Source organism: Indicator indicator, chromosome 31, assembly GCF_027791375.1.
Source record: "Indicator indicator isolate 239-I01 chromosome 31, UM_Iind_1.1, whole genome shotgun sequence".
NCBI classification, from domain to species: Eukaryota; Metazoa; Chordata; class Aves; order Piciformes; family Indicatoridae; genus Indicator; species Indicator indicator.
This window is the reverse complement of record NC_072040.1, coordinates 5,942,072-6,230,429: the sequence shown is the minus strand read 5'-3', so window position 1 is coordinate 6,230,429 and position 288,358 is coordinate 5,942,072. Positions and strand designations below refer to the sequence as shown.

Genomic DNA, 288,358 nt, shown 5'->3' with positions numbered 1-288,358 from the left:
TACCACACAGGAGCTGCAAATCCGCATGCAAAGGATCAAACTGAACACTGAAAGTTTTTATATAGGAGGTGGTGGATACATATGCATTAAACATATTGATAGCTGTGATTACAAAGGGGTTTAGGGACCTAATTTTGAGGCTAACATTTCATGTGGATGTCACCTGATCTGGTCTGCATGGCTTATGTATGTATCAGTAACCATTAAATTATCATTGATATCGTTACCTTTGGGTAGTGGCTAAAGAGGAACAAATTCTACTCAGGTATCAGCTTGACAAGAGCAATGCCACAAGAGACATCTTGAACTGCTAAGGCAAAAGAAAAGACCAAGACAATAAATCAGTGAGCTATGCAAAATGTTTCAGCTCTGCCATAAAAGGTTGTGAACTACAAAACATGTGTTTTTGCCATGATGACTGCAAAGAGAATTTAAGCTGAAAAAAGGAATGTCATTCATTAATTTTACTATAAATGGTTAGTCAGGCAAAAAATCTGATTTGTCAAAGGTGCTGTCCCTCCTGTTTCCTTGCTCACAGAGAAAGTTCAGTGCCTGTAAGCCAGCTCTTGTACTGATGTATATCCTGTACACCACCACTCATTTGAATGGTACAAGCTACAAAGCAGTGCTGGAATTGTCCCCTAGGATTCAATCTAGCTTCAAATAAATGTCACCTGAGAAGCCATGGTGTCTAGTGAAGTAGTTTTATTCTGAAATGAGGAATTCAGGATAAGCTGCTGTTAACCTAAAATATCCCATTAAAGAGATCTTAGGAGTCTAATGAAGAAATTTGGAGCCAAGATTGTCTGTCCAAACAGTGGGACATGTGGAAATGAAGTTCAAAGTAGGGCATAATAATGTTGTTGATTTTGATATAGTTCCTTATGGATTAGGTGCCTTGTTTCTGCCTGTACAAGTAAAATGACTTGAAAGAAGTCTAATCTTTTCAGTCATTCCAATGAGCATTTACTCCTTCCTTCCAGCATAACTGGAAAGGGGAAGCCTTTGAGACTAAGGTAAGAAAGGTGTTCCATATTTTGGCCCTTTGAAATAAAGACTTGCTCACTATCTGTAATTACCTACATAGAAAAACACTTTTTAATTTTAAAAGATAAAGGAAAAAGTAGGGATCTTATGAGTGGAAGCTGAATCTGTATTAATACAGACAAAATAGGAGCATACTTCTAAAGATGGGGGTAATTATCCATTGGAAAAAATTACTGTGGGGACTTGATGGATTCTCCATCCCTTGAAATCTTTAAATTGAAACTGAACATCTTTCTAGAACTATGATCAAAGTCTGCTTGGAGTTATGGGTTTGCAAGAGTTACAGGGTGAAATTCAAAGACTGGTCTATTGCAGCAGGTCAGACTAAAGGCTCATAACTGTCTTCTGACCTTAATAATTCCTGTTGGTAAAGGGAGAAGAGGTATTTATGTTCTAGATCTTTTGCCAGCGGAGAGAAGGGGCCACAGTCCCATGCCTGAATCTCAGAAATAGAAGATGGACTTTTGGAACAGTAGCTGACTTTACCTTGAAATACTTTTGTGTCACTATACGTAACATCTTCATTCACATCACTGAAAAAAATATCAGTGCCCTTCAGCACATGTGTTCCAGGAGATAACAAAAAAAAAAAGATAAATAGATGGAATGATTTAATTTATTAAAAATAACATATTAAAGAATCTCCTTGGAATTGCCTGCCTTGGCCCTATGCTTTAGTGACAATTATAATTCCAGTGGTAACTACTCATTCCTTTCACCTAGTTTGCTTTGGAGGGGACATTGACCATATGTAATATTTAAGTTGCAAATAGCTATAGCCTTATAGCTAAACCAGAAATTGCACTCTGAAAAATATGTGTGAGGGTGTGGAAATTAATTTTTCCCTCTAACTAAACTGCAGCCAAACCTGGTCCAATGTTATGCTCACTGCTATATAGGAGCACTTTGTCTGTGAGTGTATTTGTGTGCGTGCACGGATGCATGAATGTGAGGGATGGGTGATTTCACTAAAATAGAGAGAGAGAGAGAGAGAAAAACCATGGAAAATCCAATCCAGTACTACTGAATTCCTGGACAGGTAGTCCATGCATCAATCTCTCCTCACTTCACATTCTCAGGACAGTTCAATGTGCCTGAGGCCCCAGAGGAATTTTTCTCATATGCCTCCAATGTTTTTGTAAGACTGCCTTGGCAGGCAATACATATGTTCTTAATAATGATTAAAAAGGAAAAATTCACCTTTCAAAATCAAAGTGCAAATGGCATAGCAGGTGTAATTGAGGCAAATGATTATGGTACTTATCTCTCTTTACAGAAAAAGCTCAAGGGAATCTACTATCTCCACAAGGACATAATAATTTTAGTAGAACTTGAGTATATGGTTTGCCAAGAATTGAAGGCTGAGTATAAAACATGCCATTCAAACAGTGAATATGAGCATTCAGCTGGGGTGAAGAACAAGTTTTAAAATAAGAAAAAACAGTAAACAGAGTTTGAAACAACCCAGGTGTAAACTCCACACATGAAATCCAACAGGGCAACTGAAATGAAAAGGAATGTTCAGCATGGAGCCTGTGCACTGCAAATACAGGAAGAAAATGGATTTTATGATCAGATGGCTAGCCTGACAACATGCATTTTCACAGGATTAGATAAAGAGTATCAGATTTACATACTTTGCATGCAAGTCTAAGTATCTTTAGTCCTCTTAGTGTATTTTCAGGGGGTAAGAAACTGTGTCTCTGCAAGCCTCATGTGTATTTCTGGGATGCTGTGAGGAATCCTGGCTCCTAGTATTCTCCAAAAACAGTTTTAAGATCAGATTCTCACCTTGCATCACCTTGTCTCTTCTAGCTGGCAGTGTACATAAGGGCAGCTATGAAGAAAATGAAAGAGGAACAGACAAGTTTACACTCAAAGTAGCACTTTTCAACCACCTCTTCCCTCCAAACTGAAGTAAAGAGGGTAGAAGGAGAAAATAACATGTTGTTCACAGATTTCACAACTCCAGTTCGTGGAATATTTGTTATAATTATTTATTCTATTTGCCTATCACCATGGCAGCTGAGTCCATGTATTAAAAAAAAAAAAAAAAATTAGAAACACATTGGGGCCACATTTAATGAGCTCTCAAATGTTACTTTGTGGTGTGTAATTGTTTCTCTTTCACTGACTAGTAATTAAGCTGCAGTATGCCTAGGCTTACAAATCCAGCAAACTTGGAAAATTCCTTTAATTTTTAAAGTTTGTTTGTTTGCCAGGTGGTTTTTTTATTTTTTTTTTTTCTTCCAAGCATGTCCAACTTTGAAAATTGCAACTTAAGTAAAACCCCAAAACTCAAGTGTCATGGATCGTTGAGGGATTACCTTACCACATTAATATTCAACCATGCCAGCTGCCTTTGTTCAGCACACAAGGGCCCCAATTCAGCAGGGTGCTGAAAGGGGGCCCAAAAATTTATTATAGAGAGAGCAGGCTCTTTCTCATGGAGCTGGTCAACATTTTCAAAGATAGATTTTTTTTTTCTTTCTTTTTTTCCAGATACCCAGACTGCTTACAAAAGTTTCTGGTAAGCAAAAGAATTGATAATATTCCTCCTGAATGCTATGATTTTAAAAGCTGGGGAAAAAAAAAACCAAAAACCAAAAAACACCAACCTCCAGAATTTTCAACCCTGTCCAATGGAAATGCTTAAAGGAAAATAATCTTCTGGCTCCTTTAGTTTGTGCCTCTTTGCTAACTTCTACACACCAAATTGTGCCTTTGTGATATGTATATTCTGTAATTTAGTGTTCATGCAATGCATGAGAGAGATACAACCATAAAGTTGTTTTATGTAAAAGCTTTTGTGAGGTCAGGCAATATGGATGAGAAGCTCAACATGAGCTGTCAATGTACACTTGCAGCCCAGAAAGCCAACCAGATCCTGGGCTGCATCAGGAGAAGTGTGGCCAGCACGTTGAGGGAAGTGATTCTCCCCCTCTGCTCAGCTCTGGTGAGACCCCACCTGGAGTACTGCATCCAGTTCTGGAGCCCCTATTACAAGAGGGATATGGACATGCTGGAAGATGTCCAGAGAAGGGCCACAAGAATGATCAGAGGGCTGGAGCACCTCTCCTATGAGGACAGACTGAAAGAGCTGGGGCTGTTCAATCTGGAGAAAAGAAGGCTCTGAGGTGACCTTCTTGTGGCCTTCCAGTATCTGAAGGGGGCTACAAGAAAGCTGGGGAGGGACTTTTTAGGATATCAGGTAGTGACAGGATTAGGGGGAATGGTATAAAGCTGGAAGTGGGGAGATGCAGGCTGGATGTGAGGAAGAAGTTCTTCACCATGAGAGTGGTGAGAGCCTGGAATGGGTTGTGCAGGGAGGTGGTTGAGGCCCCATCCCTGGAGGTGTTTAAGGCCAGGCTGGATGAGGCTCTGGCCAGCCTGCTGTAGTGTGAGGTGTCCCTGCCCATGGCAGGGGGGTTGGAACTGGATGATCCTTGTGGTCCCTTCCAACCCTGACTGATTCTATGATAATATTTTGCAACATATCCCTTTGCCAAACCATGCTCTGGCGATAGACCCTTAGTTTGTGATGTTTTCTTCATCAAGATGTTAATGAAGTTGAAGGTGAAAAGAAATCATGTTGGAGCCACGACAGGAACTGGAAAAAGCCAAGTTAACCAGTCTTGCAGGTCATTTCCTATTCACTCATCAGCGAGGAAAATGAACTTCGTCTCAGAAGTGTTGCTTTAAGCCTGAAACTGTAGGGTGACACTGTTAACACAGCAAAGTGCAAAAAGGGTCACCTGCGGAAGGAGGTGATGGAGGACTGATGACTTTTTGTCTTCTGAATCCTTCGCTTGCTCTCCAAGCTGACTGCTTGTGATTTCATTAGACCCACTTGTGCCACCCCTTGCAGAAGGACCAGCAGGACTCAGGATGGGAACTGGCTTTCCCAGTCTTTAGGAAATGAAGATTTAACACTCTGGAACTACAGGCAGGAGAAACAATCTGTTTTGCCAGGAGCAATAGGAGCTGGGCCACTGGTCTGTCTAGCTGTGGGGCTGGGCAGCAAGCAGCCTACAGGGAAGGAGCTGAGCCGATGGCTGAGCCCTCGCCCCACGGCTCCTTGAGCTCGGTGCCTCAGTGCTCCCACAACGCAGAAGCATTTCCAGATGAATGGATCTTGTCCAAGTGTTTGCCTTTTGGCTATTAGCACTGTGAAAGCAAACAAGTTTTCTCATGGTTAACTAACTTCCTTCAATTCCTTCCCCCCCAGAAAGTCGCTTCTTGTTTGTCACCCCATGACAACGCTGCGGAGCGAGCGTGTTAATGCAGGAAGGGACAAATCTGAGAGGCTTGACTGGCAATTTTTAACCTCCAGATGGCCAGTCTCCAACTACCTGTCGGCTTGAATAGGAAATATGTCTCCTGACAGGCTCACTTCCTTCCATTTGCATTGTTTTCAGCAAAAATAGATTTTTTTTTTTTAATAACTCCCATAATAACGTTCCTGCAAGGTGCGGCCTGCAATCGTTAGCCTGAAACAGGACAAACATATTGCAATGTCTCCTGACTTTTCACCTATCAGTGGCCTGTAGCCCATGGGCTGAGGCTGCTTGTTCACAATAAAATAGGAAGTGCCCTTAGATTAAATATTACTGAGAAGTGCCCAACATCCAAAATTTGGGAGCAGCACCTCAGCTGCTGTGAGTTTGCTGAGGATTTGCTCAGAGTGTTTACGGATGCTGGTGAACTGAGTGAAATAAGTTTTGTCACTGATCTTTTCTAATTCATCATTGTATCATCTAATTCATCTTTATATTATGTTTTTTCTCATACCTGTTTGCTGCACATTAATGTATCACAGCTGAGAATGTGTGGAGCAAGAGATGGCTTTGTTTAGTTTGCTTTTAAGCTGACTGTAACTTTTCTTCAATGACTAATCCATTGTTCAGTGCTTAGATTTTCTCCCAATATGAAGATACTGCTCTACCTTATGCCAAACTTCAGCAGCATTTCTGAAGATTCCCATATATGTAGCAGTGGTATTTAAAATCTGCACTTCAAAGAGCACTTCAAAGCTCTTCTGATTTTTCATACTGTCTCAACTACTTCCATCATCCGTGCCAAGAGTTTGATTAGAGCCAGTATGTGTAGCCACCTGTTCTAGAGCCTCTGGGAGTTGAGATTATCCTGCTGTTTCCTATCCTATCCTATCCCATCCTATCCCATCCTATCCCATCCTATCCTACCCTACCCTACCCTATCCTATCCTATCCTATCCTACCCTGTTTTAGAGTCATTGTTTTGCACCATGGCCAATGAAACATTATTTAAATGACAATGATGTGACCAGAGAATCATAGAATGATTTTGGGTTGGAAGAGACATCCAAAGGTCATCTAGTCCAAACCCGCTGCAGTGAGAAGGGACATCCCCTACCAGAACAGGTTGCTCAGAGCCTTGTTGAGCCTGACCTTGAATATCTCCAAGGATGGGGCCTCAACTACCTCCCTGGGTAACCTGTTCCAGTGCTCTACTACCCTCATGGTAAAGAATTTTTTCCTAACTTCCAACCTAAATTTACTCTTCTCTAATTTAAACACATTGCCTTTCATCCTTTGTAAACAGTCCCTCTCCAGCCTTCTTGGAGGCTCCCTTCATATACTGGAAGGCTGCTATTAGGTATCCCAGCAGTCTTCTCCAGGCTGAACACCCCCAGCTCCCTCAGCCTGTCCTTGTAGCAGAGGTGTTCCAGCCCCCAGATCATTTTCATGGCCCTCCTCTGGACCCACTCCATCAGGTCCATGTCCTTCCTGTGTTGAACGTACAAGAGTTGGATGCAGTACTCCAGGTGAGGACTCAGCAGAACAAAGTGGCAGAAAGACCTCTCTCTGCCTACTGGCCATGCTTCTTTTGATGCAGCCCAGGATGTGATCGGCCTTCTGGGCTGCAAGTGCACACTGTTGGCTCATGTGCAACCTCTCATCCACCAGAACTTCCATAAGTATTTACTGATCTCCCAGGGATCAGTGCTGGGCCCCATCCTGTTCAATATCTTTATTGATGATCTGGATGAGGGGATTGAGTCCATCATCAGTAAATTTGCAGATGACACCAAGCTGGGAGCAGGTGTTGATCTGTTAGAAGGTAGAAGGGCTCTGCAGAGGGACCTTGCCAGGCTGGACAGATGGGCAGAGTCCAACAGGATGGCATTCAACAAGTCCAAGTGCCAGGTGCTGCACTTTGGCCACAACAACCCCATGCAGAGCTACAGGCTGGGGTCAGAGTGGCTGGAGAGCAGCCAGGTGGAAAGGGACCTGGGGGTACTGGTTGACAGCAGCTGAACAGGAGCCAGCAGTGTGCCCAGGTGGCCAAGAGAGCCAATGGCATCCTGGCCTGCATCAGGCATAGTGTGGCCAGCAGGAGCAGGGAGGTCATTGTACCCCTGTACACAGCACTGGTTAGGCCACACCTTGAGTACTGTGTCCAGTTCTGGGCCCCTCAGTTTAGGAAAGATGTTGAATTGCTGGAGCATGTCCAGAGAAGGGCAACGAGGCTGGGGAGAGGCCTTGAGCACAAGCCCTATGAGGAGAGGCTGAGGGAGCTGGGGACTGTTCAGCCTGGAGAAGAGGAGGCTCAGGGGTGACCTCATTGCTGTCTACAACTACCTGAAGGGAGGTTGTAGCCAGGAGGGGGTTGGTCTCTTCTCCCAGGCAACCAGCACCAGAACAGGAGGACACAGTCTCAAGCTGTGCCAGGGGAGGTTTAGGCTGGAGGTGAGGAGAAAGTTCTTCACAGAGAGTGGTTGGGCATTGGAATGTGCTGCCCAGGGAGGTGGTGGAGTCACCATCCCTGGAGGTGTTCAAGAGGGGATTGGACGTGGCACTTGGTGCCATGGTTTAGATAGTCATGAGGTGTAGGGTGACAGGTTGGACTCGATGATCTTTGAGGTCTCTTCCAGCCTTCTTGATTCTATGATTCTATGGTTTTAGTTGGAATAGGAATGATTTTTTAAAGTAATTATTTCATATAGACAAGTCAGGCTTGATTCAGTACAGGAGCCAGAAAATCCATCACTCTCAGTATTCCTATACTTTGAATTTTGATAGACTCAGCTTGTTAATTTAAACAGAAACATTCCCAAAATTGTGGTGTTCCCTTCTCCTCCTCAAGACTCATCCACAAACATGGATCAAACCCAGCACCTCTAATATTTTTGTCCTTTATGCCTTATAAATATATACATGTATATATGTATAAGTTTCCAAAGGTTTCCAAAATTCCCTACATCATAGTTTTCCATATGACCAAATCAGATCCAGTAGCACAACCTGGTAGAGATTTTTTGTTCACATTACATTAGCCTTCGTATGAGTTAATTACACTTTTCCTCAGCTAGCTGTTTCTTTCTAAAGTCTGTGAGGCATTCCATATGTTCTCACTAACTCACACTGTAGCTGGGGATTTTGTTTTGGTCTATATATAGCAAGTAAATAGTCCAGCTATGCTCAAATTTGTTTTGAAAACTTTAGTCTGGCAAAATTGAAGGATGCAATGTTTAGAAGTGAATTTATGAAGCTAGGAACCACAGGAAGGAGCAGCTGGGAAGAGATTCAGGGACAGAAGCATTATCTCTTAGCAGCCTCCACTTTTGCAGTGTGGTGATTTCTTTAGAAAAAATAAAATCATGCCCAACTATCACTTGAACTTGGAGCAAGGAAGATTGAAAGAAAGGATCAGTGGTAGGCTGGGAGCCCTGGTTCCAGGGGTTACTGTGGAGCAGATTACTGGGGATGATTTCTATTGAAACCATTTATCTAATTTACAAAATCACCAGCATGGCTACATGTCTGCAAGCACCCTGGGCAAAACACCCTCTGGTTATATATGGGGCAGAACTACACCCAGCTGCTGTGCAGGGGAAAGCTTGTGGGCTTTGGACATCGGGCAGGGGAGACAATCCTAGGAGGGACACTGGCAGAGAAGTAGGCAGCAAGGGAAAGTAAGAGAAAAAGCAGCAGTTCATAGCAGGACTGGAGACATGGGGTAGGAAAAATCAGGCTATGCCAGACTGTGTTGCTAGGGGAGAGATTGGGGAATAGTGTGGTTTTATATATGTTTAATAAAAACAGTGAGGAGTGAGCAGGAGGGGGGAATAAAAGTGGAAGCCCCAGGAGCTCATGACGTGACAGGAGGGGAAGTCCTATTCAGAGGCAGACAAAAAAATTTACAGACAGCAGGAAAGCAGTGATGAGTTTGCTTAGGAGAAGCCCATGGCAGGGGTGTCCCTGCCCCTGTGCCTTCCAACCCTGACAATTCTGTGAAGCTATGGCTAGCTGCAAATCTGAGCTTTCCTCTCTATACAGGACTTGAAGCTTGGTGCTATCTTCTTTTATCTGCATTACACAGACATTAACTGTGAATAACCATTAACTACAAACCTGGTTTAACACTACTCTAACTCTATCAGCTCGTATGGAGTTGTTTCTGATGTCTTTCAAAGATGCAGCTAACATTAAGCCTTATTGTCTCTTTCTCTGGAGCCTTAAAAAGAATGTAAATGTTCCATACATGGCCCTGGAGATTTGTAAAGACAATTTAGTTCTTGTTTCGTAATACTTTAGAAACATATGGATTGCTGATATTGCAAAGTGTTACAATGGTATTTTAAATTTTCATTGAATGGCTGTGTTGATAGGAATAATTCTTTTTTTGTCATGGAACACAGTGTTAGTTCAGCTCCCCCAAAACCTAAGCACTTCTAACAAAAGTTTAACTGGGTTTTGATTTTGAAACTTTTCTTTGAACTGGTATTGAGCATTCTTCTTTTGCTCTCCTCATGGGTTTTTTTTTTGTTTTGTTTTTTTTTTTTTTTTTTTTGGGGGGGGGGGGTGTGTGTTTGGGTTTTTTTTGTTTGTTTTTTTTTTTTTTTTTCCCCACATGATTTAGTGGCATTTTTGGTGAGGGGGAAGACTGTTTCCATCACTTCACAACTGGATTGTGTCAGTCCAGAACCATCTCTACAATTTTAAGTCCCCGGGAAAAAAACTCTAAGTTTGCAAGAATTATAAATGCTCATATGGACAAAAGTCTGACTTACGTTTTTGTAGCACTCTCATTGTTTCTGTGGTCTGAATGTAGTTGAATATAGCAACCAAAAAAAAAAAAAAAAGGATGGTACCAAAGTTGTTATGTAATATTCACAACATTAGGTATAGTAAAGAAATGTAAGCAGGCAGCCAAAACCTCAATTCAAAGCAACTTAAAGTGGCTGTCAAAACACTCCACCCTTTTGAGCTTGAGTAGGTAAACCTTTTGGGTTATAGGCACAATGGGAAAAGGCTAATTAAGGAAATGAGGTAAGTTTTTTTTTTTAGTGTTCTACTAGTGACTTGAAAACACGCTTAGTGCCATCCCTTCTATGTGAAACCCTTTGTTTTCCTGAAGCTCCAAATGACTGTTACTTCACCTTGTTCACTTTTCACCATATGCTGTCACTGTGGAGTTGTTCAGGTGGGCTCTGCTAAGCTGACTGCACAACGTGTGTGTGTTTGTATAGATATATACATGCAGAGATCTGTGCATGCATTAAGTGGCCATATGGGTGAATATATATGCATGCAGAGACAGAGGCTGAAGCAATAAGATCTGTTGGAGTGGAAATGCAGGGGAGGGCCATGCAGCTATGACCCCAACATGTAGTGCACAGGTAGGCTGAAGTGATCAGTACTAAGGGGACAGCCAAAGCCCTTGGTAAATGTCCACACACTTAAATGCATGCACACACTCCCTTTCTGTGACTTTTTTCAGTTAGTAAGCACTTAGTGTTAGGAAGAATAAATAACTAGGCAAATGGAACTGCAGTAGAAGAGATTCTTGTGCTTTGAGTAAGGTCAAAATCCTGTAAGAAATGAAAATATGTATTATAGATCACATCTTAAATTTTACATTCATTGACAAAGTGAAAGATGCTCTTGTGTTTTCACTCTCTGTGGGGCATATTCCATTGATTTTCACCTACTAATTCTTACTGTCTACAATATAAATAAAATTGCAGCTTCTTTGTCTCTGGGCTTTGATGAGGGTGGTGAACAGGGTTGGTTGGCTTTGCTTCCTGATTATGATTTTTGGTGTTGCCTTCACCCTTTCTTACAAAATCTTATTTCTATTTCATTTCCTAGATAACAAAGGCTGCCATATAATTAAGGTCATTTGGCTACAACCAAGAATTCAAAAAAAGGTGAGTGATGAGGAATGTGTGATTAATGTAGAAATGAAAAATCTCTCCTAATCTTTCCCTCTCTTATCGGTTTTTAATCCCTCTGACGTACATAACTGGCTCCGGTTGATGTCACTGATAGTTTTATGTGGCCTATGAATTTTTCAAGGAGCAGCTTCCAATTCCCTTCAGTTAAAGAGAGGGGAAAGAACACAACTGTACTGCAATAGAAGTGCTATCATGAGAATACTAACCATAAAGATAATACCTACTGTTCTCAGAAGTAGTGTTTTATACAGGCGCATAGATCTGAGAGCCATGCGATGGGGAACAGATTGTAAAAGGCCAGCAGTAGATAAACCCATAGCAGGATGCAAGTAATTGTGATTGTGTGAAGCATCAGTGGCTAAAATACTAAGACTTACTGGAAATTAGCAAAAGAGATGAATAAATTAGCAAAAGAGTGAATAAAAGATGTCACCTGATGTAGAGGCAACCTGACGTCATCGCTTCATACATCCCTCCAAAGAGTGAGTGAGGAAAAAAAGACCTCATAAAGGTCTCCATTATCCTCCTGTGGGATTTTCATGCATCTTGGGGAAAGTGCCAAGTACACTGGAAGTGTGGGAGTGTTGGTTGTCTCCAAAGCACCAAAAGGAAATAGGGAAGAAGAATGAACTGGCCAAAGAAGCAGACAAAATTACGATTTTGTGGCAGATCGCTCTAGGTCTCATTGACCTTGGCTGTAATGCAGGGGTCATTTTTTATATGAGTGAACTGTCCTTGAATAATTTCTCCAACTTCTACAAACAAGCTTTTCTTCCACATCAAACATCCTTGTCATGTTCTCCTTTCCAAAAAAATGACAAATAAAAAGGAATATTTTTTGTTCTTTTATATGCTGGGAAAATCCAGCTTTTATCTATTATTCTCTTACTTAGCCCTCCTTTGAAAAGATTATCTAGACACTAGCACATTAAGTATGTGCTTCTATTTTCTCTCTTGTGGAGAAAAGATACAGTTGTGGAATAACAGACTGTGTTTGACCTCTTTGTAGGAGAAGGGTGGTTTCATACACAAAAGTATGACAGTTGAGACAAGAGCGAAGTATGAGCACTGCACATTTGGTAGAAATACTGGGTTAGGCCTCTCAAAAAATATGAATATCTAAAGGATAGTCACTCTTACCCCTGCTTGCTTTCCATCCCAACTCCTAGATTTTTCAGAGCAGAGACCTGTATTTTTGGTACTGTGAATTGCCTTCTGGAAGCCTTACTCTCCTTTGATGGAAGAGGAACTTAATCTAAATTAAATACCTACATTAGTGGCTCAAAATATCAGTAACAACTGATTTTCTGAGAGGGGAATGGCAGTCTAGTTTCCTTTTTTCCTTTGAAAATCTCCCTTAGAATAGATTTGTACGTTTGGTACCTTCAGCTACACTCTCTTTGAGCATACACATGAAGGAGAGGTGGCTGGCATTTAATGTTTTCCCTTTTCCAATCCTATAGAGTCAGTGTTGCTCAAAAATATCTGGGATCCTAAACCAGAAGAAAAGCAGTCCTCTCCCTTTCTCTCTCTCCCTCTCCCTCTCCCTCTCCCTTTCTCTCTCTCCCTCTCCCTCTCCCTTTCTCTCTCTCCCTCTCCCTTTCTCTCTCTCCCTCTCCCTTTCTCTCTCTCCCTTTCTCCCTCTCTCTTTCTCCCTCTCTCTTTCTCCCTCTCTCTTTCTCCCTCTCCCTTTCTCCCTCTCCCTTTCTCCCTCTCCCTTTCTCCCTCTCTCTTTCTCCCTCTCTCTTTCTCCCTCTCCCTTTCTCCCTCTCCCTTTCTCCCTCTCCCTTTCTCCCTCTCCCTTTCTCCCTCTCCCTTTCTCCCTCTCCCTTTCTCCCTCTCCCTTTCTCCCTCTCCTTTTCCCTCTCACTCTCTTTTCCATGTATTTTTTCCTGAAATCCTTAGCAGGAATACTTTGTACTCAATTGTGAATTTTAACTCAGTATTTATCTCCTTTGTTTTTTTTTTTTTTCCCTTTGAAATACCAAAAGGGATTAAAGCATAAAGTGGATTAACTACTCGTCAAATGCAATTTTGTTAAGTGAAACTGTATTTATGGGGATAGGATGGCTCAGTGAATTGATGATGAGATACCATTCTAGGTCACTTGTTCAAAGTGATGTTAGTCTAGTAGTGACTGAAAATATATTGCTTGCCATCTGGGAGTTCTAACAATAAAGCCAGTAAGGAACTAGTTTGAGTCAAGATCTGAGGAGATCTCCATATCCTAATACATGTACTAAGATAGGCAGTAACTACCTTTCCCTTTCACAGGCCTGAGGGAAAGTTACAGTGCTAAAAAAGGGGTAGAGCAACATCTCACACAAGAGGTGAGTTTTAAAGCAACCTCTATAAATCATATTTGAGAGACTTTGGCAAGGAGTTCGTAATCCAGATTTACTGGTCTAAAATTTTCTTTAAATGCTGAGGTGCTTCTCACAAAGGCTGAGAAGAGAGAATGAAATGGCTTTTGAATTGAAAAGAGAGCAAGCATTGCAAGTCATCTGATTGTCAAGAAAAAACATTTGAAAAGCAGGGCTATTAGGCTGAGTAATTTCCAGAGAAAGGTAGTGGACATGCCCTTACTTGAATCATGTAAAAGAAACATGAGCTCCTCCCATCACTGTTATCTAATTACAAGGATGAGTAAATCAGTATGGGCAACATTTTCAAGCCTGGGTTCTGAAAGTTTTGACACAATATCCAAAGGAAGATATGAAAAAGGCGGGGTGGTTTTCACACAGGCTGTCATTAAGAGTAGTGAAAGCTCAAGGTCTCAGCCCTGATGCTCAGAAAATCATTGAGAAGAAGAATTGAGTTGTGTCAAAGTGTAGGCTAACCCCTTCTCTGCTCCACCCCTTCCCAATCCCCCCTTATTCTTTACTGCAGTGTACTATACATAAAAAATTCCAAAATTTTCTGAAAGCAAGAGAAAATAGACTTATTACATGGTTGAGAGAGAACATCCAACTTGATGAAATTCCTGACTGGAGACATGGATGAAAGGACTGTTAGTAGCAAAGAAAAGGTCAGCAGCTGAAGAAGTGACATTAGGAACATCATCACCAAGAGGTCCCAGGAAAGTGAGCAGAATTGACTCTTCCTCTGCAGCTTCCCCAAGTGTGAACCAGAACCAAAACCCACAGCCACTCTCAGCACTAGTGGGTGGAAAGATCAGAAAGGGTAAGCATGGATGCAGACTTAAGTGTTTTTGTTTTTCTGAAAGAAGAGGAATTGAGTACCTTGAAACAGAGATAAAAAGTCACAGCCAGGACTTGTAAGGGCTCAGGTTTCCTCCCTTTCTGCTCCAGTCAGCATCAAGGTCTTGGCCTGTTGTGACAAGACAAGAGGAAATGGTTTTAAACTAAAACTGGGTGGATTTAGACTAGATATAAGGAAGAAATATTTTACACTGAGGGTTGTGAAACACTGGAACAGGTTGCCTAGAGAGCTGGCAGTTGCCAGATCCCTGGAAATATTCCAGGTCAGGTTGGACAGGCTCTGAGCAAACTGATCTAGTTGAGGGTATCCCTGCCCATGGAAGTGGGCTTGGTACTAAATGAACTTAAAGGTCCCTTTCAACCCAAACCATTCTATCAAGATTGAGAGAAGGTGGAGTCTCTGGAGGTGGACTCTGGTGGAGTCTCACCCATGGGCTAAAGCAGCCTTCTGTTGAGGAAGACCATGGGATGACTCCCCACTATACTGGGGAAGGGGAAGCGGTATTCAAGCCCATGGCCCCATTCTTCACTGCTTCACTCTAACTTGTTTCTGCTGCCATTATGTTCAATTAGAGAAACAGCTACAGGGTTGCCCAAGCTTAATTCAGGGTATCACAGTCAGCTGGGGAATTTTGATGCCCCCACTTTGCTTAGAAGTAGTTTTTACATTTGGGCACCCCTCTCCCTGTCATCCAGCTTTGCTGAAATCAGAAATGGATGGCAGTGGTGACTCTCAAATAGGTGCTGCCATTCACACACTAAGCTCCTCTGCCTCAAAGACCTGGTCAGGCAATGCTAACAATAAACAAATCATAATAACTCACAACTGTGGCTGAACCCAGCCCTTAATGACATTGTTCATGACAGCTTCAACACTGTGAAGAGCTGCATCATTTAGTTCCCATGCTCCTAGGAGTATTTCCAGATTGGCTTTACCAAGGGTGATTCCAACAGCTTATTCTAATTGTTTTCCTGGTAGAGCAGAGGGAGGCTAACCTGCTGTGAAACCTGATGCTCTCTGCAGGAACAGGTTATTGCAGGGTAACAAGTGGCTTTCCTTTCCTCAGCCTCAGCTGACAGTACAGTACCACAGGAGGGCACTCACATTAACACGTACACCTCCCCGAGCTGCACACACCACCTTGCAGGTGTGCACAGCTGTGCAGCAGAGCTCAAGCAGGGCTTACAGAGAGGCACAGGCTTGGAAATGTGGCTTAAATCACTTTTCATTGCCTGTGCCTCCATGCAGCAAACTGCTGGTTTGTATTTTACTTTGCCTATTGGGAAAAACAAACAAACAAAAGCTGAAAGAAAACTCTGAATAAAAAACCCAGTGTCTGCTAGCACTGCTTGGGTTTTGTGCATGTGCTGAAGAGTTTTTACCCTGGGAAAAAGGTATCAAGAAAGTCTGAGAGAAGAGTGGTGAAGTCATAATTTCTGATCTCCATCAAGAAGAAAACTATTTATGGAAAGTCCTCTCTGATCACATAGTGCAGCAAAGGAAAGTGTGCTGCGGACAGATGTTGCTGGCAAGGCTTGAATAATCACTGTTTGAAAGGGTTTATCTGCCACTGACTCTCAAAGTGTCTGAGAACACTGTGGCTGATTCAAAAGACTGCTTTCTGGCAAATCTTTGGCTATTTCAAAGCAAAGTCTGAACTTATAATCAAGTTGTTTCTCCTTGTTGCTGCAGATGGTTTGATCAAATGAAACCATGCACCTCAGTGCACACATTAGAGCCAGAGGAGAGAGAACTTTGATGCATGCCTCAGTATTTTAATTCTGTTTAAGAGGTGCTTTCGGATTATTCAGTGCTGCCAATAAAGAAAGTGCCAAATGCAGCATATTTGTTTCCCAAAGTTTTGTGCTTCTCTGAAGCTCAAAGCCAATATCACAAGGAATTGATGGTAGGCAGAGGCAGATGTTACCAGCTTCTCAGATGTGAATGGGTAAGGATGAAAATATGAACAGTCTGACTGAAGCTCTGAGTTTCTTATTTTTTCAGTCATCCCCTTACACACACACACCACTAGCCTCAGCCTCTTTCCTGAAAGTCCACCTTTTCCCTGGAAGTCCACTTTTCTTTGGGAATATCACATTCTGCCAAAACCAGGCCAGTGCATATTGTAAACTGGCAAGGAGCAGCTTCAGCTTCATGCTGGTCCCACTGCAGTTTAGTATTAGTCTCTTCTGAATATTTCACCTCTGGAGCCAAGTAGAACTAGAAGTACATAGGAGAGGGGAATGTGACAGTGATCAAAATCTGTCTGGTCCAGACAGATAAATATCAGGCTAGCTTGAAGGTTTTCACCTCTTTGCTGCCGGGAGTTATATTTTTTTTTCATGGCAGAGCACTGTGGGCTAATTTCATAGCTGGTGTAAATCAACATTGCACAATATACCCTTGGTGGAATGATGCTGATTTATGCCAGCTAAGAATCTGGCTGCTCATACTCCTACTAGCACTGCATTAAATTATAAATCTTCCTTTTAAAAACCTGTGGATGAACCAGGGGAAGTGTTGCTGAGAGCTGCAAGTTTCAAAACTGGCCTTGAGAAAATAGGGAAGACCCAGTTTCAAACCAGCATTTAAAAAAAAATGTGGATCCTGAAAGTGGCCTTTCCCCCAGAGGTGCTAGTTTTACCTCTGTGGAAACCAGAATCCCACAGCACCTGTGAAAACTGGATTTAGAATCAGGAATTTAGCTGTTCAGATGTGCTCATCTTGTATTCCTTTTGAGTTTTGAAATGATTCACCTTCTTCCCCATTAAACAAATCTCTATTTTTAATTGTCCTGTTGCTTAACCACTGCTCTTTACTTTCTTTCTTCTTTTCTTTTTCTTTTCTTTTCTTTTTCTTTCTTTCTTTTTTTTTTTTTTTAATTTCAATATATGTATGTATGCCTGACTCCTTGGAGATCACTTTGTCTGTCTCTGTGATTGCTGGAGCCAGCCAGCAACACGACGGGACTTGCTTGTTTACATAGCTCTGAGGGTTATGACAACACATCAGAATGTACAGGTGCCACGTAGAGATGCAGCTTGCAATTAAGATCTGTAAAGCTGACTATTTAATAAAGAATCCCCTCATTTTATAACAACCTAATCTCATTGTTATACACAAAAATGTATTCTCCCTTGGTATTAAATATTTGAGCTAAAGAATTAACAATTGCAAAACAACTGCATTAATTGAACAGAAAATTAAACCCATAAAATGTGGTTAAATGCAATTTCCTCGTAATTGCACTCAATGTGCTGCCAAGATAATTACAAAACAAATTTTAATTTTTTTTTTCAGTCCATTTGGTGGCATTTCACCCCTGCAACATAGCAATCAGAGATGAGCAAATCAGGGGAGCACTCCTCAGATGCCAGTTTGATTTAGGCCTTTAGTTACACCACGGCTTCAAGGCCAAACCAGTGCTGAGATTGCTCACTCAGCAGAAAGGAGAAGACTTCTTGCAAAAACCTTTCCTCAGATTGTGAGCACTAACTAAGCATGGGAAATTTCAGGAGTAACCTGCCCCCTTTCACTAGCAAAAAGCTTGTCAGAGAAGCTCTTGATGGAAAAATTCAGTGCTCTCAGGTTGTTTTTGAAGAGCAGCTTGAGAAAGGCTGGTTTCCCTTTTAAATACAGCTCAGAGTAGCCACCATTTCCTACTGGTCCAGGATCTGGGTGATCTAATGGTTTTCTATATCTTCAAATGGGGAAAATTTTTCTTCTTTTTTTTTTTTTTTTTTCCCCTGGAATTTTCTTCTCACCATGTAATAGGTACAACTGGTTGCTGCCTTCTTTTTGAGGGACTATAACAGTTCTGGAATCACAGTTTCTGTTTAAAAATGCAGTCAGATACTCTGACACCTCTAGTCAGGTGGAATGTGAGGTCTCTGCAGGTATCAGTCCTCAGCTAGAGGATGGGAGATTCCTGATGTGTGGTAAGCCCTTCATCCACAAGAAGGCAACAAGATGTTAACTTGTCACACCCTTATCCCTCTGTCTTACAGAAGTGCAAAATACACTGATGATGCATCAGATACTCACTCTTCTTTTAGCTTTATTCTTCTGGAATCAGTTTTTCCTTTTCCCTTGAGTTTTTTGCTTTCTACTGTGTGCCTGCACTGCCTCTCCTACAGCGTAGTTAGAATTATTTTCTCTGGAGCTGTTCCTTTCATATATCAGCCAATTCATCCACACTGGATGAATTTCCTAGTCTCTGGAAAAGAGCTGAGTTTATTGACATTAAAACAGTCCTTGGCCCAAGTGACTTAGCATGGACAGGCAGGCTGGGAATCTGGATGGAGATCCTGCTCTAGGAAGATCTTGGATCACACTGTAATTCTGAGTCCAGTATTTTCTCATGCCTCCTCTGCCAAGCTATCCTCCTTTGTGCTGCAAAAAATCTCCTGCTATCAGCAAGGGTTCACTTCTTCCTTACTTGGAGCAGGCCACACTGATGCATCATCTTATTTATGCTTATAGCATAAGCTCTGTAGAGAGGTCTGTACAAAGGTGACAGGAGACCTTCAGATTTATGGACACATTTGTCTGTCATCTGCTAGCAGGACCTTTCACTGCTCTCCTCAGCCAGACTGTTTCCATACTTTTTCTACTTAGAAAGTATCCCACTAGTTTTCCTTCCCACTACCAATCCCACTAGTTTTCCTTCATGTCATTACTTTTTTATATATATATATTTTTTTTTTTGGTGGCTTATAATTTTTTTATATTGCTGATCAATTTCTGTGAAAATAGTCATGAATTTAAAAGTGTTGGAGCTTGAAATCCCACACAGACTGAAAGTTCTATCTGCATGCCTTTAACATCACTGACTCTTATATGGAGTAGACCTAGAGCAAAGCAGAGACTGTGTTAGCTCAAACAGACATGGCTGTAGGCTCTACAGCTTTGTCCACTTTTTTACTTGCTCAAGCTCTTTCCATCCACTGCCTGCTCCTTGCACTATGCTGAAGCTCTCTTCTCACCTACAGCCCATGACAGGCCTAAGTCCAAGCAGCCACCACAATTGCTTTCTAGCCAGCTGGTAGCTACAAGCTGGCAGGCTGTAGAGCTGTGCCAAAAGAAAAGTGGTATTTTTGATCTCTTTCTCCCTTGGCTCTATGGTTTATCTGACTCTCAAAGGGAGACTCTGATCAGTGAATTATTTCAAAACACACACCTGGAGTGGAGAGGAACTCTGGATGGGAAATGAGGGGAAAAGGATGGCACAAAGGTAGAAGTCAAGAAGCCTTTGGGTTTGATGTGGAAAGATCAAGTGCACTGTGGCCTGACTTGCAAGAAAAGGAGTGTGCCTGGAAGGCTGGTGAAGAGCAAGCTAACAGGAAACCACTGCAATAACCATGCCTCTCCCCTCCACACTGTCTACCTGTAGGCACCAAAATTCCTCTCTCCAGGGAAGTGCTCAGTGATCCATTTACTTTGGTGGCTGCCAGGGAGAGTGAGGAGCTGGTAGGCCAGGAGGAGCTGTGTTAACAAAGGGCTCTCCTACACAAATCTGCTCCTGGCTGTGCACATGAGGGAGGAAGGCTGAGAGACAGGTGTGTGTTTGCATGTGTGTGGATCAATCACACAAACAAACAAACAAACAAAGAATACATCCAGGAGGGAATGTTCTCCCTGGCTGAACAGCCTCTGCCATCTGCTTTGCAAGGAAGTTTCCTAGGTTGTGCGGTCCGTGGTGCGTGGCAGCTGCTGCTGATAAGGACTCACTCAAGCACTGCTGTCCTTTCACCCTCTGTTTTTCAAAGCTTCTTCTGTTTTCCCGTCTCTTACTCATATCATCATGGGCTGGGACTGGAAAAATGCATGCAGGTCAGTGCCTGCTTCTGAGTCTTCCAGGTACTGCTGAGCTTGAGCAATAAGGTATAACATAAATTTGGCTGCTTCCATTTTGTTTTTTTTTTTTTATCCTCAATGATAGTGAGAAGTTGAACTTGTTTTTAAGTATCTTCAATTTCCAATCCAAATTAGTAATTTCCTTTAAACTTGATCCCCACTGCTTCTTGCTTTCAGTGGGAGTCTTCAAAAGAAGGCAGCTGGCAAAACAGATATCAATGTGCTATCACACAGTGATGGGCTTGGCCAAACAAATTGGCATCTCTCGACTAGTCTGATATCAAATGAGTTCCTTTGTCTGTTTCTGTGTTTTCTGGCAGCTTTGAGAGGTTCTTCACTCGATGATTCATCAAATCTTAAGGATTTTGCTTTGCAAAGCCTCCATTTCTTTCAGTGTGTCTTTTAGCCCTTGTTTTGTAGGCACTGATCTGAACAAAAAAATGTTCTCCTGGTGCGCATGGGAGCTGGGCTTGGCTAACTGGAGAGAGTGAGTGAACAGCATGTTACATGGTGACAGCTGGGCCTGAACTTTGGACCCTTTCTTTTGGAAAGCCAAGAGGGTGAGAAGGTCCTGCTGGGCATGACCCTTTGGTCCCTATGGGAGCTGTGTGATGTTGAGCCTTGGGCAGGGCTTTGCTGCAGGGACCTGACTCATGCCATGGCGATCACAATGGCTCCCAGGTCACACCTCTACCACAGGACAGGGATGAACCCTGGCTCACTGCATGTTCTGGCTTTCTCAAGTAAGGGGATTTAGGTAAGGGGGTTTACTTACACCCTGGAAGGTGAGTGGGCCAGGGAGCCTGTGCAAACCAGGGCATGGTGTGAGATGGCAATGAAGACAACAAGGGCAAACGTGTCTCAAAAGCAGAAGGACCTGAACACCTAACAGCAAAGGGAAACCAAGGAAACCAAACACTCAAGGTTTTCAAGTGGCAGCTGAGGTGAAGTTGACATTTTTCCTTCAACCCCATAAGCAGAGTCAGACAGACGTGAGTCAGCCTCAAATATTGTCCTTTCTCTGGTTTACAGCAGACACATACTTTAAAGCTCTGCCCATATCATCCTCGTCATGAAAAGAAATCTCCTGATTCAGAGACTTCTCTAAACCACTCAAGATTTTTGTGTGTGCTCTCCCTCCCCAATTGCTTGGAGTCCTGAAAAACCACAGCCTTTGCTGGCAGACAACAAAGATACGACCTAAAGTATTCAACAAGGAAAAACATAAGAAAGGAAAAAAGAAAAAGAAAAAAAAAAAAAAAGGAGAGAGAACGGCTGTTGAGGAGGCTTAGAACATGTCCCAACACTTTCTGCAGGTTTTTTCCTTTCTTGAGGCAATCAGAGCACTGCCTAAGTTTTGCACCTGCCATGGGCAAGTGCCTCTGTCTTTTAGTGAAATAACTTTATGCATTTTTAGTGCAAGCCCTGGCCTGCTTTGTATCCTGCTTTACCTGAATGATTATATCTTCTTTACTTCGTTAACTTTTCAATAGGCTATGAAAACAAAACCTGTCACTCTGATACCTGCCATCTGATATTCAGCAATGCCTTCAGTACAAAACAAGCCCCTCCACCTCCCAGTCCCCACCTCCAAACATCACTTGGCGTGATCCTGCTTGTGGCTGTTCACTGGATCAATACATAAAACCTTTCCCTGTCAATGTTTCTTTCACCCCTTCCTATATCAGTGAGTACAGGCTTTGCAACACTGATATGGGTTTGATAGAGAAATCAAAATCTACTCTCCTGTGAAGTGCCAGTTTGCTATGAATGTGAGGGCATCTCAGGGAAGTACTTGTTTGGACAGCCATAAGGCCCAAGACATCATCTCTGTGTGCACATACAAATGAAAATGTTGGAATTTGGCATCTTTGGACATAGGGACTCCAAGCATTCCCAGAACTATATTTCAGATTTGTGGAGATCATAAAAATGAGTTCTGGGGTTAGCTCATGTTCTGTGGCAAGAAAAGAACTCTACAAAAGTCTATTTTTCTAAGATAGCTGGGCTTTATTTGCCTGTATATCTAAATTATTAATTTACAAACCACTGTGGCTAGTCATCTTAGTGAAGAAATCCCTCTAGACCTTTGCAGTCCAAAGGCAAGGTCTTGGCTCTTCTTCTTGGAAAAGGTCAGCTCTCAGAAGACAGAGAGTGGGCTTAGGGCAGGTGGGCTGTATCATCTTCATTTCTTCAAATAGCCTTCACTTGGGAGATCCTTTAGATGAGGAAAATCTGCCTGGAAAACACAGAGACCACATAATAGAGCAGCGTAGAGCTAAACAGGCAAGAGGGTAGGTAAAAATAAACAAAAGGATGTGTGTTTTGGGAGAGGAATATTTTTTTGGATGGATTCAAGCTGGAGGTGTAAGGGTACACAGAAAGCCACAAATTGCTGAGGACAGAGCAGCTTGCAGATCAAACGAAACTAATGTTGCTTTGGGATGTAATGGCCTTGATGAAGTGATTTTCCAGCACCTTCTCCTGAGAAGAGTTGGGAGAACAGGTCTGAATGTGTTTCTGGTGGCCTCGGCTCTGGCAAATCAGGGAGAGGTTTCTCTAGTCACTGATTTGTTTTCCATTCTAGGTTCACACTTGAGAATAGGACACTGAAAGTCCAGGTTTTCAAATGAAGTGAATGTTTTTGGGCGTCCCAGTTTAGGGTGAGCAGCTCTAACTTCGACATTAAGAGAGCTGGGATGTGGGGGGCTGTTGAGCCTGTGTCCACTGACCATGATTCTCTTTATGTCCTCTCAGGCTGGGCCTTACAACAGAAGAGCAGAAGGGTTTGATAGTCTGTATTCAGGTGCCAAGGTAAGACAGTTATGCAAATGTAAATTCAAATATTTTTAATGTATCGAAATTGCAGTGATGTGAATGGCAACAAACAGGACCTTGACTTCTCAGGGATTCTCAAAATCAGTGCATTTCTATTTAAAGGTTTAACCTTGGATCTAATTTTCAACATTGCTGCTTCTGTTTCACACACTTCTCTCTAAAATTCATTTTTCTTGAGACTTTCAAAGATTGTGGACATAGTAACAGAAAATTTTATCTTAAAACAGAGGGCAACCAAACTCATCAATTTAGTGAAAAAAAAAAAACAACCAACATTGTTTCAGGTTCATTTTTGTAGGAGTTGGAGGGTCTCTCTGGAGAAATATATCTTTTCTTGTGGAATTTTGGTCTACCTAGCATCTATAGAGGACCTTCTGGATAAGCATCAGTGCACCTCTGTACTATCATGAGATTGGGAATGGTGATTTCATTTGTTTTTAGGACACAGCCTTTATAGCTAAAGGCTCTGGGAAGGTTGAAGAATTCTGAAACTGGGCTTTGCAAAGATTGTATTTGCTCCTTGGAAAAATACCTCTTGAAATATTAAAATTCTTGTCCATCTTATTTCATTGGAGTTAGCACATTGTAAATGATTCAGACATGAATCAAGCATCTCCCTTTCCTCTTGGCTTTGAAACTTTCTTCCTGAAATTTGACTGGGTCTGATAACCAGAGCCATTAATTCCCAGTATAATTTTATGTCGTGTGTTTTGTATGAAGAACCTGGCAGCTTGACAGTGAAGAATAATTCCAGGTCAAGAAATATGCTCTTAATTATTTCATGATCTCAGTGTCTTTAGGGAGGACATTGAACAGGCCCTGGAGCAAGGATATAAAATATTTCTTTGACTCCAAATACACCCTGAATTATTTTCTGGACTTCTGATAGATAGCAGCTACTCTGTTCTTTAAGATGTCAGACCTGTGCTTGGCCAATTCTGAGATGAGCCATACATAGTAATACAAATAAATGCTTATTTTTCTGAAATAGTTTGGGCATCTGATAACTCTTTTTGTTCAAATGGGGACAATAGGGCATGTTTCATGGGCTTCCACTTGAGGTTGGAGGAGCAGCTTGTGGCACATGTTTTTGAAAGCATGACTCTAACATTTCAGGGGAATCTAATTCCAGTTTTCAAGCTCCACTGTTAGAACCTGTTGCAAGCTGGTGGTAAAACTCCTCTTTTGGCCTCCCAAATAGTGGCCCTACCTACAGTACAAAACATTCCTAGTTCTATCATCTTGGCATTAATTATCCTAATCTCTTTTCTAATGTTCAAGCTGTTAATTTAACCACGTTGTCTAAACTTGCATTGGAAGTGGGGCTGGATTTGTTTCCTTGCATGTGCAGACAGAAAAGCTGAAGGTAGCTTATCAAAATAAGTATAAGATAACAGAACTTGGGGTTGGCAGGGGAAAAAAAAAGGGATAGGAAAAAGAAGGAAGATATTTGTAAGCTATTTTCTCAAATTGCAGAATTCTGTGTTCATCCACAGCTAGTTTTAAAAACAGGTGGAGCTGCAAGATATCTGCCTTCTGGAGTATTTTCTTTAATAAACATGAGGCTAATTTCTAAGCCCTATCTGTGGGGAATTAAACACGGGGCACTGAGCTATGAGCAGGAGTCATGAATGTCAGCTTTGCACATCTTGCACTACCTTTTATGGACCATGAAAAATGGTTCCTGCTCAAATTGAATTTTCCTGCAAATCTCAGTTTGCCCACAGACATTTTGTAAGCATCACTGAACTAATTAAATCTACTAATCAGCTGGATAAAGGCTCCAATGCAATGCAGACAGAGTAACTTAATCTACAAGAAACTGGGAAAACTCCAAAAAACCTCTGGTGAGCAGGTAGTGAGTGTCACAAGACTCATTGTAAGAAATCTTGTGGGCTACCTTAGTAGAGGTGACACTGATTGTGTGGAGTGTAGAGTGACCTATTCCCTGCCTTTAGAATGTAACATTTGTCCTCTGACACAGCTATCATCCTCCAGCTACATGAGTGTCTTCATTTTTTAGTGCACAGTTTAAGGCCTTGGCCAAAAATAATTTAGAAGACTCTCAGATTTTTGGGGACTGGGGCTTCAGAGTTAGAAATCATAGACTCATAGAATGGTTTGGATTGGAAAGGACCTTAAAGATCATTTAGTTCCAACCCACCTGCCACAGGCAGGGACACCTTCCACTAGCCCTGGTTACTCAAGGCCCTGGTGCAACTGAAGAAATTAGTATGTGAGTGAGAGAGGTCAGATTGGATGAGTGCAAAGGTCCATTCTGACCTGAGACAGTGAAAAGTGGGAGGAGAATGTGGTCTTCCCTCTCCTTGCTTGTCAATAAAACATTATGTACATCCCTAGTGCCATATAAAGAATGGTTGGTTCTGGTAATTAGACATAAAATACATGGGGTGCACACCTGTAATCCCATGTCAGTAATGGCTTGTATCAATAGTTGTACATAAAATATACACTCACATACAACTGCCTGGTGTTGTATGTCATTCCGAATGTGTTTTCTGCCAGCAGTATTGACCCAAACCACCTGAGGATAGGAAGGAGCTGTTAAGATTTCAAACCTCTGCATCATTCCCTTCTTTTCCCTTTCTTCCTCCTCTGACCCAGAGCAGGGGTCCGCAGTAACGGTCCCTGTCCTAGCAGGGCTGGCTGAAGGAGAGCTTTCACTCCTCCTGTGCGCTCCTCACTTGGCTGCCGTTCCCTCTGCCTCCGAGAGAAGCGAGTGCAAATTAAAGAAAGAATGCAGCCCTAACGCCTACACCCAGAAGCTTTCAAAACAGAAGGCTGCTACACCTGTGGGGATAGAACAAGTGTATCAGTGTCCCGGGCTCTGCCCCGGCTCGTCCGCCTTTGTTAGCTGGAATGTGCCGATGAAATAATCAGGTGCAGTAGGCGCGTGGCAGCCTGTTTAAAAACCGATTCTTTGGAGACAGGGAGTGGGCTGTGAATCATGCATCCACATAATCTGATGATAACAATTTAAAATGTGGTGATTAGTGTATAATGGAAAGTATTGTGTTATTTGCTCTGATTTGTCTGCCACTGCACTACCCAGTGTTTAGAAGGTCCTGTCTTCTACGCAAATCCTGATTCATTCTAGCAGCAAATGCATAAGGGAACTTTAGGAGTGTTTTATAGCTTACTCACACAGCACATGCATGCATGTATATGTGTGACACTATTACCTTTTGGATCTCTACACCAGCCTAAAATCATGGAGGTGCTGCTGGGCAACACACAAAGCAGTATACTTAGCTGTGTAGCTTAGAGACTCCATTGTGAACTCTAAGTATGGGCAAAACCAGCCTCCTACAAACATCAGTACACCTCCTAGAAGCAATGAGCACATGCATTGCAAAAGTGTTGTTGAGAATACCAGCCCAGAAACCCAGGTGCATCTACCTGTTCAGTGTAATGCATAGGGCCAGCAAGATGCAACTTCATGACCAGTCCTTTGCTTCAGCCACTCCACCAGACTACACCTTCAAGTATATATCTGCCCCCTGTGAATGCCAGGAGGACATGAGTAACCATTTGATGCAGCTGAGAGGCAAGGGTGTCAAAAACATTAGAGTGGGTCTCTCTGGGGTTTGGTAGCAAAAGTGTGTGGCAGCAAGGCTGTGTTTTAACTGTGGCAGTGATTAAAAAGTACAATACAATTGTCTCACTTTGGGCCTAGAGATCTGTCATGTTTGCTTTTGGTGAGATTCATTTTGGCAGTACCTTGTAGCAACAACTTTCCATTTCAGGTCTTAGCTCACTGGGCATTTATAATCCAAACAGAGTCAGTGCAAATATCTGTTGACAGGGAAAAAAAAAAAAACAACAAAGAAAGCAAAAAAAAATAGAGGAGAAAAGCTGTGGCAAAGCCAGGTGCCCTTGTGAAGTCCTCTGACAAGATGAATCATGATTTGGGAGAATTAATAACTGTAGACAGCATTGGTAAGTTTTTCCTTTTCTTAATCACTGAACCTCCGCGTGTCCTCACCATGAGTACATAACAAATAGGATCAGGAAGTGAATTAATAGATCACTTCTATTTACTCACATAAAGGAGTCCAAAAAGAATAGCTGTTTTTGACATAGCTTTAGTGCCAGACCTAGTTCTTACTTTGGCCAAATTATTCATCATGTATGAATGACATGCAGAGGCAACCTGAAAGTTAAAGTATTTTTGTTATAATTTGAAGAGAAATACAATACATGAGTGCAGCTTGTACTTATAAATTTCATCTTAGTTTTAATTCTGAACAGTGGAGGCTCAGGTGGAAGATCTCCATCCAGCATTGGCACTTGTTTTCTCTTTGACTGATTGATGTGGCTAGCAAGGTGTCCCCATAATGAGGCTTTCAATAGCCCACTGAACTGGCTAGCTGGGTGCTCATATGAATCTGATTAAAGCTGGAACCAGGTTTGAAATGCCAATGGCCAACTCATACAAGTCACTTGAGTTGCAGAAAGAACTTTCCTGGAAACATTTGCAATGGAGCAAATCTTCAGTGTACACACACACACAGAGTAAAAAGAAAAAAGAAGAGACAAAAAAGGAGAGACTCTGTAAGAAGGGCAGCTTTTGTTGGCAGTGGAAGACTGTCCTAGACTCCACCTGCCTTGCTTGTGCCAGTATCTGTAAGTACCACCTCCCCTGACATGCTGAATATACATTACTGTCAAGCCTGAGTATTAGGTGGATAGATATGCAAGCCCACACTAGCAGCCAGCACATTTAGGGGAAGTGTCAACAATTTTCTGCAAACATTGTACGTGGTATCTTGCTGGGAGTTTGCTCGGGAGCACATGCACAGTGTGAAGTAATGTGCTCTTATTTTACAAGCTGCAAGTTGAGCGCCAGCCTGCTGCACTGCCCAGCAGTGGAAAAAGTGATATAGATGGGAGATCTCTGACAGCTAAGGATCAGACTGCTGAATCTGATGCCAAACAACAATAAATGTACAAGTTGAGAAACCTCCCTGGATAACCGAGGTTACACTCTGACCTAAATGATAGAAACGTAAGAGAATAAATTCTTCCACACACTAACCTCTAAATCCCCAGACTTCATTGCACTATAATAAACCTGACCTGGTAATACCAACATTGCTTGAGATCCTGTTACCTGCGGAACGTGGGGCTGCAGTTGCACAGATGTTGCAAGTGAACAGAGGTCATATCTGCTGCTGGAAGAAGTGAAACTGCAACCCCTTGGCAGCATCAGAGTCCAGGGCATGCCTGCCCCGGTTTTGAAGGAGCCCTGCAGCCGGCAGCCAGGAGTGTTAAATACAGCTCAGTCCTGCTTTGTTCATTGGGCTGTGAGCTGTGGGCCTGGGAGTGTGAAGGTTGCACATCAGGAGGTGCATTTGACTTAAAACTTTGCTGCTGAGGGCTTGTGAGTGGGACAGAGCACAAAGCCTAGCATTGTGCAGCGAGGTGGGAGTTAACCTCGGTTCGAGACCCAGCAGGAGAAGTAGGGTGGGGCGAAATTGTGATGGGCTTTGAAGATAAGGCCAAGAAATTTGTGCTGGATGTGGTGAAAAAGGGGAAAGGCTTACACTGAAGGTAGCACATAGCCACAAGTAGGAGAGAAAAGGTTAGCATCAACATTTTGAGTTGTCTCCAGGGGGACCTTTTTACGGTTGTTGATAGCAGAGCAGAGAGGATTACAAAAATCTGATGTAAATTGTCCAAGGCTTGGACAAGGCTCTGCCCTTAGAGTTGGGCCTGGAAATGCTTGTCAGTTATGCTTAGCAGGCATTGTAAACATGCAAGGATAGACTTGTTTCTTTGCCTTGGGAGCTTAAACAGATACACAAAAACCCTAACAGCTTTTAAGTGTGGCTCTCCTGTTTGTACTAATCACTGCAGCCCACTCTCACTGTTTCAAACCTAATAAAATGAGGAAATGAAAATGAAAACTAGCTCTGGTCTATGACTATCTTATCTCCTTACAAGGGTAATCTGGCATTTTAAAACAATAGCTACGTGCTTACAAAGACCCTTTTAATTAATGGAACTGGAGAATCTCCCTCAGAGAGCAGATGTTAACCCCTTCAAAGTAATGTCAGTAAATTTGGCTACTCATGAGGATGTACAGCTCTTCCAGTTGGACAGAATCATGCATGCTAAATATCAGGCTTCAGCTAAGCTAAAAGTATGGAAGTAAATCCACATCTGTTTCAATCTCCTCTCTGACCACTCTGTTTCTTTGTTGTCCTCTGAGGCAGAAAATCAGCCATAGAAGAGAGGCAATTTTCCCATCTAATAACAGTGGTACTACTAGTAATCCTTCCCTTCTATTATGTAAAATACCTATCACAAGGGAAATTAAGATGATACTGTTTTTCCATTTGGAAGCAGTGTATTTTAGTTCCATTAAAAGAATTGAGATGATCACAGACCCTTCTCTACACATATTCTGGTCAAAATTAGGTGGGATACCTTATGTTGTAGCCTTAATGCATTGCTTGGGTGAAACCACAGAAATGCCACTAGAAAAACCACCAGAAACCTGCTTGCATACACCTGCCTGCATAAAATTTTCTGAGAGATAAGAATTATCTAATATTGTAGCAGTATACTGGGAACATAGTAAGTTAATAATGTCTACTATGCCATAGAGAAATATATTCTCTTGAGTCCACTTACATTTTTATGTTAAAACTGCCATTAGATTTTGTATTACTACCAAACCTTGTCAACTAGCACTGACAGCTATATAAGGTAAGGTGGGAAAATGAATTCTTTGTTTGCAGTGGGGTAACTGGGAGAGATCATATTGAGAAACCCTTTCCCTTTCCCTTTCCCTTTCCCTTTCCCTTTCCCTTTCCCTTTCCCTTTCCCTTTCCCTTTCCCTTTCCCTTTCCCTTTCCCTTTCCCTTTCCCTTTCCCTTTCCTTTCCCTTTCCCTTTCCCTCTCCCTCTCCTCTCCCTTTCCTCTCCCTTTCCCTCTCCCTTTCCCTCTCCCTCTCCCTTTCCCTCTCCCTCCCTCTCCCTTTCCCTTTCCCTTTCCCTTTCCCTCTCCCTTTCCCTTTCCCTTTCCCTTTCCCTTTCCCTTTCCCTTTCCCTTTCCCTTTCCCTTTCCCTTTCCCTTTCCCTTTCCCTTTCCCTTTCCCTTTCCCTTTCCTTCTTTTTCCTGGTACTGATCAGATTCACTATTTTCCAAATCTGGCCAGTGGTAAGGTTGGACAAGCATTTCTGGAGATGGCCACAGTTCTGAGATGATCCTCTTTCCTTGACCTCCTCTTCCTCATTCCCTCAAATTCATAGGTGAGGTGGTAGCTGAGGTGCACTCAGAACCAGCTGCAGACCCACAGCCCTGGCATCATTTCCTGCCTGGAAGAGGCAAAGCTGCTCCTCTGGAAGAAAAGGGGCAGCTCAAAAAGAAGGCACCAAAGGGGAACCCCAGGGCATCACTTGAACCCTGTGCTGGTAAGCACCCTTCCTCATATTAGAATTAATATTGCTTTCCTGTCATTTGAATTTAGGCATGTTGTTTTGAACAATAAAATGTATGAAGGCTACTCGTGCTGTTCTGTTTGAACAGTTTAGCCACCCCAGTAGAGGTATTATTTACAGGTGACCGTGCAGCCCAAGGCCCTATGGAGGAACTGCAGCATTGCACATGTGTAGCCAAAGACAGACTTGCAGCCCTTTAAAAAGGCATAAAAAAAATAAGATACATTCTCCTCTCCCCTCATGCCAGCCCATTGTTACAGCAGTGTGACAGTAACAGTCAGGAGGGGCACTCTTGAATCATTTAATGCTGGTATATGACTACACTGTGTGGTATTTCTTTTGTTGGCCATGCTGTGTTTCAGTGCCATATTTTCCTCCTCAAATGCTTTCATGCTTTTTTCTTTGTGTTTTGGTTATTTCCCTCTAGGCTTCTGGGCTTTTATGTCCCCCACTTCTCCTCAAAAAAAACAAAAAAGAAGGAAATAAAGGAAAAAAACCAAACCCTATCAAGTAGCAAAACCAGCAAACACTTAAATGTAAAATTTCACTACCCAGAGCTCTTTGTTTTGCCTGTCTTTATGTTCATTGCACTTATATATTGTACTAAGTTTTGATTTCCTTGACACAAACCCATTGGCACAAAGAAACAAGCTCTTCAATGTATTGTGTTCTAGCAAGAGCTGTCTAATGTTGGGCTTGCTGTTTGGCTGATTTAGTGCCCTTAGGAAGTATGATACATATCCATTAATGCATCATCTGTAAAAACTTGTGGATGTGCATCCTAGCCTTTCATTAACGTTAATGGTGCCCAACCCCTGAGTGTACACTGTGTCTCAGCACTCCACAAGTGAACTGAGTTCATGCCATGAACATCTTGTTCTCATCTCTGCAGCACAGGCTTACGTTCTTGGTGGGCAGAAGCAAAGCGTGGAAGTAGAGCAGTCTATGCACCTGAGAAGTTATTTCCAGCTCTCAAGCTGGATGCAGGCATCTGCTGTTCTGTAAGACAAATGCAATATTGTTTGCTCCAGTTTCAAGCAACTCCTTGCAATCTTGTTTAATGAGCTGGTAGCAGGCATATTAGGCGTGTTATTTTATTTGCATTGCTACAGTAAGGAGATGAATGCTCAGCATCTTCTGCAGAGTGCTGCTTGTAGGAGGGCAGGACTACTTTTCCAACAGAAATAGTGCATTTAAATTATCAGAAGTAGCTGGAACTGGTGAAACCTTGATGCATTTTGAGCCACACCATGCGTTTAGACAGTTGAAATCTGTAGCAATCTTGGGGTTTTGCTTTTGCTGTTCTGTTTTTTTTTTTTTTCCTTAAAATAACTCAACCAAACAAAAAGTGTGTTATCAGGATTAAAGAATCTCCCCTGGGATTTAGCAAAAAATCAGCTGTAGTGGAAGTCTGGTGCAGATGTAAGCAGCTGCAGTATCCCTTGTTATAGTGGGGAAGAATCTGGTGTGACTGTGCCACTGAGAGCTGTTTTGGCACAGGGCTTGGTTGCGTAATTCAGGACTTCAGCACAGGGTTTCTTTAATAAAATATTGATTCTACAGGGGCAAGATAACTTCCTCAGCTTCGTTAACATTGGCCTGATGAGATATTGGAATACGTTTTGCCTAATCCTCCTTCATCTCTGCAGAAATCACTTTTTGATTGAGGTCGAACTTTTGCTTTGGCAAGTCACACAAGCTCTCATTAGGCTCTGATTGCATGCATATGATTGTCCAAAATGCACAGTAGGCAAAGGGTCAAGGATACAAAGGCTGCTGTTGTTTTTTGCTTCTTTACCCCATTGCACCCAGCATGTGGAAAACATTTATCAACCTTCAGATTATGTCCCTGAAGCTTCACTTGTGTTGCACCTTTCTAGCATCCCTCAAGGAATCTTACTAAACTTGGATCCATGCATCCATGAAGTGATGTGTGACTACTATGATTTTTAAAAGTAAATGGCTGGCAATGTGACAGTGGCTCAGAAAGGTTAAATCTTTCCATTTTCCAATCTGTTTGTGTTATGGGGTAGCCACAGCACTTGTGAGTATCTGGAATATATTTAATTGCTGCAAATAGGGATGCTTTTTAGACACAGGCTCTTGTTACTGAGGTGCAAAGGTGTTGACAGTCCCAGTAGATATTTTGGGACTGAAGCCTCTGTAGCTGAGGGTAAGGAAAGAAAATTAGACTGTGTTAGTGTGTGGGTCTGTGGCATCCACTTTGTTACAGGAACATCAGTGGTTGTTGCTTAGTAAACATGGGACAAAGCCACAGATGAAACTGTAAAATCCAGCTAGGTGTGTTTGGCTTGGCTTGATCTGGTCCCATGAGCTGTTGGGAGGAGAAGGAGCTTCCGTATGGGAACAAACGATGAAGATATTTCTCTGAGAGATTTTAAACTCTGCAGGTTCAGACACATGCTCTACAAGATCAAATACATTAAGGAGTACAATCCCCATCTTTCTCTAACTAGGGCTGATGAAGGAGCTTCATTTTAACTTATTCCATGTAAGCCTAATTGTTACCTTATCTGTTCAGATGAGGTCTGCTCATTTTCCAAATGGCAACTGCTCTTTCTATATGATTTTTAGCATCGATTTTCTGTGGAAAGGAAATAATGCACATCACAGCAGTGCTCAGGAGAACTGACAAACTCAATACAGCACATAGCTGATGGAAAAAATAAAGCCCTTCTAGGTGTCAGTGAAAAAAACAGCAAAATTACAGCAATGCTGCTTCCTTTCTTGGGGGCTCTTTGGGGCATTGTGTCAAAAAGAGGAGATGAACTTTTTATGCACATAAATATGAGTTCTTCAGGATGAACAGAAATATTTGAAAGCACTCTTTTTTTTTTTTTTTTTTTTGGGCTTCTCTTCTCCTAACAGTTCCTGAAAATTGTCATTAAAGAAGACAACTCCAAATGGAAATGTAAACCACAGATTTTTCCATAAAGGAAATATCTATTCCAGTTGGTTATTCTGTTACTGCTGCCATTTTTTCTCTTACTTTCTCCTTTCTTAAAATATTTTTAATAGAATTTAATAGGTGTGCATTTTATCTTAAAAAATCAAGATATAGGCAAGAATAATTATGCTTTTTCTCATTTAGAAGGGCATTTTAAATTTCAGTTTTGTAGCATGAATTAGTTCCACTTTCCCTTACAGATCTTATACTTTTTTGTACCATGGATGTGCTCAGACTTTTGAAAGCAATGCAACTTCACTATTCCAGTATTCTAAAGACTCCAGCAGCAGCACACTGATAGAGTAATCCAAGTGTTGCTGTACTGGGAGCCAAGTCTTTCTATAATTCCAAGTAGAAGTAAAGCCCTACACAATTAACCTACAATTTCCTTCCACAAAATGGTTTTGAGGCAAAGTATAGAAATAAGAAATGCCAATGAGTTGATCCTGACTTAGTACATGCCATATGTGTTGTCATACACATGTGGTGTAAAGAAACCTTGGTAGCATGAGACTAATGGGACTACAGTTCTGAAATTTATAGTGAAATCTTCATCAAATAATTAAATAGATTCCATTTTTCCCCCCAACTAATTTAAGCTAATTTGAAAGACAAAATAAGATGATCTGCAGTTCATATTTTACATCCAGCAGGAAAATGTATGTTGCTTCAGTGTAGTTCTGTTTGTTATAGTATCACTTTGATTTGCAGCTGGGATCCCTGAGTGCCTTTACTTTCCACAGCTATTGACAGTGGAGAGCACTCAAGGTGGCAACCTCCTCTAGACTGACATGAAGGGTTTGAATGCAGCTACAAAGCTTAAGATGCCTTTAAACTGAAACCAAAGCTCTTTAGCTGGCTGTTTAAAAATCTCATAACCTCTGTGGATCAGGCTCTTGAGACTGGGTGGGTTTGTAATGCACACTAACTAGAGACTTACACGCTCCAGGGCAGCTCATCCAAGTGTGTGGGGCCTGAGTCTGGGACTGATCCCAGTTTATCTGTCAGCTGCCCTCTTAGTGGATGTATCAGGGACCTGATGTGAGCAGCACAAGTTTTAGTTCCTGAGTTAAGAGCCAAGGCTCTGCAGGTGGGGAGCTTTAGCAACATATATCCATAATGGACAAAAGCAGAGGAGTTATAATGTATGCTTGTCAGTGGCTATCCTGAGAACCTTGCAAAAGTCCAGCTTTAGAAAAAAGAAAGTAAATACCTATGTAGGGGATTTTTTTCAGTGATTATTATTTTTGTATAAAATAATTACTTAGTAACATAAACCCTTCCTTTTTCTTCACAATTCAGATTCAGTAAGACAGTTGTGCTCATAATTAGCACAAAACATAGCGCTACTTGATGGACAAAGTGGCTTGACTATGCCTTTTGGTGGTCATTAAAGGATTTCTATTAATCAGAGCCTTTAACTGAGTGAGATTATCAAGATGGATAATGTTAGACATCATTCTCTCACACAATCCGATGCTAGAATTTCACAGGATGGTGACTGTATTTTTCAATGATGTAGGAAAAATGTGTATAAAAAACCCCTGTAAGTACCTATTTATTTATTTTTTATTTATTTATTTATTTATTTATTTATTTATTTATACAACTGTATCCATGATCATGTAAATTTGACCCATCCCTGTTTTAAAACATCATGAGCAAGAGTCTGTAACACTGAAATTGATCTGTGCTGTATTTCTCTTTGCACCATGGCACTTTTAAGTAGTATAGGCAATAATGTCATTTTCCCCACAAAATATCAAAGAATCACAGAATATCACAGAATCACAGAATAAATATGCTTGGAAGAGCTCTCAAAGATCATCCAGTCCGATGCTCGTCCCGGATTGAAGGTTCAACACCAAATCATGTCCCCACATGCCAGGTCCACACAGTGCTTGGACAACCCCAGGGATGGTGGCTCCAGCACTGCCCTGCACAGACTATTCCAATATTTGAAAACCCTTTCATTGAAGAAGTATTTCCTAACACCCATCCTAAACATCCCTGCTTTTCTTAAATTAATTTCTCAGTTTACTTATATGCAAATGAAACTCGGCAGGTACTTTAGCTGTGATTCATTTTTACAGACCTACATTTTGAATCAAATCTGGATACTTGGTCCTTGAAGTCATTTGTTTATTTCCACTGGGTGTCATATTATGATTTATGGGATTGGTTTGACTCAGGTGGGATTCTGCACCTTCTTTTGGAAGACTAGCAGACTCCAATTCAGAGAGATCTTAAGTAATTCAAGCCAAATATCCATTCCTTAGTATGCATTGCTTTTATATTCTCCTGGGCCACCTGAAGCAATCCTTGAGTATAGGAAGTAAATTCCTGAATCCACTGCCCATCTGATGGCTTCTCTTGGGGAAACTTTGTGGAATTGTCTGAGTTGTATCAATGTCATGTCTTGGTTTTGTGAAGGCATTACCTAAAGTAGGTGGACAGAGAGATGTTGTCCACATACACACCCAGAAACAGTAAGAAAGCCTCAGCTTTTCCATGTATGACCACAGTTAATTGTTCTTTTGTTGCACTCCTCTTGCTATCTACTATGGAGCTAATTTATCTGTAAACAAGGTGGAACCAGAGCAAATAGGTTTCTGAGTATTTTGTTGTTCATCTCCTTCTGAGAGTGCTGTTTCATGTTCCCTTTCTAGATGCTGTGCTGATGAGTTTGAGAAAAGTATCTTGCCACCTAGATGTTTCTCCGTTCTTGATCTTCCCTTTGGGATCCTTGAATACCCATTTTAGATCTGAGTTTTTATTTCAGTGCTAGGTATCTTCTGCTGTACTTTATGTAATGATTAAGTTATCCAACTGAAATCAGACTTACTGCACTAAGCCAGAGACAATTAACCTTTCTTGAGGTTAACGAGAGACAAATTTCTTTCCACTTCGGAAACCTTTCTTTCTGTGTGTATCTCTTCCTTTCTAGGTTATATTTGAGTGTGGCTTTGTTGAAATACTGCCACAATTCTGGTAGTTCTATATTGTTTAATTCCCAACTGGATGCAACTTTCCTTGGTTTCAGGTTCAACCTCTGGTGTAAACACAATCTGTACCTACATCATGATGCAAGTTTTGAACAACTGCTCTGTTCTCATGCAGACTGCAACTTTTAAAGCTGTCAAAAACATTTAGAGAGAGAAGAGGTAACAGAAGAAATAGAAGAATATCAGAGAGCTGGAGCACCTCTCCTATGAGAACAGACTAAGAGAGTTGAGGCTATTCAGTCTGGAGGAGAGAAGGCTCTGATGACACCTTATTGTGCCTTTCCAGTATCTTAAGGGGGCTACAAGAAAGCTGGGGAGGGACTTTTTAGGGTGTCAGATAGTGGTAGGACTACAGGGAATGGAAAAAAATAAAAATGGGTAGATTCAGATTGGATTTTAGGAAGAAATTCTTCCTCATGAGGGCAGTGAGACACTGGAACAGGTTCCCCAGGGAGGGGGTAGAAGCCTCATCCCTGGAGGTTTTTAAGGCCAGGCTGGATGTGGCTCTGAGCAACCTGCTCTAGTGTGAGGTGTCCCTGCCCATGGCAGGGATGATCCTTGAGGTCCCTTCCAACCCTGACAATTCTGTGAGTCTACTCTAAATAGTTGCCTACATTGAAGAATTCAATAACTGTCCTGTTTTCTGGGCCTTTTTTTCAGTTTCTATTTGTCTGAGGGGCTATCTGCCTCCTTAAAGGGGCACTCTGCACAAAATGAATAGATGCTTTTTGAGTGAAGGTGATGCTTTGTTTCTGTGCACCCCAGATACTACGTGGTTTTAGTGTCGAGTATGGACAGACAGACAAACGTGTGTGCAGACACAGGTACTCTGTAACCTGAGGATCCTGGTTTGAGTTTCTCTCCTGCTCACTGTTTGGGGATTATTTTGTTTTACTTTTTTTGGCAAAGACATGGCATTTAGCTCTGTGGTGCCTGCAGCAGAGTTCAGAATGGAAGAAATGAGACGTTCTGTGAGAATCTACAGGAAATGTGTCACCTGTAGTCACCTAGGACTCTCATACCTGCAATAGCTATACATATGCTAAACCTCACCTCTGCAGGGATTCTCTGACCCTTTCTATGGAAGCACTAAAAATAATTCCTCAGGATTTTTTTTTTCAGGCTATGTGTTTGAGAAACCTCAGGCTTGATTTAAAGAGTGAGCCTGGAATTTCTGAGCAGCGAACACAGAGTGACAGAAAAATTATGTCCCAAGTATAAAGGTATCCAGACTTCTCCAGCAGGCAGCAGACCACCTATGTGGCAGACTTGAGATTCCTCCAGAGCCACTAACTGAATTTTCTATGTGTGTGCCAAGGGAAAAACACTGAAAGGGTGTTTTCTATAATTGCACATTAGGGTCTCCTGCTCCCTGCCCAAAGTGAGGGAATGATGCCCAGCAAACAAGACTAATTGCATATTCTACTGATGCTCAGGTAAATGCTATTTAGCAGCAGTTTGCCACCAGAAATGCTGCTCTGTGAATAGTAATGAATTTGTACACAATGGAACACTGTGAAATTCTCCCAGCATTCGTACACTTGATGTACTTCATCCATGTCTCTGAAACAGCAAGTGATTTTTATTTCATATTTTGTTCCCAGTTCTCTGTTTATGTTTTTCTATTTGTGATCCAGCTGCATTATTGGCACATGCAAAAGGCATCTACAAAGGCAAAACAGTAGGCTGTGATCTCTGAGTACCTGGTACCACTTGTGGAATATGAAACACATGTTTTGAGCTTTGGCATTAACAGAAATGAAAGCATAACTTTTTACGTATATTAAACATTCCCCCCAGACTCCAAAATATGTGTTGCAGTCTGTGCCAACTCACCTGAGGGCAAAGGGTTCCACAAGTCTTTGGAACTTGCCTAGTTTTGATAAAAGGCTGTGTATACCCCTTCAGTGCTCAGTGTGTGGAAGTTGCAACTGTATCCTGACCATCAAGATATAATTTATGTTAGGATGAGACATCTGTAATATTTTTTAATGATATTAATCTACAAAAGAAAGGCAATTTTATGTATACATCTGAAATGTAGACTATATGCAACAGCCAATAAGCTTGGCTGATACTGTGGAAAAGTGAAAAGTATGCAGTAGGGTAGATTTCATACTATTTGATATTTACAAATCACACAGCTTCAAACTATTGTAGTTATAAACATGTGAATTGATCCGATTAAAATAAGAACCAACTTAGAACCTAAGCCTTTTCCTTGAATCAAAATTAATATTTGTTAGGTTCAAAAAAACTTTGAACCACACAGTCTGTTTCCCTAAGCTTTTGACTTGGATTTTCCTGACCCCAGGCATTCACTTTCCCCCTGCCTTTCAGCTGTGCATGGATTTCCCCCTCCTTTGTGTGATAACCAGTGGGTTTTCCTCAGTTTCCTTCTCACTGAAAATTCCTGTAGGTTTTCCCAACTGACTGGGAAGTTTCTGCAGTTCTCCTCTCATCACCTTCTTCAGCAACTCCCTTACCTTTGGAGAACCTCATAGCTGATAGAGCCATCAGGATAATTACTGAACACCTTAAGCCCACCTACAGCTAAAGGGCTCTATGCTTTCTCTGATCAACTACAACTATAATTCCCTGTCTACATTAATCCGTAAATCCTTGACAATCCATGAAAGCAACTTTGAGAGAAATACTGTGATGGAAGAGTGGTGAGTAGGAGGAAGCAAGGCATGTCTTCAAACCCCTACTGAAATCCTTAGATGGATGATAGGAAAGGCAAGAGCAAAATGAGCTGAGGAAGCTAAGAGGTCTGAAATCTATAAAGTTTAGATTTTCTAGTGTGGGGAATGTAACTCTATGCTATGCTAATGTGTTATTCACATTAGAATGATGGAGATCCATAATGTTCCCAGTCTGGTAGGGCACAAGAGGGATAGCCAGAGATCTGTTAAATGAGCAAAGTGCATCCCCAACACAACACTTTTCATAGCATTGTAGGGTTTTTGTTTCCTATTAGCACATACTTTCTTTGACTAGCATCTAGTCAAGGATTTAAAAAATGTACTGCACAGGATTTCAGATGTTTGTTAATTTTTCTGTTTTGAGCAGATCTGTCACTGATAGAGTTAAATTGGGTCTGAGTAAAGATGAAACCATGATCCTATGTGCAACATACAGAGTCTCTGTGTATGTGCTTACACAGTGTTGCAGTGGTTCCCAGAAATCAACTTTTAATGGTAACCCCTGGGCAACGAATCCATGTACCCTACTGACCACAGCTGAGGTTCTCACCAAGAAGCTCCTGGCTTGGTCTAGGAGGTAAGGTTTGGAGAGATGATATAAAGCTGACTTTGTTTCTTGTGGTCTCTATTTGCAAGGCCAGCTCTCCAATTTAGGTTAGAACACCACGAGTAAACAGTAGCATAGTGTATTTGGCAAAGACCTACTGCTAGGAACGAAAGAGGAATACCTGCCTAGTGTCCCCATCAGAGCTTTCTCTAGCCATCCTCCATTTCTACAGCCTTGAGTGCTCATCTTTTCCAGCCTGTGGGCCTTGAGGCATTTGCATGGCTTCCACATCCAGAATTAATTCCTTGTGAACTGGGCTGTGTTTTGCTGTTGTTTAGAGCTCTAACCTTGACTGCACAGAAGGCAATGTTAGGATGTTCACAGCTGCCAATACACCATCTAACCTCTCCTTACCTGTCTTAGTAGAAAAGCAACCCATAATCTTTAATGAGTGTTATCTCACATGACCTGTGCGAGATAGTGAAGTGTGGACTAGGAAGAGAGCAATCAATTGACAGCCATCTGAAAGTTAGCCATCAAGTCTAAACTACCCATCTGGGCTCACCCTTCAGGCAGGACAAAGGGCAAAAGATACCTGAAGAAACTCTGAAGATAAGGTGGACCACCATCTGGTTACATCTGGAAGAAGCCTGGGTGCTTTTTAGGTGGTTAAAGCAAGAGGAATTTGCATCCAAACAGTTTAATAAGGTACCTTAGGAAGCATGTGAAATTAGGCTAGGCTTCCCAGAGCAAGGGCTAGACTCTTCATCTCATCTATACTTACATGGGCCTGCTGAGGCCATTTTAAGGGCAGCTAGTGATGCAGCCCAACACAGCTGCACAGGACCACTATCTGGTACCAATATCTAGCTCAGATTTTTTGCACATAGAAATGATGTACATGCACAAACACAGGTGTGCATATACTTTGGGGGCAAAAAAGGGAAAAGATCATAACTCTTTGCAGTTTCTGAGAAGTGCTGAATTGACACAAAAGATATTAAAAAGCAGAGTGGACTTATTAAAAAAACCCCAAACCTCTCTCTCTGCTAGCCATGATCAGTGGGCATTTCATTTGTCAGTAACTCATCCTGAGTTGTCAGTCTCTTCAAACCTTGCTCTGGTGCCCTGCTCTCTGGAGCTATGGCATGCAGGATTAATATCCTTGCTGACTCCTATGCATTTGGCAATATGCTCTTGCCCAATTTTTACTGCCCCCCGAAGGAAATAAGAGCACTGTGTATTCTAGGAAAAAAACACACTTTCAAATATTCATATTTCCATGGTTGTGTGTGTCTGTTGTGTAAGTTTTCCTTGGTGGCAGTGAACAAAGTGCTCTTCTGTGGAGCAGGCTCTCCTGTCTCCTCCAGCAGACTCTGTGTCTGTACAGGGAATTCCTGTTCCTGGCCCAAACCCACAGGCCCTCGGCACTGGAGGACGAGGTCGGCCATCTCACACTCTCTCTTTCTCCTGGCCTGATAGCTGATCTGCATGCTGGAGAAATGGGCTCTGAAAGACAAAAAGAGGGGGGCTGAGGCAAAGGAAAGACAGAGCATGTGGATGTACTTCCACCTCATCCTGGGAACTTCAGCAAACCTTTCCTCCCTAGCTCAAGCTTGTTCAACTTTTGCAGAGCTCGTGACAGTCTTGTGATTTAGACTGCCCCTGATTTAAATGGACTAGTGGTACCTGGCTATGCTGTGTTACCAGCAGTGTGACAGCACCCTCCCAGCCTCATTTCACACCTTCCATTCTGCCCATGAGGGCTTTTCTTTTTCTTGCTGTATAAGTGACTGAGCAACAGCAGCCACTGCTAGGCACAAGGCTGCCTACAGAGAGCTTCCTCTGCTTAGACTTCAGTCAGAGGACCCACGGAGCATACTTTGTGGCTACTTATGGCTAGGGAGGTATGCATAATTTTTAAAAGTTGTTCTCTTTCAAGACAGGTAATTGTGTAACCTTAGCTGCACTCTTTTTTTTTTTCCCTCCCCGCTAAGGCTGGAGTGGCACCTTGCATTCCAGCTGGTGCCTAGGGCATGGGGGAGTGCTGCTCCACAATCAGCTGCAGTCTAGCTCATGTTCTCCTGTCCTTCACTCAGAAGGACGGTATCAGCCCTTTCAGGCTCTCCCTGGCTGCATCTGCCTTTCATGCACAGCACAGGAAACTACGGGGTGCAGCGTCTGAGGCACCTTGATTATCCTCTGCAGCTATGCTCTCCATGGAGAGCAAGGGCAATTATTCTATTTCTGTTGCAGTGTCAGGTACCACATGGTTTATGCATTTGTCTCTTCGAAAACATGTTTTGCTTTGATGTTTGCTTTTCTAATGGGGCTCGTTTGCATAATACCTTCTGCTGCAGAAGAATGCTGAATCTACAGATGAGCTATCACTTCTCAAAATACTGATTGCTATCAGATGGCTTGCCGAAGGCCTTGGCTGTGGCTCTGCATGCGTGTGTCTGTGCGTGTGTGCACAGTTGGGGGAGGGAGGGTGCTTGATTTCCTGTCTTTGACCAGTTTTGACACAATGCATGAGCTAAAGGAGCTGCATCCATCAGAACATTAACATTTACCCGCCTGCAAAGGGGTGGTTGTGCGTGGGGAAGGATTGAAAAGACAAGGAAATAGGAAATGTAGGATTTGTGACACTGGAGTCTGCAGGACAGTGCTCCCAACAGCGTGTTACAGCCTCTTTAAATGACTTTTATGCCTGTGGAGTCTCTCCAGTGCTCACCTTCAGTAGTGAGGCTAAAGTCAGATACTTAAAGCATACAGAATCACAGAATTAACTAGGTTGGAAAAGACCTTTGAGATCATCAAGTCCAACCTATCACCCGACACCATCTAATCAACTAAACCATGGCACTAAGTTCCTCATCCAGTCTTATTTTAAACACTTCCAGGGATGGTGACTCCACCAGCTCCCTGGGCAGCTCATTCCAATACAAAGCTGTAGAGATCCAAAAGTGAGGTCAGGGGACATGAAACAGAATAGCTGCAGGGACTGTTATGGGATGCCTGTGTACATACACACAGACATGCATATGAGTGTGTGTGTGAGATCTGCAGTGTTTTCTCCTTTTCCCAAATGGTGCCTTGCCCATCTTCATACTGACCTCTTCCCAAGGAAATCCTTATCTGCTGCTTACTTAGATGACCTTGTTGCCTTTCTGTACCTGGACCTGATGTTTCATTAACTCTTAGCAGGCAATAGGGATGTGGGGAAGCAAAGGACTCCTCCTTTCCTTCTGTCCGTAGAAGCCTGAGCCAGAGCCCACCTCTCCTCTGAAAGTGCTCTGATATACCAGGGAGCAGAGCTTAAAGAATTCCCACTGGCAGCAAGCTTTGAGAGTCAAATCTGAACATTTTGGGCTTAGCATCTTGCTTTCTAGATTATGGCTTTAGGTGATGACAAAATTCAGGGGCTGTCCTTCCTATAGCACTGCACACTCCTTTGCTTTCTGGATTCATGCAAAACCCCAAATTCACCAAATAATACTTCAACAGATATCCCTGCCTATCTGTTTCCGTGTATCTTTGGGCCAGAAATTGAGTCCAAACTCCAGAAAAGAAACTTTCTCACAAGATTTTTGGAACTTCTTGGCTTTGCTGAGCAGAGACAATTGTAAATGCCATGAGAATGATAACAACTAAGAGTAATTTGTGCTGACATAATGCCTTCCATCTGTAGATCTGAATAATGTCATGAACATTAATGAATTAGTCCCTTTACTACCCTGTGAGACAAGGATATTGTTATCCCAGCTTTGCAGGGGGAGTAATGAGGGTACTGTTGGGAATCTAAGGGCCTGATCCAGTATTCACTGGAGTCTATGGGAAAATTCCCAGTGACTTTACTGGGAGCTGGATCAGCCTGTTAGCGGATCGCTCAGGGCCACACAGTGAGGGAGCGATAGCTTTGGGAACAGGACCCAGAGCCACAGGACTGCTTTGTTCCTTTCCAAGCCTCGACTTTCTTCAGGTCTTTCATTACTTTTCTGTCTGGATGAGGTGCCTGAAGTTGAAAGCATAAGGCAACAATATAGAAGGTTCATTTATAGCGTTTCAAACCTCAGCAGAAAGCTTGGCTCTGGTCTGGTGTGAGGGAGGAATTTTAGCAAGACCCATTTTTTTTAAAGAGGTATCTAAGTGCTTGGTTCCATTTCTATGGGCAGGAGAGGCCTAGAGGCCTTTAAAAATCAATCCATAAATAACAACATTTCTCCAACCAGGTAAAGTATTCTTTGTACAAGCTCCTGGAGAAACTGAGCAGGGCTAAAGCCTAGCTGAAGGAAACCCTACTAACAGGTTGGCTACCCAGAGTCTCCCCAATCTGTGGAGACCTCTCCCCACCCAGCTATGCCCACAGACAAAGCCACATCTACTGCTGCCAGGAGACACCTGCCTCGCTCAGAGCAACAGCCTACCCACTCCCCCCACCCCAGGGTAGCCCTGGCAGCTTCCACTCCAGGATCATACTCTGCTCTCCTCTCTTCTCCTAGCTAGCCAGCCAGCCAGCCAGCCAGTCAGCCACTATACCTGCCTGCCTGCCTGCCTGCCTGCCTGCTTGCTTGCTTGCCTGCCTGTCTTTTTCCCTTTCAGGCTGAGTCCTCCTACCACTTTTAAAATCTTTTTGCAGCTGGGTTGCTTTCCACCTGCTCCGAGGGTTAACCCCTTCCCTGTCATTATAAACCTCTCTGCAGATGCATGTAGATGCACGCAGATGAAACGCAGATGTACGGAAGCTGAAGTCAGCACTGAGCAATGCAATGTGACCTTACTTAAGTACCTTGGTGCCAGTAAGAACTGAATAACAAGTGAAGTTTCTGATTGGAGGGAAATGACTTTTTTAATAGTTTGGGACAGTTTTGGGGTTCTGAGCTTGCTAGGAGAGACTCTGCGAGGCAGGGGTAAAGCTGCTCCTCCTGGGGCAGATGCTCACACAGCAGCCCAGGCCCAGCAATCTGTCATTACCCCAGATCCACCCCAGTGCAGAGCTTGACAGGCACTGTGCTGCTCTGCACTTGACAAGACTTTGAGCAACCAGCACACATCCAGGCAGGGCTGTGGGGAACCTACCCTGCCCTTAGCAGCAGCTTGTAAAGGTAGAGACTTTCCTAATGCACTCCTATTCAGTTGCAACTGCAGAAGAGCTTTGGAGCCATTTCCATGCTGAAAGTTCATCTCATGTTTCCGATTTTTTTTTAATGAATGAATTTTATTTTTTTTTAAATAAAGAAAAGCTGAAGTTTTGATTTGAGACTGTGAGCTAAAGGCAAAGGTAATGGAATAACCCTGGAGACTTCTTATAATTGAATTCAGTAACAGTCTGTGTAGCTGTTTTTTGAAGGATTGTAACAAAATCTCACTACCCATAGGGCAAAGTACTTCCACAGACTCCACAGTAGTCCCTTTCTGAACCACTTCATACAAGGCAAAGTTGTTTAAGAGTGAGCTATGTTGCTCAGCAACACTATGTATTTAATTTTTTTTTTCTTTTTTAACATTTCATAGCTCATGGGATTTTAGGCACTAGAGCTAATTTATAAGAAGGCTCCACTGTAGTTTTTTTAGGTTTATTTAACTGTATGAAAACATTTCCAAATAAATTATGTAATCTACAAGATATGTCTGATATTTGTGTGCTGTTTTGTTGGTATTTCTACTAAAGTACCTTTGGATAGGGCTTGAAACTGAACTGAGATATCATCTGTTCATTCACTGGTTGAAATTATTATTTAGGTCATTTTACCTCTCCCCATGCTGCCCACTAAAAGATAAGGAGAACCCTTTTACAATTCAGCCCATCAATTATCTTTATTTGTTTTATACAGAACAATAACAATCTGGTTAAAAAGCACACAGGTGACAGAGCTCTTTGTGGCTCTATGAAGAGATTATGGTTACAGCCTGATTGTGAAGACACAGTTCATCCTTTTTCGACTCCTCATTTAAATAAATAAGACAGATTGATCTCAAATAATTTCCAACTCATTGTACTATGTTTATGGAATTACAAGAGTTGTATGAAGTGTATGTTCCTGTGTTCACGTTCAAGCCACAGGAAAATTAATTCTCAAGAGAATGAGCCCTAATAATTTTTTTTTTCCTTAAGATTGACCATTAAGAAGCACAAATCAAGTCTGAGGAAAGTTCGTGGCTATATATTGGTGAGGCAAGTTTTTCTCCACCCAACTCCCCCTGCTCCTGGAAAACTTCCACACCTTTTGGCCTCGTTACCCATGTTCCTAGTTTCCTCATTACTTGTTCTTCTCTACTGCTGGGCAAATCCTGCAAAACAGTATTCATAACATCTCTTCAAAGACAGCCCACACTCCAACTGACATGCCTCTTTAATGTGCTTTCTGTGAACAAGGGGACAAGCAAATATTTATTCACAAAAATACTGCTGAAAGAGAAGCTTCCATGGGTAACCACCATCATCTGTAATTGCAGGAGGGCTGGGACATGGTGGGGAGCAGGTGTGGGGAAGGGAAGGCAGGTTGATATGGTCACTTTGAAAACACTGTGGGTTTGACAGGAAGCAAGACCATTGTTATGTGATAAATTCTACTGTTCATGCTGCTTAGTCAAATCCCCAAATCCACCCTTTAGGAAGCAAATCATGTCCCAGAGCAAAGTGTAAGAGCAACCTGGGGAGAGGAGAAACAAATAGCAATAAACTAGCTGATGAATAATCAAGGGTAACAGATGATTCCGTATCAACCCAGGTCCATGGATAAATTGCAAGTGGAGCTGGAGGCTTGGTGAGACACTGACACAGAAAACATATTCACTTCTGTTCCTGTCACATAGAGGAGTTCCAGCATAAAGTCAGCCATAAACTGGCTGGTACCTCAGTCAAATCATCTCAATCATCAAAGGTTTATGACTGGTGATAAATTAAAGGAAGCTGTGACAGTGTCAGAGAGAATAATTTAGAGCAGGAGATAACCCTTGCAATGCGAGGAGAGCTTAAAATGTGCTGTTTTCCAGGGAGCTTAGGATATGGTTAGCATTTATAAAAAAAGGAGTGTTTGCTGCTTGAAAATGAGAAGGGTTATCCTTAGTAACTATCCTTTGTGTATTTGCATTTCAAAGTGGTAATTATGGGTATGTGAACACACAATTAAACAGGCTGCACAGAGTGAAAATAAACAAATAATCAGTGCTATTAGCCGAGCCCTAATGAACATTTTTTGTTACAACATAAATTAATACATGTTCTTTGAAAGAACAACCAAATGAAATATTCCTGTTTGAAATTCTCAACGATTATGCAAACAACAAAAAAAAAAAAAAAAAAAGAAAGAAGTTGTGAAACCCTTTGACACCAACACCTCCTTTTAAACACCCAGCAATGGGTCCTGGCCAGCTACCCTGATGCAAGCTTTTTCGTTCCCGTTGGTAATGCATTCAGCAAGTTCCTCTGAACTCCAGGCAATCAGACACATAGATGGCATACCTAAGGCTTGCTCCAGCAGGCTCCATTGACGTTTGCACTGTTGGAAGCCATTCTAACACAGCTATTTATGAATATGTAACATGCAAACTGGATCTTGCCCAAGAGCTGCTCCAGTTTTAATGACTCTGCTTCTGTTTGCACACACACACACATACACACACACTGCAAATCTTTTCTCTGTAGGTGAGCTAAGCAGATCCAGGAAATGTTAGCCATTTCAGCTGTGGGGTTTGGTGACAGGAATTGTGTGCAAGCTGCTGTTTCTTGCAAGCATTCCTCACATTTCTGACACACAGTAGGGTGGATACATGTTGTGTAATACCATTTTAACCTTAGCATTAAACTGGTCAAGTGACAAAATGCTGAAAGAAAACTAGTGTCTTCAAATGATATTGGCCAATACTTATCTCACATACCAAATAACCACTCTATTTACTGTGGCTAGTCCTGAAAAAGTACTTTTTTAAAGAAAAGGGCTTTGTAAAGTCCTGTCTTCACCCTGTCATACTGCCTGAGGACAACAGCAACAGCAGAGTGACCTGCTCCAGCCACATGCCTTAAAGGATTGTCTCAAGAAAATTAGAGTGTGGTTCTTTGTGCCCATTCAGCCTAAGAAGAGTCTTCTGTGCAGAATGTGCTCTCTCGAGGATCTCTGTCCTGGTTTTAAGTTCAAACCTGGTAACGAGGCAATTTTGCCCTCTCTCATAAAATATTTTTCAAGGCAGTTTCCTACCTCTTCAATTCTCTTCTAAGACTTGCATGGCTTGGTTTGGGGTTCGATGTTGAGTTCAAATATGTTCCAAGCTTGTTTGCTAAACCTCATCCTTCTCTTGCATTCTCAGCATGCTATTGTACTGCCTAATCCTTGGTGGTAATCTGCCTTTTCAGATCAGTGCTTGCCTGGTATTATCAGAGAGATCAAAAAGAGTTTTCAGCTGGCTGAAGGCATCACTTAATGCACTGAGGATATCTGGCCCTGCATCTACCTATGTGTCTGCAGTTTTAAAATGTGAAAATGCCTTTGAAACAAACCAATACAAATAAATCAGAGTGGTAGCTAAGCTGAGCTCTTAGTGAATGCAAAACCAAACAGAAGGTGAGGATAATCATTACTCTGCTATTACATCTCTTTCTAGACAGCACTATATTCCAGTTCATCAATTTGTATGTCCATTTCTTATTCCAGGTCCCTGTGGAATCTCAGGAGATGAGATCTTCACCAGACAGGTTAATGGCAAAGGTACGACTTTCCTGTTGTCTTTGGAAAAAAAAAAAAAGATGATGAAAGCCTGCTGTCAGTCCTCCAGCAAATTACTGCTTAATTCACTCCCCCCTCTCTCCCCAAATATGTTTGAAACATTTCACTAGAAACTTTGGAGTTTTACTTTCCTTTGGGAAAAAAGAACTTTTTTCTTTTTTAAAATAGATAGTTTCTTTCCTTCTTAAAAGGCAGTTTCTGGGGGGAAAGGCATTCTTCCAGAACTTCTTTGACCAGTGCTATGTGTTGGGAAGAAGATTCTTTGTTTTAGTGTTCTTATAATTTCTATTCTGAGTATATAAACTATAAAAAATGCTAGTAGTTTTCCACTAGGATAGAAATCAGGTAGTTTAACCTCTTCCGAAACCAGCTGTGTGGTCCTAGAAACCAAGGGGTTAAATTTTATTTAAGATACCTTCCAAAATGATATTTTCATATCCTTAACCTTAAGGCTGTCTGTAAAGATGCTCTGATTTTGCATATTATTGTGTCAAGTGGCATCAAACCCACTACCAGATAAATGTTGGAGCTCCATCGTGCAGGGAATAATAGTTCATGCATGTGTGGAGACAACTGATTTGTATCTTTTGGATCACAGGTGGAAGTCAGCTGAAGCTTCTGTAGCAGCTGTGAGGCAAGGGTCTTTTGGCTACACAGGGGAGGCAAAGCCATGAGTGTGTCTCTAACTAGCAGTGCTGGAGTCCCTGGTGCTCACCAGCATGCATGGTTGGTGCAATAGTGATCAGGGAAATGCTAGGTAATAGCACTGCCAGGTCCCCCTGCTGCTGCTCCTAAAGCTGCCCTTGCCTTTGGAGCTCTGAGCGAGCTGTGCTGTCTATCCCTTGCACTTACAGGTTGTGTAATCCACTTGGTAGGTGCTGTTGACAAATGTTGCCATGACTAACACAAGACAGCCCTAGCCTTAAAGGACTTGTAGTCCAAAATTCCTAATAAAGTGGTGCTATATAAAAATGGGACAAAAAGCCATTCACTCAACCTTCCCAGTCTAGCACAAGTTTGGCACCATGAGCTTATGTTACAGGCTCCTGCAGTCAGGTCACCAGAGAACCTGGTCCAAGAGAAGTAAGATTTATGATTAAATAGTACAGAAAAATCTGGGAAAGGAAGGGCAAGCAGAGTATAGCCCGAGTGTGATGTTGCTAGAACCTGATTATCCCTAAAACCACCACACTCCCTCATATCCCCATGGCTGCTCTGGAAGGACTGAAAAACAAAAGTAAGGAAACCCAGTGGAGAGTAGAGGGATGAATACAAGAAGTGGCCTGTCCTTGAGTGAGGTCTCATCTTCAGGGGTCTGTCAGGATGAAATACTTTGCAGTCAGCACTTGCTGCTCCTTGTGGTGCAGTACAACCTGTTTGTGACTGACATGTATATTCTTGTACAAAGTCCATGAACGTGCATTGAACTCTTTTGCCTTTTCATCTTCTCTGCAGGGTACTTGCAATGCTCTTCTCATTTTCTAATCAATTGCACTTGTTGCTCGGGGGCCTTTACCTTCTTGTTGCTGCATTGCACTGGCTGTTGGGTCTATTTCTACACACCCAGTGTTACTGTACTTGGTAGAAGACACATTTCATAAGTCCTTTCTCTTCTCAAAGACGTGTTGGGTGAGAGTGAGCTGTCCTAGAATTCCTTCTTACTGCAGTTCCTAGAATGCTGCAATGTCTATATGTATACATATACACAATTATTCCAGATCTTTTATATACATTCAAATTGCCTAGTAATGAATATGATTTGGATTGAAATACCACTCTGGTTTACAGTTCTTTCCAATGTCTCCTTTTGACATAACATGTTCAAGTTAAAACCAGGACAAACTAGAATGAACTTTCCCCATAATATATCACAGCAACAATGGAAAACAATAATGAATTTGCTACTACTCTTGAGACTATTAGAATAAGGGAGAGAGGGGCCTCAAAACACCTCCTTGGGCAACCTGTTCCAGTGTTCAACTACCCTCATGGTAAAGAACTTCCTCCTAACATCCAACCTAAATCTACACTTCTCTAATTTCAAACCATTGTCCCTCATCCTATCACTGCAGGCCTTTGGAAACAGTCCCCTTGCATCCTTCTTGTAGCCCTCTTCAGGTACTGGAAGGCTGCTATTAGGTCTCCCCAGAGTATTCTCTTCTCCAGGCTGAGGATGACAGCTCCTTCAGGCTGTCCTCACAGTAGAGGTGTTCCAGCTCCTAGATGATTTTTGTTGCCGTCCTCTGAACCCACTCCATCAGTTACATGTCCTTCTTGTGTTGAGGGCAGCAGAGCTGGACACAGTACTCCAGATGAGGTCTTAGCAGAGCAGAGCAAAGTGGCAGAATCACCTCTCAAAATGACCATGAAAATGGATCTACTTTCAAACAGATTACACAAGTAGGAAAACCAAATCAGTAATGTGTTTGTCAACCATTTCATTATTCTCATTTTGTTCCCAGAATGAGGTATTTTAACATTTATGGAGCCAGTGGCCTTGGACATAGGAAAATACTGATAGGTTTCTAAGCTAAAAGTTTGGAAAAATAAAGAAGCTGTGGGAAATGAAATGAAAAACCCAAACTCTGATCTCTTTGAATGATGTTACATAAAATCACTATAAAATTATACCTTTGATTTTATTAAGGTGTGTTAACAGACTCTGACATAGCCATTTTCCACCTTTTCAGGTGCCAAGGAACAGGAGCTTGCTTCCTTGAAAAACTGAAGTGAAAATCAGATGAATGCCCATCAAGAGGAAATGCTGGAAGCTCTCATGTTCTGGGAGCCACACAAGGTGCTGTTCCTGGAGCTCTGAGGAGAGGGCTTGGCCAATTGCCACCCCAGGAAAAGCTGTTGGATTGAAATCTGAAAAAAGTACTCTTCCTGCCTGAGTCCTGTTATTGCTAACAGGAGCCAGTCATTGGATTTCTGGTAGGCTAAGAGAAGAGAGGATGAAAAGGTATCCCCTCATCCACTGTTCATCACTGCCAGATGTGAGCTGCTCCTGGTGAGAAGTGATTTCAGTGCATGACTCACAAGGTGCCATTTTGTTCCATACTTGGTGCAAGGCTCCCTGAGCCTGCCAGCTTTCCCTGTGACCAAAGTACAAGAGTGATTCCCACCTAAATTTTTCCCTAATTAGCAGTTTTAATAGAGTGTTGGTAGTTCCACCCATTTGTGACTGTCAAAGCAAATATCGACCCTCAGTCATTGTTAGCACTTAAACTAAATGTAGGGCGGGGGGGAATTGAAGGGGCTCAGAAAATTTCACTATGCTCAGTTCCTGTAGAGAGATTTAGATTTACATCCAACAGTCTAGGCAAGAAAAATACATGAAACATGTTAACAGACTCTGGCAGTGCTGCCAAGATTGTCATATGCCTCCAGTAACAGTGGTCATGTAAGAAGATAGAAAGAAAATTGTCTTGTCAAAGAGGGAGTCTTTGCATTAAATTAATTAAATAATAAACATAAATTTGTTATTCAACTATTCCAGCTAATTTCAAGATCAGAGATTACAAAAACAAACAAGAAAACAAATACAAGTGTGAAAAACCAAGCCCTAATACTAAAGCCAAGTGGCCAGGGTTCAGACATGCATGTCTAGCTTTGAAGAGTCTGTTTCTAGATTGGGGCAAGATCTACAGCTAATTGTGTTTCCTTTTATTGATTATTCCCCAGACGACATCTTAAAATTTAATGACAATCTAACCCACTGAGACTTTTAAACTGAGAAACAGAGAATTGATTTTAAGTGATGCACCATAAGACTTGTAGTTAGGGTATTTTATGCCTGAGCTTTTTGCTGTCAGCAGATTTCCTCACTAGCACACATCCCAGGAATGGAATCATAGCACCTCCTCCTTCTAGTCCCATACAGTACATTGTATGAGTCCTTAGCCACAAGGCTTTGCAACTGAACATGCTTCCAGGTTAATTTTGATGCTGAATGATCCTTCTGTCTGGTCACCTGAAAGCTGAGGTTTTCTGAAGACAGGAGAAACTTCAGATGTAAAAATCTTGCTTAATCAAGAACTTATCTGCCAGAATGTATTTTAGATGGAATTTTAGCTTTAGCTGAATTCTATTTCTGTGCTGCCAAACCTCCTTCAAAGTACGAAGAGAGTGTACATAAAGCAACAGGCCCAGCCATTAGATAAAAGGGTCTTGTAATGGGTTAAATTAACTTTAAGGCTTGCTTGCCAGTTGGAAGGTATAATAAAACACATCCCCAAACCAAGAGAGAGCCGGCGGCTCTAATTTTAGGGTTACCAGCTGTTTATATTTGGTGATGCCTGTCATTATAGAACAATTTCTGTGTCTGTGGCTGCAGACTTGAGTGCCAGCCTGCAAAGTAACAGAGGGAGAGGAGCAGTGTAGGTTAACCTTTTCTTTGTGGCAATTAGATTATCAGCTCGCTGGCATTACACTGTTACGGAGCACTGGCCATCATCACAGCTAGCTGGCTAAGACTGATCCCCAAACCAGGCCTTCCATGTGTATGAGCAAAACTGGACCTTCCTGTTGAAACCTTGCTAGGGCTCTAGCCCTTGGAGATAAAAAATGGAGACAGGGAGACAGAAAGGAAAGAGGAGAAAAAAGGAAAATTGGATGAACCAGATACATAACTGAGCAACTCAGTATGTGAGCTGCTTTATGATATTCATTGGCCTTTTGAATGCCTAAGTGAGCCATACATGCTGCCAGATATCATGTCATCTGCTGCTTCTGTGGTATTCCCTCAAGCTGGGAAACAAAGTCTCACGAGGAAGCCAAACGTCATGTTTTGTTAGTATTATAAAACACAAGAATGCTTCAAAATATGAAGAAAACATAAAATCGTAAGCTCCCCTTGTCTTTCCATGCTTATTGTCCTCTTTGACAGGGCACATTTCTGGGAGGCTTTTGGTATAAGCCTTTCATGAGACATTTACAAGAGCTCTCATATCAGTTCCCACTGCCACAGTTTATACTAAGACTTTGCTAAGCATGTTGCTTCAGCCTCCTAATGATTTCTTCAGAGATACTGAGATTTCAGAGTCCTTATTCCCCAACAAAGTCCTTGTGATTTACCCTTTAATACACCAGCCTCTGCTTTAGCAAAAGATGGACCTTTAAGGCTCTATTAAAAAACAACAACAAAAAAAACCCCCAAAAAACAACTACAAAAAAAAAAAAAACAACCAAACTAAAACCTGAGAACTCATCCTTGTTGCTGTTATGAGAGTGTGTGGCTCTGTCATCCAATTTGAGTCCTAAGATGCTGAAGGCTGTGGAGATGGTATCTATTAAAATAAAGTGATTTTAAAGAGACAGTGTACAGAATGGAGGAGCAAAGGAAGTCTCTGGGGGATCTGAAAGAGACTGAATTATTCTTCTCAAACTTTTCAGAAGTTACCAGCAGTCTAGGAAAATGATGAGCATCACAGAATCATAGAATCAGTCAGGGTTGGAAGGGACCACAAGGATCATCTAGTTCCAACCCCCCTGCCATGGGCTGGGACACCTCACACTAGAAATAGAAATCATGAGAAATAATTTCGTGGAGATCTATGAGAATTTCGAAATAAGGATTTATCATGAACTAACATTTTAATTCTTCTTTTACCTACCCCAGAAATCTGTATTATGCCTTGCTGAGTGTGTATTGAAAGCCTTTATTTTGTGAGCAAACATTGATTCCCCCGAGCCAGTAAAGCAAAGTTCACTCTGCTTGCAAAGAATCTGGTTATAATGAATTTTCTTTTGCAGTGAGAAGAAAGGGAATAGGAAACTTGCTAGTGTGGTTTTCATTGTTAGTTTTGAAAGATATTTGAGTGGGGAAATCTCAGGCTTCTTTCAATGCAGCAAAATGTCAGTGTTTCATTGACGTTGCCACAAACATGCAAAGATAAATATTGCTACTCCATCCTCAGAAACCATAGCTGAAATCTATATTATGTGCCCTGTGCAGAGCAGCTGGCACTGAATAACCAAAGAGTCCTACTCAGTAATCAGCAACTTCTCCTGAACTGCAGTTGTGCATTAGTAGAGGGACTAACTTACTCCTTTTAGGACTCAGTCTTGCATGGGTGAACTGACAAAGAAATTCACTCATTCTGTGCCAACTTAATGTTGATCTCTACTCATTTTTACAATGAACAGGGTTGAAATTTTCTTTTGGAAACAAAGAAAGGAATTTGTGCTAGTTGGTGTGGAAAGTCTATAGCAGATGACTGGGGATATGCCTTAATTACAAAATCAAGTTGTCTCTTGTAGAGTTAGAGTAGAACAGGAGATCATACTTTGATGTGAGAACTTCCTGCCACAGCCAGCAATTTTAAGAATTGTTTCTAGGAAAACATTCATTACCATTCTCTTTGGTGGCAGTTATGATTGTAGAAAAGCAAATAATACACACTAAGCACACTTTAAAAAACTTTCTTTTTGCAATCCCTTTTTGTTTTCTGCTAACTTTTACAAGCATTTGATGTTGGATTCTCACATCCCTTCTTACTCATTTGAATTTGCCTTGGGTGTCTGCAGTGACACTGAACTGGATCAGCATGGCAGCAAGACTATGGGAGTTGGCAGCTGAGTAAAGAATGGCAGACAAATAGGAAGCTCACTGCCTTTGTAGTGGTTTATACCTGAAGTGTGCCTGGTATGTCTGTCTAATTTTCAAGGTAAAAACCAAAGCAGGGTATGGCAGGTGGGCCTGGTCACCTTGAGGTACGTCATTTCAGAACATGCAATTTCCCTTTGAGTCATTTTTTCAACAAGAGATGAATCACTACATCCTCTTCTGTAACTTTGGCTCTGCCTCTGGCCATCAGTGCTGTGTGTGAATCTGAGGTGGGGGCACCTTTTTAGTGCTAACAGGAGGTGAATGCTGCACACTACAGCACAACACTTGGCCCCTTAGCAAAGTCTGAGGGAGAAGGCAAAGTATGATTGCCACTTTCATGGCTGATCAGGTGTGGAAACTGCTAGGCAAACAACATGGGATCTCAGTAATGAGTAAAGAAACAAAAATGAAATTTCTAACCTGCTTGGTTTTGCTTTAAATGTGACATGTGAAGAGCTGAAGAATTCTGTCTCACACCATTGTTCAGGGAAATGTATTCAAACTGTGCTAACCTGCTCTGTCAAAGGACAGATTCCCAAATATTAGCAGCATGATCCACTGCTTCCAAGGGTCACCGTTTCCCAGTAAAACCCAAATAGTTGGCTTTTTCACTTGGTGGGGTTCTTTTTTTGTTTAGATTTTAAATAATTTTCTGTGTCATTAAAACTCTCTGTGGGGCTGGCAGCTTTGACATCTGACATCCGTTTTTTTCCCCCCAGCTTTTCCAGAGAAAGGTAGCAGCAATTCCCAGTGGCAGCTTCCCAGAGCAGAGGGAATACCTCAGTGGATAGTTCATTTGTTATGCAGCATCTGGGATTCTTTTCAGCGTCTCCAGTTACTGGCCTGATCCAATTCCCATTAACATCAAGTAAAAGATTCCCATGACTTCAGTGGGGACCAGAACTAGATCCTAAACTTCTGTTGACACCAAACATTGGAACAGAAAGTGGAGAATGTTGCTGTGTTTTGTACAGAACATAGCAGAGCAGAAACTCTTATGTGTGAAGGATATACAGAATACAAATGTCTGGCGTTGCTGAGGGAGTTTTATTTTTTTACTAAGGTTTGTTTATTTTTGCAATGTTTGATGTCTAATAGTGTTAAAGAAAAAGAAAAAGCTTCATAATTTCAGGATCATGAGCTCTACATTGTCATACTCTCTTCTTGAATGTGGGATCTGTTAATACTATGATGCCTCAATGGTAAATCAATGCCAACAGGAAAAGATAGCTCCATTAGAAACAAATGGTTGCAACACAGTATCCAACAACAGGTATTTGTAGTGCTTTGGAGGCACCAATTCAATCCAAACTGTGATTAGACATGGTATTTTACAATGGGAACTTGTCACTTCTAATTGGAGACACTGATATTGAGCAAAAATTGGCATAAAAGGCATTTAGTTTAAGGGCAACCTTACAGCTGAAGCTGTCTTTTATTAAGCACTGTCTTAATGCACAGAGCTACAGGCCTGCTCTATATGCAGCTAAAACCCTGCTGCTTATTTTGCAATGCACAGCTTAGGGGCAGGAATATCCCTTTTGTAATGTTCCTGGGGCACAAGCAATGTGATCATTATAAAACAGTGCACTTACAAGCTTAACACATGCAATATAATTTTGGTTTGATGTACTCTGTGTAGGAAAAGATTATGTGTATGAGAGTGAAGTCATCCACTACTTGAGCAGAGAGTGCTTTGCCAAGTCGGCTTGCACCCTCCCATAGGGATCTGCTAGAGTACAGCTGGGTGCAGCAGTTTCCCCAGAGCTTGTTCTTGAGAAAGGCAGAAGAGTTTTGCTTATGCAGATATTCAGGTTAATTTCAATGCATCTTTTTCCCCTAGGAAAAAAAAAAAACCCACCCAAAATCCAAAACCCAACACAACTCCCCCTCCAAAAAAAAAAAAAACCCACACCCAAAAAAACCTAAACCAAAAAAAACAAAAAAAACAAAACAAAAAAAAAAAAAAAACCACAAAAAAAAACAAAAAAAATATGAAACAACAAAACACTTAAACCCAATCAAGTAAATAAAAAAATCGAAACACTTTCTGACACAGGTTTCTTCTTCTTTTTTTTCCCCTTTCTCTTTTTTTTTTCTTTTAAATAAAAATCAGTGGGTTTGAGCTTTAAGAAACGTGACAATTGCAGGAAAAATGTGGACTTGAATGCACTAGCCCCCACTCTAGAAACAGAGAAATGCAAGTGGGTGTTGATCATGGTAAGTAAAGTGGTAAAAGTAAGGAAAGTAAAAGTAAGTATAAGTAAATTTAAAAGTAAGTATAAGTAAAAATAGTAAAGTAAATGAAACTAAGTAAAGCTAAGTAAAATCCTGGTCTTGTCTGCTTAAAAGGTAAAGCATGAAGTGAGCTGACCCAAAACATTTTTGCCTTCTTTTAAGCCATTAGGGTTCACTCACTGAACTGAGAAAATAATTTGGGGCCCAGTTCTGACCAAGAAGATTTTTTATTTCAACTATCCTCTAAAATCCTCCTGCTTGATGGTACTCTCTGCACTCTGGCTTTGCTCCACGAGGCAGTACAGAGAATGAGTCTATTTCTGTGCCCTTTCGGGCACTTCAGGAGCATCCCAGTTGCAAAAGTCCCTTCCTCTCCTGAGGACACAATGGGACTGGTGTGGGTCTCTTTGCAGGCTGCACACTGTGGGAGTGGGTTAGCGTGCTTTTGCTTCCACTTTATGTACTCAAAAAAGCAATTAAAGGCTTTCATTATTGTATGGAATTCTGTTGGGAAGGTTATAAAACTAGGGACCATCTGCAAAATTCAGGTCCAGGCCTGGCTTCATGTTTCAAACATGTGAAGTCCAAGGCTGTTTGGAGCAAAAGTTTTAGCTTTGGTTTCTCTGCTCTTTGCCTCTCTCCATATGTGTGTGTGCAGGACTACACCAGACACCCCAGGTGGTGTGTAGCTATGGGTGTGCTTATTGCCACCACTGCCACCTGTAAGCCCCTCTGTGTGTGGGGGGAATGGTTTAAAAACAGAAACACAGCAGCGTTCTTCCTTTCTCTTAGAGAAGCAGTGGAGTTTGCTGTCTATGCTGCTTTGTGGAAGACAGCAGATACATGGGATGTCACTTGATGGTGGGACCTGACCCTCAGGCTTCTTTTCATCAAAGTTGCTCTTACTGTGAAGCCAACAGGTAGAAAGTCCGTGCAGACAAAAGGGTTCTTCGGAAGCAGGTCTTAATGAGTGCCTGTGGAGTGGAGGAGGTGGACGCAGCAGGGGGCCAAAGTGGGCCCCTCCTGGGCTCCTTCTCTGCGGGAAGACCAAGCCAGGCAGCAGGGCAGGGCCAGCCGGTGTGTGTTAAAGGGCAGGGTGGCTGCTCTTCATCCCCTTGCTGTCTCTAGCTTGCCCCAGTGGCTGAGAGGAAAGCAGGAGGGGATGTGGTGCAGCTGCCTCCCCAAGTATCACCACTTTCAAATTCCACTTCTTATCTCAGCCCTTCTTCCTTGTTGCTAATTACCACCTACTCCAAGATGTCAAGAACATACTCCCAGGAATAAACTGCTAGATAAACAAACCCCAGACAAACATCAAAGCTTAAAACAAACTGATAAGTCCCTTTGATTGATTTTAAGGGTCGGTAGGGAGAGGTGTGTTTGGATTGGAAGGTGCAAATGTTGAGCGGAGCAGCACCTGCTGTCTTGTGATCTGACCAAACCATTTGGCTTGAAAAGGCCAAGAGATAGGGAGTCAGAAATCCATTTGGAGTTGCAAAAGCAGCAGGGAGGCTTAGATGAACAAAGGGGCTCTCCAGGCAGGGCCGTGTGCTGCTTTTTGTCAGCTTGGTATCACATTCCCTGCCCCAGCGTGACAGACAAATGCCAGGCCAGATGATGTGATATGATCAGCCTTGCTTGGATGAGGTCTGTACCTGTATTAAATGTTGGCAGCAGATGCTGATTCAATCCGGGGGCAAGCACAGAGCAAACCAGAGCTTGAACAGCGCAGCAAAAAAATGTTTAACAGTACTTGTCAGTGGTGGTGTTCAGAGGCAGGACAGGCTTGGGAGTGTCTCTGTGTGGACTGAGGACTCCTGAAAGATGCTCGACTGGAGGATACAACATATATTCCATGCTGCACAGCAGCAGAGCTCCCAAACTCTTTCCCAGGGTCTCACAGGCTCTCAGTGTCACTCTGCAGAGACTGCGCTTACCCTGGCTGACGCAGGAATGGGAATCCAGCTCACGCCTATTAAACTGGAGATAAGCAGAGAAAGCCTACGAAGGCCTAAATATGCCTCAGATCAAAGTGATACAATTTACTGTGATAAAGCAGGTTATCTTTTCCTCTCTTAAGTCCCAGTGCTGCAAAAATACTTCCACACTAACTACACACATACAGTAATGCCACCGTTACTGACGTTACTGACTGAGCTCTCCATGTGCTCAGTTAAGCAAGTAGGATCTAAGGAATCAGGCTCCTATCAGCTAATTTCCAGGGCTTATATCTGTGCCTGAGGGTGCCTAGGGATGTTTCAAATGCTGCAGTGATGAGCTGAGGTAGTTCTGTACTGTTCATGCTTCAGTGTTTCCTGTAACAGTGGCTCTTCATCAAGGAGAGCAACTGTGGTGGAAAGGAGGACAACATGCCTGGGGATTCTGCTCTGACTACACTGTACAGTGTTACAAGTAAAAGAAATACAGACTACAAACAGTTATTTTACTTACTTATTTTTTATGAATAAAGCAAATTTCTGAGATCTTACTAGAGATTATTAATTTTGTCTCAGGGTTTTTTTTTTGGGGGGGGGGGTTGGATTTGGTTGTGGGTTTTTTTTCCACACAATGAAGAAAATGAAAAAGGAAGGAAAGTTGTCCTTTTGTTTATGAATTTGCTGTAACTGATGGAAATTATAATGTAAAGCTCATGTTTACTGAGCTCAAAAGTGCTAAAAAAAATTTATTATTTTCCCCTTATTTCTTCAAGTGAAAGCAAAGGAAATGAGGCCAAGGAATGATGGGTGGATGAAAAAGACAGTTCATGTTACTGAAAAATGGAAGTGGGTGGGTGTTTCAGAAATGCTTGATCAATGTTTGTGAAAACCAGGAGCAATTTCTAGGAAAGGAGTTTACCCTCAGGAATAATAGCAGAAAAACCATTTCAAATGAACTACTGAAATTTTCATTTTGAATTTTCATGGTACATATCCAATTCTAGTATTACCACTTACAGATTGGACGATTCTGTGCTGGGTGGAAAAAAAAGCAACGGAGGTTGAGTATCTGCAGATGAGTTTTCAAAACCATCTACGTTTCAGGACAGAGTGACTGGTCCAGTTCTGTTACTGGCATTGCCTAGAGTGTTTAAATGGTCTTTCAAGATACACCTCCCCACACAAGATAATGGTAGCTAAAATTCCTAAGCATGCTTCATTTCCCAGTGATTTTCCTTGAAACCACTTGGAACATGTGCAATGATTTTAATATAACTGAAGAAATATTGATGTACAATGAAGAGATCAAGGAAGGACATGTTTTTCTGACTCTTTAAAAATAAAGAAAGCAACATCACCTCTCTGTGCATTAGACTTTCTGTCTACTGAAATGGCACAGAAAGAAGATCTCTGAGGGCTTTCCAGTGCCAATAGGGATGATTTATAGCTTCAACACTATTTGTTTTAATCTTGAAGAGAGGGGAGGAGGGAGGAATGGGTACAATGATACATAAAGAAACATTATTTCCCAAAGGCAGATTTTATTTCCTTAACAATTTATTTCCTTAACAATTTCACTCCAGAAGTGAAATATCACTATTTTGGGACTGGTGTTACATATCAATGAGTTTAGCAGCTGCCAGGCTCATGCATGTATTTTGTACTGTGCATCCAGTGCAAAGCCCATTGAATCAGCAGTGGTAACAGGGTCTTCATTGTCATCGTTGCAGTAGATCATCAAATTTGATATTAAAAGACTGTGCACTGAGAAATGTCAAATGTAAACTTGTATAGTCAACAAATCCACCTCTGCCTCCACTAGTCAGCCTATTAACTGACTCAGGCTGTGGATTTGACTTATTCTGCTCTTTATTAACAATGGATATTGCTACCACAGTTGGGTTCATTCTACTAACACCATTAACCATGTAGACATATCAATGTGACCAAATAAGGAATATGTTGATTAAAATTTTCTTGAAGTCTGTTGAGGGAAGGTGGATGTGTGCATTGGGAAAGGTAGGAAAAACAAATCTTGTAGACTGCTTATAGTGTGTACCTGGATTTACAGCAAAGATACAGACAGGCTGGTTTTACAGAGAAAATTCAGAGACCAGCAGTGAGCTGTTTTAGTAGAAGATGGGTTCTTAAAGCCAAAGCCAAATTATTGAGAGGTCTCCAAATGGTAAAAAACATCTGCATGCTGATCACAGGTCACTCCTTTATCTCAGATGAACACCATGGACTCTTTCTGCCTGAGTGCTACTAAATCTGAAAATTGAAAGGAGAGAACAGTACGTTTCCTCTTGAGATTCGAGGGAACCTGAGGTCATAAGATAGGTAAGACTTCATCTCTCTTCTGGAAAGCAGAGATAAATGTTTCATTTTGAGGTTTTACATACAGAGAAGGAAAGAAACTTTCAGCAGGGCTCTGTACCCCCCTTTTAAAAGGAGCTCTGCAGTAACTGCCTATGTTACCTCTGTTTTCACCTCTCAGAATGCAGTTGAGGTGAGAAAAGATACAGCTCTATTGAGATACACTGTTCCCCGATGTGTTTTCTTTCCCTTTTAACTTAGTTTGGTCTGAGTTGGAGAAGAAGCCACTTTTCATCTCTGCAGTTACAGAGCCTTTACTGCCAGCAGAATCATTGTGTTTTCCTTAGGCAAAGGCAAAAGGGACAATAGAAGGATAGTATATGCAGTGTGCATTGTTGCAGCCTCAGTGGGGACTTCTGGTGTGGGATTGATTATGGGATATAGAATGAAGCAGAGCCATACCCTTCTCCAAGACCGTGTTGGGACCCCAGAAAGCTGGTGCAGACACTGAGGTATTTTTCATTGTGTTTATTGGGTGCTAGGTGTCTGGATTTAGCTTGTTATTATAGGATATTTCATGTATTTATTTGCTTAGAAACAATTTTGTCCAGAGTTTGCTGAAGATTACACATGTTTATTTGAGATGCAGCAAGACTCAAAAGATGAGAATCCCAAGTTTGCTTGATATGGATACGATTGTTGCTGCAGGGATCTGAAAATTGCTGGTCCTGCTGGTGAAATGGGGAACAGCTCTACTCATTTCTGCTGGGAGCCTGCAAAGCAGAAGCCTGCTGTTTTTTTCAGTTCCTAAGATTGTCCACATAGTTTGCTAATCCCTGGAAGTGGGGAGCCAGCTTTTAACAACAGCAGGAGGGACTGGACCTTTGGTATTCACTAGCTCTGAAACTGGGATTTAGCCAGATTATTCTTCATTTCTCACAAAAGGGGAGTCATAGTGCTTGCTGGAGCCAAATGACAGTTGTGGGAGCTGAGACTTCCATTTGCTGCATACAACAGCAAAGCAAAGAGGAAGCCATGTCTGCCAGATGTTTGTTTTACATAATCCAGAGAATGCAGATGTCTTTCTTCAGCAACAGATGTTCCATGATATTCTTTAAAGGCTGGTACCTAAGGAACTTTCCCTAGATTGTAACCTGGACTGTGCATGCCTGAGAGGAATGGAGCAAGGATCCTTTTCCTCCTTGAAGGTTATCTGAGGGAGCTTAGGTTCTGGGGAGAAAGAACAGCTTTCTGTGTGCCTGCTCACTTCTACCCCAGAGCGAAGTGTGTGGAAGAATAGCTGAAGTGGTGGCTTCCTTCCCACAACAACCTACACAGAACCTGAAGGAAAGGAAAGGAAAAGGTTATTTGGAAGGGACTTACAATGATTATGAAGTCTAATTCCCAGCCCTTCAGGGCTGACCAAAAGTTAAAATATGTTATTAAGGAAATTGTCTAAATGGCTCTTAAACACCCACAGGTTTGAGACATTGACCACCACTCTAGGAAGCATGTTCCAGTGTTTGCACACTTCCTAGGTGAAGAAATGTTTCCTAATACCAAGTCTGAGGAGCACAGATTGTAAGGAGGAACAGCTTGGAAGGAGCATATGGAAGTCAACCTTTGCATAGCTGCTGGGCTACATCTCCAAAACTAACTCTGTTAATAAAGAGCCACTTGGGCTTTTCTGCATTATAGCCTACTGTGGTGTACTGAGGTTGGCATGAAAGAAGATACTAGATCTTGAAGTCAAACAAAGGAGCACCTACTTACAGAAAAAATGTGAGAGGCAGATGTAGGGACTGATGGTTTTCAAATTAAACTGTCCTTTGCATCAGTGGAAGAGTCCAAACTCTTTGTGAAGGGTCAAGGAGAGGAGTTAGAAATGAAACAGTGAATAAATCAATTCACACAATGATGCCCCAATAGATATCCAGAATTCAGAGCCATCTTCAGGTAATGGCTGACAGGAAGGAATAAATATGAATGCCAAAGACAAATGCTTATTGTGCTGGCAACAGGGCTTCATCAAGGGCAAAGTGAACAGATTTCCCTGAGAGCTGCAGGCTACATCTATACCAGTAAACAAAACAAGGTCAGGCCTTGAGCAGTGGCTGAGTGTTCCTACAGTCAGTTTGCATAGTCTCTGCTATTGCTCTAGCAATATCAACAAATGTTTTGCAGATAATCTCTGCAGATGGGTTAAGGGAGAGCACAAAGCAGGGACCTTTCTGAAAAAGAAGTTTGGATGTAGCCACCTTGCTTCGTTGGGAAAGATGAGCCTTGCAATTATGCCACTGGACTAAAATCCAACTCAGACCATAACCTGGGATCCCCTGATACTGCTGGCAACTACATATGATCTTGCTCATAAATTCATTGGTGCCTGCTCTAAAATTGTTAGGTCTTCCTCTCTTTCCTTCAGTGGATATAAATGGTTTTGATTTATATTTTATAGCTAGGCCAAATATAATCCCCAAAGCTATGGTAAATGGCAGTATTGAATTGGAGAAATGTGACCAAGTGCAAGTGGCTTTCTGTTCTCTCTGCTGTTGTGCTGCATGCCTTTTTCTTACCTCTTTCTCTAAGAAACAGGATTTTTGGAGCATGACCCTGTAGTACTGTGTATGTGTGAATGCTTGTGGCTTGAGATTAGGCAATAATCATAATTAAAAAAATAGTTTCAATCAGCTGTCATGCAAGAATGATGTGTGACTTCCTGTGTAGAAAGCCAGGGACCTGCAAATCTTTATGGACTTTGTTGGGCTCTGCTCCACTTCAACACCACAATGTCCTCAGTGAGAAAATGGAAGGACAACACTCACACCCTGGCTTTCACCCAACATAAAACACCAAAGAAAACATCCATTAGAGGAGCTGGAGGAGGATGCTTCATAGTGAGCTGGATTGAAACACATTGGACATGTAGACAGTGAGAGTACAAAGAGTTTCTTTAGCTCCAGCAGAGACTGGGCAGAGGGACCTGTCAGTTCTGCAGAGAGGTAACAATACACCTGCTGAAACAAGCACTGGAACTGGTGAGCAAACTCGTGCTTCCTACACTAGACATCTGTTGACTTTTGAGAGACTCCAGCTGCACTCCAAAAAAATGTAGAGTGTTTAAGAACTAAAGGGTGGGAAGAAGGTCAGTGATTTATAGGGATGCCTAACTTATCTTTCTAGATTCTGCACATGCTTATCAGAAGCCTGTGAACTCTTGAGACAGTTAGCACATAGTGGGCGTATGGTGAGATACCAAGAAACAGGCATTTGAAGGAGTAAAGAAAAATGTAAATGATATATCAGGCTTTAAGTGCTACCCAGCAGAGCAGCCCTGGAACCATGGTGGCTATGTCTACATAGACACACCTTTAAACTGCTGAGATTGTTCCTTGGGATCAGGAATCACCATTTTATGCCCAAAGCAAAACTGATGCAAGTGATACCCTGGTGTCGACGGTCTACTTCCCTCTCCCTTAGATGTCTGCAATAAATTACTACAGGCCTTCTGCTTTTGAAATTTAGGCAAAATCAATTTTATAATACAAGTCAGTAAAAGTAGCAATTCATTAGGCAAAAAAAAATTGTCAACGAGAATATTTCAATGAATGTGAAGCTGTTCTTTTTTTTTTTTTCTGTGTCAACACAGACTGGGGATAAGGTGGACTGAGAAGGTGTAAGTGAAAACCAGATGTGTTTGTCTGACTGTCTCTCACATGAACAATCACCACTGATGCCCCTGTTCAGGATCTGTATCTTGGTTAAGTTTTAAGTGCACCAGGCACTAGCATGAGGGGAGGGTTTGACTCTGGTACTGAAGGCTGTCCAGTATTTCTGGAGGACTAGACTTGCAAATGCCTTTCTCTAGTGTTGCAGAAACCAGGTTCCTCATGCATGGGGGCACAAGGTGAATTTAAGCATCTTTTAGAATTGAAGAGCAAGGTAAGGTGTCGCATGAACACAGCTGATGTAGGGTATTAGAATGTGGGTTATGGGAAGAAGTAAAGGCAGAAGGACAGCAGTTGTCAGTGGAAATATGGAACACTGAGAACAAGGTATGTTTGTGCTGGAAAGGATGAAATGGTTGAGCTTTTGGAATAGAGAAATCCAATTTCTTCACCTTTGGGTGCAACGTGAACGTGTGAACTCACCACAATCCATTAGAAAGCAATATGCTGGTAGTAAATAAATCAAAACACTGTCCTATATAGATGAAACTGCATTGATCATGAAGGAAACAGTAATGCTTTTTGAGCTTTTTTAAGAGTTGACATACACATGTGCAATGTATCCTATTGTGAATGTGAAGCAGCTGGGACCCTGGAAAAGGAGGTAAAATCCCTGGTTGTGTTACAGAACCTTTCTGTCCCTCATGAGACATATCAGGCAGCTGAGAGAATCATGCTAGAAGCAGTGAAATGGCTCCAGCATTAATTCTTCAGAATAGAAGACCACAGGATGTAACTTCTTTCTGTGTTGAGACTGGTGACCCTGGTGTGCAACACACCTTGAGTGCAGGGGAACAAGTGATCATACGGTTGGATTTAGGATAAATATGAAGGCTTAAATGAAAATGTGGGTCTTCCAGAGTTGAGCCTGGAAACAGACTCAGTGGTCAGGCATGAAAGGCATATGTAGAGCAGGAGATACAGTGCAAAGTCCTGGCAGAAGCAGGAGACTACTGCCTAGTGACATCCCAGGTGAACGCTGTGGAGTGCTCTGTTTATACTGAAGAGCAGGAGATGAACTGTTAGAATAAATTAAAATCCAATTTCTAAAAGATCTCTTTTTAGATGAAATCTTTGTCTTAAAGGGCTGCTTTTCTCTGGTTATAATGCAGTACTTTAAACAGCCAGGAGCTGTTGGAAAGAGCATAAACCAGATGACTACTGACTTTCAGCACAGGGAAAACTGGGCAGAAATGTTGACTCACAGATGTGTCACTAAATCACTCTGCCAGCCTGAATTGTTCCTCAGGTGATGCAGTCTGAGCACCACACCTGTCTAAGGGATGTGTCTGCACAGATGAAGAAATATGAATCCAATTAGTTCATAAAGAGGAAAAGATTGAGAGGCAGATGAATGTATTTTTCTCAGTATTCATACACAGGAAAGGAGGAAGCCCTGGGAAGACACAAGAGCTGTTTGAGGTACAGGACAACATTGGCACAGAAGTAATTCTTCATACTCTGGGCACAAGTATATTCAGGCTGGAAATCAGAATGAGCTTCTTATAATGCAAGCAATAGCAAGGATATATATAAAAAAAAAGAGGCTTAGTGTAAAAAGCTCAGTCAGCTCAGGAAGGTATGACACTGAAGACTGCAGCAGATAGATTCACAGCTCCAGTGTCCTTCTCATCCTACATTCCTCTGTTTTCAAAAAGGGAAGACCAAAGTCTGCATTCAAATATCCTAACTCTAACTGTCTACAGCTGTAGGTATTTCTGCCAAGACTGGTCTGTAATTGGGATATTTATATGTACAAATGATCACTTGCCCAGCTATCTTCTGGCTTGTGCAACCGTGTGGCTTGCACATACAGAAGTGGGTGTGCACTCAAACAGGCATACACAGTGCTGCGTATATGGAGTCTATACAAGTTGTTAGCTACTCAAAATTATCTTGAATTGAAGAGATTTGAAAGCTGTGTCTCCTCTAGCTGTTCATTTCATTGCTTGGCATCTCTAAGCATCAGCATGTGAGATGTGGGCATTAATGAACCTACCTGTAGCTGGCACTACAGAAATAAATCTTTTAGTGTTTTTGTGACTGTGGGACTTAATAAAAGAAAAAAAAATCAGATATATTCTTGTGGGGTTTTAATTTTTTTTTTTTTGATTTTTAACACCAGAACAGCAGGAGAAAATCCTTTGGGAACCTGCAGACCTGACATGGTACTTCAGGTAACCTCAAAGTCATTGGGAGCGAAGAACTCTGAAATCTCATGGCCTCCAGTTCAGCAAAAGAGTTTAGCACATCCTTAACATTAAACATGTGGGGTGTGCCTTTGAAGTCAGTAAGTGTACTCACATGCTTTTGTCTGCTGCTGGATTGGGCTTTGGCCACCTGTTTTTTATCTCAGCAGGACAGAGCATCCAGTCCTATCCCCTTACACATGCTAGTGGTTCCTGAGTAGTCAATGGGACCACTGTGATTGTAAGGCTTGCTCTGTTCAGACCATATTCAACTCACCAGTAACACTGAAAATTTCATACTGTTTAGCATTCTGCTTGGGCTTTGTTTTGGTATTTGTCTGATAATTACATTTGAGTAGGGTTGCTCCAGGGATTCTTGCACTCTTCCCCTCCAAAAGCCAGACAGACTAGTTAATAAACATTCATAATTGCAGGCAGTCCAAGACACAAATTAGATTATCCCTTGTAAATTCATTTACTCACTTGCTCAAGTCAAGCTTCCATTATTTTGTTTTTCTTCTATCTACAAAAAGGAAGAGGAATCAACCCCCTGAGCCTCTCCAGGCTGCATATTCACTACTTTTTCTTCTAAAGTGCCAAAATACTCAATTTGTATTTTTTTTTTAACTCAGCCTGCAAGGAAAATAAGGTAATGGAAAATTAATTCTAGTGAAAAATCAAATGCTTGTTAAGTGCAATCTAGTGAAGAATATTTATTCTGAATGTCCAGAGATATGACTGATCATTTCCTTCTTGGGGGCCCAGACTCTGAAAGTACCTTTCTTTTGGGGAATGCATGTATGCCACTGGCTGGTATCACTGGCCTCTTGTGCCCATTTGCTGCCTATGGCCTGCCAGCTTTAACATTTTCCTGTATTTACAAGCAGAGTTCTTGACCTACTTTTGGAGACTAAAGTCTGATTCTCCTCTCAGACTGATTCTGATCTTGCTTCGTTGCATTTGATGCAGTAACTGCTGCTTCCAAGTGCTGTGTAAAGCAGAAAGGAGAAAAAACAAGAAGCCTAATGGAGGAAACAACTGGGATTTTGCTGACAGTGGGTTTGGGTCTGGACACAGTTCCTGGTTCTCTGTCATGCTGCTGGTATCAAGTTCCACACTCTTTTCTGGGGACTGTTCTGGATATTCACATTGCCTCATAATGCCATTGGCAGATGCAGTGATACATCCTGATGTTGGCAGAGTGAGGTCTAATTTTAGGACCTAGAAAACATCAGTGAAAATGAGTGAATTTTCACAGAACAGATTCAGGATATTACCATTTCTTCTATGTCTATGGGAGAGGAAATGACAATTTTGCCCTGGATCAAATTTGCAGATGCTCCCTGGAATGTTGTTCCTGATAAATTTGCAATGACATTGTCTCATTTTCCAAGCCTACATTTTCTTGGAAGAAGCAATGTCATGCTGGGCCATGGAAAGTAATCTGCCTGGGTGGGAAAAGTAAAAATTATACTAAGAGAAAAAAAAAAGAAGAAAGATGTTTTACAGAAAGAATCCACTTAAGAAAAAGAAGCAGAATCTGTGGGTATTCTCATTTCAAAGTTTTGTTCTATGAGAATTTGTTGTTTCTTCTGGCTAAAATGTTATCCATTAGACATCATCCTCTCATAAAGAAATCATAACATAAAGATGAAACCTGAGACTATTTTTAGGATTATTGGGCTAAGAAAAACATCCACAATGGGAAAACAGTAGTGAAAAAAAACAAAGCAGCACATGAAAATCAGACTCTTGGAGCTCTTCTGGTTCTTCTTCCATTTCACAGCATTTTAAAGCTCTTGTTTGGGAAATGAACATTTGGAAAATCTCAGAAGCAGATAGGTCCAGGATTTTATGAATTTGAGCACAAAATTTTAGGTAGCTTTAGGAACTAAATGTCAGCCTTGTTGCATTGACTTCAGCAACACACTCACCTACTGTGCTGACCATGTAAGGAGACTTCATCATCGTATCTCAAAACTAGCTCAAAACCAGCAACCAATACATCTCTTCATCCCTCTGTTGATGATGTCCTGCTGATTTACATCACCACTACATGAACTACGCCCATCACATGACAGTCATCTTAATTGAGAAAGCAGAACCACAGAGATGATACTGGCTCAGGAAAATGGAGACAGACAAGTATGAACTTTCCATTATTCTACATGTTGATCATAAATGTTTTTCCTCTTCTGAACTTTGACTTGTCATGTTTGGAAAATCATTACAGCAAGTAGCTGCAGATTCATTCAGTGCATATTAAATGACCCTTGGGCTCCTCTTCTACATCCTTAGTTACAAATTCAGCCTATCTGTGCAATCTTTTCTACTCAGCCTCGTAACATTTGTTTGCAAAAGATGGACTTCAGCGTCCGTCTGTCCACTACAACTTCCCTATGGTGTAAGGGTGATGTGTCAAATCAAAATATAAGGCTAGTTACTTCTTTCTTTCTCTCCAAGAAGTTTACTATGTCTGAAATGTGCTGGAGTAATAGATTTCCTGATTCAAGTCTTCAATCATGTAGCAGAAAGAGCATGATTAGCAACAACACAGCTACACCACAACTTCCCTCCACCCTGACCTGTCTGTAATAAGCTTCCAGGGATGAGAGGGAATTCAGTTTCCATGCCCATTTAATTCTCACTTTCTCTGTTAAAACAGACAAGAATGAAGTTACTTTTGGACTTTCCAGCCTCTCTTTGAGCCTGGCTTGTGAAGTTTCATGACTTTAGGCTTATTGAAGGAGACTGGTGGTGAACATGGCAAGGCTTAGGGCAGAGCTACAGTGCCTTTGGTGAAGCCAAAATTCATAGAGGCTAAAGAATACTACAAGTTTGTTAAGAGAAAAAAATATGGTACGTTTTATTTTGCACACTAGTGTCCTTTATTTGACCAGGTCCATCCACATGTGTGTAGGTGGTTTGACAGGGCTGGAAGAGGTTTATAAAACTTGGATTTTTGCTCTGACATTTCATTTTCTTAGCTCCTCCAGAACATTCCACTTCCAGTTGCTTTGATCCCTCTACATGCTACCTCTTTTCATGGCTGGTCATTTGGACAGAGATATAAATATTTTAAAAAACCTCTCCAAGTATTTTTTTTCTTTTGGGTGCAATTCATTTTGGTCTCCTTGGATCACATGGGCAATGCAGAAAGTGAAGGAAACATCAAGAGTTAAAGTAATGGTTCTCTGATCAAAGATTCCCTTCTGGCCACTTACTTTTGGTGGGAAGAGACCACAGGAAAGACTGACAAAGGATTGCAGAGCTAATAATGGGCATAAGAAGCTGCACAATGGAAGGAAGTTATATCCTTATCTGATATCAGGTGGAGCTCAGTGAAAAAGGCTGTCTGCTTGGTCACACTGCATGTATCCAGCTTCCCTCTATGAAACAGAGATGCATGATCCAAAGGACACAAAATACTGTGAGATGATACAGTCTGCTTTCACTGACTGGCCAAATTAGGTCACCTCTGCAATGGAGAGTAAGGGATAAGCTGTTCTTTATGCAAAACACGATAAATCAGAAGGAACACCTAGAAGAGCCCAAAGATAACACAAATTTTTCATACAAAGAGAGGCAAAGGCAAACGAGAAGCTAAGGGAGCAATTCACACACAAGGCCAATAGCAGGAACACTCAGGGGGCTAATTTCCTTCATGGATGGGACATCTCCTGAACTCGGTCTTCAGCCACATTTTACATGAGACCAAAGCCAACATCCTTTTATTATTCTTGAAATTGAACCTTCTCCCCAATGTTTTCTTATGCTAGTACATATTGCCAAAGTTATAAGCACTAAATGTGATTGGAAATGGAATAAAAATAGAGATTTTTTTTTAAACTCACAAAATTTGGTTTTGTAATATTAATTTTCTGAAGTTTTTTTCAGTTAGTGAAATTTTTCAGGGAAAAAAAGGATTCCTCAGGTGATTTAAGGACAAAAATAAAATTGAAATCTTAAAAGTGAGCTGACAATCACAAAAAATTATGCATCAAATAAGTACTTACTTTGAGGATTTTAAATATTTTTTAATAACAAGTCACCCTAATTGAAAATTTTTCCAACTAAGGTAAATCATTTAAATCATCCTTAAAATACTGTTTTAGAAAAGCAGCTTCCTTGTCAATTTATTGTAGAATCGAATTATAGAATCACAGAATGGTCTGAGTTGGAAGTGACCTCTGAAGGTCATCTAGTCCAACCCCCTCTGCAGTAAGCAAGGGCATCCTCAACTAGACCAGGCTGCCCAGAGCAGCCTTTGTCACAATTCTGTCCATAGTTGAACTGCAGTGGGTTTTTTTTTCTGTGTCATCAATACTTTCCTATTACAAGCCTGACCCAGAGCTGACAGTAGAGGTTAGTGAAATATTCGTCTCTTGCAAGATAGTTCTTGACTTTGTATGGTGTCATGGCTTATGCAAAGGCTATTCTCACATTTCTGGAGTTTCTGATTGCTTTCTCTGTTTTATAAATAGATCAAAAAGTCCATGCCAAGTCTGCACAATACAATTCAAAAGGGTCAGAGAATATCTGTTGGAATAAAGAGAAGGGAAATTGTCCTAAAACCCCTATGAGGGAAAGATGCCTAATGAGCATGATATTTTTATTTGGGGAATAGGAACTATGAAGATTGTAAAAAATGAGTGAAGTTAAAGCCAAAACATATCCAGAAACAGCATCCTGAAGAATCTGAAATATCTATTTGGAAAATTACATGCAATCTTGTGTCAGGATTTAGTTGGCCAAAGTTGCTGGGCTGCTTCCTGAGGATTACTGACTGCAAGTCTCCAGTGTCTCACAGTGACATGATTGCCACTTCTCTGTTCAGTTAATTGAAGATTTGAGTAACTCATGGTAAAGAAAGGCAAACACAAAGAGCAATTGTCTTGTGGCTGTTTTGTGGTGTGGACTCGAGAGGGCCGTACCCTTCCAATGAGTTAACACCTTGTCCCTAGAGTAAAGACGGATAAAAATAAAGATCTGAACAATATTGTTCCAGCTGAGTAAAATTAGAAGCCGTTTTTAACAGCTCTCTCTCTGCAGTGCTATTGTTAGAACTTGTTCACTTGCTCAAGTGTGCTGCATAACGCTGCAGTATGTGCTCCTTCCTCAGTGTAAGAGCTCTTTTCTGATAGCTCTCTGGAGCCAAGAATGTGCCATATAAAATGAAGCAGCTATTAAAATGTGCATGAAAAAACAATTTGCTTTGTGCCTAGTTATACCTTCAAGGGGGATGCTTATCAGTGTATTTAATCTGAGTCTCTGTGTCTAATCAAGCACTAGAAGACAAAATGGTTGTAAGCATAATAAAACCATGGCAGGGGGATAGCTGGTGGAGACAACTCACTGATTTGATGAACAGTGCATGGGGATTGGAAGAGGGCAGGAGAGGGAGGGAGAAGGAGAAAAGGAATAGAAAAAATGGGAAACAGAGGATTATTCTGCTATTCATTCAGTCTGAGTGTGGCTTTTGTACAATTTGTTAGTCAGTTGGGTGATGATCCCAAACTCTTTACAAGGAGGCAGGATTTTTGTACCAAATTGGCATGAACTGTAACACAGACACTGCACTGAGAGCAAACAGCCAGGACCCTGAAACAAGAGCCCAGCAAAGGCCCTACCCCTCATAAATGGGTGGTGGAAGGGAGAGCCAATTTTTATTGAAACCATCACTTACATGTCTTAATAAACTGGTCATGGTAGAGTGAGTCCAAAAGCAGAAATTTCATCCTTATCTGCTTGCTCTCCTGGACTGTGGTTCAAGAATTACTAGCATATTTATGTCATTAGCAGCCATTATTATTTTGTTAATAGCAATACTGCATGTAGTATTGTTTCCTTCTTCCTTGCAAAAGGTTAGGCTGCCACGTGTCCATAAGCTACAATGTGTAAGGGGAAGAGTTGGGAAGGTAAGAGAGATCATGTACTCTTGGAAACACAGACAAAAATTCTAGGCATGGAAAAAATGTACATCCTTGCAGGAATTTATTCTCATTTCAGCATGAGTGGGATTTTCATGTCTGTAATTCTTTACTGCTGCATGTGCCGAGAGAAACCTGTGGATTTAAATGGGCCTCTAGAATCTTGAGAGAAGAAAGAGCAAATATTTGGTGGGCTCCTAGGAAGATAAACTTCACAGTGACATCTTAAAGGAGAAGGAAAGCAGCCAGGGAAAACCATTCCTTCCTTTCTCTGATCCTTTTTCTTTCCTTGGATGCTTGAAGTGATAGTCACAGTATGAGAATCTACCAGGAATACAAACTACCTGCAAATTCCAGAGCTGAAACTGCAGACTTCAAAGATTTATTTAGAACTACTAACATGCCCAAATGGACTTACATGGCCACTCTGGCATCTGGTTTCAAGAGCACAATCAGTCTTGTAGAAAATCCATTACTCAGAGTCCCTGTCCAACAGTGAGATAGAAGGGTACACCAACACCTTTATGTTCCTCTGCAACACAGCATGAACACAGCCTTCCCTTCAGGGATTGCACAGGGGTTGAAGGTCTGGTAGCCCTTATAGGTGACCTGAATCACTCTTTGCTTGCTGAAAAACAGGCATGTGAGTTTGCTGAGGGGCTGCTATGTCATGGTGTTGCCTCTGAAGTCAAGCCAGGGCTTGATCCTCTGGGCTGTTGAAAAGCTAGTGGAGAAGATGCAGGTAGACAATCATTCCCACATAGCTCATTGACTCACACAGTTCTCACTGAAGGACTGGGATCTAATCGTATGTCTCTTACATCAATAATATATCACCTTCCTCCCCCTAAGACCCTTTAGTCTACTTTGAACTTTCATTATATCAGATTTTTTTTTGCAAGTGATAATTAAAACAGTAAGTACCTGTGTCTGGATTTAACTTTAGCAGAATTATTTTCAAAGAGATACAAATTGCATTCCTCTTTTCTAAAAATAGCATTAGTGGAAGGAGACCTGGTGTAGTCTGTCTAGTATTAGAAGGTCTATACAACAAGCTTTGATTTCCTCTACATTGAAGAATAACCTGGAAAAATTCAAGGGAAATGTAGCCACGGACGAGGAATTTCTAAGGCATTTGCCTCTCACTTATGGAAATGTGTTAGTCCTTGGACATGGTTCCTTCTTTGAATGTGGTAATACTTAGAGCCTTGTGTTGCCTTTGATCACATACTTTAATCATAGAAATTAGAGATGAAGAGGCCTATTCACTCATCTAGTCCATTTCCTGCCACTGCAGAATTGGTCTGCAGTTTATTTTTGAGGACTTTCTAGAGCTCACATTTCTCCCTGAGATCAATGGGAGTTCCTCACCCAGATCAAGGGCAGTGAATGGCTCATAACTTGTGAAACTTGTGCTGAATTGTATTTTGTATGATGTTGGGTTGTAGAAGGGATGGAAATAACAGAATATTCTTCTCATACAGCTTGAAGCAAATCATCTGCTAAAGGACTAGGCATGGTTCATTTGTGCAGGTATTAGCTGAGTGGAAAGGAAAGGATATCACACTTATTCTTCTGTGCATTCAACTTTCTAAACACAAGTGGTTTCCCTTGTGTATCATCTGTCTTTCTGCAGCATTTTCAGCTCTTCATTGTCCCTCAAAGTTTCTCTCCACATTACTGATCACATTTTCTCAAAATAAAACATGCTAGTGTTTTGCTAAGTGGAAAAAGTACCCAATTTTAAACAGAATGATTGCATTGTGTTCCTGATATGCTAACACTTAAGAAAGGACAATCATAAACTTTTGCATCTCCTATGGTGAATTTGTAAGTTTTGCTCTTTGAAGAATTTCCTAAGAAGTTGTCTAACATCTGCATTAGGGAAATGAAGATAGAAGTTTTGCCTTTGGGTTTCTGGTAAAACAATGTAGTCTGAGGCAATGAACACGCAGTAGGGGCTGTTTACACTCTTTTTTTCTTTTTTTCTTTTTTTTTTTTATTACTGAATTTGTTATAATCCTTGAATCTTTCCTCCACCCAACATTCCCCACATTAATTGTTGTTTCACCTCAGAAGGTTCTGATGATTTGCAATATTCCCCTGGCTTCCATGATACAGTCTATCTGGCATTTCCTTTTTAGTACAGCACTCTTCAAAGTAATTAAAATATAAGCCACAACATGAAAAAGCCTGAATTCAGCTGTCAGGCATGTCTGCATATCATGGCACCGGTCCGACCCTAAGCTTCTTAAACGACGCCCTGCCACAGAGCTCCACAAAGTGGAAGGTTGCCAAACAATTCTTAATTCATATAATTTAAACCCAGTGCCATGAATGACTAACTGCCAAATGCCGAGAACTGTCGAAAGAAGTCCAAATACTTGCTGAACTACCAACTCAAATGTGACTTTTGCAGCTTCCTCTGTGGTTTGTAGTTATCGTTCATTATCGTGTAACCAAACACAGCATCTCTGGTACCTGCTGATAATTAAGTACAGGTAGAAATGAAGCCCTTGCCTTGATCCAGCTCAGGGGCAGTGCTGCATTTACTCTGACAGCAGAAGGAAAAAAATAAAAAAACAGAGTATGTAGTAACAAACATGGAACTGCCCTTGCCCTAAATATATTTTAAGTGGGCATCTAATGAGCAGGACCAAAGGAATTCCGTGGAGGAGGAAGTCTTAAAATAGTATGGTTGTGAGCTGAGCTGTACGAGGGATTTGGCTGGCTCTCAATCCACAGAAGGCAGTGTGTCGCACAACAGCCTAGTGTTGCTGGGCACAGGTCATTGTTAGTCCCTGCAGGAAAGGGATTACCTAGACAATTGCCTTTCTGCAGAGCAGAAACAAACTTCCCCATTAATTGCTACCAGCCCCTTCCTGCTCCAGTAGGTTACTCTGGCTTCTTTCACTGCAAAACCTTTGCCATCAGAGCAGACAGTACCTATGGGCACAGGAGGCACTTCCTATTTAACTCTTTCTGCCTTTGCTCTTCTGCATTCTGACCTGGTCCAGCAACACTTGCCTTTTAGAGATAACATCAGTATCTTAAGGCTTACCAAGGAGAATCAGTTGTTAATATTATGCACAGCACATCACTATTGGTGCTAGAGCTACAGTCCAGGCTAGATGCCTCTCAGGGTAATGAGGCTGCCTGCCTACAGAAATAAATATTTCTACCTGTGAGCTTGTTGACTACTTACAGACAGAAGCCTGTGTTTTACCTACATGCCAAGACACAAGAATCTTGTAGTTTATGTTAATAATACATTATTGCTCCTGAAGGGCTGGCATCTGGGCCTGGAGAGTTTTCCTCTTGTTCCTACATTCAACAACCTAATATTGCACTTTTATCTCCATCTGAGCTTCAGAGAGAGGCATAGTCCAATCTAATCTTGTTTTATTTCTTGATTTTAGTTTGTATTCTCTTTGGTATGGCTGAGCATGTCTGAAATCTTCTTATTGACATCTTTATTCTTGCTACCACTTCTAGCAAAGCTTCTAGTTACTCATAGTGGGATGTGGAGTATTTAAATATTTACCTTTTCTGTCTGCTCTCCTGCCTCCTTCATATACACCTATAGGTTTTGGGTTTTTTTTTTTGCAAATATTAAGATTTCTTCCTGTGTAGATGTGTGAAAACATTCCACTTCCCCATCAACCTGCTATTAAAATTTGCCCCATTGTGGATCCAAGGATTTCCTGCATTTTCTGGATTCTCACTGTCACTCTGAGCAGCTTTTGCTGATGGTGTCACTCTCTTCTCTTGCAGGGCTACATTACTTGAATCTTTACTGTCGGCCCTACAGAGATACTTATGGCCATTTTAATCCTTTAGTCCTTTTCACTGATGCTTATAATTTTCCTAATGTTTATGTTTTCCTGATATTTATGTACATTCCTCAGTTTGCATCAGACCTCTCTCCTTTCTTTCATACTGCTCTGCTTATCTTCCCAACCTGGGGGAATGGTTCTTCTTATTTCTGAGGATTTAAATGATGTGATCATGATCCATATCTGGGGAAACTCTCCTGCTTTTATAGATCAAGAACCTTTCCTCCCTTCTCCCAGAAACATTCGACCCATCCAGGCTCCTTCCCAATGTGCAGCTTCCCTTCCTACTGAGCTCATTGCTGGGAAGGGCAACAAGAAACAGGAAAAGCAGAAATCCCAGAGAAAGTCCCTTGCTGAAATTCATTGTACACCACACTCAGGCACTGTGAAGTATGAACTTTTTACCTGAAATGCTATTAATAGGTTCAGTAAAGAACACAAAACCTTGATTGTTTCCTGAAGGTGTTTGCATGTGGTGCCTGAAATGTTTACACTGAACCTGATACTTCAGAGGAGGAAAAATATCCCATTTGGGCACATGATCAGCTAGACAGTGCTGCAAGCGTTAGGATATATTTCTTATTACACAAATATTGATTATTACATTGCTCTTCTCACTGATAACATTTTCCTGTTTTAGAACAAAGCAATTAGAAAATATACCACATACAAAAATGTCAAATAATTTATTTCCAGCGATATTTTTACTTCAAATATTAAACTCTAAACAATGATATTGTTATTTAATGAAAACAGATCTTTGGCTGCTGAGATGATTTCCCCTCAAGTCATGATTTCATTGATTTATTGATTTGAAACATTATATTTACAAAGAAAAAGAACATAAGTACAACACTGCAGTTTCTCGTGGAATCTTCAGTGCCAGACTCAGCTACAAGTCTTTTGTTTCTTTGGTCAGAGTTCAAGCACATGTTGATAATGTAGGTGAGTCAAGGGGCTGCCAGTGGCCCCAGGCAAAAGCTTTATTTCTGGTCTGTCCTGAAGAATTAGCAGTCTCATTCCTATTACTATGGGCAAAACGATGGCATCCTTGTGCTTATTGAATAGCATATTTTGGTGTTGAAATCTACACAGACCTATGTACACATACACACATTCACATACATGTGTGTGTGTGCTGGTATGTCTGTATCTGCTGTGGCTGAAGCAGTAGAAGAATGAAACAGCATGAAATGCTCCTTAGCAAATGGCTTCAGATGAGCAATTGGGAAGAGCCCAACACCTTGTGGAACTGAAAAAGAGCAGAAGAAAGAGTGCTTGGCAAAAGTGAAAGCAGTAGATCCTCTTGCCCAGAGCACCAGCTGTCATCAATGGGACTGTGGGAGAGAGCACAACTGTGTTTAAGTGGCTGATTTACAGGGCAGAATTAGTTTTCAGGCACACATACAACTGTAGAGAAGCCAGTATCTACTTAGGAATTGGTCCTGCTTGTTCCAGATGATATAAATTACATGAGAGATATTCTGTGGGATTTTTTTTTTTGTTTTTTTCCTTAGTGGATCTCAACAAATCCCTGTGTTCAGGTTCCTTAACCTTCAGTTTGACCATGGCCACCAAATGAATACTTTCCACTGAAGCAGAAGACCCTTTGAAGCTTCTGAGTTCTGACAAGAGGGAATGGACCTGTTTGTAAGTAAATAAAAAGTCTGTAGAAGTTATAAGTGAATTTGTATAAAAGCATTTGCTCATAAGCCTTTTCTGTAAAGACCAATTCATATTCACAGAATCACAGGATCACAGGATGTTAGGGGTTGGAAGGGACCTTCAAAGATCTTCGAGTCCAACCCCCTGCCAGAGCAGGACCAGAACACATCCAGATAGGGCTTGAAAGGCTCCAGAGAAGGAGAATCCACAACTTCTCTGGGCAGCCTGTTCCAGTGCTCTGTGACCCTCACAGTGAAGAAGCTCCTCCTCATGTTGAGGTGGAACCTCCTGTGCTGGAGTTGCTATGCACTGCCCCTTGTCCTATCCCAGGGTGCAAGTGAGCAGAGCCTGTCCCCTCCCTCTTGACCCCCAGCCCTCAGATATTGATAGACATTGATCAGATCCCCTCTCAGTCTTCTCTTCTCCAGACCAGAAAGCCCCAGGGCTCTCAGCCTCTCCTCATAGAGCAGTGCTCCAGTCCATTCAGCATCCTGGTGTTGTCTGCTGGTATCCAAGGAGAAAATTCACTCTTGCAGAACTTTTTTTGTTGCTGTTAAAACTTGTGATCTTGATCTGAAAAGCACAGATTTTCCCACCAAGCAAAATGATACTTCTGGAAAGGTTTCATTGTAGTAGCCACCATTGGGCTTTGCTTGCTGAAGTATTGATGGCTTTGCTCTTTTTGCATGGAGGCAAAGCAAACCATTAACCACAGTTGTGCATCAGGAAAGATTTCTGGAAAATAAAGTTATTTTAAACCCCCCCTTCTTTCACCACCACCTCCCCTCTCTCACCATATCCTCCCCTTTTCCACCCCACCTGCCTCATTTTCCCCTTTTTCCCCTGCAAACCCCAGAGCACCTGGGCTCTGTTGGAGTCTCTTCCCAGCCCAGGTGTGGCCACTTTTCCCTCCCCACCCACTCCCCTTTTTAACCCCCCCAAGAGAAGCAGAAACCCCAAGCTGAGGCCCTCTGGGGTGAGGATCCCTCTCCTCTCCTTATGGTGAGTACCCGTGGTGCATACCATGTGACTGGGGGGGGGGACAAAGGCCGGGGGGCCTGGTGGCCCCCCGGCTAGGTAGGAATAGGGTTGATGACTTCTCCAATATCATCCATGGATCCTGGCTGGGCCTCCTTACTGGGGCTCAGCTCTTCTGGGTGCTAGCTTGGGTGGTTGAGGGTCTTGCCCCTGGCTCTGGGATGGGTGCAAACATGGTGGTGGTGGAGCAGGAGCTGTTTAGGCAGGGGGGAGGATGGTGTAGAGGGAGCAGGAGCTGCTTTGGGAAGAGGATGGGGGTCTGGTGGGGGAGCAGGAGCATAATGACCCTTGAAGTGTGTTGTTTAGAAAGCACAATTTGCTAGATTTGACTGAACTACTTCTGGCAGTGTTAGGAAAGCAGAGGATTCCATGGTAAGTAGTAGGAATCAGACAATGCTTGTAATGCCAGCCTGAAAAGTCTGAGGGCAATGGGTGAGTGCTAATGCACAGACTTGTGACAAGGGCTTGGAGTGATAGGAGGAGAGGGAACGGATTGAAGCTGGAAGAGTGGAGATTTAGGCTGGATATATTGGGAAGAAGGCTCTGGGAAGACCCTAGAACAGCCTTCCAGCACCTGAAAGGGGCCTTAGCTTCTATAAGGAAATTACCACATGGATAACAAACCAGTGAAAAGCAAAATGTGGCAAAGTATCTAGTTCTGGTTCAGAGCAGTTTGAAGTCTGGTTTTCATTTTCAGCTTTATTAATGGATCAGTAGAGAGGCCAAAGAGAAACCCATTAAAATGAATGCATTCGAGAGAGCTCTGTAGATGCTGTTCAGGACAGTGATAGTAAAAAACCCATAAATGAGGAATGCTAAAAACCTTCCTTGAAAGAGAATTGATTATTGAGCTATTTAAAATTGATTGCTAAAACAAAGTCAGGAAAGTGGAAGTTTTTTATTGTTATAATTATGGATCTGATTAAGGGAAAGCTGTGGGGATAAGCTTCTGGTTTTCCTCTCTGCTTTCCTCTGAACAGTGGGTGTGGTCCCTCAGCTCCTTAGAGCTTTCTCTCCCAAATTCCCTGCTCTTGCAGGGGTCCTGGACAGCAGGAAACATTCTAAAATTTGTTTTCATCTTTCCAATTGTTTTAAAGTTTGTTAGAGGGCAATGGAGTTGTTTCATGGCTTGCAGAGTAAGGGGAATGGGCTATATTATCAGTGCTCCGTGGTCTTTCCTAAATGAAACACCTCGGGTTGCAGAGGGCAGGAATCAGTGCCCCTTGTGATCCTCATGAGTCTCATGTTCCTCTTGCCAACACAAGGGTCATCAGTAGAAGGTCTCTTTGCATTGGTTTGAACTGAAACTGATAGCCCTTTTCTGAAGGGAGCCTTTCCAGCATTAACTAATCTAATAAACTGGTTCTATGTTTTGTCAAACTTTCAAGCGTGCCTTGATCTCCTGATGCTCTAAGACATGAGTTTCAAAATGAAATAATAGACTTTTGTCCTGATCAAGTCTTATGGAGGATGCTACGTGAGCAGCAGGCAGGCATGATGTGTCTTGTTGCAGATCTGAGAGAGCTCAGAAAACCCCAGAACTGAGCCTGTGTTACCACAGCCCCAGAACTAAAACATGCCACATGTTACTTCTGATGCTGCAGGGCAGAGTGGGGAAGGAAGAGGCAATGAGCCAGGAGAAAGAGTGTGTGGGCACCAACCACTCACCACCCAGCTCTCCTGCTGCCTTGGGAGCTGGAAGGGAGAAATTTGTATCTGAGTCTACATTTTATCCCAGACATACAACGCTAAGAAAACACTAACTTGAGAGAAGTTGCTGACAGCTCCTACCTACGTCTCTTATTTGTCCCAAAAGGTTGCTAACAAGAGCACTGTCCTGGACTCTTTAAGCCCCTTAAGATAGGATGAGACTCAGTAGATGTCTGGTACTTAATGCTGACCATCTTTTGTACAACTGTAGTGATCCATCACCTCTGAGTACCTCATGCTTGCTGATCTTTTGGTTTCTGAGAGCTTACTTAATCAGTGCCAGGAATCACAGCCCTTCCACTGGTGACAAACTTCAGTTAAATTTAGTGTGGTTTCAATCTGTTATAGCTGGGTGAGTATTGCAAGTAGTAAATAAGATGACAATATTCTGAATTCAAATGAATCCACTCTAGAGAGTGCCAAATTTTGTACAGATTGCTACTTAATAATCTGATGCCTAGGCATTGGATGTTGGAACCAAATGATTACTTTTGCTGAGGTTCTGACTATTACAGAGCCTAGAACAGGTGTGATTTTAACCCAGTTTGTGCTGAGGTATTGAATTTAAGTACTTGGCATTGGAATGTTAGCTTTGAGTACGCTTCAGTGTTACACTCAAGGCTAACTAATGTTAATTGATTAATATAAGTAATTTATACATGTCTGCGTAAGGAAAAAACAACTTTGGGATCTAATAATTTAAAATGCCTAGAGGAATTTAAAATTGCGATAAATAAAACATATAATATATACGTTAGCATTTTGAAAGGCCTGATCTTCTAAAGAAACAGTAAAAAGATTTGATGTAGTAATTTGAAATTACTCATCTCTTGAGCTGAAAAGCATTGCCTTTGCCAAGATGCACTGTTTTTTTTTTTTCCTCTTCCCCCCCTCCCCCCAGATGATAGTAAAGATCTACCTTGATTTTTCTCCCAGCACAGTGTCCTAAAATTCACTTTTTTTAACTTCCCCCCTCAGAAGTCTCAATAAATCTTTCAAAGCCCACATGAAGGGCTAGCTTATGACGTTCCTACTTGTAATAACTGATTCCCAGTTTGCCACTTCCAGGGGCTACTCTGAATCTACCTCCTGTAGATGTGTGTAAAAGAGAGCTATTAAGTATGAATTAGGAGTTTCCAAAGTAACTGGGACTTTACAGTAAATATGCCAATGCAGGTTATCGAAATCCATCAGCTCGGAACACTTACCATTCCAATTGTAGTAAAGAATACTAACAATAAATAGCAAGACACAACAGCATGCAAATTGCTATTCAGTACTTCAAAGGCAGTAGGGTGTGAGGCACTGTGCCAAAGATCAAGGAAGAGTGGGTTTTCTGAGTGTGAATTATTGCACCATAATTCATGCTCTGGTATACAGTGCAGAACTTGTAAGATCATTAAGCAAATGAGCTTTTAAATATTGCTAAATCAAATGCTAGGTTGATACTGCAGTATGGTAGATTTGAGTTCCTCCTTCCTTTCAATGTATAGCAAAAAATAAAGGACAAATCAGCTTTACTAACAGCAGAGCTTTTGCATCTAGACTTGCATGGTTTAAGAGGAGAGGAGTTTAGGGTGAAACATTCAGGCTGTAGACATTGCTAGAGGAGAGAGTCTTTGGAAGGTGAATCTAAATGCAGTGATTTGACATTGTTAACATCCAGGCTATAGGCTTTCAGCATTATTTGTAAACAAAAACCTTTGACAGTAGGCAGCTGTCATAGAAGCTTGATAATTTGGTCAGATGCAATGAATGGTATTTTGCCTACTTTAAAAGATCTTTTTGGTCTTAGGCTCAAAACTTCTGAAGCTTTCTTGATGCCTGAGTTTTGCGGCTTTTAGGAACAGAAGGAAGTGGCACCAAACTCACCTGCAGTCACATCTTTTTACTCTGATGAAGCAAATTCAGGCTTCCAACTGGAAGAATGTCAGATGTTCCACCTAAGCAAATGAAAACTCCACTTGGTTCACATTTAGTCTGTTTGGACTGCATATTTTGTCTCTATCTGGACAATAAAGGCTTAGATCCTTAAAGGTGTCTGTAAGTCTATTTTTTTCATAGGTATATAATTTCTTATGAATTTAGGCACTGGTATTTTAGAGCTTATGGTGTTCATCATCTAAGTTCTAAAGGTGCTGAACCAGGAGTGACTTGAAGTTCTGCCTTAGTGTTTTGCTTCTGTGTAACAGATCTGGTCTTTCACCATTTCCTTTCTGTCGTGGAGAACATTTTGAAAGCATGATAAAGCAGAACTTCCTTTGCAAGCATGGTGCTTAGAGAGATCATTTTCATCTGAGAAGATCCTTGTCCTCTAGTTGATCATGCTGGTAGGATTTTGTCCACATTTCTTTGTGTCAGCTTTGTTTCATTAAAGTATCTTGCAAGGGGATCTCTCTCTTTCTCTCTCCAATGCAACTGGCAACAAATTGACCATGATTTGAAAGGCAATATGCAGGTTGATATTTCTCAGGTCTTGCATGTCCCTGCCAACTGAATGGCATGGACTGGACTTTGGCATGCTTACAGAGCAAGGGAACAGTTCTCAGAGCTGAAACGTCTCTGCTTGGTTGAATTTAAGCTTTTATATGTGGAGAATAAATGGATATGTGAAGCAATATTTTTTAAAATGGTATCATTCACCTTCCAATTGTCTTCTGTCAGAGTGGCAGAAACATTCCTCTTCCCCTCTTTTTCAGAGGGTTTGTGTTTGCCAGAAAAAACAGAATTTCACATTTTACCAATGTCACTGAAGGAGAAAATGGCAAAAATAAAATAAGGCTAGGTTCACTTAAAGGCTGCACTGATACTCGAGGGCAAAGGAAAAAGTTATTCAACAGGGGCTTGAAGTACATAAAATAATAAGCCTGAGGTCCCTAGCAAGGCTTCTGGCACTGACAGACTGTACATAGTAAAGATTAATAACTGTGATTAAATTGGACCAGATTTTGCTATAGGACACTGAAATGTTCACAAACTTTCTACTGTCCCCTCTTACAAACTTTAACTGCAGAAACTGAAGAGCTTTTTTATTTAAGTAACTGGAATATGAATGTAGTCAAGAAGGAGAGGCCACTAATTAAAGCATCTTTTGGGAGACCAGGAGACTTTGCATTTAGAGCTCATAGTCCAAATGTTGATGAGAAGAAAATATAAACAAAAATGTAGGAGTGATTTAGATCACTAAATCACAGTTTTGCTTCTGATCTGTGTTTTCTTAACTCAATGAGACATTTCCCCTTGTGGTACCTGCTATTATTCATAAAAGGATTGAAAGTGGCACACCTACATCTTAATTGTTGAAAGCACAATTTGAAACACCTTCATATAATATCTCTGTTCCTTTTTTCCCTTACCATTAAGGTAACTGAACAAGCAAAACAACCACTGTAAAGTTACTAAGTATCTTTCAGAAATACCAAGAGATAAGTGATGGTCAGGAGGAGCAAAGGAGAAAGAAATATGATGTCTGTCTTTAAACAGAGAGAGAAAAGAGACTTGAAAAATTAAGCCCAGCTGGCCTCATATCAATACTGGGGGAGATACTGAAACAATTTACTAAGCAGTCAATTTATAAGTACTTAGAAATGATAAGAAAAAGCCAATATGGATTTATCAGGAAGAAGAATGCCAAGTCCTTCTAATTACTTTCCTTGAGAAGGTAACTGTCCTTGTGAGAAAAAGGATGCAGGAGATACAATACAGATTAACCTTGCATTTTGACCCATCCTCATACAATTTTCTCACAAGCAAATTAAAGAAAAATTACTTAAAGAACTACAAAGTGGCTGTGTTTGGGAACAGGTTTGAGTGGTTCACTCTTAAAATGGGTAGTTGGTAAATCCATTCTGGTCACTGTTATGGATGCCTGTATAGACTTGTCATTACAAAACGTTGCCTGCCCTGAGAGTGAGGGAGGTTTTAAGTGTTCTCTAAGGCATAACTGAATTTAAACAGGATTGTAAAAAAAATTGGAAGAATGATCTGAAACCACTGAAATGAGATTCAATAAAGATTAGTGTGAAGCCCTGTTTCCAGGGAGGGACAATCACACAGACAGATAGAGAGCAGGGAGTAACTGGCCAGACAGCAGTGTTGCAGAGAAGGAGTTGAGGGTGATAATGGAGTACAGACCAAGTATGACTCAAGAACAGAATGTCTTTTTTGGAACAGCAGCATTATTCTGTGGTGAATGAAAAGAGATGCTATGTGTCAGGCACTAGAGGTAGGAATTCCGTCCTGCTTGGCACTTTGAGCTCTCAGCCAGGGAACTCAACCCAACTTTGGGCACTGTTTTGTTCAGAGAGATGTAGACAAATTGGCCAGGGTCCAGAGGAGAGCAACGGGAATGATAAGCGGTTTAGAAAGCATGACCTATGAGGAAAGATTGAAGGAATTGGGTTTGTTTAGTCTACAACAGAAGAGCCTGAGAGGGACATGATAACAGTCTTCAAGTATGTAGAAGGTTGTTGTAAAGAAGACAGTGATCAATTATACTCCAAGTCCACTGACAAAGCACAGAAAAAAAAGAAAAAAAACAAAGAAAAAAAACAAAGAAAAAGTATTGTTTTAATTTGAAATGAAGAAGTTTTAGATTAAAAAACCCCACAAAACGAAACCACTAAAAACCCAACATAAAATCAAAATCCTTTTATCACCAAGCACCTAAACAAGGTACCTTGGAAATTTCAAGACTTTTTAGAGCTGATGATTAAAATAAATATGGGCCAGAGAAAACTCAGGTCTTTTCAAATTGCAGGGATGAGCAGCAGGGCTCCTTTTGTTTCCTGTAATCTCTGATTTCTATGAACTATAAAAGAACCTTCTCTGCAAAGAGTTACCTGACCCTGAGCTCCAGCAAAGTCAAAATTAATGAGTCTCCTAATTTATGCTAAGGTCATTTACTTAATTTTTATGTCTGAATTTGTCTTCTGGTTTTATTTCTGAAAAAGGGGATGCAGTGGTTTAAAAGAATTGCAAGTACTATTCTTGTTTTGTTTAAAGGAAAAAACAACTGTGTAGCAAGTCATTACTACCATTGTTATCTGAAGTTTTTACAAGTTGAAGTAAATGAGACATTTGAAGTCCTAGGTTTATCTCTTAGAACACTGAGGACATCAATGACTTAGGATGTATTTATTTCCCAGAAAGCATTCGCTTATTTTTCTGTTTCTGAGGTACTTGTGACTAAGTAACTGTCCCTGTAGAATAGTACATATGGGAGAATTATTATTGCTATAACACAGGAGGGTCCACCTCAACATGAGGAAAAACTTCTTTACTGTCAGGGTGCTGAAGCAATGGAATAGGCTGCCCAGAGACATTGTGAAGTCTCCGTCTCTAGAGACTTCCAAGATCCATCTGGATGTGTTCTTGTGTGACCTACCCTTGGTGATCCTGCTTTGGCAGGGGGATTGGACTCAATGGTCTTCAGAGATCTCTTCCAACCCTTACTGTTCTATGATTCTATGATCTTCCCAGCATCTTACAAGGAATATAGCAGTGAAGATGAGCTAAACCTAGATTGTGTATTGCAGAGACTGACAGGCAATTACTCCTTTCTGCTGAACATGCTTGGAGAGTGCCAAGTTCCAGCAAAAAAGATGGCAGGACAGGTGAGAGAAGATAACAGCTGTGTTAAAGCTGGTAAATACATCAGTCACATCTGGGCATTGTTACTGCAAACTGGTAGTTGGAACAGGCCAAAACTGTGCCAGAAGAGGTACTAATAAGTAATCAAAATGAATAATCCTAGTCCAATAATCAAGCCTGCTCCTTGACCCTGGTTTATTTAGCAGTATAGATAGAGTCTGTGTTTCGGACATGCTGTACAAGGCATTATCTCTTTTCTTCTTGCTGTCATGTACTAAGGCAATGTGTAACATATCAGACGCTAACTTTTTTCTTTTTTTTTCAACCATCAGACTTTTTTTCTTTTTAATGACAATAATAACAATAATTAAGAAATGAGTGCCAAGATGTAGCTCATGCTTTGCATGTTATAGCTATTCTTCAAATCAAGCAAATGTCTTGTGCTAGGAAATAAGAACCAAAGGGTGGCAGAGTTCATGGACAGCAACTCTTGCTTTGAGCTGAAGACCTCTCTAGACATGTTTATTATCATTTTGTACTGATTCAGCTACAGGTTTAGCAGCAAAATAAAAAGCTGTCTTGTTTAAAGGAAGACGTAACTCATTTTATGAACAGGAACCCCAAACAGCTGCTTCCATATGTTGCTACTATCAGGACAAATTCTTTGTTAAATGGCATCTTTAAGATTAAACTGTGTGCTGAAAATAAACACAACACAAGCGTGAGATGATTGAGGAGAACAGTGACCCACTGCAGGAGAAAATACGCTTTGCTTCAGCTGGTGATGAATCTGCATGACCCAGACAGAGTGTTCTGACGGTGACTATCGCTGCATCCTGCACTATTTTGACATGTAATATAAATGTCTCTGATAAGGACTAATAGGCACATTGGGCCATCTGTGATAGTTTGAAACCTGTTTGTCCAACTTTACTTTGGGATGTTCCAACCTCTTTTTTATTATTTTAAGTGAATTTTTAGCGCAGTTTGAACTTACTTATTCCTTCTGTAGCATCTCTGTTAGAAACTGTTTTAAGTGCAACCCTCTGTGAGCCAGATTGAAGCACAGTTTTGTGAAGGTGTCACCATGCTCTCTTTGAAGGGAGGTGTATCTGCCATGAATGAGAGAAGGATCAAATCACCTAAGCAATTGGCTGATAGTCCCAAGCTAAATATGGGACGAAGACTTAGCTAAAAAGAAGCCAAGAATCTTAAGTATGTTTTGAGTCCTTTTTGTAAAAGAAATGAAGCTCTGGCTTCAGTTTGAAAGATGAAGAATTTTCCCTTCATAACAGCCAGAATGTGAGTCTCCTATCACCATTCTCACGTTGTCTGGTTTATTCATAGTCTTATGAATCTTTGTTCTCTAACAAATCCATTGAGAAAAGTGACACTTACAAGCTCAATTAGGACTGCCTAGTTCTCACAGTCTGCTCCCAATAACCTCTGATCACTTGCTCCTTTCCATACTTTTGTTTGATTGTCTCTTTGAGTTTCTATGCCATGCTTGAAAGGGTTTTGTAAGGAATCATATGTGTGGCTTACAAGGTGCTCTGTCTTACAGATCTTCAAATTTCTTTTATATGCACATCTTTCGCACAAGGCAAATCTTGCTTCAGAAGAGCTGAATTGAAGGAGGTGTGGAAAGTCTAGTCTATAATTATGGATGCTTGTCCAAAAATGTACACTTGTCAGGCCAAGAAATTCCAGAACTGCTTTCTATACTTTTTCAAAAGAGAATTAAACTTGCTTTTGCATTATTGGTTTATGATATTTTCATGATATAAAGAACTATTTTTTTGACGTTGGCAGATATATGTGTATATATATATATATATATACACACTTTTTGTTATGGAGGGATGGAAAATCTTGAAGAGATGAGCCACCTACTGACAGTGCAGAGAGCCTGAAGTAACCGCTCTCATGGGTTTGAGTTCCCATTTCAGCATCACATTGACTCCTATTGCAGCACCCATTTTTTTCAGGTCCCTCCCAACCCTGCATTTCTACAGAGCCAGGATTTCAGAAATGCCTACAACCACTGTATTGGCTGGGTTGTAGGAAACCCCTCCTCGGGGGAGTTCAAGGCACTGCACTGCTCTGCAGTCATTTAGCCTTAGCCACAGTATTCAATCATTTTTAAGATTATCACAAACAACGTATTTATTACTGTGGGTTATATGATCTAACATCTTCTAATTTGCCAGATTTTTTTTTTGTTTGTTCTTAACCATATCAGTCTTTCTGTGTGTAATATCTGTGCCATCAAACGCCTGCCATTTCCACTCCTCCTATCTGAATTGAGAACATACATTTCAGGCTTGTATGTATCTAAGCAAAGGAGAAACCAAATGTTAGTAACTACTGCTTTCTGTGTCTCATACAGAAGATTTATCTTGATGTACAGTTTTGTGCTGGGAAGTGACATTTAAAAAAAAAAAAAAAAAAAAAAAAAGAAAATCCACTTTGGGGGATGTTATTGAAAGAACTTAAATGCATGTTATGATTAACTTGCCAAAGCTACTAGAAGTAAACACATCCTTAATGTCGACTACAGTGTCTTCACATAAAACTCTTTCCCACATCCCTCTCCCTCCCCTTCACCTCCCAAGCTTCATCCTAGCCTCAGGCAGTAAAATCTGTAGGGTGGGGGCTTCCTTAAACACATTGTATATGAGAGTATGTGACTTATCATCTCTGTGCCTCATTTACAGTGAGACTTAGCAGCTGCTCCGCAACCATGTGATACATTGAGCTTTGTATAATAGTTCACTTGAAGGTCTTTGCACAGTTCAGGCATGTCAGCTGAGTACCTTCAAGCAGTGCAGGGACTTGTAATTAGAGTGGCCCGAGGCTGCTTGCTTTTCTGAGGGGCTTTGTCTTCCCCTCAGATCCCAATGGCATCCTGTTTCCAGAGGCTGGCCGTCCCAGCGCTCCAGCGCAGGCTGGGCGGGTGGTGGTGGGGATCCGAGGTATGTCAGGAACTGCAAACAGGTATGAGGGTTCAAGCCTAGACAAAGGTCTTGTTAGTCATCTGAGCACAAAGCATGCAGCACCTTGCCTCTCTGCTGGATCCTGCAGCAGGTAAAGAATGAACCGCCCTGTGCTTTACCTCAGCGGAGTTATGTCTTGGTCCCTTTCCAAGGCAAACAATCCACTGTGTTTATCTGTAATGACTTTTGTCACTTTGAGCAAGTTGGGAGGATGTCAAAGGGGAAAACACACTGTTTTCTAAGTTTGGCCTTTTAAATGACTGCATTGCCTCTGCAGTCATTTAAACGCACTGAGCACAATGCACCTTGTCTGCAGGTTCCCATCCATATTTCCCTGAACGTTTTTTGGAAGCAGAGATTGAGCAATTTGGAAGGGATAGGCCTGAACTTTCTGCCTTTCCATTGCTGTCATGCCTTAAAAGAAAGGGGGAAGAAAACAATAAAGGGAAAAAGAAAAATTAAAAAAGGAAAAAGGAAAATGAAAAGTAAAAAGAAAGGGCCTAAGGTTTCCTATATGGAAGAGCACACTTCTGGCCATTCAAACTTCCAAGGCACGTGTTGAAGCCCAGAGGATTTGTAACAGCGAATCAAAAAGACATTGCTAAAACAACATCTCTAGGAAACAGATAATTTGGGTTTACCTCTTCAAAGAGTTATTTTTTTTTTTTTTATGATTTGGATTGGAAGAAAACTTCCTCACAAGTGTAAGCTGGCATGCTGTTTTCATCTGCTGCTCTTCTGCACTTGCTCTGCAGAAAGTATAAATCAATGTACAAGAAATGGGAGGGCTGATGTAAGAAGCTTACCTGCTCTTGTACCTCTCTCTCATGGCTCACTGAGGAATAAATATTTCTACTGCCCACACTCACTGCTACAGAGAATCATCATGTTCAGCTGATGCTCAGGAGACACAATAGCCCTCCCTTCCCACCACGTCCTCCACACCCACTTCCTACACCCATCGCCTTTGGAAGGGTGGGAGTGTGGTGACTGCTCACCAGAGTGACTGAGGGTGGTACAGAGCTGAATCTCTTTTTAATTAAATCTGAAGAGCTGTCATTTTTTCTTAATGAAGAAGCAGGTTCTCTGTCAGTGCTGCCAGGAGGCACAGAGCTCTCATCCTTCTTTCTGACTCCCTGGAGGAGCAGGGCTGAGTACACTGCATGCTTATATCCACCACAGTATATAGCCCTCATGGCTATATTTATCCCTGTAAATTAAAGAGGGTCATGGACCACCCTCTGGCCCCAAGCCCACTCAGGCACAGCTGTGCTCAGAGCAGGAGGCTCTGCCTCCAGCAGCCTATACAGCTCTACCAGTAAATGAGATGGTTGGATTAAAGAGAAGTGAATTGGCTTCCCTGCTGCATTGTCCTTGGCTCCAAGCAGTGCCCACCAGAACCATTAGACAATTACCAAAGATGGTCCAGAGGTCATCATGGCCCCAAGACTGTTCCCAGCAGGCCAGCTGGGTGCAGCCCCCTTCTTCTGGTGAGAGTGTGTGATGGGGGTGCTCTTCCTTGCCAGCTGGACTCAGAGCCAAAGACTGGTCCCAAGCATGCTTAATTACCAGTATGTGTAGCTGGAGTTTGTATCCTTGCCACTCAGAGAGCAACTTTGGGTTTCCTCTGGGCAATGGGGTGTCCCTGTGACCTTAAGACTTAATTATCAAGTCACTCTTGGTTTCTCAGCTCCAAGTACCTGAAAGAGTTGAGGGCTATGTCAGGAGCAAGATGCAGTGTTTTTATAGCACAGATGGAATGGATGTGCTGCACACCCTAAGGTGGGTCATGAGGGCAGTGTCTTCTGGGATACAACTGGAGGCATGGTGAAAGTGGAGGGATCCAAATGAGGTCCCATCTTAACCACAATGCTCTTTGGAACTGGTTCCTGGGGGGGATACTCTTTCTTTGCTCCCTCCAAAACAAATGCTGCAGTCTGCCGCTGCCTTTGCTGCGCCTCTTGTCGTCTTTCCTGACATTGCCACCACTGCCCTGGCTCTGCCACAGTCTCCAGCAAACTGGGTAGAAGCAGATACAGACACACAGGACTCCTTATGATTTTCCTTAGGGTTGTGTGAGCACAGCCCATGGGTGAGCTTGCTGGGCAGTACGAACCTGACATCAGTAACAGCTGGGTCTGCTTCCAGCCCTGAGATCTTTGCTGCTGTAGTTGCTTGCTAGAGTAGAGTTGGCTAATTTAGTATTAATTCTGGAGTGTCTACATTGTGTTTTCTTCATGGCAGCCTAAACAGACAGCAGAAACACTCAGCTTTTCTTCTGTCCCTAGAAACAGCAGATTAGAAACAGCCCAAATCACTGGGACTGTTTAGTTTGGTCTGGGGTTTGGATACTGTAAATCACTCGAGCTAATGTTGTTATTTATATCCACCAATAGTACTCAGCAATATTGAATAGATTTTGGCATGGTAAGTCCCTTGTATATTCAAAAATCAGGAAGCTTGATGAAAAGATCTCCCTGCCTGTCCCTCTGGGTTTGCAACTAAAAGTTTTGACTTCAGGCTTTGCATTCTCTCTACTATTTTAAAGTCAGCATCTCCTTTTATTAACCTGAATGTTTTGGAGGTTATCTAATTATCTATGACATAAGAATATTGTTGCTTGGCCAATTTACCTCTTGGAGATAGTATTTTATGAAGTTCTACAGCACTGAATTGCTTCACATTTTTTTCATTGCACTTGGAAATGAGCATCTTATCAAACTCATCACAGACCTGAGCTTGCCAGTTCTCAGAGCCAGGGCTCAGCTAGCAAGCTTTGATGCAGCTTGTGGTATTTTAACAATGAACATGGCTGTGATTGTGCTCTGGCTGGTGTCAGTGACAAACCCCCAGTGACTTAAAGGAAAGTAGGATGGGGCCCCAAATGCTAATTCTGTTGACTTTCTTAGTGGGCTTCAGTTTTAACCCTACAGTACTGAAGACTTTCACTTCCTATGGCCCAACTTTATCTCTTCATCTTAGTACTCCTAGTTTACATGACTCCCTTTTTCATCCCATCAACAAAGAATTATGTTGAATTAGAGCTTTGTTACGAAAGGGGAATTGTGTGCTTGAGGTATATTTTTCACAAGGCATTTTGGCCAAGTGGATGAGGTATTAATATGAGAAACTATAAACAAATCTTGGTTTTCTAAACTGCAGATAGAGTGATTGGCTTAATTTGTTTCTATACACTGCCATCCTGAAAACTAAACTGAAGCATCCAAATTAAACAGGAGATGTAAATACTAGCCAGATGTTCCCTGGTGTCAGAACTCTTTTTTGTTTCTTTTTTTTTTTTTTTTTTTTTTTTTTTTTTTTTTTTTTTACTCTTAAATGGGTACACTTTTTTAACATCTAACATAATGACCTATGTTTTAGATTTTAGTCCTGGCCTAATGGCTTTTTATCATATGATTATGATATCATCCAATCATGTAAGCGTCATGAGATGCTGTTCAGCTTTGCTGAAGCACATGAGTGTCAAACTCCTTAGTTTAGGCTGAACCATTTGTCTGACTGTCTTAATGTGGAGAGTGAATGTGCTGTTAATTTAGGAAATGCCAGCTGAGGCTGAGGGTTTAGTGAGCCAAGCAAAACAGAGCACTGACCACAGATTGAAACATTACAGAGTTCCTTAATGGCTCTGTCAAAAAGAAATATAACACTTTCCTCCCCCCCCACCCCTACAGAAGTTGCAATAGTCTTCTGGTGCAAGTAGCAACCAGTAGGATTTTAGCATTGATAAACATGGATGGAAGAGACAGGCACTTGACTTGGCTTTTGGTTAATGCTTTTTCCTGAAGACGTTTGTTTGAGTTTGATGATAGTGAAGCTTTTGGTTCCATTCCTCACATTTCATATTGCCAGGAAAATGTCTGCAGCTATCAGTGAATCAGGATTTAACAGATACAGAAGGAAGATTTTCAATGTAATTAAAATTGTAACACTGAGCTTATAAGTTTAATGCAAATGGGCAAAGCAAAATTACATCTCTATCTCTTTTTTTTTTTTTTTTTCTTCTTGTTACCTCAACAGCCTTGATCAGAAATACAGACTGTTTAAACTTTCCTCAGTACAGGTCTGGGTTTGTGAGATACTGAGAATGCTTACGAGCTTTGAGTCAGCTGCTAAGCACTGACAATTGAACTGCCCTGAATTTGGTACTAAAGCATAGAATCATAGAATGGTATAGGCTGGGAAAGACCTTTAAGATCATGGAGTCCAACCATTAGCACAACACTACCAAGTCTCTGCACTACATCTACACGGCTTTCAAATATCTGCAGAATAATAGAACTGTGGCTTCTGCTGAGAGGGTTTACTACAACAACCTTTGCTGTAAGACCCTTGTATTTCCTGGGCTATCTATTTCTGAGGGTCCTTGTCCTTCTCTGTCTTTTGGTTTTGTGTTGGGTTTTGTTTTCTGATTTCTTCAAAACATTGCTGAGCTTGACTGGGACAAGGAATTTTTAAATGAAGTCTGCTTGACACCCTGAGGACTTTGGTGGGTGAAAGAAGCAAAGCTCAGTAAATAAAATTGTTATTATTATTCTTTATCTGTCCAAAGCTTTGTCAGAGGAAAGAAGCCTGCCTGTGAACTCTGCTCTGCAGAAATTCTCATCACTTAGGGCATTTAAAAATAGCCTGGCCAAAGCACTAGGGAACACACTGCAGAGGGCAAGCCTGCACTCTTAGTGAGAGAGACTAGATGACTTTCCCATATCTATGTTTTTTCAGTATAATAAGGTAATATGCTACCATGGTGTCTTCCAAGGCAGCAAAACAGAATAAATTAATCTCAAATGCACATCTGCCCTGAGCTTTCCACCACAGGCAAGCAGCCACACTGAAAATTTCATAAGGACATGACCAACTAAGAATATTGCCATTAGTGAATTGCAAGAGATCCTTCACAGCAAGGAACACCAGTGTTTGAAAGTAAGGTTTTAAGGTCCTTCCATCTTATGGGTGAGCACTTTCCGAATCATCCTTGTGAAAATAACGTAAATGGTTTCTTTTCCCCCCTCTGACAAAAGGTGTGAATTGTCTCCAGTGACATTGGCTCCATCTGTCTGGCTGCTGTATGAAGTGTCCAGCCCTGTAAGACAAAGGAGGTGGGGGCCACTTCCACTCCCAGAAGGCTCTCATCACACTGCAGTATCAAGCTTTATTTTGGTTTATTACTTTATGGTCTGGAATGCTCCAGACAGGGATCAGGCTGCATTTCTCACACAGGAAAGGATGTATCTGTTGAAACAAGTGCACCAGAATGAATGGATCAAAATCTAGAGAAGCCTTTCATGTCAGTTACTGAAGCCACTTTATATTCTGTCAAGCATGTTAATAACAGTTAAAATAAGCAGACTGAGCTTTTACAATCTTCATCTTTGCTTGGCCTCATACATTAGGTAATAGGCCATCAGTGGGTTTGTATTTGGAGAGTCCCTTAGTGCATCTGGCTGAAAATATGGGACCTCTTCCCAAGTTAACCACTCTGAGCCACCCCAAGCATGCAAAATGCTGCAGCTGAATTAGTGAGATGTGCAGGTGCTACAGATGAGTAACTGGTCAGACTTCTCACCACCTCCCTCCCTCCTTTCTTGTAATTTCTTTTTATTTCATGTCTAAAGTCCTAATTCAAGATCTTCATGGCTGGACCCATCTCTTTATACGCCCAGCAAGATTTGTACTCTGTTACTGGGGGCTATTAAGCAGTAGCTCCCAGATCCTCAGTAGCCTTGAGGAGAAGCACTGTCACTCGTTGGCTGAGCAGAAGTGTGTTCAATTAATATTTAATCTTTGTTTATGATATCTACAGACTGGCTTTCCGAGATTCCATGTTGCATCTTGTAGGCTTGGAGACCTCGACAACCCCAAATATAGCTGCCAGTTGAAATGTGTTTTGTCTTGGTCTTGTTTAAAAGATTACACAGGATAGGAAATACTTCATTTCACCCTGTGTACAGAAACAGAATATTTGTTTTACACATGGTATTTCACAATGTCTATGCAACATTGGGTTTTGTCAAATATTTTTCAGTTCTTTAGTCATTCAGAAATGCTTTCAGAATTTCCTTCTGATTAAAGTGTGTCCCTTTAACAGCCTCTCTCTTCCATCATTTCTGCAATATTAATTTTTAAAATTATTGCAGTTCTGTTATCCCAGATTTACAATCACAGCAGCTGTATATCAGTGTTTTACTTAAGGGTTATTAGTCAAGAATTGCTGGTATCACCAAAATTCTGATAACAGGAACTTTGTTGCAGTATCACTAGTCCTACATTAAAGCATTTACAAGTCGAAGATAAATCACTAGGCTGGAAAAAAATCCAACAAAACCAAAACCCAAAAGCAAACAAAAAACCCAAACACATGAAGAATGAAGGTCCTGTGAGAAAAAAATGCATACAAGTATGATGGAAATAACACTGACCCTCCTAACAGTGACATAACACTTGTGCATATCACCTTGGGTGTCTTCACAACTGCCCAGAGTGGAAGATGTAAAGCAGTCTCACTTCCATATCTCCCAAGAGTACACTGAAGCTAAGCTGAGTAATGTCTGGACTGTTTTCTGAAGCTTTTCAAAATAGGAGTTGAAAGTCACCCAGGTCCTAAAGGCTGTTAACATTTCAATTAACGTTTTTGCTTTCCCCTGGCAGTACCTTTCCCATGCACTCGGAGAGGTTGTGGGGATGAATGCTGCAAAGGAGTCAAACACTGTGGGGAAGGTTGTGAGCTCTTAACTTTCCTACATCTTCTGGTTTCAACATGCTGGACAAATAGTGTGACTTATCTACAGTCTTTATTCTAGCCATAAGCTGCATTACTGCCCAGGGCTGCAGCCACAGCCTGGAGGCTGGATTTCAGAGTTTTTTAAGTATTTTGGGGAATGGTCTTCCAAACAGGTTACGAATAGAAAAGTCTACAACATCGTTAAGAGAAGGAGAAAAGACAATTCAGGCTTTAAAAGTGAAAGCTAAGCTTGCAAGTAGGTGATTTATTGGTTATTCCCTAAAGGATATGTCATTTCTGTTTGTTGATCATTTGTTTTATAAGATATTTATATTGGCCAGGAAGGAATTCCCACTTCCTTTTCTCCCATGATGTATACCTTGGCCTCTAGCTTGTTTATTTGTTTGCATTCCTTTGAAGTGTTTAGACACTGGCCGTGGCCAGAGACAGGTGAATGAGTGTGCTAATAGCAGCTTCCAGGTGCTTGCATGGCTTGTGGTCCTCCCAAAGCACCAAACTGTGTGAGGTGCTGATTTGGCATCAACATCCATTGTTCTCTTTCCCCAGGTTGCATTGGCAGGGAATTTTCAATGTTTATATTTCACTTTCCTCTTTCATGGCTTTAACTCCACAAATCACTTACTGTGACAAGGACTATGGACGATGGCAATGCCTTTAGCTGACCTCTTCATTCTCTTGTCACATTAATCATCATGACTTCTAGTCCCCTTCTGTTGGTCTTAAGTTTGCTATTGAGTTATAAGAACTATTCAGAGTGGATCAAAACATAGAAAGGCCTTTTTATGGTCTGCAATTTTTGAAACCACTTTGTGTTTTATGACCATGAAATCTGTACAAGAAATCCCCATAATTTCCCAACTTCCTTCTCTTAGAATCTGCATCTTTAGTTATCCCCAAAGAAAGTCGAAGCCGCTTCCATTGTTAATAAGGAAAACTTAACTGTGTTTGAAAAAAATCCAAATTCTCTCAGAATCTGGATTGGTTAAATAAGGCAGAATTAATGTATTTGTTATTACTACTGCTTTGGCTGTCTTACAAAAACATAACAAACATCACTGACCTTAAAAAAAAAAAAGCCAATAGGAGTCCAGTATGAGATACAGAAATTGAAGAGAACTGGAAATGTTCTGTTACAGTTTGCAGGGTAAAGTATTAGAAGCTTGTCCCTGATGTATGATATTGATCATTGCCTCCTGATATCCTCTACCTGGAACTTTCAATAAACTCTGCCTATCTTTGTGACTGGAGGCTGCCAGTTCCCCTTTAGAAAAGGTGGGGAAAGTCTAAATGCTGTCATCTCCTCAGAGAAAGGGATAGACAGGCTTAGGGAGTTTACATTTGTGTTTGCCAAGTTCACAAAGAACCCTGTAGCAAAGCCATGAAGTGATCCACAGAGCTTCCAGATGCCGTTTGACTGCTACAGACACAAAACTACACTTCCTACGACTTAAGCCAATAATTACATCAAGGATATGTTTATCAGCACGAGTTAGTCAAGGCTTTTGTGAGTTTATGTCTCTGTAGCTACTAACTAACATTTAGAAAACTTCTGTGGTCAGTCACCATTAGGGTTGCACTGAAAAACACAACAAAGGCTTTTAAAAACTTGCAAATAGGCACATGTATGCACATCGAAGTAAAACTAAAAGCCATGTGGCAAGAGAGAAGTGGGGAGTTTTAATTTATGATAACTGAAGGAATTTGGGATTACTACTGACAGGATTTCCTTCTTTAATAAGATCACAGTAGTATAAATAGAGGTGACATATTGCTTCACCGAGAACTATAAAGTCCAGGTCTGTCTTATGCAGTCATTTGCAGCGGTTGTTTGCAGATGGGGAAACGTAGGAGTAAAGCAAGGAGCTGCAGACAAATCTTAATGTCTGCACAAGGTTCCAGGCCTTAAGGTTGAGGAAGTCTATTTTTAAAGTCAGTTTCTTTGAAAAACTCAGACCTGCACCTAATGCTTGTCATTATGGTATAATGATCTATCTTCTTGCCAGACTATTTGGGGATTATGTTTCGCAGAGAAGCAGAGCTATCTGCCAGAGATTATTCTTCATGCTTGTGATCTGTTTTCTCTCTCTTCCTATTGAAGCCTACAGCTTTCCATACCTCCTAAGGCATTAAATCCAACTGTGCAAATGTCTTCTCTCCTGAATTTCAACAAACCCTCCTCTATCCAAGCTAACAGCTCCTAGCAGCCCGCTCAGGGACCTCAGCGTGACAGGAGCCAGTCTCATTCTGCTGCTGCTGCTTAAGCATCAACTTGCTGGGAAGCCTGCTTAAGCCTGGCCAAATGGTCTTGGGTTCAGTAATGCTCATTAAAAGACCGAGATAATCAAGTTGCAGAGAAAATGATAGGAAAAAAGGAAAAATGTCCCCTGCTCAAGGGTGCTTAACTAGGTACCACTCCCCAAACACCATTTTCCCCAAAGGACTCTGAGAAAAAGAAATGGGTCTTCTCTGCTCTGGTTTTATGATCAGCTTCCAGTTTCACCCAGGGCTGAGTCAGGAGGAGGTCTGAGTGAATTTATGTGCTTCATATTTGAATATGCAGTTGCAGGCTACACTGTCAGAAGGATGTGTGCCTTTTGGGCTAGGTGACAACCCTTCAAACCTGCTGGAGCAGAGAGCTGAAGGAGCTCTGTGGCTAACCAACAGCCTGTGTGTGCAGCACATGATCAGCACATTGGGGGTATGCAATGGCAAATGCATGATATGCCTTCTGGGTATGAAAATATTTCACATATGAAGGCTTGGGCTGATAGACCTCTCCATAATACGTTAGGTTACGGATGCCTGGGTACTGAACGACTTTGGTTGTGATACTCAAGTGGATACTAGCCCTGAGGTCTGAAATCCTTTCATGAGGCACTGTATCACTCAAACTCCAAAGAACCCTCCACTTTGAATCAAATGCCTCACAGCACTGATGACCAGTTTTCTAAGAAAAAGGAATTATTGTATCCAATGATTTAGCTATCTACCATAGAGGCTGACTAAGAGGGATACCTCGTGTGTAAGACAAGGAGATCCACCAGGCAGTGCTTGTGATTCCATTAGAGCAGAGATGGGGAGAAATGTGCTCTGTAGCTGTGACTATAAACCACTTGAGAGGGGGATCTGGAACAGCCAGGAGAAGTAATGTAACCAAATGTAAATGGGAGAAGCAGATTCTAAAAGCCACACAACTATTATGTCCTTCCCATCTTGACAGTGTTAGGGTCCCAAATTCAAGTTTCTCTGTTCTTCTTCTGTGCTTTGCCTGACATACAAAGGTTTGCAACAGCGAAAGGGGAGCTAGGGAGAAAGGACCTGCATGTAGATAAGAAGAGCTGTGTATGATAGAAGCATTGCATATTTAATCTATCCCTCCTTATCTGCTGGGAAATAAAATGAACTGAATGATGCATGCTAAATTTGAAACAGGGGTCAGACTCCTTCTAATTTACAAGAACTGTTCCAGATTAAATGATGTGTTCAGGCTGAGAGATTACTTTGGGTAGAAAGAACCAGATAAGCACTCTTGCTATTTTTTGAAATAGTTTTGCTGAACTGGTTTTAAAACCCAGAAAGAAAACTGAAAACGTGTATAAAACATCCCCCAAAATACCTTACCAAGCTACATGAAGCAGATCTAGCAGTGACATAAAGTAATCACACAAAACAAGTGAAAAAACTGCAGGAAAAAGAAGATATTCTTTTTCTTTACTTTTCAAGACCTTGTTTTAACAATATGCTTAATAGTTCTGCAAAACTCATTGGGCTCCTCTACCTGCTTTCCCAAAACCCAGTTCACATACATCTGCGCCCTCCAAGTTTTGCTCTTATTCGAGTGAAGGCGGAAAACTCAAACCAACTGCAGTTTCACACAGTGTTAGGACAAAACTTTATGGGTCTGGGACTAACTCTGCACTTCTGCACTCAATTGTGGCCACTTTAGGGCTATTATCAGCTCAGGCAGTTACTGAAAACACTAAAATGAAGTTTCACACTACTTGTCCTGTTGATGTGTTTACCAGGCCATGCTATCTCCTCTGCATGAATCCAGATATTGGGGGGGGCTGATATCTGGTCATAAAGAAGGAAAACCAAGGGAGTAAGAACTGCCTCCTTCTCTAGCCCACCATCCTTCCAGTTCTCCTGTTCTCATCTTTAGTGAGCTTTTCCCAGACAGGAGTGGAAAGCCAAATTCAGTTCTCAGTTACACTGGTGTGCATCTAAAGAAACCCACTGCAATCATGGGAGATATTTTGGTTTTATACTGTTACAGGAGGTAGTAAGCTTTGGCAGTGACCTTTATATAGCCACATCCCTTAGTACAAACAGCTTGCTTTTATGCAAACAAATTACAAAACTGTGTATAGAGTAAGAGAATCCCTGCTTTTAAGCTGTCTTGCTCAGGAAAAGGAATTAAGTCATCCAACTTAGATATGTGTAATCCTCTCGAATTCTTTAAATTTATAACTTTCTCATTGCTGTGTAAACTTGAGTTTCCCTTTAAAGATGTCTCTAATTGTTTGCTTCTCAAGGATATAATTTTAAAAGATCATACAGTATCTAGTCATCCCCACCATCTGATGCAATTTAAGAGGAGAGAAAAAAAAAAAAAAGACCACTAAATATAGTTAACACAGCTTGGTTCTGTCTTCTTGTAACTCCCCTACAGGCAATGGAAAAGGAGCCCAGAAAACAATTTGTTTATTATAAGCAGGTCAGTCCTCCAGGGGATTCGTGGAATCACGCAGTGGGAGAGGACAATCACGGCACTGAAATGGTGGGTAATTTTATTTGTTCCACTTGATGGTCACAGTGGCATCATGCTGGCCAATTACTCTTGAGTCAGCAGGTTTCAGAGGTTAAGACCCCCTTGTGGGTTGCAGCACTGCAGGCAAAGTATTCAGGCCAGATTGAAACCGTTTCAAGAGCAGAGACGCCAGCCGCCTTCTCCCTTGGAGATCTCCTTTTTCAACTGTGTACGAGACGTACATGTGATAAAATAGGCATGTCTCTAACATCGAGACAGCTTAATTATTGGGAGTGGAAAAAATGCCAGCTTCAGATAAAGAAAGGAAGAAAAGCAGCCAGAGAGGCTACACTGAGGAGGCATGAAGCGAACAAATATTGCAAACTTCGGCTGCAGGTTCCAAAGGAAAGATTGTGTCTGGGAATAATGCTCCTGCCAATAGCCTGCTAGTGTTTCAAGGCTGCTGAACCTTTAACAATTTCATCACATTTTTTTTTCTCCAGTGGAAATGTTTTAAGCTACTTCTTTGGTGATCTGTAATTCTAAGGGGAAAACCAGCAGCAAAGCATTTGCTTTACCACTAGAGCCTGCCACGAGCGGCTGGGCAGAGGTGGATACGAAACCCAAGCTAGCAGAAATAACCTGCATGAGCCTGTGTGAGGGAACTGGGCAGGAGGCTCGTCCAGGACAGGCTGAAATTGTTCCATTAGGCTTAGATGAAATTCACAAAGTGGCTCACGTTTCATTTGGAGGAGGGGTATGGGAAGCAAGGAAGTGGCATTTCAGCCTTTTTAATTATAATTCTAGTGTTATGATCTCAGAAACAGGGAAGGCTATTCTCAGGCTTAAGCTTCTTTCTGTATGTGACATTTCAGGCTTAAAACATCTCAAGTGTATATTTCCTGTCAGAAATATTGTGCTGTGAGAGCTATTCAGTTTCTGAAGGATTCACAGGAGAGTTAAGATCTATGCTTTAATGTTTTTTTGGCTAGTGTCATGCCAGTTTGCTGTTTCTGGAAAACATCTCAAGAATCTCAGAACCAAGACGCAGAAGTATTATGATGATTAATAGCTGTGTTAATTCATCCAGATCCTGTTCTTGAGAGACACAAATGATCAGTGGGACTCTAAACGCTGATATCTTGCTCTGCAAAACTGGATCTAGTGACCTCTTAAGTTTAATATAAATGTCAGGCTATCTGAATTTGAAAAACACATTGGGGTGAACTGGAATGAAAGAAAATGTGTGTATCAGGGGTTTATGTGTAATGATTTTATTATTAAGAGTCATTTTTCCTTCTTCAACAATAGAAGATTATAAGAAAACTTGGGAAATGACAAATCCTGCAACCAGCTTTTTCAGATCTGAAAAGTATTGGAGCACTGGCTTTTTTGGAAGTGGTGTCCCAGAGAAAGGAGTAATTCAAGGGTGAGAATTTTTTCTCATCCTCCTTATTCCTCTAGCACCACTGGAAAAGTCACACAATGGAAAATCCTCGCTATGGCCAGCATCAACTGTTGATATTATGGCTGCATCTAGCCCTGTATCTGGGCACCAAAAGTGGAGCAAAACCCAGCTCAGCTGATTGTAAATCAGGCACCTTTCACATCACAGTGCAATGATAGTGCAGAGCTTGCTGTGCTTTGTATGCCCTGGGAAAAATAAGGTATAATTAATTGGAAATACTCCAATACATTTTGATGGCAAATAATTTCCACTTTGGTTGATGAAACTCTCCTTGTGAGAGATTATGATGCAGCAAATGATACATGTGGCGAATTTGTAAATCAATAGGTGAAGGCACTAGGAATTCTTGCTGTTTGGAAACACACATACTGCTCCAGGGCAACAGGGTTAAAAAAGATTGTGTACCAAATTAAGAGAGAAAACTAACGGAGAATTTGTCTGATTTGTCCAAATCAGGATGAGAAGCTTTATTCGCCTCTTTTGGAGTTTTTTCCCCTAAAGAAATCATAATCTTAAATGAATAAGACATGGGAATGTATTTTTAATGATGGAAGCCTGTGTTTTAACATTCAGTCTGCTGTCTATTCCCAATTCTTGCTTAGTAATTTTACTGAATAATATGATGGGGTATTTTTTTCTAGGATCTGGAGGATCCTAAGAAATATGGCAAATATCAACAAAAAGAAGAAAATGCAACGGTTTGTGAGATTCCCAATCATCCCATAGGTACTTCTCATGAAAGATTCTTTAATATTTTAACGTTTGCTTCACCAAAATCAAATACTATCTGTTGTAATTAAACACACCAAGAATACTACAGGAAACCATGAAGGTGTGTTTCAGGAACGTCTGTCCAAAAGTCATTACCTCCTTTGAATGACATACTGTACAATTTATTAGGGCAAAATCTGTCAGGCAGAAAAGATATTTCAGCCCTTAGGTGTGCTCATGAATATGCAGAAACAACCTCAGATGTGGAGAGTCTCAGCAATTTGTTGTAAACATGTGTCCTTGCATATGGATCTTCATGTATGTACAGGCACAGATTGATAAGGATCTACTGAACTAAATGCTTCAAGGGAAAACAATTCAGGACTTTAAGAAACTTCAATAAATCTCAGCTGGTAGGTTTTTATTTCTGAGATATCTTGAAGCCAGATTGATAATGCATGGCATTAGCCCATCTCCTAAACAACTCAGCACCTAGTTCCCTCAGTAAATGTCAATTATTAGGGGCCTCACCATAATGGCAATAAAAATGAAAAAGAAATCATGCCTTGCAAATGGAAACCTCTATGAGTAGCTGCCAAAGGAGAAAACACACGATTAATCATTGCTGCAATGCCTCTTCATGTGAGGGGAAAGCACATGATTTCACATCCCAGTCACACTGGTGCCACACACATCCATCACTGCTGTTGTACCTCAACAGAGTGAAAACAAGGCCAGAATTTAAGAGAGTCCAGCAACTGGAATTAAGACCGTAACTAAATTTGCAGTTCCATGGCTAAAACAATAAATACATTTCATCAGTCTGATCCAATATAATTTCTTTTTTTTCTAGGGCTTTTTGCTCAACTGAAAATATGGAAAAAAACCAAACCAAAACAAAACAACTTTGCTTTCCTTCCCCCTCCTCCCATCTTTTTAGTATTTTTAAATTATTTTTTTTCTTTCCTCCTTTCCTCCTTTCCTCCTTTCCTCCTTTCCTCCTTTCCTCCTTTCCTCCTTTCCTCCTTTCCTCCTTTCCCCTTCCTCCTTTCCTCCTTTCCTCCTTCCTCCTTTCCTCCTTCCTCCTTTCCTCCTTTCCTCCTTTCCTCCTTTCTCCTTTCCTCCTTTCCTCCTTTCCTCCTTTCCTCCTTTCCTCCTTCTCCTTCCTCCTTTCCTCCTTTCCTCCTTTCTTCCTTTCCTCCTTCCTTTCCTCCTTTCCTCCTTTCCTCCTTTCCTCCTTTCCTCCTTTCCTCCTTTCCTCCTTTCCTCCTTTCCTCTTTCCTCCTTTCCTCCTTTCCTCCTTTCCTCCTTTCCTCCTTTCCTCCTTTCCTCCTTCCTCCTTCCTTCCTTCCTCCTTTCCTCCTTTCCTCCTTTCCTCCTTTCCTCCTTTCCTCCTTTCCTCCTTTCCTCCTTCCTCCTTTCCTCCTTTCCTCCTTTCTCCTTTCCTCCTTTCCTCCTTTCCTCCTTTCCTCCTTTCCTCCTTTCCTCCTTTCCTCCTTTCCTCCTTTCCTCCTTTCCTCCTTTCCTTTCATTTTATAACTTTACAATTGCAGAATGTTTGCGGTTGGAATGCATAACTCAAGCATTGTAAGCTTGAGCAGGTTGCCTGGGACTGTATCCAGCTGGGTTTTGGATATCTCCAAGGATGGAGATTTCACAGCCTCTCTGAGCAGCCTGCTCCAGTGCCAGTGTGCTTTTTTCCCTTGAAGCTTCTGAAGCCTTCTTCCTAAAATAGTTGTGCTGGGGTGGAAATCTTTTGCCATCAAGCCACCAGATGTGATTGTGATCAGCTCTGCTGTCCTGTGAGTTTTCCATGTAAGATTTGCAGCATGACTGCAATCTGTGAAATGGAGCAGCCTGAAGGACAGGCCACAAGGACAAGCACAGACCTCCTGAGGTCTTTTCCTTTCTCTGACACACATGCAAGGTGTTGCAAACAGCATCACTTCCACACTGCCTTAGGAAAGCACTCTCTTGACAGGAACAATTTTGGCCTTTGGCCTGTGGAAAGGATGTATAATATTAACAAAATATGGGAGATAATGGTTCCAGCTAGGCTCTGGAACAAATTCATGCTGCAGTGTTGGTTGTCCCCTACTTTAGGACACCTACTGGAATGCACCTTGCTTGTGAGCCCAAGTTTCCCTCCATCACACAGTGAAGCTTGCTCACCAATCTTTTTCCCTGACGTGCAGTGAGAACGTAACCAGATGTGCACCCACCCTATCCTGAGGATAGATCCAAGAGAACCAACTTTCCTGTTAACCATTGCTCTCTGACCTTCCCAGCATTTGTATGACACATTCTGCAGGCACTACTTAGTGGGGAGCCAAAAAGAGAAGACTGTGTCCATTCACTGGAACCAGGCACTTTGAAAAATCCAGCATAAAAGTAGCTCTGGCCTTGGGAGCTGAGCACTGTATGTGTGCAACACAAGGTGAAAGGTTATAATCCACAGCTCCTGGGCTGAGGCGTGGATGAAGGAGGATTGTGCTGTATATCCTTTGCATACGTAGGTAGACTCTTATCTCTCACCCTCATCTCTCTTAATAGGTGCAATTCTCTGCTCTGCTGCCTGGCACAGACAGATTCCCCTTTTCCAGAGCATCTGTGTAGGAGTAGGGTTATTATACTCTCCTTCACATTCCAGAAGGCTTCTGAGTGTGGAACCCTGGAGATGAATATGACTTCTCATTTGGGCGTAGATGATTTATGCAATGGGTCTGATGTGATGCTGTGAGTGCTCTGCACAACTGGATTGCTCACACCTGGTAAGACCAGTGTTTCCTGCATGCATCAGATTTCATACATAAGTGACAGGTTCCTGTGCACAGGAGGATACCTGGCTATTTTGCTGGGGTGAGATTGCTGAATGTACAGGAGAAATCCAAACCCTCATTTGTGTCCCAACTTAATTTCTGCTGGAGAAAAAAGGGATAACACAGGTGAATGGCAAACCTGCACAGGAACATTACATTCCAGTGTTGCCATTCAAGTCTCAGGGGAAAGTCTGAGTGAAGAACACAAGCTGCCTCTATTCCATAATCATAAAATAATATTTCATGACTAGAATGGAAGTCATGTGCTTGAGACTCCTTTACAGGTATTGAAAACTGCAGGAAGACCTGTTGTCTGAAATAATTAATACAGTGCCAGAGGGAATGCCCTTTGGTATGTTAGCTAGCCTGCAGCATATTGGCTGGTTAAATTTGAAGCCAGTCTGTGGACTGGTTCATTGTGCCATTTTATTTGTTTCAAAAGCAGTAACTGCATGGAAAGGAAAGGTGGAAACAGTATTTTTTTTTCCCAGTATTGCGAATCTTAGAAACCTTCTCAGGAGGTGTCACTCTCAGTGGGATTTTCCTGTAGTTTAAAAAATTCAATCCAGTAGTCTCCATATATTCTAGGTTCTCAGGTGTACCTGTTAGCTTTGAAAGGTCCCTGGGAGGCAGTGGAACTCCTGCACTGTATTTTTGTCTGCTAAGCAGATTCTTTTGTCTTTTGTTTTGCTTTGACTCCTGCTGCTGCAACACCAAAGTGAAATTCCACTCAATAAAGAGTGAAGATCTTCACCATGATGTTCTCTCAAACTTTCTTTTCATGCTTTGGACAGCCAGAGAACTGGTTCCTCTTCTAACATTTATCATCTCCTTGAGGCCTGTCCTCACTGAAACCTTGCTGAGTGAAGCAGTGCCAATATGCTGCCTTGAGCTGCATATCTCTGAGACTTGTTTGCCTTTGCTGTGTATTGTTTGGGTGCTTGAAGGTGACTGCAAGTGTATTGGTCACACTTATTACTGTCAAGGCTCTGGGGTTTTTTTCTGGATAACTATAGGAATAAGAGACTCACTGCAGCTGTTTGAAGGAAAATTGAGATTTTTAGAATAAAGAGGAGGGTTAATCATACTGCTCAAAAAAAAAAAACAAAAACATTATTTAAAGTGTCATTTCACTCTTATTCTTTCTCTACCCGAGTGCAGAAAATACTTCTCTGCACGTTTGTATATACATACCCACATTTGGATGTTTACATGCTTATATATGTTTAGAAGGGCTTGTTGTAATGAAGAAAATAGCAAATGTAATAACATAGCTGGAACAGATTAAAACAGAAGAGTTTTAGTGGACCAGAAAACGTGTTGCACTGATAAGGATTTTTTTTCCCTTTAAATTCAACCCTACCATAAAGTCATATATTACCCATTGTTTGTTTTTCTAGAAGGGCCAGTGCAGCACCATTTGCTGGCTGATTGACAATGCAACTCTCCTTTAACAGCTTGGAATTTAAAACAGGAAGGCTGCCATTCACATCAGTTAGGGAGTCTACATTTTAGATCACCTGGAAAGGTTCATCTTTGGCATAAGCAGATGAGAAGTTCAAATGGTTAAACCCCAAATGCAACACTTCCAGCTCAGCATAGCTCATGCACGTGTAGCTATTTGCAAAAGCTAAGGCAGAAGTAATTAAAGAAATACTTTTTTCGGTTCAATTCTCCATTTCCACCAACTTATTAGTTTCCTCTTCAAAGAGCAACAGAAATGATCATTTTACATTCCTCCACAGAAATTACAGCAGTACAGCCTCTGCAAGCCTGGCTTGTCAGCTGAGTTTCATACATGGAAATCTGCAGCTAATCAGCCCTGGTCCAAGCAGGAAGGGTCACAGCAATCCTGCTAAACTATTACCGAGGTGTTACAAGACATGGACATTCTTCATCCTCACTGAAAACCGGCAAGGAGAAAATAAATGAAAACAAATGGATTAACTCCAGCATATTTGCTCTAGTCCCACTGTGAGAAAGACTGTTTCCAGCTCTTCTTCTGCCACCAAGCATAGATTTTCCCACCCCTAACTCCCATCACAAGTTGCCTCGAAATCCTGTCCTTTAAGCATTAATGGCTGGGCTATATTTCAGACACAATCCTGGGAGCAAAAGGGTGTGTAAGCTGTCCTGAGACTCAGATCAGGATTGTGTCAGGAGCTTTTGCCAAGAGTGTAGCACTGTTTTGGGGTTGTTTGTTTTTGTTTTGTTTTTTTTTTTAATTTCCTTTCCCTTTTTTCCCCCATTGCAACACTTCTGTACTGGCAAAAGTTAAAGTCTAGCTGTAGTAAAGCCTAGCTGGCTTGCATGTTACTCTTGTGCTTGGGCAACCAGAAGAAGCACAGCAGGCAAAGCACATTTTGTCAATATGAATTGCATATGTAATAGGAAAGCTTGCTGCACAGTTCCATCAGCAAAATCTCCTGGAGGGAGACATACCTGATTTATCAGCTGCAGTCTTAGCTGGAGTCAAAATTTCTTCTCAAAAACTAAGCAGCGCTGAACTTCCGAGTTTCTCCTGTTACAGAGGCCTGACCTGGAAGGTAATTTGTAATTGATATTTATTGCTTGTAAATATCTATTAACTGTCATGTCTTCCTAAGAAGGATGAAGGTCTTTAGGACCTCTTTTTATCTTCTCTTTGCTCCCAGAACCCTCAACGTGCTGTGAGTGTGACATACTGACATTCTCTGTGGACAGACAGAGCATTTGGATTCAAACAGTTGGAAGCAGCCCTCAGTCATGGCTCTCTGCTGTGACCCCCAAACCAGAGCCTACAGCAGTGGTTTTCTAACCTGTGAGGAGAGGGAAAGAAAAAAAATATCAGCAAGAGCAACAGTTTTTTGTGTGTGTGCCAGTAGTGGGAAAAGTGGGAACAGAGAGAAGGAATGGAGCAGTTTCTTCAAACTCCCTAGAAGCTGAAAGCCATCTTTAAAATAAATAAATAAGTAAAAGAATTGATTTTCTGTCAGGAATTCAGGGCTGTCAAAAAAGCTTGACTGTTTCTGAGCATGGGCCTTGCCCAGTCAGAACTAGTTAGGCTTAGGACTGAGATGCCAAGCTGTTTCACAAACACCACCAAGATGTCCATCACGAGTCGCAAGATCCTTTTTTTTAATTTCCCCAGGACATAGCAACCTGGCCCTGTTTCATGTGTTACAGTTGAATAATGAATGCTTTGCTATAAATCTTGGAGAACTGCCTTCCAAAATATCCTTTTAATAACATGAAAAGAGATAAAAATAATAATGATTTGATGATGCTTCTTTTATGGGGGTGGGGATTCGCAGTAGTCTTTTTTGCATTATGTTATTACTTTACGTTGCTGATTGTTATTCATTCAATTTTTTTGCTGGAGTTACTTAATAACTGTCACTTTTTATTCTTCTAACTCTTTATTCATTGTCAGCTGTGGATGATCTGCCAACCCACATGAGAGGGACAGGTTACATTCAAAGGAATTTACTTTGGTTCAGGGACATGTGCAAAGTCTGAACTAATTGCAGTGCAACTTTATACTTTAACTGCTTCTTATTAGTGACTTAGCAGATGCCTGTGACTTTGTACTCTCATGCCCAGTGCTTGTAGCTGGAACACACAGGACTCAGTGAGATGTAGGCACTTCTCTGTGAGGGATTTGTAAGACCAGGCTCCCATGTTCCCATGTCATGTCTTTGAAGATAATAGGAAAAGATGGTGGTTTGGAGCTGCTGCCGTTTGATGGCCCAGAAGGTAACATGTCTGATTTGTACAGACCCAGGTCTAGAGCTTAGAGGATGTGGCACTGCCCACATTGATCAAGTATTGAAAGACCTGTGATCCCCTGACTCTGAACCCCTGATTCCCAGCCACAACTGGGAAGGAGATGTTTCCTATGTAAGGCATAGAAAGCAGTAACAGAAGGGGCTGAAATATGTGAAATAAGGAGAATGTAGAGGCTTAGCAAGGTGAGGAATGGTTTTCTGTAATCTTCTTGCTAGGCAAAAAGCTCTGGTTTATAATACAGGGAACATAAAGTTAAACTTCTAGGAAAGACTGTGTAATGTCCTCAGTCCTTCCTATGCTAAGTGGATGGGCAAACAACTTGAAAACACCTTCCTTTGCCTCTGGCCTAGACAGCACCCTTGTGCTTGCATTTATTATAAACTGAGGGATGGTGTCACGGTTTAAACTCAGCCAACAACTAAGCACCATGCAGCCACTCTCTCACTCCTCCCAGATGCAGGTGGGATGAGGTGGAGAATCAGGGGAGATAAAAAAGAAAGTAAAACTGACTTGAGATAAGAACAGTTTCATGACTAAAATAAAATACACAACAATAATTATATTATGAAATATTATTAATAATATTTGTAATGAAAAGGAATATAACAAAAAAGAAAAAGAAATGCAACTGAGGAAAAGGCAAGTGATGCACAATGCAATTGCTCACTGATGGCTGAGCAGTGATCTGCCCTTCCCAGCCAAATCCCCCAGAGCATGATGTTCTATGGTATGGAATATCCCCTTGGCTAGTGTGGATCAGCTGCCCTGGCTCTGCTCCCTCCCAGCTTCTTGTGCACCTGCTTGCTGGCAGAGCATAGGAGACTGAAAAATCCTTAGCTTAGGAGAAGCACTACTTAGCAACATCAGTGTGTTAGCAACATTATTCTCACACTCCATCCAAAACACAGCATGCTACCAGCTACTAGGAAGAAAATTAACTCTCTCCCAGTCAAACCCAGGAAAGATGATTCTAGCAGCAAAATGAGGGACCTCTCTGTGGGTTTTTCTGAAGCAGATGCCCCAAATTAGTGTTGCAGTGAAAGGACTTGCGTGTTTGGAAGTGCAGGTTGGTCAGCTGCATGTCTGTCTGTATGAAGAGACCCTGTGAACATTTGCAGGTACCACTGGTGCTCTACTGAGCTTACAGGATGTAGGCTACTAAATACAGAATCACAGAACCATTAAGGTTGGAAGAGACCTTTGACATCATCAAGTCCAATCACTCTCTCTGTGATGGAGACCATGTAAATTTGAGCAGATAGTCATGGGATTGCTGGCTTTTGTGTGGAGCATTGCAGCAAGCTGCAAAGTCTCCATTCTTGGACATATTCAAAACTTCATATGGTACAGTCTTGGGCAAACTGTTCCACTGGCTCCTCTTTCAGCAGAGGGATTGGACTACACAATCTCCAGAGCTGCCTTCCCACTTCAGTCATTCTGTGACTCCTGGGTTTCACTTGCACAGTTCTTGTTTCTTGCAGCCTTCATTTGGTATTGCAACACATGCACGTGCTTCTCCCACCCCACTCTTTATGTTTCTGGAAATCAGAACTATAATTTATGCATTCTAACTCTTAAAACACCTACTTCAAAGAGACAAAACTAAATGCCTGGGACAGCTAGTGTACACCAGTACTTGTAAAGAAGTAATTTTCAGGATCAAAAAAGATATATTCAAATATAAAAAAATAATATTAATTTGTTAGGATGAAATATTGATTTGTTTTTGTGGCAGGAGAAATTATCTGTAGCACAAGACATCAGAATTAAATTATCAGGTTTCCCATTGTCCTTTTTTAAATTGAAATTACGGGATCTTTAGGGTGCTTCTTTTTTTATATGATTTTATGGAGCTTAGAGTAATAGGCCCTGAGCTTGCTTAATGATAACAGGAACTATAATGATCCAAATAATAGAGTAAAATACAGAAGACAGATTTCATGATGCCTTAATCTGAGAGGCACTGATTTTAACCCTTTAGTGAGAGCATAAGATGCACTCCACGTTATGTTGGAAGGATAATTGCAGTGGTTAGGCATAAATGTGTATTTTGTTCTGTCTTCATTTCATTCTGAAGCCTCTGAGGTGAAAAGTATGCCCAGGTGGAAGCAAAGGGAGAGAAAAGTAGAAATAAACGTTTGAATCAATTTTTACCTTCAGCTTTGAGGAACTCATATGTGAGACTTGTAACTGCACTTGTGCTGTGGTGGTGCAGCTCTTCTCCCCACACTGCAGTGCACTCAGGATGTGAAAGTAAATTGCCAGAACATACTAAAGGAAGGACCTAGCCCTCATGGGCATGTCAATAATGGGTAATCACATAATCCAAAAGGTCAATATTTAGAGCATTTGGAGTAACCTCTCTGAAGTTTACTTAATTTTCCTAAATCCTTTCCCTTCGGTCTATTTCTTAGTAGATCTTAGAAGTAGAACCTCTTCCCTCCCCAAAGTCTCTTCCTTAGATCTACTGATTTAAGCAACTCATTAGTGAAGAATTAAAGAAAAAAAAGGCTTTGAATCATGTTATATATAGGTTTCTACCATGCAGATGCCTTCAGAGGAGGGGCTGGCCTTTTGGTAGCTTAACCTTTCACTTGAAAGAATTACATTTAGCACTGGAGGGAAAAATAAGAAGTAAAAAGGCCCTTGATTTCAGAAAGGAGCAATGAAGATATTCAGAGTGTAAGGAGCATGTTTTCCTAAGAAAGATTTTAGAAGTTGACTATTTGGGTGTAGAATGAGAGATGCCTTGTCAGGAATGCAGCAGTGGTCAAGGAGATTTGAAGGGTAGATTCACCATGGAGGGAAGATTTTCCCTCATGTTTCAAGAAAATCATAGGGGTCACCCACCAATAGCTCAGAACAAGATGTAATTCACATTGATGAGGAGCTTGTGTAGGTAGAGAAGGGCATTTCTAGAGTAGTGAGGTAAAACTATTAAGGGAAAAAGTTTTGGGAAAATGTTCTGACAGCAAACAGAAAGCAGTCTCACAGGAAAAGCAGAGAATTTCAGCTACCTGGGAAGTTTATGCTGCAGCTGGACAGAGGGCTAGGGATCTGTGATGGAGCACTCTGCTTCAGGTAAAGTGATGAGCCAGAAGAGCTTCTAGCCTTTCCCATCTTTGTGTTTTATGAGTACAGGTGTTACAGGCATGCAAAGTAGCATATCTTAATTGTCATCTCCAGATCAGACCAGTTCCGCTTGTGTTGGGTTTAGCATACTGTATTTTGATGAAGTTTTCATCTGATTTCCCTTCAGGACAACAGCAGCATTTCCACTCACTCAAGAAGTCAACCTCTTATGCTATTTCATTTACTATGGGCGTAGAGAATTTAAGGTGTGAATTAAAACAATGGAAAAGCTTTTGTGACATGCCACAGGAGAGCAAACCTAGAACTTTGACAGTACAAGTAGCTATTGACTGCCAGAGCTTTATTCATACTCCAGCAAACTTTGCTCTGGGAAGGGAAAGCTGCACAAAGAGCTGCTGGAGCCTAAGAACTTCAAAGCAAATGCCATGGAAGTGCGAATCAATACGGTAACCACACGAAATTTTTCAAGGGTATTTGATGCCTTCATGTAATCATTTTGAAATGTTGCCTCACAAATTCCCACTAATCCTATCCTTCTTGAACTCTCTGGCTACCTCCTGGAAAAAAAAAAAAGAATTAAAAATAAATCTAACAGGTCCTAAGGAATCAGTTATAACCTTGATATTTTGTCAGAAGATGTTTGGAGAATAGATAAAAAATAATTTGAGTTGATTTTTTTCAATATACTGCTTCCTGTGGAGAAAAAGTACAAAATTTCTGTCATGTTCCTATTGCCTATGTTCCTCCAGTGCAGCCCTGCTGAAGCACTCCTCTGCAGGTCTCAGCTGGAGGATGCACAAGGCAGGAGTGGACTGTTCATTCCTCTTGGAGAAATTCACCTCTTGTGTTTATCCATCAGTACCATTCCTGTTGAACTGCTGGAATTTTTGTTTTGCTACTATGTGCTCCTGCTGGTACCCTCATGTAGACATAGCAGCCTTTGGACTGGGTGCCAGCTAGTGCTTATCTGTTTGGTAGCATTGCACTTTGTTAGCAGTTGAAACCAGTGTTGTTTTGCACCAGTCAGTGCTGATGAGACATGCTCTGCTGGTGGTGTAATGCTTTGCTCTAGCTCACATCTTGGAGTCCTTAGTCCAATCATCTGAAGTAAAATATTTCTACCTTTTACTACTGAGTAATTCTTTCCTGAAGAATATATTATCTGATATATAGGCATAACACATTCACTTGACAGCTCTGATATGGAAGATAATTTAATGAAAATATCTTTAATCTCTCTGAGATGGCCATATAAAATATATCACACTGCAACTTGGCTACTGCTTTAAAAGAGCATCATGCAAATGTTACTGAGCTCCTGTAAGGCTACACTGACTTTAATGAACTTTGGATCAGTCCCAGACTTCCTCATGTCAGTTTCAGGAAAAGTATTATAATGAGGTTGCTCTAATAGCATCCTTTTCAACTGTTGAAATGCAAGAAAAGAAAGTTTATTTTAAATGTTTTTTTTATCAAACCTATTTCACAATGCTCTCATACTCCTGTCAGCAGCAAAAAAGCAACAGTGTGTTAGAGCAGTGACTCTGGAAGAATGTCCTGTATGGTTTTAAATGTTTTTAAATGTAATGAATATATTTATTTCTAATGCCCAATACTTGTGAACTAAGGATATGAGTCTGAAATTCACTTTTCTCTTCATCTGGCCATGTAGGGACACATGCATTTTCCTATGTTCCAAAGCTTGATAAACCAGACATGGATGTTTTCTTTAATTAGAAGAAACAACAGAAACCTTACTTAAAAATGTTTATTGTAAAAAAAAAAAAAAAAAAAAGTGGCTAGAAAATGACATAAATTTCACTTCACACCTTCTTCAAGTTATCTATAGATGCTGCTATATGCAACAATTCACTTTCATTCAGAACACATTCAGTCATATAAAAATAAAAATATTTACATTATGTCCACATACTTTACAAAACCATCAATAAAAAAAAAAAAGAAAAGAAGGCACTTGGAGGGGTAATGCTGAAAATATTGCATTTCCTTTGTGCATTTAAAAAAAATATTAATTGTCAAACTCCCATGAACCCCTCTCTTGCACTTATTCCCGTGTTTGTTTATTTTTCTTTAAAAAAAAAAATATTAAAGTTTAGAGGAACTATTCCATATCAAAACGTGGTCAAGCATGCACCAGGAATGTTTGAAGCTACAGTCTTTTTTTTTCTTTTTTTTTTTTTCCTCTTGTAAAAAGGCACATGCGGTTCATTTGTGGCTTTCAACTTTTCATACATTCTCTTACATTTGGTTTTGGTTTTTTTTTTATCTCTCTTAATTATGCAGATTTAAAGCATTTCAGATCATTAATGAAGGCCTTGGCTTCTTATAAAATAAAATAAAAACACAGCAATGAATAATATTAAACATTTACTAAGGTAAACTCGGAATACTTTTTAAGGCACCTGAGATAAATGGTGTCTAGCAAAATTCACTTGGGTAGTATTTTCATTAAGAGTCCCACTTAAAATACTGTTTCTTTGGTTGAAATGGCTTGGCAGGAATGTATTAGTAATTTGCAGCCTTTTCTAAGCAAGAAAAGACGACCTACATTTTGGTTTCTTCTATAAAGAAAGCTGATAATGCTTCTTCCTTTAGAGCTACTTGAAATGTCATGCATGGTGTCTTTCCCCATACTTCAGAACTCACACTTGAGAATGCAGGTGTGTGGCTGAACAGAAACTACTTAAAGCTCATTTCTACTGACATCCTAAGTTCTTCCACTATCATGTTTGTCTGCTTGTTTGGTGGTGTTTTGGAATGGGTTGGGGGTTTTCTGGTTTTTGTTGTCTGTCTTTTTTTTGGGTTTTTTTTTGGCTGAAAAGTAGATGAGAAAACGCCTTTGGATTTCGACTTATTTGGAACTAGAGTGGAGAAATGCATCGAGTCCAGGTAAACATTGACTCAGTGCGCTACACAGCAGCCAGATTCCTCATGTTTGTGCAGAAGAGACATTCTGGAGAAAGTTTTGGAGCAATTTTTGCACTGGTATTTCTTCACATCTGAGTGGGTCTGCAGATGAGCCCTCAGATTGGATCTGTCTGCAAAAGCCCTGTTGCAGTGAGGACAGGAAAACGGCTTCTCCCCTGTAAAGGAAACATCAAGAGAAAATAGGATAAAGTGTTAAAATAGGAGGACATGTTTAGTTCAGGTAAAACCAGCTTTTGTCCTAAGAAACAAACAGAAAGGATTTGTTACAACAAAGAACGTGCAATAAAAGGTTAATCAGGGCACAGACACAGCAGCTTTCAGCACTGCTGACTGTACGTGAAGAATTCAGAGTACACTGCTAAGTGCAGCCTCCAGAGACAAGCTGCTGACACCTTGTGCATCTGCAGGTGCAGGCAGTGCACTTCACTCAGGCTCCTCCCAGCATTTTCAAATGTTTTCATAGAACTTTTTCTGCATAATGCTGTGTGAATTACTGGGGGTGAGAGCTTTGACTGAAAAGCAGCAAACAACTGTTCAGACACTACATTGCATTTACTGTTACATTCAATGTACAGACGTTACATTGCATTTACTGTCACATTCAAAATTAAGGTTTTGCCTCAACAGAAAATATCTCCCTGATTTGGTGATGTGTTTCTAAGTTGTATGGACTTGAGATAGCACATGCCAGCTGCTTAAAGAGTCAAAAAGGAGCCCCTCCTGCACTGCCTTCCTGGTTTTGCTGCTTGCTTTCAGAGTCATTTGGAGCATTCTCAAAGTTAGCAATATCCCAAAGGCTGGAAGTTAACAAAAAAATCCTTAAAGCAAAACCTTCAGCTAGTAGAAACGGGCTGAACTGTCCTATAATTGGCAAGGGAGCATTTCTGATTTATACCAGTATCTGGCCTAAAGCTGTGAGACCATGCTACAATTGCCCCCCACCCCTCCACCCCCCACAAGGGGGGAATATATCCTTTTTAGTAAAACATCTGAAATTCTGCAGATGCATTTCAAGGTTAGCAAAGAAACACTGCTGGATTTTCCACCTGTGGAGAAAAAAAAATAGCAAAAAGGCATCCTGGTGTTACAGCCACAAGAAAATGCATTTGTAAAGGTTGCTCTTACCAGTGTGAGTTCTAATGTGTCCTTGAAGTAGCCAGGGTCTGGAGAAAGCCTTGCCGCAGATCTTGCAGACACAAGGTAGTGTGTGGGTCCTGATGTGCATCTTAAGTGCTCCCAGACTGACATACTCCTTGTCACAGTACTTGCAGCTGAATGATTTCCTAGACTGGGCATCACAGTGCAGCTGCTTGTGTTTGGCCAACCCAGAGAAAGTTGAATAGGTCTTGTTGCATAAACTGCACTGAAACTTTTCAGCTTCGATTGCATGGGGGTCTGAAAGCTTGGACTGGATTCTCTCTTCTTCATCACTAATGGGACTTTCTGAACCACTGTGATCTTTGGAGGAGGTGTCAGAAGGCGGAGGTGGGCTGACTCTTCCCAAAGACGAGGGGTATCCAGAAAGCGGAGAGAGGTCGCTGGGTAATGGAGATGGTAGCAGCCCGGTTGTAGTCCACACGGTAATGGGATTGTAAGCTACTGAGCTCAGGATCTCTGGTTGTGGTATGATAGGGACTGGATAGCTTTCATACAGGTATGGGGATATAATCACTGGAGAAAGAAGAAAGTTTTAAGGTAAGAGAACTAAAAAGTATTTCAAAAGGCAGAAAAATTTACATTTTGGGGATTAAAAGGTGCATAAATTAAAGTGTGTTCATCTGAATAGAAGGAGGATTAAGGAAATATTATTTCATACATATATTCTGATGAGGAGAGAGAGAGAGTGCCCTGCAACAGGCAAATTGCAGCTGGAGAGTCTCTTCAAAGCAGCATGCTACTTCTAAATCTGTGCAGTCTGATACAATGAAGCACTGAAACTTCCTGAGGGATTTGTACAAAAGTTTCAATTCTACCAGCAGCAGATACAGAACAGGAAAACTCAGAATCCTCTCTAAGCAACTTAAGTGGATAAGCAAACTTTTATGATTCATTCTGGGCAGCATTGACATATTTCTCAGATAACTCCTTCCTTGCAAGCAAAAGAAAAAAAATATTAAAGAATAATAAAAAAAAGAAGAGCTAGCAATGAACGAAGCTTACAAAGCAATTCTCCCCTCCTCATTGCTGCCACACACGGACCGCAGCCACTGCGTTTCGGTTTGTTACCTGTATGAGTGTCCAGCTCGCTGTAGTTCGGCTTTTTGGATGAATTGAAATGTTTCTTGACCAGGAAGGAGCGTGGCATTTTGGAGGCAGGGTTTGTCCTTCGCCCAGGCGCTGTCACGGGTGGGTGTAGCGGAGCTGGCCGGTGCGCAGCTCACACGCCGTGCGATCAGGGCGAGCGCATCGGTCCCTATCGCAGCGGTCCCTATCGCGTGGGTCCCTATCGCATCGCCAGCCCCACTCGGTCCGCCCGCCGCGGCTGGGCAGTGGCAGTGCAGAGGCGCCTTGAAAGGAGCCGTAAATACCCACAGGTCAGGTGCAAGGGGGAAGGGTTTTCCGCTCCTCCAATCGCTTCGGGATGTTCTCAAGCACTTTCCCAAACAGGCTGTTTTTCTGGGAGGGCTCTCCGGCTGCTGGCGGGAGGGATCCAATCCCTGCTCGGAGGGTTTGGTTCAGATTTCAGCTCCTCCCGCTGGAGACAGCTGTGAGCGAGGAGCAGGAGGTGGGCAGAGCAGTTCTCCTGCTGCAGAGCGGGTGTAGGTGGCTCTGGGGCACTTCGGTCTAGAGAAATGGGTTGCTCAAAGTGCTCTAAAATAAAGGTCAGTCTGCTGATTCAGCTGAATTCGTTTGTTCTTTCTGATAGAGACCTGGGTACGTCTTAGGCACCAAAACTTTTTTCTTCGTCCTTCTCCCCCCCCCTTCCTTTTTCTATCTCTCTTTTTCCCTTCCTTCCCCCCCCCCCCCCCCTTTTTTTTTTTTCTTCCCCTTTTTCTCAGTCCTTTTTTTTTTTTCTTCTTCTTCTTTTTCTTTTAAAATGAGTCTGGTTTCCAGATGTTTGATATGAGAATTACAATGGAACAAACTGTTCATTAAGGGCAGAAGGAGAGGGGGAGACATTGCAAGATAACAAGCTAGCCAGCAGAGCTAATGGGAGCCTTTGAAGTGCCTGTGTGCCTGCTCCGTTTGGGAACTGTCCTTGAATGGCTGTGTTTAGGAAAGGCTGGAGACAAGCAGCCTGCCTCCCTAACCTGCACCCTTCCAGGCAGAGGGGCAGAGAGATACTGCAAGTGAGGTCAAGGAGAAGGAGAAGCACTGGAAAAGATGACATTTCAGAGCAGGGCAATAGTTTTTTACTATATCATGCTGCTGCAGATTTTTAATGTGAAGAGTGCTTTCTTCACTACTCTGAAAATCTGCAGAATGCAAAACCTCGACCTTTCCTTCCTTGGGAGTAGTTATGTCACTTTTTTGCCTATCCTCTTAGAGCCCTGCCAAGAAAATTTGCCTAATTACCCAAAGCAGTTAAAAGATGCACAGATAAGCAACAACACCCACCCCCACCCCCACCCCCCCCCCCCAAATTATAGACTGGGTAATTTAAATGTCTCTTAAATGTCCTTTTCCATTAGTATACTTAGGACCTCTTGATTTCCTATGAAGGTATCATCCCTATTATGTATTTCATTTAGGATGAAAGTCTCTTAAATGTGCCACAGAGATTTCTAGTTATCTAGACTGACTTAGAGGAGATGTTCAGTCACAGATAGGTTTTTTAATTTTAGAATATTTGCATTTTGAAAACACAGGGAGCTGAACACTGGTAAATTTCTAACACAAATTACACTCTGATTGACTCTGACCTCCCCACCCTTCCCCCTCTCTCCATGCATTAACTACACCTGCCTGGGCACATACTGGTATGCTGTACTGGTGTGCCACTAAGGAGGCGGTGTGGAGGGGTGTTTTACACAGACCACCCCAGTTTTTGTTTTTTTTTTTTTCAGCAGGTGTTGGAATAGATGTGAAGGGAAAAAAAAATCCCTCTAATTCTGTTCAGACATGTAAAAGTGCTTTGTCAAGCTCTGGGATGCCAAAACAAGTGCAGAGAAAGGTAGCCATCGTCAGGGACTGATGGAAAAGTTTCAACTGTTCAGCATCTACCTCTGGTGTCTGTCAGTGAAAGGTGTCACATGGATTTCCAAGCTGCAGGGAACACACCCAGGCTATAGCAGGAAAGGGAAAGTGGCAAGGAAAGAGACTTCCCAGGTACCTGCTCTGCATCTGGGGTGGAGGAACAGATGCAGCTCTTCCCCAAATGGAGGGCAGTGCTTGCAGAGAGACAAGCTGGTGCTTTTCTCAACTCCAGAGAAATGAAGAAATCCACAAAGCATTCTTTAAAGGATGCATTTGTGGTCCTGCTCCCCTCTCAGCTCTATTCCATCTGAGAAGACACCATTCCCTGCCAACTCTGGGAAAGCATTGCCTCTCAGGATGTGAGGCATTAGTCTGTATCTAAATAGTCTGTTACATGAGCTGTGATTCAGCCCCTGAGCTGGTTTAAGTTTGTGTGTTGAAATGAATGGAGCCATGCAGATTTTCACTGGCTCAGGATCTGTTCTTTTGTGTGTTTGTTAAGAGTAAAGGGTCTGATTCACCAGTGAGGTACTCCCTCTCGGGGCATTTTCACCAGCATAACGCCAGAGTGATGCAGTTTAAATTAATTGCACTTATATAAATCACAGGAGTGCAAGCAGTTAGCCCACTGGCTGAGCTGATTGAAGGATGTTAGGAATTGGATAGAAGGCATGTTATTACATGGTCCTGAAAGAATATTAGCAGCACATACTACCTGAGTGAGGTCTGCTGTCAAAAAAAGGGAGAGTCTGCATGAGGAGTGGGTGAGTCAGAGCAAACAGGTGTTCTGGGTGTTTACAGCAAATGTGGATGAGAGGGCACCCAGAGACGTGCAGCATCCATCCCTGTGCAAGGAAGGCAACACAAAGGTCGAGTGCAGAAGGCAGGAGGTTTCCCCTCCTTGGGAGAGCCAGGGAGGTGCAGGAATCTGGGAGGGTGGCAGGTGACTCTGTTAGTTACACTGCCTGTGGGCAAAGCTTTGCACCCACCTCTGAAAAATCAGGCCTAGAGCTTCCCTCTCACATTTTACAAGTAGTTGGTCTTTTAGGGATTCTTTACCTTTCACTTTGAAAGCTTGTGTAAAGCTGTGTTGTTAATGCCACTGTGCTGCTAATTGCTGCACTGCAAAGCAGGTAGGAAATGATTCCAGCAATTCTGTTGCCTGAAACTCTGTCATGTGCTTTGCACCAACTAAATCATTAGGACCATCCAGCAGAAATGGCTATTTTCAATCTCTCTCTCTTTTTATTATTTTTTTTTTTAACATTAGGACACTTGTTCATGTGCCCAAATAACAACCTGTGAGCCTCACTTTAGTCTCCCCATTTCTGATAGCTCCACCAAATCCCTTTACTGTCAGGCTTTTTGAGAAGGGCAGCAACTTCTTTTACTCAGCTATCTGGAAATGAAAGGGTGCCAAGACTATGTTTGTTATCAAAGAGGGAAGAAGGACCCAAGCCAAGCCATCACCAGCTTACTTCTCATTACAGCTTTTATGTCTTCACCAAGCTTCAACTGCCAGCAAGATTGTGGACCAGAAAATGTTAAATATCTGGATGAACTGCAGCAGAATCAAGAAAAACAGTTTCAGAATATAAAATGAGTTATGCTGGATCATTGTTCCCAGGGCACAACATACTTCTCAGGCAGCACTGTTCAGCACATTTTGCCTGGGCCTGCCACGGAGCCCAGGGAAAGCAGTGGAACCCCCAGGAGGCACTGAGCCCAGTGGAGCATACCAAAAATAGCTCTGGAGGTTTATTGATGTGACAACTTCATCCTGAAAGGGGTAAAAGTGCAAGTAGCTCACACTTGCAACGTAGCTCTTGCACTTCATAAGCCTCCTACATTTCAAAGGAAGGTGTAAAATTGTTAATATGAGAGGGGGAAAAAATGATCAGTTTTCAATAGCCAGGTGAATGTAGATGATATGCACTCAGCTTTAGTGTTACTCTGCTTTTATATTCCCTGCTTAGTGCAAGCTGGTATATCCTGGGAAAGAAAAGAAGTGCTGTGACTTTTGGAAACAGGAAAGGTTTAGTAGAGCTAGAAGGTGAGAAGGATCTCAGCTGGGACTAGACTGGATGTCAAAGAGAAATATGCCCAAAACTAATAGAGGCTAACAATCAGGGAATGATATTCCTTCCCATTACCCCAACATATATGCCTTGCGAAAATTTCTGACACACACTAAACGCATTTTTAGAATACCTTTTTCTTTAAATGTTTTGGTCATCCTTCCAAATGCTGACCTGAACTGTTAGCAGAAGAGGCAGCAAATTTAAAGAAGAACCATTATGAAATCATGTCAAGTGCCAGTCTTATGGGCTTAAAGTTCGATGAGTCAGAATAAACCTGTTCATCTCAGAAAGCTTTTCCACATCAAGTAAAAACAAAATCTCCACATTTTGAGGCTTTCACACCACTAAACACAGCTTTTTTAAGATCAGTAACTTGAAGTCAGATTTATCAAGTATAATTCAGTATTAAGATCTAAACTGAGGTTTGGAAAGCTAATAAACCAGGTTTGCTTTTAGGACATGTTACAGAATGAAGAGTTCCTCCATCTTTTGTTTAATTCAGGTTTCTAATTCCACTTTGAGTCTATTAAAGAAATGATGGCTGAAGTACCAAATTCTGATTCCATCTGAACTTCCCAGTATGTCAAGGAGCTTTGAAGTGGGTCTCTTAGTGGACTCAGCCCATCTCTAATTTGTATTTGCAATGAGCATTATATTATATATATATAACACAATGCTTATTGCAAACAATCTTACATTCATTATTCAAATGCAAAATGGCTCCTTTTAAATCAAGTAGCTCAAACAAGGCTGGCTTCTGTGTGCTCTCTCCTTCACACCTGTGTAACTTCACTGACTTTGGAGGGTTCATTTTAAAGTCAATTTATAATGAAGGAACCTGGTCACAGTTCAATTTTCCTACATTGTTTCTACATGAAGATATTTTAACAATGGGCCAAATTCCCCTGTCATTCCCATCTGTAGCATCTCCATTGGCTACAGCTGAGCTGTTTCAGATGTACTCAAGCAGAACTGAGCCGTGGTTCTAGTCCAACAAACACAAGTGGTGATGCCTGCAGCACTGTGACAAGCAGCCATTAAACGAGCCTGCCCCATCCCGGCTGAAGCTATTGCGCTCTGCAAAGCAAAGCCTTCCGCGTCCTTCTCCTCATCTCTCCCTGTGGCATCATTCACGAGAGGAACAAAGGGGTTGGGAATGCCGGCTGCTCTGGGATGCCGGGAGCGAAGGGAGCGTTGAAGGAGCGCTGGGCGGTGGGAAGGAGCCATCTGCTGGGCACAGCCTGGACCGAGGAGGGGGGAACCAGAGCTCCGCAGCCAGACCCGGGCCAGCCGCCCCACCGTGTGGCCAGTCCGGGAACTGGGGGTACTGGTGAGCTGCGGGAAGCACCACGGGCAGGCACCTACCGCCGCCGTGCTGATGATGGGGAGCACTTTGGGGAAGGGGGTGAGGGAAAGCGATGTTAGGCACGAAATGGATGCATCTCTTCTCGGACTTTGACACGCGGCTGAGATCTGTCACTTCGGGTTGTGGGGGGGGTTTGTTTGTTTGTTGTTGTTTGGTTTGGTCTGGTTTGGTTTGGTTTGTTTGTGAGTTAGTTTGGGTTTTGGGTTTGGTTTTGTTTTTTCTTGGTCAGTGTTTGTTGCCAAAGCAAAGGGAGACATGAAAGCATCGCCTGAGATTAGCTGCTCTAGGGAATGCACATCTGTGTGTGCCCACTCCTCTGTCGTACACTGCACCTGTATATTTACAATGGATTTACAGATCTCTGCACACATAGGTTTGTACAAACTCTGGCGTCCACTTGTGACCATACTGCAATCATGTGACAAATAGTTACAGGAAAAAAAAAGGTCAACATCCATATTCTATAAATTAATAACTGAGAGATGAGGAATAACGACTGCAATTTTCAAAACCTTAGTTCTTATGTGTATTTTTAATTAAGCCTTATGATGTCCTTCCCTCTGACCACCTGCATTCCTGTCCCTAAATGTTCCACAAGCTGCTGTCTCATGTAGCAATCATTGGATTTATTCACAGATATTTTTTTCTGTCAGTAAATGATTGTAGAGTGTATATTTTTTATTATTAAATTATCAACTATATTGACATGATCTTTATCCACAACCCACTGTAGCTTCAGAGCTTTAACATCTTTATAAAGTCAACAAAAAATAGTTTGGTACCTTAAAATTCCCTGCTTGCCCCTGTTCTTCTGTTAGGAAAAAGTTCTTCACCGTGAGGGTGGTGAGACGCTGGCACAGGTTGCCCAGGGAGGTGGTGGAAGCCTCATCCCTGGAGGTTTTCAAAGCCAGGCTGGATGTGGCTCTGAGCAACCTGATCTAGTGTGAGGTGTCCCTGCCCATGGCAGGGGGGTTGGAGCTAGATAATCCTTGAGGTCCCTTCCAACCCTAACCATTTTATGATTCTACTTGGATCTGGCCATCTATAAGTATACCTAGGTTTTATTCGTGATGTTCTCATAGCAAATACTTAAGGCAATGGTTGAAGTGTTTTTTTTTTTTTTTCCACTCTGAAGAAGCCTGTGGTCCACTCTCCAGCATGCCCTACCTTGCCAAATGTACCTTCATGTTCCCAACGACCTTGTTGTTTGACCGAGTGTCTTGAGGTAGTGACTGCCTGCCAGAAGCTGCAAATATAAACCACATCATCACACACTCTTTGATCTTAGATTGAACTGGTTGATATCAACAATCTATTACCTTTGGGTGAGGTTTCTGTATCTGTATGACATCTCCTCTTCCTGTACACTTTTCCTACACACCTACAGAACCACCTACAGGACAGTTTTTATGAGTTCCGCTTTTGGAAGCACAGGCAGTTGCTTGTTGCTCATTTGCTTTCCCTTCAGCCTGTCAGGTGCAGGAAGCATCAATGGCCTTCAGTATTCTCACCATGGCAATCCCTGAAGTCCAGTGTTACTGCCTGGGGGTTGTTGGGGGTTGTTGCTGTGTTGGGGACTTTGCTGATTCATGATAAGTGTGTGGGACAGCATGCCACATGCTGGAGGGCAGCAGAGATCTCCTCTGCTGATGAACCCAGAAACATATGTGGCATAAATGCCACTAAAACACAGCTTTCTTGGGCAATTGTCTTAAATTAGTGGATCGGTGCATGCCTCTGTTTGTTTGTTTGTCTCATTTGGTCATGGATTCAAGCTGAGTGCTTTTCTACATCTATCCAACTCCTGGCATCTCAGTGGCCTGTACCACAGTTGCACTGATAACAGCTGGGATATTTCTCTCTGTGCTCCAAAATGAACAGATGATGTCACTCCATAGAACAGTATCTCTCTTCCAGTTTAAATTCTTCATTTTATTATGGCAACAGAAGGTGAGAGATGCCAGGTTTGCTTCAGAGGACTAAGGACTATCTGTAACCTCTGCCGCACAAAGAATGCTCCAAGGCTGGTTCACCACCTGCATTGCCTGTTCCTCATTTCCTCATTTAACATTATGGATTACTTCCATACTGGATCCCAGGCAAAGGCTCTACTTGGCTGTTCTTACAATTCATTCCACTGACTTCAAGAACTTGGACTTTCCATTTCTTGAGGTCTCTTTGGAAGGTCCTGGGACCTCAGAAATTGGTGGTAGTGAAGATCTCCCTTCTTCTGAGATCCAGCTCCCTTCTATTCAGACTAGTACTCTGCTTCTGGCTCTGTTAAAGCTTGATAAAGACATCCTGTGCTATCTTCTGCTATTGCCTTGGACAATAACTGTTGCCAGCTTCAGGCCTGATGTCTGAAAGCCCTGGTTTTATCTGTTATCACTGGAATAGCTTTGAGGGCAGGCTGATGTCTGGAGCCTCTTTTTATTTTTTCCCCTTCAGTGATACCTGGCAAAAGGAGTAGGGCAGATTGTCAGGGGCTGGGTGCTTCAGAATGCCAGAGCTTATTTTTGACATTGCAAGCAGAGACCATTTCCGTCACAGGCAAATCAAGCAGTATCTCTTCAGGATTACCACATAGTGATCCCTTTGCAGAGCTCTATTCCCTGATGGGAGGTTTCCCAAACATCCAAGACATTCTTGAGGGCATTTTACTACCATAAAAATGCTGAAGACTGCAAAAATGAAACAGGACAGCTTCCAGCTCTGGTTTCTAGGAGGGTGCCTGGGCTTTCTGCTCTCCCTAGTTCCCTCCTTAGCATCTCCACCATGCCCAAAGGACATCTGCACTTGGGGTTTTTTACCAGCTCTTGTGAGAGCCTTCAGGTGACTACAACGTGTGCTGGAGGAGTCCATCTCCTCATAGTGTGTCTCTGTTAGGCTGCTGGAGAGGGCACAGTGCCTATTGTCTTTGCCTTTCCTGGCGGGGACAGTCACACATCATTTTTCAACCAAACTAGTGGCTTGCTTTAGTAACATTCTCTGGCAATCAGAACCCTTGCATCAACTACTGTACATTTCAAGTGAAAGCAGCTGTGGTTTGCACTGTGTGTTATGCCCTGGCATATAGCTGTGTGGGGAACAAAATAATTTAAAAAAGGATGTATTTTGCTCAAATCATGCTGTAATTTTATTATATTTAAAACTTTCTAAATCAGTGAATTTCTAGAATTCAGGTCATAGATTTTTCCACTACTACCCCTGCTCTTTAAAACTTTGCTTCAGCTTCATTTACTCATTATGAGGCATCTATCTCAGTATATTTTCTACCAGTTTGGTCTTAGCCTATTATCTATTGCTATCCTCTTATCCACACAGCTATTGAAAAAATCCCAGGTTCTTAGCAAAAGCCTTGAAGAAAATTTAGATATTCTTGATACCTGGGAAACAACTGCTGCTGATCCCAAATATCTCACAGCTCCTCATGGCAGGTGATAAGATGAAAATGCTGAGTCCCATTTTATAAGCATCACCAGGAAGTTACCAGAAAGTAACCAGCTGACATCTTTTGAAGTGGAAGTTGTAAAGAGCTGTAAGAGTAGGTGGTCTGTTGTAAAATCACAACTAACAAGCATTCTGTGCCTGGCCCTGCTTCAGTAAAGAAAACAGAGCTGTTGTGGGGACACTGTAGATGTGATAAGCTGTGTTGCAAGTGGGCAGATGTTGGAATCCTCAAAACTCTAGAGATTACTTTACATCATTCTCACTCAAGATAGAGTGTCCTAGAGTGGGAGTCCAAGAAACAGGGTTTCAAGCTGAAAGGTAACTCTATGGTTAAGGCTTGACTCACTTCATCCTGAGAAACACTTCCCAGTTCTGCGGCAGATTGCTACCATTTGTGCTTCAGCTGCCATTGCTCATTTCTAAAATGTGGTTTGTGGCATTTCCCTATCTCCTGGAAGGTCTCAGGACTACTGCTTTAGAGAACAGGCAATATTAATGAGGAGATTAGTAGTGCCTTGGAGTGGATTAAGCCTGGAATAAAATTCAGAGCCGGAAGAGGCCAGTGATGAGGGAATGGAGGGAAGAGGAGGAGACAGACACAGCTGGAACCTGTGCCTTGAAATTCCTTCAGGGCTGCATCATTTCCCATTCCAGAAGCAAAAGATGGTGCCATATTACTGTGTGCTTGTCCTTCCTCCTCAGTTCAACCATTCTGCACTGGCACCTTTTGTGCACATATCCTTATCATTTTGCAGAGTAAATCTCTGAGGTACCATTTGGAGAGATTGTGTGCTGGACAAAAAAAAGTCTTAAGCTAAGGCTTTTCGTTTCCTTGCCTCCTGGTGAAGCAGAGATACGAATGAATTGCTCCTGTCTTGTGTTGTTGCATAATTCATAAGTTAAAATAACTATGAAATGCTTTGCTGAAATTTTAAAGATCAGCAGAAAAAAATGTGCATTGCAAAATACACTTTAGAGAATTGACAAACACAGAACAGAGAAGAGAAAGGTCTTTAGGGCCCTTAAGATGGCTTTTCACTTTCCTTTCATTGCAGTTTTGTTTCCTCATTAATTACTCTTAATAAATGAGTCAATATTTCTGTGGGTGATAACACAGGCTGTACTAGCTGCAAGAAATTGCTTAGCTATTTTGAAATTGCCTTATCCTCAGTTTATTTACCAGCACACAGAACAGATCACCATGACATGAAGTTCAAGCTTTTGAAGTGACTTGAGCAGGTTGCAGAGGCTCCTCCTCGAGGAGGTAAAAGGTAACTCTGCCTTAAGTTTAGCTTGATCTGTGCCCCTGTCAGCAGTGACTGCCTGTGGCAGTTTAGGCTGGGTGCCCCCTGCCACTGCTGCATGAGGTGCACCTCTGGTGTCCTGGGTGCCCACCCATAGGGGTGGACACAGGAAACGACGTATTTCTACCCATAAGTCCTGCACCCTATAAGGCCATCTGCAAAGTCAGTCTCTTCCTCTTTCTTCCCTCTCTGCTCCCACGGGAGATGTCCTCTCTTATCGGGTAATGTCGGGGGAGTATCCTCAAGGCCTCTTAGGCCTGTCTAGGCCTAATGCCAGGAGGAGAATGGAGGGGGGGGGCAGTCTCAGACCTGGCCAGCCTGAGACTTGCCTAGCAGCGGGAGGGGGAAGAAAGAGCCCTGGGGGGTTTGGGTTTACCCTCAGGTGGGAAGAAGGGAAGGATTGGGAAGCTTTTGGGAATTCTGTGAGGGGTTCTGTACGCTTTGGGATACTCTTTGTCACTATGCTTTGTGGTTTGTAGTTCTCTGTAGCTTCACCAATTGCTTTTCCATTTAAACTTTCCATCACTCTCCGATCCGTTTGTGTGAGTCTCATTCTTTTGTCCCTTTCGGGGCAAGAGACGATCTGTCTGGCCCGAAACCAGCACACTGCCAAATTGCCTACCTCCCATGGGGTGATTTTTCTCACTTGATCACTTCTTCCTTATGGAATGAAATGAGGTACCCCAAAGTAACCTTGAGGTCTAAGGCAGTTTGAAAGGAACCTAATAAAATGAGCTAATACTGAAACAGCTTTAGTGCCTACCAACACTCAGAAGGGCACAGCACAGAAAGAAGAGCAAGTATCTGCTGTTCTATACAGCTCCCTGCTACCACAAGGGTTTGATGTACAGGTCAGATATTGCTTTGCAGTTTATTGTTTGTAGATTATTTAGTTTCTCATGCAGGCTTTTTGTTAGGGATTCTTTGTGAAATGTATAATGATAACAAAGTTTTGTGTAGGAGAGTCAGATAAAAAGAGGAGCAGAGCCATGAGAAGAAAGAATGAGCAAACCAAATACATGTCAGGTATTGATCTCTCAGATCATGCAAAGCCTTTGAAAAATATAGAGTCTCTTTCAGGTGGCAGAGCAGTCCTTTCACTTCCACTTTACTGACCTCTAAGTGCCAGCAGAGTGCTGTGGTAGCTGACAGGACTATTTGCCTCCTGAATTGCTTTAAGATCAGTGTTTCAGTTCCTTCAGATTGTCCCTGAACACCACACCTCTGCAAATATTTCTTTTTATTCAAGCATCTTTTCTAAGAATTTCCCATAGCTTTGGTAAGAATTTTCCATAGCTTCTCTATCCAAAACTACCATATACATTTTTTTATGCATTTCCTTGGTTGTTGACATTTTTTTTTTCTCCCAGGAATAGTCACAAGTTTTCCTGTATGAAAGAACTGACAAATGAAGATGCAGCACTGTGTCAATTACTAAAGCCTGCCTTAAAATCTTAGGGGACCTTCCTTCGCCACAGTAGCCAGGTACATCTGCAGTGTGATAAGAGAAGGATGCAGAAGGACAGCTTGAGGCTATTTTGCATATTCCTGGCAAGGATGTGGAACATGTGCAGCAATTGACTAAGTCTGGCATTTCTGAGAAGTGTGGTGCATTGCTGTGCCAGCACAGCCCAGCTGATCTGCACGTGTGCTGCAGAAAGATCCAGGCCTGGCAGCTGTGCTGTGCAATTTGTCCTTTAGCAGCCTGGAGGTCACCACTAAATGAAGTGTCCCCACATTTCATCCAGACAGAGCTTCCTTTTGAGAGAAGATGCTGTATCTGAGAGGACCCCACAACATCTGCTAGTCAGGACTGGGAAGTCAGTTACCTCCATTTTAGTGACAGAATACTGAGGCACAAGGGAGTTAAAAAGCACATTGAAAGTCAGTCAGAAAACCTGTGTAGGAGTAGAGCAAGTCTGTTGAGAGCAAGACTGATTATGGAATAATCTTTCCTTTTCTCAGCATTATTTTTAAGTCATGGCTGAAAGAAGGCAATTCCATCAGGTAGGTCTTCAGTCTGTGAGCAAGGGGCAGGTTCCCAAGTCCAAGGACAGCTGAGATGGGCAGTGACTGAACAGCACATTTTGCTGTGAACCACCTAATTATCCCTCCAGTTACATGTAGAGTCAACTGACATTATGCCTCATGTCTTGTTAACATCTAGAGAAGTAAGCTGCCTGGAGAATTTGAGTAACATTTGACAAGCCATGAAATGCAAAAGGGGATTCACTGTTAAGTACTGTCAGGGTTGTTAACAAACTTACCAGAGAAGAACAAAAACTGAATTGATGTTGAATAATCCTGTACTATACCACCCAAGTCAAGCCATTGTCTCTGCAGTAGTTAACTGTTCCAATGATATGGGCTGGCAAGGTAATGAAGAAGCAGCACTGAACATGCACTAATTACATTTGCTTTCAAATTCAACAGAAGCTGAACAGCTGTTTGGCGCAGTAGGTAAATTAAGTGCACTAGTCAAATCCAATAGTGAAGAGAATCCTTGATGTCACTCAATGATTAATGTGTAGGCTGAAGGTTTAAGGGCATGATTCAGCTGAGAACACTTTGTCACTTGGGGTCTTGTTACCTCTTGTGGCCTTGGTCATGCCTTCCCTCTACAAACGCACTTTGGGAGGTTGTGTTTGTAGCAGATAAGGAAGAAACAGCTGAGGAAAGTGACTCCTGTTCTCCTTAGAGGATTTTCTAGTCTGATACTCATTTTTGGGGAACAGAAGGAAAGAACAGGATTTGCCCTCTCCTCCTGAGGAAACATCCGCAGGGACAGTTTGTAAGGCTTGCAGTTACAGCCTGTACCTGGAGCCTATTGGGTTGGAGGTAAGTAGGGCACTCATCAGAGGAAAGAGCTGTCCCAGTTCATCAGATCATCATAAAAGACATTTTAAAGCAGGAAAATAAAATTTTAATTGTATTATGTTAACACATGAACTCCTAAAGGATTGTCTGAGTGGCTCCATAGCCTACACCACTGCATCTTCTTAGCTTTTCTCTTGCAGAGCCAACTGCTATGCTAAAGACTGGAACCCTGAGCTGGAGTAATAAATTGTAATAACACAAACTTTTTTTTTTTGCCTGGTTGTGTTCCTGTATGACAAATACATTCCATGTTCTGGCATTGTACATCCTTTCTTCCCAGCTCGTAATGAGACATTGACTGTTTAATTTCTGTTGATTTGTTCTACAGTGTACAAAAATCCTGATCTCAGGGTGTGATGTGGAAGCTCTTAGTGCCTGGTCAGTAGGAGCTGAAGAATCACCACAGTAGCTTCTTCTCAATGTAAAGGTTGACAAGACAGTCAGAACTCCAGAGGAAACATATTTGCTCTCAGAGAAGTGCCTTGTTAGAGGGAACAGCCAGGACTGGCTTATTTAAGGCCTTCATTTATTAACATTCAACTTCTTCTGATGTATGAGGGCTGTTTTGCCTCTTCTGTTTTTGAAAGCCGTAGTAAACCTGTAGGAAACCCCCAAAGTGTAATGAATGGAATCATCTATTATCATTGTATTCTCAAAGGGACTTTCTTGGTGAGTGACATGTGATTGTTGTAATTTATAATCTGAAGCTTTGGTCTTGATGTTTCTCCATGCCTTGAGCAGCAGGAGCATTTCCTTTATCAATTTACTTCAGCCAGTACCCTGTTGTGCCTGACACAGTGATAGACTACCTTAGATCACTTAAAAGAAGAATCTCCCTGTTTGGTCAATGCTGGTTTTGAAGATGAATTAGTCATGTACAGAGATTCTTGTCTCAGAACAGCCCAGGGAATATATAAGGAGTTGGGTTCAACATTCTTGTCTGGATTCTACTTTCCTCAGAGCTCATCAGCAGTCCTGCTCTGAAACATGACTTTGATTTAAGTGCATTTGTTAGCTGCATATAGATGAGAATTAGTTTTAGGATTATTAAAGACAGAATCATGGCAGTGAAAGACAGAAAACAGGCTGTCATCCTTCTTGCAATGAAAGATTGTATGGTTTCCAGAAATGAAGTAACTTGGGTGAGTCATATTATCAGTACTCACAGGGTCAGACACAAATTTATGGTCCCTAAGTCCTCTCTAAATGCAAATACTGGGGCTAGAATCAGTACTTTGCCTAAAGAATCAGGTTTTGGCAGTTTCAGCATGGGCTGAAATAGGCTTGGTTGCAACACTTCTAGTGGAATCAAGCTAAATCTTTAAAACTGATTCCTTGTCATAAGCTTGTAGTTTCTGTCTAATGTCACAGAAACACAGAAAGCCAGGAATAAAGTCACCACACTAAAAGCTTCCCGGATATCCCTTTTCTGGAAGCACAACATGAGTACAGAAGAAAAGGTTATACAAACTTGCTCAGTAAATGTTGTGTTGTAGTCAAGATATGAAAATGTGGTCTGCTAGGCAACACTGAACCAAATTACATCCATCTCAGAAAAATCATTTACAGTCTTTCTTTGTAGAGCTCCTTGAAAATTAAACTAAAGATCTGCAAAACGACTTTGATGATCCTTGAGGTCTTTTCCAACCTTACTGATTCTGTGAAAACTGATCACTAAGCATAATTGAACACAGCAAAAGCCAGCAATCAGCCCTTCTGTGCTAAAATGCAAATAAGTTGTGGTGAACTGTTTCTTAAAGGTGTTTGTATGTACATGTGTGTTTGGGTGGATAGAGAGAATAGACCTTGAATTAAGAAGGCTCTCTCAACCTGTGTGTCATGATCCCCAGGTTGGATTTCTATCTGAAAGCCAATAGTTAACTGAAGAAGAGGAAGAAGTTGCCTCCAGCCACACTAACTACTGTACACTACTTATGCCACTTCTGATCTGTGACACACACACATTGGGAGCAATCTGGGCAAGGCAGACAGCCTGAAGCCTGGAAGAGTGCATGTGGAGGGCATGGAGGGAGACCAGAAGGGAGAAGCGCTTTCTATTGATCCACTGCAGTTGGATAATTCACTCCATCATTTTTTATTGAACCATCTTTGGAGCAGTTACCTTATAAATATCTGTGGTTTCCCATTCCTTACCTATTATTACATCTCAAAGTGTCACAAGGAAGGCATTCATGATTATTTGTATAAAACATATGTGTTGTATCATACAGTACTTATCATATGTTTCAACAGAGAGAAAGAAGAACATCTCTATGCCAATAGAAAAGGCTTTACTGACATCTCAAAAACCCTTCCTTTCTTCTCACCATGTCAACATTATTCATTAAGAGGGAAAAAATGCATGGACATCAGGACATAAAGCCTACAGCTTGAAATTAATGTGCACAGAAAAGATGGAGAACAAGAGAAAAGAGCTAGAATTCAAGGAGAAGCACGTAGCATCTCTAAGGCAGCAGAAATTCCTGAGCTTAACTTTCTTCTCAAGGGCTTGTCTTTTCTTAGGGAAGCTAATGCATGGCTTGTGAGGGGAAATGGCTGTATCATCCTGTCAAAAGTACAGCTACAAAATAAGCTCTTTTGGCATGTACAGACATCTACTTATCCTGCTTTTTTTTCTGTTAAAAACTGCTGACCTATTTTCTAGTCCTTCTTCTAATGTTTACCTTTTGAAATCTACCATAAAATGACTACCAAATCCAACAAAATTTATAAGTTATAATGTAGGTTCTCATTAGGATTGAAATGTACATGAAAGTCTCAGTATTGATTTGAAATCCAAGGGGTACATTAGTTGAATGGAAAAAAAAATAAATGCAATTAGTCTGAAATAGGTAAAATATTCTTAATTATAAATGTATCCTCTCCCTCCCCACCAAAAAAATGCTTTGAGAATGAAACTGAAAAAATGCAAATATGGATGGAACTGAAAATAGACTGGAGAAGATCAGGAGACACAGAACATAGCAATGCAAATAAATTGATGTAAATAAAATTACATTGGAGAGAATGCAAATGAAACTCAGGGAAATAGAGTTTAAGATAAAGGACACAATGTCAAATGAAAACTAAAGACAAAAGCATATAGGATACAGCGTGGAATAATAAGGTAATGATTCAAAATGGAGCAATGTAGGAGGGTGTAAAAAGAAGCAATGACAAAGTGTAAATGAAATGGAAAGGGGAGGCAAAGAAATTTGAAGAGGCTGATGTGTCAGGGCACTAAGGTGAATAATTCCATCATAATGTATAAAAAATCTATATGTCTACAATACTGCCATGAAATGGACATTGCAATAAAATAACTGTTTGGAAAGGTGATCTTCTAATTTGTGTCTTCAGAAAGACAAATGTAAAGAAGTTCAACAGATCTGTAAGTTTCCTTTCCCTGACTATGGGTAAGATGTGATGAGCTTATGTTTGTGTATCATCTTGGCAGTAAGACTTTTGTTGGTAGTTGTTATATGTGAAGTTTTAAAAGGAAAAAGTACAACATATCACATTATTATAGAATCATAGAATTGTTAGGGTTGGAAGGGACCTCAAGGATCCTATTAACAGTTTGATTTCATGTAACTTGTGCCTCTAAGCTTTTACATTACATGAAATGAGTTTTGCAGTCCCAGAGTACTCAGGCACAGATGAATTCTAAATTATGTAATGTCTGTGTGATTGTGACAACCCATCACACTTGCAAAACCCAGCCTTTATCAGACCTAAGAGTGTAATAAAAGGGGAGATCTAAGCTGCTATAGTGGACAGACCTCATAAAATATATCCAAACTCTGTCTACATCTGGCAGTTCTTTTGTGACTTCTTTATTCTAAACTCTGAGAATCACCAAAATTACTCCCTATGCATTCCACGTGTCCATATTTTATGATGAAGGAAAAAAAAGGAGGAAGGAAAAGATTTTTTGCTGAAAACTGAGTCTCACTATCAAAAAGACCATGAAACAAAGAGTGCACTGTTGCAAATGATCTTTTTCCTGCTAAAGTAAAGGGTTGGAATCCTGAATTTAGTGTTCTGAAAGTGAGATAAGACTGCATCAGCCAGCAGATGACTGTCTTGTGATTCTGACAGCCAACAACTTCTGCCCAATCTTTGGAAAATCACTTAATCTTTAGTATAGTTTTATATGTCCAAAGAGACTTCTGACTCATAAAATGCTTCATCCATTGCCACCAATGTACAGAAGTGATGTGTTTTGGGTTTTCATTCATGTTGTTATACTTCCCATCTGTTAGCTATAGCAAAGCAACTTTCTGTTTGGAGGCTTTTCATAACAGAGCAGAGCATCAAAGAGATCCAAAACAAATGTGCATTTTTAAAGAGAGAGATTAGTATTTATAATTCTATCTATAACATGTCCACCTTCAATTCCTTATGGTTTTTTGCTTTTCAAGAAACAGTGAGATCTTCACATTTTTAAGCTGCCTTCAAAAAGGAGAAAAATCAATCACGTAGAGTTGTCACAAATTTCTACTTAAAACTGAAGACAAATATTCTGCTGTAAAACTAGTTCAAGAATGATGAAGAAATAAAGATTCCTAAGCTACTCAATAACTATGTGAGTAAAATCCATAATCTGTCAAATTCACTCTTAAAGGTTTGCCATCACTTACAATGTAGAGAGATGATTAAAACTTCCATTTGCTCACTATCTGTCTTGAGAAAAAAGCAGGTGTATCCTATTAATGCATACCTCAACATACACAACAGAAGTGGGTTTCAGTTTATGTTATCAGTGTGACATTACCTAAAATTCTGAAGGAAAAACATTGTATAGTGTACATAGGTATAGGATAGTACAGTACAGTCTAGTATACCTATGTACATTACAGAATCATAGAATTGTTAGGGTTGGAAGGGCCCTCAAGGATCATCTAGTTCCAACCCTCCTGCCATGGGCAGGGACACCTCACACTAGATCAGGTTGCCCAGAGCCCCATCCAGCCTGGCTTTAAAAACCTTCAGGGATGAGGCTTCCACCACCTCCCTGGGCAACCTGTGCCAGTCTCTCACCACCCTTATATATAACCATAGTAAAGTACAGTGCAGAATATCTATACTTTACTATAACTGAAGTTGCCAGAAGCAGTCATTTAAAGCTCAATATCTTTTCTTAACCATTATTTTGTACTCTTCCAAGTGTTTTTTTTCTAAGCTCCCATTGTGATGCACTGAAATTGAGGTTTGCTGCCAACCTTTTTGTGAGGTCTATCAGTATACCTTTGGAGAAGACTGAAGAAATGCAATGTAACGCTCAAATGCTTTTTGTGTTTTAAGAGTGATTCTCTTTTTCCATAAAACAGAAGGATGCAGGACTCACAGAAAGGGGCCTGGCCAATTTATGCCTTTGAGTATAGGTGCAATTTATTTTTGAGACTTCAATTTCATTGGCAATAGTGGCAAGTAAAGTGGAACTTGCTGTCTGTTCTCTCAGTTCCTTGCTGCAGAAGGGGTGTTATCTAGAAGGGCTCCTTTAGACTGGGTTAAAGTACTTACTGTGGTCACATATTGTGGAGCCCAGGACTTCTTCCTCTGTTAATAAGAGTGTTCTATAAATTTTGTAGTATTTTATAGAGCTTTTTTCAATTAAGACTTCAAGTTGTGCGCAGTGGCAGCAGAGCTGTACACTGTCAGCATAGCAGGGTATTCACCTACATAAGAAGACTGCAGTGAGCCTTGGGGTTTGTTTCTTGCATTACAATTTAATGTATTTCCTTCTGGTTGCCTTGTCTTTTTAAGAAACAACCCCCAAAAACTTCAAAACCTAGATTTTATTAGTTTTCTAGCCCAGAGATCCAAACTACATATTTCTGAATGTCTGTGTCTGAAATGCTAACAAGCCTCTTACAGCTGTTTCATATGGATACCAGTGTGGAGATGTTCCTGCCTTTCATACACTGCCCTTTGAAAGCTATCCCACCAATTCAGGTTTTCACAATGAGCTAAAGGAACACCAATAAAGCCATGAATAACTCCAACTAGTGTAGAAATGGAGTTGCAATTTTTGAGCCAACTAGTTCAAAATGAAATTTAAAGAGGCTCTCTGCAAGAGAACTGGCAGAAAGAAAAAGGAAAAACAAAAAAAAAGATGATTCACTTCATTAAAGCTCACAGCTGTTCCAGCATGTGACAGGAGCAGCTGCTGCCCCACACCAAAATGTTGTGCCACACAACAGTGTACTAAAAGATTGGAGTTTAAATGTTAGCGGTATAGTCTCTTCTGTGGCTTGACTAGTGTAATACTGACATTTTATGTGCTTATACAGTAAAATCAAAGCTTTTTTATAAGGCTTCTATTAAAAACCCCCTTATGATGGACTCGATGATCTATTTGGGTCCCTTCCAACCCCTGACATCCTGTGATGATCTGAATTAATTCACTGCTCAGTTCCAACAAAAGTGTTGCATTGTGGTCAGAGATACGGCAGAACCAAACACATACTGACGCAAATTAAAGATATGCAATGACAGTTATAAGCCAAAATAAAATTAAGAGAATTTGACACTTGAAAAGCATGAAGTTTACTTATGAAGTCTAAACTCACAGTGACTCTGGAATGCTGCTAGTATATCAAATGGCAATGTATTTTTGGCTTGTCTTTCAGCAGTTTCTCTGTTTGGAGATGGTAGAATAAGAGAGACACATAATTTTATTTTTTTGGTATAATTAGAAATATATTTTAAATGCAGAAAAAAAAGAAATAAAAGAAATGAAAGAAATAAAAGAAATAATAAAAAAAAAAAAAAAAAAAACAACAAACGACCCTGTAACCTAGCAGAGTTGTTTCAATGTCATCAGCAGTCTCCTAACATAATGCCTTGATGGGGAAACAATCAACACCATGGAAAGCAGAAGTATTGAGAGCTGGTTTTTGGACTTGCTTTCTCTGTTTCATTTGCTGGTATCAAATAATCAATGAGTTCTGACTACAGCATTTCCATGGCTGAAAATTTCATAACATCCCTCTTGGCAATGGATTTCTGAATTTTTTTTTTTTTTAAGAGCAGAGATCAGACTACAATCTCTCACTGAAGGTATTATGAAAGCCATCCTCCTCCAACTGGCTGCCTTTACTTCTTTAAATTTTAGAAACTCATCACACTGGGACTTGTTCTACGTATCAAATGTAATAGTGTATACATAAGCAAAAGTTACAGGACTTGTATATGCTGTATAAACATGAATGATAATTGCATAAGCCTTATTTCTTTGGGATAAACATGAATTATGTCTTGCCAGAAGCATGCAGAATAATTTAAGGGGATTAAGAGAAAAAAATAATTAAAGTGCTCCGTCCATCCATCCATCCTTCCATCCATCCATCCATCCATCCATATACTGTTGTTTATGTGCATCATTCTACATGCAAAGCTAAGGATTAGGTCTTCAAATTTCAGCACATTCAAAGGTATCTAAAGTGAACTATTCCATGTGAGTGTATTTAACATGTAACATAACAGAAGATAATTTAAGAGACGTTATGAAATGCTAAGCAGGAAATCATTAAAGAAAATATTTTTGTGTTCTTCACTTAACACTCTGTAGCATCCTTTTTCCTTATGAAAGCTGATAGAAGGTTGCAGTGTCTTTGAAGTCAGCATATCTGCTCTTTAAAAGTAGGACTTCTGTACTCCAAAGAAATAATCATCCCAAGGGAGAGCTTTAAGTCTCATCCTTTGGTTTACATTTAATAATTTGACCAGTGTCTGTAGAAGTCAAAATCTCATTGTGAGTTCTCTGTTTCTTTCTTTTCCAAGTATTCACCCACTGTCCGACAGTACTGCTAAATTTACCTCTGCAGTAAGACAGAAGAAGGATGTCATGGTTATTTACAAACTATGAAAGATTTGAAGGACAATCCAGATTTAGCAGAAAGGGAACACCATCAGGAAGAGAAAAAAAAACGGCTCTTACCCTGAAATTTTCTTTTTCAAAACTGTGTAAGAAGCAGGCTTGAGCATTGAATATTGCTCTTGATATATTACATCTAACATTTCCTTTGAGCACTATTTTTTACACTACTGGTAAAACAAGTGAAATAAAATCTGACAGCTTTGGTAAAGCAAAATGCCAGATCAGTGAGAGGTACTAAGAACAACTAGATTTTCAATGCCTTTTTCCCCCCCTGCCTCTTAATTTTGGATTCTTTTATTACTTACTTCCTTGCTTGTGTTTTCTCTAACTTTTCAAGGTTGAGGTGGAATCTGATAAATACAAAAATGTATTCTCCTTAAGTTATAAAAAAAAAAACCAAACTTGAAAATCACCAGCAATATTTTGTTTCTTGCCATGGATGCTTGTGAATCAGTTAATTTGGAAGACTGGGAGGCCTTGAGGCATCCTTGCTAGCATTATTTGAATGTGGTAGATTTTATGGTGTATGTTTAAGACTTTGGGTGAGATACCTCCCTCCTGCAGACTTTTCTTCTTGAATCTCCTACCCCAATGCAAAAGCTGTTCCTTGATGTTGGTGTGTTCTTGAGCTTATTGGTAGATTTTTGCCCACTCTTCACTGCATCTGAGACTAACTAGAGGCAAATTGGGTAGTTCCCACTTGATTAGACTAGGAGAAAGCAGAGCATTGTGAAGGGCTGGATGAGTCCATCAGGCTGCTGCAGGATGCACCCCAGTGCTGCTGTGCCATCATGAGGACACGAGTGACACCAGAGTGTGGCTCTGTGGTGCAGGCCTGCCTACATCCTTGCCATGCCTGCCTACATCATCCCTGTCTTGCCTTAGGGCACAAGGAAACCTGGCTCAGTGCCCATTTGAAGTGGAGGAGTATGGAGGCAGGTGTGGGTTGGGCACACACTGGCAAGATGAAGCATTTCCATCGATTCTAGGTGCATTTGGTTTTTAACATTGAACCTGCAGTTCTCAAGAAGACTTAGTGATATAGCTGAAAACCTACAAATGATTGACTTAAAAATCCACTAAAAATCAACATTGATTAAAGAAAAAGCTTACATTAAATTATTCTTTCAAAGACAAGAGCAAATTTTTTTTAATTTATTTTTTTAACCCTCATGATTTTCAAATAGTTAAGTATTTGCAGGGTGTTTTTGATAAATTAATTTATTTTTAAATTTTTTTTTTACCCCTCATCATTTTCAAGTAGTTAAGTATTTGCAGGGTTTTTTTGACAAATTAATTTATTTTTTTATATTTTTTTTTAACCCTCATCATTTTCAAATAGTTAAATATTTGCAGGGTGTTTTTGATAATTTTTTTTTTTTTTTAAATTTTTACCCCTCATCATTTTCAAATAGTTAAGTATTTGCAGGGTGTTTTTGCTAAATTAATTTTTTTTAATTTATTTTTTTTTAACCCTCATCATTTTCAAATAGTTAAGTATTTGCAGGGTGTTTTTGATAAATTAATTTTTTTTTAAATTTATTTTTTTTAACCCTCATGGTTTTCAAATAGTTAAGTATTTGCAGGGTGTTTTTTGATAAATGGACAATTTAGATAACCTGCCTAGTGGAAAAAAAAAAATAAGAAATGAGTACACATATCTCTGTGTGGCACATTTTGCCACCTGTAGCTTTTAGTGGTGATTGGAGATGTAGTGGCCAAAGACTGAGGCCGTTGTAGATGCCTGCTGTGGCCACGAGAGAGCATTGCAAATCCAAAGAAGGCCACTTGCAGCAAACGAAGTTCATGATACCTAAATGTGTTTACTTTTTCAGCACTGCTGTCAGAAAAAGCTCAAGAAATGATGACTATGTTTATTGACGTTACTACCAGACAGATAATTAATTATTTAGGGGTTTTTCCTGTGAAGTGAAAAGGGCACCTTCATTACACATAACTTTGAAAAACACCATGAGCGCTGCTGCAGATCATGAAACATTAAAATGCAAGCAGTGATTGAGAATTTCAGAGCCCACATTATTTGTTTTCTTGTCCTTCCAGGTTTGAAATGCTTGCATTCCTACATTACTGAATGGTGGCATTTAAGCAAAACATCATTAACAAATCCCTTCTTGAAAAAAGCAAAGGTCTTTTCTATTGTCACTTCAAGGAAGAGAGGTAATGATAAGAAAGTCTCAGATTACAGTGCTTTTTTTCAATGAGAAAGAATAGAAGCTTTGTAAACAAAGGGTCAAGAGCAGAGAAATGAGGAAAATGGAAATCAGGAAGAAAAAAAGGTAGAAATTAAGCTCTAGGCAGAAATATGAAAATGAAGCTCTAGGGAATAAATACTAATATGCTTATAAAAATATTAAAGAAATATTAAAAGAAATATTAAGTTCTAGGTAAGAAAATTAGAAATTAGGCTCTAGGCAAGAATTAGTAAAAGGCTAAGCTAGAAGTCATCATAAGCAATCAAAATCTCAGTGATTCAGCTCCCAGAACCCTACACTAATTTGATACTAATCCATGAAAGGTCATTGCCAGCATAACAATATCCCATAAGAGCAGAACAAGCATATGCAGTGGTGTTTGCATGTGCTTGGTGCTGTTAGGCTAATATTTAGTGTCACTACAGATTTCATGCAGAGGTGAATGGTGGTGGACATGTGGTGCAAAGACATGAAGGTATTTTCTTTCTCTAATTCTGTCACCTGATGCAAACACAAATACAAACTGAAATCCCTGAGAGGGCAATAGCTGCACTGTGAGTGTACAGCTAGTCTAAAGGTGATCTCTGATGAGATGTTATCTGATGAGGCAAAAACCAAGGCTTTGATAACTAAGCCAGGGGGGTCTGTCACAAATGAGAGCTGGGATGTCCTCAGAGCCTGAAGAACTCAGAAAATCTACTCAAAGAAGAACTGACAGGTGCCCTAATTTCACCAAGACATTGATTTTGCTACAGGCTCAGGCAGCTCCAGTTTCATGAGAAATGCCAAAATATGTTGGGTGTGACCTCATTCAGACCCAGCACTTCTGGATTTTCAGCTTCACCTTTTCATTAGATAGCCATGTATTCCCTTCCTAGCATATCTTCCAATAGATGGGCAGCAAAAATTGCAGGCAAGGCTGAAAAAAAATGCTATTCTCAAGTTCATTATATGCCCAGCATGAAATACTTTACATGAGACTGGTTTTCATAATGCTTAGGCCATTATTTGAATAAAAGGGGAAAGCTTTTTGCTGGATGCATTTTGAGAGAGTGACAGTCATTAAAATGAACAAGTGTCTGCTACCTATGAAGTAAGCCTTGGAGCAAATTTCTGATCCAAGCATTTGAGTGAAGGAGGAGATGAGAAGGAGAATGGTAATGAGAAGCTGGATGGAAGTTACAAAGCAGTTGCCTTTGGCATGTTTTTATTAATTTTTGATTGGTATGGGGGGAAAATGTTGGTGTGTTTAGTGGGTATTTGGTGCTTTACAAAATCATGATGAACATAGGAATTGCAGTAAATAAATCAGGCAGCAAATATTTTTCCAGTGGTGGTGTTCGTGTCATTACCACGTTCACAGTAACAATTAATCCAAGTACTACAGAGCAGCATTTTGTGCTGTTGTGTGTGAAAAATGTGGGGTTTGGCTGTTCAGTCAAGCCAGTAAGAGAGAGGAAAAGCCAGTCACTTTGGTTGTTATTCCTTACCTAAGTTTGCACTGTGGAACGTGAGGAAAAGCCAGCCTTGTCCTCTGCAGCTCTCCTTGTCCCAGGCTGTGACTGTATTTGTTTTCTTCCAAAATATATATTAAACCCAAAGACAAAATTTTGATGTTGCAAATGTAGGGCATGGGTTGTTAAAGTCAAATTTATGTGTCCAAGCCTTCTTTCACTTTTTGCCACTTACATTCACGAGCTACAGGTCTCTACAGGAGGCCTTTGCTGTTGCATGGTAGGATATCTATTCACCCTTTTGTGCTAGGGAATCCCTTGGAAGCATCCACTAAAAGTTGAATTTTGTCCTTTCTGTGCAGTACCACAAGACTGGAGCTTCTTCAGTTCTTTCAGTTACTAAAACTCTCTGCATGAATTTGAACAGCAGTAACCTGCTAGTCTGAGCACAAACACAGCTGTGCAGCTCGTTGCTTAGGACCTCCCCACCACATTTGTTGCTCAGATAACCAGTTCCTCTGAGCCAGAGCTCCTTTTTCTACCCCTTTGTATAACTCTTGCTGGTGCTTGGGAACTCTGCAAGTTCCCCATTGTAATTCTTTTTTTCCAAATACCAGGCATTGCCTTGGCCTGTGTAGTTAACTCTGACTCTGTCACTGCCTTTGTGGTTAAGGCATCCTTTTGGTCCTATTGTAGATTCTGCTGTGCTCACAGACATGCATCCTTTGTTGGAGATGAATGATATTAGAGTAAGGCAAAACAAGAACAAAACCCCAGCTGCATACTCGATAAGCCTACAGAACATCCAACAGAGTAAGTCACTTCTCTCACAATTGCATAAAGGGTCTAACACATTTTTCTGGTTTATCTGAGATTTGGGGGTGTAATCCATATGAATTACACCTGTTGCAGAGATGAGACAGACATTTATTGCAGCAAGGAACTTTTCTTCCATTACAGGAGAAAAGGGAGTATACAGATTCTCTTCCAATTTAAATATGCATTGCCATATGGTAGCTTTTCTCAATGTCCAGGCAGGCTACAATACTCTCCATAGAGGGATGCTTTGCAATATCTGTCATATAAACAAATGCATCTAACACCAAAATATACAACTCAAGAAGACCTGCAATGTACAAAATGTGAGGGAGAAAAAATACAATTCAGTAAAATAAAAGCAGTGCAATAGGGCTGCTATTGGTTTCACTTTTAAATTGGTTTTACAAAGATACAGAATGGTCACACTCTACCCTATTTTATCTGCTGACTTCAGTGGAATAGCATAAGGCATAAATCTGGTTGTAATCCTCAGGCAGCCTCTCTTCATTAAAAATGAAACATCCCATTTAATAGAAGACATCAATTATCCCATGCTTTATATTAAGGGAAAGCCAGGGGTAACTTAATGGAATCAACAGAGTGAAGTTAAACAGGAGATTTTGCCACATCAGACTCTTTGAAAAATTTCTAATTATCAACATATTTCTGCAATCCTTTTGTTCAAATTAAACTGGCACAGAAATTAAGTAGGGTATATCATGTCCTTTAGTGTCTGTGTGAAAAAGGCAAATGGAATATGGCACTGCCTAGAATTCATCTCTCTTGGTGTTTGACTGAGAAGATTATAATTTTTGTTTGACTTTCATTTCAGTAAAAGCTTTTTTTTTCCTTTTTTTTTTTTTAATGTGTGTGTGACATTTTTTCCATGTAAAAGAAACATTCTGAATTCTTGACAAAACCATAAATATTGCATGTAGTCAGAGGCACAAAAGTATTGGCTCACCTGGAGACATGATGCAAACCACTGCCATCCCAACAAGGTGTCTCATTCCAAGACAGTGCTTAAGGATGTAGACTTACCAGATCAGCCTTCTTGATGTCAAAGCCTATGACTCAGCACTAACACACAGAGCTATGTTTGCCTTTACCATGATCTGGTTCAAGACTTAAAGGCAATTCTACATCTTCTCAAAATTAAAGTAGCATTCAAAGGCCCCCAATTGCTCCTTTCAAGAGTCAGCAGACAATAAATCTGACAAGATGTCCCAGATGCAGAAGAAGATATGCAGGTGAACACCTCACCTAGTTTGTATTTACACAGGAGAAGATTTTCATATACAAATTGTTAGGCTTAAAGCAGATACAATCAGGTTAAAGTTTCAGGATCACATTATAGAAGAAACCGAAGCAATCCTTACATTCCTCTACCCTTATACTCGGTGATGCATTTTCTCTGTCAGTTTGATATGATAACTCTTTCAGCTGCATCTCTGTTCCCCTGATCATTCAATCTAGATTAAGGCTGTTTTTCCTATGGGAGAATGGAAGAACTAGCTGGGTTTCAGGAGTATGGATACATAATATGTGAAGTGGAAATCTGTCCACATTTTCTCAGCATGCCTTTTGTCCAGGGAAGGCCCAAATGTGCTTTATGTTAACCACCCATCACAGAAAGCCCTGGTCTTATTTTTCCCAAAGCAGCTATTTCACCACTTGTTCATTTTCTTTATTTTGTGTTTGGCTATTTCTCCTCAGTAACAGAAAAGGCTTTTATCCAAGAGATCCCAAAAGGCAATCAGGAGAAACCAAAAGAGAGTTTCCTAAAAGCATTACTGGAGGCAGCTGAGCATCTTGCTGCTTCTTGGTGTAAGAGGTACACAGGGCAGTGCAGGCTCAGCAACAAATCAAGGCATGTGATCTGTGACAAGAGGAAGAAGTTATTTCCCCAGCATGACAATTTTTGACCACAATGACACTTTGGTACCACTCAGCTGTTCTGGGCATGGGGCCACATGTGGGCAGGCAAGGATATCTTTATGCCCTACATCCACCATACCCATTTGTTTCAATGTTGTTTAATAATGGCATTAGAAACTTTTGTACTTTGCTCACATAGAAGGAGTTGATTAGGTTTCTAGATGATAATGAATACAATAAATATATGCCCAAGCTATCACTGGGTGTATTTGAAAGCAGTTCATTGCTCATTATTATTCTATTGCAGGAATGAAATTAGAAGACTCTGCCATTAACCAAATGATGATGGCTACCACTTTTTAATCAAAACATATAATTTTATGGCTTATGAGTTAACTAATGGCCATGGAGCTGGATTTGAGGTTGATACATCCATCATACACAGGTCTCAGAGAGGACTTTGGTTGATGTGACAAAACAATGCAGTTCGAAAGTATAGGTAGTGATTTGTTTTGCATCAGCACTAGTCATCTCTCACTGCCTCTAGAGGAAGAGATAAAGACAGGTATAAATAGATTTGTACTGTGGTGGTGATTCTGCATAGTATAACCTCCTCTGTCTGCAGCCCTCTCTGTAACAGAGGGGAAGAGTCTCAGCTGTTGGTGTTTCAAGCATCCAAAGCACATCTCTGATATGTCCTGGCTGCACAGCCTTGGCACAGGCTGCTGAGAAAGTTGCTAAGTTGAGAAAAAGCTGTGACAAAGTCTGTCAAGTCTTTAAAATGAGAATTTTTGAGACATGGATCATGAGGAGCTCAATAACTCAAGAAGAAAAGTCTTGGGAAGATGAGGGTGCTGAGTGTTTATCCAGCTCTCCAGTGTGTCAGCATTGGTGGAACTTGTGGACAACATTGCCTCAGCAGCTCTCTTCCAGGGAGCCATTGAGGCCACCTCTTTTCCTCCTGGCATCAGCAACGTGTCTTTGGGCATCTTATTGGCATGGAGAACACAGAATGCCTAGCCTAGCAGCTTGTGAAATCCTTGCCAGCTTCTCTGTGCATTGGCCAATAGTTTTTACTTGGCTTTGTACTGCTTAGAGATTGTCTTTGCACAGCCCAAGGTACCTACACAAACTGGCCTCAAAACACAGCAGAAGCTGTACAAACATTAAAAAATATGCCTGTACTGTTTTAAAGAGTGTGACATAGACCCATGTGCTTCTAATCAAGAACAAAACACACTGTGTTTGCCTAGAAGGATACTTAAGAAAACATACTGTTTGGGGAGCAACTTGATAAACCACAGATTTTTCTAGAGGTACAAGGCAAGACAAAGATCTAGGGTAAGCAAACATGACAGGAAGGTAAGAACAAAGTTGCCTGTATACAGACCAATAGCTCCACTTTCCTCCCTGGAGGAATGACTTTCTCAGCCTAAGTTAAAAGAAAGGTGCAGGTAGACTTCCTTGCTGTACTGCAAAATCCTCTGCTTTTGAAGCACTTTTCTTTCTCCTGACATTAAATCATACTTTGTTCCAAACTGCTGCTGCTTTCCAAAGGAAGGCTAGTTTCCTAGCTTTCAGAGCCTGTCAAGTCTTTAAAATGAGAATTTTTGAGACATGAATCATGAGGAGTTCAATAATTCAAGAAGAAAACCATTGGCCTGACAGGGTGTAAAATCTTAAAGAGATTTAAAAAGTTTTCAAAGGCCATGAGGCACATTGAAGGGTCCTGCTTGATGCAGCATGCTCTGAGCTCTAAACTACAGCAAGGGAGCTGCAATACTCCAGCTGGGGTGGTGATGTGTGGCACAGGTTCTTTTGTCCAGAAAAACTACAGCAGCACTCAGAGAAAGAGGAAGAACCACAACATCCTGAAGTTTTATAGCATATAAATGTCCTTCAGGGACTCATCACAACCTGCAGCAGTGCTTGTGTTTATTTTGATCTTTGATTGTTGAGAAGTGTGTGATGTGAATTCCTTATATTTATTGTTTCCTCTTTCAGGAGCTGAGAACTGGCAATGTCATTTTATCTAAGGTATTCTCATCAGGAGACATCTGCTAACTTCTGCTAAATGCACCATATCAGCATGTAATTGGAACTAAAGTCTAAGGTTATCAGCACGTCTTAGGTAACCAGAGGAGCATGAAAATCCATTTCCTATCTTGGAGATCCAGAAGTTATTTAAATAAATGAGACCAGACAATGTTTCATTTCCTTCCCTTGAAAATGAGAAAGAGAATCAAAAGCTGAGAAAATTGGGGATTGTCCTTAAGATTCAGAGGTAGAAGCAGGAGTCAACAGGTTGAACTATGCCTTTAAATCAGTCTTCTGTTTCTTTCTTCTCAAGCTTGGATGATATTTTCTGATTTGGAACAATTTTTAATTTGCTTGCAAGCTGAGGTGTAAAAAGGACGAATTGCCCATAATACAGAATCAATACAGATATTGAAATGAAGTAAGGGAGAAGATTTTACACTTTGGCAAATGTCAGATGAGTTCAAAGTGAGCTTGGCTGTAAATACCCAGGCCAGGATTTTATCTTGTTTATAGAAGTGTGGGTAGCATAAGCGGTTTAACTGATCAATGTGATGAGGGGAAGAAATGGTTTCTGCTTTTTTCCTACTATCTTTAATCTTTCTTTTCATAGCTCACAAAGTTTTGACTCTCTATATGTATTCTCAAGCAAGCTGTACTGTTGTTGAGGTGTACAACCTCTTCTTCTTTTCATATCTGTAATTAAAGTTATATTGCAGAGTGCTGGCTAATGAGAGCACTGCTTGTCTCTCTTGAGACTTCTTTCTGGAGGGTGAGGGCTGCAGACCACTTGTGTTCCAGAGGACAGCAAGTGGCTGCTGAGCTGGCTGGAAATCAAAATTCCACCAAGTGGGAAATTCTGACATTCTGTAATGTTTTTGTCCTAAATAATAAATAAAAAGTAATAAAAGTTTCTCTCAGGAGATGAATTCCCCAGAGAATTTTGATTTGGAAACATCAAAATGATGGTGATAAAATGATTTCTTCTCCCTAGTTATGTCAAAATGCTTGATCTCAGTAATGCTTCCTGCCATGACAGAAATTCCCATCCCTGGCATGGAATTAAAGATTTCAGATGGACCTGTAGAAGGAAATCAATACTAAAAACTCTGTTTGGAGTTCGAGTAAGTCTACTAATTTCCCACTAGAAACAAACTCAAAATGACCAAACAACATTTTGCAATAGACAGCTGTGCTGTACAAATAAACATTTAAACAGTTCTGTTTGTTATTTCTTCATTGCAGTCTCATATTGCAGAAGCCAGCAATAAGCTCCACTACTTCAGCATGCAGGGGTCAGTACTAGCTTCTGCCTTTGCTTGTTATTGTATAATAAAAAAGAAATTCAAACCCTAAATATAATCAAAAGCCAACCTCTTTAAAATATCAGAATGATTGCAAAGTAATACAGCATATAAGGGACACACACAAACAGAATCACTCAAGGACAGAGTTCACTACAGCTTAGATCTGTCATCAAGCTTAGTATCTATATCACGGTGCTTTTCTGCTCCCAAGGACTGCTCCTAACATAACTTTTTGGGGTTTTTTTTATGTTGAGGCTGGTTCATGATAAAAAGATCAACTGCTCTTTGTCACCCCTAACATTTTCAAGGTGATTTAGGTTGTTGTTTGAAGAGAGCATAAGGGACAAATAACTGTCCCATATACCCAGAGACATGGGATTTTTTTTTCTATCCCTACTGTTCCTGAGTGGATCTTCACCCAGCAAGGAATCTCTGCCCTTTCAGAACTGAGCAGGTAAATCAGCCAATCCCCCAAGCTCTGCTGGTGTTTATAACATGTATTGTGACTGCAGGGAAATTAAATAAAAACTCAAAAGCACACACAAACATAAGGTATTCAGCTTGAAGATAAGGGAGTTGCTGATGAGCATTTCATTAATGCTAATAAGAAGAGTGCAACTGCATTGCTGCATGGCATGTTGAATATGCATGTTTGGGAAGCTAATAACCTTAATTTCAAAACTGAGGAGTACAGTACAAGTCTCAGATTGAGATAACAGAAAATATTTCTTTGGTTAACTTCCCACACCCCAATTATTTGATTCTGTTACAAAATGTGCTAGAAATTGAAAGGGAAAACCAGAAAGTGATTAAATGAAAAGGGAATCAGTTCAAGTTTTTGTTGTAAATGTTGAAGTGTGGGAAATTTAACATTGCTGGCAGCATGCAAATAAGAGCAAATTCAGACTCCTGGCTAATTTCAGCTGCAATTTCTCATGAGAAAAGCCATATGATCAGAACAAGCAGTACGATGCAGATTGCACGGATTATTATTACTTTTTAATTTTACTAAGCTTGAGAGGGTAGAGCAAAGGGCTGCAAAGATGATTAGAGACTAGAACATCTCTCTGATGAAGAAAGGCTGAGGGACTGGGGACTTTTTAGCCTGGAGAGACTGGTGGGTCCTTGGAGCATGCCTGTGTCCTTGTATTTGTACAAGGACAAATAAATAAACAAACACAGCTCATGTCAGATCTTGCAGAATGAATTTGTGGGGTTTTTGTTTGTTTGTTTTTCCCATGCTGTTAGTTTGAAATTCCTGTATGCCTGTAAATCCTGTTAAGCTTCTTTCTGTCCCTTAGGTGTACATCTCACCATGGTGTTGATATGGGTCCTGAGGGTGCCCTTCCCATGATGGCAGCAGCAGGGTTGCTGCTATTACTGTGGTTGAGGGATACAGCCCCATGCTGTCAAATCAAAATTTTGTGTCTTATGCAGAAACTGACTCTGCAGCTACTCAAACTCCAGACACATGGCAAGGAAACTAGCTCAAGAATTGTCACATAATTATAGCATGCTGTTGAATCCAATTAAACAAAAATACATAAAAATCAGCATGCTTTCTGGCATGGTTTCAGTTCAGGGCAACTGGTCTCTCCCACACAAATTATGGGTGTGTTGTTGGGGCTGGCAGAGACCAGGGTTTGTATCCACAGGTCACTGTAAACAAAACAACCTGCCCTGGAATGAAGGCAATATATCCATATGGTTATAAACCATATCATCCCCCTTCACAGGACACAGACCCTGTTCTATTTTATTTATAAGTATAAATGCAGCCTGTGATCTCACTATATATGCTGGCAGGTGCCAGCTGGCCTCAGATGACATGCCCTCCTTAATGGGTTGTGCATATGATATAGGACCTCTCTTTTCTCCCACTTGATGCCACCTGTTATGAACCATTGAGAACAAGCCCTGGTACAAACTCAGGCAAGAGAAGAAGCAAGAATGAACAGTGATAAACAGGACCTGGCTCTGTTTTTGTTTGGTTTGCAGTGGGAGAAAGATGGTACAGGAAGACTTTTCCCAACCTCAGCAGTTCCATTGTACTTCAAGGACTAGAAAATGTTTGATCGATAACTAAATTAAGCTGAGACAGGATTATTAAACAATCAACAGAAACTGATAATTACTGGTTAAAAAAAGCCCTGACAATCTTTGAAGACAGGTAATGAACTGGAGATTGCCTATGGCATTCTGTATTAATACAGAATTTACTTTTGCTTTCAAGGTATCTTTGGTAACATTACAATTTACTAGCTTGAAATACTCTACCTTTGCCTAACTCACTGTGCAGTCAACACAAGATTTAAGGTGACCTGCTGAATCACTGGGTTCAGCCCTACCCAGCTGTGGACACGGCAATGAACAGTCCAGACATCACAGAAAACATCTCCTGGATTGCTTTCTCCCTTCTGGCTGCACCACAGCTTTTTCATACATTTCAGCTTGGTTTTCAGTTCCCACTTCAGTTAACCACGTGTGATCGATCGTCTCTGTTACATGATCAACTCTGTCCTTCACTTTACTGTTTTGACAGCTTTGGGCTGATTCCTTACCCTGGACTCAGAGCTTTGGAGTGCAGATTAAAAGGAAAGCTAAGGGTGACTATGTTCCAGTACTGCAGGGATACAGATGGGCAAGAATACTGTAGATATAGGGTGAAGAAGTGTGCCTTAAATTGTCATTACATTTAATGAAATGGAACTGGTCTCAGGAAAAAGGTAAGATTTCAGGGTTGTGCCCCTAGAATACAAAGGAAATACAGTATATAAAAGCATGCTTCACTTCTGAGCATGGGGAATCACAGAAAACAGGTCTGGAAGGGATCTGAGAAGGTCAGTTAGTCTATCTCCTGCTCCCAGGCAGGATAAGCTGTATATAAACCATCCCTGACAGACGGCTGTGTTATGTTCTGCTGAAAAAACAACCTGGGGTGGGAGACACTTCAGCTCCCCAGGCAGTCTGCTCCATTACTCAATGATCTCACCATTACCAAGTTTATCTCCTGCTGCAGTGTGAGCCCCTGCTTCTTTTCCTATCATTGCCCAATAGAGAGAAAAAGAAAAGGTGTATTCCCTTTCACTTTGCAGCACATATGCATTACATAAGAACAGAGCACTCAGGAAATGCTTTGCATATGGAGACTGTGAGATGGGACATACTCTTTCCCCAATTTTAACAAAGTTGGTGAGGCTAGCCAGTAACTGAACTCAGGTAAGGAGTTACCCTTCCACACAAGTCACTGAAGAAAAAACTAAAGTGTTTATTGAAGTCTTGCTAGAGACTCTCCACACCTTTCCCTGGGGGTGCTTTTAGCTGTGTCAACACAACATGTGCACACATGCACCCTGCACTCACTGCCTCAGCCTCAGACCAGGAGTTCATGAGCTATGTGATGGATTGTGATAGCAGGACATGGTTATTAAGCCTGCTAGCCTCTGTGCCAGCTCAGAAAGCAATCAGAGCAAACTCACACCCCTCTAGAGCTGTCCTTTTTTAGTACTAAAGGACTGACTGTCCAGGGAGTTTACTGTGAGTAAAAGCAGGACAAAGACATTGCAAGGCATCAGCTGCTCCACAGGAGAAACATGTAGGAGGCATGAACAGAACACTGTGTATGGAAGATGGGCAGGTTGACTAATTAAAAGACTTCTCCCTGTTCTCCTGCCCCAGTTAAGAAGTTTTGTGTGTTGGGTAACACTATGGGAGTCAGGCCACTATGTGCCTTGGCAAGAGCCCAGGTACAGTGTGACATGGAGGAGAGACAGCACAAGGCTGCACAAGAGGCAATCTGGTGTCTAGAGGGTACTGTTGTTGCAAAGCCTTGCACAGAGGAAAGGCTAATGGCCTTGGCTCCTGAGGAGAAGCTCTAGATCTCATAAGGTGTCATTGAGTCCAACCCTCAAGTAACTCAACCAAGTCTGGTGCTAACCCATGCCCCTCAGCACCACATCTCAGCCTCTTTTAAACAGGGACAGGGATTCAACCACCTCCCTGGGGAGCCTGTTGCAGTATTTGAGAATCCTTTCAGTGAAGAATTTTCTTCAGATATCCAACCTAAACCTCTCCTGGAGGCCATTTCCTCTCATCCAGTCAGTTGTAACTAGGGAGAAATGACCAACTCTCACCTCACCACAACCTCCTATGGACTCATACAAAACAATTTTAAGAACAAGAAACACTACTGAATGGTTGAGGAGTTTTGGCAAAACAATGAATCCAAGCTTTTAGACTTAAGGCCATCTTAAGATAGTGAACACATCATTCTGCCAAAGAATCCCCACCCTCACACGCTGAACAAAACAAAAATCACATAACCAGCTAGAGAGAGCTGCAAGAGATGCACTCATAGACAGTTATTCCTTTCAGAACCCTTACAGGATTTCCATATCTAATACATTAATATTGTGAATGCACAGCATGATAATGAAAATAAGACTAATGGCTTGCAGTAGGATTCTAAAGCTGCCTAATGAAATTGAAGAAATTGGAGATAACACTTAATTGTAGAGTGTGCTTGGATTGAGAATTCTGTACTTGAACACCTCTGCAAATAACTCTGTATTGACAACCATATAAGAGACATTGGAACATACCTCCTGCCTGCAGAACAAGTCCACCTCAATGCTTTAAACATAACCATTGGAACCTTTGTAAATTATATTCATCTATCAGTCAAAGAGTGGATAATTTTTTTTCCCTCAAAACATGCATATTTTATGAATGGAGGTGATTGGCATGTCTAAGCCTAAGAAAAATATTCCTGATGAAAGCTTGCCTGCAGTCCATCTCTCTGTTCCTTGACATCTGGATGTAAGGCTGGGGAAGAGGGGTGGGGTTTATTTTTCACTTTTGGCAGAGTATTTGGCTTTCCTCTAGCAACTCCCTGACTTCATTCTTATGGTGAATGCTTTAAAGATTACTTTTATTTAGGAATAATTAAGTTACATATATGTGTGACTTTTCAGCACTTGGTCCTAGGGTTGAATGTATGCCTAAGAATACTTTACAACAAGAAGAGTATGTTAAAAATAATAAAAAAGGAAAAAATCTACAACACTGCATTTTTTAAAAGACCAGTCATGCACATAGGGATAATGGAAATGGGAGAGTTTCTGTACAACAGAAGTCTCTCAGTGCTTCCAGCAACAGATGTGCTCTTTCTTGGGTTTAAATCCAGTATCAACAGACTCAGTTAAGCCATTAAAATCCACAGAGGTTTGGGATTGTGTGTTGCTAGGAATCCCAGAACATACACAGCCTTAAAACAATATGTTTTTGACTCATATCCCATCTTGGTTTTCTACACAAAACAGATTTAAAAGCTTAAAATAGAGAAAAAGAGGCTAAAATGCTGCTTTCAGCCACCAAAACCAAAGAACCTTGCATGAGGCACAATGTAATTAGGAATTTGCAGTACATTGATGCTCAATGCATTCCCGATCTGGAGGCTAATCAGGATGATGCAGATCATTTATTCTGTGGCCTGATGCAGCCTATTATTGCTGACTTTGGGCAACCTTGCCCAGTCTGCAATGACTCCTTTTCTTACTGGTCTTTTGGGACATGGCAGTTGAATCAGAGAATAGTCCTGAATTCTGAAATCATGGCTGTGACCTTCACTGTCTATTTGAGGGTAAATGTGCCTTTTAGTCAAGTCTACAGTGACCTATTACACTGTGGGTTTTAATATTTATAAAACCCTTAAAGAAAAGGTGCTGTATATTGAAAATCACAGTTACAGGACTATATCCCTGAAGTTTTCTTTCTCAGTTTGCTTGATTAGTGTGATTTTAGTTAAACTAGCATTTGGCCTGTTTATTTTTATTAATGCATACAAGAGAACTATGCTAGCTTGTTTGGCCTATTTTAAATCTTGTTTAAACAGGATTTCACAGAATCACAGAATCATAGAATTCTAGAGGTTGGAAGGGACCTCCAGTGATCATCAAGTCCAATCCCCCTAACCATTTAGGGCAGGTCACACAGGAATGTATCCAGGTGAGTTCTGAAGATCTTTAGAGAAGGAAACCCCACAACCTCTCTGGGCAGCCTGTTGCAGTGCTCCATCACTCTCACAGTAAAAAAGTTTTTTCTCATGTTAAGGTGGAATTTCTTGTGATTGAGTTTACACTCATTGCTCCTGGGCACCACTGAAAAGAGACTGGCTCCATCCTCCTGGCTGCCACCCTTCAGATTTAAAATGTCCCAAGCTGCATTAAGGAAGGCAAAATCAGAATAATTATTTTTCTTATACCTGTGTTGAGGTCCTGAACTATTTCAGCTTAATCCATATTAAAATGATTCTATGATTATTCATATTATATATGAAAATTCCTTGCTTATACATTAAATCAGAATATAGAGAGTTTGTAAGGGATGTAAAAGAGATTGGATAGAAAACGCTTTAGATATGACTCATGATCATGCGTGTTCAGCTCAGAAATCTGAGCTCAGGTTTGCCTAAATGTCAGAGGATGTGGCTTGTACGTAGGATTAAACTTCCAACATTTCCTTCACGTTGCTTTGCTGTTTTCCCTGGGTCACCTTTGCCCCACAAAAGGCTGCGGGTTACTACATGCCGTAGTAGACGTGAGCAGCAAACTAAAAGCAGAGAAACACGTCTGGGGCACAACAGACTGTTTTAGTACCCAGTGAAACTAGGGCAAAGGTTGCAGCTGGTTAACAAATATTTTGGCAGCACATATAAAGGAGTGAAAAGGAAACCCTGAGTGCTGACGTTTGCACTAGCAAAGGCTTTTCAATTCATATTAATGTTTAAATGGCATAAAATGCTTGGCTTGAACGTACAGGCATAAAGTAGCATTCATAATGGTTCTTAACATGAAGGCTTGAAACAAGGAGCTGCTGACACAGATCTTTTGAAGACCACTCCAGCATTACATTTCAATGAAGGAAATGTACTTTTGAGCTATTTCACATCAAGAGATCTGAATACCTTGGCTGAAAATATGAAGTAGGATGAGCCAGTTTATTCCTGTCGCTGTGCTCCTCCTAAGTGTGGTTCAGCACAAACAGGATAATCTTCTTTTAGGGCTTGACTTCAGTGGGCTGGTCAGCTTAAATTACCACACTAAAACAATACTCAAAGGGTTTAACTTGCAGGAGTGTAGAGAGCAGAGAGATGGAAAGAACTGGTCTGGAGCTCGGGAAGTGTGAGTATTAGCAGAAGGATGGGATGAGCTCTCCCACTCCCCATGAACATCAGCAGCACAGGAGTTGATAACTGTGCCCCAAGCCAGACAGCATAAATACCACTTTGTGCACAACCCAGTTTGAACTGGAAGGCTTTGCCAGTGTGGATGAGTATTCAATTAGGCACTGAGCTGGCCTTGTACTCTGGGCTGACACTCCTGCCAAGACAGGTCTTTAGTCCTGAATGTGTCTAACAGCAAAGGAAGACCTTTCCTCCTGCCCACCTTACAAAGCCAGACTTGAGGCATGCCAGAGCCCAGCTGTCTGGCTCCTGCATGGTGTGTGGAGTCAGACTGAATTCTATACAAGAATTTACAAGGACTTAGGGAAGATGCACTCATCATTCAATATTCATTAGAGGCTGTGTTAAAGTCAAGCCAAGTTTTCCTTGAAGGGTGCTAAGTATAGATTATTCACGGAAGGCTGAGCAGATAGTAAAACTTTTTTTACTTCTGAAAAACAGATTTTCAGGGTAAAGTTAGTGTTGTTTCTTATTTCTCAGAATGTCAGTGGACTTTTACCAATGCAGTATGTAACTTGGCACTCTATACTATCAGGCATTCTGCTGCATGTTTGCTCTGGTTCTGCCAGCAATCCTCTGTAACTCCCTCACTTGATGCTGGGAACAGAGGCAAGAAAGGTTATAGCTGAAAAGTACACAATGTTGTTTTGAACACATTTTTGGAAGATGGAGTGATATTCTGGAACTTTATCACCAGTATCAGGCTCTCCCTGACTGACCTGTGACTGACAGCAGCAGTCCTTGATACAACAGAACCAGGGGTTGAAGTTTTGTTCCAAAGAATGTGAGTATTTTCCACAGGAAGCCACAAGCAATTAAAAAATGTCTGATGTGGCCCACCATATATGAGGCAACTTTACATAAACATGATATATGTTAGCAGCGGAACATCTTGACACAGCCAGTTAGGTGGACTGACAGAATTTCTTATGATTATATCATCTACTTTTCTGCCACCTCACATAACACAAGGCAGCTGCAGAAGTGATTGCAGTGAGACTGAGCAAATATGGACTACAGGCCAATCTTCACAGAAGATGTATGTATGCTACTACGAGGTTTCCACTCTCTACAAGGGAGACCTTATAGCAGCCTTCCAGTACATGAAGGAGGCCTACAAGAAAGCTGGGAAGGGACTTTACAGGAGCTTGTTGTGGTAGGGAGAGTGGGAATTGATTGGAGCTTGAGAAGGGAGATTCAGACTGGGTATTAGAAAGGAATTGTTTACAGTAAGTGTGGTGAGACACTGAAACAGGTTGCCCAAGGAGGTTGTGGATGTCCCCTCCCTGAAGGTGTTCAAGACCAGGTTGGATGAGGCATTGAGTGACCTGGTCTAGTGGAAGGCATCCCCACCCATGGCAGAGGGGTTGGAACTAGATGATCTTCAAGGTCCCTTCCAACCCAAACCATTCTATGATTCCACACAATACATTAAATTCTTTCAACAGGTATTTTGTTCCACACATATCATTGGAAGTTACTTTCCTGAAGAGGCTCAGCAGGAATATACCTGGTTGGTATCACTGCCATTGCCTTGTTTTCCTGACTTGTAAGCATGAGTAGTAAAAATTACTTCCCAACAGCAGTCCATGATTGTTTCAAAGCAGGGCAAGGCCACAAATGTTTTCTATCTGCTTGTGGCAGCAGGTCATACAATTGTTTTTTCATTCTTTATAAAGTTTTAAATTAATTTATCCATTATAGCAGTTCATGGATTTTGACAGGTGGCATTTTGTTCCAGAGGTTTCTTGAGAATGAGGTGCTCATAGAATACCTAAAAACAAACCCAAAAAAACCTGTAAAACAACATTTTCCCTTGAATCTAATAGGAAATGATAGAATTTCCCTTGCACCTGTGATAAAAATAAATATATGTACCCGCAGAGAAGCTAACATGGAGTTTCAGCAGAAAGAGGGATTGTCACCCAGAGAAGCATTGCCTCACATCCTTTCTGAGATGGCACAAAAATGCCTTGCTGTGCTGAGTGATGGAGAAAAAAATATATAACCTGAGCTCCTTCCTGTCCCATTGGAGTCCCCCATGTCCCAGCAGAGGAATGGATGGAACAGCCTAAGGTGTAAAGCCTGTGGCAGTACTGGGCATACTTGCAGCAAAGCTAAGAGCATTCTGGTGGTGTTTCTTTGAAAACAGCAAAAAGATTCTGGCTCTTTGAAAGCTTTTTCATTAAAGCTGATTGTGCATATTCTGTCATATCAGTACTCAGACAGAAAAATTTGCTTTCTTAAAGTAAATTCCATTAAAATCAGCTGCTGCTGTAGCTAATGGGATTGTTACAATAAGCAAGGTTTGGGGGATCCAGCTCCTTTCTTGTGTACCACCTTTTCAAGAACTCCGCATGTGCTAACAATGAACAGCAGCCAAAAGTAAGCAAAGATGCCATGTTGGATGACATTGCCTATAAGATGGAAAGCTGAGAGCACAGGGAAATGCAGGCAAGTTGGCAAGAGAAATGGCAGACTCTCCCTCTTTCTCTGCCTTCAAAGAGGGACTAAGTGCTTCCTGAAAGAGACTTTTCAGTCAGATGCCAGTTACTGAGCTCAGCAGAGGCCAATATCCTGTTGGTCTCTGCTGCACAGGAGCTTAGATGAGTTAATTTACTAGTCCTTAAACTCAATGAATTTATGAAACACAAAAGGAAGGGCTATAACCCAGTCAGTCTGGGCTACATGAGTCAAATGAAAGGCAAGGGAAAGCAAGGAGAGTAACAAGGAGAGGAAACAGAACCTTTCCTATCTTACAAATCAGAATTCAATCCCTTCTCATCCATACTGTTCCATCAATGCATGTGTAACAGCAGAACAAGGACTGTATGCAGCTCCATTAAAAAGCCTTGCAAGGGAAAGTATAAAGCCTCTCAAATTGGAGGCTCTCCAGAGGTTTTCAAATAAAGATAAGAAAAGCACCCATAAAGGACTTTTTAGTTTTCATAGTATGTAAACAACTTAGTGTACTGTTCAATGTGTACAGGTTATAGTGTTACATTTCTGTGTTTTCCCCAGTATCACATGCTCTGTGGGTAAATATGTTTTTTTCCTGTTGCTGGTAGCTTATGAAGCATTGAGAGTAATACACAGGAGTAGTGCCATAAGTGCTGGGAAAAGCATCGTGGTGCCCATTGCAGAGAACCAATAAAGAGGCAACAATGTATGGCTGGATCTGAAATTACTGGCTGCTCTTCAACAGTGCTCTAGGAAAATTGTGATTTTCAGATATGATCTGTTGAGTCAAATTAAAGTCTGATGACTGCCTCAAGATGCCCACTTATCACCCAAAATAAATCAAACTAAGAGAGCAGGCAACAATACAGGATGGTATTTAAAGGCAACACATCAGCACCTGTGGGTAAAATTTCCAGCAGTAGTCAGATAACAGAGGCAGGAAATAAGAGTCTAACAATAGATCACATCAGGACAGGATATTATAGAATCTCAGCTTGCTTCATAAAGATAAAATAATGAAGTAGTTCTTTCATAGTCTTACCTGTCAAACTGCATTTAAAACTTGGAAAAAATGTTATTGTTTCCTGTTACAGCTGAAGACTTGGTTTAGGAATTAAACAGATTGTATTGAAACAAGTATGCCTGCTTTTTATGTATGCAGACCTGAAAGCAAGAAAAAGAAATACAACAGAGCATGCAAAGTCCATTTTTAAAGTACAACTTTCTTCTTGATTTTTGGTGTTTTTTTTTTTTTTTTTTTTAATTTTTAGTTCAGATTGAAACCTTAAGAAACCTTTTGGTGACCTTCAAATTTGAAAGCTGTACTAGCAAACCTGAAACATTCCCCAGAGCCATGGTTTAGTGCCTATTAAAAAAAAAAATCAGGAAAAAATTATTTGAAAATTCAGGTGAACATCTGTGTGGAATTGCAATTCTTCTCCAAGCACTAGTTGGAGAGTGAGAAGAATGTTTGAGCAGAAAGTCTGGCCACCAGATGGAAGATCAAGGTAATTGGAGGTAATGCAGATCAACAGATTGAAGTCTGAGAAATATCTGAAAATAAAACCTCAAGAAAGCAATTTGTTGTACTGAGAGCTTTATGTTTTCCTTTGTCTTTAAAAATGTGCAAGTTGCAAAGTAAAGTCTGCAAAGTTGCCTAAATCTGACAAGCTAATTGCTGAGTTGTGTATTTAGAAGTGAGAAAGGGAGTCCTGCCCTGCATGGCAGGCAGTCTCTGTGTACGATGAGCCCTTGAACAGCAATGGCGTTTCAACTACTGCTCTGAAGGACTTCTACCTCATTCTATTTAAATTATCAGCACTGAGCTTCACAACAGGACAAGGTCTACACCACTGGGCACACATCTGCTTATAATTACACAACCCTATTTCCTTGCAGAACTCTAGAGAACAAAGCCTAATTTTCTATGTGAAATGCTCCTGAGGGTGGACTGAAAGCACCCACTGGAGAAGAAAACTCTAGAACACTCTCCAAGGCCCAGCTGGTGAGTTATGCAGACTTTGTGTGGAAGTATTCCAGAGAATCTGGAGACACCTGGAGCTTCTTGCTGCCTCTGTTGCCTTTTGTCAACCTCACAAGCTGTAGCATGCACTGAGAATTGTGCAGAGGCAGTGGTCCTTCAGGACCTGTAGTCTGTGCAGGAGTAAAGAGATGTGTTTTAAAGGAGATGTGTTTGCACCATCCTAGTCATGGCCTTGAGAACTTTATCCTTGACAAAGTAGGAATGCCCCTGTGGTAAACTAAGGGAACTGCAGACACAGACAAGACACTGCAATGCAGGGCCTCCTTACTGTGGTCATGGGAACAGGACAGACATGGCTTAATTCTGCATGTTTGCTTTGCAGCACTGCAGATCTGTGGAAGAAATAACTGAGAAGGCAAATATCTATGTGTGGGATTTCCATGTAGGTCAGGTTCAGGTATATTTAAAAGGCCAGTGCTAATGATGCATTTCCAAGCTTTATTACAGATTTTTTAAGGTTTGAATACCTGCTTTCAGATCTTCACTTCTGTAACCACAAAGTGAGATTTTTTAGGTGGCTGTTAAGATTGCACCTTTCTCTTCCTACAAGCTCAAAATGACAAAAATTACAGTAATGATCCCTTGGCAAGATTCAGTAAATTTGCAGAAGATGGGATATGGAGCTGTAAGGCAGCCAAGACATGCTCCTTTCCAAGCTGAGCCTGCTGCCAGTGCAGAGAACAGGGGGAGCCAGATTTCATTTAGCACCTGGAATAGTACAGCACAAAAACCACAGGGAGAGGAGTTCACTTGGTGGGAACACAGCTGCTTCACAGACTGTCCTGTGCTTCTGAGGTGCTGCCAAGGCCATCCCGGTGATCCTTGTGAGCCCTGCTCCTTCCACAGACACCTGCAATGGTTCACTCTACTGGTTTTAAGCTCCAGTGTTTGTAGGCATTCTTCAGGCTCCAGTGAGGGGTGGCAGGATGGAATTACACCATTAGCTCATAATTTCTCAGCTTACTTAGTATGACTATTTACAATGGCATGTAGTAATAGGACAAAGAGCAATGGTTTTAAACTAGAGAAGGGCAGACTTAAATTGGACATTAGGAAGAAGCTCTTTACTGTGAGGGTGGTTGAACACTAACAGGTTGCCCTGGGAAGTGGTGGAGCCCCATCCCTGGAGGCATTTGAGGTCAGGCTTGATGGGGCTTTGTCTCTGTTTACTGCAAGGGAGTTGAACTAGATGACCTTTAGAGGTCCTTTCCAACCCAATCCCTTCTATGATTCATTAAAAAAAAGCTTTAACATCAAGTGTTTGAGTATCCCTGATGAGACTAAGGAAATAGGTGTCTGTTGATAAACCAAAAAAGTAACTGCACCCAGATTCTCAGAAGCATTTAGAAATACTCCTTTTGATTTCTCTCCTGGCTCTGATCCCTTCTAAAGGGCAACAGTACCAAGATGGTGAGTTGTAGAGCAGCTGTGAGAGAGATGAAGCCAATGCTAAACAAAACTACTTTGTTTGGCAGCCTGCCTAACTTTAACCTGTCTGTGCACCTCCCAGCTCCAAAACCAAAGCTCCTTTTCCCAAAGGTGGCTTATAAGAAACCTGTAGCTGTAAGGACAAGCTGTTCTTTTAAACAATTATTTCTCAGACTGCAGGCCAGTACCTTTCTGGCAATCCTGAAAGGGCTTGAAATGGGTTGGTTAAACATCATGTGGCAGCAGTTCTCTTTCTCAGGTTGGCAGAAGCTCTGGCATTAATGAGTGAGGACAGCATGTGATTAGTGGCTGCAGGATTTTACTCTACCCAGGGAATTGATAACCACCCTAAAATGCTGACAGCAGTTCATTTTCTCCAAGGTGAAGAACTTGTAGCCAATTATAAGCTCTTCTCTCTTGGCTGATATGGAGGAGCTAAGGTGCTGGAAAGTCTGACTGAATGGACATGAGATGAACCAAGTGGAGGTGACATTTTCAGGGTTGCAAACCCCAGTTCTAGATATTTCTAGATTCTCTTGCTGAGTTCAAATACTCTGTTCTCTGCATATGTGCTGAAATCATACAGAAAATTAATCCTGCACTTCTCTAAGATCCTTTTGCTCCCACTTATCTTTAAAGGGTCATGCAGGCAGTTGGAGCACTGCAAACACAGAAGCAGTTTATTACAGAACCAGAAAAAAAACGTAACCAATAATGATGCAGAGATGAAGCCTCAACCATTTGTTACACCTTGACACTTTTTATTTACTGAGGATTTAGAGAATTTTTCAGAGATGAAGATCACACAGGATTTGATCACATATTTCTTCTGTCTTGAACGGAGCTTCACTTTTGTAAACACAGGGTAGGTCAAGACCCTCTGCAGCTCATTTGGGGATGATAATGAAATCTTTATGCATTTAATGGACTTGCAGATAATTACAGGTACCCAAGGCAAGTGTTTGACAACTGTATTTCTATTTCCACATAAAAGTGGACCTTCTTTTCATAGTCAGTGTAACATGGATGCTGGCAGTGCAGATTTCCTGCCCTATCTGAGGAGGATTTAGTCTGTTGGGTTTGTTTTTTTTTCCCCTAGAACGAGCAGGATTAGATGTGAAATGATAGCATCTTCTCATTTCTTTAGTCATCAGTTATGTGCTCAGACTGTCAAAATGGATCCAGTTAATATCAGTAGTACAGGTGAATTTTATCTACAGTACCACATGAACATCTATTTCACATGGAAAGAACGAATGACTGTGACTCATTTTGTATGTCAACAAATAATCATTCAATCAGAACCATTATCAGCATTGTAAATGGTAACTTTTAATCAACAGCAACAAATCTTCCACTCCTTTTCAGCTGACAATCTGCAAATCACAATTTTCACCCTGCAGTGGTGAAAAGAAAAGCTTGTTCTGTCCCTTCTGTGTTCAGGCTCTCCCCAGCAGCTCTACAGCCCTGTGTCTCTTTTGCAGGCTACATACTGTATAAATCTCCAGTCCTCTGCCACCTTGCACACTGCCATTTAATTCTTCATCAATTCCCCAAATCTCCATGGTTTTGATAGATGAGCCCTGAATTCCTGCTGAGCTGTCTGCCTTGGAGGAATATTTGAAGAGTAAACCAAATTAATTAAAAAGATAAGTGATGGCACTGGTCCTTGAAGGAACTAACAAACCAAACAGGTTTTGATAACTAATTTTTGCATAGCAAAGGTTTGTTACTTTACACAATGGAGCTACTTAATTTGTTTAATGCAAACCTCTTTGTACAAACTCCTTTCAAAATATGACAGAACAAGTCTGCAAAACAATTTGTTGAGATAGTGAATAATTAGTTACTGAAACATGCATGAAAGAAACATTTCTGAAAGTTCTCTGAAAATGTTAATACACCCATTACAAAATACCTCCCAGGGAAGCTCATGGAGAGTCATGCTGTCAAATTATACTTTGTGTACAAAATTTGATTGAAATGCTAAGTGTGGATGGGCAGAAGACTGGGTAATGAAAATGTGCAAAATCTGTTTTTCAGAAGCTTAGGAAGAGGTAATATTCTACCCTCATGTGCCACAAAAGTACCTTTCTGCATATACACGTGGAAAGATGCTTTCACTGAAACTGTCCACATCTTACAGCACCCACACAACCATTCAAAGGACACAGCCATGAAGCGGGCACCATAAAACTTTAATGCCACACAACTCTTTCACAAGGTTAAATAACAAGGTAAAGAATTATCACAAAGGTGCTAGGAACAAAACATTCAAAACAAGTCCCTCAAAAGATTGGCTTCATGCTTACAAATGTTCCAAGAACCAAAAGAGTAGTTAAATTTATTAGATAAACCTTATCTGGTGAATAATTAACAGTCTAGATTCAAGGTAAAGTTCAATATTGACTTTTTCTTTTGTATTTGTTGTTGTGCCTGAGATATTTTAGTTTTAGTGTCTAAGGAAGGGTTATACCAGGTAATCCTGGCAGTATTAGATAGATTTATTCGTTTAATGGGTTGCAATGATTTAATTTTCAAATTTAAGTTATACTTTTGATATGTAACCCTGATCCACGGGATGATGTAACTAGTGTACACAAATGTCAAATGAACACTGTTGTTGAGGTCACAGCATTAGTCAGTCAAAAGGGTGAAAATGTTCCTTCTGTAAATGCATGTTTATAAAATTGAGGATTAGGTACTGGGGCCCCTGTGTCTTTTAGCACAAAGCACAGGTATGAACTCAACTTGTGAAGTTAAAACTGTTGTTTGTTCCTGTTGCCAGTTCTGAAAGGTGAGGAAATGCACTGTAGGGCAGGTTTTGCCATGAGATAGGTAGGATTAATTATATCAATCAATCGAGTTGTGCATTTATCTATGGGAAGAAAAAACCCTACTCTGTGATCGAATTGGGACTTAGTTTTAACTTTACCCAGGCTTTTCATGGGTTTCAGTTATTACCATGAGAGTGGAGAATATTCTTTTGACTTCACTTTCTCTAGTGTGTGTGCACATTAACGTGCATATTTATAACCAAAATGATCTCTGATGAAACAGGTACAGACTAACAGAACGGTGGGGAATAAAAGGCAGCTCTGGAGATCATCCATTCCAACTCCCCCGCTTAAAGCAGGGTCACCCACAGCAGCCTGCCCTGGATCGCAATGTCCAGGCATGTTTTCAGTCTCCAAAGGAGATTCCACAACGTCTCTGGGCAGCGTGTTCCAGTGCTCCACCACCCTGAAAGTAATTAAGTTTTTCCTTATGTTTAAAGTGAAACTACCTGCTGCCTGCTTTACCTTCCCTTTCTTCCCCTTCCTCACAGAGGGGAGAACACTTAACGCAGCAGCTATTAGTCCCCGCGTAATGTTCTCTAGGAAAGCGCTCACAAGGACCACCGGTGACCGGAGACGCGACTTACAAGCCGCCGCCGGCTGTCCCGGGCCGGTCCTGGGCGGCTCAGAGCCGGGGGCTGGCTCCCTCCCGTCCCGCCCCACCGCCCCCGGGGCGGGCCGCCTATCGCCGCCGCGGCCCATATAGGGGCGGCCGGGGGCAGCTGAGACATTGGTTGCGGAAGGGAGTGCGGTAGTCTTGTTTGCTCCTGACGGCAGCTTTCCTTGGGCGACCCGGTCCGGGGCTTGCAGGCTGCTGTGCTTCCCTCCGCCGGGCCCGGCTCCAGCCGACTAAAGAACGACCTTGCTCCGCAGGCTCCTCCCGGAGAGAGGTGATTAACTCATCGCGCTAAGTCATGGCCTCGGTACCCTCCGCCGGCTGTCTCCTGGCCAAGAACCAGTACTACAGAAGTAAGTCCTGGGCGGGAGCTGCCTTTTTCCCTAGTCTTCTCCCGGGTGAGAGGGACCTCCTCTAAAGGAGGAAGGCTGAGCCCCTCGAACCCCTCCCGAGGAGGCGTCTGCATCGTCACTGCTCAGCAAAGGTCGGAAAGTGTTTCAGGTGGTGTCTGGATGAGCTGGAAGCAAAATAGCATCTTTGCCTGTTAGTTTTTAACTGCTTGAAGAGTTTTCAGTCTGTCAAGGTTCTTCAGTATTCTTGAGCATCTGCTTCTGGTTATTAATCGACTTTTTTTTTTTTTTTTTTTTTTTTTTTTCTTATTTAGAAGTGTTGGGTTTTTAAAATTTTAAAACATAGAAAAAGTGTTACTCCAGCAAACTCTGACTTCTAGCTGCACTTCATGTTTACTTTTCAGGCGTAGGCAGAACACAGAATGAATTCCCGTTTTTGTCTCTAAGTATGTGACACAGTCACTGGTCTGAGAGTACGTCTGGTGTATTAGGATCTCTCTGTGCAGGATGGGTGCTGTGGTGTGAGTGTAGTGTTTAGCTGTATCACAGTAGAAGGCGTGGAAATTAGGTTGGTTTGGACTTGGTTTTGATAGCAAGGTGTATAATATATGGTTTGTCACTGAATTCACTGAAAGTTGTGCAGATTGCTCTCGGCATCTTTTTAAGTGAGAACTAAGTAAACTGAGATCAGCTTACACACACACACACAAAAAAAATGTAGTAGAGCAATGAATTTAATACAGAAGTCTGAAGCTAGGGAAACTTCTCTTTTGGATTCTTTCCTCCAAGATAGCAGAATGTCTGAAAAGTAATTGGCATAGAAATAGTGTACTCTCTTGAATGCAGACTCTTTATTTACTTTCACTATCTGTGTCTGTTTTCCGTGAACAGCAAGGCAGAACTCGGAATCCAGTGCTTCTTCCAGCTCCTCCTGCTGTTCGGATGCTGTGAATGCTACAGAGCAGGATAAAGCGTTTCATGGTATTGTTCCCTTCTTTCAAATAGTCTTCTGGTTTTGCCTGTTATTCAGCCAGGGCCTAATGGTGTGGGGTTTTCTCTTTTGGCAGGGTTACCTGACATAATTGATAAATATTGGTGGATAAAAAGCTTTTTTCATAGTGAGCCATCTCCACCAACTGTTGGCAGAAAAACACTATCAGCAAGCAGGTGAGTCCTGTTTTCAGTGATGGGGATGACTTAGTCATTCCAGTTTACTGTTGGTTCAAGTGATACTAAACAACCCACAATCAGCTGTAACAACCTGGGGTATGCAGTGCTATTTTGATGACTTAAAATACTGCAAGTACAGAAATTTCCCATCTCTTCTTCTTAATAAATGAACTTGTGCTATTTCACATAAAGCAGATGGTAGTGACTCCTTACTGCTCTGCATTTATAGTAATACTTATTTCATCCTCTGCCTGTAGCACTTGGACACCTATTTATGCAGTTTACACACTTTGATACCAAGTTGATCTGAATGCATTCAAAAATACTTGGGCCTATATGTTTTCCTCAAAGATGTTTAATGATAATTCTACTCAACGTGGGTTTGTGTCTCTTTCTACAGTACCAACAGTTGAAGAGGACACCGCTCTGGCTTCACTGACTGAGATACTACATACAGGCTTGTTTTTCCAAGAGGCTTGGGATCTTCCTAATGTCTGGGTTCAGCCACAAGAAGAAAACAAAACCTGTGGGAAGAGTGGAAGAGTGTATTTTCAAAACATTTGTCAGTAGCTTAAATGATGTTGCTTAAGGGACATGTCCATGACCTACCTTGTTCATTACAGAGTTGCTGTAATTTGAGATCTCTCTAATGGAAGGTACCACAGTTTAAATATCCTGATGACTTGGATAGTACAGTAAAAGTAAAATGTTGTAGATTTAGAAGTATGCATACTAAATGACTTTGCTGTAGATGATACTGTTAAGTTCTACCCTTAAGATATCACCAATTGTGCTGATGTAAACAGGTTTCAGAGGTGTACTCCAGAGCAGGGCTGCTGTGTGGTACATGTTTTCTCTTAAGTATTTATGTATGAGTTGCAGGAAGTGATCTTACAAGAATGCTTCTTAATAGCTTTGCTTTTACAAAGAAACAGTAATTAGTTTGGTCCCTTTGTTTGAGCAGGGTGTATGGATCCCAACCTCAAACACCCAGCTACAATTTTTGAGTCTATGCATGTTGGTATTTGAGGGTAGAAGAGATATACAAGGAACCAGTAATTGTAATGGGCTCTGACATCTTCCAAACAGAAGAGCAACCTTAATCAGAGTTGATACTCCTAGCTCTGTTTTAAATTACTCTCACCTGCTGTGCTGCTGCTTAAAGAGCTACTTATTCTTAAGTGACTAATCCTTTCAACATTCACTGTTGTGTGTCAGTGATGTCCTAGATCTGGCAGTGTTCAATTCAAAATAATCATATTAATGTCATTAACTAAATCTACCTTTTTTATGATTCATGCTCTTGAAAGACAGTGTAACATAGCTTCAGCAGATCAGTACATCAGTGGTTTGGTTTTTTTCTACTGGGTGTAACTGAAATGTGTCGGAGGCCATAGGAAATACCAAGTATTTGGCTAGATAATATAATTTCTGTAAATTATCTAAGCAACTTCTTCATATGCTGTCATTAAACCTACCTGACCTTTGCCCATCACCGGGAGAGCTAACAAGATCAAACAATGTAGCAAAAATTTCTCATTGTAAGTTAATGGTTGCCATGGTTATGCATAAATCCAAACTGTATCAAGTGAGTCCTTCAGGAAAATAACAGTTTTGGAGGAGACAAAAACATGGTACATGACAACTGAAAAGAACAGTTATTAAAAGTTTCAGGAATCTTAAATTGACTTGTCACATCTTACTGTTGTTGTGTAGTTTCATCTTTGTCCTTTCTCTAAGTGTACAGAACTGACTGTTTTATACTAAGCTTTTTTTAAAATAATAAAGATTCAATCAGTATTTTGTCAGACTCATTTTTGGCCTTCAATAACAAACTGGTACTCAGTTTAGCTTGTGGTGTAGCTGGTGGGGGGGTGGGGTTTTTTTTTGGGGGGGGTGGGGTAAAATCCCCACAGAAGTCTGTGTTAACATTCTTCCTTCAGTCACTGATACAAAGTGAAAAGGAATGATGGGAATTTGTTAAACACCTTTTTCTATAATATGCTGTAAAGGAAGATAAAAAGGCAGACTTGCTAGTTGCAAGAAGGTGGTTATGTCTCTTAAGGTGCTTGGAGTCACTTGAAGGAAGGAATGCTCGAGTTCTTGTTGTAGATGAGAGGTATCAGAAACACTAGAAAAGTAGAGTGACAAGCTTCTATGTTGCTCACTGAGATTAAGCTGTTTCTCTTGTTCCATAGTCAACATAGGATATAGAACATGCCAGGAGACCCAGGAAAAAAGCCCTTCACCTCCTCAAAAAGTGGAAGGGCAAGAGGATGCTGCATGTTGTTTGCTTTCCTTCGGGTGTATGAACTACTTTTTGTAATGGCATCATGGTGGTAGAAGAGTGCCTTGAAGAGGCACCCTCATGCAAGCCCCATCTTTTTCAGTGTTGCAGTAGCAGCACTGCCAGCTGATAGTTATTTGTGACAGTATTTCCAAGAATTACCCTGCAATGAATCAACTCTATTAAATAACATCTAATGTTGCTATGACAAAACTCCTGAGGATACAGGTAAATGGGGCAGTAAAGTGGTTCCTATCAAAGGGCTGCATTTTATTACATCATGATAACAAGGAAATGTCAATTTTCTTGGATTAAATGTCAATATAAAGTAATTTTGTGGGGGGGAAGAAGCCAAAATTAAAATTATTTTAGAAGAATCTGAGAGCAATATGAAGGAGAAACTATATTGTATAGCTTGAATGCATCCCAGAATAAGAAAAACAAGAAAATTTGATTTTCATACCTATCTGTGTAAGACAGATACAAATGTTTGATCAAAGATAAATTGTAGTAGAAAAATGGTTTTATCTGTTAGAAGGGCCATAATCAGAGATTTATTTTAATGAAGTTAATCAGTGCATTGCTACCAGTCTCAAAAGTATCAGAAACAGGTTTATGTCAGAATATAAGTACTAAAATCCAAATGTCACTAAGTTAGGAATGGAGAGATGGAATTCAAAAATACTTTATTTCCTAAAATGAGCATAACAGCAGTCATATTTGATTCCCTTTCTTTCCCACAAGGAAAGTCTACATCTACTGATCCTAACAATACAAGTTCAAGAAGGATGGGTTCAAGAAGGATGAAGTCTTCCTGCTGACCATATTTAGAGAGAATTAAACCTCATTACTATGAGGTGGTTCTTTCCCAATCTGTTGTAGCTTGGGAGAAATACCATAAAGTTGCAGTTATTTCCTAGGATTTTCTCACCTTTATATGAGGTAAGCAACGGTTCATATTGCTGATGGACAATAGTAAGGATTAAGTGTAAAGACTCTACTATTGCTATGAAATGGGATTTTGGGGGGAATACTGGCCTTTACTGCAGGAGCAAGGATGATAAATGAACCTGTCTGAGAACAAGGTCTTTCAATACAAGACTGAACAGTGAATTGATCAGCAAATCAAACTCAAGTCCTTAGCAGTAAGTATTTTTTTTTTTTTTATAATATATGCAGTGATTAAGCCTCCTTCAAACAATGTGCTTTAGTTTTCCTTTGTAGATTCTTTGGAAAGGAAATATATGTTTGTGATATTATAGCATTCTGAGGTTTTAAAGTATGTCCAAATCCCTCTTCATTTTTTTTTTCCACTAATGATCTTAACTAATCATGCATTGTTTCTTGTCCAAAGGAGGACCTCTGTTATTGTTGCTTCTCAACTCTTCTGCAAAGGAAAACCCCAACAGGGTTCATTCAGCCATTCCTACCAGGATTAATGTTGTTTGCAAAACGTTTCTCAGTTTATTGCACTTAGAGATGGTGATTGTGGATTGTGAAAATTTTGAAGCCTTGGCTGACTTTTCAGTGATGGAAGGATTCTGTCATTTTCTCATGCACTCTGTCATGTACCATTTGAAGCTCTTCTGGCAGTAGCAGATGTGCAGTGTACCGTATGTAATCACTGGAAGATTGCTCTTTGTAATAGAAAGAGGCTATCACTAATAGGGAAGAGAATCTGTTCAGTATATTGGGAGGAAGTTGGCAAAAAACATCTCTTTTTTTCCCCATTTTTTTTACACCACTTTGATGTCTCTCAAACTGTAGAGAGAGGAATCAGTTTCTCTGACCAATACCAAAAGAGCAGATTCAGTTCCCAGTCTCAGTACTCAATGGTATGTTCAGAGACATTCTATTGACTTTTGCTCAAAAACAGACTTGTAAAAGTGTAAAAGCTGATAGGACATGATCTGGACAGAGACATACTAGTGGATCAACTAATAGCAGGAAAAAGGGGGCTTATGCACTCAAACTTCTTGCTTTTCTTAGCTCTGCCAGCCACTACATCTCATTAAAATTTTGTTAACTTTAGCTTCAATAAAATAAACTTTCACTTCTACCTGTAAGGCAAAACCCATAATCTCACCTGAACAGTGTAATTTAAGTAGAAGTACTGAGTGCAAGTTAACACTGTTCTGTCAGCTTGTGAGGTGTGCTGAGGTACAGCTTCTACTATAATAGGAGAGGTCTGATAGGACTGGCTGGACATCAGTCACTCGACTGGGATCATCTGGACCAGCTGAGACCAGGATGGTCAGGAGAAATGCATCAGTAGTGGGAATAACTTTTAAAAAAGACATTATTCAGCTTTTGGGTTGTTTTGTGTTTTGATTGTTTTGGGGGTTTGTGGGTTTGGTTTTGTTTTGTTTTTTGTTGTTTTGTTAGTTGTTTCATTTTGTTGTTTTGGGTTTTTTTTTTGTTTGGGTTTTTTTGTGGTGGTGTTGGTTTGGGGTTCTTTTGTTTCTTTGTTTTTGTTTTGGTGTTTTTTGATTGCTGGTATTGCAACAAGTGAAAAAACCATCTTGTTCTGAAGTAGTCAGTGTCTGGAAAACTCTTGTAAAATTTTCAATGGTTGATCACTTTCACCTTTAAAGGTCTTCCTCATTGCTGCCCAGCTTCTCTGTGAACAGCAGTTCAAAGGTTAGTCAGGAATGCATGACTCAACAAGCAAAAAAGTTTTAAAGTGCTGATTCTACCTCCTCTTCAAGGATTTTGACAGTTATTTCCAAGGAGGTTGTATTATTTTGTTTAATCCCCAGCTCCACTGACTTCAAGAAGTATTTTAGCACAATAGGAGTGGATCAATAAGCAGAAACAGCTGGAGCTATGCTTTTTGCTTCTGTGAGTCAAAGCTCAAAGCCAGGCTCTTAGAAAATGTTTCTCACTGTGAAGTTTACTTATTTCACATTGTGTGAAGACGTAGAAACTATTGCTAAGTAAGCCAAATGAGAAGGTAAAAGGCAATGATGCAATTTTGGGGTGGCATAAAATGGTGGAGGGCTTGAAATCTTGGACCCTACACCACATGCTTTATCTCAGTTCACCTGAAAACAGAATTTGATGCATATATTCCTTGACATCTCAAATTATAGAAGGTTTAAAGAGTTCTACCCATTACACCTATTCACAAATGAAACACAGAAATTCACATTTATAGTAAAAAATAATTTAAAAGTATTTTCAATCCTCTCTTTGGCATGTACTGTGCATTTTTGTGTGTGTTTAATTCTATTGTCAGATTATATATAAAGTAACTTCTTCATCTCAAAAAAACCCACTTTAAATTTTCAATTAAATGTTGTAACCTTCAATAGGTTCTTACAATGAACCTGATTTGGATATAATCTATCTAAGAATCTCTAAATTGTAAGTTTCATTGTCTCATAATAATGTTGAAGTTAAAAGATGATGCTGGGGTGAAACATGCAATGAAATAAGTTCTTTTGAATAGGTATTTTCCCATCATATTTTAACCAGGTTAATTAGTGACTCCAGCTCAGGCTCTCATGGTATGTTTATGCTCAGGTGAAACCTAGCACTGAATCACACTGACAGAACATGGTAGTGGCTAGACAATTCTTTCATGGCAGTAGCAGACTGAGTGAAGATTTGAATGTAAAAAGCAAGTTAACTGTAATTTGTATGTAGGACTGCCTTCACATTCTGTTACAGTAAAATTGCTGCCTGCAAAATACACAATCAGTTTTGGAGGAAAAAACAGCCTTGCTGTTCTCACTCTCTGCTTTTCAGAAATGTATTTTTCTAGGTGAAGAATTAGTTGTTTTGTATTTCTTTATAATTTTGTGGCAAAAGAATGACAAGCTGAAATGCATTAAGCAAACAGATTGTTGCTTTCACTACTTTTCCAGGCTGTCATAATTTTTGTCCTACATTAATCTTTTGCTATTATTGCTTAACGTATTCAGTGGGGGAGTTGTTTTTGTTTGTCACCATACTGTGAGTATAACTGAAGTGTTATCTGGAGGGGACAGCTTTCAGGTGGAAACTTTTTAAACACCTCCACACCATTACAAGAGAGCTCCAGTGATTAAGAGGCTCAGCTCAGACCTTCTGAGATACATGTGTGCAGATTGTAAGTCTCTCATGTAAGGACTGATTTTTATTCTGTATTTTTCCAACAAAGCTTGGACATTAATCTTGAGAAACATCAACTGCTAGGCATTAAAATATTATATGGAGACTTTATGACTAATTCTGAAAATGGATGTCCTTTAATTTCTTTTTGGATCTTAAAGCATCCACAACATTTATTATATATTTTACAGGAGGATGACTTGTCAAGAGTAAGGATGATGATTTATTGGCCAAAACATTCCTCAATTGAGAACAAGCCTTTTTTTGGTACAATATCATTGAAATACTACGTCCTCTTATGTTTAACTTGCTCACGCTCATAGCATTTAGTTCAGCCTCCAAACAGGAAAGTTATTTGAGATTTATTTAAACTGGAGGAAGCTCTTTTTCAATGTCACCTAATGCTGAAATCCATAGAGATGAGAAGTGCTTATCAAAATAAAAAAAGTAAATTCATTGATGTTGGATTTGAATTCAAAACCAAAGAGATTATGAAGTAAACAGCTGTGATATTCATTCACATCCACCTAAAGTCCTAATTATATGTAGCGATTGCTATGGCTCAAAGAGTCACAGAGGTTAAGTTTTTGTCAATGTTCGTTCAATTTCCACTCCCCCGGTTGCTCTCTGCACTCTTCTTTCTCCTCTTCTCTCTCTTTCTCCTCTTCTCTCTCTTTCTCCTCTTCTCTCTCTTTCTCCTCTTCTCTCTCTTTCTCCTCTTCTCTCTCTTTCTCCTCCTCCTTTTATATTTTTTTTTCAACCTGACAAACTTTTGCTATAGGAACTGGAAACCTCTAATGAGATGAAAATCCTTGGTCAAATGGATGCCGAGAGGGTGATGTTAGGTTCTAGCTCCTGAGAATTTATCTCTGAAATTTAGCTACATATATTATTATGCTTTTGATATGCATTTAAAGTAATGCAAATTCATTAACTGAAGTTACTTTTTATTTACATAATTTGCAATAGAAGGAATGACCATGCAGTTTATGGCAGAATATATATAAAGACATATTTTTAGTAGGATTTCAGCTACCTCGATAGCCACTCAGTTGATGAAAGGAATGAATGCATTTTCAGTGTGAACAAATAAGAAATATTTTTATGATATCTTTCAGGATTGAATAAAACTGTTCAGCTGAGAGCAATTTCCAGTTAATAAACCTCACTTCCATTTCCCTCATGCGGAGGAGTGACCTAGAAAGAGCACTGCTTCTATTTGGCTGTGAAATACTGTGCTACAAATAGAGGATGAGGCATTCACCTTAAGTAACTCCTCATTTCCAAGAAATCCAAGTGCCTCTAGTGCTGCATAAGTCACCTAGGACACTGGAGCTGAAGTTACTGCACTGAGGCTTGCTTAGCACTGTGCTATAATTAGTTGGCAAGTCAATTCAATATCTATTTCAAGTGTATGAAGGAGAAGCAGGTTCATGAATAGATAATAGAGAAGGCGTACATTGTCTGAACACATTAGTTTAAAAAAGTGTTCTTGAAATGCTGTTTTATTGAAAGTATGTGTTTGAAGATCTTAGATTATTCCTTTTGCATGTGTATTATACATGCATTAAACTTGTGTTGAATTATTTTGCCTCAGCTAAATAAAAGCCCTCGTCCCTGATGCTTCACTTTTATAAGCCTCCTACAGTCATGTGCATAAAGGCTCATGGGAGAGGAGAGAAAGAGTTCTTTGTACTTTCAGTGTTTACTGAATAGCATAGTTTTGGGTCATCACAGAACACAGGCAGAATTTGAGCAGTAAAAGCATAAGCAAAATGTCTCTTTTGAGAGTCTTCTTTTGAGACTTACCAAGATTTCTTTCAGCATTGTCTAATTAGCCCTGCTTTCTGACGCAGCATGAAAGGAGGATACAAAGAGTTCTCAGCTTGTGGGGTTGTTTCTTGAGTTGTACAATAAAAATCAGCAGTTTGTAATGCATAGAGTCAGTGTTTAAAGATATGGAAGGCCAGAAATATTTCAGAAGGGAGAGACAGGGGCAGAGAAGGTGGAACATAAACTTCAGCTTGCTGCTTCTTTCTGCAATTTTCTGAAAATTCTCAAGTGACCGTTTGTTATCATATTGATTTTTTTCCATATTGTAACTATTCTGCTTTTGCCAGCCAAGACTGTGGCTGGACAGGCATGGGAATACTTAACATCAATGATTTGTAACATGTGGGGTCTAAAAGCTGGAATTAAAAGCTAACATCAATAGGTACAAGCTTTTTCTTTCAGTAAGAAGTAAAATGTTATTACGAACCTATATAAGTATAAGGGTAAAGCAACAGTGTTGTGTTTTACCAGATGCGCAAAAAAAAAAAAAAAAAAAAGTGTTTCTGGACCAAATTTAGATATTTTAGGCACATATATACTTTACAATGCTCATTGAAGTGCATAGTATGTATTGAACTACAGCCCCTTCCCCCAAAATTAGCATTATTATATTATTGTAAGGAGCACAGTGTTTAGCAATTTCCACAGAAACTCTTATTAGCATACCCTAACTTTTCTGGCTGTGTAATCTTAATCTGTATTAACATCTTTTTTTCTTTCATATAAAGTGGGTAATGCTGCATGTCTATTTAAAAGCAATCTATTTCATTTCTTAGCTTCCTCTCTTCCATCTCATATCAAACCACCAGAACACCACTAATGATGCCTTTGCCTAATTAGTGGGGCCTGTACTAGGATAAGTTTATAATCAAGGACACTGTGCAATGGTGCTTGCAGTTCTGCAGGGAAAGTTGTTTCTGAACATACTGAATTCTTATAAAGCAGTTTTCTTTTTCTTAGCCCATTGCTTCATTTTCTGTGAAAAAACCCACATTTCCTTCCATGGTTTTGTGTGTGCACATGGACTTGCATTTAGAAATGGTCATATTTTATATTTAAAACTGGTTCTTATTGCTAAAATGTACCAGTACAGAAATTTAAATGGTAATTTTAATATTCATTATAACACTTATGCAAGCATAAAGATCTGAAGATCTGTGCAATAAAACTTTTCTTCCTGAACAATAGATCTGATGTCCTTTTGCTCATAGAAATAGGTTTGAATTTTAATTCTTTTTTTGGCCATATGTAAGGAAGCTCACACCCACACTTTTTTAGCATTTACACAACTAGTTCTGACAACCTTACCAGAACAAGACAAGCAGGATTAGATTTTATGATTAATTGATAAGTTATTATTGTGGTTTTAAATAATATTAAATGGACTTAGAGTTTTTACTGATAGCAAAAAAACCCACAATCCTTTATTTTAAGTTTAAACTATTTTTTTTTTTTTTTAGTTGAATGACTGCTTTTTCTCCCCTTGAATTGCTATGTAAGGTAAGAAGCTGTGAGTACTGAGATTAGGGCTAATGAATTATATTTTAAAAACAGTTCTGAAATTTCACTTCCCACTGGTGGTCCAGACTCTAGGCCCCAGCCCACAATGAAATCTCTGTATCTGAAAGTCTCCACCATCTGTTCTTTGTCACAGACCACTAGCATCAGCTCAAGCTAAAAGTAATTATGCTACATGAATGAACTGAAGCAAGTTGATTTTGCACAAGCTTTAATATTACAATATTTATTAGAAGAGTCAGAACATTGACTGTAGAGCATTATATAGGAATTAAGAAAAAAAAAAAAAAACAGAAAATCACATTCTCAGATCCAGCCAAAGCTTTGTTTTTTATTGCAGAATCTACAATTACTTATGTGCATATTAGAAATATATAACAGAAGTGAAATGACTCTTTTTAATTCTTGAAGGCCATCTTACTTAAATCCAACAGCTTATAATATTTGGCGACTGTTCCATAATATTGGTTTTAAAGTATTTCCTTCCCCCAGGAAAGTCATAAATTAAGGCACCAAGCAAGGGTTTAAAACATTTGTCATAAGCTCTGTATGCTTGATAATATTTATTGCCTTCAGAAACTTCTGAAACAATAATCACTTAATTAAACCAGAATTTTATCATACCTTGTGTACACACACTATCTGTGCAATATTCATTAAGCTCTCTGCAAAGCAACATCTAACTGGTGCATAAAGAGAGAGCTTATGAGGATTAAATAAGACTTGTGGGTTGATTTAACTCAGTGAAGTCATTACCATGCTAGGAAATGTACTGAATTAAATAAAATTTAAATACACTGTGAAGTTTATGCATGTCTCTATTCAGATAGCCAATCATAGGAATAATGATCAGGAGTCTTTATTAGAAATCTCTCCAGAAGAATCCATCAGTGTTGTTGTGTTTATATACATCACAATTCCTCCACAGGTGCATGAATGAGCTATGGAAAGACACCTCAGTGTGTGTGTGCCAGAGTGGATTGGTGTGAACATTGAGACTGTTAGGTGGGAAGGAGCAGAGGGGACATAGAAAGGAATCTTTAGTGGGGAGCAAGTGCACAGTCAGACTTCCAAGGTGATGAAAAGACAGATGCTCCCTATGGACCTTGTGGGGATGTTATTTCCTGCAACCCCAAATACCGTTGGAAGCTGCTGGACTGAGATTAAGTTTGAAGCAACCTGCAAGGGCCTGCTGGCTGTGGAGGATGTGTGTGTGTGTTCCCAAAGCATTTTATTTTGAGCTGCCAATGGATCAGAAACTTGCCATGCTTAGAAAGCTTTGCTGTCTCATGTTTCTTTTGACATGTGCTGCTAAAGAAAAATAGCAGACAAATTCCTCACAAGGCTTTGGCTGAATTTAGATCCTGTCACAAAGCATTTCATCCAGGATATTATTTACCCTAATTTCAGGTAAAGCCATTGTGAGATAGCCATAAATCATAGCTCCATGTTTTTACTCCTGAATACTGGAAACCACACATCTTAAAATACTTACTGGTCATTGATTTGCCAAATCAGGGGTCTGACAAAAAAATCGTGATATCTGTTCCTTAGAGAGATTGCTCTTGTGTGCTCTCTTTGCAACTGAAAAGCACAATTAAGGTACTATTGGAGGTTAAGTAAAAGTAATGTCAATAACATCTTCTCCTACAAGTGAGTGAGAAATTGTTTCTGCAGAGTGCACAGGCACTGTAATGAGCTGTAGGGAAGAAATGCTTAACTCTTTAAATGAGCTTTGGGAGCACTGGAGTACTAGCTACTAGGAACTGAATTTACCTTAAACTTGTCTTCACCCATCCCTGTAGATTTATATCATGAAAGCTAAAGACGCTAGAGCTTAAGGTGGAAAATGGACTCATCCAACCCACAGGACACTTATCTTCCTCATAATCTGCTGCATCTTTCCACAGGCACATAGAGCTGTTGTGAGACTCATGAGGAGCAGGCGTTAGAGCAGAAAGAGTTGAAAGCCTTCATCTATCACTCACCCACTAGATGACAGGCACTGCCATGTAAGCCAGCGTGATACCTGCTACATGTCCTCTCTGCAGCTGCCAGAGCTGGAGGAAGCAGCAATGTGTTGAAGCTGGACTGTCAGAGGGAACTGTGGTTACTCCTTACCCTTCAGAGGAGTATATTTGAGGTATGGACATTTTCATATGGTCAGAAATTTGAACTTCTTTTGGACTTTTTGTTATAGACCATACAGACCTGTTTATTCAGTTTATTCAGAAATTTATTGTGCTGCTAGTAAGTCCTGAGTGGTTTAAAATGGAATGTTTAAGAGCAGGCATAGGCTTGGGCCCCTGATGCATATTTTCAGCCAGGTTGATGTGAAGTAGAAAGCAGCTAATTAAAGTAGTTTCTTCATTAATACATATTTTTCATTCTACAACATGTTAAAAAGCCTCACATTTCAATTGTTAAATTATTTTCTTTGTATTCCACAACTATCTTTGGCAGTAACAATCTTCTTAAATCCATCATCACCCAAAGGAGGGAAGACAATTTATTTTTTCCCCTTATGAGAGCTAAAAAGAGAGAGAGTGTCAAAAGAGAAATAGATCTCAAAGTGAAATTTTTGCTAAAGGAAAAAATAAAAAGGGCACAGCAAGAATTGAGTTACAAGTCAGCTCTAAACAATCAGTTTGTGATAAAACTCCTGGGGCCTAAATTTGGATTTGCTTACACTGATCTGGAGTGGTAGAAGGCTACTGTGCTCTTTGAGGTATTAGAATGTTTACAGAAATAAAATACACAACTAAGCTTTGCTTAATTGCCAAGCTTTATGTTCTAATTTTAAGCAATATCCTTTTTTTTGTTATGTTTAAAAAAGAACAACTAATTATGCAGGTATTATATTGCATAAGATACAGGTGCTCTTAGAAGTCTCATTAAATTCAACCCCAATAGATTACTGGTTCTGCATGTGTTCATTTTGTATAGCATCTTATTGAAGCAGTCATTGAATGGAGTTTTTGTGAGTAATCTAATTTTCAGTTTATTTTGCATGATTATTAAGTACAGATAGCAATATGGGCACATATACACACACAAAAAAAAAAACAAAAAAGAAACTATAATTAAATTGAGCCTTACACATGTTTCTGCAGGTGTTCAAACTGTTTGGTATATTCCTGAGAAATAACTCAATTCTATATTCAGTATTTGAATAACAGCTGAGAGTATTTGATCTTGTTGAAAACAACTGCTGCTTCTGCTACTGCTACAGGAATTTATTGTTGCTATAACCAAATTTATTTTAATATGTTATTTTTTAATGTTGTATGTGGGCACTCTAAAAATGGCTTTATTCCTATATCTTTAAATTTAGGACTTGATTTATATTGACAGTATTGCTTTCATAAGGAAATTTTATGTCCCAGTGCTCTGTAGAAGGCTTTAATGTCTAATTTAAAGACTTGTTAGCTATTAGAGAACCAGAGGCTTTTCTCTGACACTATAGCCTGCAACAAAAAAGGTGATAACTTGCTTCTGCAATGTTTCTGAATGAGCCAGATAAAGATTTCACTCCTGAATCCACATAATTATAATATGTAGGCATCATTGCAGAAGAACAGTTTTAGCCCCTAGAATCTGAAACGAGCAGTTTCATTTTTCTTGTTTTACCACAGCAAGAGAATGGGTAGAAACCAATAAACTGCCATAGCCTTATATTTTTTCATCTTAAAGAGTGTTTCAGATTTCATTTCAGACTACAGTGACCCCAAAGAGGAATGCTTTCAAAATACCAGTAGCAAAACATCTTTGCATTGTGTTGTGGTCAAGAACTGAGACAAAACTGATAGCACAAATACTGTTGCAATGCAGCTGCCCTGCTCAGTTTTACCTCCTGTGGTACACAGTGAGGTCCTGTTGAAAAGCTGGGCACAGAAAACTTTTTTTCCCACTTGACTGTGATGTTGGGTTTTTATAAAGCATCATGTTCTCTCCAGGATTATCCAGGAGGTACATTCCACCCTATACAACACAGATCAAGCCTCAGTAGTATTTGCATAGTTTTGCTCCTTCTTAGCTTGATTATGAGACAGGCCAGGTGGGTATGAAAGCTACAGTCTTGAGAAGACAATGGAAATGGAACATGATGTATAAGTAGCTCTGCTAAGAAGATGACTGCAGACTTTTTCTCTGCTCACTAGCTGATCTTGTAATGCCTCATAAAGCTTCTACAGGACTAATGGATTCCCACAGGCAAAAAGGAAAACTTTTTTTCCTTGTTCCAAGTGCAAAATAATATTCTTTATGAAGCTTTTAAAACCATAGTATATAATGAAGCATCAAGATAAAAATCCCTCTTACATGAAGCAAGACACCACAAGGAACTGCTCTGTACCACTGCTTCTTCAACCCATGGTTAATAACCTCATTAGCAGTAGCCAAAATAAATATCCCACAGCTGAATGGCAAGCAAAGATGCAATGCTGCCTCCTGAATCTGGAGAACTTTTTATGTTGGCTTTAGACTGTAGCAAAATAAATTACTTGTGGCTTCCATTTTGGTGCTGAGTGTACCTTCATCCATTAAATACTCAGGTATTCAGAAAAATGATGCCAATGAAAGCGCTTTACATGTACACAGATATCACTCTTGGAGGGAATGCTTTGCATCCAGAAGTAAAGCTGAATTAGCATATCTGCAAGGCAGGGAAAAGTGACAGATTGCCTTCTATAAAGCAATCACACAACTCACACTGGCAACTCTTTGGTATGCCACGGCAGTATTGATCCAGGAGACACGTCACAATCAATCAGGCTCTCAGAGGACTGAGAAAGAATTGCAACTGCTGAAGTTAACTAAGCAAATAGCAAAAAGTTTTATTGAAATTAAAAGTGACTGCTTTCAGCTACAGATACCTACCACCTTTTTTTTTTTTTTTGCTGTAGCTTGCTTGAGTAAATAATTATGTGAGTTTAATAACCCTTGCAAAATACTGAGATCATAAACCAGCTCACTAAGGGTGCTGTCCTCTAATAGTAACGTCAAGTCACATCAGAGTAACAAAACGCACTAAAACAAGTCTTGGAAACTGTTATTTACTACTAAGTTTCCCTCAGAATAATAAACCTCTTCTCCATCATTTTTATACTGAAAGTCAAGGTACAAGACTCTTAGCTGATAATACAGATCAGCAGTTTATATGCTATATGTCTACTCCCTTGTATTGGTATTTTCTCTGTGGGCACCATCTTTATTAGTGCTGGGACTTGTTTTGCATGAGTGATATAAAGAACTCCATACCCCATAACATTGTGCAACTGAACCATGATGGGGTACAGAAGATCAACCTATTGGATGGTACAGGGTTATAACATAGCATGCCACAATATCTATTTCTCGTTCAACTAGAAAGACTTGAGATATTTTCTCTTATCAATGAAGTTTTTCATGTTTCAAATGCAGACTTTGTGCTCAGAAACACAGGAATATTGTTTGGTCTACTGTGTAAACTAACCAGACGAAGAAATGTGCAGAGAACCTGGAGGTAAAGAGTGTTTAGTGGTGATCAAGCTGTAATTTTATGTTGCATAGCCTATTTATGAAAGATAATATGTTCCTATTGAAAATCAACCTCCCCCTGCTCTTGCCGACACCTGACAAAGATTAAGCATAAAGTTTTGCCTGAAGATGTTAAAAAAGTGGCCATTGCCTTTCCCTGAGAAAGCAAAAATGCTCAGCTTCACCTCTTACTGAGTTATTTCAACCTATGTCAGTTGACAGACTTACTTCCCTAAATAACTCTACTCCCTTGTTCTTATTCCCATTTCTGAGATCTCCTATTTTCTCTTCTAAAATTACAGTTTTGCCTGCAAATGGCTGTGACTAACATCTTTATTACAGGGCTGAACAACAACAACTAAAAAAAAAGAGACAAAAAATCTGAAAGGAGAAAGAAAAACCCTGCAGATCAAACGTGTTTGTATTAAGTCTTATCAGCCTTGCCCTCAGGGCCATTTCACATATTTACTGTGTCTCTGCAACAAAGGAAACAGCTCTTGGCAATGACCTTTTTGAATCTGAAATGTGCAGCAGGACATGGCATTTCTCACCAGTAACCTTTTTTGCCCACTCTTTTTTGGTTCCTTTCACTGTTTTACTCCTTCTGGGCATACTTGGTGCTTCCTCTCTCTCTCTCAGACAGGCACAAACACACAAAGTCTGTAAGAACTACAAACAAGCTTCTGCAAACTCAGAGGAGATTTTCTAACACGGAATTCACGAGTAAATAGTGGAAATCATTATTCCCTAGCTAGTTCTCAGCCCCTCTTACACCTCTCTGTATCTCAGGTGGGTTAGGACTCCTTCAGCAGCAGTTCTTAAGGATCTACCCATTCTGGAGAGATGTACACCTCTACAGCACTAAACATTTTGCTTGTGCTTTATGGCATTGCCTCAAACCTTGAGCAAATATGCATGCTTAAGAAACAAACAGAACCTAACAGCCTGGGTAACAGCAAAATTCTTTGTAATGGAAATGTTTTCAAACAATGTATGATGCTAAAAATGTCCCTGGAGTATGGATTTCTGTTTGGAAACTGACTAGCATGCTGCAGGATGACTACTACAGTCTAAACAGGACACCAGAGACATGCTGAAATGAATCTTAGTCTTATGAGTTATGTAATACAACCAGAAGCTTCTCCAATTTCATTTGAAAGAGGTGGTCTGAGAATAATTAATTGTGCTGCACTGTGATCTGCAGCTCTGCACAAACTGATGTATTCAAGTTTGCAAGGCAAGACTGATGGCCAGTGAAACTGATGAGTGTAATGCTGATATTTATAAGCCATTTGACTTGTCTATTGCTTTGCTGGAGAAGTCATTACTTATTTTATGGAGTCTCTCGTTCTCTTCACACTTTATATATGGAAAAAAATATTAAATATTCTGTTTAGAACAAGAACAGCTAAATTTTTCAGGTCTGCTAAGATAACGCCAATGTTAAAAGATTGTCCTCTTGCAGTATCCATGACCCTGCTTACAAACATATACTCCCTGAAACCAAGCAGTTACCACAAAAGATACAGATGTAGCTTGTAGCAGGAGACAAGGGATCGCTTTTGCAACGAATTTCTTCTCCTTTCTTATGTGAATATGCACACCAGTTGGTTTGTGCCCATCTCTAATGCATCCTTGATAAGCAGCTGTTATTTTTTCCAAGCATGAGAATGTCAGACAAGTGCCAGGAGTGTCAGTGCTTGCCAGTATAGATTTGCCAGCAGATTAGAATTTAATTTTACCTCTGTGTGTTGCTTTTCATCAATGCCCACGAAAGTATCAGATCTACGGAGGAGGAAGGCAGATCAAGCACACATCAACGCCAGCGCTAAGTGTGATTGCATCTTCATCCTAATAATACAGAGAACTGATTAAAAAAAGAGCAGACTGTTGTAACACATGACTGACACTTTGATGAATTTGAAATGTAACACAGGCTTCAAAAACATAAATACACTGGCTGAGTTCTGCAGCATCAAATGGAATATTAAAGCTGAAGTTTAACAACTGATACAAACTGCTTTAAATAAAACATGCAAACACCTACTGATATTCTCTGATTTTTTTATCTTCCTGGAGAAATACAATTAATTTAACTTATCTCTAGAAATTATATGTTGATCTTACAAAAAACTCTAGATAACTTGGAGGCTGATTTTGATGATACTATGTGATCATCAAAGCTCGAATATCAGAGTAACCATTTTCTATTAAGGAAATGGGGAGAAAAGCTACAGACAGGTTTTTATTACCATTATTATTATTATATATGAATAAAGAGCTTGTATTTAAATTAAAGATTGAAAAAAGAACCATTAAAAAAGACAGAAATAATCCAATGTAAATTAAAGAAGGACTACAAATAGATAAACCAGATTGTGTTGAGAAGAAACACTGCAAATAACATTAATGATTTCTGAAAAACTGACTGAAAATTAGCCCTTTGTGCTCTGAGTGTTCTGAAGCTTCAGTGCCTGCAGATCTCAGCCTGCAGAGGACTGGACGAATGATGGTTTGAGAGAGCAGGCTGCAGCCTTTTACCTCAAACCTTTTGAAAACTTGGTTTTCAGACTAAGTGAAATAAACTAAAAGTGAAATCCCAGTTCCTCAAGTCTGTAACATAAAGGTCCTGAGAGACAGCAGTACATGGTCTCATTTTGGGAGAGGAAAACACTTAAAAAAGTTGTTTTTTAAAATCTTCATTTCCAGCAAGTGCCATGGTGGTTTGAAACATGTTTCCACCCAACATGAACTTCATCAAGCTGCAGATGTGACCACTGGCTTGATAAAAAACACTTGCTTCTCATTTTACCACTAATCTAATCACTACTTTGGGCCATTCTCTAACAGATGAAACTCTCAGTAATTTCACAAAATCTAATATAGCATAATTTGCAAAACAGCCCACACAATAGTGGGAAATCTAACGTGGATTAACTTCAAAAGAATTTTTTGCTCTCTTGGGTAATATGGAACAAATTCTGCACGCACTATATGTACCTTCAGGCTCAGAAATGCTGTCCCTTTGCAGGTTGGCTTTACCAAGTTGCAACAGGAATGGCTAGAAGGAAAAAGTAATGCAGTGTATGAAAAATTAAACTGATGTTTATTCCTGGACTGTGCTGGAGGCAGTGCTGTCTGGTTTAGAGGATATTAAAAATCTTAGTGGGCTCCTGGCTATTAAAGTTGCTCTTAAGTGGGACCTGTGAAGCTGTACTCCCTGCTGCTACTTTCTTAGATAGAGCCTCACTGCCCATGTTCATGATCTTTCTTCTCCACCCAGAGTTTTTGTCTTGCAGCTGGAAGTCAATATTGCTGCAGAAACCTGCCCAGCATGCTGCAGATAGAGCTGATGGGTGAAACTGGTAATTCTGTAGTTTATTTGTACCTGATATCAAAGCAGGACATTATGAAGCTGGCTGGAATATAGATATATCTGCTCTGGTCTTGCCTTCTACTCCAGTGCAGATGTACCCTCTACATTCAAATTTTTTTCAGAGCAGTACTATGACTTGCAAGGAAAGGTTAAGTGCAAATTACAGATTATTTTGCTTTTACTTGTAAATGGCAATGACTCTCCATACACAGGCTACCAAAGTCTATGACTGGTTCAAATACCATCAAAATAATGGCTTGATGTAATTATTATCCACAAATTCCACATGTACAAAAAGGCAACTCAAATGAAGTCACCTATCCCTACAGGTGAGTGTGATCTCTGCTCTAGAATGATCTACCAAAAATATAAACACTCTACCCAGAAAAGTTTAAGGTTTGAAGACTCAGTCCTCAGTGTGTCAGTGAAGCCTCTAAGTGGGTGCACAGCTGTGATGCAAGCACGAGAAGTACTTCAGTACACTGCACAAACTACAGCCCACTAGAAACTCTGCATTCATCAAATTATTTTAAATATTTAGGACCTAGACTGATGAAACCCTTTCCTTTCAAAACATTGCTGATGTTTTAACTGAAGCTGTGGTAACTCCAGCTTTGAGCAGCTACGAGGCACCTCAAACATATACACACACACATTCCCACACGTTTCAGCCTTGGAACAAATTAAATTTCAGAGATAAGTGCAGGGTTGACTGGATTCCTTTATGTTATCTATGCCCTACTTATAGAACTGAGATGATTTTGCAGCCTTACAGAAGCTTATCTGCTGAAAGATTAGTGTTCAGACAAGACAAGGAAGACAAGGTGAAACTCCAAGTATGTTAACCCTCTTATTTTAGTGAAATGGGTTTACTTATTTACTTATTTATCTATTCATTTTGCTGGCTGTTAAGGTTTTGTGAGACCTTTTTATACATTTATCTTCCTTGTAAAAACCTTAGCAGTATATTTTAAAAGTTTTTCTATGAATGTGGGGTATCACCTCATGATCCTACAGGAAATAAGAAATATTCTCAGAAAGTAATGAAGCGATCTTCAATCACAGTTCAATCTTTTAGTCAGGTTGAAGAAGTTCTCCATATAAACTGTGATAAAATAAATGCCTAGATTTGTGAGCTGGCATAGGGCATTAATCATCACCAGTCTTAGAAAAATTCCAGGAGAATTCTGTGGCATTTCCTGTAGGAGAAGAATGTGGTAAGTTCCTTTTGTCATTTTGGGTCTTTATTTAGCACTTCCATTTGGGCTAACTTTATAAGGTAGCAGCCTGTTAGTGTTATTCCTCTCTCAGGAAAGATCCAAGCTGCAAAGAATTCTCAGTATTTGAAGGCATTTATTTGGTCCCTTAGTTCTACAGTTGTATATACTGGCTCCTTTTCAGAATGTATTTCATTATGCTTAGCTTTCAAAGCTAAGAAGACTATCGATTGATTTTGGTTCTCTCTGTTAAATATACCAATACTAATAATTTCTCCCTTTATTGCGGCCTTAGAGGCTTCCTGCACCATTTCATTATATACTTTTCCCACCACAATATGTCATAAAATAGCAAATGAAATAATTCTTTGTGATCTTCACCATACGAGAAGCTTCTATCAGGACTGATATTAAATCTCTTCCTTCTATTTTTCTTTTTCAGGAGTGGGATAACACTCCACATTCACTTTAATTAGTACATGATCTAACTGCTTAATTAACTCACTAGCTATATATCCTCCTCAGATCAATGTTATGAAATACATTCATAGATGGATGGTCCTAGAAGGTAAGGATTGTACCTCATTGAATGCAGTAGGCAAAGAGAGAGTATAGCATCTCAAAAGGTCAGGGGTTTGTGCTGTTATCTATTATACTGTGCCTCTAAAAAAGAGTCAGTTTGAGTCTCTTGATATTAGAGGGGAAGGCTGGGATGCTGATAGATAGAAAGATGCAGAGCAGAACACTGATTAGCTGATGGTACATTTGTTATCTGATGCTGCAGCACGCATAGTATGCCTGCTAATTAAAACATCTCACCCATCTTTGCTTTTCTGTCTGAGATGAAGTCAACATAGAAAGCAGATTAGCAAGTCCACTTAGTTTTAAATGAAAAAAAGTATAATGGTTTGTTTTACATACCCCTCCGTAGGTTACCACTGTTATCATGGACTTAATTACTTCCCAGTGTGGGCAGAGATTAGAATAGAGTGGAAATTACAAAACCTTGACCTGTTGCTTCCATATATTCTCATGGCTCCAGTAGAGAAGACAAATAGCTATGAATTACTTGAGACGTGAGAAAGAAGAAATTCTGTTGACGCAGTGCAGACATCTGCAATGTAGACTAGAAATCTCCCAAAACAGTCACTGGGACAAAGATACTTCAAATGTGAAGTTCATGTCTTGCTATTGTTGATGACATGGGTCAGAGGAACTTTACTCTAAAGACTGGAAATTTTTCCCAGTAGACTATAAAAGTAGTTCAGATGGCTAGCTCAATATGAGAGTAGTTTACTCAGACACTAATGAGAAAAATTCCAAATTTAAAAAGAAGCTGGCATTGCAGGTTCTTTAATGAAACAAAACAAAAAATCAAAATATGTCTGTAGCAATCAAAAATTAAAAAGAAATGTGAAGTATGGGAAGCAGAATACTCTAAAATGGCACAATACAGAGTTGCTCAAGAATTTGCACAAAAGGGTGAAATACTAAAATAAGTTAAAGCTGGTGTTAGAGAAATAAAAGGCAGAACTAAGGAAAAATAAAAACCTAAGAAACCTGCCTCTCTTAGATATGCCTCACTGAGTTCAGTGATTCTCCTGGTTACTCAACAGATGCTTAGCATTTTACTCATGCATAAGACAGGCTGAAGCTCCATCTACCATGAAACCTTTTAGTATTCTGTTAATCTCACAGGCTTTTGCAATTCCAAGCCAAGAAAACAATTACATGTAAGTTGATTAGCATAATATGTCAGCCAGAGGCTCTAATAGAGAAGGAGGAAGACAGGAGAGAAGAAAGCAATGAAGCTAATTATATTGTATATTGGTGTACAAAGAAAATAGCTGGGAAGGGGGCATTATTGGTGGAGATTTAATCACACTTTGTTGTGGGTTAAGGCTAGTAGCAATGAAGTCAGCAGTCTGGTTTTATACTGATGAGATTGAGATTGTGGTTTAGGATTCAGGGCTGAGTTCAACGTGGCCTGGCCTTAGACACACCACATTAAATCAGAGCAGACTGTTTTACAGAAAGTACTGCAGTTCATTCACTGAAAATTGCACAGGTCTTAGGCTGTGCTTACTAGCTGTAGGCATCCCATCATTCCCTCTGAAAGGGAAAAACAAAGCTGTTTTTCATAACTGTGGAAGAATGCAGACACTTTCTGATATTTCTCAAAATTGTCACCCCCAAAAATTCCTTCCAGAATGATTCTTACTTCAGCTTGAATCTCTTCTGCTGTTATCCTGGCTAGGTATGTGAATGCCAATTCAACCAGTTGTCGCTGTGAACAAATACAATCCTTATTGCCAAATTATCCTGACATGCTTTTGATGCAGGTTTATTGCAGTTACGTTTTCTTATCAGCTTTAAGCACATGATAGTCAGATAAATCTCTATGAACTGGCTGCAATTACATCAGTTTAAAAATCCTACTTGTTGAATATTTTGCATAATTTATAAGTTACAGTAATGAAGTGAGAGCTGTTTCCTAGAGAGTCTGACCTAACTGATGTGAATAGCAGTAATGACTTTTAAAACAAGTATGTGCCAGTCTCACCAGTGGATCACCTTTGCACAAAAGAAAGTAAATGGTCATGGACACTTCTATTAGAAAAACAAACAAACAAACAAACAATCAAACAAAAAGACAAACAACTATTAGGTTGTCCAGGCTGTAAAATGTTTGCATTGGCTTTTGGTAGTGAGTGGGCTACTGATGTGACTTCACTGAGAAATTCCCCAATATCCAAAAGAGCAAATGCCAGCCAGCTCCAAGACAGACAGAGTTGAGGGAACATATTTTAAGATTTGGGCTTATTTCTCATTGCCTTACTTTGACTTGGTTGGTAATAAATTTAAGTAATTTCCACAGGACAAGTCTGGTTTTCCTGTGACAATAGTCTGGTGGATGATTTCTCCCTGTCCCTACCTTGACCCATAAAGCTTTTCATTATATTTTCTGTCCCCTGTCCAGCTGACATGGGCACCTGGCATCCAGCTACGGTTAACTCATATCACTGTAAATAAATTCATCAAAAATGATGAAAAATAAACCCTAGCTATGCCAAATAAGAAGCTTGACTGTCTTTCAGTTAAGATTTTCCAAGGACATAATGAGGAATAAATACACTTCAATGAGAAGCAGCAACAGAATACCAACCATTCTTGTCAGGAGGAAAATACTTCCTATGAGATGAGTAATGTTTCTGGCAGAGAAGTATGTATTTGCTGAATTAGCTTCAATGAAAAGACATTTGCATAAAACCACATTAATTTCAGCAGGGTGTTTAACATTTCTGCTTTTGCTTTATCCATCTGACAAAACAAAGAGGCTGTGCCATGAAAATGCATGTTGAAACCGTTATTCAGTCTTGGAATCAGAGCAATATTAACCAAGTTTAACTCACACATTTCACGTTGCACATAGCTCCTCGATGGAATTGCAGTCTTGCTATGAACTTTTAAGGGTACACTATTCCATATTTTTAATTGAAATGGCCCCAGATTTACAGCTTGCCAGCATAAGAAGAGTTAAACTTTACATTTCTAATGCCCACAGAGAGCTGTAATTCACTAACTCCTCTAGCCCCTGGGCCCTGCTGTTGTCAAATATGGGCATTTCTGAAGTGTAAAACTAACACAGGAACACTTTGTTCCTCAGTACTGCCTGTTTAACTGTCTGAGTAATTCCCAGATCAATTCACTGTACTCTAAGAGGACACATTAGATTGGCTTTGGAACAGGAGAGCAGCCATATGACTGTGGCTGAAGCCTGAAAAGTTCTATTTCTGTTGCTGTAGTCCTGCCTGAGTATCTCTAAGGTCTGGCTATACATTTTCTAGAAATGTTTTTGGGGTTTTTTTTTTGAGGCAATTTCTCTAGTTGCTCTGAACATTAGTTTTATTTATTAGAAAAGTCTTACTGAAATAGAACTCTGTTGGTAGGTAGAGCTGCTTGCAGGAGCAAACAAATTTACAAGGCAGCAGCAGAGATTTATTTCATCTATAGTTTTGATCATATCAAAAGGAGGAATCAGCAGCACCTGGTAGTGCAAAAATAACCAAACCCCTATCCAGATGGACTCCTTCCTGCTGTCATCTCTTTTCTTGTATTTACAAAGTGTGTCTCAAATCTTCAGCCACAATCAAGGAACTGGTTGGTGATATACAAGATATAAACAGGAAATGTTATTACTAAGTTCCCTGCACTTCTGGTGTCATGCTTTTGTTCATGACAGGAGACCTGTCAGAGGGCACCTGCTGCACTGGAGAAAAGCAGAAGGGTAGCCAAACCTCAAGGATGTGCACACTCCTGGGGCTCATCCCAACATTTAATCAGGATACATCTGGTGTTTATTTCTGGGATTAGAGACTGGGGAGTGTTTTCAAGTTTAATGGTTACCTAATGCATCAAGATTTTCTCTGTCTTTTCTAAGCTGCCAGATAATTCATCTTCTTCACACAGGCACCAGTATACTAATGTATGCTTGAGATGCAATGGAGCTACTCAGCACCAACATCTGTCCTTGGTTCTCCAGGGCAGAAACAGATCATAAATCAAAGACAAATACCAAAGGCAGTTGCTAGTCATCTTCTAACCAGAGCCTCTTCTGCACAACAACTTTTTGTTGAATACTCAGGAAGCAAAACATTTTCAGCAATGAGACTCTTTCTTGCCTGCCTTGTTTTGAACTCTGAATCCTCCTTTCCACCTCAATGATACCTCAGACTTTCTAGTACTGTTCAGAAAAAAATTCCTTTTAATGGTGAAACACCACATATAATCAGTCCACTAAAAACACACAGAAAATCAAATTTCATTGACGTGAAGAAATTAGTTCTGCATTTCAGCAAATTACTTACATATTTTTCACTGTTTCTGCAATCAGAATCTTCCACTAACAATCCCAAACTAATATAGGTAAACATTGACATGAGTTTAGCACTAATTAGTCAAATTAACATGCTCAAACTTCTGCATGTGGTGCAGTTTTTATGAAATGAAAGATGTAACTATACCCTGTATTTCATACATATATGTATGTAAAGAAAAATGGAGACTCAATGGATGACAAAGAAAAAGGGATGGGCATAGGTGGTGGTCTAAGATCTTGCCTATTAAGGGAAACATCTTGTAAAGGTTATAGTGATTGAGCTTTGTTTTCAGATTAAGACAGTGACAAAATTAGTTCATTGTGACATTAATGATGATTCTGATAAATAAAAGAGTGTTGGAATATTTATATTTAAAATGAAGCATCACCACTAATAATAGCAATTGTGTTTGTTCTAGGGGTTATGGTTTTACAAGGTCATCTGCTCACTGTGTTACTCTCCATATAATTGTGCATGTCTGTAGTAATACTATTCCTGTAATTTCAGCAATACAGAGTTCCATGAAAAGACTAAGAAATGGTAATAATGAGATCAAGCTAGACAAGGGACATATATGTTCATCTTTCATTTTGTGATTGTGACTACTTTGATATCTTCATCAACACAAATGCTACCATCTGCCTTGAAATGCAAAGAATCTGCAGAAATCAAGAGACACAATTGTTATGCTTGCCTTTGCAAAGGCATGGTTTTATCATGGTTATATACCTCAGGATGCTACCTTGACACAAAGTAACAGTGCAAACCTTCGAATCATTTTACTGTTTAAGCAGTAGACATTCAAAATGCTCATGGTTTAGGAAGCATCAAGCCTCATGCACTTTTAATTTCCCCAGTGCAATATCTTTAGTTTTTGGTTTTTTTTTTTATTTTTGAGGCAGGATATCCAGGAAAGCTGCAAAGGCGGTAGTTGAAAATTGCTAGAAGCTACTGTAGGAAGACAGAACTGGCAAAAAGCTTTTCAAACAACTCTAGGGCCTGCTTACATTCTCAGAATTACAATGCAGGCTTACTAACTAATTGATAAATGATCAGCTTTTCAGTAAGGTGTGATTCGCACAGTTGCTTTCTGTCCATTATCCTTCTTGATTCTTCAGGAGCAACATTTAGCTTACATCATAGTGTACTACCATTTGGGCAAACTGATTTCTTCTTCATGTGAAGTAGTTTTAAACATCATGGAGACATTTTAATTCAAATATCCAGTATGTAGAATACCAAGAATAGAAATTCAAAGACTAAATAACTTCACAGATCCATTTCTTGATGACTGAAGCTCAGTCTGCCCTAGGCTTCCCTCCCTGAACTGCAGCTACAAAAGAAACATTCAGGTCTCTGGCAAAACACTGAAGAAAATGAAATGTCATCAGAACAACCAGTATCACAAACTGAGATATTTATTGAGGAAAACCAGTTATTAGCCTGTCTCTCAGGTGAGGCACAGTACACAGAAATACAAAAAAACATGCACAAAACTTATCAAGCATATGCCAGTGGCATACATTGTGTACATACAGACATCTTCAGATACATGTACAGAAAACCATTTGTTGATTCAAATGCTGAAGCTGGGTAGCATGTGAAGCAGAAGCAGACTTTGACATAACAGCTCTCTAGTGCACAGCAGTTCAACATTCCTGAGCAAGAGTATTACAAGTTTATATTGATATTTGCTTGCTTTTTACAGTGATGATCTAATGTTCCATGTTGTAGGAACAAAAAAGAGTGAAGTACACATCTAGCAGCAGGAAAAGGACATTGTCTTTTCGGGAAGGAAAAAATGCTACTCCTATTTCTGAACAATTTTTATAAAGCCATTTTAAAGTCACCATAATTAAGTACTAGCAACAACAGAGCAAATGTGTGTTTGTTATAATTGACCATTATCTAGAGGCTTTTTCCTGCCTCTTCTTTATATAGATGTGATTGCTTTAGATGATTCCCTAATGCCTGAATAATTAACTGTTCTATATCTCTTGGAGTAGGTTTTTTGTTCATTAAACCCAGTCATTAATCACCCTCTGCTTTCAGTGCTACAAGGCCAGTGTTCCAATATTCCAATACTAATCCTTTGTTTTATAAAGTGTGAATTCACAGGTATTTTAAGCATAGACATTGTAGAGTAGGCTGATAAGACACAAAGTCTTCTTGAATAAATGCAATGCAAATTCAAAGAGAAGTGGAAACTACTATCTCTTATTTCAGTTACAAGTTTCTGTTGTCAAATAAGAGCAGGAACATAGTTGAATTTATTTTTAGATGTGTCCTTATGAAAAGAAGTAAAAAGAATGAAGACAACAAAGAAAAAAATGGAAGACAAGATGCCAGTGTTGATAGAGGAGCCTTAGAGAAATAGCTTATTTGACAAATGAAACATTTGCATTGCTATGGAGCAGATTGTGGAAAAGGAAATTTTGAAATCAACATAACCCAGGAATTGTCATAAGCATCAAATAGTTGCATCACACAGTATGACATTTGAAAAATTAGATCTGCTGAGTTCCAAATGTCACTAACAGATGAAAACTGTGTTTTCCTTTAGATGAAATAGAAGAAAAGCACAAATCATAGGTCTGTGTTGGACTTATGCCACTGACTTTAGCAGAGCTACTCCTGTTACGAATTTAGCCCCTGGAGGTCTATTTAGGTCAGATCTGAAAAAGAGTTAAGTATCTCCAAAATAACTTAGGTCCTTCAAAAGTGAGGGCTGGCTAAGGTGATACTAGAAGTTGTTGGACATTTTAAAACAAGAGAAACAAAAGGAAAACAAAATCTATAAAACCTCATCTGAAAGGTGATTTTAAAAAAATAAATCAGTAGGTTGTATTTTGCTTTGGTAACTCTGACATAAAGTTTTATAGTTGCACTGCTTTGTTTTTTTCCCTATGCTACTCAAGAAAAATCCTTCTCCATCCAGCCCAACAAACAGCAAATATACAAACTACATTTTTTTTTAAAAAAGCACCTTTTCTAAGTGGCCTGCAGCTAGAAAGCTTCTCCTCCTTTTTTTTTTTTTTTTTTTTTTTTTTTTTTGGAACTGTTCAGCCAAAGCCTAGGGCACTCCCAGCTCAGTCAGTTGGAGTTGGGCACTCCTGCTGAGACTGCCCTCTTTCCTTCTGTGGGAACTGTCATGCATTGTACACTGGAGAGGTACCTCCCTCCCTGCTCCTTGGTGCCCACAGCCAGGACTTACCCCTTACTCCCATGAGTGAGAATGCCTCACAGCAGAATGTCCTGTCTGGGAGCAGCTTATACCTGAGGTGGGTGGTAGGGCTGGGTATGACCTAAGAGAAGATCTCTCAGAAGCAATTTGGTCAGGATCATGGTTTCACAAGAAGGGACAGAAATTTGCATTGAAGCTCAGTATTGGTTTTGATACCTGCACACATAAAGGAGCTTACAGGATGGTTGTTTTTGTAAAGATTTGTGATGGGCTTTTTACTCCTTTTACTTTTTTTTTTTTTTTTTTTCTAAAGATGTGTTTTGCTTTCCTCTAGGCATCCAGACCTGTAAAGCCCACTGGAGGGTGAGGACTGCTCTTCCCTTTAGGCTGTGCTCAGAGGAGAGATTACAGGAGACAGAAAGGTAAAAGTCACTGTACTGAGCTGGAAGGACACAACTCATGCTTAAATAAAGACTGCAGTGAGGAGCAGAATGCCAGCTTCCAGGAGTGGCTCAGATCTTCCCAGGGGCCAGAGGATACAGCAGTTCACTGCAACTCCAAAAGTGAGTTGCCTGGAAGCAAGGACTCACCTTTAAGCACAGAGTCAGCAGGAAAAGAGTTGTGTACAAGACCTCTTAATTCTGTCTTGTGATATCTATTTTTTTCTGAGCTTTCTTTGGGATTTTAGTTTCCAGGTTTGTTCAGCAATATTTGGAATATTTGGCACTTTTTTTTTTTTTTTTAAGAGTACTATAATAGTTTAAGGTTTAAAAACTTTCTAGGAAGAAGTTTAGGTACAATCTCTTTAAAACAGCAATTATGGCAGGATCCTGCTCAAAAACATGTGTCTGGTGATGAAAAGCTCTTCGTTCCACAAGAGGTTTTTCAAAGCTTCCTAATTGTTTTCATCTACAATGAGATTAACTGCAGCAGATGAAAATTTTGCCTCATTATTTTCTTTTAGCAACTGCTTTGTTTTTTTTTTTTCCCCCTACTCTGCAACTTTGGCTTCTAGAATTATTTAGGCAAATTTCACCTAATCAGGTCCTTCCTAGTTAACAGAGTTTTTGTTCAGGGGACAACTCTTTCTCTAATTTTTTCTCTCAGTACACAAGCTGAAAAACAAAATACTCAAATTAACCAAGACACTGTACATTTGTTTAATGCTTTCTGCTTATTACCATATTAAATATTTTAGTGGGTTTGGTTATATTTACTTGTAAAATGCCAGCCACTAAGACTTACCAGAAATTAATCTTGAGAGAGAAGAGAAGGGAGAAGGCAAATATATTAACACAGGAACACCATGAGATGTCTGAACACTGACACATGCAACATCTGTATGAAGAATTTTCTTGCACCATGCCACTGCTGAGCTGCATAAAGTTGCATGGCTGAAGCTGTAGCCAGTATTATCACTTTACTAGCCCAAAGCAAACAGCAAGGTTTAGCTTCAAGTATTTGTTGCACCCTCTGCTGTTATGTTGGGAAACACTCTGCCACATTAGCGTGTTTGGCTACACCAGTGAAATACTGACTCTTGCTGGCATATCTCTACTAATAAAATGATGCACAAAAGAGTTATGCAAGTTATAACAGCTATTTTTTCTACACTAAGATACTGCTTTTCTTCCCCCTCCCCCTGCCCTAAAAAATGGCAAAGCATAATTCTATATAAAAGCCCCAAAAGAACACTTTCATACTTGGTAGTGTCCCTCCCTCCTTCTCCTCCCCAAATAAGATGTAGGCAGAAAACAGAAGCAGTCAGTTCAGCCTCATTTTAACTCCAGTATGATTATTTGAACTTGCTTAAATTAAATGGTAAGTGTGTTTAAAGTGCTGTTCTTCTCATTTACAAACTTCAGATTGTTTAGACAATATAAAGCAAAAGCCAATTAGTTCTGTATCCCATTGTAGTGCAGCATATACTGTTAGATTGATTGTAAACACAAAGTTTGTCTAAAAATACAGTTTTCCAGTTGCATGGAGTGTTTTGCTTCACTTTTGGAATGCAAAGGAGAGAAATATTTTGAATGCAAAAAAGTTGTATAACATAACATTTCTTCTGCAAAGAGAGAAAACCTTTGATGTGAACATGAAGCTCTGGCATCTAGCAAGTCACTAAACATCAGCCTGGAAGTAAAGTCTTTGATGTACTCTAGACTTTGTTACATACTTAAAATTAAGTATGTATCTTGCTCAACCATATTCACTAGATCCACCACTTTTCAGAGAATGTTCCATGTGTACATTACTTTCAATATTTTTTTACTTTTTTCCCCCTCTCCCTCATGAGAAAGTATTTTCAGTGTTTTAAAAGTCAGTATTTAAGCATAATAAATCTGGGATCTAAAAGCTACATGGCTGTCACTTTTGATCACTATAACTGTAGCATATTTGTGCTTTTTGAGGCTTGCAGGAATATTTTTATGAGATCTGTTTATTCTTACTGACTCTTGGGGTTAGGGGATTTTTTTTTTAATTAATTTTAGTAATTTAAATGAGTCGCATGCAGGTTATTACATGACAGTAGTGGTTCAGGTATTGCTATGTCCACTGACAATATTTATGCCTAGTCTCCTGGCCTTCACTGAAATGTTTTTGTTATTTTGTCAGTTTTATTTGGTTTTTTTTAATTTGTTTTATTTTGTTAGTTCTATGGCTAATGCAACTTTGTCTCCACAACTGACAATCTCTTTGTGGGAATGTGTTTGTTTCTCCCATTTCTGTTTGGGGAAGGTACTGGAGCTAAGGAGAAGGGATACATACAGAAGAATTGAGGCATAGCTTACAGTTTCTGACTTGTCATCCAAGTGAACACTGGAAATTACAATTGGCAAACATGTTATGTAAGAGGGAGTGGTCTGGAAAGAGGCAGAGGAAAGTTCTGCCTGAAGAAGAGAAGTATCTGAAGGGGGCTTACAAGAGGGCGGCAGAGGAACTGTTTACAAAGGCCTGGAGTGATAGGATGAGAGGCAATGGTTTGAAATTAGAGAAAAGCAGATTTAGACTGGATGTTAGGAACAAATTCTTTACCATGAGGAACACTGTAACAGGTTGCCCAGGGAGGTAGCCAAGGCCCCATCCCTGGAGATATTTCAAGGCCAGGCTTGACAAGGCTCTGAGCAACCTGATCTAGTGGAGGATGTCCCTACTGACTGCACAGGGGTTGGACTAGATGACATTTGAAGGTCTCTTCCAACCCAAACCATTCTATGTTCTATGATGCTATGATTTCTTTGTATAAGCAAATCTTAGAACTTAGCAGGAGAAATCTGTTCCACTTGTGCCTGCTGATCATGGGAAAAAAAACAGAGGGAAGAGATTGAAAATGCTGATTTTGGTTAAAGAAGGCAGATCTTCTTAGACTTGTAGTCTCAATGGAAAAGCTTTTTAGAGTAGTCTAGGGAGAGGTCGAGCTCTGTGGATTGCAGCTACTCAGGCTGAAGCATGTGTCTGAGTGGATTGTACATTTCCTTGGCTTTAGGGCTGAGATTGATCAAGGAAAAAGGCATAAAGGACAAATATCTTCCACCAGAAGAGTTTGGCTGGATGGGAGAACAAAACACTCTGAAAGATCTTGCTTATAATGTCATGCTGTTATCTTCTGAATAAAGGAAGAACAAAACCCAATAAAACCCTCAGGCAAGTTTTGGGGTCTTCTGTTTCTCAAAGCAGGAAACAATTTATCTTTTAAAGTATATTTTAGATGAAAGCTTGTGCAGCAAAACACTCTAATTTGGTAGATGATTTCTCAAGCATAACAAAGTAGCAGAGAAACCAATCTTAAATTCATTTTCAGGTAGTAGTTTTAGAAAGCAAATAAATGATTGAGCAATGAAAAAAGATTAGCTGAATATACAGTTCAAGAAAATAATTTTTATTGTCTGATTTATCTCCTCAAATTAAAAAAATCCTTAATTCCTGTGACATTTCAATTGCTCTGATAGACACAGCAGCCTATTGTTTCACAGTTAAGGTGACAAAGGAGTCTCTAGTCTTCATTCACATCACACAGGACCACTGCATTGTATGAGGGCTGACAGAGAATAGATTTGGTTCCTTTGATTCCTTTGCAGACAAGTGTTTATGTCATGAAAGTCACTATGCAGATTGACTCTGTACAGTAAGCAGAAGTACCTTTTTTTGGTTGAATGTATTCACCTTTTTAAAGAAATTGATTTTGCTGCTCTGTTGATGGTCATTGTGAAAGGTGCTCTTAATTTCCTAATATTTCGATTCTTTCTCTTTTCTACTTTAGGAACACTTCAGCTGCTGACTATCAGCATAAGATGCTACTAGATTCTGCTAGATCATGAGGTGTATTCTTCTTTGGCCTAATAATCAGAGAAGAGCCAATTAGACACTAATAACAAATTAGGGTTGAATAGTTCAGAAGCGAAGTGCAGTCTAATTTTTTGCAAGCAAAGAAATCTGATGAAAGCCTTCCAAAGGAGCAGCTGAGAAACTACTTTTTGTCCTCTCTAAATAAAGGGGAATTTTCCAGCATCATGAAAGCTCTAGTTCTGGGGAAGTAGGGGGGGAAAGAAGTCTCAAAAGCAACCTGAAAGAAAATAAATTCCAAACCTGCCCATTCAACTGGAGGTAAAAAATCAACCTACCAATGACAAACCCTCCAAGGATAAATAACTCTTCATTTCCCTCATCTCTCATAAAGATACTGAACCTGATCCACCACAATGACTGTGTGGGATTCAAGTGTTGTTCTAAGGTGCCTGCCCTCTTGCTGCTCCCCAGTAGCTCCAGAAGTAGCACTGGATTTTGTTCAAGCTGAAAAGTAAATCTACACAAATAAAACGTTCTTCTCGGTACTACGAGCTTGAGCCGCAGAGCCAAACGCAAGGTCTATTGTTGTTTAGCTTCAACTTCACAACCTCTCAGATGGTTTAAAGTAGAAGCCTGACATTTATGAAGTCTTTATAGTCTTTTGAAGACTGCTGAAACAGTAGAAGATAAAAGCAGTACTTCTAAGCCATCATTTTTTTCGCTGAATCCCCAGTGCTTGTTTCTCTCTCTTGAACAGTCTACCTTTCCTCAATCCTGAGGTTTTTCATGTAGAAGAAAAGGCAATTTTGAAGTATGCCTTGTGCTGAGATATATAATACAACAAAGTGTCCTTTACGTGGGGAAGAAAAACCCCATAGACTGTGATTTTAAAGCGTATATATATTTCTTTACCTATTGCTGCTCTGAGAGTGTTTTTTTAAATGAGGTTACAGAAAATGCTGTGGCTAAAGATTGAGAGATTTGCAATGCTTCTCTAAAAAGGGACAGAGAATTGTTCTAAAGTCATTTTTTTGTACTAGACTCTAGCATTCTATACACAAGGGTGGCATCTCATGAATTATATTTGTACTAAGGATAACATATTACATGCTAACAAAGGATTTATCAGGGTCCCAAAAAGATGCCTGGATTTATATGCCTGAGTGGCAAGTAATACAGCAGTTAATAGGATCTACAGTCTTACAGAGTTGCATTGATGGGTAGGACAGTTGGTTCAGAGGGAAGGGAAGAAATTAAAGTTTGTTTAGACAAATAGTGCATGAGCTAATTACTAGACATCTAAATGAAAGTATTACAAAAGAAATGAGAATTTTGGTAAGGTTATTTCTGCGCTGAAGTTGACCTTCAACTATGGAAACTTTACAGGCATTGGTAATTCTGATAAATTTATCTTTTTGTACTAGAGGAAAAATACACAAAATACCTCCTTGAGGTAAGGCAAAACAGTAAAGATTAAGAGAAAGGAAAATCAAGCACAGAAATGAGATAGGGAAACAATGGATCTGTGGGAGCAGATAGGGGATAAAATGAGTATGAAAACGTAAAAAGAGTAATTCAATCAGCATTTCTTCAGTGGTATTTTGTAAAACTGGTCTCATTCTGTAGAGAAATACTGAGGCAAAAAAAAAAGCTCAGTCTTGACGGACTTCACACAGTACATCAGTGGCAAGGTGAAAAGCTGAGTTTAGATCTTATGTCTCCCTGTACTGCAATGTCCCAAACAGTACCTTGTGAAAAAAAACAGTGAATACAGTAAGCATAAAAATGTACAAAAAGGTAATTTTAAAGTCAGGATAGGCAGAAGGAGTAAAAGAGATTGACATATCAAAGAGAAAAAGTGACTGTCTGAGGGAAGCCTCTCCAAAGCTAGCTCAGTCTGCAGTGGCAGATCTGTGTAATATCTTTATCAATGATATAGACAGTGGGATCAAGTGCACCATCAGCAAGTTTGCAGATGACACCAAGCTGAGTGGTGCTGTCAATACGCTAGAGGGATGGGATGTCATCTAGGAGGACTTGGACAAGCTGGGGAGGTGGGCCCAGGTGAATCCCATGAGGTTCAATGAGATCAAGTGAAAGGACCTGCACCTGGGCTAGAACAAACCTCATCAGCAATACAAGATGGGGGAAGAGGTGATAGAAAGCAGTCCTGCAGAAAAGGAATTGGGGCTTGTGGTGGGTGAGAAGCTGGATATGAGCAGATAGAGTGTGCTTGGTGCATGGAAGGACAATGGCATCCTGGACTGTGTCCAAAAGAAGTGTGGCCAGCAGATTGAGAGAGGTGGTTCTGTCACTTTGCTCAGGTAAGACCTCACCCAGAGTACTGCATCAGCTCTGGAGCTCCCAACAAAAGGACATGGACCTGATGGGTTGAGTCCAGAGGAGGGCCACAAAAATGATCAGGGGGTTGGAACACCTCTCCTGTGAGGTGGGGTTGTTCAGCCTGGAGAAGAGAAGGCTCCAGCTTATGTGAAGGCTGGGGAGGGGCTGTTCACAAAAGCCTGTAGTGATAGGATGAGGGGCAATGGTTTGAAATTAGAGGAGGTTTAAGTTGGATGCCAAGAGGAAGGCATTCCATAATTCCTGTGATTACTGATTTAGGGGGGAGCCTGCCAATTTCCAGAGTTTCCCTTCTGCTGCAAAAGAAGGGGAAGGTTCAGGGACAGGGAAGGAGTAAACATTCATCTTTCAAATGTATTGTTTTATGTGATTGGAAAACTGCTTCCATAAGAAGAAAACACAGAGCTGTAGCTTCTGTGTCTATTCAGTGATTTTTTTTTCTTCTTTTTTAATTACTTTCAAGAAAGCATCACCCATATGTCTATATAGCTGAGAAATTTAAAACTGGTTTATGAAGCTTACCTGGCTCAATGTGTCTGTTGCTGAAGAATCCGTATGTTGTATTAATTGGTGGGAAATAATTATCTTTCATACACTTCATAGAGTTGGGTTTTGTAAAGGTACAGAGATTGGTTTTCTGAAAGTCTGTGTACCAAATCCCCTCTTTAGAAGTACCAGGCTGATGCCTCAGAATGTTCTAGACTTGGGAATAAGCACAATTTTCACTGCTGTACCACCAAAGCGAAACACAGCTTTGAATCTCAGTGGAGCACTGTGCATTTTCCTCCCTTTTAATTTTGTGTTGGCCACACTCACTGTTGACAAAATGAGAGAAATGCTGTTCTTTATCACTACTTATAAAATGGAGATAACTTTTTAATTACTCTTCTGTTGGTGAACTGAACACAGGGGAGAGATTCAACTGATTGATTGAACATGTGGTAAATGTAGCCCTTTAAGCAACTCTTTCTGTTGGTTGTCTTAGTAATGTTTTTCTTGTATCTTTTCAATATTAGAGAATTTAAGTGGTGCTTGAGAAGAAAATATATTGGAAATAGCTAACAACCAGAGAGAATCAAGGCAGAGATTTCACTGCATCTTATCCCAAAAAATAAGAAGAGGCTCAGAGAGTTGTAAGAAGCTAATACTAGCATGGTATCCCTGGAGACATGGCAGGAAAAATTCAAGTATTTCCCATCTAAAACTCATTGGTGGTGATTTATTTCGTTAGTGCCAATATTGCAGGGAGAAAGCTGATATGAGCCTGTGGAATAATGTGTATAAAACTTAGTAGCATCTTAGAATATCCAAAAATCAAAATTGATTTGGATGATTCCTTCTGATTTTCTTGCAAAGATGCTATATGCATAAGATAGATAATGGTAATATCAGTAGGTTCTATGGAATTACATAGCTCAGCATCCCTTTCTCCAAACATATGACTTAAAAATTCAGTTTTTACTGATGCTAACATTTGGTGGAAGCAGCCTGTGAGATTTGCATCTGCTAGCCTGCCTGCTCCACGTGTTTGTGTTGAATAACCTACGTTTTGAGAAGGCACCTAGGCATCTGGATTCAGGCTTTTAGCTTTTTGTGCAAATGGCCTAATGGCAAGCAAAGCTGGGACAGGGTGTAGGAAGACTGAGAGGGAAGGCTACTCTGTAATGTACTTTTTGGTCAAAGCATTGTGGCTGTGCCTGGGGTTTTATATTATTGTCTTTTATTCTCCTGATGGAGTTCCCCCAAATCCCACCCTTAGTTAAGCTGCACCTAAACTTCAGCCTTAATGAGTCATGCTGGTTTGTTCTTTTTCTATATATTTTTATTTATTTGCCACTCATTATTACTTTAAGTGGGTCTCAGCTTACACATTGCATAGCATTGTGTGCTGGTGCTAAAGTTGTTTATTAAACTCTTTCTCAAGGCGTGAACCACCAGTTTGGTAGGAGGAGCTACTATTGCATTGTATAAATGAGGACATTTACTGACTAGCCAGGAATTCTGTCTTCTCAGTCAGAACCTCACATATTCCAGTCTTGCCTCTAAACCTATCAAGTCTGTAACAAACAACATCTCATTACCAAGTACAAGTCAGTACTGTTTAAAAGAGGCAGCCAGAGCAGCATTTGTGTTTAATAGTGTTTCAAAGCAATATGTAAAGGAAATCAATTTCAGGTGTCCCAGCCTTTCAGAAATTTGAGAAGACCTTCCCTAATTGAAAGAGCTACAAAATTACCCTGTCAGCTAATTCTGTTTCTCTGTCAGCTGAAAGAATTACTAAGAATGGCTTTTAGCTAAGGGAAAAAAAAAGTACCAGGCATTAAGAAACATTATTTCTAGTTATATACCTTCAAATCTAATGACAGAATGTTGTTAGAACACAGTATCAGTGTTTGCTCCTCCTTAGAATTATGGTAAATTGTTTCCAGGTTGAATGGTCTATATACTTGCTCTTAGGGTGTCTCTACATCAGAGTTTTAGCAGTGGCAAGTGGTGAACAGCTACAGAGAATCTTTTAGGCATCTTCACTTTCTACATATGCTATTGAGCATCCCGAGGCAGTCTCAGAGCACATAAACTGAATTCCTTTCAGAAGGACACAGATGTGCTCCAGAACTGCACCTAGTACAGCTGAAATTGTGGATGTTCAACCTCCCAAACCAGCTGAGGGAAAAAAAAAAAAAAAAAAAAATCTCTGGAGATATATATATATATATATACATATCTATCTATCTATCTATCTATATATATGTATGAATGTTGGGTAATTTGTTTCCAAACGTTTCACTTTATAAATCTAGTCCTGCTGATGTGCTGTACTTGCTAATACAGCAAGGAATATACAGCTCAGGTATCCTGATGAGTGAGGCATTGTGAGACTTTGGTTATGTACATAAAATGACATTTTTTTGAAGAGATGCCTCTGCTAGCTGGAGTGTGCCTTAGCATACAGCAGGTAAATGTGAGATTCAGGTGTTCTCATAGTCTAGGTGGGAGAATCAGTCCCATCAGTGTGATAGCAGAATGATCTGGTTGATATACTGTGGCAGCTAGGCAAAAGGTTGCCTCCCCATGAGCTACCCATCCTCTGCTGAACCAAATAATGATCTCCCTGCTTGCAGACACCTGGAGCTAAGATTCTTTAGGACCTAGACCATTTCAGAGTGGCTTCTTTGTGCATGGTGTGAACCATAGCTCAGGTTTGTATGTTTAGCTCTTAAAGATCTATGCTAGAGAGTTGAATCACACCAGGAGAGGCCAGAGGTCTGGGACTGAAAGCACTACCTTTTGTGATGCCTACAGCCTCACAGGGCTTGAGTTTCCTCCTCCCCAATTGCTTTCTACAATGCTCTTTGGTCCTGTGATTTAGAATCACCTCAAATCAAATGCCTGTGCACTGACTGGGGTAAAACATAAGGGTTTGTTAGCTTCTGAGCTAAATTTGCTTGTACATAAGCAAACATCCTCAAGGTATTCTGTCAAACTCAGGCTGTAATTATGAATCTCTGTAACTTATAGCACTGCTGGCTACTTTGTTTGCAAGGTGTACTTTTGGGAGACATTTGAGGAGACAAAAGGCATTCTGTGATTAAAGCACAGAACTGGGAAACCTGAGTTATCTGTTCATCCAAGCTTTCTGGCGTGGTCTTGAGCAAGGTGCCTGAAACAATTCTGTTCTGAAAAACACTTATTTAAAACTAGCACCTTGTTATTCAAGGGAAAAAGCCTCTGGGTATTCAAAGTGCTGGGTGCTGACTCTACTAACACAAAAAGAACCAACCCACTTCCCTTCTCCATCTCAAAAATCAACAACACTGCTTTTTTTTTTTTTTCCTTTTTTTTTAATTATATTTTTTTTTATTCCTGTTCACCCTGAAGAGCTATTTGTCAGGGAAAGAACCTGGTGTTCTGCTTTGTACATCAAGTAAATGGTAACCACAGGGCTCCCCTGCCTTCTATTATACACTCAGCCTGATCACCAAAAGCTATCATGCCATGTTTCTACCATCTGTGAGCAGAAAAGATCTCCCTTTATTACCAGTACTTTTTAAACTACTTTCTGGTTTTTAATAAGACTATGTGGTTTTAATGGCCTGCTTCTATTAAGTAAGGGGTGGGCCCAATTAAAAATATTCCCAACTTGCAAAGTGAAGGAAGACTTCAGCAAGAAACTGTTGCTTGCAAAATCCAAAAAACTTAGTTAAGTTTACTCAGCATCTTCAATACCTCGCTTCTTCACCATACATACTGTGGATATTTCAAATCATAGCATTCTGGTTTCATAAATCAAAATAATCATGTTATCAACACTTGATTTGTTATCTCAGTAACAGCAGAGAAAATGTGAAACTAGAGATCATAAATGAGATCACGCCTCATGTTACCTTCTTGGTCATCTAAACTGCATATTCTGTGATGTGAGCCTGCTGAGTCTGTAGCAGATGAAAAAGTTTTGTGGAGCAGGAGGCTGAAAATTGCATTTTGTCCTGAAAATGTCCTGTTTGAGGTGTTTTTCAGGCAGGCAATGAGAAGTTGAGGCTGTTGCTCAGTGTATGTGTTTGGAATTGCACACAGAGTATGCAAAACCAGTTCAATATGTATAACTTTTCTTTTAGAACTGCTACCTAAGGAAGAGGAGGATTTGTTAAATGATGAAGGCCTAAGTCCCACCTTTAGCTAGGCTGTAGAATGTCTTAAGCAGTGGGAGTGGTTATATAACTCATACAAACACCATACAGGAAGGAAAGAGCTTCTGAAGGTTGAATACACTACATAAAGTTGTGAGCTGGAAAACTGAGAGTGTCAGAGAAGTATGGCTTGCTGGTTTGAGCTCTGAAATTCCAGCACTGATCTTGATTAGTTTTTGTGATCCAAATGAAAAGATGAATCCTAATGGGTTTCAATTTTATTAGACAGGCTTATTTTATCATATCCATGCTCTGTTTTGTTTAATAATAGGGAAGAAAGTAAGTTTCTGTGTTCCCTCTTGCATACAGAGTTCTTTAAAAAGAAAAGGAACAATAAACCCCAACCATGGCCTTCTATTGCTTTTTTTTTTTGTTTGTTTGTTTGTTTGCCTGTTTAGTATTTTTCAATACGTAGATTCAGCCAGGGATAAATAAAGAGTAATCCTATGCACAAAACTTAATTTTTTTGCCAATAAGGAAAAGAGCTACTGATATAAAATTGGATGTATATGTTGTTGTAGCAGCCTGCCTAAGACCTGCTTATATAATGCTATTGAAGTCTGATCAGTAAAGACAAGAAGATATTAAAAACTTTCTCAATTGTCTAGAACAGTTTAACAATTTATTGATCCCATGACAAGTTGTTTTAGCTTGAGTTCTGTATGTTCTTTGTGGTGCAATGACAGTTATGGATGCAAGTTGCAGCCTATCTCAAATCATCATTTTAATCATTTTTGCAGACTAAGGATGCACGGAGCTCTGCCACTTGTCACAGGCTGTCTGGTTTGTTTGACTTTAACCCACATGGCATTTTTTTCTTAATGTACTCCTTTTGAGGAGCTCTTCTCTTCTCCCCAGGAGAACTGTTATCTTTTACTGATCCATCTTAATTTCTCTAATTGTTCTCAGGGTTCACCTTTCGTGCTTTTAGCAGAATTTTCCTTGTAATAGTAATTTGTTGTCTAATTCTGTCAGCTCATCAAGCAAGGCAAATATTTGTGTAGAAAGTGTTGGGATTTTTTTCACTTATTCATATGTTCTGTCTCATTTTTCCCCTGTGACATTATGTATTTTAATGCAGGATGGTCATGACCTTTTGCCTGAATAGCTTCAAACTTTAAGTAGTTTTCAGCAGTTTTATCCAGTTATTCAGATAATTATATTTGCTTATTGTGTTACCGCATTTAAGCACTTTATTTCTTCAGTGTTTTGCTTGTTTTCAAGCAGGTTTTTTTTTTTCCAAATTTTTGAGAATGGCAATGACCTAAAACACAGAAGCTTATGCACTGCCATATCTGAATCAAAAAAACCCAAACCAACCAAACAAAAAACCCCAAACTAAACACCAACATCAAAACATGCTTCTGAGGGAACACAGGAAAAAATGAAGGCTCTTTTCTATCTCAATATTGAGTATGAACTTCAGTGATATTACTCAACATATTCACTGTTAGCTGCAGTCCACTCTTGAGTGATCATTATATAGAACATGCAACCATAAGCAGGAAGAGCTCAAGTGTTTTACAGTTGTGTTTGTCTGACATAATTTCCAACTACAGCTTAGCAGGTATTTATTAAACATTTCTTCTGCCTACAAAACACAAGATCACTGCTGGAAGCCTTTGAGGTAGAGGATACAAAGGCAAATGACAAAGGAAAACAATAAATGAAAACCAATTTTTATGTTTGCGAAACAGTCAACGTGCACTGGGATGCTCTGCTAGAATTTCAGGTACTGAGGGACAGAAAACAGTGACTGATGAAGGGAAATAAAGCAGTGCCCTTCAAGTAGAAGCTTTTATGAATGGTGGTTTTAGATCAGAACACAGCTGTGTACACAACATGCATTCATGTATTCCAGGGATATCATTTTATGACTTGTTACTGTTTCCTTACTTTTGAGGCTCATTGAACCAGATTCCAACACAGCAAAATGAATATGCTATGAGATGTACTGCTTCTAGTCTTAAGAAAAGAATTTGGAGTACTTGGATACACACACTTGAGTCAGATGTTATGTTTCTAAATTTTTTTTTTAATGAAGTATCTTAGTTTTCTCTCTCATTTTCTGTGTCTGTGTTGCAGTGTCCCCTGTTTTCATGGTGGCTATGCCAGTCATAAGGCAACAGAATGTTTAGCTTTTTGGGTTGCAAATGCAGTTGCAACTTGGATAACCGGTGTGGCTGGTTTTTTTGGGGTGGGTGGGTGGGTTGGTTGGTTGGTTTGTTTTTGTAACTGCTGTTGGTAGTTTCAGTCAAAATATTGGCAGTCAGTCCTTGTCCTCTTATGCTTACATGCTTAGATGCTAGGAAAGGATTGACTGAACTGAAAAGGTAACTTTTAGTGCAATTTCTTCAGCAATAGAAGGATTTGCCATAGCCTTGGTGTTGGTACCATACCAGCTTTGTGACTATATTCTGGACTTCTACACCTGAGGCTGACAAGACAAATCTCATTGACATGAAAGTCACAGATGACTAAAACACTGCCGTGCTGCTCTATGTGGCTAGAACAAAACCCCAAATACTTGGCTGTAATAGCACATTCCTTGAGTCCTTCCACTCTTGAGAGTACCACTGGTAACAGATTGTAATTGCTCTGTGTGACACAGCTGTAAAATACCATGTTCTGTGATACTAGCACAGAATGTTGTGCAAAATCTTGATCTTTTTTTTTGCCCATGCTGTTCCCAGAACCACTTTTAATTCTTCCCCTAAGGGGGAAAACAAGATGGTGTAGAGAAGAAACATCACAAATCTAAGCCTTCAGTTGCTGCCAGTAAGTGCTCTTGCTGCTGTAGCAGAGCTACTTTAGCATTCTTTCAATGAAAAGATCCTTCATGTCAGCTGTTCCCAAACAAAATCCATTTAGTTTCCCTTTGCTTAATATTATTCAACTCAAGATCCCATTAATATGTTTTAAATACCAGGGTGTGGCAGGCTGGGTTTTGCTTCCAGACTTTGCAGTTACTTCAGAAAAATAATTTAAGTGACTAAGATGGGAGGAGGGAGGATGTTTTCTATAAATTACTATTCCTTTTATGACAAAGTATGTTTTTCATAATTTTTTTTAGGGATCCTTTTCACTATACATGAGCTGGTGCTTTGACTACATACTGATACATTTTAATAGAAATTTCTTTGCTTTACATTAAAGTTTTCTGTTTATACCACACCCTGCCATGTGTTGCTGTTCCACACATTGCTCTGTTTCACTTTGATGTGTTAGAATCCTCATGTACTTAAAGGCTACTCTAAGTCATATTCATACTAACAGCTGCACCATCTGCAAACAGAATCCAGCCTAAACCAGTTGATCTTCTAGGATTCTAGGATTTTTAGGGCAGATACATGTGCTTAAAGAAGAGCAGCCCAGTTCCTCATCAATTTGCCCATGAAGGTGTGTCCTAGTAAGAGTTTACAGATGTGCAATCTGCCTGCACAGAAGGAGCCCCTTTTGCAGTCCAGGTGCACATATTTAAGAGGGAACATAGTGCTCTTCTCCATTTTGGTGTTTCCTAGGGATTACTTTCCATTGCTTTCTCAACTGTTTAAAGGTTTCTAAGTTTCCCCCAACATACATGAAGTGTTAATAACCTGCTGAGTCATGTTTGGGGACAATTACTTTGGTTCTTTTGATTATCTGATTTTAACCTGATTAGCTGAATTTTGACTGGGCTGTCAGAGGCAAATGTTTCAAGCCAGCTGTAACAGTGCTGCATTCAGACAGGACTAAACCTAGACTTGCTACTGTGCATTTCTGAATATTCTCTTCTAGCTCCCTTTCTTGGATTTCATGGAATATGATGCTCTAACGTATCTTAGCTTCTCAACTCAATTTGCAAAGTAAACTGGTTCAGTCTGAAGAGCAGGAAACCAAAGTATAGGACTGGGAGCAAGCTGTTCCACACAGAGAAGAGTTTTAGAGCAAAAAAAGCTCCTAGCCAGAGTAGATGTGCACCAGAGCTGTGATGTCAGTTTGCAGCCTTCACTGTCTTCATCCACTACTCACGTTTGCAGGTTCATCTTCCTCAGCCTCTGCCCAAAACTCTTGTGCTCAGAGGCAAGCAGTCTGGCTGACATTGTCAGCTGTCTCAGTACAGGTGTGCAGTGCCTTCAGGAGCGCACTGACTCAGAATGGCAGGCACTGCAGGTGCTGCTGAGAGCTTCATACAGCACTTGCCTTCTGAATGTGCAGGGCTGTATACTGGAATGTGAATGCCATCTGCTATTCACTTGCTGTTTGGACTCTCTAAATAGAGACTTGGAAAGGATTGCTGTTCTGCTGTGAGCTTCAGACATTTCAGACACCTGTAAGAACTCTGTATCTTCAGGATCTCGTGGGGGGTGCTGATCCAGGTTAAACAGCTTTCTGTTCAAGTTGCAGGATCTTTATTGATCCCTAGGAGCCAACTGACTGCTTTTGCACATTGTGCTGACTACATCCTGCTATCTTATGTCTATGCTCAGGTTGGATGCTAAAAAAGTCTATGTTAGAGGAGACAAAGCATGACATTTTCTTGCATTCCCTCTATGGCCTGTCCCAAAAGTGCTGAAGCAGAAGTCTGATTAATTGGTCAGGTTTTTATCCTGTTTTCAGCATAGTTTAGGAATATGTCCTTGCTGTGTAGACTCAACTGTAAGGTACAAAGCCTGTGAATTAGAAACAGTCAAAATGTATCCTTAAAACTGGGGTTTATAGTAATATGGGAAACTGTCAGTGGTAAAGGGTTTCAGTCACAGTCTTTGGTCAACATTCTGAGCTCTGAAGTAATCAAAATCTGGCAGATAGTTTAGGTTTTGCTTTGGTTCAGTCTGCAGGAATCAAGACACAGTCAAAATGGTAGATAAACCATACAGCTGCAGTCACTGCTGCTTTCAAGGTGCTTTTTCATGAACTGGATGTTTTTAATCCAAATCTTCTTCCATGCTCTGTTTTCAAAGATCAATTAGAAATATAATTCGTCTTAAACATTAAAATTGCCTCCTAAAAAAAAAAAAAAAATCAGGAACTGGGGAAAAAAAGCCATTTGGTACTCAGCATGTCATTGAGCTGATTCATTAATTTTTACCCTCCATTTTTACATTGGTGCAAGTCCAGTGAGATTTCCATTCTAAAAGAGGAGCAGCAAGTAAATCAGGTTTCTTGTAGGACAATAATAAATGTCCAGCTAGAAATCTCTGGTGAGTGCAAGTTGAATGATCTTTAAATAATTCTGCCCTGGTAGGTTATATAGAACACATTTATAGTCCAGGACTTCAAGGGTTTCCCTTTGCCTTACTTGACCTCTTTTTTTGGATAAAATGTGGTACTGTAATCAATTCATTGAACAGCTAAATGCTGGGATGAAATTTGTGACCTTTTTGATAGAACCAACATGCTTTCTTCAGCAGAGTGGGTTTTTCTGGCGATGACTTTATGGCATCCTTAACATCCTCTTAGACTAAAATTCATATCTGAAGCATAGTTGGTTTCCATCTGCTCACCAGACCTTTTAAACTCCTTTTGCCAAAAATTTCTCCTTGACAAAACCTCCCTTTCTCCCCTAGAACACTATTTAGATATCTTTTCCCCCTTATTTCCTCTGTTTTTGTAAATCCTGTAGTTCTTCTAGAAGGTTGGAGTACATGCCAGCTACACTAACAATACTAGGTTGCAGAGGGAGGGAAATATTGTACCTGAAACATCAAAGTTATGACAAAACTTGTCTCCCAAGATACCTGGCCTGTTTATAAGGCTGCTGTTAGGCAGCCTGGGAGTTAGTTGGATGTAAGTAGTGTTCTTCTAAACATCTTCAGGCATGGAACTCTGTGGGGAAGAGAGAAAAGAAATAAAGATGGTCAATCTTTGCTTTGCTGTTCTGCCTTAAGTTCTGCTCACTTTCACAAGGCAATGTTTAAGCTTCTCAGAAAACAAGAAAATGTTTGCTGTGCTGCACTGGACTTGAGAAATGACACCAGCAGTAAGCAGGAGATGAGAACAGTGAGGAGGCAAATGGTCTTCTACACAGCTGTCACGATCTAGGGTAGACCTCATCATTTTACTGCTGTGCCTGGGCTATCAAGAGTGTGACCTACTCCTGCCTTGCTGATCCATCCCAGTCCTCCCTTTTATGTTTTGGTTCACATGGGGATTATACCCATATCTGTCTTTACTTTTAGAGTACTGTAAACAAAATTTGTTTTCCTACTGAATTATTTTTTGTTTTCTTTCAAATTAATGGGACCCTTCTATGATGTGCCAAGTGGCAGCGTTTCTGAAGCTAAAAGCCCAACTTCGTGTTTGACCACAGAGCAAAATTTCTCACTGTTGTGGCAGCTGTACTTGAGGGGCAAATAGACTCAAAAGATCATCTCAGTAAGATTTAATCAAAGGCCATAGATGAATAAACCAGTCACACTTTGATTCAAGTGCAGATGGAAAACAACTCAAATCTAGCACACAGCAACGCACCCAACAGATCTAATGGATATATAACTAGCTGCAGATGGAGGACTCTGTGTGACAATAGCATGGGAGTATTTAGAATCCCCAGGCATGTACATTTCTCTTAACTGTAGCTAATTAGTAAATAAGAGCGGAGAAGTATTTTGGAAGATACTTGGACTGTAAGAAGAATAAAACGAATGCCAATCACTTGACTATGGGGTCTATTCTGAACTAGCAACAGTAAAGGTCACATTCTTCATTTACTTCTTCTGAAAATGTTAAATAAATAGCTAAGCTGCCTTGACTATACTGTGTAGTAATTTGTTTTCCAATCAGAATGTTATTTATCCTGCTGGACTGTGAAACTCTTCAGAGGAAAGAATCTGTTAGTTCTTCAGCATGCGTTTACTCGTTGCGTGTTCTGTAACCAACCAAATATAAATAGCTCCTAAATCTCTTGTTCTAGGGCAATTATTTTAATGCTTCAGGGTACTTATTTTATTTTGCTTCTGGCACCTAGCAAAATGAATAGCATGATCTTCCACCAGACTGGTCTAAACAAGAGGCCTTACTTTCATATTTGTGTTTTTCATGTGTAAAGCAAATCAGAGGTTGTAGACAAGCAACCATGGAAACTGAAATCCTTTGACTACAAAATTGCTTGGATATTGCCTACACAGGCTTCAGCACAAACAGGTTGTCAACATACCTACTCATTCCTTGGCCTCTAGGTTGCAAGCAGTAATTTGGAATTCCAACAGCGTAATCACCTCTCATTCTGCTCTGTCTCCCTGTTATCCCACCTCGTTCACAGAGCTATACCTGTCTAGTAAAGCTTTTGATTTGGCCAGGCAGCCATCTGCTTACTCTTGTAGAACAATACTTTCATCTTTGAGTTGATAATTTAGAATTCAGCACCACTTCTTTTTGGTTTCCTAATTTACTCCTTAGGCATAGCTTAGGTGGTAATCATCCTTTTGCCAAGTGTGAAGGATTTTCCTTTGTTTTCATAGCAACATAGGAGAATATAGAGATTGCTATTTAAAGAGAGAGAGACTATAGTGATAACTAATGATATAAAAAACTCAAACTGTTATTTTAGATATAAGAAATTCAGTGACTGACTCTCTTCTCTGTTATTGTATTTGAAGTCAGGCTTGTTTCATGACATTTTCAGAACGCTTTGGAGGGCTGTGCAAATCCTTCTGTGAATACTCTCCCCTTCAGCTTAAACTGCATATATTTAATCCAAACAAAATTTTGAATTTTAAACAGCTTTTTTGCCTTTCCCCTCCCCAGGTGTTTGAGTGGTTTGTGTAGCTAACACCAAAGAATGAAGAACAAAATGGTAGAAGAGGATTGATTGGAACAGGGAGCACAGGTTGAGATCTCTTGGGTTAAAGCACTCTTGTGTCTGGAGTTAGAGGGCATTTCTAATTGCTGCTTGTGTTTCTCAGCCTCTGATTACAAGGCATTTTAGGGGAAAAAAAACCCTCACTATCAATCTTTTCTTTGATTGGAGCCCTCAGTCTTGTAGGATTTCTGTCTTTCAGGAATGCTGTTAATTTAGCAGATAGGTATAGCTTCACCTGGAGACAGCAAACATCTTGTGCATGGAATGTCTTTGGTCTTATGTTAAAGTGCTCATCTGAAAGCAGGAACTTGGATCTTAAATGCAGACAGCCTGAGGAAGAGGGGCATTTAAAACTCATGTTAGAGGTTTCCCAACTGGATTCCAGTTTCTATTCAACACTTGTCATACAGCAATTATCTCTGCAGCTTGTTGCTGTGGGCAGCAGGTTGGCCACAAATATTTGGGTGTCCAGCAATTTGAAAAGGAAAAGGAAGAAAATTCTAATAGTATCTTGCCTGGCATTCTTGCTTGCAGACTGGATGAAGTTGGGGAGCTGAGTCAGCTGCAGTGCAGGAAAAAAGAGCTTAGGAATAACCCCATTTCCAGAATACCTTTTCACTGGGTTGTGAAGGCACACTTCTGGAGGGGGAAGGTTGTATTCAGATGCTTGATAGGTAGTCACTGAATCTGGATAGGTGGCAGATGTCTCATGGTTGTGGGAAAGAGAGAACACTTGTTCTTCTGGGCTTTTGTCCAAAAAGTACAACTGTTTTGTGGTTTGTGGTTGGGTTTTTTTTTTTGTTTTGTTTTTCTGATAATGCTTCAGCTCATACCAGATGACATAATTTGTGGATACATCATTTAAATTATTGTCCATCCCTAAATGCCAGCCTACTGCCTTGTCTTTCTAGGCATATACATAATCTCTATCTGCTTTTAATACAGAAAATGCTACATAAAGGGAATCCTAACATTCTGTCTCTCCCCATCTGTCCATTTTTAAACTCTTAGACTGACATTTGATTTCATGTGCAACCTGCTGCACATGAACTATGTGAAGTACATAGCTGCAGTAAAATGGAATTTAATCCTGCAGATAAAGAGCTGAGAACATGCAAATGAACCTTTATCACTGTTAACAAAGCTGATCATGAAACCAGCCCATTACAGTCAGTTGAGAAGACCTTTCTTTCACTTGTGTATATGATAAAAGTGGGTGTGCCTGTGTGAAGATGGTAGTGAGAAAGTCCTATCATAGATGTGATTCCTGAATATTGCTGAATTGGTATCTAGAAGTCAAGCTGACTGGCTCTGTCCCTTCTGAACAGGAGGCACATCATTCCTCTAGTGGGTCTCTCAACTGGTTGCTCTCATTTGGTTAGGGTAGGGTTTTGTTGTTTTTTGTTGTGTGTTTGGGGTTTTGTTTTGGGTTTTCTTGGTGGTTGTTGTTGCTGTAGTTGCTTTGTTTGGGGTTTGTTTTTTAAATTGTCATTAAAATACACCAGAACACTGGGGCAAGCTATTTGAATCCTGTCTGGTGAGATAAAACAGTTCAAAATTTCTATGGAACAGGAGTCAGAATAAATGTTTATTAGAGAAATAATGTAGATGCGAGGATGTAATTTAATAAGCAGCTACTGCACTGAATTAATAAATTGCTATAAAAGGGCTGTGCTCTTTGGTGATTTTGTTTATTTGTTGGGAATGTAATAGTGTAAAGCTCTGAAACTGAAATGATCTGTAATAACATGTTTAAGGAAGGACACAACTCTGCACAGAGGTGTGAGGAACAGTCCTTCAGACATCAAGACCAGTGAAGAAGTACTCCAGATGCTGGAGCAGAGATTTCCTTGCAGCCCCATGGGAAGGACCATGACAGAGCAGATCCCCACACTGCAGCACACAGCGGACTCAGTGGAGTAGGGACAAGTGTAGGCAGAAAGGAAGAGCTGCTATGGACAGATCAAAGCCCCCTGCTCCCCACCTCCTTGTGCTCAGTGCTGGGAAGTAGAAGGGTCTGGTGTGAATGAGTGAGCTGAGCTTGGGATGGCAGCTGGTTTAGTTGGTGGGGGTTTGGTCTGTTTCTTATTACCCAACTGCGATTAGTAGAAATGAAATTATTTTTTTCCTCAAATCAAATCAGCTCTGCTTGTTACAGTAACTGGTAAATGCTTTCCCTGTCGTTACCTCAATCAATGCAATATTTCAATCCAATATCTCCCTATCCTCTTGAGGAGGAATGAGAGAGCATCTGGCTGCTGACCAAGGCTAGCCTACCTCACTTCTGTTAATTGCAAGCTCCTATTTGCTTACAATGATTGCTGTGCTTTGAGGACCAAAACTTGATGTACTTGTCCTGGGCTGTATGAGACAAGAAGTCATAAATGGGTACATGGTGAGATAAAATGGGATAGATGAGAGAAATTCCTAGAAACTGTGGTTTTAATCTTGTATTGAAAAGCTTCTAAGAGCATAGCTCCTTGTTCCATTTTTAAGTTCTTAAGGAAAAAAAAAAAAAAACAAAACCAAAACACTTACTGGGCTGAAAAGTTGTGTGGAAACAAAACTCACTTCAGCTTACGAGGAGAAGCATTACACAGAGGTTAAAAAAATGTCATGCCAATTTCTTCAAACTGTGCTCAATTAGCTATTTTCTATAGTGACCTGGAAATGGCAAACTCTGTAGCTGTTGAGTGTTTAATCCAGATTGCTAAGTCTGTGATGATCCATTTACAGGCAAGTAAAAAAACCTTGAGGTACAGTGATGTCTCAAGCCACGAGTAATGCAAGGCAGCTTCTCATACCAGGAATATCAACCATCTGTCCTTAGGGAACGTGGGTTGATTTGCCACTTTCAAATTAACTTCCTCTGCCCTGGACATAAGTTATGACTATGTTGCTTTTAAAATTAGTGCTGAACTTGATGCCACCCAGGAGGAGTGAGAACAAAACTTCAAGCTGTAGTTGCAATAGGAAGTCTGCCAGGGCCACACTGGGCATAACAGATAAAGACTTCTAACTATGTCATTAATGTGCTACACCAAAAGTTGCCAGTGGCAAGTGTTTAGGGTAGGAACATTTGTTCACACAGCATGGGATGAAGTGCTGGAATGGAGGGCTGCTACTCATCAAAGTAATGCTTTATGAAATGCCAGTAATTAAAATTTTAGAGCTTGAATGTGGTTGTCCTGTCACCATTAAGCACATTTAATGAGCATCATCTGAGTAGCTGACCTGTGACAACTTGCCTCTCCAAGAAAATTGAATCATGATTTTTTTTTTTTTTCTTTTAAAAAGTGCTCCTTTTACCACTGAAATAGTGTTTTCAGTTTGAGGAGGCTAGTGGTGGTTGCACCTCAGGTTTTTTGCTCTCAGTATGTTTCTTAGACCCTGTAACTGCTATATGTTAAAATCAGTCAGTCAGCTTTGTGCACAGTTAAAATCTATTTACTCATCTTTCTAGATTTAGTGTTTTACCCTAAAACAAGTGAAATGAATGTTACAATATTGTTCTGTAACTTGTGGCTTGGTTTTAATGTATCACTCTGTTACAAAGATTCAATTTAGAAACCAAAATCAGATGTTGGTGCTGGTAGGTGTATAAATATGGTATAGTACATCCTCATCTCCTTCTGTCTTTTGAATTACTTATTTTTGGAGAGCTAGTGTAACTTTGCATTAATATAGCAAAAGAAAAACCTCTTCTTCTGTCAAAGGTGGTTTTTTTAAATACTGCAAAAGAGTTATGGAAGGGATTATGTTCTACAGCTTTCTTTAGCATTCCAATTCCACATCTTTTCCTTGCCTCAGCTAAGCCTATTAGAGTCAATGTTATCTGCTAAATGATCATAGGTTAGAGTCAAAAGGAAGTCAATATTGAGCTGCTTTCAGGTGCCCAAAGTCTTAGGGAAATGTGTGGAAATCCCACATGGAAGAAGAATTCAGAATGCAATGTATGTTTTGAAAGGCTGAGTTAACTAAATTTCAGTAATTTAGGTGTTTGTCCAGGGAGTAGGAAATGCTAAATAGAAGTGGGGAAAAAGGTGAGTTCTAAAGTCCCACATTCCTGCAGTGCACACAGCCTAGTCAAACAAACTTTTTATCCTCTTTTTCATATCACATAAACTGAAGGAAACTAGTATCAGTCATGCCAGTGTAAATAAATTAGGCTTCTGAACAGCAAACTCAGAGCATGGCATTTTCTAACAGAACTCAGCATGTTGCCTGCCAAAATCAACAGACACCACCTGCATCCACTGGGGATTCAAGAGTAAATTTTGTTCTTCAGTCTGTGCCTAAGTTTAATTGCCCTTCTCTAGTGCAATAGAAGAAAGCTCCTGACATTAATTGCAGTTGTCCTCTAACCTACAGAATATAAAGGGAAAACTTGGGTTCAAATTCTCTTCTAAGAAACTCTTATTTGTCAAGAATTTGTTAGCTGAGAGGTTAGAGCAATTTTTGTATCTGATTTCTCAACTTGCAAAGGTGGTGACTTTTTTAGAGTAAATGGAATATCTTCAACTGTTCCTCAAACAGGCAGTTATCTTGCTCGTTTTCTTTTTCATGTGAATACTACAGGCAGTGAGTGACAGCTTCTTTCACTGTAGCCAAATTAATATTGCATTATTCCATGAAAAATGAAAGCATTTCAGCAAGGAAAAATAAAACTCTTAAGTTAGAATAATTTATATCTGCTGCTAGACCTGGTTTAAGCTGCTTCACATAAATTCATGTCTTCAAAATTCTCCAGTCTCCTCCAGGAAATGTCTTGATTTTCTATGTCACCAAAGATACTTTAACAAAACAAACTCTCAACCAGCATGGCAAGTCTTCTTTGGCCAGTTACATACTTCAACACCAGGGCAGATTTAGAACTGAAATTGGCTTTCCCTGAATGAAAGGTCAGCCTGCAAGCAAGCAGTTCTGTTTTCTTCCTTTTCCCATTATTCTGGTAGCTTGAGGGTAGCCAGTAGATTGTGCTGGAAATATCTTGCCTAATCATAATGCTTAGAACCATTTTGTTCAGACTGCTTAGAGGGAGAATGAACAGCTACTGCTCTTCTGGCACACTAGTAGCAAACCATTTATCAAATCTGAGGACTTGAAGAAGTCTGTGGACTTTTAAAAAGTTTTATTTATTAACACAGATAGCTGCAGCTTGTGCTGACTTACATATATGTGTGTGCAGATATATTATTAGTACTTGACAGTCCTAGGGAAACTGAGAACTCATGCCAGAAAGAATCAAACCAGAAATTGCAAGGGAAGTGGGTGGGGTAACTAGAGTCAAAAGGGGAGTCCCTGGGTACCATAGCAGCCTTAAACCTGCATGTGGCAGCATCAGAACACCAAATAAAACCAGCAGGAAAGTAAAGTATAAACACAAGCAAAAGAATGAACTTAATGGGCACATGGTTCATTTGTCTACGTTGCACTGGCAGCCTCAAGAGTGAACATTCTGCCATGGATCATCTGCTCATGATCTCTGCAGACAGCTCTCCCGTTGTTCCAGAGCATTTGAGAGAGCTCAGTTAGGCACAGCACCAACAGTATATCATCTGGGACTGCAGCTGTTATCCAGAGAGAAGTCAGGAAGGAAGATGAAGGGAGGGGAGGAATAACTCAAAAGCAGCCTGCTCATGGCACTTAGCACATCATGCTCATTTCTCTTTGCTGCAGTTTTTAACATCTATAGGAATGCTGAGTGTTATGTGAAATGCAAACATTCCTTATGGATGTTACTTTAGGGACATGCATTCTAGAGTGTTTGAACTCTTGGGTGTAATTCAGTCCATGGTGCAGGTGACAGTTTGATGCTTATAGGGTCAATAGAAAACTGCATCCTTTAGCATGTGGTGAAACTTATGCAGATGTTCTAGGCAAGTAGAATGATTGTGACCAAGTCCTTTTCTTGTCTAAGGACAGATAAAGAGCACATCTGATGTGGGTACTTTTGCTAAAATTCAGAGTATGCTCTTGAACCTTGAAATTGTGACAAAACCTGTCCAAAACCTGCATTCTCTCTGTAACCTCTACAAAGTATTCATTCAGTCAGTTGCAATCCATTTTGACAGAGAGGCAAAAGGGTTTAAGGTCCTGTAAATTGTCAGCTTAGTAGAAAAGTTTCACTTGGTGCCCCTTATTAATGAAAGTGTAAGAGAAAAAAGACCATTAAAGTTTGCTGGGGTGTTTTTTGAGGAGCAAATGAGATGATGTATGACTGTGGCCCAGCCATAACATGCACTGTTCCCTGCCCATGTTGTGATGGGCATAAGGGAAGGGAAAGATATTAGGGAATAAAAAGCAAACTTTGTTGGGAAACTATTGTCATTAATTCCACTGCTCACAGAAAACTTCTATGAGAAGAAAAGCTCCTAGTTTGTAATTCAACAAGGAAAGTCATTTTGCTGATACACTTTTTTTTTTTTTTTTTTTTTTCCTTTGGATAATTACTGGAAACTCTACAGTCAGTAGAAGCCTTTTGCTGATACAGGCATATCCCAGATGGGCATTTCTGCACCAGTATACCCATTTACTTATCCTTTTTTGTCTGGGAGTGTTGGAAGTATGGTGCACTCTGTTCTGTATTCCTCTCTCTGAAAAATTCCTTTTACATGGAGAGGAGATGAGTCATTTCTTTTCTTTCATCTGCTAGCACCAACATCCCTTTCCGTTCCTTTCATCCCTCAGAGTTGCCTTCTGCCTCTTATCCTGCACTTAGTGGTGCACAAAGGAAAGTGTTGCATTTTCTCAAAATTTGTTTCTGCTGCTTATTCTTTTAAAAAGATAGACACACATCCTTCCAAGAGTATCATTTAAGAAAACTTACTCCACTTTAATTGTGGCTGCTCAGCAGCCACAGGAGTTTGTGGATTCTTCAGAGTGAAAGGATGGCTATCTGTTGAAAAAAGAACCTACAGAATCATTGACAAAAGAGGAAAATTACAACAAACTGCTTCATGCAAGTTGTTAAAATAATCTCACTAAGAAGAAGTTTCACAGACAGGGAAACAAAGCAGAGGGAAATTACAGAAATGAAGATGCATATCTAAATGTATTGTGTTTTGAAACATTTCAATTTGCATGCAAATCGAATATTGAATTTAAAAAGCTTTAAGAAAATTAAAGCATGAGCTATTTTATAAATTAAGAGAATATGCAGAAGGCTGAAATATGATTTGTATGTTTCTCCACCATTCCCCTGGTGTATTTGTTGTGATCTTTCCTTCTACTTTTCTGTTAAAGAAGTGTAGAAGAGTTTAGATTTATTTTCAGGAGGACATACATAGCAGTGCATCACAATATTATTGCAAGCCAGTTATTAGCATTAATCATTATGCATATATTCTCCTTGATTTTATTAACCAGAAAGATGAAAGCAAGAAAATTCATTTGAGGAACATGGTCAAATAAAATAAAATCCGGTTTGGGGAGGGAGGGGGGGAATAAAAGCAGATGCATGTATTAATTGCATTTAGTTTTAATACTGTCTGCAAATTACAGAAAATAAATTACATTGCCACTGGAAATTACATAATGAGAGCTGTTATGCAAGGGAATGCCTGTTATGGTATTAGGAACAATACTGCACTCTGCCTGCTTTTATCTGTTCATCACAAAAAATTTGTCTACTGGCCAAGACATTATTCATGACAAATCATCTTAATTTTGCATGAAGTAATTTATCATAAAATGCAGTGCCTCTAATACTGTCTCTTTGGTCTGTTAGACATTCTCACTTACAATTACTGGGAAATAATTGAATAATTAACAACTGTTGCAAGAGTAATATTGTTTAACATTTCTCCAGAGAGACTCCTGTTTGTAGGGTTTTGTAAGGTAGCCCTATTAATATCAAGAGGAGGTATGGATGGGAGAAGGAAAAGCAGACTTGTGGTTGATTAGCAAGATCAATATGGCTTTTTATTATGAGAACTGCAGGTTTATTGAACGAGCAGACTACACAAAAGTGTAAATCACCTTACCACTCATTTGTTTCTCTTTTTTTAATAGAAACAATATGGCAAGCCTGATATCTTTAAGTTTGATACAAATATCTTAACACATTTAGTTCTTCAGTCTGTTGGCTTTAACTTTGAGATGCTCTTTTGTTTTCTGTTACAAAAAGGAGAAAGGTATTTGTGATGTTAAGTAAAAGGAAGAAAGAAGCAGAAAAAAACCCCAAACCCACAGCATTTCTGAAGAGGTGTCTCCAAAGGTGTAGTCAACACTGATGTTAGCACAAACCACAGCAGAATTCCAAACAGAGGTTGGGTGTTTTTATGATTGGCTTGTAAAGTTTAAACATCAAAGGTCTGCTGCCTGGTAGGTTTAGTGTGGTGTGTGGAGTAATTTCTATGGAAGTGCTTGGGTCTTGTTTAGCAGGACCATGGTAACTTCAAAGATTGATGAAACAGCATTTCACAAGAGCATTCTCCTGCTACAAAAAGCAAATTCCAAAGGCAAAGGAGTCAAAGTTCTGAGATATTTTCTGTAGCAAATGTGAATTGAGGTATGGAATATAGCAAGAAAAAGGACAAGGAGAGCTGAAAAATAAATGTAACTGGAAATTGTGTGGTACTGTTGCTTCAATACTTCAATGCTGATTCTTCACTTGGTGTTGTATTTCCCTTAGCAGGAAATCAGAAAACAGTGGCTGTTTATTAAACCTTCCATACCTAGCTATGCATTATGAGGCTCTCAGGAAAAAGCTTTATGCTTTTAACTGGAAGTTTGACACCAAACTTATTTTATTATGGGGTTTACAGAACTGGCTGTTAACACTGCTGGAATACAGATGAATAGCAACTGAAATACTTGTGTATGGGGAAAAGATACAACGAGGAAGGAGTAACTATAAGCCAGAACACACTTCACTCTTGAAATTCCCTGCATGTCAATCATCTTTTTTCATGTGCTATGCTCGTAATGCTAGCTTGTGTTTGTGTTTAACTTCAAAGATCTTTTAAGAGCAGTGACTACATAGCAATTACTGTAATATCTTATTGTCAAATTTTATTCTGTTTGTGGAATAAGGAAGCATTTTGACAGCCTAAGCAGGGAAAGTAGTGGTTTATTAAGTGATAGATCTGTTGTAACTATCCTCCTCTTAGCTAGGATTTCTTTTCTGTTAAGTCAGGTTTTCCTGCAAGAAATAGTAACAGTGCAAAATAAATGGATTGGTTCACTGTCATGGCAAGATAATGAACTCATTGCTTTTTTTCTGTAGCATGCCAGCAACAGCAGTGTAGGATACAGCATGACATTTGATATTTTCTACCTATTTGTGTAGGTGGAGTTGTTTTAAAACTACTTTAACTCCTTTCCACAAAATATGTAATAAATGCTCTTATCTCTTCTAGCTTGGAATGTATTTGGATACTGTCTCTTAGGAAGATATATATATATATATTTTATATATATATTTTTTTTTTTTTTTTTGGAGTGCCATTGGACTCTAAAGACCATTTCTTAAGACTTTTCATACTAAGGGAAACCAGTAGAACTTGGACAAGCCATTACCTTCATGGAACTAGTCCAAGGTTGCCTTTATGCAGATCCAGCCATTTCTTCACTCTGTGGAGGAAAAACTCTGCAGAGTCACAAAGCTCAGGTCGTTCCATCTTGGAAATAATATACTGTGAGCAATGGCAATTAAACACACAAGTCCCTCCTGTATTTCAAGTATGCAGCACAATCCTGCCTCTTCTGTTATGTCAGATTATAATTCCTGACAAATAACAGAAAATATTTTTTTCCCCCACAGGAATTATATTTTGTTTATTTTTTTAATGTATTTAGGAAAATTAATTCAGAAAAATACCATGGGCAGAGTAGTTTGGGAGCCCTTTAGGGGATGTTCCTTGCTTGTATTTTATGCTTCACTGTGCTACTACAAAATTTCAATGTTGTTAAAATACAAGAAGACAGTAATCATCATTTTAATACTTCCATTTGTCTAAAATCTTGCACTTTTTTCTTCTCTACTGACAAAAGTAATCAGCAAAATAAAATGGCAAGCATTCCTGCATAAGTCTGTGTATCATGAGTGCCTGTAGGTATAAATAGATAATGTATATAAATGTGTGAAAGGATCATCAGTAATTCTTAGAATTGTCTTAGAAAAAGAATTATTGAATTCCATAGGGAAAAGCAACTGGAAGAAATAAATAATTCTTCTCTGGAACCTGTTAGTGTGAATTCATCCACAGCAGGGTGGTGCAGGTTCAATAACTTTGAATATAAGCAATTTAATTTCTATTAAAAAAAAAAAAGCAGAATTAATTCTATTTCTGCAACAACTGATTCTTTTGTAGTCTACTATTTCCTTTTACTTTCTAAGAGGGCTATGGCCTGGTTTTTGTTATTACTGAGTTTTTTGATCTAACTGAATACTTCATTTCTTAATGTGACATCTTTGATTGCTGTGACATCTGTTGGGGTTTCTGCATCTTATCTTTCTTACCCTTTCCAGGCTGAACATTAAGTAGGCTTTAGTGCAAGCATAGAAAACCAGGCTTGCTCAAACCTTTAAGCTGAAGATTCAGGTGGAGCATGAATGTAAACATGTCAAAAAGATGCAAAAGAATTTGCTTCTCTTTATTATTGGACTTGATGCTGGAATTATCAGGATGATATTCTGCCTCTGGGTCATGCAGAAAAGTCAAACAGAAAAGGGGATAATAACTGTCAATATATACACCTAATATAAGATACATCATATTTGCAGATTCAGTTGTTCTTGTATAACTTACACACAATTTAGTCTGATGGTTATGAATAAAGGAGGTTCATTCCCACTTTGGTTTCCCATTTAATATTAGTGTTTTTTGACAACCATTTTTATAAATATTCCAATGCCAAAGAGAGCTTTATGACATTTTTTCTTTTTTCCCCCCTCTATGTTAAAGGGGAACACATTTCTGTTCTCTCTAGATTTCCTCGCATTTATTTTATTTCTAATATTAAAGGAAAAAAAAAAACAGAAAAACAAAAACAACAGCAAAAAAACCCCACAAAACCCAAAAAGTAAAACATGAAAAGCTTTCTTCCCAAATTGAAAGTATTATTTCTAGAAGGAGATCTCTTATATTAGGCTCTAATAATAATTATAAGGAAAAGTTTGTTTCACAATGCAGTCTGACTACATTTTTTCACATTTCTTTCAGTGCATTTCTTTATGGATTTTTATCTTACAGTCTCTTCTCACATGTCACTGCATCATGGGACTATATGCAACCACATTCTCCCAAGAACCATTTTATCACTTTCCTTTTGCCTTTGTATGTCTTGGGAACTGCAAAGTAGTTTAGTAGCTGATTCTACCACTTGAATTTCATAAGCACGCTGCTCTTGCTCCACCATGAATTATGCCATACAATGCAGAATCAGGCATAAAATACATTGGCATTCTGTCTACAAAATAAGATGAAAGAGTTTTGTAATAGGAAGTAATGCTCAGAAACCTGTAATGCACCTTGGCTGTCTAGCAACTGAAACAAATTTACTGCTGATGGTGTTGCAAAGGGCAACAGTAAAGGAAAGTTCTGTTCTAATGTAAAAAATTCAACTAATGTTTATGTTGCAATCAATCTGATTCAAGCTCTTCTACAGCAGCATAATAACTTCTTTTATTTATTTGTTCTTCCCTTGCAAGTCATTTTTTTTAAGGTTTCATCTGTAAATCAATGACTTTGCGAGGCTTCATTTTAGTGAAAGACAATTTGAAGGTTGCTAATTCAGTTGCTGGGAATCAACTGAGCTACAATTAGAGGGCATATCACAATGGAACCATACAGATGATAAAGAACTTTTGAGAAGAGGTCAGAGAGATACTTTTGATGTCCCAAAGGAAAGAAAGCAATGACTAGCAAAACAGGTGTATTTTTAGCTACTGTTCATTTGGTTCTCAAACATTAGGTCAAAAGTTAGGTGATGTGTCTGATTAAGACAAAGCTTGCTGACAGCTTCAGGGAGATGTAGAGGAAAGAAAAGTGGATTAAGAAACAGAAGATTCTTGCACTAGTATGCTTATTTGGGAGGATAGCTAAAAAGCCAACCCTAGGTGAGGTTGAAAGAAGGCTAAACTAATGTAGTGTTCTTAACCATTTCTATCAATCTAGGATGCTGTTTGCTCCCCCTTGAGAGTGGATCTCCAAGCTGCATTTTTGAAACTTTCCTTCTGGTATACTTTACCATTTCAAATCACTTTTCTGTATTCTAATAAAATCTGGGGCTTAACTTCTTATGTTCTCTTCAATAGTAAGTAAAAATAAAAATAAAAATAAGGCATAAATGTCATCATTTTATCTCGAGTCCATCTGCTCCATCATTCTGTTGAACCCTCTCTTACTGTCACTTCATTCAAAGCGGAGTGGCAGATGGTGAGGGAACCATCTCATAAAGCACCTTCATTTTCTTTTGTTTATAGGTGTTCTAGAAAAATCTGCCTGTAGATCATTAACTAGCTACTCTGTAGGAAGCCAATAAAGTTAGAGGAGTAGAATTAACAATTGATGATAGATATCTTGATGTTTTATTTTAAATTGTGGATCCCTTACCAGAAGGGAATTCTCCCTGAAATATGGCACGATGTGGAATGACTGAAAATACCATCAAGCTTTCAGTCTTTTCTCTAATATAAACTATTATGGCATTCACATTTAACTTCTATTGTGTAAAATGATTATGGGTTTGGAAGCAAACACCATTCTTTAGTGAAATTAAGCAGGTCTACGTGTCCCCTGTTACCTTCATGTAAAAGAAGCTGCACAGGAATACAGTGCCAGGAATGGCTGCTGGAGGAAGGAGTTGTAAAAGACAATACAGAATATTGATTGCAAATTCTCCTTGAGCCTTTGTCCTCTGATGTTTTAATGAGAAACTTTTTCTGAAGTGAGCAGGCTACATAGCCCTTGGCACTTCAACAGCCTAGTTAGGAAACCAGGATCAATTAAGAGAGAGTGAGAGAAAACAAATCAAGTCATAGAGAGATTCAGAGCTGCAAAATTAGTCCCTGGTCTTACCCCTTTTGTTCCAAGAGGACCTTTATCTTTCTTAATACAATGTGATCTTCACAAGACAAACCAGCTTGTGTCAGTGGCTGAGGGTGAGCATCATCAATCCTGCAGAAGCATTTCTGTTGGAGCAAGGCAGAACTGGAAACAGCATCATATGTCAGATATGTTTAGGCAGATCTACTTCAGCGCAGGTTTGGTGGGGTTTTTTTATTGCTTATGCAATATAACTGTGAGTACATGATATGCAGGGTAAGAGTTACAGGAATTGTAGTTTAATACTATGGAATTGCAAACATAAACCAACAGGTAATAACAGCTGAACTGTGATGAATTAAATTCTCAACACCATCAAAGACACATGGTGGACAAAAATGCAATCAAAAGCCCATGATGAGATCATAGCACACGAATGGTAAAACTTCTCTTGATACATTGCCTTACATTCTTAGATCAAGCAAGCTGAGAAATAGAACACAAGCTGTGAGATAGTCAAACTCGACTTGGAAGTTTGTGGGACTTTTGCTGTTGAATTCCACCACAGACAAAATTTCTTCTGCTCTTTCCATTTATGATGTAGAGATGGAAAATCAAGGGGTGGTTTTAAGGAAATTATTTAAGCAAAATCTAAGAGGATGATGAGGTCATAGGTACCAGGAAAAGATTAAAGGCACTTTAAGTCTGTTGTAAACTCTGTGTTTGTGCCCATGTTTTCCTTTAGGAAAATAACTTGGGTATAGTAATAAAGTCACTCTGCAAAGTTTTGCTGGCAAAATATCTGACTTGTGTCAGAGAAATTGACTCAAATACATGAAAATTGCTTAATTGTGCAAAAATTTAATTGTCCAGCATTTGTTGTTGAAGACTCTGGTAGTTATCTGCTGTGCTGGTTTGGGGCCAGACACAGATCCTCTCTTGCCCCGAAAGGGACAAAAGAATGAGACTCACACAAACGGATTGGAGAGTGATGGAAAGTTTAAATGGAAAAGCAATTGGTGAAGCTACAGAGAACTACAAGCTACAAAGAGTATCCCAAAGCGTACAGAACCCCTCACAGAATTCCCAAAGCTTCCCAATCCTTCCCTTCTTCCCACCTGAGGGTAAACCCAAACCCCCCAGGGCTCTTTCTTCCCCTTCCCGCTGCTAGGCAAGTCTCAGGCTGGCCAGGTCTAAGACTGCCCCCCCCCTCCATTCTCCTCCTGGCATTAGGCCTAGACAGGCCTAAGAGGCCTTGAGGATACTCCCCCGGCATTACCCGATAAGAGAGGACATCTCCCATGGGAGCAGAGAGGGAAGAAAGAGGAAGAGACTGACTTTGCAGATGGCCTTACAGGGTGCAGGACTTATGGGTAGAAATACGTCGTTTCCTGTGTCCACCCCTGTGGGTGGGCACCCAGGACACCAGAGGTGTATCTCATGTGGCAGTGGCAGGGGGCACCCAGCCTGAACTGCCACATCCGCTTAGCAAAATTGTCATAGTATTTAAAGACTTTTTGTTGTTGTCATATAACATGTGACTAAACCAATCCTTCCTTATCTTGTGTAGTATTTCTTGTATTTACCCTTTCTACTTGTCTTTCTCTGTCCATTTGCTTTTGCTATACCCAATTCTACAGACATCATTAAAACTCTGGTTCTTATAGAGGCAATTCATGTACTTCCATGTGGAAGACAGACAGATATGCATTTGGTGACTAATGGCAGGTCTATATAATCTTGTTATTTTTGGAGTAGGTTCCAGCATTCCATGATAGAAAAGGTAATGAAATCAACTGAGTAGAACAGGTTCTGTTACAATAAACAAAAATGCCAGTAGGGAATTTCTGTCCTGTTTTAAGGCCAGATTGTTTAAAGAATTCAGCTGTTCTCACTTTGAAAGAACTTCAATGAGAGCTAAATTAATTAGGAATTTGATTCCTGCATGCATTATTACCACCCTCAAGTACTTCAGGACATCCTTATATGTAAGGTTTTAAGCACAGTATATAAATGGTGATGCTGTTAGGCAGTTGAGTTCTGCCTGGTTTTTAAGACTTCAGATTTTTTTTTTCTTCTTTTGCAAATGTGGAGCAAAGTGTTATAAAACACTCACTTCAAGGTGCTAGTTTGCTATGCTAATCACTCTCAAGTGTTCAGACTGACCAAATGATATTTTTGTGCACAGAGAAGATGATGAACATTAAATGAATATTGTCAGCAGTTATATTTGAGACAAAAAATGAAGATGCTCAAGACAGCATTCATTCACAGCTAAATTATTTTGTAGATAATAACAAATTGTTTCCTGAAATGCAATTTTAAACTAGGAGCTAGTTTTGTGTGTAAAAAAAATTGTCTACTGATATGAATTCTGGTTTTCTGGAAAGCTTGCATTATTGTTGCTGTACACCTTCACCTTTTGAAAGTCTTCTCCTGGTCTTATCCACTGTCCCCTTTCACTATCTATTAGCCCTAAATCATCCATAGAATCATAGAAACTTTTTGTTTCTTTGTTTCTACAACAATTTTCACTCTCTAAATTCAAGAATGTGAAGATGAATTCAGTTTGATAAATGTTTTAAAGCACTCCTTTGGGGATGCACACTCTCTCAAGCAGGGGAATTGTACAGGTGAAAGCTGATGAAATTACCACACATAGACAAGGTCATTTTAAAATCTCCTGGGAGGGAGGTCAGTTTTGGTCTCTTACTTCCTGACTAATACCGTTTGCATTTTTCAGAACTTTATTTTTAGTGGTGTATGTCAAGTATATACCTACCTGTTATATCTGAACTTAATGAATCCAGCATTGAGTCGAGGCTTTGCATGAAAGAAACGCAGAATCAGGTTAGAATTGAGGTTTCTTCTGCCGTCTACTCTTTCTTCTTCCCTTTTCCTCCACAGGAAATATTGTCAACTGCTTCTTACCTGTCACAGGTTATTTTGGGGGTTTTCACATGGGAAGCCATCCCAGTCCTACTTTGTCTGCCAGCTCTCATGTCTGCCCAGGATGAGTGATAAACCTGCAGAAATGTTGTCCCTTTGCATTTCACTTCTAATACAGACAGCAAGTGAGGATAGAGTCTTTTGCAGGCAGCCAGAAAGTGCCTTAATTCAACACAAATATTCTAAATATATCTTAAAAACTTCTCCATTGATTATGCCATCAATCTGGCAGAGCTGTACAAAAGCAGTACCTAATTTTTCATGCAAAACCTGCTATTTTAGAAAAAATAAGTGCAACTGTTGACTATTAGTTCTTCATGAAATGTCAAAGTAATTACTGAATATGAGGAAAGAAAAGAATCTTGCTACAGATATTTTTCTAGCTGTCCATCTTAAGACAAAATGACCTACTTTTTTCCTGCTTATTTTTAATAAAAAGCATTCTTCCGATTACCCAAGTCAGCTTGTGTAACAAATTGCATTAGGCTGTGATTTTTGGAGATAGCATTTCCTCACTGTATCATGCTTTAGAACAGAGCAGAGCAGCCTTTGAAAGGAACATGTGCCTTTGGAAGGACAGGACAGGTGATTTGAAGTGCAGATATTCAGATTTCACCTGTAAACTCCAGTTTGCAGTGGACTGAAGACTGAAGTTCCAAACAAGAGTAATGAAATGAGCTTTTGCCAGTTTAAGCTATATGACTTTTGCTCACACCTTACTTTCTGGATTATTGTAAATATCAGAAGCAAATTAGTTTATCATTTATGTATGCTGGCCCTGGATACAAGAGAAGATAAAAGCACATGATGAAGAATTCAGCTGAAAAGCTTAGCTGGTATGATTCTGTATCTGAAAAAATATTAGTAGCTTAATATATGCAATTGTGCTGCAGTACAAAAGGTCTAGCAAAACATCCTCACTTCCTTAAGCAGCTGTTTGATGCAAGAGAAGGAACAGAATAAATTGAAGTAGTTTAGAAATTGTAACAGAGATAATCCCAACTCACCTAAACCCAATTCATTCAATGCATAATATATTATGATCAAGAAAAGATGAATTAAAATCAACTTGTTGTATTGCTCACTGTATAAATTGCCTATTAATATTCTGCAATTCATTAGAATCCTTTTAAACGTTTTTGTTTAGGAATTAGATAAAATTGAGACTTCAGAAACAACTGTCTTCTGTGTGATACTGAATTTCGTACCTTTGAAAAACAAACAAACATAGCATTTGTTTATAAAGTCTGAAGTCATTTTGACAGCAGATACATTTCAAAGTAAATAGAGAATCAGGGAATTGTTGGTCAGCATAGGTGATTACCAGGGAAAAGAAGAAAGTAATAGTGACAGATACATGCCTGTGTGCTGCCAAGAATAAATGGGACCAGACTGGAGTAGCTGCCAGGGTTGTGGTTGCAACAATGCACAGGGAATATGCAAGAGGAGGAGGAGATTCATCACCTACCTCTTAAACCTTAAGTAAAAGCCCAAAATCAAGAACTCTAAAGACTTTTTGGTTGACTTATCTATCAACTGCTTCCAGTTTGTGCATTAGGCAGCAGCATAATTTTAATCCCAGTAGATATGTACAGGTAATCCAAGCAGTAAAACAGACATGATGTTGCCTCAATTGAAGGCTCACTTTGAGGACATATTTCAATGTTCTGTGTAACTGCTTTGTCTGTCATGAATAATGCAATCAGCTATGACTTCAGGTTTCACCAAGCTTTCATTTACTTGGATATAAATTCAATCAAGGTTCTAAGTTCTCTCATATCTAATACCTTTGCGTTTTATTGAGCTAAAACTACTCATTCATTAAGTTAGAAATGTTTATTCTCTGCATAGGTTTGCCTGTGGGATATGAACAGCTTCTTTTCTTCTCTTTGTGTTAAAAACCTAGCAACAAAAACAAAACATAAAAACACACAAAAAATCTCCAAACCCAAACTAACCAGCCAAATCAGAAAAAAAAAAAGCAACAACAACAGCAAAACAACAAAAACAATCCTCAATCAACTCAATCATAGGAAAAAAAAGTGTGCCAAAGTGAGACTGGGAAGCTGGTATTTACATCCTATGTGAAACAATCTGGTGAGTAAAGGGCCTCAATGGTATAATTTTTAGGATGAAGCCAAGAGAGAAGGGGTGATTTGCAAACTTTCATGAGTGTGAATCAAATATTTAGAGGAAGATTATCCTGTGAATCATTACTATGAGACACATTGATTCACCAATCATGGCACATTCTTTCAGAGCACTTTATTTATGACTCATTCTGGTAACCTGGCACTGTTGGTACAAAGTGTCATTTAAATTTGGGTTGTAGTTAAAAGGAGTAATTTAAGAAGCAGAGAACAGAGCTACAATGATTGAAGCTAATAATGTGAAATTTAGCATTCAGTAATGAAAGCTAAATGCAGTCTGATTTCTTTATTTTTTTTTCCATAAATCAACCTACTTCCCACTGTAATTACAATTACACAAATGAAGCTTTCTCATGCTGAAAATAAAACCCAACCTGGTATTTACAGAAATCTTGTACATGAGGATAGAGAATGAACACAGAAAACACGGTGGCTGCTGTGGTTTACCCAAGCTCCTGACAAACCCCACCAGAAATATTCAGATCCAGAGTACTTTGAAGTGGCCCACCATGACTCAGGGCTCTGAAGTTTCCTTCTGCCCTCACTGTTTGCAGTGGTCATTAGTCTGGAGTTTGACATCCCCTGTTCAAGAGTTTCCAAGACCTTAGTTTTTCTGACAAACCTCACCCTTTACAGGTCAATTCCTCTTTCTCCAGCTCTAGCCAGATAGTTCTTGCTCTCCCATTTAACCACCTCTAGGCTGCTCACCTCCTTTCTTTCTGCAACAGTCCCTTTACCACAAGAGTTTAATTCTGATGGAAGCTCTTGGTAGTTTTCCTAATCCCATATTCTTTTTTATACCTTCATCTAGCTACTGGCTTTGTACCCTTGACACATGCAGGTTTTCTTTGTGTCTACCTGTCTCTTCAGATTGAAAACAGCTTAATGGGTATCCTTAATACTCCCTGAAGGAATACAAAAAGGAAAAAAAAATCCTAAGCCATGCTAGCCACAAATTTTGAGTAGAAATCAAAATATTGTGTGAGAACAAAATACTCCTGTCCCGAAATGCTGCTTTGGCCGGTTTATTCTTTATCACATGAGTTCTTTGACCTCAGGGAAGGTTTATTAAGTATTAAACAAGTGGTTACCAGAGTTACTAGGCCAATTATTTAATGCTGAGAATAGTGTCTAGAACTGTTGTGTGAGTATCTTAGAAAGAAAACAAAACACAACACAAATCAAAACATAATAAATCATCGCTTTAATGTCTAGAGCATGGAGGTTCTACAAACTATCCTCTCTGAGGAAAGAAGCATTGTCCTGTAACCTTTCTTAGAGAAAACCTTAATTTATTTTGAAATTTTGTGAATGTGAGAAGCAATATTTGTATATATTTTGCATTACTCTCACTGTACTGAACTACATTTTTCATGATGGTATTTTGCGGAGCTCTCATGGTGCAGCATGGGAATGATTCTGTCAGATTTCATCATGGTTTGTGTGATCTAAGAGTAGACTGTAAAGAAAAATGAAATTCTAAGCCACAAGTCTGCAGATTTGGAGGATTGTAGGGTTTTCTATGTATATGTTGTGGTTCACCTCAGCCACTAACTGAGCCCCAAACGGCTGCTTGCTCACTGCCCCCTGCAAGATGAGGGAGAGCATCAAAAGTAAGAAAACTCTGCAGAGATGAAGACAGTTCAATTTGTAAAGCAAAAGCACACATGCAAGCAAAGCAAAACAAGGAACTCATTCACCACTTCCCATGGACAGGCAGGTGTTCAGCCAGTTCCAGGAAAGCAGGGCTTCATCATGTTAACAGTTACCTGGGAGGACAAATACCATCACTTATGTCCCCCCAGTTCCTTTTTCTGCCCCCACCTGATATGTTGAGCATGACATCTTATGGCCTAGAATATCCCTTTGGTCTGATTGGGTTAGCTGCCCCAGCTCTGCCCTTTCCCACCTTCCTGTGCACTTCCAGCTTATTCAGAAAAGGCTTTGACTCTATGTAAGAACTGCTCAGCAACAGCTAAAACAACTGTATTAAGTTTTTCTGACACAAATCCAAAATATAGCCCCACACCACCTACTGTGAAGAAAATTAACTCTATCCCAGCTAAAATCAGCACAATATACTTATATATATTTTTATATATAATTTGTTTTATGGGTTAAACCTGGGTTTTTGAAGATCAGAATTTTAAGAGAGATTCTTCAGGTGTTACCTCAGTTTCTTGAGAAGAACAGAAATCAGCATAAAATTTAACTCCCTGCCTTCAAATCAATGGTCTATTTACTTTATTCTCTAATATTGACGTTAAGTGTCCAAAAAATCCCAAATTGAGTCACTTTACTCTTTTTATCACATTTCCAGTTTATACTAAAAGAAGATTGAGTAGCTTAATTCCAGGGTTTTCAGAGAGGTGAGGGAGGTTTGTGTGCTTTATCAGGTTGCAAACAAAACATTTTATTACTTTTCTGTATTTATGGATGTTATTTCAATGTGGTATATGAAGATTCAGTAATGGAAAAAGAGCAAGCAAAAGTAGCTGTTGTGAATTTGATTATAAGGAACAAAATTAGTGCCTTGTGCCTGCTTTGAGTGTGCTGGTAACTTATCCTGAAATAGGGCCACAGACCAGGAGATGAACACAGGTTTTTACTGTTATGTAGAATCCTGTTTCCTTCTGACCCAAACTATTCCTTTTCTGGAAAGAATTAGGATCTGGTTTTGAGAGTTGCAAGGGTTTGGCCCATTTCTTGATACTTTTTGCTAAGTCTTAGTTTCTCTCTCTGCCTTGATGCCTACTTGCTCTGTTTGTCATATTGACCTGTAACCTTATTCTGAAATAACCTTTCCTGTTACTGGAAGCTCTGCTCATCTTCCTCTGAATAATGAGGCTCTCTTATTGTTTCTGTAGTGTTTGTTTAGTCACATAAACTGTGACAGACATCATTTGCATTTTACTAGTTAGCACTGAGCATCAGCATGAAAGGCTCAAATGAATCTTTGTTTTGGATTTACGTCTAAAGTCCTACCGTACAAAACCCCTCCCTTGTAAGTGGGTACCTCAATCTTCAGGGTTAGGAGTGATGTCAGGGACAGCCAGATATGAATCCTAACCACACTGTTGTTCTTGTGTGCTCCTGACAAGAGAAGTTGTTGTGACAACTGTTAGTTCAGTGTACCCATGGGACAATGCCTTTAATCCTCACCGTTATTTTCTGTGTTTTCATTGCTGCATCTCAGAGCAGTGTCAGCCATCGAGAAAGTTAAATACAAAGCCTGCAGTTATGCTCTTGGTTGAGGGACGAGCACAAGGGACACTATGCCACACACCTTTGAGTTTCTTTGGCTCCCATTAATGTAGAATCTTGAACACAGAGGGAATAATTTACTACTTCTGTGATGGCTGCTCTGTTGGATAGAGTACAGGTGAGCAAACTAAGAACTGCCTGAGGTAACACATGGGTCTGTTGCTGCATGGAGAAGGCAGGCTTGTTCAAGCAGTATTACAGCAGCAGGAAAGGAGTTTTCAGCCTGTCCTTTGCCATTAGCACTAGCTAATGAAACACTGCTTATGAGACCTGCTGCAGAATGGATTCTGGAGGTCCTTATGCTGCGTTTGTGAACTGTCACAGCTTCAGACTGTTTGTGGAGGAGGCAGATGTAGACACGCATAGGGTATACATAAACAGGTAAGTTGTTTGTATGTATATTTTGGAAAAGGAAAGCCTGTAATGCACCAAGGGTCAAAATACTTAAATTCCAGGCAAGCTTTTAACAGCACAAGTCATTAGTGAGAAATAACCTGAACAACAGGTCAACTCAACTTGAATTAAGAACCTGTGCTTCAACTATAGGGGTCATGACCATTGCTTTCTGTGTGCACTGTGCAGAAATTTGGCTCCAGAAGAACCAGTGATGGGTAGATTACACCAGTGATAACCTCCAACATAATTTCCCTGGTATTTTCCATGTATTTCCTCATATTTACCTTGTATTTCCCTGAATCAGAAGGCTGAGTCAGTCACAGAAAGTGAGGCAAGTGTGCAAGATTGTGCAGAAAATCATCAGCTTCTTAAACACAGAACAAAAGTGTGAGGGGGTTTGGGCTGTTACCTGCAGAGTAAATGTGGGAAAGAGGAAAGTTAGTCCAGTAAAAGGAGAAGCTTGAGACATGGGGATGTCATGAAATGGACATGAATGTGTTTAAATGGAAACAAGAAGCAAGCAAAGTGCACTCAGTCACTAGGGTTGAAGGATAACCTTTCAATGGGAAGATCACAGGGTAAAGAACATGCAGCCTTGGGAGGTAAAATTTGATACGTTTCTGAACAAGCTGCACATGACAAGGCTGCAAAAAAAAAAAAAATTACTGCTCAGTTGTTGTCTAGTTGTGTGCACCAAAGAGATTCACCTTTCTCTTAGTCTTAGCACAAGGAGCTGGGTTTATGATTCAGTTTAGGGCTGTTGCCATGTCAAGTGTCTTGCTATCAGGTTATGCTATAGAAACAGTTCTTGGCTGCTTCTGTTTGTGGGGGAGCTTGGTTGGGTTGGGGTTTTTGGTGGGTTTTTTGTTGTTGTTTTGTGTGTTGGTTTTTTGCTTTGCTTAGGTTTTGGTTTTTGGTGTTACAAAAACATAATTAGAACTGAATCAGACTAAATGTGGGAAAATGAGGAGGAAAAACTGATCAGAACATGTAATAAGCAGCTGGAAAACTGAAAAAAAAATGATGAATGTAGTAGGGAAAATGGAACTCCTTAGTCTCAGCATACACTTATAAATTTCAATAAATTTAAGCATGAACAGATTGAGACATTTGGATTTCTGTTAAGAGTGTTGTACACCAGTGTAGCTGAAAGCAATTTTATGTGGCTGACAGGAATATTAGCATTCATTGTCTTCCAGTTTACAATTGAAGAACTAAATGAGCCCATTACATTAACCTGAGGGAGGGTACATTGATTGTGGAGATTAAGGACAATTGCAAGGTGTTTAAAACATGGAAGCTTCTGTTATTGGAGCACAATTGTGACAAGACATGCCAGCTCACAGCTATAGAATTGCTTTTTAATGTAAAGTAGTGTTAAATAGATTCTGTTTTGCAAGGGAAGAGCCTGAGGAAAGAAAACAATTTAATAATAGAAGGCTGTGTTTTATTCCTTATTTCTCAATATATACTAAGATTAGAATATAAAAGACCTGGAGCTGATAAAATAACATGACATCTGTTGAAAACATATTCAGGAGTAAAATCTAATTGAAAGTCATGTCCCATGATTTTATAGAACAGTTATGTGACTTATTTGCTGTTATAATTTATTTGCAATCTGGCTCGTGTTTTATGGCCCAGTCAGTTGTTTTTTTTTTTTTTTTTTCCCAGCAAACTACAGGAGTTGTGCTGTTATAAAATAAATGAAGAGTTAAGGCTGTTCATTACAGTTCATCCCTTTGGGAAGCTCAAAAGGTAATCATTAGGTTGATTATATCTTTTGATAAATGTAATAATTAAACAGATTTGATCTTTTGATACTTTCATGAAACCTTCCTGCACAAACCTGTCTGTGTAATTCCATGTAAGAAATACAGCAGCAACCAGGACTGCCTGCAAAAATGACAGCTGATTGAACTAATAAGTGTCATGAGAAATAAAAATTGTGTATTTGGAAGTGCTGCTTGCTAACAATCCTTGCAAATCTTCGCACTGTTCTGTTCCTGTGTGTTCTGAATGTAACTGGAGACAACAGCTGAAAAAAAAGTTCAATAGGGAGAGCAGCTTCCACCCCTTAAAGTAATCTTCAGTGCAATCATATTTGTTGCCTCTTGCATGTGTGTTTTCCTTCCCTTTTCACTGGATGCATCACGTATCACAGTATCGGAGTATATCAGAGGTTGGAAGGGACCTCAAGAGATCATCAGGTCCAACCCCCCTGCCAGAGCAGCATCACTTAGGGTAGTCTGCACAGGAATGCATTCAGTTTGGAAAGTCTCCAGAGAAGGAGACTCTACAACCCCCCTGGGCAGCCTGTTCCAGTGCTCTGTCACTCTCATGGTAAAGAAGTCTCTCATGCTGAGGTGAAATCTTCTCTGTTCAAGTTTGAACCCATTGTTCCTTGTCTTATCAGTGTGAACCACCAAAAAGAGCCTGGCCCCCTCCACTTGACACCCACCCTTAGGTATTGATAGACATTGGTCAGATCCCCTCTCAGTCTTCTCTTCTGAAGACTAAACAGCCCCAGGGCTCTCAGTCTCTCTTCATAGGGGAAATGCTCAAGTTCCCTCATCATCCTCATGGCTCTTCATTGGATTCTCTCCAGCAGGTCTCTGTCTCCGAGTCCTACATGATTACTTCACAGATTGAAAGAACACGTAGGGCGTGGTGACCATAACAATGAGAGCAATTGTATTTGAGCCAGGCATTGTATTTATGTTTAAAAGCAATTATGGAATTTTAGTTTAGCTTGTTCTGTTGCCTGTAATAATTACTTCTTACAGGGGATGGACAGAGAGCCCCTACAAAGGGTGGTAATAGCAATTCTGCCTCACCATGATGCTTCAGGTTTAACATAGAATGACACAATATGTGATTTTATTATCAGGAACTGTAGAATGTGTGTATGTCAAATGGGTTCTATGTCTCCTAAAAGAGAAGCAGTGCTGTGGTTACATGAGGTTTGATCAGATTTTGAGTATTGCCATAGGAATGTCTGAATCCTTGTGGTGCCTCTTTTGCCTTGATGATGTTCTTCAATTTTGTAAGATCAGGACACCCTTCTGATTAGATTTTTTTTTTCCACTACTTTCTTCCTCATAATTCACTTTTCTGAGGCTTATAGGTGCTCTGCAGAGCTCATGGAGTCAGGGATTTTATCACTTCATTTTATCACATCTTCTGCAGGCAGCCAACAGTCACTTGATGATTCTTTCTACCAGTTGCAGACTTCAGACTGTCAGTGTGGGGTTTTTCTTATCATGCAGCTATCTAATTCTTTATTGTGAGATTAATGCTTGGGTTTGGTGGTGGCAGTGGTTTGGTTGGTTTGGGTTTTTGGTTGTTGGGTTGTTTGTTTTTTTTTTTTTTTCATTACTTTGTCTTTTTTTGAAGTTCCCTTGGGTTTGGAGGGGTTCTATAATACTCTCTGAATAACAGTCCTCTCTAATCATGTAAACCAGATTGTAACTGGTGATGTGCTGCAAAAGATTTTAGGAAAAACTGTCTTCTTTTTAGCTTTGTGGTACTGCTGCATATGGTGGTTGATCCATGTCAAGCACTGGAGGCTTTATTTTTTGTTTGTTGGCCAATCCAACATAGAGTTGATAAGGTTCTTCATTATCTAGATAAAATTCCAGTGTGAGAACATGCTCTCCAGAGGTTCCTTCTAGCTGGCTGCTGTGAATATTCCTGTTACTTGACATAGCAGGAGTTATGTTTTCAGAGCTGAGGGCCATGCAGAACATTGTGAATGTTCTCTGTGAACTGTGCATTTTGCAAACTGAATGGCTGGACACCCATGGGAGTGAGCCTTGTGACTTCCAGTAATATTCAGAACAAGCCACAGAATCATGAAGTTGTGAAACATACAGGAATCTGCAGGAATTCAATAAAGACAAGGAAATATTAAACCATAAGTTCAGATAAAAGTCTATGATATTGATATTGGAAGGAATCAACACAGTTAAAGGACTGGAGCATCTTTTCTGTGAGCTGAGAGGTCTGGGACTGCTTAGTCTAGAGAAGAGAAAGCTCAGGGGGAAATCTCATCAATTGTAAAAGAGAGATGGCAAAGAAAACAGAGCAAGATTTTCCAGAGGTGCTGTGGCAGGAGCAGAGGTGATAGGCACAAACCAAAAAAACAGTCTTTCTCTGAACATCAGGAAAGAGGATTTGACTGTGAGCCTGACTGAGCACTGCCATGAATTTCCCAGAGGATTTGTGGAAGCTCCCTCCTTGGAGATATTCAGTATCTGTCTGAACATGCTCCCGAACAAGCAGTGCTAAGTGGCTCTGTTTGAACAAAGAGGTTGAACTACATAACCTCAAGAGGTCCATTTCAGCTCCAAACTTTCTAATTACTTTTTCATGAATAATTGATTCAGTATCAACATGCATACATCAGCAACATCTGTGAATGCCTGTCTTTTAGCTGTGAATCTGAGCAGACAGACGACAGACGTTGATTGAGTTGGCTCATGATTCCTGTTAGAGGTTTTTTCCTTAAATATTCTAATAAAAAGCTAAAACACCACAAGGTAGAAACTGAGGGACTTGCACATCACTATGCAGTATATTTGTTAGAGCTGGGTGCACATGCCCTGACCCTCCATCTGTGCTGTAACCACAAAGGGGCGATCTATTATCATGATTGCCTTTCCTTCCAAACTGGCAGCATAAGAGGCTGACATTTTTCCTCTTCAGTTCTTTTTCTTTTTTCTTATTCATCTTCAGTTTCCTTTCTTTATTCAGTCTGATGAATTTCAGAAGGTACAGACCAGTACAAATGTTGCTATTTCATGAGGAGAGGTGTTTTAAAACTATTAATTTATGTCTTTTTTTTTTTCTTTTGTAGTGTCAAGGTGCTAGAGGGAGGCTACCACATTCTTCATTTTCCTTCTCCCAGGCTGGGAGATAGGGAAGATGTAAAGAGAATCTCTGACTTGTTCTCACAGCAGCATTAGATTGTATTTCTAAGTGATCTTTTATGTTATTAATTTGTTACTGCCCCATCACTACTTAAGAGGTGTAAAGCACAAACTCCTTTCATCTCTGTGTACATCTGATGGGAGGTGGAGTATTTTTACTTCAGGTGGATGTTCACTCAAAAGTATTTACCTACTGATATTTGTGGAGCAGAGCAGTTTTCTTAGCTAATTGCCTATTTTCCCTATCAGTCCTAGTAACTACATGGTCTACAACATGTTTGAAGTGATGGCCCTTGTAGGAGACCCAATAGTGTAGTAGGGTGCATTTGATACAAAGGCTGCAGCAAGGACAGTCTTTGACACTTCCTTTTTTGTCCCTAATTGACTGGCAGTCTTCAGAGCAGCCAAAGGCAGTAATGATTGATGTTTATGTGGCTGCTGCTGAAGCTTCAGAGACTCTCCCCAATGAACATTTTACTTCCTGATCTTTCTGTATTTTTAGGGAAGATATTCCCTTCAGATGGAGGTAAAATAACTTTGACACACAAAGCTAAAGGTTTCTCTCTCACATAACTGCACTCATGTTTCTTCATTCTTCACAATAAGCAAGACTAGACAGCTGCAGGGTCTTTCAGAATTTACTGCTGTCTCTCCCTCTCTTTTTGCAAGGTCCTTTATATGTGTTACCAACAGGAAAGAAAAGTACTGCCAGTAACTGCTGCCTTTTATAGGAGAGGCTTGCTAGAGCTCCCACAGTATGTTGGTTCTCTTCAGGGGCAGGTTTGATGACTTCTAGCAAAGTGACTAGTAGAATATAGTGGCATGTGGACTTCACTGTACATAAGATGTGAGGAAAATTAATGTGTAGTTTATAGAAGTAAGGCTGTTCTTTGTTTTCCCCTTTCTTTAGTTATTGGCCTTGTTCCTGAACTGTAGGATGAAAGAATAAATCAAAGTATAAATTTATCTCAAGGAGGAATATATGTTGCTGTTGCAGTTCAAGTTTTGCATTGTGCCAGCAAAAAGAATGTCATATAAATATAGAGAGGTCAGTGTGAAGAAGGTGTTGTGACACAACCATAAAGATCTTTCCAATTTTTCATAAAGAGAAGTTGGGGGATGCAAGCCAGAGGAAAACTTTTGCAGAAGGGGGGGGGAAAAAATCATGTTGTTTTTCTTGTGTAAATATACAATTACCTGTAGTAACGTATGCTTCCTGACACAGACAAGCCAGTGCTATTAAACTGGGTGGGGTTTGGGGGTTTTTTATGTGTAAAAGTACATTTTGAGGCAAATTAACGATTTTTGAGCTGTACTGTGTCAGCACGCTTTCAAGGTGTTATAAATTAAATGTATGGTGGATCCATTTGTACTCCAGTGCCCATGAGAAAAAGAAGTAGTCTTCAGTGCTGCCAGAATTAGCAGTATGTATTGCACAGGACAAGACAGATGGAGGTATCCTGTTGGATCTTGTTCAGGATTTAGTGTCATAGACATAGCAATATTGCAGCAGAACTTGGTAGTGCTACAGTGGTGGCCAGTAACAATTCTATGTCCAACAGACAGATTCACCCTCACTGTTGCCAGAGCTACACATTGGCACTACCTGCAGTTGTTGTTCCAGGGGAAGAGCTTTCTACAAGTTCTTAAGGTACTTCAATAATGCATAAAATGAAATCAAACCCTTCAGTTAACTTGAAGGAAATGAAAGCAGTGAAGAGACAGAAAAGTACAAATTAAATAAGCCACATGCTGGCAAAACTGAAAAAAAAAAAAGAAGCTTTAGGAAAATGGGACATTGGAGATGGAAATTCAGACTTCTGCATTTACATTTTAAGAAACATTCTGTCAGGCTGATTGTTTAAAGAACATTTTCTTGATCCATTCTTGAGTGAATGGATCCTGGAAAGAATCTGCTCTCCTGGCAGCCTGACATTAGGACCTAGAGACTGTGAAGTCTTATTCTAACCATTATATATGCCCATAAATTATAAGTCATTATATGGCTAAGGAAGGCATCTAATCCTTACATTAACTACCAAGCAGTCTTAAAAAGTCTGCAAGACTGACGAAACTGGAATGGATGTAAATAATTACAAAAAATTAAGGAGATGAAACACCCTTGCATTTTTTCTACCTCATATATTGGAATCAGAAATGATTCATGCAATAGGAAAACTGCTTTAAAATGGCAATACTGCAGTGAGAAACACCCTAAGTTCAGATCAGGTTTTAACAGTTTTTCATTCTGTTACTATTATAATCTTCAGGAAGCTCAGTGTGAAATCTCAGTGTCAGCTCTTGTCCTGTTTTGTACAACGTCTTTACATCTGGAAAAGGCATCATCACATTCCCTGACCTCATCAAACAATAAATGAGAACTTTGTCCACTGCTCTGAAAACCACACATTCTGCTCTCCAGGAGAGAGACCTTGCTCGATTCCTCATTAGCAACTGACTACCACTGTGTAAATTAGATGACTTCATATTCTCACTCAATCTCTTTTTAAAAAAAAAATATATTTAAGTCTCACATTTTTGTCTCTGCTGCCACCCAAACTAAGAGCAGGGTTTCTCTGTTAATGTAGTGTGAACACCTAGTCTATTCCCTTACTAATAAGTACAGGAAGTGCTTATAAGGCATATTTCATGCAATCACTTTTAGATCATTGCTTTGGAATAAAAGGAAGTGCCTTCTAGCAATATCAGTTGTTCTTCATTGACTCTAATAAGCATAGACATTCTAGCTGGAATTTAGGCAAGATGAGTTTCATCTTAGCATCAAATAAAATATGTATGCTTACACATTCTTCCAGTTTGCTGTCAAATCAGAAATAGAGCTTTTGGCTGCATGTATAACTGAACCCCATGTGCAAATAATCATCATTAATTATTACATTGCAAGTAATAATTAGCTATTTCTGTCTTTCTTTGTATCCAGTATGAAAAGAATAGTCTTGAGGTTAGAGAAGGAAATAATGTTTTCTTTAAGACATTCTCTTCAATGAGAACTGCAAAAGGTAATTGCAACACTTACATCACCATTCAACTTTCCAAGAGAGTGAAATTTCATATCTGATCAGAAGGAAAAGGATGTTCAAACAGCAGAAGATAATGAGATGTTTCTGGGTTTGTTTATGCTGTTTTGGTCTTACTGACAGTGCTGTGACACTTCTGTTTCATTTCACTTTTAAATAACAGTCTTGGAAGTCAACATGGAAATTTACCTGCTATTTACCGATCTACAATTATCCATAGCTGAATCAGAGAGGTTTTAGAAACACAACCAGAACTTTGGTTTTCAAATGGCTGCTTATTTATGCCTGTGTTATCTAATTAGACTTTGTTCAAGGTTGGGATTTTTTTTTCCCGCTCCTCCTCTTATTACTGCTTCAAGTACACCATTTGCATGAATAGTGATTGGGAAATACCACTATGTAAATCAAAATTACCTGTCTCTTGCATCAGCCAGCAAGAAACAGAAACCATATCCTCTGTTCCACTCTTTATTTTTTAATACAGTAATCTTTCTGCCAAATATAGGAGTAGTTAATTTCCAACATCTTAAGTGGTTTGATTTAATATATTAAATAATATTTCATATTATTTAAGTCTTATTTCATATTGCTTAAGACTTATAAGCCATCTTTTAGTTATCCAGGGAAAGTCTCCATCAAGACCCCTTTGTGATCCTTAGCATCATCCATTCCTTGGTCCTGTAAAGGTGTGGCAGTAAAGATGCTTCTATAGCCTTTCAATACTTGGAGTCTCCTAGTTATTTTTCATGGCTCTCTATGCAAGCATTGTTGGAACAACTGATGAGAACACTGAAAGCCTCAAGGATGCAGCAACTTTATTTTTATGCTGGGTTTTTATTAGCAGTGCTCATTTTTGACTCTAAGGCTGTAAGAATTTGGCTCCAATGTGACTTTTTCCCCCCCCAGTCACTGCATGGCAAACTGCTCTTCCTCTGAACAGTTAAGTATAGCAGGCTGGCTGGCTGGGCTGTGTTTGTGCTGTCTTTGCTAAGATGATGTTTTTCATGACCTACTATCTATTGCTTGGTTTCTTTTACTCTGGTCAGGAGGGATTTCTTGGTGTTTTATATGTGACAGCATTTCTTAATCCTTGTGCTCTCTAGCCATTTCTTGTCAGAAGGCTCAGATCTCCCTTTATCTCTCTCATAATCATTGTGAGACTGGAAAAGAGTCTTGTACACAAGCTGGCAGGGAGGAACATGAGGGGTGCTCTCTTACTGACTGCCAGGCTCTGTTTTCCTCTTGACTTAGTGATTTACAGCCTTTATGAAAAAAATCTTAAAGATGCTCCAGATAGTGGGAGGCTTACAAAAGATTAACTTTGCTTTGGCCATACATGACATTGTTTTCAATAGACTACTGATCAATTTATAGAAGCAGCAACAGGGAGAATTCTGTCTGTTGCCATTTCATTACATCATGCAGTGAGTACTGTTGCACTGTATCCATTGCAGTATCACACGTTCTCAAAGGGCCTAAGTGGCTTTATTTCTGAAATCATAATTTTGAAAATACATGTTCTAAGTTCTGTTGTGACTTCTAAATTTGCAGCTGGACTTTCATGGTTCAACAACTACCATTGTTTTAATTATGTAGTGTGACAAACCAGTCTTGCCTTAGAAGAGAGTATTTGTAGGGCTAAACTCACTTTTGGATGGCATTTGCTTAGTGGTTGAGCTTCTTTCTTTTCTCTGTTTCATTGTTCCTCCTCTTTCCTTCTCAGTGGCTGTGTGTTATAAGAGATGCTAATGGAGTAGGATGCTTTTCCTCTCCATTGTCTCTTATGCACTCTGTCTTGAATAGTTTTTCTACCTGCTGTAACAGTGAGTCAGTGTCAACTAAAGAGATCAAGTGCTTCTGGTAGTTTTTGCTTTTTTAATACAGTAGGAAGCTGCCTATAACACATTCTTTATCACTGCTCCTGTCTCAAAAAGTCTTTAAAAGAGGGTATCCTGGGCCATTTTGCCAAGTGGAGGTATAGAATCTTTGAAATGTTTCAGAAGCTTTGAAGTGTTACAGTATTCAGTCAAAACAGCATATTCTTCTGCTCAAGAGGCTTAGAATATCTTCTTTTCTCAATCTGTTCAAAGCTGCAAAGTAGAAAACATACTTAGACATTCTTTTAACTACCCATATGGACTTTGTGTGGCCTGTGCAGTGGAGATGCTTCAGAAGAATAATAGCACTGCCATAATGAATTAAGCAGGAGCCCATCCTCTGTGTGGTCTGATGGTCCATCAGTTTTAGGAATCTAAAGCCATGGCAACCTCAGGTGAAGTAACACAGAGAAAAACAATGAAACACGTATTCCCAAATTGTGGAAAATGTTAACGGTAGAGAAAAAGAAATAAAACAAACCATTAAGAACTCATATCATAGTTTAGGTTACAGTGGAGCAGACATTTTTACAAGAAAACCCACAGGCAGCCTCATTTAGAAAGCTTGTACAGAACGGCAATTTATGGGTTTGATATATGAAAGGAAAAGTTGAGTGAGCCCAACTAAGCAGAAGATCATCCACCTTGTCTGTGGGGAACCAAAAAACAACCAAACGCAACAAGAACAAATAATTATAGTCATAAAGATTCAACCAGGTAGAACAAAACACAAGAGAGAGGAGGGTGTTGGAATTTAATAATCTACCTTGCAGCTATGAAACCAAAATAGTTTTCTCTATGTATTCTATACAAATATTTGCTTATTCAAGCTACCTGATATACTCACAATAGTATATTTAAATCACTGGAGTAAGCAAAAGTACAAAGATGCTGAAGCAACTTCATTATCACACAGAGATTATTTGGAGGAAAAAAAGACAGGCTTTCCACATTTTAAGCTAATAGTCCTCTCTAATAGCAGGAAAAATGGGGCTGTAAAGCTTCTGCTACAGCCACTGCCAATAGGTACTTGCTGCACAGCTCAGACTCTGATACACTGGCACCTACTGTATATTGCTGAAGCATTGATCATAACATTTATAAATAATTAACTGTTAATTGCAAACGTATCTGACAGGGTGAGAAAGCTGAGCCTGCTGCAGTTCTGTGTCCCCAGATTCAACCAGTAGGAAAGCTGTAGGTGTGTTGCTGGTAGGTAGGTGCACACTGGTACACCGTGTGTACATCACACACATATACATAACTGGCCACACAGATCACAGGCAGGCACACAAGGCACTCCTGTGAACACAGACAGCACCAATGGACTAATCCTTCTCACTTCTCTGTCTGAGCAGGATGGAAGTTCACTAGTGAGAAATACGTATTTGTGCATACATGTGTATTACATACAGATGCATAAGTAGAAAACACATGTGTGTAAAGTTTGGGTGCCTCCAGGAGCTGGTCTCAGACACTGCAGCAATCTTCCCAAGAGCTGTCCCTGAATCCCAATCTGCCCTGTTGCTGGCACCTGGATCTATAAGCCCATGAGGTTGCAGCTCCACTCCACATCTTACTGGTCTGTGACAGTGCACACACAAACACACAGAGCTGGCCAGGCTTCCCCAGGTCCAATAGCTAACCTGTAGTTGGTTCTCTACTCTCAATTTATAGTCCTAAGCCACATCAGGCTACTGCAGTTGGCTGACTAAGTGGCATAGATAAGAGCTGAGGTATTGCAAATCATTGTAAACTATTGAAATTATTGCTGGAGACAAATGAGGTAATGCCTTCTGACAACAAAAAGTTAATTAAAACTTGTTGTTCAGAACTTTTCGTTATGTTGCTTATCCTCTTCATAAAATTCTGAATAATGACACATATCAGACTGTAAATTTGACAGAAATTTCCCTCAGCAGTCATTCTGGCTGTATTAGTGTTCCCATTATCTCGATCTGTGGTTTTGTATTTTCATACAACCTTTCCTTACTTGTCTTGTTGCAGAACATAAATGCCTTGTGATTACTTCTGTTGCGTAGCTGCAGTTTATATTAATGAAGGCATAAACTGTTCTCAGTGCACATAGACATCCATTCTGTTCATTTGAAGAACATCAAAATGCCAGTTTTCCCAAAAGCCTGAAATGCAGACTGTGTGCTTCACAAGGAGGCATAGTGGCTGCATTGCTGCAAGGGGAAGGGCTTGCAGGTTGGAGATTGATTGATTGCTTTTATGGTGCTTGCTTGTCTCTGGACATGGAGATGAAAAGAAAATGTGAGTTATCTCCTGTAGATCATTCAGATGTTGCAACTCTGTAGGCTGTCATGCAGATAAAGTGGAAACCTGAACCCAGAGTTTTGCTCTCAGTCCTTTACCGTTCCTTGACCAGAGACAAAAATGCTGTATAGCTGCATGGCACTCTAACCCTGTTCTTATAGCATCTGTCTAGCATCAGGAGGATGGACTGGGGACTTGGCAATTTGAGACAGAACTAAAATGACTGGTTCCCATCCCTCTCTCACCAGATGTTTCATAGATTCATAGAATGTTTTGGGCTGGAAGGAACTTAAAGCTCATCTAGTTCTTACACCCCTGCCTTGGGCAGGGACAATTCCTGCTCAAGGCTTCCTTTCCTGACAGGATATGTAGGTCCTCAAATCCTGTGACAACCTTCCAGACAATCACTCAGGTTTTCCACTCTACTCAGGTCCTACCTCTTTAATTCCTTTATTGGCACAGTTCATAGCTGTCACTGTCTAGCCCGTGAGGTTGTAACTTGAACTACTTCTTCCTGAAGTAGCCACAGCGGTGTCAGTGCCCTGGCTCACTCATCCATTAGCTGAGTCCAAACCTAGCTTGGATACAGCTTGGATTCTATGAATTTGATGTAATATTTAAAATGAGTAAGACCAAGCACACAGTGCAGGAAGCAGGGAGCAGCTATTCCAGTCTCTTGGGTTTGATTAGGGACTGATTGTATGCAGGCAAGCTCTTTAACGTTCATTACTGCTTATTCAGTTGAAGCCAGACTGATGATTCCCTAATTCTGCATACAGCCTGGAACCAAGAGCAGACATGAAAGAACATGGTGCACTTTTAAATGAAATATCTTGTGTTTTACCTGCTCTCTTCCTTTCAGCAGCTGTATGCAGGCTGTGTACTGAGAATGGTGCTGGCTCTGTGCATGCTGACTAGAATAGAGACCATAATTCTGCCTTGCTGTTGTGCAGGTAATACAGACACACACAGAGGAGGGAAGTTATCTTTGTGTGCTGAATTAGGACCTTGAATCTTTCATTTCACTCTCTCTCCACCCACATTGCCAGAGCAGAAGGGAACTGTGACTTCATCCTTTGTGAAATGAGCACACTGCATTGCTTCTGTGTGACCTAAGGGAGGATTTGAAGCCCTACTGAATCTTACAAGTAAATCAATATGCAGGAGCTGCCATAATCTGTACAACTACTGCTTTTTTCCTTTATTTTCACCTTTTCTACTCTGCTCATGGTTCCTTCCAACAAAAATTCTATCCAAAGATTAACACTACTACAGGAAATCTGAGCTGTTGTAAAGAACATCTACAATCTGTTGGTACCCAAAAGGGTTTTTCTGTCATGCAGTGTGAGGTATTAGAAAACACAATACCTGAATCCTCAAAAGTACAAGGAGCATGTCACAGATACCTTTATGCAAAGCCCAGAGCATACATAGTATTTTTGTACAGACAAATGAGTTCTTGGATGTTCAACTTGAAGCTTCTTAGCAGAAAAAAAAATTGAAGCATATATCCTGTCTGACCAGTCATAGCCAACCACTACAGATTTTAGATATTCATTGTCTGAAGCAAAAGTATTAAATTGGAAAAAAATAAAAGGCAACATACAAATGGAGCAAACTACATGCTGCTAATATTTTTTTTTAATGTTTTTGTTGTAACACTGTATGTGTATTCTTGTTCTCACTTGAAGACTCATGAGTGCATTTGGTCTCAACGTTATTAGAGCTGTATGAACAGCTGCCTTGGAAGGTTATGTTGCTATGGAGGGAATTAAGCAATAAAAAAAAAAAATAGAAGCTGTCCTGGAACAAACAGAAAGCATGTTTTGTCTGTGTTCAGGTCTTGAACACCAGTAAATAGTGGAGATCACCTTGCTTGTATGGAAGCTTAAATTTGTCTTTTCTCAATATGAAGATCCTAACTTTCTCTGTGAATGAGCTGTTCTGATCAAGAGTGTCATGGAAGTTTTTAAGGCCAGGCTGGATGTGGCTCTGAGCAACCTGATCTAACATGAGGTGTCCCTGCCTGCTGCAGCGGAGTTGGAACTGGATGATCCTTGAGGTCCCTTCCAACCCTGATGATTCTATGTTTATAATATGATTTTAGCTTAGATATGGCTAATTATATCATGCTCTATTTTATCTTTTTTGTTTTGTTGTTAGTGATGCTAGTGATTGTTTTCCATCTCCATACAATGCATTCTATCCTTTAATTTCTTTCCCTTTCCACTTTCCTTCTCATTTTCCCCACTCTGTTTCCCTTCACTTTCTGTGCTGAAAAAAACAAAACCAAACCAAAACAAACCCCAAACATGGAAGTCAGTATTTTAATATATATTAAATGTAAGATGAGATGACCAGCTAACACGCTGTACAATCTTCCTTCTGCCCAGGAATAGAAAGCTGGCAGGTTGTGAGAACCAATTTCTCAAGAAAAAGCAATGAGCAAATTACCTTCTTCAGTAGCCTTCTACATACTCTCAATACTCTTCCTACATAGAATGTTTCATATTTCCATACCCTGTGTAAATAAGAATGTTCATATATTAATAAATATGTGGAATGTTATAATTTTAAGCATGAGAGGTTGATGTCATCATAAACTAATGCAACTGCTCCCCATGCAGATGGGGGAAAAAAAATGACTAAACTTCTGCAGGATTGATGAGCTGTGATGATTGCAGTTTAAAGCAGACATTCACAAAAGGACTCACAGCCACCTAAAATGGTTTACTCCATCTGTACATTGAGAACTAGGCCAAACCCAAAGCTGCAGAAAGTGAGCTCTGCATAATTTATGGATAAAACACCCACACTTTCATATATATTAATGTATGTGTGGGGGTGTGTCTATCTGTACATATATAATTGTGTGTCTGTGGGTAGTTGTATATATTCTTACTGCCAGGCTATTCATCCTATATATTTATATAAAAAGGAAATATTTAGTGACTAAATGTTATTAATTTGTTGGAATAATTTCACTTAACAGCTGCTTCCCTAATGATGGTTTTTCTTTTGATTGAATCATGCTGGAAATCTTAGTGAAAAACTGGAGAAAACTTTTCCAAATGCCTGTAGGTTTTCAGTTGCTTTGTAGCGAAGTATACTTATCAACAAGAATAAATTAGTCATGACTGCATGGTATTCAGAAAGCTTTGGGCTCTAAAATTGGCTATTTCCACCTGAGGACACAAATGAGCAAGGAATGGTGCCAGTAAAGAAATGTCTGTTGCAGCTGAACAGAAATAGATAGAAAAATAGCTTGTAAGCACCAACTGTGGAGGGATGCTGCTACATTCCTCAAGCAGAGCAGTTTATCTTCAGGAGTGAGTTTACCTGCCTGTGTCAGACACTTCAGAGAACTTTGTAATGGAGTCCTGGGACAATTTTACAGCCAAAGATCATTTCAAACATTATCTGAAGATATTTGAGAAGCAGAGCTCCCATTGCTCAGGATCACGAAGGAGAACAAATTGAACCCAAACATCTGAATGCACACAATGCCACGTATCTATTAAATATAGAGGCATGTAGTATTTCTTATCTCTTCAGCAGTATTTTATCCCTAACTGGGAGTGACAGTGCAAATTGTCTAAGTATGAACTTATATTTTCTATGCTGTCACTGGAGTTATTTCCAATCCATGCAACACATTTCATCGTTAATGACGCATTGCAGCATTTCCTAATGGAAGAAAAAAATATAATCAGCTGGTGAAAACCACCTCCCAGGTGAAGCTAATTCATCATCATTTTGAAGAGTACACGGGAAATCATGCAAAAGAGTAGGACAGGAAAACATCAGAAGTTTTGATTGTGGAGTTTTTTGAAGTTAAGTTGTTGTTTGTTTGTTTGTTTGTTTCAGAAGAACATCCAAAATGAAACTTAGTTATATTGCTAAGCTGCAGTAATTTCCATCTGCACTTTTCTTTTTTTACCTCCTCTTGCCTTGATCAGGTCTCTGCAACATGAACAGTCTTTTCTTCTACTGTTTCCTAAGTAGTCTTTTCTTTTCCATATCCTCTTTTAGTGCAGTCAGTTTTAACGCTTCAAATCTCCCTTCATTTACAGATACAATTTATCTAGGTATTGTGCATGTAGGTCACTAACCAAATGCCCCATAGATGGTTAAAAATGAAATATTTGTGTAGATCTGGTATGTGTTTACTTAAATACATTTCTTTCTTGGCTAGCCAAGACTGGGGCTGTGTGGGATTTTGTGATTTCTTTTTTTTTTTTTTTTTTTTTCCCCAATTCAAAAGAGACAGAGATCTTCTAGAGAGAGTCCAATGGAGAGCTATGAGGATGACTGGGGGACTTGCACATCTCTGCTGTAAGGAAAGACTGAGAGAACTGGAGCTGTTTAGTCTTGAGAAGAGAAGGCTGAGAGGGGATCTTATTAATGTCTATAAGTATCTGTGGGGTGGGTGTTGAGATGGAGGTGCCAGATTCTTTTGGTGGTGCCCAGTAATAAGGCAAGAAACAGCAGCTGCAAGGCAGAGAACACAGGAGGTTCCACCTCAACATGAGGAGGAACTTCTTTACTGTGAGGGTGATGGAGCACTGGAACAGGCTGCCCGAAGAGGTGGTGAAGTCTCCTTCTCTGGAGACCTTCAAAACCCCCCTGGATGTATTCTTGTATGGCCTGTCGTAGGTGATCCTGCTTTGGCAGGGTTGGTTTGACTCTGCTCTTCCTCCCAAATACTAACATTCGGTGATTAACAATGGCCACAAAGTATAAAACACCTCAATAAGGAAAGGGATTGTTTTGATAGTTCTTAATTCATCATAATAGAGATGACTAATGAATGATAGCTGACTTCTGTTTATTACTGTGTAAACACCTAAGAGCTTACTGTCTATGAGTTTGACATGAAGTACTAATGCAAACTGACTGAGGAGCACGTAGGAACTCTTCCTTCTCCTTCACCACATGTTGGTTGTACTTGCCAAGCATTTAATAGACTCTTTAATGCTATGAAGTGCAGGGGAGACAAAAATTTTGGAAAGTCTAATGGATATACAGTAGCTGCTTTTATTATTTTTATTTTTAAAAGTATTTTTAATGCCAGGAACTATAAGCTGATGAAGATTCTTAGTTTAGACCCAAAAAAAGAGGCCACCATGTGACACTGGTTACACTCAGAGCTCTCTGACCCATTGTCAGGTAGAAAAACAGATGGAAGGCCAGATACATTATCATTAATAGATAATTACATACAAAGTAGTTAAGTTAAATTTCCATTAAAGTTAACTATGTGAGGCAGCTGTGACTTGTAAAGATAAGTTCAATCCCTTTAGGCATCCTTTAGGCAAATGTTTGCAGTGACTCAACGGTTTTAATACTGTAAATTTGGACTATCTCCAAAACAAAGGAACTTTCTGTATTTTTTCACATGATTGTGCAGGTGTATCTGCAGAAGAATATGGGGGGGAGGGGGGAGGAAATCAGGCTTCTTTCTAGAGGCCAAAATGAATATCCTGCTATTCATGCCTCAGCTCAAACCCTGTTGAGATGATTACACTGTGTCATAAAATTGAGCCAAAATTGGATGCTCAAACTGTGTGCATGTTTGCACAGGCATATGTGCATTATAAAATAGTGTTTGTAATTAGAATGCTTCCTGTTAGTGGAAGTATCATCATTGGCCTGCTCTGTTGAGCAGATAAAAGGATTTGCCACTAATCCACCAGTCCCTGTGCCACCAGCCACTGAGGAGCAATACTGTGTCCTGCAGCAGGTATCCTCAGTCTTTCCATCTCTCTCATTTATCTACCATCTTTTCCACTGAAAGTTACCCTTAGCTTTCCCTCACTGAACTTTCTAGCCAACTTTTCTAACACTGCAGAAGAGCAGGAAAGTATCTGGTTTAGAAACTGAGGGGTAAGGACCTAATGCCCAGTTTCTGATTAAATAACAGGGGAAAAAAGTGAACTAGATGGTCTGACAGCATGATAAATGCATTAAGCAGCATGTTTTCAAACCCTTCATAGTGATGAAATGCAGTAAAGATTCTAGTAAAAAGATAAAAATAAGGGCTGTTTTCTCCCCCGCATCCTCTGATTAAAAATGTAATAGACTCCATGCACTGCATTTTTGGAGGCTCCCAGCTCCCTTCAGGACTTACAACATCACTACTTTAAGGTAATTCTAAGAAATTAAGCTGGCTGTGCTAATCATTAGTGCTGTGTTTTAGTCCAAACCAGCAGGTATTAATCAGTTGGATTTGCTTAACAGGTGAATCTCATTAACATATTGTGTGGGAGCAGTTGGACTCTACTGATTTTTGTCTGCATTAGGGATTTAGCTGAAGAGGCCATTTTTCCTCTTTATGTATTTATTTATGTGCAGCCTGCAGATAACCTAGATGTTAGTGCTGCATCTATATTATAAGAGTGCACTTTCTAATGAATCATTATTTTCTTGCTTTAAAAATGTGTACTTGTTAATGTTTGTGAAGGGGGGAAAAAAATATTGGGTGCCTCAAAAAAGTTGTCTCATGCAGTTACATTAACCTCTGAGCAGTAGTGCCAGCTTTGGCTCTGACAAATTTCATGTAAAGCCAAAGAGTGTTTTATAAATATAACTTTAAATAAATAGTCAGCCCCAGCAGCAAGTACCAGCAATTTTAAAGACCAGGTTTTAGTCTCCTCTGACCTGCAGTTTATTTGTGGATTCTGAAGATCTGATGTGACCAAACCTTTAGACTAACTCTATGGGAATAATTTTAAAGCATCTGACACAACTTGCCAATGTAAGGATGTCTTCTGCTCTCTTTATATAATACTCATTTATTTAAATGAGAAACAACTAATTGCTGGTTTTGTGGCAGTGCAAGTCTTGAATTTCTGGGCAAAATTTCCTTTGTAGACTGTAGTGCCAGCTGCTCTAAGTGGGAATGATATTTAATTATGGTCATATAATTTTTTTTTGAGTTATCAGAGATGTAAATTTAATACCAAAGGATTGCATCAGGACTAGTGTGAGAAGGGCAGGAGTTCTTACACTTTGTTACATATTATGTGCCTAATTCTGTGCTATAAAACTTTCTGTCACAGTGACCTTCATGTTCTGTCATACCCAAAAGAATCATTCCACATAAGGCAATGGCCTTTCCTTCTCAGTTTGCTCCAGACTAGCACTTTCAGAACACTTTTCCAAACTTTCTGATTCTGAGTCAGTTTATTGATTAATATTTGCTTGAATCTTTTTGAAGTTAATGCTTTAGCATCTCAAACTGTGGAGTTTGTCTTCCTTCTAGCTGTGACGGTGCTGGGCAGAGTTGGTATTCATGTGAGCACTTAAGGCTTGTAGCACCAGCAGCCTATGAAAACATTTTGCCTCTAACATCTGGCATGAGATGGTCGCCTTGCATTAAATGTTTTTTGGAAAGCTTCAGCAAAGTGAGTTCTGGTTTTATTGTGAACTGGATCATTTGAGGAAAGCATTACAGTTCTCCTGGCACTGGGAAGCCTGGTCCAAATCCTTTGGACCAAGGCTTTGAAACAAGGTCCTCAAGACCTTAGATGTAGGCTAACACCCACCTAATCCCATTTTCATGGATTTTCATATTGTAAAAGAATCTCTTCTCTGATATAAAAGAGGTAATCATTGCCTCGTTCCAATTTATTTCTATTCCTGACTGCGTTCTCAGTCTGAATTCCATAGACAGCAACTACTAAAGTGATATTGCAGAATAATTATAGGTGAGGTTTTGCTATGGTGGATTCCTAATTGTGTGGCACTGATTCTAAATGTTCCTACTTTTCAGGCAGCAGTGGTAGTAGAAGTGTCTTTGACAGTGCAGAAAATGGCAGAAGGTTAAAGACTATGATGGTTTAACTCTCCTGGTTGTATGACACCTTTTATGACAATATTCAGTTTTATAAAAGCATTCCTTATTGGTACAATCAGTAGATAGCTTGGAGGTAGCACTGGCATTGATGGAATCTAGGAACAGTGGTACATCTGCAGCTGAGGCTGCTCCAAGTGACCACAGGGATTTAATGGAGCTGAGCAAGGAACATGTCCAACCTTTTTGGCAAACTATCTGTGGTTACTGTAGATGTAGCCAGAGATGATTTAAAATGGTCCTACCAATACCTTCAGCCACCTCTAATGAACCATAACCGATTTTAACCTTAAAAAAATTAAACTCTCTTTGTCCATTCATAGAATCTTGGGAAATCAATCATCCAATTCTGTCTTTTCTCAGCTTCCAGTACTGAATTAAAATGCTAGATGGATTAATTGAGATCTTAAAGGCTAATTTTATCTCTTTCCAAAATTTAACTCTCCTGGGTCTCTAACAAAGAGTGAGATCTGCTGTGGTAATTTTCTGTTTACGTCTTCTAATGTACTGCCTTTAGAGGCAATTCAGGCAGTCCAGCATTACTGCTATAATTCCCCACTGTCCTTTTTACTTTCCCCACACAAAATTCTCTTAGCATGCTAGTAAATTACAGACTCAGCATAACAGTGATTAATGCTAGCTTCACTTCCATCAGTCTTCTTCATAGACCTATGTCAATCAGGAAAATTTCCTGTCATGTCCTCAGTCTGATAAATACGGAAGGTAAACATTTATATAACTAAAATAAATGACTTCTTAAGGCAGAGCATTCTGAGTTTGACTTTTATAGTATATTTTCTTGAATATATAACAAAAAAAATTTAAAAATCTTATTTGTTCTTATATGTAAATGTCTAGAATCTGATCAAATTCTATGTAGTCCAAGATTGAAAAGATATGGGGGTTTTGGGGTCTAATTGTATATATGCATCAGGGTAGCTCTGGCAGAAACAGATATAACTTGTCTTACTACAAAAAAGAAAAATAGTTTTCCTCCTATAATTCAAACAGCAGAATATATTTCCTTGCAGCCAGCCTCTTCTGCATACTCTTAAAATCCACAGTGGCATTTGGAAAGAGCAAGGTGCAATAGTTAGGGCCTTCCTTCTCTTATTGTTCTTTTTTAAACAACAAATGCTGAAAAAAAAGAAGAAAAAAAAAAAAACACAAAAGCCAGGTTTTATTAGAGCAGAAAAAGGTATGAGTTAGGCTTCTAAGAAGCTCACTTTTAAACTACCTATGAAAAGAGAACTCAAGGTGAAACTGAACAGGAATAAAAGCCTTTGTAAACAGATCTCTCCAAGCTGTGCTCGCCCTTTGTGCTTGTTCCTTTTCAGGGCTTTATTTCCAGTCTTACTGACTTTTGAGTTACAACAAACTCCAATGCCTTGCATATTCCAATGCCTTGTGTCCCAAGGAACTCTTTGTCTGCTGTTTTGCTGTATGCAGGAAGACTTCTTCCCTAGGGACCAAGTGACAATCTAACATGATTCCAAACAAAAGAGTGAAATTGTTACTGTTTCTCCCAAGGTTAAACTGAAAAACTGATGGATCACAAAAATATTTTCCCTGGAAAAATCCTGACACTGAATTGAGAGAATATTTACCAAAATTAACAAAAAACATATCACCTCAGATACATTACTTATAGCTGACTTTGAATCTGCAGAGGAGAGTTCAACTTAAATTTTTCTCTTACTTGCTATTTGCTTCACTCTCTTCAGCACAGGCAAGTCTTGCTGTATCAAATGCTGTTAGAGGTTGTTTTTTGATTTGGTTTTGTTGGGTTTTTTTTCCATAGGATGACGATTCTAAGGGAAATTTGGAGAGAAAGATCAAGGAAATTATCAAGCTCTTAAAATCAGTCAAATTCTTTGCATTTTCTTTGCAGTAAGAAGAGATTCATGGTATGATTAATTCATGTCTGCCACTGCTTCTAATTCTGTCACTACCTGAAGATTCAACACATTGTATGATTCTCTGTGACTCTTAGGAGTGCTGCTGAAAAAGTTGATGCCAATTTGAGCCACTTAATATATCAAGTACTGCAGATACACCCAGCCTGACAGTCCCTTTGTCTTCCCTTAGTTTTTCTTTGGTAAAACCTTGCAGCAGAAAACAATGATAGCTGACAAAATCCTCAAAGGGAGGATTTTCTCACAAGGTGTGAAAATTAAATTGAACAAGTGATTTAACCAACTGAAATGGGGAACCCTTAGATGTCATTGGTGCTACCATAAACCTCCATTTTAAGAATTTTTTTCTTTTCCCCCAAGTTGGTTGGAAATCCAACCACATCACCTTCTTTACTCTGTCTTTCTGTGGAATCATTTTAATTTCTCCCTCCCTTGGAAGACACACAGAAAAGGCAATTATAAATCATATCCATACTCCTCAGTGTGTTAAAATTATACTCAGCTCAGAGCTTCTCTCTATTGCTTACCCCTGTAAGTATGATGAACCTCTAAAACAGGAAAATAAGAAAATAACTCTTCTTTAATTAATAAAAAGCTTTTCCCCTCCCCATTTTTAAACTTTTTTAACTTAAAAAAAATCTTTTTATCTTTAAATTAACATTCTACTACTTCAAAAAATATAGAACATTTTTGTAAAAGCATAAGCAGTATTTCTTGATGAGCTGCACCATGGCAGGAAACATGCTCTTGTGAATACTAAACACAAGAAGGGTTCAAACACTGAACTAGGAGACTAGAGATGAATCTAGTAAGAATGGAGCCTTTAAAAAAAATTAACATAAAACCTATGTCTTTGAGCTCTTTATACATCACATATTCTTACATCATGTATTCTGAAATACTGAAAACCTCAATTCCATTTTCTGTCCATTTGCTTAGCAAATAAAACTTGAGGTATAGTGGGTTTTAATTAGTTATTTGTTCTACAGAATATTATCTCTTTGAAATAACTACCTCTAAACTAAGTTTGGTAAATAGGCTGAGCTGGCTAGATTTCCTTCACTGAGGTCACAGTATCAGAGTATATTAGAGATTGGAAGGGACCTCAAGAGATCATCAGGTCCAACCCCCCTGCCAGAGCAGGATCACTTAGGGTAGTCTGCACAGGAATGCATCCAGGTGGGTTTGGAAAGTCTCCAGAGAAGGAGACTCCACAACCCCCCTGAGCAGCCTGTTCCAGTGCTCTGTCACCCTCACTGTAAAGAAGTTTCTCCTCTTGTTGAGCTGAAATCTTCTATGTTCTTGTTTGAATCCATTGTTCCTTGTCCTATCACTGTGAACCACCAAAAAGAGCCTGGCCCCCTCCACTCGATACCCACCCCTCAGATATTGATAGACATTGATCAGATCCCCTTTCAGTCCTCTCTTCTCAAGGCTAAACAGCCCCAGGGCTATCAGTCTCTCTTCAGAGGGGAGATGCTCAAGTCCCCTCATCATCCTCGTGGCTCTCCACTGGATTCTCTCCAGCAGGTCTCTGTCTCTCTTGAACTGGGAAACCCCAAACTTGGATGCTTAGAAGGTCACTTAGAAGTAATGCAGCTCTGAAAGTCTTTCACTAAACTGATTATCCCTCACAGAGAAAAACACTTCTCTTGATTACTTAAAAAAAACCCAGTGATATCCTATTGCTTTCCTTTTTTTGTCTCAAAATGTGTTGGACTAAAGAACCTAAGAAATGAGCGTTCAACAAAGGCTAATCTGTAATGTGGCTTTTAATTTCCCATTGTTAATGTTGATCAGTAATTATGAGAAGGAATAGGTGAGCTTGAAATCTGTGCCAAGGAAAGTTCACTTCTTTAGTCTACCTATACAAAAAAAAAAAAAAAAAAAAAAAAAAAACCACAGCAGGAACCAGTGAAGGACGTTATAAAAATCATCGAGTTAGCAGCTTCTGCTCTGATCTTTCTGCTGTGTGCAGAAGTAGCTCCATTAATGCTGATTTACAATGATGGAAATAAAATCCTTCCTGATTGTAATCAGGTTCCTTGTGCTGACAGAGGGGAAAAAAATAGAACTCCACCACATTTTAAAAAGCAAACCAAAGAAACTATTTCTTTTTCTTCATGTTTTTCCTTTCTCTATATGAAAGAAAGCTTTCTGATGTTGTGTTAGTGTTGTTAGGTGCTTTAGTACTTAACTGTAAATCACCATCCAAATCCATTTGGAGATTCTCTAGAAATCAATTAGATAAAATAGTCTTGTGGCACCTGGAAAGCTGTGCTTGAGCAGAAATAGGGATTAATTGATAATAGGAAGAGTCTAAGAAGGAAACAAATGCATCATTGTCTTTGACAAAGGTTGATCACCTTTTAATCATTTGACAAGCACAACTTTACTGTTCAGATAACAACAGCTTTTCTAGCTGGTGCAGCTTAGCTTACCCCTTTAAAGGCAGAGTGTCAGTATATGGCATGCTTCCCTTTCTTCAGCCAACACCGATTTGATAACATTTAATATTGCAGTTGACAGCTCTCAGAGTCAGCCAGCCCCATGGCTTTTGTAAAAAGTTGTTCAAGAACAGATTCAAGTAACACATACTTCAAAAATAATTTTAACATTATACCCTACAGTCATTAATTTGGGGGTAGTCTGTAACCTTGCCCCTGAATTGCAACGTCTGTCAGTCTTATGCAGGAAATAATCCTTAACTCTTCCCAAATGATGTGCAGATAACAGAGACAGAAAAATACCACACTAGAATGAAAATCAAAGTGAACTTACTCTTTCAAAAATTGTTTTACTTTTGAGCAGGTCCTTCTTAACTCAGCACAAATTAAAAGCTTGGACTACTGAGGCGGAGCAGTCAGACCAGCCACAGGGATCAAAACTGTAGAAGTAAACACATTGTTAACTGGTTATGGCTTAATCAATAACTGTAAATTGTAAACTCTTGAGTAATGAATTATGTAAATACGTTAAGTATGTGATCCTCTTCAAGATCAGTTAGCCTGTGCCTGAAAAAATGACAGGTTAAAAACCTGGTTATCAGGCAGGTAACATTGATTGGACTCTCTCCATAGTTTGCTCTCTCTTGAACTGGGGAGTTGAGGACTAGACTCTTCTCTGGTATTGTTGCACGTCCTACCTTACTGTTGCATGCTTAGCAGCATTAAGTGAAAGCCTCTGCTTTCTAGTGTCTGTCTTCACGCCAGTGTCAATCCCACCCAGTCTTTGTGACAGTTTCACTTTGGCACTTCTCATTGTTTTCCCACAATGAAGGTGGTGCCTGATGCAATACACTTGATCTTCATGGCCTAGGCTTTTGTCACTTGCTTCTTCCTTTGAAACAGCAATGTCTCCCGAGTCTCATTACAGCAGCAGATGTGTGCAAGATACTTCTTTTAGTCTTTGGAGGAAAAGGTGTTGGGGGTGTGTGTGTGTCACATTCCCTGTAATGAAATAAAAGCAACAGTCTTATAAGAGCTATCTCGGCATGATTCAGCTTTAGAATTGCCCATTTGGGAAGGAAAGGTGAGAAAATTGTTTCTCAGCATCATTTTCATTGATGGATTTCATCTTAAAACCCCATTCACCTTCTAATGTGGCTATAACAGTAGCTGCTGTAGGTGTTACTTGACTAATGTGGGTAAGTTGGACATGTATAACACATGCAATTGTCTCTTCCAAGTTTCTGGTTTACAGGCTTGAAGTTTTTGGTCACTAAGTCACTAACATTTAGTTATTGACTGTAATAAAAACAGAGCAGCCATGTATTATACTCCTTTTTTTGTTGTTCTGAAATATCAAAGTTCTTTGAGTGTAGCTTAGTGTTTCACTCTTCTTACACCTTGTGTATACATTTGCACAGTATGCGAAGCAGTGCAAAATCTGTGGTTGAACATTCTGAATGCACTTGCAGTCTGATCATGAGATAAACACAATAAAAAAATGTTGCTGAAAATAATAATTTGAAATAAAAATATTTGAAAGGTTTCTTTTCTCAGGGGGAAAAAAATAAACCCAGCAAACAATATTTTGGAACTAGGTTTTTATTCTGTTAACAGTCAAAATCTGCTAATATCTCAGCCTTGCTTGCAAGACATTGAACTTCCTTGCTTTCACTTTTCTGTGGATTCATCTTTTCCTCATGTAAATATCTTTACACTTGCCACATTTAAGATTCAGAGAATAAACTCCAGAGCTAGCAAAGCTTATCCTCTACCTGGTTTTACAGTCTCTCTACTAGGAATACATAGTCATAAGATCAAGGATATTTATTCTATCCTTGATGCATGTATATAACTCTTATGAAGTTTAATAAGAATTATGTGCATACATAAGTGAAAACTGCCCCTGTGGGGTAGTAAAAAGGAGTTTGGTAAGCTCAGTGGAGAGGGGAAATTCAGTCTCTTACCTTTAGAAGAGATCTGAATTGTCTGGGAAAAAAAAAAAAGTCTCTCACTTCTTACAGAATACTGTGAATCTTCACATTAATGAAGCCTATGTTTTCCTCCTTTAGCAGCAATGATTTCCTCACAATTGCTTTTCTCTGCAACACCTCTGAAGCAGGTAATTTTTATTTTGACTTTACATTTAAATTCCTACATCACGTAAAATTGTTCAGTGCCTTCTCTTTTATATATATTCTACTTCTGTGGAGGACTGCCACTTTGCAGTCTCCAATAAGTCACTGCCAGTACAGCAGCAGTAATAAAATTGTATTCTACCTTTTTGCATTTTGTTCTTATCATATGCTGTCTTTTTGCCCTCATGTTACATTCTGCAGGCAAACTATTTCACTGACTAGTGTGAAGTGTTCAGCTTCACCATTTATCAGAGCTTAAGGTTTCATTAAAGAAAAGTTGAATTAAAACTGGGGAATAACTTCTGATAAATAGAAATACAGATGTCTTCTGGGTCATATGTTGTTTTCCAGTAGAAATATTTCTTTTACTTCTGGGCTTCCCCCCCCTCCCCCCCCCTTCAACTCCCTACTAAAGAACACCTCATAGTAATATATGAGACACTGTTTTACAAGGTAATTATTTTCTTTTGTCATTCTAGCCTCTACTCTAAATTATTACTGCCTCTTTTTGGTATTTTTTTTTCATAATCAAGAGCACAGTCTGTAGATGGTAAACTCTATTTCAGCAACTTTCTGGCAGAAGAGCATCCAAATCCCTATGCTCAGGGATGTTTTACAAGAAGTAAATTGCAGGCTGTGTTCTGTGTGTTAGATGTCAAGGAATGCAGAGCAGTGAAGAATGGTGATTGTGAAGTACAATTAAATTACCCTTTCCCACTCTACTTCAGAGCCTCATGTTGTTCTTGCTGCTTTGGACAGTCAGCTCCCTGTGTGAGAACTTTCTGCACATGTTCTCCTTCAACGTTCTCAAGCTGGAAGTTCCACATAGCCATTATCTGTTTGCTTCAGCAAAGTCACAGGAGGTATTTTGTAGGTGTTTGGCTGCAGGATGACTATGCTGCTGGTGTTGCCCATCAAGGAGAGGCACTGTGGTGTATTTGTAATGTATCAATATATGCTGAGACCTCACAAATTTAGCATCTTTTTGTGCAATAGATGTGTTACTGAAGAGTTAAGAGGGAAGGACACCTGACAACAATTTGGATGGTTTATGTAAGTGACCTTCTGTGGAAGGAAGTAAGTAAATATGTCCCTGGAAGAGAACCAGAGAGAATGTATAAATTCAATGATGTTCTGAATTTTCACCTGTCCTAAGCTAAACTTTTCACAGTATTTGCTTAGGCTAATATGAGCAAACCACACAAAGTGAAAGATGATTCCTCAAGGATGCAATACAGAATCAATCCTTGTGAGTCAGGCAGCTAAGGACGACCAATGTGCAGCAAGGGCAAGCTGCTCCAGAGAGTAAGGAGAGCCAAGAACTGAGGATGATGAGGCAGGCAAGGATGGTGACACAACTTCCAAGCTCAGTCTCCCCAATTCCCCTTACTTGTTCCAGGTGAGCAGAGCAGGTGTAGTGTCAGACAGGAGTTCCAGCACCACACAGGTCTGTAGCAGAGGCACCAGCACTACTGTGGCATAGCTTGGCCAGGACAAGGAACAACTATGCAGAGGTGCAGAGCAAGGTGGGGCAGGCCCCATTTCTCATGGCTCTTTCTCACACACCTCTTAACACAGAGCTGCCTGACCTGAAGTCACACAGCTGCACCAAAATCCAGATCTAAGCCCAGGCAGCCAAACTGCTGAGAAACCTGAGGAAGAAAAAAGTTGCACTCATCACTTAAAGACATTTTGATTTCAAAAGTTACAGAAGACTTTAATCTCAGTCATGTTAGTACATACTAAAAACAGAACTAAAGCTAAAGTATCATATCCTTCAGTTTTTATACAACTGTGTAACTCTAGCTTTGTAGAGTCTGAAGGTGCTGGCAATTTTAGGTATTTTGTAGTGCTTGTTACCAAGAGATGGCAATAAATGGTGTGAGGGGGAAGGTGTGTGGGGCTATATTTTTAAAATGTAAAAGGGAGAACGTTTTGGTGAAGTCACCTCTGTAAGTCAAACCTGAAAATTCTTGCACAACAATTGAGAAAGAGGAAACTCAGAATTTGCAAGATAAGAATGAGAGGATATATTAATCTGCTATGAGGAAATTGCACCATTAGGAGACAGAGATACATTGGTTTTGCCCAGGTGGGATATTTTGCACGAGTTTATCTGAAATGCAAATTCAGATTGGCTTCACTGGCTGAAGGAAATAAGATGATCTCTTCAGGGCTGCTGGTCTGTGTACCAGTTTAATGTGTGACACCTGGCATTTCTCAGATCAGAGAAAGAGGAGACCCTCCATGTATCCTCTTTTGCAAATCAGCAGGCTTAATTTTCAAGAAAAAAAAAATGTGGCAGCTTTTTGCCAGAGCTATTCTAACAGATTGCTGAAATTTAAGTCATCTGCATACCTGTATAAAAGGAACAGCTGATACCACTGAATGCAGTTTTCAACTCATCTGCATTAAAGGATGAATCTAATTGCAGCCAGCTTTGGCCGTCCCCTCAGCTACACCCTGCATGCAGATTCCTAAGCAGAGGCGGTGAGAACATTCATACCATATGAACCTGTTGTTCATAGTCCAATAAATTTATTGCTGAATAACAGATGTCAAAAGGAAAGGGGTCCAAGACTGGATTATCAGCTCCCAAAACTGGCCTAGGCTTTAAGAAATGCAACAGTGTTCTTGCCAAGCCAGAGAAGGTATGATATGTGTTTGGCGTGGGCTCAAGCCTTACAATGTGAAAGCCAAAACTCTGTGTCAATCAAAAGACTGATGAATAGCAAAATGGTGTGTAATGTTAATTTGATGAAAAGTTGGAGATGGGGTTTTATGTTTGAGGCATGCATTTACAGTATTAAAGCAATGTAACACCAAACAGGAGAGCATTAGCGGGGGAAAACAACAACCAAACAGCAACCAAAAGGAAGGTGTTCAGGTCATGTTATACTGAGAGGATTGGCAAGGTTCAAGGCTGTACTTCTGTTAATTTCTTTATGAACAATAATGACATGAAATGTGGTATAATGCAAAAGTGTCTTCATACTGAGACTGGGAGGGAAGGGGATTGCTGTCACTGAAAATATGACTACCTCTACTAACATTTTTATATTAGGGACAGTTTTGTTTAGATACTACTACACTTGAAAATTATTGCTAGAATTTGCCACTTCAGATTTTGCTGTCTTTATTCAGTGGTGACTTTCATGTAACTTTACTGTACAGCAACAGTAAAGAGAATTTTGCCTCCCCTGATGTACTTTTTACTACCATTTTTCTTCCTGTCCTCTGGATTCCCTCCTCTGAGATTTCTTGCCCAGAAATCTTGGTTGGAAATACATACTCCCTGCTGCTTTAGCTACTTGATTAGTGGTAACAGGGTCATAACAGGGAATCCAATATCTGCAGATCTCATTTTCTACTGTGGAAAGTTGATTTTCTTTTTTTTTTTTTGAGATTTGCTGACAAAGGCAGTTTTAAATAAAATATTTCAATTTCTGGTTAGGTATAGAGGCTTAATTATGAGCCTTTGATTCTTATACTCAACTGTATATATCCTAAAAACTGCTAACAGGTGACTGTGTACTGCAGCTAGTAGGTTTTCAGGGGGCTGGAGATAAAGTGGGGCAGAAAATTATGGTCCTGAAGGCATGAAGGAATCCATTAGAAAATATAGGGTTTTTTTAATCTCAGTTGTTTTGTAATTATTGTAATAAGCAAAAAATCAAAATTATAGTATCCTGTAAATATTTCTTTGTGTGAAATAGTTCAATATGTGCTGTTTGAGCAGTAGTCCCACTGAAAGCATTTGCTAACAGATTTAACAGTGGTTTCAGGTAGACATGAGGTCCCTTTGATTTCACTTTTCTGCTGGTGCAGCAGCAAACCACTGATGAGTTCAATGATCATAGATCCAGGTTTGGAGTATGTTGAGTAAGAACTTTTTAGGCTGCTCCAACGTAGCTTAACTACATTGATGTAAGGAATACTGTACTTGCATCTTTCAAAGCTAACCATCATTCAGTACAGGCAACAAGCAATTAAATTTATCCATTACAGTGTGTCCTGTTGCTACAATTTTGAAACAGTTTCAGTTCAAGTGTGTAAATCTCCTAGTCTGGTGCTCAGCTATTGATGAAATGATTGGTCTTAGTTTATTTTAGGTAAAATCTAGTTAGTTAGTTTTGAGCTGCCTACAGCCTTTGTTTAAATTAAGCAAGTTCAGCTATTTGCTTTAGTTTGAACTGGAACCCAGCCATTAGAGCTAGAACTCATTTGGGAGGATGTAAGTTATACTTGACTGCTATTAAGTCCTCAAAAAATATAAAATAATTCAAGTACTTTAATCCAAATTTCCTGTATGTAAAGGCTATAGTCCAGACAATTAACAAATAATTTTCTGGCTAGTGATGGAGCTTGATTAGAGAATTTTAAATGCAGAATGTGCTAGGATTTCTTAAATTTAATGAAAGTACTCCAAGTCTCTGGCAATATATCAAAGCCAACCATGAAAATATTTAGAAGAGCATATATGTACACAAAATTAACTTCTGTGTAGGTACTTTGTTACTCTATCTCTCTATGCCAAGTGTGCAACAGCTTTTTCCAAATCCAGATTATGTGTGGGTATCTTTTGTAAAATAATTTCTCCAATTGCTCAGATAAAGTTCCTAGAGAACAGCATGAGTGGTCTGTGTAAAGACTCTTGCACATAGCCTCTTGCTGTGACAATCAGGGCTAGGAATTGTCTCCTACAATTCTTAAGAGGATGTAGCTTTTGTAGCCAAGGCAAAGTGTGTTTTAGTCAGGATTTAAGTATGTTTTGTTGAAGAGAGAAAATGCTTTGGATGAAAATGCCTCAGATGGACACAGTTTCTCAGTCAGCTAAATTCCAAAATGGAAAAAGAAATGTTATACAACACCCAGGAGGACGTACCTCATTGATTTGATCTGCCTGGGATAAGAAAATTGCTATAAAAGCAGTAAAAAGAATGAAAAAAAAAAAAAACAAAAACAAAAACATACCTCAAACATATATCCTCAGTGGAGAAACCACAAATCTAAACTTCCATGTCCTATTTAAACACAGAATGTGATTTTCATTTCCTGGAAGGAAGCTATAATATTTTAGACGTACTTTGATATTAGCATTATGGAGCTCTAGAAGCTAATAATTAATTGCAACCACATTGTGAGCTCTGGTATCACATTGTGAACTCCCAGGTACCTATGATGGAGGTCAGAGCAGTCTGTCACTCGTCATTAGAAGTCTATTTTGTAGCACAATTTTATTTAGCCTTTTTCATTAGCTTTCCTTAACAGTGGGACTACTCAACTGCTCTTCAGGTAATTAACCTCTCTTTACCTTTGTCAAGTTCTGCATTGGAACATATAGCAAAGCAATGTAGATTTTTATCTCTGTCTCATCACAGAGTAGCAGTGGAGGAGCTGTTTATGTGCAAAAGGTATCTTAAAATTAGAGCTATCTGATAAGAAACAATAGTATAGAGTCAAGCTTTCAAAGTCTGCCCAGAGTTAATAAAAGGAGAGACTGAGGGAGCTGGGGCTCTTGAGCTTGGAGAAGAAGAGACTAAGGGGTGACCTCCTTCATGTTTGTAAAGATGTAAAGGGTGAGTGCCAAGAGGATGGAGACAGGCTCTGCTCAGTGATGCCCAATGACAGCACAAGGGGCAATGAATGGAAGCTGAGGCATAGGAAGTTCCATGTACATCTGAGGATTTTTTTTTTTTTTTTTCACCCTGAGGGTGATGGAACACACTGGAACAGGCTTCTTAGAACAGTTGTGGAGCCTCTCTCTCTCTGGAGATATCCAAAACCTGCCTGGATGTGTTCCTGTATGACCTGGTACAGGTGATTTAACAAAGCCACAAATTTTGGAGCTCTTTCAGTCATATCAGTGGGGCTGTAAGAAGCCAAAGCAGGTGACAGCCTGGAACTATTTCGTGATTAAGGGGCAGATAGATAGGGTCCCTGTGTGCCACTTCACTGATCATCAGTAGGTGAGATGCAGGTACAACCTGGATGTGCAGATCCCTGGTGTAAGGCAAATTACCAGTGCCTTCAGGACCTTTGGAGAAGTGGGGCGGTACAGTGTGCATGTATGAGGGTGTTTCTTAGCCCTTCTTAGCACTGCAAAATCTGCCAGTGAGCTGGTAAAAGGTCCATTAAGGATCCTGCAGTGCTCTACAAGCAAAGCTGCTAAATAAGAGCTTTAAATGGTGCATAATCATAAAGGCAGAACTTCCTTCTCTATTTCCCACTGAGCTCTGAGCACAGGAAAGTGTCATGCTACAATTTAGTAGCTACTACTCTTTGTGGCTGAGCTGCATTGGCCATTGCATTACTCTTTCAACATGAATTCCAGCTGATCAGCTGCCAATGTTTATTCTTTACACTTCAGTAGACTACGCTGTGCCTGAAAATATCTTGGGCATTATGTATTGCTCTTCCCTTGAACAGGTATAGCACTACTTCTTAAAAAATAAATAACCCTCATACTGCATCCTTCCCTTCCTGAAATGCACCTCTGGTGATGGTTCAGAACAGGTAAAAGCTTTTTAGAGCTTCCCAGTATCTCAGGGAATGTATTAACTCAGCTTCTGCTCCACTTTTGAATGCTTTTCCCCACTCCTGTGATGCAGTGGAGGAGGAATGGCAGATGATGTATTCTGGTATTTCAGTGCTATCAGAAGCAGGGGTGATTCTCTCCTTGCACAGGCTGCCTTACACCACCTGTTGAGGAAGCTGGTACAATACCAAAGGTGATGCTATTACAGGATCAATTAATTCTCCCTTAGTGGTTTGTTTTTGTGGGGTTTGTTTTGTTTTGTTTTTTTTTTCAAGTTGCTTGTTGCTGCAGGTCTTGGATCTGCCTTGATTTTTTTTTTTTTTTTTTTTTTTTTATCTGAAGTCCTGTAAATTACACTGAATTTCAAGCACCTTTACTTCACCTCAACTGCATTTGGAAGCCATGTTAGCTTGACTAAAGAAAAGGCATTTTAAAATAATTTTGTTAAAAGCCTGCAAAACCCTGCAGATGTTTAAGAAAGATTTTATGATATTGATTTCAACTGGAATTAAACTAAGTTGTATTGATGTAACCTAGCTAGAAATTAAATCAATGTCCATGCAAGGTTTTGTTGTGGTTTAAAATTGCATTACTAAGCTAAGATAAAAAAGTAAATTCATTTAGTTTTACTCATGCAAGAAATGTAGTTTAAAGATGCATATGCTCTGAAATTTAGACTGTCTGGACTCTTTATTGGGTTTCAGCTTACAGTTTTCTCAGTCTATATACCAGCATATTCCTTAAAATGTCTGCTTTGCAAATGAACACTGAGTAAATACTTCACTAACAGCTCTTAGATATAATTGCAGGCAAAGAGGTGGTTTAGGGAGGAAGCCACAGCATAAGAATTCTAGAGAACATGAAAAGAATGTGAAGGAAGTTAATGTTTTTTCACATGAATTATTTCATAAACCTCTGTAGTTCAAAACTTAATTCCTTTCTCTCATTTCTGTTTCATGGAATTGTATTAAATTCCACAGAAAAATCCTCAGCCAGCTGAAAGTATTGAGTTAAGCATTTCCATTGGGGGGGGAGAGGTAAAAATCTTAATGATTTATAGTGTTTAATGCTTTGTGAAGAATTAGCAGCACTCTTCATCTTGCAGCACCTTTAGGTCATTTACAGTTTTAACAGCTCTAAGATTATTTGGCTTTCTACCAGAGTTTTATCTCCAGCTTCCATTTAAAATCAGAAACTTTTTTTTTTTTTTTGCATAAGCTTCAAAATTAACATACACTGAATGACAAAAACATTTAAAAAAATAAAATAACAAGTTTAATGCTGATAAATCCTTGTCAATGTGAATCCTTTTTTATATTTATAAAAACCAGTATATGTTGGGTTGTTTAGACTGGAGTTCACCAAGAGCAATATTGACCTAGTTAGAGTAGTCCCTGCATATTACTGGGGGATTGGACCAGATGAGCTTAGAGTGACTTGGGCTGGAAGGGACCTTTATGATACTATTATTCCATGATATATGGAGAAACAGCACCAATACAGTTGGCAGAAAGAAAAAAAAAATGTATAATTTTTAATCAGTAAAACAGCAGCAGTTTGTTGCCACCAGCTTCATGTAGCTACTGATGCTGTTGGGATCTAAAACTCCAAACCGACCTCAGACACAGGCTGCAGTTGGCAGTGATGCCTTGGAGAAAACCAGGCAAAGCCTTGAATGTCAAAGGTAGAGCCTTGAATATCAAAGGTAAAGCCTTGAGGTGACCCTCCAGCATCTGTAGGTTCCTTGCTGCACAGCTGGAGGCCAGGTCTCCAGAGCTCAGATTTCAAGCCTTCTATTCTGTGGAAGGAAAATCTTTATGGTGAGGCTGCCAAAGCTTTTTGCATGGTGATTACCAATCTAGGAGGTGCTGGTCCTTTGGGAAGTCCCTGTGTTAGGACTGCTCCAGGGGTCAGCATATCTAGTAAGGAAGCTGCTTTGTGCTGTAGGAGTCTTTAGCCTTGTGTGGTACAAACCCCATTTTCATAAACCTAGTTGTGCTAAGACAACTGATTTTTTTCCTTTTCCATATCTTACAGCTTCATCTGAACAAAGAAATGTAAAAGGCAGATAGCATTATTATCAGAAGATAGAATTATACTTCAGCCTTGATTTAGGGATAAGATTTTACAGGCAAGCTATAATCAGCAGGGTGGCTGCATTCCATTGGTGAGTAGAGGATGATGATCTCAGTGTGGAAATTGCTGTTCTGAAAGCAATTTCACTATGAGGGGGTAGCCACCTTCAGAAATGAATTATTGTCATGACAGTAGATGTCAAAATAATACCTGATCCAGAGTATGTATTACTGGCATTAATGACAATTCTGAGAATTTAAAGGTAGTAAAGTCATAAAACCTATACAACGATAGCTGCAGAATGGTCACCCACTGTCCTTGTAATGGCTGCTATCTAATCAGACACAATTTTTTCTGAGTATAATAGGCCATTCTAAATCCATTAGATTTACTGTGATTGCCCATAATGTAATTAACCAGTAGCTTGACTCTTAACCTAGAAATTCAGAGTAACATGTACAGTGCAGTACAAATCTACTGTCTTCATTAAGAATATGTTTGAAACAAAGCCTCTAAACCCAGAATAACTGAAAATGGATACATTTCTGCTGTTGGAAATGACTACATCTTACTTGTGGAGACAGGATTCCTTCTGGATATGGTTTAAATATAAAACTGAAGTGAAACCTAGGTGGTCAGAAGATCTTAACCCAAGCGGTTACTTAGTACACTGTGCAAGGGGTTCAGTTCTCATTCATCCATTTCCTTTAGCTGAAAGCTAACCTGTGACAGGTAAGCATCTCTTGTTTAGTGATCTCTCTCCCTTTTTTTTTTTTTCTTTTTTTTTTTTGCATTTCCAAACCTCCTAATACTTGATGTTGATCCAACTAGTTCACCAACATTTTAATCTGGGAAAAGATGAGTTTCCTACATGAAATCTTTTCTGTGGGCTCAGCTGAAAGCAGCATTAAATAGAAACTTCCTCTCTGCATTAGTGGGTGATGCTCTGTGCATTTGAACTTCTGTATTCTAGCTGTAGCCACTGTTAGTAAAAGTGATTTCCCCCCCCCCCCCCCCAAGAAATATCCTTTTAGCAGTAAAATAAAATAAGAGCAAGCTATTTCATCCTAGTAGTTAAGGTTCTTTCTATATTTCTACTGCTCAAGAACTGCTACAAACCTGGAAAAAAATTTTTGAAAGTGAAGTTTTCTGTCTTTATATACATATTTTTTTATGTATAATATTCCCCTTTTCTCTAGTTTGCTTTATTTTTCTAGGGATACCCAGGCAACAATTTCACAGATTGATGTCAATTAAAGTTGCAGCTAAGTTTATTGATATCTGAAAGAACAGAAATTTCCAAAACTAAGGACAAACCTTCAACTAAAGCAGCATGAAAAGGCCAAGTTTGTGCTGCAATAGGTTGGAAAGCAAAAAATATAAAATATGTGTGTGAAAGGAGTCTCCAAAAATGTATGAACTACTGGACCTTGTCTGTATAAAGATATATATTACAAATTGTGTACCTTTCCACATTCTTATTGTGACTCATCACTGAGTATTGCTAAGTTCTGGCTATTCTCCATGCAGCTCAGCTTGCTGATAGTAAGGTTTGGCTAAGCTTTGGCCTCAACCAAGGTGATGTGGGGATTTCAAGTTTTGCCAGTTCTGTCTTTTGACTAGGAATTTTGTTTATAATCTTGTTTTCTGCTAGCAGCCTAAATAATCACAGTTCCTTGCAGTCACTCTTCAGATAAAAAGTTAATAGCATTTCACATCTCCTCTCCTTTCCTTGCCTAATCCAAGCTGATCAAGAAATTAAGTAGGGACTGCTCTAATATCAGTCCTCTTCTAATGTGGCTGTATGGAGCCCAACTCAGTAACTCCTTTTGAGCTTCATGCTGATGACAAATGAGCTCATATCTCAAACTCCTCATAAGTGCTTCAGCATTTTACTAAAAGACTGAGAAGTAAATAGCTCAAATCATCAGCAAGGATGTGTGTTTCTACTATGTATAACTTTTTCCTGTGATTTCAGGGTGTTCACTTCAGGATATGGTTTAATGTCCATGGTGGTATAAGGCTGATGGTTGGACTCAACAATCTTAGGAGGCTTTTCCAACAGAAACAATTCTCTGATTCTATGAATTACCTTTTTTTTTTTTTTCCCCATGATTTCATTAGACATAATTGTGTTGTATAGAAATATATTGAATTTATTTTGTATCACTAGTTCTTCACTGTTTGTATTAAAGGATTTGTTATAGTATCAACAGTCCTCTTATTATATCTTATTGACTTTTCTCTCACTGTCTAGAAGTTCAATAATCCTTGTCACTGTTTGAAACTCAAGAGACTTCAAAATATAGTATTTCATTGAAGCAGACAAAGTGAAAGGACAACTCTATTTTTGATAGCACAGTAAATACTTTGCATAAGAGAGATGGTTAGGTACGCAAGGAATGAAATAGAGCTCCTTCTTACAAGTTTTTTGTTTGGGTTTTTTGTTGTTGTTGTTGTTTTAAACTCCCCTTGATCCCTGTATAAGCAGAGAGGAGCAGAACCCTAAGCTGGTGAGGGATTTTTTAGAGTGTCAGGTAATGAGATAGGACTAGGGACAATGGAGCAAAAGTAAAAATGGGTAGATTCAGATTGGATGTTAGGAAGAAATTCTTCCCCATGAGGGTGGTGAGATGCTGGAACAGGTTGCCCAGAGAGGTGGTAGAAGCCTCATCCCTGGAGGTTTTTAAGGTCAGGCTGGATGTGGCTCTGAGCAACCTGATGCAGTGTGAGGTGTGCCTGCCCATGGCAGGGGGGTTGGAACTGGATGATCCCTGAGGTCCCTTCCAACCCTGACAATTCTATGGTTTTATTAAAACTCTTCTTAGCTGTGTTCTGTAATACTGACTCAGTTTGACTGCCATTGAGAGCAAACAGCAAGTTAAATGCCACCGTAAGTTGTGTATGGATTCTGAAATTAAAAAAAAAAAAAAAAAAAGAGGATTTGGGAATAAAAAGAAATTAGAAAGTAAAATTCTTAGCAGTCTCACTTTCTTTTTTGGAAGCATCAATCACCTTTCTGCCTGTCCACAGACCTGCTGTGCCACCAATGCCTCAGCAAGAGCTCCATGCTACACCCTGGCTCACACACAGCACAAAGCACTGAGGTACAAGTTCTTGCTGTGCAGTATATGGATAGATATACACAAAGCAACAGAGAAGGGAACAGGCTCATTTTTGTACATGAGAGATGCCAGGCCATCTTTCAGCACATTCTTGGAACTTGAAGATGTCCTTGTCAACAGCTAAGTCTGACTGTATCTTGTAAGGGACTGAATGGCTTTTTTATTGAAGTTGAAAACTATTCTTTTCAATAGTTTAAAACAAATAAAGAACTGTGCCTGTGTGTGAAAGCTGAATGCCTTCCCAAAAGAAAGGCAACATCTATTCAAGCAGAGGTGGCCCAGTGTACTTAAACCAGTACTCAAGTGTATGTCCTATGTACTAGGCTAAGAGAAATTCAGGCCTGAAAATGAGACTAGAAGCCATCTGCTCTTATCTGCCATGTCTGCAATAAAGTGATTATATAAACTCCATTTATACTCAGTGGAAGAAGATGAGCACCCTAAGAGAACTACTATTCTTGAATGATTTTACATTACTCTTGGGATGATACAAGCCCCTTCCAGCAAGTTTCTGCTAGTTTCCCTGGTGAGACTAATGTGGCTCTCAGCAGATTCTGCCTTTCCCCTATGTGCATAGATTCATAGAATGGTTTGGGGTGGAAGGGACCTTGAAGATCATCTGTTTTTCAACCCTCTCTGGCATTGCTCAAGTCCTCATCCTACCTGGCATTGAGCACCTTCAGGGAGAAGGCATCTCCCTGGGCAAACTGTTGCAGTGTCTCACCACCCTTACTGTAACGAGTTTCTTTCTAGGATCCAGTCTAAATCTCCCCCCCTCAAGCTTCTATCCATTCCTGCACTGCCTGTGTAGGACTCACTGACATCAGACTGGGTGAAATTCTTGGAGCATGCACATGCTGCATGGATGAGTGAGCTCTGAGTTAATGTTTGTGATTGTGGATGGAGAGGCTGAGCTGTAGGCTTGCTGCATCAGCCTGCACTGTCCCAGCACTGGACACTCTTTAAAAGTGAAGCAGAAGAAAAAGTTATCTTCTTCCCTTTTTCAATAAATAATGGAAAGGTATTAATAGATTTTTAAAGGCAGAATTAAATTATGAAGCAATGTGAAGGGCCAGTAATGAATGTCTTAGGCTTCTAAAAACTTCTGTATTTAAAAATTACTTTGAATAAATTCAGGTAGAATTGTGAAGTCAAATGCACTGTTTACAGGATGAATCTAGTTCTGTATTCATGATTTTTTTTCTCAGATGTCAGTGAAATTGAGACTTATTATAGATTTTATTCAATCAATGTTGTTGTATTCTATTATTATCAAGAAATTGTCTTAAAAAGCACTGGTTCTAGCTGTCACTTCTGTCAGTGAAGTTTAAAGGCTTCTCTTCAATCTTCTTCTGTTGTTCAGAATCCTGACTGGCAGCTGTGAGATAACAATTTTTAATTATTCTTTTATAATACTGCTCAGAGTTGTTCTTTAAGTGTTAAAGAAGGAGGAGATCCTGCAAACTGCATTTCTTCCATTCCTTGGATCCATAATTCTAAAAATATTATCATAGCCAAACATATCCCTTTTTGTATACCATAAATACATAAAATAATCATGAAGTTAAAATTTATAGTCAAGTAGCACTACCAAGATATTCATTTGCATCTAGAGTAAATTGTATTTGAAGGCTGGACTGTTGCAGTTCTCTCCATGCTTTCTCCTTGCTTTATCATAAGTCTACTGCTATCATCCAAGTGTTTTGTGTGTTTCTTGGTATACAAAATTTATCACTTCATGACTGCAGACCATACATTATAATGGTTTAAGGAAGTATATTTGCTGTTCTCCATAGGAGAGTTTTTCATGTTTAAAAAGGAACATTTTAATTTACAAAACAGTTTTGGCACCTATGGTGTTATTTATGTTTACTTTTATCCTAAATAATTTGCAAGGTCTGACTCTCATCTGGTTTTTAATATGATTTCTTGTCCATAATTTTATTGAGCAAAATAAAATTTGCACTATTTCAACTGTGCCTTAGTAGATCACCAGTCTTTCATCTAGCAAATGAATACCAATCTAGATATTTTTCCATAACAATTGTTTAATGCAAAATACAACCAACCCCCAAAGTGTAGCTGTGGAAGCCATTCAGTCACCTGCCTGAGGGATGCTAGGTCAATTTTCAGCCACACCTCTAACCTCTTGTACTCTTCTTGTTCATAATGAATCACGGACTCACAGAAAGTAATCTTTGATAGCTGACAATGTGCAAGGTGTTTGTAGCAGCATATTTTTCACGAAGTAATTTGTAGTTCTTAACATTTCAAAAGGTAACATATTCTGGAACAAAACTGTATGAGATGACTCACTGCTAAATTTAATCTTCTGTGAGGTGTGGAGTTCTTTTCAAAAGGAGTAGTTGGGAAGGTGTAACTACACATGCTTTATTTTTAACTCGTTTTCTCCTAATTTCTTTGCCCACAGTTCTCTGTTCTGAGTAAGCACTGTCACTTTTATACAGTAGAATTATTAAGGTTTATATTACAGTAACTTTCTAATAAAGCCAGAAAAGAAGAAACAGCAACAAGACAGCCCAGCAAGCAAGCTGAGAACTCAGACTCAGACTGCCCCCAAACTCCCCAACCTTGTTTTGAGTAATAGTTCTTAAACATTTCTCTCTCCAATGGAAGTGTTTAGAACAATTATTATTTTGCTTTCTTATACCCAATAGTGACTTATTTACATTCTTTAGCTTTCTGTGCTTAAATTTTGTGAAGAAAAAAATTAAAAAGACAGTTTCAAACCATCACATAATTCTTCAGTTATGGGGAGGAATAGCACTGAAGTTAAATCCTGATGGTCAGAGTGGTAAAAAAAAACCTTTGGGCTTTTTTTTCTCTGCATCCCATGTTCTTACCATGTAAATCCCTGAACTTCCCCTTGAGACTGTTCAGATTACAGGCAGTGCAGACCCTCTCTTACCTTCAACTCTCACTCTGCAGCTGTACTGAAAAATCACTGTTCTAGAATTAAAAATTTTCTTTGGCATCATGCTTGAACAGCTTGGTTCTTTTGCTGGCAAGTTTCTCATGTATAAAGAACAGGTAATTCCAGGTGACTCATTACTCAGTTGAATGTAGCTCATAATTATACTGTGGAATACCCACTAATGCATCTCTTAATTTTTCTAGAAATGTAATTGTATGGAGCTCTCAGCCAATGTGAAATAGGATTTTACTGGTTTGCAGTTTAGAAAATGGGTCTTATTTTCAGCTATGGTATAATTAACATTTTGAAAAGTTACTAGAGAAACCTCTTAAACTATTATTAAACTGGAAGGAAAGAATCTTAATGTGTCAAAATATGGTTGATACCAAAAATTGTCTTGCATTTGTCCAAAATTAACATGTGAAGAGAAAAAAAAAAAATCAATACCTGGTGCTCAGAATTTATTAGGTTGCAGTAGTCTGGGCTGGTGAAGTCATTCAGTACATACAAAAAAGGAATGTGCTGCTTCTGAATCCAAACTGCTGCTTTAGCCCAGGTATTTCTACAGCAGCTAGACAAGAACAGAGCACTTGAATGCCCAGGAGGGACTGGGCAATGCTTGAATGGACAGATCATAGGGAGGTTTGGGTTGGAAAAGGTGTTTAAGTCCAACCATTACCTAACTCCCAAGTCTGGTGATAGATCATGCCCCTCAGCACCACATCTATGTGTCATTTGAACACCTCCAGGGATGGAGATTCAACCACAACAGGTTTGTGGTTTCTCTTTTCCTTTCTCAAGCAATGTGTGAAGGAAGGCTTCAGTTCACATTTAGATTTCCCCCTTGCCAAATACACAGTGGGGCATCTGGAGAGCCAAAGTGGTTGACTTTATTCAGTGTCATAGTTTTAGGACAAGAGTTTCAGTCAAGTCTATAGCAATGCAAAATAAGCTCAGGCTGATTTGTCTTGTCGTAGTGATGGAGGGGCATGTGTTGGGAGGGTGCATCCTAGGCTGTCTGAAAGAAAGCTCTGTGCTTTTGATGAGAAGTGCCAAGGCTGTGAAGGGAGCTTCTGTGACCATCTGACACTTTCAAAGACTGCATTCAAAAGCACGTTTAACATTTTCAGAGTAGGTAAAAAAATTATAAAAATGCTTTAACAAATGGGAATAATTACTTCTTTGGGAAATGTGCAACCTTTGGTGGCACTGAAGATGGTTATAATCTGATAGTTGAGTAACTTTTGTTATATTTGCTTCAATCATCATATGAAAAGAAAGAAAATTCCCTCTGGATTCTGAGAAGCACCTATAGAAGTAACTCAGACATACTTCCAGCTAAAATAGTAAAAGCAAAAGGTTTTTTTCAGTGCAGGTAACTGTCAACACAGCTTAATGCAGTTACAATTTTAATAATTAGGTTTTATAACTGGTAGTGGGGAATTGATTGCAATAGAAAATGTGAAGGCTGTACTAGAAATTATGATCTCCTTTTACAAAGTCTTTTGTATGCAAATCCCTCTATGCAAGATTGTATGCTCAGATTTTGAAAGTTCTGGCTTTTGAAATCACTGATCTGGAAATGTGATAGTGACTTTTTTCCCTTTTCCCTAAGACTGTTAAATATTCCATGCATTTCTGATAAATGTTGTGAAGTCTTTCTAGAAGAATAGATAAATAAATAATCCACCTGTTTCCTGACCTTGTTCCAAGGCACAAATCCCCAATAAAAAGAGCAACAGATTTTCAGTTTCTTGTAACAGTGATGAGTTTATTTGGTGGGACAGGATGTCCCTTTTAGTTCCATGGTTCAGTGCTGCTTTTAGAGTTGATCTCTGCTCTTTTTGCCTGTGTTACCTCTGTGTAAGAATGATTTCTACAGGCTAAATTCAGTTTACACTTAGAGTTCTGCAGCTGTTGTATTCATGATAGACTTTTCCAACCAATAGTTTTGCAAATGCTCTGTATTGAATGTTTGCATTCTTTATTTTTAGTTGCTTAAAATTAGAATGTGCATTATTTCATACTCTACATGCACAATAAGGGTAAACCTGAGGGAACCAACATTGAAAGCTTACAGAAACACATGCATAGAAGAGTGGAAGCAGAATTTTACAATAAATACTTTTTGATAGACTTCATGTCTTTCTGAGGACCCTGTCAGTGCAGTTGAAAACTGATAATCCTGTCAAACCAGGCCTTTCACTGTGTTTAGGAAATTGCCTCAAATTTCTGAACAGAATACTCAGCTTCTCTTTAAATCGTGTTTCAGTGAGGCATGTACACTTGGGAGGGCTTTTTGTTTGTTTAGATTGTGTGGGTAATGAAAACAAAGCAATTTTCTGAGGCTGATCTTCCTGTCTTTTGCCAGGACATGCAGGAACTCTCAGCTAATAATCTCTGTGTCTTCTAAGTGAAGAAACTTGAAAGAAAAGGAAGAGGTTATTCTGGAAACTAGAGGTTTAAAGGGAAGGTAGAAAATGGGTGCAATCAAAATCAGGAGGGAGAGAAGAACACAGATGTGGATATTGACAGAAAGGGGTTGCTGAAGATTCTGACTTGAAAACTGGAGCCTGCAATATGTGAAGTTTACAAGTTTAAGAGTGGCTACTTTACCCATCCTCTGGGAGACAGAATGCTTACTTCTATTTGGAATAATAGCAACAACTTAATCTTTCATCTCACCTTTCCATCCTGGGTTAGACTAACAGCACACATTCTTTCTCACTGTGACATTGGGGTGTGTGTGTGTGGGGGGGGGGGGTGTTTGTTTGTATGGGGAGGTTTTGCTTGTTTTGGTTTGGTTTTTTAAATTCCAGTAATCTGGAATCCTTGTATCCAATTGTTGTGGTTTCACTGGGACAGAATCCTAAGGCCAGGCGTGGTCTGCAGTTTGGAAACAGGCAGGAGCTTAAGCTGGGAGGGACAAACTTTGGATCATGTACCAATGACAGCAGTGGCAGAAGCCAAGAGCATAGTGCTGCTACTGTACTGCTGGAGTGCTAAACCATAAAGAGCTCCAGAGATATCTATAGCACCAAGTTTGGTTTTCCTAACAAATTCCTCTTCCTCTAACTTTCCGAAGTAAGGAAATGGTCCTGTCTTTATTGTGCCATCTGTTCATGACAAGGGATAAGAGGGATTTGAGAATGTTGAGCTTTTGTGGTAATTGTCAACTTAATACTACCTTGGGGAAAAATAATTGGAAACTATCCTTGAAAGTTACCTTGATGGGTTAGAATTGTAACAAGGGCAAGGTTATGCGAGAGAGCTGACAGGCTGCTGACCTGCTTTGCTGAAATAACAATGATCAGAGAAGCTATTTTCAGTGGTTAATTTAAGTTTTCTGACAAGTATGAAGAAGCATAGATGTTGAAGGTGAAATTCGGCTACCAAGTTTTGATATACTGTTTGTGTCCAGAGATCCACCGGCAATTAGAGATCAAACTCTTTTAATTGGCAAGTCTCACACTTATGAAATTCCACTTTTTAGTAAAAAAATTAATCCAGATTTGCACCTCAAGTTTATAGAATCAGTCATCTAAGTGGGTGCAGAAGTTTGCTGCATTATACTGTTACAATATCACTAGAGTGCAGTTTTCTCTCTGGAAGAAAAGTAATTTTGCTCTTATGCAGCTAACATTCCCACTAATCAAAAACTATTAAAGTACCCTTGTTTCCTTCATAAATTCACTTTCTCTGATCATGATTTTTTTTTTTTACTCCCTCAGTGTGGGCAGGGGAGTAGAATACATTTTTGTACAATACAGAGATGGATGCCAAAGAGGCTTAGGCTTTTCCTCCCCTTCCCTTTTTCCCTTGGATTTGACCCTGAATTGTAAATTCCAACTTGACACTGCAAAGACATTTAGTAATGAGTGCCCAGAGATATGTTATTAGCACTCCAGCCTTCATTTTATGTGCTACATGAGAAGCATTGAGTTTATATTGAGTCAGCACTGAACACTTACATTGGTTAAGCTGCCCCAAGCCTCATGCACAAGCATGAAAATAAATTGTTTCAAAGACAATTATTTGTTCTAGATAACAAACAACTACCTCTAAGCCTTTTCTTCTGATGTTGGTTTTACCTTTTTACACTGATTCAACTCTGTCAAACAAAGTAAGCTGCTTTTCTCTTGGAAGGAGGATTGTGCTGTAGGGTTCAATTACAGAACATCTCTGAGTCTCTAATTAAGTTGTCTCTGTTATAATTATATGACTTTTCAAAATAAATCTTCCAAATGTCTTTGAACATCTCTGGAAAGTTCACCATTCTATTAGGAGTTTAGCTGTAAATTATTAGTGGTTCCCAGCATTAGAAATTCTACCTAGCTTAGAACAGGCTAAATGAGTAGTGCTGTGCTCTGCTTGATACACAGCTGCAACACTGCAGTGTGATACTTTCTCATTCATTTCATTCTCAAGATGGTTCATTTCAGAGGTGACTTAGTTTATTATGTAGACAGAAAGTAGCTGTTACTTGGGACACCTTAACCTAGCAGAAGCAGGTTTATTGCATCTCAGCAATACTCACTTTAGATCACAACAAGACCCTTCTAAGCCTACTGTCCTGCCTCTGCCACTTTCTTTACCCAATGTGTTTTGAAGAACTCTGTGAGCATGTAGTGGAATTTTTGTATTCTCTGGGAATTTGGGCTAAAGGGCTTCATCAACAGACTCTTTTGCATTTGAAAGCCTCTGAAGCCTTTTCCCCCTTCCTTTCTTGTTTTTGTAAATAATAAATAAATAAATACATAATTCAGCACAATTGATGATGGACTGTGCCCCACAAACCATTTTGCAGTTCTCTTGTTTCGAGGCATTTTGGTGAGTTTTATGCTCCACAAAGAGCTATTTCATTTCTGGGCTGATCAAGAGCTCTTTACTGAATACCTTCTAGCCCTAGTGATTTGTTGCTGTTCATTTTATGAGTTTGCTTTAAAGCCTTTTCTAGTTACATTTCAATCTGACACGCATCCCTTCAGCGACTCCCCTGGAAATGAAAGTTTCTGCTATGGGAATCTCTCCAAGTCTCAGCACAGCAAATAGGGAGGCACATTTTCCTTGGCGTTCTGGTGTAGTCCAACCTCCTCTGCAGGTTTTCTTTCTACTTTGATAATCTATTGACCCTCCAGGCTCTTTGCTAGACTTTGTTCTTCCAGTGCATTTCCTTGAATTTCTTAGAAGCTGTTGCTCAGTCCTAACATTTTGTTTTTGCATTCTACCTTACTTACTGTAATATATAAGCAACCAGGGTCTGAGTCTCTCTTGTTGGAGCAAGGGAAGGGGAAAGGTATCTGTACAGTCTATATACAGATATATATTTTTCTCTGCATGTGTGTAGCTATATATAGGTCTGAATATATTTCTCCCAAGCATGTTTTGTCATTTCTAACAAGCTTCCTTATCTTGCTCGCTAGCAATAGTGGCAGGTTTTGTGTGAAATCTTCTTCTGACGCTTGTGGTATATTACCTCAGGGATTCCAACCTCTGGGTATTTGTTTGTAAATATCTTTCTAGCTACACATAATGCAATGTATAACTTGGGGTCAAATCCAGTAAAAAGGGTTTCCATTGAGCAACCAGTCAGAAAACCAAGCAGAGTAGTAACAACTTCTTCACTGGTTTCTTAAAAGAATGCAAATAATTTGAGTACCCTGAAGAAACTGCAGGTGTTTCTTCAAGAGTAATTATGTGCAGGCTCAGCATCCTTTCAAAAGTCAGAGGACTTGCTTCAGTGGTGCTCATCTCAGAGATGAGGAACTACATAGACTAAAGAACCCTTATGAAAGGGAGGAGGCAGACAGGGCTGAAACCCTGCCAATCTGCTGGGGTGCTGTTCAAAAATGTTGGATGCTATTTATTGTTCAAAAATGTTGGATGCTATTTATTGTAGTGGAATCATAGAATCATTTTTGTTGGAAGAGACCTGTAAGACTGGGTCCAGCCGCTGTCAAACTCTGCCAAGTCTGTTGCTGAATCGTATCCCATAATACCACAACTCTGTGTCTTTCAAACACTTCTGGGGATGGTGATTCAGACACATCCGTGGGGAGCCTATCCCAGTCTTTAAGAACCCTTGCAGTAGTGGAATACCATAGTATTCTGAAGTTGTTCATTTGTGAAGAAGTTGACATTGCTCACTACTCTGGACCCTCCCAAACAGAGTCAGCTCTTTTTTGTCTTGGGGGCTCCAGAGCTGGACTCAGTGCTCCAGCTGGGGTATCACAGAAGCAGAGTAGAGAGGCAATCTGAAATATCTACAGCTGCTTGAACATGACACTGCCCTGCCTGTTCACTCAACTCAGCCTTTTTAACACATGATCAGATGTCTGTCCTACATGGCAGTAGGTTAGTTTCCTGGCCAGCTTGGAGCAGGAGCAAAGCAAGTTGAGGTCTCTTAATAAAGACTAATTCAACTTTACTATATCACTGCCACAGTTCTTGCAAAAAAAGCACTAGTGGTATTGTTAGGTGAGGATCAAAGAGCAAGAAATAATTAACACATGTACTCTAAACTCAAGTGTTGTTTCACATTTTTGCAATATGGGTGTGTTTTTTTTTTTTTCCCATATCAAATGCCAAAGTTTGTCCAGGTGCTCTGAAAGGAAACAGAGAAGTAGGCCATTTCAGCAAGCTTTAAACTCAGAAATTTTCCATACTGCAAGCTGCTTAATCAAGTAGTCCCCAGTGGGCATGTGTCACTGCTGAGATGTAGTATTTGCTGAGTGACTTCTATTTTTCAAAAAAGTCTAAACCCCAGAAATGCATCTAGGGAAGATTGCCTTGGAATGAAAGTCAGGGAAGCTAAACATGGGTGTTATTGTTTCTATAGATCTTTATGTTGACTTATACAAAGTAAAGTGGCTTTTAAATTTGTAATGTGCCTGCAAGCTCTTTGACTCTGTCATGTAACTAACTGTGGTACATTAGAAGGACACAGCACAAGACGAAATGTTTTAGGGGAAGAATGTGGTCAAGGAAATCATCTTAGCTCTTTACACCTGACTTTTCACTTCCTTTTCCTGCTGTGGAGGAGTGATCAGTGTAAGAAAAAGTTATGGCAAATGAATAGGGATCATTGGAGGATGAAGATAACGAGAAAAGGAGGAATGAGAACACAGTGCTTTCCAGAAAAAGTATTTCTCAAAATTGACTACACTATTGATGAAGGTCTAAGGTGAGGAGTGGCACAGATTTCATCTTAGCTGGCATCACTAAGAAGTTACTGATCGCTGGAAGCCCTTTGAATCCAGGAATTACTTTGAGTCAATGCTGGGGTAACAGTAAGCAGAATAGCTTTTCAGTGATGATTTATTTATTGCTTAAGCTCTATGAATTCCTTTCCCAAGAAACACACTGGTGTTTTATTTGATTTAAATGAGAGGCATTGGCACTGATGAGCATACAGAGCATCTGATCACATTAGTAAAGAGGTTACTGCATCCACACGTGTGTTGGTTCAGGGATTAGTTGAATCTATTCAATGAGGCAAATGCCTCAATTTAAATATCCATCAGATTTGAGGAGATTAGGAAGAGCTGTCTGTGTTCAGAAAGGACATTTACCAAAGGACTCAAATACTGTGCTAACCCAGTACATTTTAAATCTAAGGCTGAGTACTCGTTCCAGCTGAGGGTGACTCATCTCTAACAGTATCTACTGAGGCAAACTGAGATGCCATTAACTGGTAACTTAATAAGTATTCATTAAAGATTTGTACCTCACAAAAACTGGCAACCTTTAATCACAGGTCACAGTCTCCAGTGACTTCTGTAGGTTTTCAAAACATTAGTGTGCATTAATGCTCTTTTCCATGAAGCAGCAAACTCCCAAAGCAAACAAAACAAAACCAAAATAATCTTGTTCAGCTATGGAAAAGCCTTAGAACAGGAAGGGTCTTTCTCCAATTGCAGTCTGGCTCTTGGTTTGGGGTTGTTTGGGGTTCCCTCTCCCCTTTGTTTCCCCCCCCCCTTTCTCTTTCCCAGATGGAATTCTCAGTCTTTATCACAAATCAGTAAAAAAAAAAAAAAATCTCCTGCAGTCACTATTCCCTGGGGTGGAGGGATGTTGGTTTTTACTTATTTTACTTACTTTCTTTTAGCTTCTGAGAACACTGGCAAGACTTGATTACAGTAATGAGAGGTTCCAGACTACGTACTGCTGATTTTTAGTCTCAAGGGGAGCACACAAAGTTTTGAAAGTTACTTCTCATTTTAATCTCTATAGGTTTCATCATTAACTTTCCATTCAAGTCTCTCAGTACACACCATGATTTGGATTTTCAAAGAAATTCAAATGCCTCTAAAGCTTCAGCAACTGGTTCCTTTTAACATGCTTTGAAACTCTCCCTCTGAACCTGTTTTTGTCACTAGGGAGCACTGGTTACTTTGAGAGACTTTTCATTCTCACTCTTTTGTTACCTATTCAACTACCCATATAAAGTTGCCTTTCCCTCATCACTTTGACTTGGGTATTTGATAGGACTTAGTGGGAATGGAGAAAAACTAGAAGTGGATCGATTCAGATTGGAGGTCAGGAAGAAATTCTTCCCCATGAGGGTGGTGAGACACTGGAACAAGTTGCCCAGGGAGGTGGTAGAAGCCCCATCCCTGGAAGTTTTTAAGACCAGGCTGGATGGAGCTCTGGGCAACCTGATGTAGTGTGAGGTATTCCTGCCCATGGCAGGGGGGTTGGAACTAGATGATCCTTGAGATCCCTTCCAACCCTGATAATTCTATGATTCTGTGATTTCACACCTCAATCTGCCTTTGTTTTTCTTCTCCTCATGTTCTCCTTTCCTTTGTGGTTAGAAGCTTGTCATAAAGATTGTTTAATGCTATTTACCAGAATTATACAATTTACAGATGTGGGTTTATGAAAATGAAATTTCTATGCCTATCGATGGCATTTAGAATTAGGCAATGAAACACCTTTCATTTTTATTCTGCCAACCATATTTAAGGTTTCTTAGGTTTGGGGTTTTTTTTAAGGTAGTCATATTTTTACTTCAATCTGCATCAGAAGAATAGTCCTCAGTTTCTTCCAGGCTGTGTACAGCATGGCTGCCAAATGGGACCAGAACCATCACTGTGGGTATCCTGGGCCCTTTGTATCTGTTATCACCTGGGTGTGAGTCAGTGTTAGTTTGCCTGCCAGCATACTCAGATGACCAGCTCAACGTGTGGGCCTGATTCATTCCTCATCTTGCTAAACACTGAGTCCTTGTGCTGCAGTATGAAAGGTAGGACTATGTAAGAATGATGACAGGGTGCCTCATGTTCTCACATGGAAGCCCTCCTGGGCCCTGGGCTGCCTTCAGCATCCATAGGCTCTTTTCCATCATCAAATTGATGAAAATGGATTCATTTAATAATTGGATTTTGCTAAGAAATATTTGGAGTACTGTAGAATTTTTCTTTTTTATTATCTGACTCATTTTTTAAAGTCATTAAAGACTCTAAGGAGTAGAAAACAACTGAAAAAAATACTCCTTGGGATCTTAATTAGTTCCTAACCTTTTTAAGCCTTGCATACTGGTATAACTTCATAATCTGCTCAGATGGTGTATGGGTGCTGAGAGGCAGAGTGGGTGCTAGATATTCAGGTTTCAGCAGTAAGAGCTCCATTCATTTATTCTTCAACACTGTGGAGAGCTGGTGTTGCTTCAAAGAGCCCCAGAGGCAGAGCTGAGCAGAGAGAGCAGGAGGGATGCTGAGAGACAGCATCAGCAGCTGCTGATGTCTTTGGGAAGCTGCCATGGCTTGGCAGCCCCTTCCTTTGGCAGTCTGCAGAAACACTTAGCCAGAGTCCCTGTGGATGCAGGATGGTTAGGTAGAAGAAGGCACATGGGGAGATCATCACAAGGGTGAGAAAAGAACTGTCAGGAAAGGGACCAAGATGAGTAGATGCTTTGGTCTGCCTGTGACAGTTAGGAGTTGCTGGTTTATGCTTTCCTTCAGGAAAGAAATGCCTTCTCTAGAATTACTACACCAGAAAACCAGATATATAACCTTCAGGCAAAGCTTTCTGACTCCCACTCTTAAAACCTATGCTAAACAAAATTCCAGTCATATGCTTTTATTTACCCATGAACAGTGCCACCAACATAGAATTTACTTTTTCTCTCATTTATATTGATGGGCTACAGATATTTCCTCTACTCTATTAAATCCCACACATATTCTAGATAGTTTTGATTTTCACCTTGCCTTCAGGCTTCTGTCAGACAATACAACAAATAAAAATGAATAAATATCATTGATACTGAGCATAAGATAAAATATGTCATTTGTACTCTGACACAGAAAGTGAGCAATGAACACACTACAAATAGTGGCCCCCAAAGTGCCTTTTCTGAACATCTAAAAGAAACAGCTTCAGAAATCTTCAGGATTCTGATTTTTTTTTTTTGTTGTTGTAGACTTATAGCTCTGATTTAAAAAATAATCCAAGTATTAAATATATATGCTAGAGAATAAGTAGCAAACATTTGTTCCTTTTAGCAAAATTGCTAATAAATTGCTGTAATTTCTATGTATTTTGTTTGTTAATATTTTCTCACATGTCTGCACAGAAAACTTAGGATATTTTAAAGTTTTACTTTGGGTATTTATGGCTTACTTGATATCTAATTGGTAGATATTATTTCTATACTTGTGCTGATGATTTAAACATTTAAAAGAAAAGAAAACAAGGATTATTGATTTTTATCAGTTTCAGAAGATATAAAACCAGCTGAAGCCTAACTTGCACCTAATT

The 288,358-nt window shown here is 39.9% G+C and overlaps 2 protein-coding genes across 2 annotated transcripts; one reads left to right on the top strand and one right to left on the bottom strand.

The window, feature by feature from the left end:
* Positions 1 to 116,678: 116,678 nt before the first annotated feature.
* On the bottom strand, positions 116,679 to 119,010 carry SNAI2 (snail family transcriptional repressor 2). Its single transcript, XM_054394750.1, has 3 exons — positions 118,932 to 119,010; positions 117,831 to 118,376; positions 116,679 to 116,860 (listed from the first exon to the last, which is right to left on the bottom strand). Exons 1-3 carry the CDS (start codon positions 119,008 to 119,010, stop codon positions 116,679 to 116,681), a joined length of 807 nt encoding a protein of 268 aa, XP_054250725.1.
* Positions 119,011 to 166,367: 47,357 nt separating this feature from the next.
* On the top strand, positions 166,368 to 168,584 carry PPDPFL (pancreatic progenitor cell differentiation and proliferation factor like). Its single transcript, XM_054394724.1, has 4 exons — positions 166,368 to 166,494; positions 167,383 to 167,472; positions 167,559 to 167,658; positions 168,062 to 168,584. The coding sequence occupies exons 1-4, from the start codon at positions 166,440 to 166,442 to the stop codon at positions 168,072 to 168,074; spliced, it is 258 nt and encodes an 85-aa protein (XP_054250699.1). The 5' UTR covers positions 166,368 to 166,439; the 3' UTR covers positions 168,075 to 168,584.
* The last annotated feature ends 119,774 nt before the right edge of the window (positions 168,585 to 288,358 follow it).

Bases quoted from the DNA above. Each gene is read 5' to 3' on its own strand.
- SNAI2 (XM_054394750.1), bottom strand. From the start codon at position 119,010: ATGCCACGCTCCTTCCTGGTCAAGAAACATTTCAATTCATCCAAAAAG. The intron at 118,377-118,931 runs GTAACAAACCGA...TTCTTTCTCCAG, and splicing joins CGAGCTGGACACTCATACAG to TGATTATATCCCCATACCTG. The intron at 116,861-117,830 runs GTAAGAGCAACC...TTTCCTTTACAG, and splicing joins ACACATTAGAACTCACACTG to GGGAGAAGCCGTTTTCCTGT.
- PPDPFL (XM_054394724.1), top strand. From the start codon at position 166,440: ATGGCCTCGGTACCCTCCGCCGGCTGTCTCCTGGCCAAGAACCAGTAC. The intron at 166,495-167,382 runs GTAAGTCCTGGG...TTCCGTGAACAG, and splicing joins CAAGAACCAGTACTACAGAA to CAAGGCAGAACTCGGAATCC. The intron at 167,473-167,558 runs GTATTGTTCCCT...CTCTTTTGGCAG, and splicing joins GCAGGATAAAGCGTTTCATG to GGTTACCTGACATAATTGAT.